General features: G+C 44.8%; 2 protein-coding genes across 3 annotated transcripts; one reads left to right on the top strand and one right to left on the bottom strand.

Annotated features, from left to right (window-relative positions):
* Positions 1 to 53,708: 53,708 nt before the first annotated feature.
* Positions 53,709 to 101,605, top strand: SMYD2 (SET and MYND domain containing 2). The gene is made up of 12 exons (XM_032862748.1): positions 53,709 to 53,972; positions 72,360 to 72,423; positions 81,229 to 81,339; positions 83,816 to 83,876; positions 84,604 to 84,728; positions 90,007 to 90,074; positions 92,860 to 92,962; positions 95,274 to 95,384; positions 95,794 to 95,914; positions 96,908 to 97,082; positions 99,103 to 99,211; positions 101,349 to 101,605. The coding sequence occupies exons 1-12, from the start codon at positions 53,800 to 53,802 to the stop codon at positions 101,427 to 101,429; spliced, it is 1,302 nt and encodes a 433-aa protein (XP_032718639.1). The 5' UTR covers positions 53,709 to 53,799; the 3' UTR covers positions 101,430 to 101,605.
* An 11,444-nt stretch (positions 101,606 to 113,049) lies between these two features.
* On the bottom strand, positions 113,050 to 279,595 carry PTPN14 (protein tyrosine phosphatase non-receptor type 14). Of its 2 annotated transcripts, none has more exons than XM_032862746.1 (19): positions 279,067 to 279,595; positions 210,604 to 210,931; positions 198,702 to 198,871; positions 162,491 to 162,588; positions 159,846 to 159,913; positions 153,915 to 153,985; positions 153,007 to 153,094; positions 148,129 to 148,217; positions 145,103 to 145,190; positions 144,221 to 144,303; positions 141,534 to 141,591; positions 137,936 to 138,014; positions 134,444 to 135,924; positions 129,994 to 130,137; positions 128,460 to 128,678; positions 125,194 to 125,322; positions 122,744 to 122,978; positions 118,796 to 118,959; positions 113,050 to 113,440 (listed from the first exon to the last, which is right to left on the bottom strand). In XM_032862746.1, the coding sequence occupies exons 2-19, from the start codon at positions 210,775 to 210,777 to the stop codon at positions 113,312 to 113,314; spliced, it is 3,567 nt and encodes a 1,188-aa protein (XP_032718637.1). In that variant the 5' UTR covers positions 210,778 to 210,931; positions 279,067 to 279,595; the 3' UTR covers positions 113,050 to 113,311. The 2 variants fall into 2 exon arrangements, with proteins under 2 accessions (XP_032718637.1, XP_032718638.1); XM_032862747.1 differs by lacking the exon at positions 279,067 to 279,595 and adding an exon at positions 221,175 to 221,196.
* Between the last annotated feature and the right edge of the window lie 8,763 nt (positions 279,596 to 288,358).

Raw genomic sequence — 288,358 nt, 5'->3', positions numbered from 1 at the left:
AACTCTGTACGCCAAAATTTCCGCTTCTTGTAAGGATCCCAGACACAAAGGATTGGAGCCCACCCTAACAGCCTTATTTAACCTAACTGCCTCTTTAAAGGCTCCATCTCTGAATAGAGTTATTTTCTAAGGTACTAGAATACAGTTAGGACTTCAACATATGAATTTGGGAAAGGACATAATTCAGTCCGTCACCCCCACTTTTCCCTGTGAAACAAATAATTGGGATACATCAACATATCAAGAATGAAGAAGGTCATTCTCCTCACAGGAAGCAGGGAGAAAACCTTGAGCATTAGATTGTGAAACCTTGGAATCTGTATGACAAATGGCAATGGCATGCCCAGAGCATCAGATACCCCAAGAAGAGGAAATCGTATAAGAGAGGGATGATATGTAACCACATCCTGGCAGGTAAGGAATTGGAACAAAAGTTTTTAGGCAAGAGGTGGCAAATTCAAATGTTTATGACGTCCAGGGAGGTAATGTAAACAGATCAAGCTAAAAAGTTATGGAGGCGCACATATACAATCTGAAATACTATGGAAGCAGTGGTAGGGTGCGCATCAAGTGGAAAGGCCGTGCTCTCTCTAAATGGGGAAAGAGGCTCAATGGTAGGCATTCGTACCAGATTTTGATGTTATTCCAAAGAAGCCAAAATCTAGATTTTTATGTGACTTTGCAGATATATAAATGATAGCTTAAAACTTAAAAATATTTCAAGTCAATCAAAACTCATTTGTTGACCAAATTTGGACCACAGATCATGAGTTTTAATAGATCTAGAAGCTTTTGAGCTAGCCAGTAACAGGAGGGAAGGAAACAAATATTCATATTGTACACATCTAGCACTGTTCTAGGTACTAAAATAATTTATTTTAATTAAGCCTCACAATGCTAAGAAGAAGGCATTATTATCATCCTCATTCTTGGTTTGTTTTTTTTTTTTTTAAGATTTTATTTATTTATTTTAGAGAGAGAGAGAGAGAGGCCATGCATGTGTGTGCACATGGAGGATGGGGAGGGAGAGGGAGAGAGAGAATTTCAAGCCGACTCCACACTGAGCACAGAGTCTGACTTTGGGGCTTGATTTCACAACCAATAGCTCATGACTTGAGTGGAAACCAAGAGCTGATGGCTCAACCAGCTGAGCCACCCAGGCGCCCCTATGATCCCATATTCTAATGAATGAGAAAATAGGCTTGGGTAGTTGGACGCACACCAAAGATTACCTGACTGGTCAATGACAGAACCAGATTCAAAACCCAGGGTGTACTGGTTGCAAGGCCCAGGCCCTTCCACACTACCACTGCATCTTCTGTATTAGCTATCCTCAATCCTAGCTGGCATGTGGAAGTCACCTAGAGAGCTTTTCAAATCGTCCATGCCCAGATCACACCCAGACCAGTTAAAACAGAATCTCTGGGGGGTGGGACTCAGGCCTTAGTACATTTTTAGTCCTCCCCTAGTGATTCAAAGGGAACCATGATGTAACAGCACCAGCTGCATCGTGTGGAATCTTGTTAGAAATTCAGAACCTAGAGCTACCTACCCCAGACCTACTACATCAGAATCTGTATTTAACAAGATCTGATGTGCAATTTGAATGCACATAAATATTTGGGAAGCACTGGTCTAGGAAAGAAGTAATGAAGGACTAGACTGGGCTTCAACATTCTAGCTTCATCTTTGAAAATTTGCATTTATTAATTTTCCAAAGTTGGGGGGTGGGAGGAGGAGGGGTTTAGAGGGGGAAAAGAGGAAAGACAAAAGAGGAGTTTAGAGCACTGTGATAACCAAAACACCGAATTGCACCTGAATGCTATGCTTTCACTTCCAGTGGTTTCTTAGATGCCCCATCTCAATTTGTTTGCTTTTGCTTTTGCCTCAGATTATCGAAGATTGCTGGTCCTCTCTTCTATGAAAGAAAAAATTATTCATAATATGTGTTAAAATAAGAGGGCAGACCTTCTTCAAGGAAATTACTGGTATGAATATAGTGACTACTTCATCGGGGGTGTGCAGTAGGAAGAGGAACTGAGCTCAACTCTAAATGTACCAGGGAGAAGTGGGGATTTATAGCCAACGTGGGAAGGTCAACAGATGAAAAATTACTAAGGAAATATCAGGGATGGGGGGGGTGTGGATTCTGGCCTAGTCAGCCGAAAAAGAGTCTTGCCAAAGGCAGACCAAGGTGACCAGACATCACTCAGGGAAAGGTGGGGAATGAGGAATTTGGTCAAAGAGCCAGGGTGACCAGATACCAAGAACGGCTAGACCAGCTTAGTGGGATTCTTGCTAAACCTGGTCCATGCAAAGACAGATATGGAAATCCAAAAGTCTAGGCCAGGTTGGGAAGAGAATTCAGAGAAGTCTTACTGAAGTTCAAAGAGAGACGATTACTTCCCAGCTTCAGACTCAGATTAAGAAAGCAGAGAAAATGTCATCAGTCAAGGCTCACCTAAATGTGGACCCGATTTCAGACAAACAACAGGCATTCCACAAACATGTACCAAACACTGTCTTTGGGCCAGCTGCTAAATCGTCTGGGAGGCAAAAGAAAGGAGAAAGGGACGGTGGCCTGGTCCCCAGCTGGCAGTGTGGCCCAATTCTGCAGGCCTGTTCACCCCGTAACCCCGCTGTTTCCCATGTTAATGGGGAGTAAACGAATACTGGAGAAAAATCCAAGTCGGCTATTCTCAGTTACAAGGCTGGCCCACAGGGCTCAGCACCTGCTCCTTCCTCCCCTCCGCAAACTGTCCTCCCTGCCCTCCCGGTTTGCACCACCAAGGCCTGGCTCTGGGGAGGCGCACGCTGTGTGTTGTTACAGCTCTTTAATTCTGTCTTATTATCCTCTGTCCCTATAGCCAAGGTGTTTGACTGCTGCTTTCATGGTGTTGTCAGGTTTCCCTTTGATGCCTAAATTAATACTAATGGGAAACCCTCTCGGCTGTTCGCTTACTTTTCCTTCTGCTCAGTTTCTCCCAGTTGAGTAGTTTTCCGTCCGCGCTGTGCGCTCATCTGTCAGCCCTTTCCTTGGATCCATTTGAAAAGGAGCCGGAACATCTCTCAAGCCGGGTAATTCAGAGGGGGGCGGGCAAGGAACGTGTGGCAAAATCTGCCTGATGAGCCATCTGGACGCTGCAAGCTATTGGCTCCGCCCCTTTTGTCGCAGAGGCTGTCTGGGCTTCAAACCTGCGGGGGTTCCCTGTTGGATGACCATCGCAGGGGGGTGCTCCCTGTCACTGAGGGAGCTCAGCAAAGGCTCTCCTGACCCCACATACTTTTTTTGGTGGGGGTCACCAAAAAACACTTGAAAAGTCCCCTCTTTAGAAGTTGTTCTTTTAGGGTTTTGTTTCGTTTCTTAGATTTGAACCAAGGGAACGAGATTTGCGAAGGTTTGCACCGGAAAGCTATGATTAGTACCCGTTTGGATTGAGGGACTCTGAACAGAGAACAAGAGCACCCTGGAAGCAAGCTGTTTTAAAGCCTAGAGGAGGGAGGGACGAGTGGGCGTGGACCCAATCTCTCTCACAACTTTGCCTGGAGGCAGTTGTGATTTGAAGGAAAAAATGTTAGCCACCCCCATGCCCCAACCCCCCCACGGGGCGAGATTATTTGGTTTCTTTTTTCTATTTTATTTATTTATTTTTCTATTATATGGTTTCTTTCCCTCCCTAAGCAACCAATATTCAACAAATACATATGAAGGACCTGAAGTTCTGGCCAGAGTACTAGAGACAGTGGAACAGAAAGGCAAACATGAAAGTAAATTGTCACGCATCTTGAACGCCTTCTGGGTTCAGAGGTACAAACCACCACACAACACAACCACACAGATGTTTGACTTCAGACTTACCCTTTAAGGTAGGAAAAGACAGACACAGGACAGGGAGGGGAGGGGAGCCAACAAATACACATATGCATAATATATATATATATTATGCATATGTGTATTTGTTTATACAGTAATGCAATTAGTAATACAAACGATATATGTATGTATATTTTTCCCCATGTGTGTCTCTTCATATCTTAGACTATAAGCTTATTACATATATACACATGATGTTAAAGACAAAGAAACAGGTCAAAACAAAAACCTCTTCGTCCTTACTGATCATAATCTGAATCCCATGGACTAGAGGTACTGCCCATCACCTTACTTCCCTAGGTGTCTCAACGCAGCAGAACTGTCTCCTGTTTTCCATTACTGATTCTTCCCATCTCTCCTAGTTTCGCCTTCTTAAACTCCTCTTAGTCACGTGTGAACCATCAAGGACCTGTTCCCCAAATCTTTTCTGTTCCCTCACCATTTTCTTCCCCGTAGGTTTCTCTTTCTTTGTTTTGGTTGGTTGCCTTTTATTGTTTGCCTTAAGAATTTTTTTCTTCCACTTGGCCCCCCATGTCATTCACGTGAATCTCAAAGGGGCCCATCCCCCCCTTAAAATGGATCACTTAGCGTTTTAGTTCACAAATCACAGTCTTTAGCTGGAAAGTCTTTCTTGAACTATCTCTGGATTCCCTTTAAGTGGTCCCATTTCCTTAAAGTCAGCAAGCACCCCCTGAGCCATTCTGCTTTATTCACCTTGTTCGGTTTGACCTTCACACATTTGGCTGAGGTGTGACCTTGTATGTATTATTTTTCCTCGTCCTCTCTTTGGGACCTCTCCCAGCTGTTGGAATTCCCATGGAGCCTACAGCCCTAATTGCTCTGAGCTGCCTGCCAGCCCAGCAGCTGCATGGGTCAAGAATGACAGCTAGGCTTAGAGGCAAAACGAGCGGGGAAGTGGGATGAGTCAGGTGGCCGTTGGTCCCCAACCCCCTAAAAAGCTCTGGGAACTGAGTATCGAAGCCACATTCCACTGTATTTTCAAGAGTCCCAAACTTAGAGTCAATGCTCTGGATTTGAGTGCAAGGTTGTCTTTACCATCAGAGTGATATTGAGCATGTCCTTTAAAACATGGGGCTCCCCTTTCTCATGTGTGAATTGGGGATTAGCCATACTGGCCCAGTTGCCTCTCAGGGTTTATAATGAGGATCAAGTAAAGCAGTAACTCTCCACTGATATGTCTTTGTAATTGCTGTGATCCCCAATTCTAGGTCTTTCTCTTTCTTTGACTAAAATAATAGGGTTGGAAGAGGACAGCACTTGAAAAAATTATGAAATATGTACAGTTCCTAGAATCCTACAGAGAAATGCCTACAAAGAGAACAATCGTAACATGTTTTTCAGAGACGAACTGATTGATCTCTTCAGCACAAACTGTAGACAGGGAGAAGGCAGAAGAAGGACAACGGCAAAATCATCCCAGGGCCTCCTCCTTCCCTCCCTCTTTCCCTCCCTCCCTCCCTTCCTCCTTGTAAAACTGGGGAGGAGAGAGCAGAAAAGGTAAGAGCATTGGGAGAGAGGATATGATTAAGCACAACATTTGGGGGATTAAAAAGATGACTCCACTTACCAGTTACCTTATACGTGAACTAGAGCAAGTTATTCTCTCTCTCAAGCCTAATTCTCTCATCTGCAAAGTGGACAAATGATATACTAGCATGGCCATGAGGGTTCTGTGAAGATAAACTTAAGTTCCTGACTCAACAAGTTCTCAATAAATGGGATTAAACCACGGATGTATTTCCCTTTGTGCGATATTCACTCTACATTTGTTTAGCTTTACAAACAGACTGTTTTTCAATGTTATCATTTATGCCCCACCCCAATCCATTAATTGCAGTTTTCTTTGTTAGGGGGCGAGGAATCCCTTCCCGGAGTTCTAAAATGACAGCCCTTCTCTTCCCTCTGTCAAGAATAAAAATCAGGTGAAATTAACCTTCCCATCAGCTGAACACAGCCCCCAGAGAGCTGGCAACTGTCACTACGTCATCATGGGGACACACGGACAAGCAGGGACACAGAGTGCCTGGTACAACACTGTATGTCTAATTATAGAATCTTTAATTCATTGGCCTATTTTGGCAGGGTTGGCCCCCAACACAGATTCATGCAGATAAATAAAGCTTTTGCATCTTAGCACTTGGCTTGACAGCCAACAAGGCTTACTGAACACCTGCTCGGTGATAAGCACCAGGCATTAGGGGGAATCAAAAGAAATTAAAGAGGTGGTCCCTGCCCTTGAAGAGCTTCTGGTCTCTATGACCAAGATGCTTCTACATTCTTGCCTTAAAATATATATATATATTTATTTATTCACATAATTTTGATTTTGCAGGCCTTTATTAAAAAAAAAAAACCTTAGGTTTTATGTTATTCAACCCTCTTCATTTCATAATTTAGGTAATGGGAGGCCCACAGAGTTTGTGTGACTTGTCCATGCAAGATTCATATTATTTAAGGGAATAGAATGACTAAATGATAGTTTCCAAGTACAGATCTAATGGAGTTCTTTTTTTTTTTTTTAAGATTTTATTTATTTATCCGACAGACAGACAGAGATCACAAATAGGTAGAGAGGCAGGCAGAGAGAGAGGAAGGGAAGCAGGTTCTTGCTGAGCAGAGAGCTGGATGTGGGGCTCAATCCCAGGAGCCCAGGATCATGACCTGAGCCAAAGGCAGAGGCTTTAACCCACTGAGCCACCCAGACGCCCCTCTAATGGAGTTCTTAAAAATAGTCTTTACTTCCTTTAAGAGATTCAAGCGTGCTGAATGGGCCGTGCGACCCAGTTGTTACCACATCTTTTCTCCCTTTGCACCAACACACAGACAGAAATCTGGCTTCGATGAAAAAAGGGAAGGCTCCAGGGAAAAGGATGACAGGGACAGCCGTGGGGTCGCTGTATGGGCCCCTGAGGTCTCAGCAGCCGCACGGCCGCCCAGTCCTTCCCCTGTCACGAAGAGCCTCATCTTAGATCCTATGAAGGATCATCTCTGAAAACAGCAGGTGAAGGGTAAACTCCCTGAAGTGGGGTTTAACTTAGGAATCTTTATGAGTTTGAAAAAGATAACAGCAATTTTCTTGCAGAAGCTCATCAAAAGCCTTCAAGTGGTTTTATTTTGTTTAATCCAAATGCCCACACCAATATTCAGTCCCCGTGCTTGGGAGTCTCCCCACTGCCTCTCCCTCAAACTCTAATACCCAAGGCCATGAATGACCCCTCCAGTTAGGCGAATGTGGGTTCCCACGTCTGTTTCCACCCTACCGGGTTCTGTCCATTTAGACACATTGCTGCATCCCTGCAAGCCAAAGCTTCCGTGTCTGTAAAGTCAGGATCACGATTTTTCCATGGGGGACATTGCCAGTCGAAGGAAAGGGCCTGGCAAGAGGCCACAGGCAGGGAACGGCAGCTCTTCTCTGTTCATGTCTGGAACTGGTTCTCCTCTGGGACTGGTCCCTGTTGGGAGCTCTTTGGAGAGAGGTAGGTTCGGTTCTGGGCCGCTTAATAGAAGCGTACAGAGAAGCTCCAGTAAACCTGGGGAGGTGAGAGCTGCAGGAGCCACTTGAGTTCAACCTTCCCCTCAGAATCCCAGCCCTGGATGGCCCTTCCCCAACACCTGGACTTCTCCAGATGCAGAAACTCAGGCAGGTGCTACAGGCTGGATGCTTGTGTCCACCCCCACCCCCACTTCCCAAATTCATCTGTTGAAACCTAACTTTCAAAGTGATGCTGTTAGGAGGCGGGGCCTTGGGGCAGGGCTTCGGGCGGGAGGGTGGAGCCCAGGTGATGGGATTAGTGCCTCCTGAAAGATACCCCAGCCAGCTCCCACTGTGCCAGCACAGTGCAAAAAGGGTAGGCACTGAACAAGGGAGAGGGGCTCTCATGACCTCTCTTCTGCTGATGCCTTGCTCTTGTATGTCTAGCCTCCAGAACTCTCAGAAATAAGTGTTTATTGTTGAAGCTACTCAGTTTATGTTTTCTGGTGTGGTTTGTTGTTGTTGTTATAGTAACCCAGACAGACTAGCTCTCAAAGGGGGTTATCCTCATGCTTGTACATTAGGAGGTTATCACAAGAGTTTTAAAGGAGTGAATGGATTCAGGGTTAGAATAGTCCCGGGAGCAGGGCATCCCAGAGCAGGGCATCCACTAGGCAAGTGTTTGCTCTCAGCGTGATGTATTGGACTCACCAAAGGAGCTGGAGGTTGAGCTGGGGCTCCACACAGCTCAATGCACAGCCCTTGCTCTCTGTCCTCTGCTCTTTCTAGACCCTGGGACTGGAGTTTCCTGGACCACATGTTCCCAGCTCTTTCTCCTTGCTTGGAGAAGAATGAGATCTATATTGGCTATTTCATGTAGCAGGGTAAAATTCTAGGTATGACTTTCCCATGGTCCACAAATCTACAGAGAAATATTAGCCTAGATTAATCCGAATTGGGACAAAATACAATTTTACAGATATATAAATATATATAATATATATGTATATTTATGTATATATTATATATAATATAATATTTATATATATATAAATATATACATATTTATATAGATAGATAGATAACCTTTTCTTTTTTCTGGACACAGTCTTTAAAACATTTAGATAGTACCAAGAATTTGAGCAGTATAGTGTGGAAGAAAGAGGAATTGGCCTGGGCTGTCCTTCCCGGATTTGTAGTTGAACATCAATTTCTAATTTTTACTCCTTTTCTGTGCAGCTCAGTGGGAGAGCTGTTTGTTTGATCTTCCCTCCAGGGACCTTCCCATAATTCCTTCTTAAAAGCCTTCAGCTACTCTCCCATTGCCTTCTGGTAAAAATCTAAAGTCTTTAGCTGGGCACCCAAGATCTAGGAAGGCATGATCTGGCCCTAGCCTGCTTCTCTAGCATCTCCCTTTCCACACACCACAAGCACCCAGGGCTCTTGCCATCCTGAACTATTATAGTTCCCAAGACACACTACACCTTGTCAAGCCTCCATACCTTTGCATGTGCTATTTCTTTTGCTAGGCACAGCCTTTGCCCTCCTTCTAATTAGTGCACTCAGGTGTGAAAAATCAGATCAGGTACTGCCTCCTCCAGGAAGCCTTCCTGTACCACTCGTTTCAGCCATCCCCATCCAGCCGCCTATGTGTTCTCACTGCACCCTGAGCCCATCTTCATCTCATCTTTCACAGTAGCACATCATCATGGTCTGTACATGACTGACTCATTTTCCACACCAAGTGTAAGCTCAGTACCCAGCAGAATGCCAGCATACAGTAAAAGCTCTGAAACTATTTGACAGATAAACTGAATTCCACAATTTGCTATGTGATCTTGAGCGATTTGTTTGATCTCTCCAGGTCTCAGCTTCCTTGTTTAAAACAAGAGAGTCAGACTACAACATCCCTAAAACTCCTGTTAGCACTAACATTTTATGACAAGTTACAGGTTCTCATTTGTAAAACGTGATCAGAGGTTTTCCCACCTCAATTATTGATAAAAAGAGACTGAATTTGAAAGTACTTTAAAGTGAGAACTTTTTTAAAGATTTATTTACTTATTTTAGAGAGAGAGAGAGGGAGGGAGAGAGAGAGAGAGAGAGCGAGCCGGGGAGGGGCAGAGGAAGAGAAGCTCAAGCAGACTGTGCTGAGTATGGAGCTCGATGTAGGGCTCAATCTTATGACCTTGAGATCATGACCTGAGCCAAAACCAAGAGTCAGATGCTTAACTGGCTGAGCCACCCAGGTGCCCCTTAAAGTGAAATATTTTAAGTGGCATACCAATTCATATTATGTTTATGTAATTATAAAACTGGAAAACAAAAATTGTTTTTAGTAGTAACTAGCACATGTTAGATTATATACATTTATTAAGTGTTTATCAAGACTTCAATTTTTTTCATTTAGTTACAACTGCTTCAGAAGTAGAAACTACCATAAATTTTTCAAAAAAAAAAAAAAAGTGGTTAATCACATCATCCAGGTAACTCACAAATGACTGGCTGAGATATGATTCCAAAGTTCATGTTCCTTGCCCTGCTTTCATGTTAAGCAAGCTTTAAAAAAATTATCCTAGATCTCATTTTTCCAATAACAAACTGTGAGTTGATAGAAAATACATATACCATTCTCTACCTGCCTAGGTCTTGACATAGAGCTTCTAACACCCGTGTGGTTTCCTGAGTGATCTGAGCCCCAGGAGCACCTTTCCTTCCAGTATTTGGTCTTTGACCCTGGTTCCTGATGTAGTGTTCCTAAATCCCTTGGCATTAACTGGGTGAAGCAGTGTCGTTTCTTTGCAGTGAGGTGACTTGTTGGTGTTAGATGGGGGCTGGTCATCAGAAAGATGAAGCCAAGATTAGAAGCTTGGTATTTTCAGCCCCATCTCTTGTTCTCCAGAGAGGGGAGAGGGGCTGAAGATGGAACTAGTGATCGATTGTACTTTCTCAGGAAGTCCTCACGGAATCCAGCTGTAGGGGTTCTATGGAGCTTTGTGGTTGGTGAATGCCTGGAGGTGCTGAGAGAGGGGTACACCTGGAGGGGGCATGGAAGTTCTGTGCCCCTTCCCACAGGCCTTGCCTATGCACCACTTCCGTCAGGATATTCATCTGTATCCTGTAAAATAAACTGGCAAACTTTAAGTAAGGTTTTCCCTGAGTGATAAGAGCCATTCTAGCAAATTATGGAACCAAAGGAGGGGACTGGAAGTACAAGTGACAACTTGGACTTGTCACTGGCATCTGAAGTGGAGGGTCAACTAGGGGGAGGGTATCCTTGTTAGACTGAGTCTTTAACCTGTGGGATCTGATGCTATTTCCAGGTAGACAGTGAACTGAGTTAAATTGTAGGACACTCAGTTGTCCTCAGAATTGTTTGTGCGTGTGGGGGGGAGAAAATTCCCCACATTGGTGTCAGAAGTGTGAGTGCAACAGTGGTGTGAGTGTAAAGGAGAAACACACAGCAGGAAGAGGGAGTCTTTTCTATTCACAAACGTCATCCTCTTCCATTTCACCCTGTCCAACTGGTCACAAACTAGGAAATAAGGTACTTTCATTCAAAAGAAATCTTTGACAGAGCTCAAGTCTTACACAGGTTTTCAGAAAGGAATAATAACATCTAAGAAACATGGTCAAGTTAGCACCCCAGAGCCTTCAGAGACTGGCTAATCACCATGTGCACCAGACATCCCAAGTTTTACAGAAGATATCATTGATTTCAACAAACGCAGGTTCTCAGATCCCAATTCATGGGCATTGCTGCTTTTTGCCTTGGTCTTGGTTTGGAAGGATTTGGCCTTGCTGCCTTGGCCCCAGAGGCCCCATTTCATGAAGGTATTGCTGTTCTGGGCCATCTGTCTTGGCTGAAGGGAAATAGTTTCTGAAGCCCTGTTTTCCATACATAAAATTCCAGTTAGCTACCTGCTCCAGCCTCCTGTAACTAGCATGTCCCCGTCCTCTTCTAGCAATGTCTGTACTCTACAGACGTATTTTTCTTTCTGTATAATAATGAATGCCATTGAAGACCCTGTTGTGCATTATGTTAAGTGAAATAAGACAGAAACAGACAAAAACCGTACAATCTCATCTATGGGTAGAATCTAAAAAAACTGAACTCATAAAAACAGAGAACAGACTGGAGATTGTAAAAGGTATGGGGTGGAGGAAACTGGCAAAGGTTGTCCAAAGGTTCAGACTTGAGTTGTAAGATTCATTCACTCTGGGGATGTCCAGCATGGCAACAATAGTCAACAATACCATGATGCAGATTTAAAAGTTGCTAAGAGGGAAAATCTTAAAAATTCTTATCACAAGGAGCGCCTGGGTGGCTCAGCCAGTTAAGCATCCAACTCTTGGTTTCAGCTTAGGTCATCATCTCAGGGTTGTGAAATCGAGCCCCACATCAGCCTCCATGCTTAGCGATGAGTCTACTTAAAGATTCTTTCCCTCTGCCCCTCCCTTTACCCTCAATCTCTCTCTCAAATAAATAAATAAATCTTTATTTAAAAATTCTCACCACAAGAAAAAAAATTTTTAACTATGTGAGGTGATAGATACTAACTACACTTACTATAATTACTTGCTATATATACATATATAAAATTATTACATTGTATACCTTAAGCTTACACAATGTTATAAGTTAGTTATACCTCAATAAAACTGGAGGGAAAGGACCCTATTATAGGTGAAGTCTGTTGAAGCCTTAACCTCCAACAGTGACTGTATTTGGAGATAAAGCCTGTAAGGAGGAAAATAGGATTAAATGAGCTTCAAAAAGTAGGACCATAATACAACTGGCCTATTGTTCTTGTAAGAAGAGGAGGAGATAACAGGGATGTCTGGGCACAGAGGAGAGGCCATGAGAACACAGCTAGACAGTGGGTATCTACAAGCCAAGGAGAGGGGCCTCAGGAGAGACTAACTATGAGGGCACCTTGACGCTGGATTCGAGCCTCCAGAGCTTTGAGAAATAAACGTCTGTTGTGTAACCCCCTCAGCCTGTGGTTCTGTTACGGCAGCTTGAGCTGACTGAGACAGACCCCAGCAGTGCCCACAACTCCCTCCTTGCCCTCATGCTGAGAGTGAAAAATTAGCATGCACATTCACACGGCACGCAGGGGGAAGCCATGAAAATAGTCACTATTTCCAGTGACAGGGAGACTGTTCGAAATCATCCACATTAGCAGAAGGAAACAACAAAAGGTGCTGCAAGGTCTTGCAATTTCAGTGTGAAGCAGGAAAAAGTACAACTGAGTTGTCAACATTTAGATTTTCGGTTAATTTAAATGACACGTGAGAAGTCCATGGTGACATTTGGAGGTGAAAAATAATATTTTTTTTTTCACACTGTATTTCCTGTTGTGTTTGCACTTAGGCTGTAAAATCTTGGGAATGACACTCTGGTTTTCCCAAGTAGTCATTTCATTCAAAGCAAATTAGTCAGAGAATCACCAGCTGTATAAATCCATCATCACCAGGGCCCTTGTTCTCAGAACACTACTGGGCTGAATCCTGAGATAAATCTTGATGCCAGAAATCCCATTATTTAGGAATACAACAAAAATAACAATTGGAGATGACATCAGGAAAGTGAGAACATTGTCCTCTCCTTCCTTGTGTATCACAAGAAGCTAACATCCTCTCATCACGGGCTAAAGCAACATTAATGGAGACTGCAAAATACTTGGTTGGCTCCAACATAAATAATCTTCTGTCCTCTGGGAAAAATCCTCTTTTCACTCCATGGCTTCAGAAAGATCATTGGCAGGGGCACACAAACACCTTCTGGAGATGGCGTGGAAATATCACTCAGTACATGAAGAACAGATAAGGATGTGTTTTTACACATGTGGAGAAGGAGACACCATTTGGAGTGGAGTGAAGCCTTTTGTCAACACGTCCTTTCTCAATCCTTAGCCTCTGACTTGTTTAAAGACATCGCAGAGGGTCTTGATTGGGGGAGGGAGAAGTGTGTGGTTGGGTAGAAGTAATTGGCAAGAGTGCAACACAGATAAAATGGAAGAGATGAGCCAAGGCGAGAGGAAACATCTGGAGCACCTGGCAGGAGGTGGTTTGGGCTCCGTGCCTGAAGTAGCTCGTTATTGACTGACTCTTCTTCATTGTGGGCCAATAATCTGGTTTTTCCTGCTATTACAGATTTCTTTAAAAACAAGTAGGATAAGAACACACATTGCCATTTGGTTTTAAGTTTCAGGAGATGTCCTGCTCACAGGCAGGTCCTACTTCAATAACAACTAGTTGTGGTTTTTACTTAAATTGCTCCTCAAAACACCACTTAACTTGGAGCACACATAGCCGGGAAACTCATCAGAATCTTTCTGGGTTGCCCGTCACTGATGACAACCCTGAGAGAAAACCCTGCAACCGCATTGCTCGGGTCTGACTAGGCTGAGTGGCAATATTTACCTGGAATTTTCAGAGGAAGAAGTCATTTACATTTGTGTTTTATTTTATTTTATTTTATTTTTGTTTTATTAAATTTTTGTTTTATTTACCACGATAAAATAAAATCACATCGTTTCCCTCCTAACAATTTTTTTAGGATTTTATTTTTAACTAATCTCTACACCCATGTGGGGCTCGAACTCACCATCCCAAGATCAAGAGTCCTACGGTCTGCAGACTGAACCAGCAAGGCACCTTGTTCCCTTAACAAATTTTTCAGTGTACCACACACTACTATTAACCATAGGTACAATGTTGTAGGGCACATCTGTAGAACCTACTCTTGTTGCTGAACCGAAACTTTATGCCCATTGCTTAGCAACCCTCAGTTCCCCCTCCAGCCTCTAGGAACCCTCACTTTTCTCTTTGATTCTATGAACTTGACTATTTTTGAAACCATGTCTAACTGGAATTCTGTAGTATTTATCCATCTGTGACTGGCTTATTTCCCTTAGCATCATATCCTCACGGTTTGTCCACGTGAGTTGGAATAGGAATGTTTAAATCAATGGAATTGGGTAAGCTTTGATCCAGAAGCCCTCTGAGCACAGGTAGACCTCTCCAAGCAGATGTTCCTGAGTCTCACAGATGTGAACTAACCCTTAGTTACAGTGGAGCAAGTCCATAAAAGTAGGAAGCTCAGTTACACCAAAGACATGGCTTTGGTAAATAACTTTCAGATGACTTTCGATTTGTCATTTATTTTCTTTCTTAAAAAAAAAAATCTACACATTGGTGACTCTTACCTCTTCCCTCCAATTCAGGTGCAGATTTCTTGTGGACACTTTGATCCTAATATGCCTAAGACGTAGCTCTTTTGTGACTAAAGGAATGAAGCAGACACCTTGTCAAAGCAAGAATGAGAAGAAGGAGCTCCTAGAGATTTCGATTTCAGGTAATTTTGCATTACATTTAATTACACATCGACCCCAGATGAAATTTATACCTATGCAACTTTGCTTGTTATATTTTCAAGGCATTCTCTTACAAAATATACCCTCCGTCACAAACAATTGCTATTTGTAAACTATCGAATAGAATCGGGTTTCCACTCATTCCTTACTCTCTACTTCATTGGAATGTTAGTGTATAAAAAAAGTCCTGAAATTAGCAGGCCATTAGCTTATCCTTGAAAATCTGCTTTGGTAGCACAGCTACAAACTCAAATCATACTTGCCATAATAGTTCTTGAGCTGACTTTTTCCTTTGGACAAGTACCATCTTTCTTGCGTACAGTGCTCTGTAAAAATAGATTTTATTCTTTTTAATGAAAATCTAAAGAAATTTAATGAAATTTAAAGAAATTTAATGAAAATGATGTGACTAAAACACGTCGATCTTTCTCTTTAGTTGAAATGCTCAAAAATGATAAAAGTATTAAAAAGACAAATATCTTCTTTCTCTGCCAGTCACATTCATTTTCAAAAACTATCATTTTAATTAAAATGATATTCCTTTGGGATGTCTGGGTGGCACAGTTGGTTAAGCATCTGCTTTCTTTTGGTCCAGGTCATGAACCCAGGGCCCTGGGATGGAGCCCCACATGCAGCTCTCTGCTAAACGGGGAGTCTGCTTCTCCCCCCGTCCCCCTCACTCATGCTCTCTCTCTCTCTTTCTCTTTCTCAAATAAATAAATCTTTTTTAAAAAATCATACTACTTTACTCAGAAGTGGAGGAAATTATGGGGACAGAAGAACGGGTGGCTAAGACCCTTTTAGGATTAATGACGTAACACTCTCTGGGTACAGATAATCTCCACTCCCTGCTGGGCAAGGAATTCTCAGTCAGATACACAACCCATGTTAATGGTGGCTACCAGGTCCTGAGTGCTTACTTGGAACTGCGGATGGTATTTATAGACATTATTTCACTGAATACTAACACCACACCTACAAGCTAGGTACTATTACATGCACTTTAAGACGAAACTGAATCCTAGTGAGACGAAGCACCTTGGCCAGTTGGTAAGTGGAGAGCTACAACTGAAATTATGAGAGCCGCGGCTCGTTCTCATCAGGGCACTAGGCATCTCTGAGGCCAAAACTATTTTCATTTTCTTTTAAGACTTTGCTTTTCTTACTTTCATTTTCTCATGAGTATATAGTCAAGTTTTCCAGAAGCTACACGATGTGTGGTGATGGCAGCATTCTGACAAGCTCAGGGAATGTGTTTTCTCGTACTTTAAAAATATATCAGTTTCAGTTTCTAACACAGTAAGTATTCACAGAAATAATCCACATAAACAGAAGATTTTTGGAGTCCTCAATAATTCTTAAAAGTGTGCAAAGAAGCTCTGAAACTTTGAGAATCACAGCATTACATTATACCATTTTCCATTGGTTGAAAACACTCCAACTTCAAATTTCAAGTAGGCCAGTAAAAAATAATTATCTATCAAAGGAAACCTTCTCCATAAACTGTCCCTAAACCAAAAAAAAAAAGGGGGGGGTTGTAATTTATGGGGTGGGACTTCTTCATTTCAAGAAGAGAAATGGTGGACTGGTCTCAGACATAGTTTTGATTTTTACTGAACCCTAGAGATGTCTGTATGAACTGTCCTCATCATCCTTTCTACCCAGGACTACCCTTGGTGTCAAGTAGCAAATTTCCCTCTTTCATGAGACATAATATAAAGCTTAAAAGCCTGGTTAAGGATCCAGAGTCAGACTGCCTAGTTTTAAACTCTGGCTTACCAGCTATGAAACTATAGGCAAGTTATACTAACCCTGTCTGAACCCATTTCCTCAACATACAATAACATATATAATTATGATTGTTATTATTTTATAACGTTCTTGGGAGGATTGAATGAGATAATACTTCTCAAAAGTTAATGAAAAATTATTTAAAATGCTTAGTGCATGGTCCCTAGCACATAATAAACATTCAGTTCATCTTAGTTAGCATTCCTATTATTTTGCGGTCAGTTGGTAGTTAAACAGACCCCTTGATGTGTTCTTTTTTCTTCCCCCTTAGCTCCTCTCAGGCTTCAATGAACATTTGGTCCTTTCTATGGCAAGGAATTAATTCTTCCTCTTCCATTACATTTTTAGCACAAAGTGACTTAAAATAATCAGGAAGATTTTCAAGACGCATCTCAGCTGGTTGCTTCTCCTGTTTGAGGAACCATCTGTCAAAGAGGGTAATTCTGGAGAATATATAAATTATGGACCTTGTTCTTAGACCGTCTCTGATGAGAACCATGGGTGTGACCTAGAATAGATCCTCTCCCCCTCTGAGCCTTGTTTTGCCCTTGTGGGAAGGAAAGGGGTTTCGCTACACAGTTTACAGTGATCCTTGCAACTGTATCATTGTGTGATTCTATATTTTCAGATGTAATCATTATTCCCCCCCCTAAAAAAACAACAAAATATCCAGTGTATTCATGGCATTATTCTATGATATTATATTCAAATAAAATTGAGTAAATTTTGCAAACAGGAATTTCAAGTATTACAAAATATCAGCATCAATGTATTTTCCTTTCTGTTTTCCAGACAAAACACAGATTTGAATATGTGCATGGTATTTTATCTATTTTCTTGAGAATTTCTGATTTATCACAGGAACATAATCTAATCCTAAACTGATTTCCCTAAGGGATTAGTCAACATTTATTTTAATGCCTTTTAAATCTTTGGGTTCATAAAAATCTTACATCTCTCAATTTAAATCAAATCTTGATTTCCTGGAAATCCTGGTTAATGTCAACAATCCCCTGAGTCCTTAAAGAGTAGCTGATAACTTGTGGAAATATTTGAAACAGATTAATGTTTAATGACCCATGGCTTTCCTATGTGGGAAACAATATATTTTTAGCCTTGTTTATTCCCACATTTTAATGGGAAAACAAAAACAAACTTTTTAGTAAGTCAGTCTTTAAATATTTATTGAGTACTTTGTTCTACAATGCTACAAAATTAATAGGCTAATTTATTTAATTAAGCTAATCCCTTGAATCTAAATGATATAAATTATTACTTTGATTTTTCAAATCATTATTTACAGAGATTGCCTTTATATGCACTTACTCATAAATGTTCTTTAGTGCCTTTCTCTCCCAGTTTTCTATCAAGCTGTCTAACTATGTAAAGGTGAATTAATATAGACATTAATATATATAGTAGTTAGTATATATAGTATTCATATTAAATATATAGTTTATGTGTTTTAGATATTAGTATACATATAGATTAATATGTATATAGTATATATTTGCTAACTAATTTTATTATAGGCCTAAAATCAGCAAGGACTATATTGTCTCACATTTATTGTATCACCTCCTACACCCCATCTCTAATTAAATGTGTTCTACCCATTGGGAGAAGAATAATCAACACTGACTTTTTGCTGTCATTCAGGCCAGTGGAGTACTGGAGAGTTCTGTGCTAGAGAACGGAACCCAATCTATAACATTTAAAGGGAAGCTTTTTGTGGCATTAGCCAGGCACAATGGGAGAGTAAACATTTACCATCATCACCATCATCATCATCATTATCATCAGTCAAATATAATGATTGGGGAGGAGGGTCCCTGGGTAGACTACTAAAGTGACATTTGGGTCTGTTTCACTCACTGTTGTTCCTGTCTTTAGGGACCAGGTATGGACAGAAGATCAGGTGTTGAACACCTGAAACTAATAAAATAGTATATGTCAACTATACTTCAATTAAAAATAAATTAGAAAATAAAATACAAAAAAAAAAAAAAAGGATTTGCAAGGATAAAGCCATGACCCTCCCAGCTAAAACCTACGGCTCCGGCTCCGCAAAGCAGGACAGACAAATCACTCAGGTTGGCTCTCCCCAGGGTAGCATTAGTCTAAATTCTTATTCACTCATAAAATGTGTAAGATCCCTAGACCTGGAGAAAGGGCTAAGCATCCCCCAACCACCACCCCGCAAACCAAGGTAACTGTGGTTCTCCCATGAGCAGCAGCTTTGAGGTCAAGGACCAGCCTCAAAGAAGCCCCCTGCAAGATGCACTGTATCTCAGTTGATGATGAACTGTGCTCACTCGTACCTTTCAAATGGAATTACAAGTGTCAGAGCACTGTTGTTCCATGCCCTAAAATGCTAGATCACAAAGTAGAGTGCGCACCACAATTTCCCACCTGCTTGTTGAACTGAAGATTGATTGCAACAGCCTCCAGCTATGGATTCCTCGTATCCGGAACGAGTCTAGGACTGTGTACACTCTCATCAACCTTCCATCTGAAACTGACACGGGTGGTTTAAACACGTGAAGAAATATTGCAGACGTAGCCCCAGCATATTTTTTATAAATATCATGCTGTATGTTAATGTTTGCCACATTTTGGGTTTTCCAGATCTATAAAATCTACATAGGAAATCAAAATCACAGGCACTAAAGTCTTATGTTCCTGTCAAGGAAAATGTGTGTGTATGTGTGTGTGTGTGCACAGAGATTGGTACAGACAATAAACTCTTCAGAGTCCCTTCAATTTGGATCCCATTCGACTTTGTATTTAGCCTGATCTCTGTCTGCCCCTGATGTTATGGGAGGAGAAATACACTTCCCAGAGCGATCACTCTGCACAAGGGAAACAAAAGCAGTAATGCCAGGGCATGGAAACTCATTAGTGATTCAAAGTGATGTCTAAGGGGGAGGCTATGACTATTTTTATTTCCTAAAGGTAAACAAGTTAATTTGCATTGGAAAGGATGACTTTTTTTTTTTTTTTCTGAACCTAGCCTGCACATAAAAATGTATCTATAAAAACAACTTGTTGGTATGGCTTAAATTCACTCAGACCCAGTTCCTATGCCCTGGGACAAAGAGTGCAGGAAGTAGGCTGTGTGCACATCGGTGGGCCTTGGCTTGGTGGCAATGTCTGCCTCGAGGCTCTCTGGTCAAGGCTGAGGACCCACCTGGGAGAAGACACTAGTGTTACAGCCTAGATAAAGAGAAAGAGGGAGCTTTTCCATGCCAGAGGCTAGATAAATGACTGGTACAGAATAAGTTCTCATTCAGTATTTGTTGAATGAATTGGCTCCCGGATACACTGGTGGCTCATGTTCTTCTAAAAAAGAATTTCAACTGTTAAGTCTTTGCGTGATCCCCCCGCCAAAAAAAGGACATTTGAAATGTTTCATATCATTCTAAATTTCTCCTTTTAGGGGGGCTAGTGTAGACATAGCTATTTTCATAGGGTTGTAATTGAGTATGTGCTAATACACCCCACAAGCTGTTTCATGAATCAGAGTTTCTTACCCACAAATGTTCTGAGCGGACTCCAGGAGACTGTTCATTTCTCTTACTCACTGGCAGCTGCCTCTCTGACCTCCCAGACCCACTGCTATCTCCTCCAGACCTGCAGGAGGCTCATGTCTACCTGCCCACAGCCTGTGACTTCCAGAAGGCTTCTCATTTCAAACCACATCTACAGAGAAGGAGGAGAAAAGAGCTTATTTCAGTTACCTCATGATGGCCTACCTGAGAATTTTTGGCGGGGAAATTTAGCCAAAATGATTCTGTAGCACTTTCTTCCTCTCTTCCAGCTCTGTGGGTTTTCAGAAAGACTGATGACAGCCTGTCCTCAATCCATCATCTGCCCCCGAAACACACACACACACACACACACACAACCACCACCACCACCACCATTGTCCAAGACAAAGTCCAACTAACTGCCTCTGGGAACATCCCCCCAAATCCTCATCTTCCCCTCAGAAACATTCTTCGCTGACTCTGCCATCAGTGGCATAAAAACTAAGTCTCCTGTATTCTTGGCTCTGACTTCTTTCTCTTCTTTATTTTCTTAATGTGGTCTTAAATCCAAATGGTGCACGTTATATTGATTAAAAAAAGAAAAGAGATACTAGCGGAGAAATTTTTCCATTTCAGATTGCCTATTTTTAAAATCTTCATTAATAATTATTTCCATCCCACACAGTTTTATCAGGTCCTGTCTTGAATCTTGCCCTACAGCTGTCTCAACGGCCCAGGAGGACTGGTTGTGTCCCTGTAGTGAAAACAATCCAATGGGACTCTGAATTTGCATGTTTAAGAAGGACAGAAGTCACCGTCTAATTACCCACCATGGCAAGAAAGCAGCTGGGTAACTGTTGCTCATCTAGGTAAGACAGACAACTACAGCTTTCTAAATTGCAATTAGCTAGCTCACTAATAATGCAAAAATCCCATAATGACCAAAAGGGTCATAAAGGCTACCTCCTATGGTTCTTTGTTTTCTGTGCCTTTTCTCCCTTGATTCTCTCCTCTCTGACCCATCAGTGTGGGTCTCAGAAGACAGACATGATTGGGGTATGGGGGATTATTGCAATAAACCACAAACATAATGAGATGTTGTCATTGACAACACACTAAACAAATCACAAATATAAGGAATTTATGACAATAGCCATAGCTTCTTCTGGAGAGTGTGTCAAACAGTACTGTAAATCAAGCATACTTTGATTAATTTTTTGCTTTATATTATCACTTCAAAGATGCATTATTTTCACCTTTAATAGGCAGTCATGAAAAACCTCCAGCCCCACTCAACTATTTGTCAAAGTTGATAAACAAACACGTAAAAGCTCTAAAGGAGTTTTTTATTTCAGAGAATCTTAAAGATGGAAGGGACTTAGGAGCTCATTGAGTGCCTTGGTTGTCAGACTTGTTTTTGCTGGACCCATGACTAGAGACTCTGATTATATAGACCGGACAGGAGCCTGGGAAAGTGTTCATTCAAAAAGCCCCATAGTTTTGATACCCAGCCAATGTGGACAATTCTAGTCCAAACATCTTATTTGTAACACAAAGAAACAGAGAGACTACATGGATTATTAATGAAACATTTGAATCTCTTTGGAAACAAAGTAAATATCTTTTATTTTTCAACAACATTAATCACGTGCCTACCATGTGCCCTGCTCCCTATTAGGCAATGATAGTATGAAGACAAACAAGACATGAACTTTGCCCTCAATCATCTTTCCTAGTCAAAGCAAATAATCATCCTCTAATTATGAAATAAGTTACACTTATTAAAAACATTTGCAAATTATGAATGCTACAGAGATATAATGTGTAATTATGGTTTCTCTGCATTTGGATCTTGGAATTCTGTATAAAGCAAACCCCTGCTTTTCTTTTTAGGAAATCATTGGTTTCTGTTTTCACATGCGATGGAGCACCTCGAGAATTCCATATTACCAGTTTGGGAAGATTGATAAATAACTTCTTTGCATGACCTGAACTAACAAGCCAGAAACCACCATGGTCCTATCTCAGTGGACCTTTGTAAACATACTTGCTCATCAGCATGGAGGTGGGCAAATGAATAGACTATTTAACATCTCCAGAACTATCCTGCTGCCCTTCTGCAGAAGACATAAGGTAACAACAACTTTTGTTTGTGTTGAGACCTTAGACATGCATTTCCTTGCCAAGAACAAGTCAATGCTTTGGCAGAAGGTTGACCTTGTGCTGTGGTCCCTGCCACCCAGATCTGCTAACCCTTCTATCTGCTCAGTCCCAGTCTGCATGGTGGAAACTGTGTTGCTTTGGGTGGTGAAGTGGACAGCACTGGAGTTCCTTTTCCATTCCCATGGCTAATGAAGGTGCATTTAGTCCCTGACAGAGTGCTCCAGAAGATAAGGAAGGGCATTTCTTTTCCACCAACTGCACACCAACAGGATGATCTGACTCCGGGGTTCATGAATGCCTCAAACAATTCTGGTCTCCAAGTCTACCTCGCACACTTCTATATCCTTTCTTGTGCCATTTGGCACAGGTCTCAGCTCCATAGGAAACAAAGTTTTGGATTTTTTTTTTTTCATTTACATTTAGATTCACTTGTTTCTTACTTGGGGCTGAATTTTACGAACAAATGCTGAGATAGCAACTCCATGGTTGAGTCATTTCTTGTTGCTGGGATAAACACTGACCAACGAGTTATATAAGTAGGTCCTTGACTGGCTCAGGAAAAAATCATTTTATTGTTAAAAACAGATGATAGAGGGAAAATGCCATGCTGGGAGAGCTCCAACGCTCAATGAGGAAGCATTAGGGATATCACATTTGGGGGGTACCCCACTAACATTTTGAGAATGGCATCCTAAATGATGACGTTCATCCTCGTCTACACATTATCCTTTTCTCTGAGAAAAGTCCTGAGATGGAGGGAGCACAAGTCTCACTGAAAATCGCCTCTGATGTGTTTGTCTTTATGAAAGAACTTAGAGATATCGACTTGAGGTAGGTCTTCCCCAAAGGAGAATTATTTAAGGATTCATAAGACTCAATCATCCTACAGTCAACCTTGCTTACTTCTTTTATTCTTGCCTATATCCAGGATGAATTAAATGTAAAGAAAACCAGGCCAGCTGAGGATGTGGTGGAAACTTTGGTCTCAGGACAAGGAATCCTTTTCATGGCATTGTAAGCAGGCCTCTCTCTCAGAGTCTGACCATGAAGGGAGATGATCCTCCTGGGTGACAATGCTTCCGTCCCGTCACTGTCTCGGAGCCAAAGCCTTATCTCAGGTTCACTCTCGAACATTACGTACCAAGCGTCTGTGGCCATCTTTCAAGCTCTTTTCCTGTTTATTGCCTTACAACTGGGAAATGGCTCACTGAACAAAGGCAGCTCCCCAAGGCCAAGCAGTACGCAACCTGCTAATAAATATTCAAGCCAATGTCTTTCAAATGTTATTGTGAATCATCTTTCCCTCCTTCCTTCCCATGGTTCAGTCATCTTGCTGGCTCCAGATTTTCACCTTTTGTCTCAGGCCTCAGCTGCCTTCGGTTTACTGCATGTGACTACAATTGTCTTTGTCCCCTTTATCCGCTTCGCTGTGTCTCATTTTCCTAAAGTCTCTGGCACCCACTTTTCCACAACATTGTTCCTTTGTTCCAGGGGGAAAAAAATAATTTTTGGAAGCAGCAGAAACACAGCTCCAAAGGCCAGAGGGTGACATCCTCTCTCACCTGATCTTTATTCATATCTGGTTTTTAATTGCATTTTTTTCCCATGTCTCAAGCACCATACACCTCCCTTCCTCCCTGACAGGAAGGAGCATTTTATTTCTCATTCAAAATGCTTTCCTACTGATCTCTATTCTTCAGAAGCTCCAGAGGCCCCTTGTTACCTGTTGGTTTTTCTCATGTTGGTTGATCTGTTGGCCTTGCTATAGTTTATTACCTTTTGTACCTTTTTTTTCCTCTTTCCGAACTTAGGCCAGAACTTACAACCTGCTGTCTTTTCTCATCTTCACTATCATTATCTTCAGACCGAGTCTTCCCAAAATGGATTTTTTTTACCAACCCCGTGCTCTTTAAAGAAACAAAGAGGAGAATTATGTGATGGTTCCCACCGTCGGAGCGTCTGTGGCTTTGTTTGAGCGAGAGCTTCAAATCCAAAGCTAAACCTTGACTTAACACACAAACTCAATTGACGAGAGGAGTACCCGTGTTCAAGCCCACCAATTGGCCGAGGACACAATCAGAGGGTTATTGGCAGGTATCTTCTTATCTCCCTGGTGCACTGAAAAAACTCAATTCATTAAAATAATAAAAAAAGATCTTGGTCCCTCATGTGAGCGGCATGTGATTTTCCATGAACGTTCAGCTCAGAAGGCATCGTGCCTATTATACATTCCATTTATAAATCAAACACCCCTCGTCCTGCGGCTGCACGCTGACATGTCAGCGAGGTGTGGGTCAGCCGCACACACTTACACGTGAACAGCAGATTAAGGCAAAGAGACAGGGAAGCGGCTCTTTTTTCGCCCCCCTTTTCCACCAGTAATAGGCAGCTTGAACGTTAAAATTGGGCTGAGACTCCAAAACCAAAGTCCCATGAACCATAGAAGCAAAGAGACTTGAGATAAAAGACAGGATCTGTCTGTTCCCTTGGATTCTTCACCTTTCTTTCTCTCCCCTTCATCATGTTCATTGGAAAGGAAAGTATGTGCATGTGTGTGTGAATTAAAGACTATATCTGGGAAAAGATGGGATAAAATCTAGCCCAAGAAGGACTTTGGTTTCTAAAGCCTGTGAAGGTGGTTTGGGCACTGGGAGTCTAGGGCTTGGTCTATGCCCAGAAGTGAGAACAGAAAGAGGACGTTCAGGTTGACAAGCAGAAGGCCATGGAGGGCCCCCGCAGAGTAGCTCCACCCTGAAGGCAGCAAGTTCCAAGTCAGCCCCGCCATGTTCTAAAGTCCCTTCCCAGTTCCTCGCTGGGTGTGGGATTAGCGTTATCTTGTAGCCTCCCACCCATGTCAAAAACATTGGGTGTGGGATTAGCTTTATCTTGTAGCCTCCCATCCATGTCAAAAGCATTCCACTCACCAAGACCCACTGGGGGAGAAGATTTTGTTAAGAAAATTGACTATTGGACAAGGTATGTCAAAACTTTCCAATCTTTGCTCCCTTGCCCCCACCCCCATCACTCATGTTCCAACTACCTTTTACCATGAATAGGAGAAAACAAAATGAGAGGAGATTCAAAGGAGAAGAAATCCACTCGTAACTCCTATTTCCTTCGATGTTTTAACATACACTACTAGATAAGATCCAGGAAGTAAATGAGTTGAGGGGATTTAGAAAGGTAAAAATCTACTGAACGTGTGAGGTTCTGAAATTGTACACTATCCTTGGAAGATGACCACATATCATGGGCATTGATCCGACACACAAATTAGGGGAAACAAGGTCATGGAAAGTGGTAGCAACATAATTTACTACCTATTTTTTCTTATATGTCATGTGCTAAGAATGACAGATCTCCCTGCTCCCCATACCTTGAGGAATATAGAAGAAATAATTTGGTAAAGATATAGATGGTAGAGAGGTTGAGCAAAATATTGAGGGATGAGGTCTAGAGATATAAATCTGAAAAAACAAAGTCCTCAGATATTTTTGTAGATCAAAAATTGAAAACTACCGAGATAGTGACTTGGCCCACGTACAATTTAAGGACTTTAAATAATAAATAAGGTGCGATTGCTTGAACACAGAGTTGACATTCCACATTACTTTGTCTTGTAATGGGAATGAATCTGTGTTATTCACCTTATGGAATGGCCTTTGCCAGAGGTGGTAGCCCTGGGAAAGGAAAAGCCAGTTGACTTCTAACTGTAGGTCAGCTTACTCCTGGAAACACAAAGATCATACTGCCTGGACTGACCCACAAAACCATCACAGTGTAGCCCATTTTGTCTTTTAAGGCCATCTGGATCTGGCATAATTCTTATTACTAATAAGGCCATGTTTACCACTATTTTCACTAAGTATAGTAAACTGAACTGAGAATATCTATCTTATATGGTGCATAATGTATACCTCTGAGCATTTTTGTGTTATACGCTGAGTTTTTAAGGTAGTTTCTAATTCTTTAATTAACTGAGTATAGGTGACTTATGTTCTCAAAGTAGCGATTCAGCTTATATTGCAACATAAGCTTCTACCTTGGCTGGAGCCGTCATAGGGTGCATGAAACAAGCAGTGATGGTTGTTACAGGATAACAGCTAATGGATTCATATTTAAAGTAATTAATTTGCTTAGAAGCAATATTGAGAAATACAGGATATATGCCTATCAAATGCGCTGTGACTGATTAAGACGCATTTATCCCGAGACAATCATGCTATTCCTATATTACCAGCATAAAACGCCACATTCGTATTGTTTCTTCTACACACTTGTGTGTACACTTTACCCAGATATTTTCTTTGCTCTGTAACTGAAGTCTATCTAGCCCTTTGTTAAAGTCCTTATCTAGCAACCTATTGCACACATCTGTACTCAGAGCTTTATCAAAAAGTCACAATTAGTTCACACTATGATTCCATCTGATAACAAAGCATTTAAATAAGTACATATGCCCAGAATCATATAATACTGAGACTGTAAGATGCCTTAGAAACTTCTGTTCTAAACCTTTCCACGAACAAGTGAAACAACGAAGGTATGAGAGGCAAAGTGCTCAGATGTCCCAGCTTGAATAAAAATGAAGTCTCCTGGCTCCTGTCTCAGGGTCTTTCTTCTTAAATCCTGTTGTCCTGCTAGTTACTAATGAACAGGGTTCAGGTTAATTAAGAAATGAGAGGTACTGAGTCTTAAGAAATTTGATGCACCAACGTAAGATGCGAACAGAGGGAGGAGAACCCACAAAGGGTCATAAGGCATAAGTCATAAGGCACAATATGAAAGAGAAAATTCTGGAAATGGCTAAAAGCCCAGCCAGTCATGATCTAAAACATACAGATACATTGTACGGTAGAAATATTCCTAGTTATAAAGGTCTTCATTAATAAAATATGTCAAGAGAGAAGGTTTTTCATTTCTCCATATTTTGGGTGGGATTTACATCTGAACCAAAATACAAAAATTCCCTTTCAATAACAACACAAATCTCTTTCTTAGTTCACTATAACTAATAATTAGCCTACAGTGTACTTGATATCACACCCTATGCTTTATGTCTACCACTAGAAAATGAGTCCCGATATATATTTTTTTAAGATTTTATTTATTTATTTTACAGAAAGAGAGAGAGAGAGAACAAGCAGAGGGAGCAGCAGAGGGAGAGGGAGAAGCAGATTCCCTGCTGAGCAGGGAGCCTGATGTGGGGCTCCATCCCAGGACCCTGGGATTATGACCTGAGCTGAATGAAGGCAGGTGCCTAACCGACTGAGCCACCCAGGCTCCCTGAGTCCTGATATGTTTTTAAAGATGAAATAAGACTTGCAAACTTCCACATAGTTTACTAAGAATGGAAAATTAGTTAGCAAGTCTCGTGTTGCCACTGCTTTATTTCTAAGTTTAATTTTATATGTATTAAAGTTATATATGCATAGCCTAAAATTTCAAATAATTCAAAGCCTTGCTTAAAAAGAGAGACAGAGAGAGAGGGAGGGAGAGTCCCCTGACCTTGGAACTGCTGCTCCAGGATAACCCCTTTGAATATTTTAAACTATTTAATATATGTTAATATTATCTTTCAATACATGCTTACTGGTACATCATGAGTTTCCAAGATCAGGAATTAACAATTTCCCTCTCACCATAAAAACTGAGAATTTAGTTTTTCTTCAACACTGCTGTACCCATCCACATTACAGACAGGTAGATACACATGCCTTCCTTCCTTCTATTTCTCCAATATAGTCACATCTTAACTTTTGATTAGCTCGTTTTCAGCTTGATAGTATTATTCATAGGTTCATCTCATCACTGACGAGCTACTTTATTAAATAATTCTTTCTCTTTCCCCTCACATTTTAACATCTCCGAGGTCTGGCTGTGTCTCTCAGTGGTGGCTATGCAGACAGCTGTGGCAATATCTGTTAGTGCACGTGTACAAGTTTGGTAATAATGTCATTGCTTCAACTGAGTTCATGCACGATCACGCGATACACCTGTTGAGAACGTGCAAAATGTCTTCAAAAAGATTACGGTGTGAACTGCCATTAAAACAAAAAGTTCTTGTGTACATAGAAAGGCAAAAACAAAACAAAGCAAAACAATCACTGGAGTGTACATTTATTAGTAGTAAAACAAATATTTGCTCTTGGAAGAATGACAGCACTTTAATATTTTCTTGCAAAGCATGACCACGGGCTTTGTGAGATCTAAGAAAAAAAGATACCCATGAGTTGAAAGGGTTATGTTAGTTCATGAGAATATGGAAAGGATTCCCTATTATAGCAATGAGACTGAAGACAGAAAAATATACCAAATCCCTCAGTCTAGAAGAAAGAAATTTCAGCATAGCAAGAGATTGCCGTGACTTGATTCGTACATCACACAGAACTAACATTAAGTCATTGTGCGCCACTTGATTACAGAGATTTTTCTCCTCATGGTACATGAAATATTGGTACACCTTATACGTGATAGTCTGTTAGATTCAACAAAATGTGGAATGAAATATATTTCCTTTTTGAACATTTGGTTTTCCCGGAGTTATTTGATTTTTCCATTTGTGCTGTTTTCTAAATGCTTATCACAAATTCATCCACAAATTGTTGTCCAAAAGTATAAATCTCTGAAATAAGGCAAGATCAGGAATATTCCCAGTTTCCATTGCTTAGTTCCATTCTGAACTGGGGGCTCCATAGATCTATTGCACAGCTGATGTCCCACAATCTCCCTTCACTAGCATCCTCAGAAATGTATTCCTCCCCACCCCCATGTATGTATTCTAGACACCATATCATTCCCCTTGATTTATTTCCTTGTTTTGGTATACCATATCCACTAATTAGTTCTAGAGAAAGGATTCATTGAATTCCTATTTCTTGAGAGTTTGCATGTCAGAAAATATCTTTACTGTGAATGATAGTTTGGTGGCATGTGGAATTCCAGATTGGAAATCATTTACCCTCAGAATTTTTACAACATTATTCCATTCTCTTCTAACTTCTAGTGTTGTTATTGCTAACTCCAATGCCACTCTGACATTCTATGAATGTGTCTTGGTCCCCACTCTCCTCTCTATCAAGTTCCCAAGGTCCATTCTATCTAGAAGTTCTCCTTTTTATATCCAGTGTACTAAAATTGTATGGGGATATTATATAACGTAGATTCCATCCATTATGCTTGGCTCTTGGGGGGTTCATTTAAAAAGTAACGGGAAATTTTCATGAATTGTTTACCTGGTAATTTCTCTCCCTTTCATTTTTTTCCTCTTTCTGGGATCCCTATTTTTTAAACATGGGAATTCCTAGATTATCCAAATTGTTAAATCTTTTCTATGGCCTATTTTCTTTCTTTTTTTTTTTAAGATTTTATTTATTTGACAGAAAGAGATCACAAGTTGGCAGAGAGGCAAGCAGAGAAAGGGGGGAAGCAGGCTCCCCACTGAGCAGAGAGCCTGATGTGGGCCTTGATCCCAGGACCCTGAGATCATGACCTGAGCCAAAGGCAGAGGTTTAACCCACTTAGCCACCTGGTGTTCAGTGTTCAGTGTCCTATTTTCATTAAATTGTCCTACCTTATTGGAAGTTTTCACTATTTTCTCTTTGTCCTTTATTTTTAAACTTCTGCATTCTTATTTTTAATTTCAAGTGTTATTTTGTAAGTCTCCAAATGTTCTTTTTTAGTAGCATAATGTTCTTGTTTCATAAATACAATGACTTCTCCTGCATTTCTGGGGCAAGTCTCAACCTCACAGTTTTCTTCTCTTTGTATGATCTCTCCTTCCTCTAAATGTCCTTATTTATTTCGTCTGTCTTTCCTATGAGAGATTTCCCTTAAATGTATGGTAATCTGCTCATGTTTTTAAATGGAGAACTAAAAAGCCAACTAGAAGTTGTAAGGAAATGAGGCTTCATGAATGATGGATTTCACTCCAAGATGACTTTGCTTGGCCTTTTCATCACTGGATCGTTGGCTGTCAGTAATATTAAGTCCATACTCATGGTCTAGTAGTCAGATTGTTCAGAGAAAAGGTTTCAAATCTCCTATCCAGCTTCTAGGACTTTGGAAGCCTGGTGAGGGAATAAAGTTGAGGTTCTCCCCTTTTATTATAATCACCTTCCTCATCCTGTTTTTAGGAGAGTACCCTACCCTCAGGTGTTCTGGTATGTTCTAGTCCAGAGATGTTCGGTTCACCTCTCCAGACACTAAATCTCTCTTTGTGTTGGTGTGGAGGAGATGAGAAGAGGGACAACTGCCTGCCTTCACAGCATGAAAATACTGACCTGGGGCTTAACTGATTCTTTAATAGCCCTGCAAACAATTCTGTTTCAGCCCCATCTACACTTTCACTTTCAAAGACACCTTGTACTGCTAGTTGCTGAGCCTTTGTGGTTTTGAAGTCCAAATCACATTGTTTTTGTGCTTTTTCTACCACAAATATTCAGCCTTCATGGGCTGGTACTTGTCCACCGCCTTTCCAACCTCCAGCATTCTGTTGTTGGTACCCACTCTCATGTTCTTTTTGTCTTCAACAATATATACCTTTAAAAACACCTTTACTTCCATCTTAGAATGGAAGTAGCTTTAGGAAGGAGCTGTGGTAATCACTTATTTTCAATTCATCCACTAGTTGAAATGCGTCCTCCCCCCACCCCCCCCATTAAACATAAATATGACATAAATACGATGTCCTTCTTAGAATCACCCATATCACAGAATTTGAAGGTAAGAAAAAAGTTTCTGTTACAGAAATGTGTTAAACAACATTGGTGACTGAGAAGTGTTCAGATAAAAATGATGTTTACGGGGCATGAGGGTGGCTCAGTCGGGTAAGAGTCCGAATCTTGATTTTAACTCAGGTCATGGTCTCAGGGTGGTGAGATGGAGCCCCGGGTTGGGCTCAGCACACAAATCTGCCTGAGATTTTCTCTCTCTCTCTCTCCCTTTCCCTCTACCTTCGCTTGGGTGCTCTTTCTTTCTCTAAAATAAATAAATAAAATATATTTTCTTAAAGATTTATTTATTTCAGAGAAAGACAATGAGTGGGAGGGTTGGGGGAGAGAGAGAATTTCAAGCAGACCCCACGCTGAGTGTGGAACCTGATATGCTGCTCACCCCCACAACCTGAGAACTCAAACTGGGCCAAAACCAAGAGTCAGACATCCAATGAACTGTGCCACCTAGGTACTCCTAAATAAATAAAATATTTTTTATGTATAATTTTTTAAGATTTTTAAAAAAATTTTTTGGAAGAGAGAGAAAGCATGCCCACGAGAGAGGGGAGGGGCAGAGGGACAAGAGGACTCCCTACTGAGTGCAGAACCTGAAGCAGGGCTCGATCCCAGGACCCTGAGATCATGACCTGAGCCGAAGGCAGATGCTTAACCCACTGAGCCACCCAGGTGTCCCAAATAAAATCTTTTTTTAAAAAATAACATATATATATATATGTGTGTATGTATATATTGTTCTATATCTGCTCTGGTAACAGAATAACAAACATTCTGTATAGATGTCACAAGGCATTAACTGTTTCTATTGGCTAATAGCTGAAGAGAAATCAAAAGTTTTTCCTCTTGTCCATGTCTCCTGAATTTTAGTTAAAGTTTTTTTTCAGCTAGACAGAGACCGTTTTCTATCCCTACCAAAGAGAGAAAGGCCATGAGAGAGAAAAATAAAGCCAAGGTTAGGAAGCAGGACTCAACAATAAATCAAACTGGAGTACGATTGAGTTTGGATCATCTGGATGATTCAGGCCCATGGATCCCGCCCACCACCACCCCCCAACCCAAGGACCGTCTATCCCACATCATGTTACCCTACCCTTGCTGGGTACTAGGCACGTGCTTCAAAGATCACTGACCCCACTGACATCTCCAAAGATGTACACAAGTCAAGAGAATCCCATGCCCTTTGTCACAGAGATCAAGTGACTGAGGACTTAAGAATTTCAGCACACGGCATTCTCCTGGCCACGGGGACTGGCACCAAACTCATATCACTGGCCTAATAAATGAAGGAGGCATTCCTTCTCCTTGAGCATTTTCAAGAAAGCAAATAGCCCAGCTATGTTTGGCAGTCTCTCTAGGTCTGCAAAGAAAGTTGGCTTGGGATTGGAGACAACACACTGGATGCCAGAGCCCAAGAGGCAGACAAAAAAAAACCACACAAGATACTTGATAAACAAACCCATGCCTGGCCACCTTGGTATTTTCCATTATATGAGTCAATAAACTCTCTTATTTTTAAAGTTGGGCTAAACTGGGTTTTTCTTTACTGAGAAATCTTACCATGTGTCTATATTATCTAAATTACCTACCACCATTATATAGTTCATTATGGGGAAAAAAAAATCCCCTGATCTTGCCCATATTTACCCAATTTGCTTTTTTTTTTTTTTAGATTTTATTTATGTATTTGAGAGATTGAAAGCAAGAGAACACACAGGGAGAGTGAGAAGGAGAAGCAGACTCCCCACTGAGCAGTGAGCCCAATGGGGGGCTTGATCCCAGGACCCTGAGATCATGACCTGAGCAGAAGGCAGATGCTAAACCAACTGACCCACAGGAACCCTTACCCAATTAACTTTAAAAGAGGGTTAAAGTGGTTCTGACATTAAAATTTAAATCTTATTAATAAAACGCATTTATGAGATGGGCTTATTTGGAGTTGAGTGTACTTCTTATTATCACCAATTGTCTTTATTACACAGAACAGCAAATATTTACATAGCTTCCCTTCAAGACAGCATTTCCTCTTTTCTTTCTTTCCTTGATTAGTAGCAGTTCTGCTTGGGCATAACTTTTAAAATCCATCTACTATATCACCAAAATGAGAACTGTCAAATCATAAGCATTAGAAAAAGAGGAAAGAATAATAATATTTCAACAGAACATTTAATTTAAATTCAGAAACTAAATACAGATCAGGATTACTCTACCTACAGAATTACTTGAAAGCATTGCTGAACTTTACTGTTTTAAAGATGAATATATTATTGATTAAATAACACTAGGATAAAGCAGCTAAAATTGTAGCTGCCCTAGTGCCTGAATAATGCACACATTTGTAGAAAATCAAACCAGATAATTGAGGAAAATTAATGTACTTTGAAAATCTAATTATTTAATAGACTATCTGCAGTAATTTAGATAATTGTCAATTTTCCCTTTTGTTTTGTAATTTTCTAAACAAAATTAGAAACATAACAAGTGTCATAAACACATAAAAGAATAATTCCAGGCCCCTAGTCCTTACCATTCTTCTCTATCCAAACACACTGGTTTGGTAATCCTATCTCGCTAGGCTCATGGCTTAAATCCCATCTGTACAGCCAGTTATGATCTGTTTTCAGTCTCCTGGCCTCACTTCTCTCCAGTCTCGACTTCTACATTCTACTATCTTTGTGACATCTCCATTTAAACATCTAATGGTTCAAATTCAGTGTCTCCAAAACTCACCTCTTAGGTCTTTCCCCTCTAAATCTGCTTTACCTAATCTTGTCTCAGTAGAAGACAATTTCATGTTTCCAGTTGCTTGGAACAAAACATCAAGTGATCCTTGGCTCATCTCTTTCTCTCAAACACCACACCTAATTTATTGGTAGATCATTCCTGGTGGCTCTACCATCAGAGCATTCAGAATCTGATCACATCTCTCCACCACCAATTCCACTAACCTGCCTAGTCACTGCCATCTTCTGTTTGGATTACTGCATTAGCCTCCCAACTGGGGACCTTGCTTCCATCTTTGTCTCCCTAAAAGACTTATTTTTTAGGGAGCCTGGGTGGCTCATTGGGTTAAAGCCTCTGCCTTCACCTCAGGTCATGATCTCAGGGTCCTGGGATCCAGCCCCGCCCCGGCCCTCTGCTCAGCAGGGAGCCTGCTTCCCTCTCTCTCTGCCTGCCTCTCTGCCTACTTGTGATCTCTGTCTGTCAAATAAATAAATAAAATCTTTTTTAAAAAAAAAAAGACTGATTTTTTAAATACAAAGTTAAATCATGTCATTCCTCTACTCAAAATCATCCCACGGCTCCCTATTTTTACTCGGCATGAAAACCAGTGCCTTCATAAGGACTTGCATGAAGGTCCTCCATTCACTCTGATTTCCTACCTTTTACTCTTTCCTTCTTGACCACTCAGCTTCAGCCACACTGGGCAAGCTCTCACCTTAAGGTTTTTCTTCATTGTGTTCTTCTACTTTCCTTCCAGACTGTCACAAGGTCATATTTGAATGAAACTCACCTTGGGGAGCCAATCTAAAATTACAGACCCTCTTCTCCACAACGCCCTACAAAATTTCCAGCCATGTTGCTCTATTTTTCTGCTTTCTCTTGGCAATGGTAGCTTTCTAACATTCCCTGCCCTGCCCTTAGTTATGTTTCCTGCCTCTCTCTCTCTCACCAGAAGACAAAGCACCCCGTGTTCAGGGGTCTTGGTGTGTTCACTTGTGTATCTCAAACATCGTGACCGGTGCCAGGAATGTAGCAAACATTTCAATACACATTGTCTGAACAAATCAAAAGGAAAGGCAGGCTTCTATATATGCCTTATCTGTTGACAACAAAAAGGTGATAATTGTAAGACAGAAATCAGATGGTTTTTAATTTTATAAAGAGCTTTATAATTTGCTTTATTCATTTCCATTGGGTGGAAATGTGAATATTTTTTTGAAAATACGAACGAATGCATGTAATACATAACATGAGTGGAAAAAATTAATAAATAAGCTTTAACATCTCATACACCCACACATAACACTACAGATAGCAAAGCTGGCCAATGGATTCCGGTCCCCGCACACCACTCTCGCTTGTCCTTACTCAGGGCTGTCCAGGCAGATAACATTGGCTACATCCTTCACTGGGTCTTATTTAGAGATAAAGTACATTTCTCCTCTAATTTTCCATCTAAAAACTCCAAATCTACAAAACAGCTTTGAAAACAGTATAACAAACAGCATACGCCCCTTTAACTAATGCTGCCAATTTTTAACATTTTGCCACATTCGCTTTCTCTTTCTTTCTTACATGTGTTTTCATGTTTTCCTTGAACTGTGTGATAGTAATTTGCTGATATCATGACATTTCACCCCTAAATACTTCATCAAGGATCACTTAAGAGCAGGACATGCTCCTATATGACCCCAATAAAAACATCATACTAAAAAAATTTAACAATATAATACTATCATCCAGTATAGTCCATATTCAAATTTCCTTAATTTCCCCAATAATATTATTTAAAGTTTTGTTTTTTATATGTGGGACATAACCACAGGCCATGCTTACTTGTCGTATCTCTAGGATAGTTCCTCCTCTTCCTTGTCCTCCCTCTTTGTCTTCCTTCCTCTTCTTCTCCTTATCCTCCTTTTCTGTCATGTCACTGACATTTTTTAAATGTTCAGGCCAATCATTCCCTTATCACTAGATTCAGGATAAAGATTTTCAGCAAGATTTCTACCTTAAAATTAGACTTCTGATGTGTGCTTTAGTAGAGTGAAGTGGTCACAAGCCTAGCTCATGCAGCCAGACAGACCTGGGTTCAAATCCAGCTCTCCCTCTCATGGACTGTAAGCAATATTTCACAGCTCTTTGCCTCTGCTTCCCTATTAGAAGATAGAGATGATCATGCTATCCATCTCGTAGGACTGTTACGTTGATTAAACAGGGTTGTATAGGGGAAGCACTTAGAACAGTACTTGGCGAGTGGCAAATGCTGTATGTTAGCTCTATTTATAGTTTTCTTTTAATTTTTTTTAAAGATTTCATTTATTTATTTGACAGACAGAGATCACAAGTAGGCAGAGAAGCAGGCAGAGAGAGAGAGAGAGAGAGAGGAGGAGGAAGCAGGCTCCCCGCTGAGCAGAGACCCCCCAATGCGAGGAGGCTCGATCCCAGGACCCTGAGATCATGACCTGAGCCAAAGGCAAAGGCTTTAACCCACTGAGCCACCCAGGCGCCCCTATTTATAGTTTTAAAACAATGTTGGCTAATTTCTATCTGGTGCTTGAACTAGGGTGTGGACCAGGAGAGAGAGGGTTGCAAGAAACACAGGAGGCAGCTTTTCTCTTCCCTGAGTGTACAGTAACTAGTGAAGACCTGCTTTGGAATTTTAATTAAACCCCATTATTGTTTTGGGAAGTTTGGCGTGTTTTCACCTTGCCGCCTTTTGACAGATGGCATTTATACTGCATTCAAAAAGAGTAAGGTGACCTCTCCACGCAGTCCCTACATAGGAAAGTTTCCGCGGTGAGCGCCCTGATCCGACACGCCTATAGAGGGCAGCAGAGGCCCTGGCAGACCTGGGCTCTTCGCAAGTGAACCCCCTGGTGAGTCACTTTCTGCAAACCACGCGCCTGCGCCAGGGGTAGGAGGTCTGCTTTACTCAACAGAACAAATAGGTGTGCTGTTATTTACTTGGGGAGAGGAAGCAGGTAACCACATGCTGAGCCGATTTACATTATCTTTTTGGTAAGCAAGTTCTTAAGTGTAGCTGTTTCTGAAGACTCAATAGATCACGCTGTAGTGCCTGCCATATCCAGAACGTGGAAGCATGAAGCTCACCAGATCTGGTTCCAGCAATTAATTCTTAGCAAGCAGCTGAGTGTTGAGAGTGACTTTGTGATATAAATGCTGCCAGTGCCAATCCTCCATGGGCAGGGAATACCGTCTTCTCTGCAGAATGGAGCTCGGCTGCCTGGCTGCCACTTCTTCCCCGTTTCCCAACACGTCTAGGGGCTTTCTACTCGACATCAACTTCAAGACCTTTTGATACACGTTTCTATCCGAACTCAAATTTTCTCCTATCGCTGAGCAATTACTGAGTGTGAAATAGGGGGTCTCCTTTAAAAAGGTGCAGAACATGCAGAAACAGATTCAACCACAGATAAATTATGAGCAACATCATTTGCATATTTTCAGCATTTCAGAGAACCTGTAGAAGGTGATGGGTAGGAGCGAGGAATCTGAGAGCAGATAACCTAGACCCGAATTCCAGCTCCACAACTAACTAGCCGGGTGATCCTGAATGAGGTATTTAATCTCCCTGTGCCTCAGTTTCCTCATCTATAAAAGGGAGCTACAAGTAGTACTTACCTCATAGGGTCCTTAGGAGACTTTAAGGCGTTGATGCATGTAAAACACTTCAAATAGTCCCTTGTATTTAAGAAGTACCATAGAACTTGTAGTTTTTATTATCTAGGATCTCCAACCTTTGGCAAGCATTCCAGCCTCTCCCTCCTTCCTTCCCCCACCCCCTGTACAAGGGGGAGGCTCAGCAGAGACTTGGGTTCAACGCATGCGCAGAGCGTGGCCTTCCATAGGTATCTGCAAAAAAGGAGAATTTCCCCTTTACTCAAAATACATGGAAAGAAAGCTGAATCCCTAAGCCTTCCCCTTAAAGTGCCCTTAACTGCCTTCTGCTGTCCTCTCAGGACCAGCCAGGTTCTAACTGGTTTTCTGGATGGAGTTGGCTACCGCTTTCTTTCTCCCTCCGCCTCAAGCACCAGCACAGCCCTTCTCGAACTCTTGAGTTTACTGGATTGGTCCCTCACTACGATGTACAAGCTTTTCCTCTTCTTCCCAAGTGTAAATAGATAGACAAGTACTACACATGCCCCCACCCTTTTAAGACAAAATAAAGAGAATTCCTTTAAAGTTAAAAAAAAAAAATGTCTTAGGGGCATGTGCATGGCTCAGTGGGCTGGGCATCCAGCTCTCGATTTTGGCTCAGATGATCTGGGGCGGTGGGATGGAGCCCTGCCTTGGGCTCCGTGGGGAGTCTGCTTGAGATTCTCTCTCTCTCCCTCTGCCCCTCGCGCCTCTCCAAATAAGTAAATAAATCTTTAAAAAGTTTTAAAAATGTTTCAGGAAAGTGTTCCACTAAAACTTAAAAAAAAATTAGTGACTGGGAGAGGAAAATAAACTTTGTTTAAAAGATAAAAAATCTTAGGGGTGCTTGGGTGGTTCCATGGATTAAGTCCGCTCAGGTCATGATCTCAGGGTCTTGGGATCCAGACCTTTGTGGGACCGCCCGGCTCAGCAGGGAGTCTGCTTGTCCCTCTCCCCCACTTGTGCTCTCTCTCTCTCTTTCATAAATAAATAAAACCTTAAAAGAATAAAATAAAATAAAATAAAAAATATTTTTAAAAACAAAAGGTTAAGAGGATGGTAAGTATATAGAATATCAAGTCAGCAGTGTGAACTGACATTATCTTAACGTGAAACGGGATCCGCATGAATACACCTTGATGGAAGACTTGTGGAATCGCCTTCTACAGTTCCATGAGAACTGGGCAGACTCCGTTGGGGGAGGTGGTTTGGGCTCAGTGCATTCTTCGAGATAAACCAATTGTCTGATTTTTTTAGTCTGCTCTCTGAGCTTACCTTAGGCTTGGGGCTTAAAGTATCTGAAACTTAGTTCAACAAATTATTAACGGATTCCTCCTCAGACAAAAACACTTCCAGCTTTTTTAGAAGTCAAAGAAAACCAAAATAATTTATGCTACACAGTCCATTGTGAAAACTCTAGAAAAGGTATCGATAATAACAGTAGTGTGCTGTGAAGATACACTCTTTCCCATACAGCGTGCCAGATGTCCTACTTACAAGCTTTGAGATCTTGGGCAAGATTTAGTGGAGATAATGGTCCCCTCCTGTAGCAGACACTGGTCCGTGTTTGTCTCACCCCTTCAACAGGTGCTTGATGCTCTCCTTTCCCGGATTTCACCCACCACCCACCCACACACACTCCTTGCCATGCCTGCAGATTGTTATCCAATGATTGGGTAACTGGACGGAAGCCAACCTTCCCTTTCTAGCCCATAGAGTTCCCCTGAGGGACCAAGTGAAACTTCCCCTGAGGGCTTTGGGCAGAGATGCCCTCTTGCTTGGCTCAACTCCCTTTTCTTGTCCTCCTTCCATCACTCCATACTGGTTTCTCCTAGGACTGCCTCAGGGATGACTCCCTTGCATTTGAACCTCATCTCAGGATCTGCTTCTGGAGAACAAGGACTTCCCATTTAACCTCCCCCCCCAGAGGTCTGAAAGGAGGGATAAACTTAATATATCAAAAGCACCTACAACAGTGTCTGGCATATGAGTATTGGTTACTGTTACTATTGGAGGTTGGATCTCCAAGACCACGGATAACCAAAGGGGCTACACTGGGCCTTCGGATAAACATAAAGCCACAAACATACAAACACTTGAGAAATGTTGAGGGAGACGATAATCCACATAATTGCTTCCATTCACATCATGGGTTACACACTTGGCCTTAATTACAAGGGAATAAATGCTTCTGGCTGAGTTGTAATGCAAAGAGGCTGCTAACGTGTGCTCCCATGAGACCCGCCACAGGCATCCAATTTAGTTAATAAGTATGGATACTGGGAGACTTGAACGTTCTCTCTCCCATGTGCTATTTTTTTTTTTTTAAATAAGTGAAAACTCTTTGGTTCGTCCTTTAACTGGGTTTCATGGAGTAGTTTCAAGGCTGCTTGTTTGAAGGTAAGCAGCAGGAGTCTTAAGAACTTAATTTTAAGAAATTCAAAGAGCAAAGAATGCACTTTGTTCTTTGAGTTTCTTAAACCTCTATTTCATACCCTTTCATAATAATTTGTCTTTTATGGATAAAATATACACAAATCGCTTAGGAAAAAAGGCATCTGAAATGACCTTGGGCGACCAAGTTCTTCTGTTTTTTAAATGGCATGCACAGAGTATATTATTAAGACTTCTGTATGGCCGCATTTCTAGCACAGCTCAGAAAGAGAATTTACCATTTCTTTATTATTCAGTTCAAATATAAGGGCAAAGAAACTTACTCATAGGATTTCTTTTTTTAAGGTTTTCATTTATCAGCTCCTAGGAAAAAAAAAAAAAACCAATATAGGCAAAATCCCAACATGATAAAACCAGAACTAAAGTAATAGTGTCTGGGGGAAACCTCTAAGTGAATTATTATGATCCTGGGTCCAAAAAAAAAATTATTCTTGTCTGGTTCTCTCATCTGACCCCACTACAGACTGGCTTTTGTCCACTTCACAGCACTTGAGTCATTAATGATCTCCTCCAGGACAAATTGAACATTCTCTCTTCTACCCTCACTCACTTTAATCTATTTGTTGCCTTTGTTCGACTCAACCACTACCTTCCTCCTCCTCCATAAGCCTCTCTTCTAATTTTGTCTGATCCTTTAGTATTTCTTTCCTTTTCCATTTTGTTATATATTTTAAAAATAAAAAATGAAAACGACAATTAGAGATGAGGGAGAAAAGCACCCCAACCCAAACACTAGTACTTTGTGGGAGTCCCTCTCCCACCCCAGCTGTTTTTCTCTTTTTTCCCTAATTGGTTTTTACATATGATGAGCAGGATTTTGTTATCCTCCTTTTCCTACCAAATATTTTCATTGTTTTTTCACATGTTGCTATAAAATCTTTGAAACCTTCATCCTTGATTCCCTTTAATAATTTCTTCTCTCTCTCAGTCCTCCTCAGTCTGTCCCTCTTTCCCTATGGAAATTTCACCCTTCTCCGTCAACAAATCTACTACTGAGCCAAAGTCGACTTTATGTCCCATATTTTCCTTTTATGTTCAAGTATTCCTTTTGTTCTCTCTCTCTCTCTTTTTTTTAAGATTTTGTTTATTTATTTGAGAAAGAGAGAGAGAGCTGAGGAGGAGTAGAGGGAGAGGGACAAGCAGACTCCAGGCTTGAGTGCAGAGCCCAGCATGGGGCTTGATCCAACGATCTCAGGATCACCACCTGAGCCAAAGCCAAGAGTCAGGCCCCCAACTGCCTGAGCCACGCAGGCACCCCAAGTATTCCTTTCATTCTACTGATATGAATAGTGTTTTAAAAATAAAGTAAAACTGCCCCACCAAAATAGTCATATCAAAAACGAAACAAAGCAAAATATTCATATCAAAATACTATTTACCCCAGAAGTTAATCTGGCAATGTAGATCAAAGATGTATCCTTCTGAAATGCCTAAAACATATCGTTCCTCTAAATAATTCCTAAGATTTTTCAGGATTCCTAGAAAAGTAGCAACTAGGTACAGGCACTTAATTAGAAGTCTTCAACAAGATTGATACCAGATAGAAATTTCCAGATTCTGCTCCAGGTAAGATTAGTGTAATACTAATAGATGTTCAGTTTTTTAAAGGGGGGGAGAGGTGGTGACATGATCAAAAACATTTTTTTAAGAAGTTGGGAAATTTTTAATTTTAAAAATTTGAAAGATTCTGTCACTTTAAGAATTTTCAGAGCCTTTTTTAAAACTATGTGATTTCCAGCACCTAGCACGGTTGGTAGGTGTTTAATAAATATTTAATACATGAATACGCATTGTGATTCTCTAGGAGATAACACAACGTATAACATTTCCCAAAAGAAAAGCAGTTTATTTATTAGAGATATTTAAACAGCTACTATTTAAAAGATTGTTTCTTTCTATAATGTTTAGACTAGTTAATAACTCCAGACCATCCTAGTACTCACCAGCTAAGGGTTGGTTGAACAAATTATGATACAATAAAAGACCGTGTAGCTGTTAACAGTCTATGAGATGGGTCAGTTCTGAAGGACTTGATCTTCTGAAGGACTTGATCTTCTGCAGGGCTTGGGAGGAGAAGAGGGGCCCGGGGCCAGGCTGGGATCGGCCCCGCCCCTTGCTGCCTTCAACTGTGAACAGGGTATGTTACTGTTTCCGACTCTGTTTCCTCAGCTCTATAATAAAGCTTTTGAGTTAGATGATAGGCAGGATCCCTAGACAAAGTCTGATGACTTCATCTGAGGTGTCTCATTGTAGCTGTAATAAGTTTTTTGGATATTAAATGAAGTGCAAGGGGTGTTATGCAATGAATTAGATTATTTTTCTACCTTATACATGGACTGTTAAGATTATAATAAATAAATAAGCAAATAAACACATTTTTAACTCCGTTCCATGCAATGTATCAAAAGTCTTCTAAATTTTTATGCACTTGACCCAGCAATTCTACTTTTAGGATCTATCTTAATGAATTATTCAAGAATGTAAAAAAAAGATTTGGCTTAGCAAAGATGCTTATTTCAACAATAGGAGAAAAAAAGGACATCAACAGTATCTAACAGCTAGTAACTGGTTAAAGAGATGACAGTACACTATAAGATATCACAGTATCAAGTCATTACAATTATGTAGAAAAATATTTAATGTTATGGAAACAGATTTATAACATACTTTAAAGATGACAAAACAGGTTATAAAACAGCGTGTACAATATAATCCCATTTTTATTATAAAACCTTTCTATGTTCATAAACAAAGGTGGAAAAGGATTGACAACAAAAACTCTACACTGGTAATCACTAGGTTTATATGTGTTTTCGAAGCTTCGTAAGGTTAGTATACATGGCTTACAGAGCAATTAATTCAGTGATCTTATCATTTTTTTCACACTTTCTTTCCTTAGCACTCTAAGTAACATAAATAAATCATTTCTGGTCAAAGGAAAAATGGGATTCAATAAAACCCCATCCATAAATGCTTGCTTAAAATGATAAGGTTCAAAACACTGTCATTGAAGATGCCGATCTCTTTTCCAAAAATGATGAAATTGTGGCTAAGAACAGAAATGAATTTTTTAAATGCCTTTAAAGAAACGATAGCTTCAATTGCATGTAGCCTTCTGTTTCCTGATCCATAGTTGTCTGGTGTATTAAAAGGTGTGGACAAGCTCCAGTGTCTATGACCAAGAACTAAAGGAAATCAAGGTGTCATGATCCTGGATATTTAGCATAAGATTATTCAGAGACACAACAATCTGGGTTAAGGAATGATCCCAAGTAGGCTCTATAATGACACGGTAATGCCATTCTTAACATTCATGCCTTTCCGTTTCAGAAAACAGCATAATTTATTTAAAAGGTGGTAGAATCCACAGAGGACTGATGATTTTTATTTTCTCTAGAACATTCAAAGGAATACCATCTTTAGCGTCCATCATAAATGAAGATATTCTAACCATAAGAAGGTTCTAATCTCAGATTTAAAAAAAAAAAAGTCCTTCAAAATGAGTCTAAACGGTATTTATCAATAGAGATGTTGCATTGTTCGGGCTTGTCTTACTTTGCTGCAGACTGGCCAAACCTTTGGCAGGCACAAGCATCACTTTGTAAGAGTCCCGGTCACCCAGGAAAGAGGTCGCTGTAAAGAACACACCCAAACAGGTACAATGTATGTTTAGTCAACTACTCAGACAGATGTTGAGAAACAGAGGATTTAAGAAAGTAAACCGGGCTCAATGATGTTTAGGTTGGGAGAAGGCAATTTTATTTGGCTGATTTGAATATAAAACAGTACATCTAAAATGACCCTAATCATCTCCCTTCCATGGTTTCCCCAAAATTGAGTCATTCATATCTTCACAATTTCCATCACCTTTCCAAAGCACCTCTACTATGACCTCCTTAGTGTTTTCCCTTTCAGTCTCCTCCTCTGGGCAGTGATACCTAAGAAATCAGAGGTTTGATGGTTTAGTGTATGCCTTTAACTATCCTGTCACCGAAAAGGATCTTGCATATTTGTCCCCACACACCCTAGCCTCGTCTCACTTCCTCACTTCGCTGAGGACCTGCATATGAGGCAACGTGTTCATGACTTGATGTGTTCACAGTCTTCCTTGGAAGAGCTGTACAGAGAAGCTGATGGATGCGAAAAACGATAGCCATGCGCGGGAGATTCTGTTCACGTCATTATCTACAAATTACATATATAATCTCAAAGATGCTTCAAAGATGCTAGAAGTTACCAGCTCCTCCTATTAACAATTTCACTTTCTTTCTTTCTTTTTTTTTTTTTTTATAGTTCTTAAATGGCTCAACACTCTGCCTGGTACTATCCATTCATCTGACAGACACACATGTACTGAGTATCTACCTTGTCCCAGGCACTGCCCGAGGCTACAGCAATAAGTAAAACAGACGAAACACCTTGCCCTTAGGAGCCTTCTATTCTAGTAAATTTTTGTGGCTTTCTAAATATAGGTCATGTTTCTTCTTCAAGATTCTAAACTTCTGGAGGTTAAGAAGTGGGTCTAATCTAACTTTGGCCCCTCCATATACCCAAGAGGGTGTTCTGCAGTGTAAATCAGTGACTGTACAATGAAAGCATGTACAAGCCCTTCAGTCTGATTGTCCTTTGACTCCAAGAGCGACATTTAATCAATTCGCTTTATTTCACTTCATCTATCCTCCCCAACCCTAGTTTTCGGTTATTCGATTTCAAACTACAAAATCCTAAAGATGGGAAAAGACAAAGATGTAGCTTGTGATGAAGGAAAACCAGGAAGCAATGCAAGCAAAAACTGAAAATTTCATCAGCTGCTTTCAAATTGCTAGATTTCAAAAATATAAGTCACTCAAAGAAATGCCAGAATATTTAACATTTCTTTAAAAAGTAGATATTAGAGTATATACAGATAAAATATTTGTTTGCCCTGTGTGTACTTCCCAAAATAGTTCAGTGTATCATTGGGCTCTTTAAATTAGTTGTATTTAAAGATACTGTTGTGGGGGTGCCTGGGTGGCTCAGTGGGTTAAAGCCTCTGCCTTCGGCTCAGGTCATGATCCCAGGTCGAGCCCCACATTGGGCTCTCTGCTCAGCGGAGAGCCTGCTTCCCCTCAACCCCGCCTGCCTCTCTGCCTACTTGCGATCTCTCTCTCTGTCAAATAAATTATTAAAAAAAAAAAGATACTGTTGTGTAAATTCATTTGGTATCAAGCAAAGGAACAAACCCTCTTTTTCCAGCTTAAGAAAATATATTATGTTTACCTTAAATTTTCATGACCTCCCCAATAACAGATATTTAATGCTACATATGTTTAATCCTTACTAGAAAAGAAAATTAAGCCAAAGATTTCTTTTTAGGTGTTGGAATCATTTGAAGTTAAGATGATGACATTTGACCATTTTCAGCTTTTGCATGGCTTCTGCTTCAAATCACACTATTGACTTTTTTCCTTCTGTATTTTTCTCCCTCTTGCAAGAGAAATAAACTGCAATAATATATTCAAATTCTGTGTAAAAATTAAACTTATAAAACAGGTAGACTAAGGCTTTAAGACTTTAAATAATCACACTGCATCTCTTCCTTTTGTGAAACTTCTCTGCCATCATAAAATCCGTGGGTGGGTTGCTCAAGATCACCAGCCATTGGTAACAAAGTCGTATTTTGTACTCAGCACTGCCCCCCCGGCGCTAGATGACACTGCCTCCCCCAAAATAAGAAAGTTGTTAACAGTCTCAATAAAAATAGAAATAGATTTCTAAACTTCCTTACACTTAGTTCTTCTACTTTCTTTTTTTTTTTTTTTAATGGGGGAAAAAAAGTGGTGAGACTTTCCAGAGGTAAAGAAAAAAGCTTATGAGTCTAGATGAGAACCAAATATGTCAGTCATGGGGACTTTCCTTGGACATTTGTTGTCTTTTTGTTTAATTTTTAGTATCTAGTTAGAACTATTGTATTTCCTGAATCACAAGGACAAAGCTTAAGCTCTTTTCCTTCCTTCCTGCGTTCCTGCCTTCCTGTCTTCCTTCAAGAACAAGAGAAGACAGATGGTAGTTTAAGAATTGGTCAGTCTCGGGGCATCTGGGTGGCTCAGTCAGTTAAGCCTCTGCCTCCAGCTCAGGTCATGATCTTGGGGTCCTGGATGCCTGCTTCTCCCTCTCCTCTTCTCTTGTGCTCTCTGTCGCTATCTCTGTCTCTCTCTCTCAAATAAATAAACACAATCTAAAAAAAAAAAAAAAAGAATTGGTTACTCTTATTCTGAAATAGTTATTTATGTGCTTTTCTCTGACTTGGTTACTCCTCCCATTGACAGAAATAGTTTCTTATTCCAGAATAAACTCCGACTGGAGTAAAGATGCTGCAGCATAGCTGGGATGTTGGTGTTAGGACTGTAAGTTATGCTTCGGGAATGCTCTTATTGCCCTTCAGCCTGGAAGCAGGGGGTTATTTTTGAGTCCAGCCCTTAGCTTGCCAGCAAGATGACAGAGCCCTGTCGCCCAACCATTGTTACAGCACGAATGCCTCTGGCTATCTGGATTCTTACGCATTCCATGCCAACCCTATGAGTCCGTGATCGGGAAAATAACAACAGTATAACCTCCTCTAAACAACACCACCACCAAACTCTCAGCCCTTTTAAAATTGTTTGTAACAATTGAAAATTGAAATTTTGAAAAATGAAATTTTGAAAATTGAAATTTTGAAAATTATTTCAAGATTCCAATCTTGAAACTCTTCATAGATTCACTACATAGAATTGTTTATTCATTCTTGGGTTATGTTTGTAACAGAGTCTAGGAGTTAGGTCCAAAACATTACCAGCATAACATCCTCTAAAAATCAAAGTATCCCCACCCATCACAACTTTATCAGCCTTCTCTTCAGTCACTGGGAAAAGAGTTGAGAATCTAACACGTAACAAATTCGGAGGCCTCCACAGAGAAAACCGCCAAATAAATATAATATAAAGTGTCTCCCTTTGAAGACTTTAATTTACACTGGGATATATACAATGTTGCTGATTGCCTGCCAAGAAAGCACAGATACATGAGACGGACCTTAGGGAAAAGAAATAGTTAAGGGCAAAAACATTGGGAGAAGCCTTCTCAGAATAGATGGAACTCACGGTGAGCAAGACAGGTAGAGAGGATGGTTTTTTTAAAAGCCAGGAAGAAGAGCTTGACCTTGAGATGTACAATAAAGAACAACTGGGAGCTCTTTGACAGAAAGTCTCATTATGAAAGCAGTTATTTGAAGACAACGTATTGGACGGCAGTAACTACGGCACATAGAACAGGGAGAGACCCCATTCTGTTTCCTGGGGCTTCCTCCTGTGTTTGGGTGGCATCATGGTGCTCAGCATTGAGCTCGGCAGGGGACCCATGATCCTTGATGATCCGCGGTCATCAGTCCCTTGCTCTCATCCACAGTGGTTCCTTTGGATACCTTGCTTGTCTACTTGAGGGCGCCTCTTAGGGATGTGGGAACCCACTCTCCTGCTTCCTGTGGGAGACCTCAGAGAGTCCTTCTCTCACACACCCATTTCTAATACAAAAGGAATTCTGGGGTCTACACGAGACTAGCACACAAGTTATTTCTGGTCTGAGTCCCCTGAGATACATTACCCCATTCCTCCAGTGTTTAGTCTGGAAGGAAACTAAGGTGATGCCCCTTTCTCAAATAAACACCCTGACTTCCCTCTTGCTTTCCTCTCAGTTTTCCCTCCTACCCTGGTCCTGGACATTCTTCTCTGGCCAGAGGGAGTTTTTGCTCTCCATCGGCATAAATTTGCCAAGACTGGAGCCTGAGTCTCCTGAGACCTTTGGCTCCTGTAGACCAAGAGCCCTTTTGCTCCTACTCGGCAATATCATCTCTTCTCTGAGTCAGGGGCACTGTCTGGATGGGAGGAATGGTAGGGTACAGAAGGAAATGCAGAGCTGGCTGTATGATCTTTGGCGATCTCAAATCCAGGCGTGAAGGCATAAGGACAGAGTGGCCTAAAAATAGTAACAAAAGGACATTGAACAAGAAATACAGAGAAGGGAGAAATGAAAAAATCTTGTTTGTGAAATATGCACAGGACAGAAGGTGGGAAGAAACACAACTGAGGCATGATGGAAGGGATGTCAGGCGTTGTCGGACATATTTTCCCATGGCTCATATACCCCCTTCTCCTTTGCCTTCACACACTCGAATCACCAGGTCCTGGTAATTAAATTAAAAGGTCTTCAAATCCATATCCTTCCTCTTTGTCACCAGTGTCACCATCGTTGTTCTTGCCAGCTATCTCTCTCCTCTGGACTATTTACCACATCAGCTCCTTACTTCTCTCTCTCTGACCTCAGGCCCCTGTAACCCATCCTGCATTCGGTCACGAGGATGACCTTTCCAAAGCAACAATCAGACCATGCCAGCCAAATTTCTCCTCTGGCTCTGCAGTGCCCATACAGTGCACAGAACTCCTATGCACACAGCCTTACAGAACCCTACAACATGGGGCTCACCTTGCTGGCCCAGCTTTACCCGAGACCCCCTACCTGTGGCTGTAGCTCAGACCAAAGAGTTAGGTAGTATGCTGAACTGGTCAAGGCCATGGACTCCCCACCACACGAGCCCACTGTTCACTTGGACAAGTTATATAACTATAGTGATTTGGTGTTCTCATCTATAAAATGGCATTAGGATTGAGAATAGATTTTAAAAGTGGACCTAGTATACAGTAAGAGCTATAGAAGTGTTTGTTAAATAAAAGAAAAATTCTTGGGGCACCTGGCTGCCTCAGTCGGTGGAGCCTGTGACTCTTGATCTCCAGGTTGTGAGTTTGAACACCGCATTGGATGTAGAGATTACTTTTAAAAAATTAAAAAATAATATAGATATATTTAATTTTTTTGGAATGTGGCAGGTTTGTAACCCTGTATGAGGAGCCTTCCAGGCTTGGCAGGGACCAGGAGCTTCTGGGCCTGCCAGCTGGCCCAGGTCCGTGTAGCCCTGAAGAGCCTTCTGACTGCTATGACATATGCCAGCTGCCTAAAAATAAATAAAGTATTTAAAAAAAAAAAAAAGAAAATAAAGAGGAAAATACTTGCCTGGATTGTCAAGTCTCCTATTCCAGTGAATTTACACCTTCAGGTTCTTAAACCCATTTTGCAGGCCTTCCTTCTTCTGGTCAATCTTTAGTCTTCCTTCTAGAAGGAACTAAAATGTCAGATCTTCTGTAAAGACTTTCTACTGTACTTTGTTCCTCTATTATAACTTTTATTGTACTATAAGTTTATTTTTTTTTAAGATTTATTTATTTATTTGAGAGACAGAGAAACAGAGCATGCAGGGGTGGGGGAAAGAGGCAGAGGGAGAGAATCTCAAGTAGACTCCCCACTGAGCACAGGACCTGACATGGGGCTTGATCCCATGACCCATGAGATTATGACCTGAACAGAAATCACAAGCCAGACACTTAACTGACTGAGCGAGCCAGGTGCCCCTGTATTATAACTTGTATTAATTTCATATGGCTGCTGTGACATATTACCACAAACTAAACTTAAAACAACAGAAATTTATTTTTTCATGGTTCCCGAGGTGAGAATCCTGAAATCAGTATATCACTGGGCTACAGTCAAGGTGTTGGCAGGACCATGCTTCCTCTTGAGGCTCAAAGGGAAAGGCTGTCCTTTGCTTCTTCTAGCTTCTGGTGGCTGTGTGCATTCCTGGGGTTGTGGCCCCATCACTGCCATCTCAGCCTCTATGATGACACAGCCGCGTCCTCTTGTCATGTCAAATCTCCTCTGCCTCTCTCTTGTCAGGTCTCCCGTGATTGCATTGAGGGTCCCCCTGGATCATCCAGCATGATCATCTCAGCTCAGGATCCTCGATTTAAATGTTCCCTCACGCAGGTGAAAAGGGTCTGGCAGACATGTCGAATTGACACATCTTTGGATGCCATCATTCAGCTACTACAGTAACTACTCCAGCGTCTTTGTTCTCACCTTCGTATGACCAGGGTCTCTCAGAGTGTAAGCACATATTATGGACTCAGTAAGTGAAATATGTGTATAATAAGTACAGCGGTTTAAGGTAAATGTCTGTTGTCCATGTTCCTTGGTATTTCTTCTCTGCTCACACTTTATCTCCCCCCAGGCCAGAGCTATTTCCTTCATGTGCTAATCTGTGTCTGGAGGGATATTTCACTCCCGAATTGGATCCACTTCTAGGTTAGAGAAATTAAGCGAGGGGGCCTCTGAGACACAGGGAGGCAAAGTAACCAGAAAACTCCTTTCGAACCCTGTTCCCTCCCAGTCAAGGGGCCGAGGGAAGGCTAAAAGGTCAAGGGGCCCCGGAGGCTGGCAGGCGACTTTCACGGAATTTGAGAATGCAGAGTGGCAGACTGACAAGTATGAGCTGCATTAAGAGTGCTGTCATCAGTCCGCCTGCCTGGGTTGTTGCCATTGCTGGGGTGTTTATTTTAAACACAGTTTTCTTCGTAATTTAAGCTCCTAAAATCAGAGCTATTGCTTAACTGACCATTTCCCCATTTCGAGTCACCGTAGTTCAGCGGAGGCATTTTTCTGAAATGAGGCGGTTTCTTTTCTAGGGTTCTTCAATCACAGTCGCCTCTACCTGCAAGAATAAGGCTGTTCCTGCCACCCCTTACCTCGAGGGACAGCTTGTTAACCAGGTTATTGGCTTCTCTCAGCCCTTGGAAATTGCTCCCAGTGAGAGGGGAAAGAAACCCCGTTCAAGAAAAAGAAGTAAACAAGTAGGTCACTTCACACAATTGATCCTTAAAACAGGGAATTATTTACTGTATTAGAATTGCTTATTTACTTTTATGCCAATCTTTTCACCTTTGTGCTGGTTAGAACCCCACAGTATCAGAATGTTAACAACAACAACAACAAAAAACTGTTGGGCCCAAAAGGTCTAAGATTTTGCCTAAGTAGGCATGTATTTAGCAACTTCTAGGGTTTGAAAAAAAAAATTTTTTTTTCATTTACATATAACACACACCTGTAATTGATTTAAGTCGTATGACTGGCATAAAGCTCATTTAACATAGTAGCCTGGAAACTGCCAGGGTTTTTATTGATCAGAGTCGAGTCGGGGAACCTGGCCTATAAGACCAATTTACCTCCTAAAATCATCTCAAACAACACTCCCTCTCGCTCTGTTGCAGTCACTCTGACTTTCCTATAGGTCACATCTCCTCCTACCAATGGAAATGCTGTTCCCTCTGCTTCTAATGCCTGTCCCTCCTCCTCTCCTCTTGATGAAGTTCCATTCATCCTCTGGATTGTAGCTCAAGCAGTACTCTCTCTGAAAAGCTTTTCTGGATTATGTCAAATCCCCCAAGCACTGGCTTAGCACTTAAGACCACTGACTGTATTTGTTTATCTGATTAATGTCTTCACCTTCTACCAGACTGTACAAAGCTCTGTGAGGGCGCACATTAAGTTAGTTTTTGTTATCATTAAGTTACAGTCCCTTCTCACTGTTGCTGGAACACAGTAAGCATGTAACAAATATTTAAATGTTGAAAGAGTGTGTTACAGAATCTCACGCTAGATCTGCCACTGGGTTTTTAGGCAAGCTATTTAACTTCACAGAGCCTTACCTTCTTCATTAGTAAGAAGATGCCTCTTTCATGTCCCCTGATTCTAGGCTATTTATGGTTCCTATCTTGAGCCTACAAGATTGATCAGGCTGGCGCTAGAAAGCCAACACACTGTTACCTGCCTGCAGTATGCCATATACCAAGCAAGAAACTGCAAGTACCCTTGGGACCTTTGCCCCTTTCCTTAATGCTACTGCCTTGCTTCCCACTCTCATCGCCATTCATTAAAAATACTGTAGACCCTCCTGAAGTGGTGGTCCTGGGTTTAGTCCTCTCCTCTCAAAGTTTACCTGCAAAGCTGCAAGTAGAACTCGGTCTAAATGCTGGACTGATCACGGCCCCTTCTGTTTACAGATTTTTCAGGGGTTCCCCTACCACATCTGCAACAAGTTCACTGCTTGAGAAGATATCCTTTCCCTGTTCCTGTCTCACCTCCTGCCTTCTTCTGGAGAACATGTGCTCCACTCAGAACCTCTACAGGGCCCCAATACACACTTGGTTCTTTCAAGTCCCTCTCTCTTTCTGTCCAGTTCGCTCTGCCCAGGAAACTGTTCTCTGCTCTTTTACTAGTCAAGTTTCACCCAACTTTTCAGGATCAAGTGTTCCTTGAATGTGGCCCAGGCTCTGACCAAAACCCCATTTCTTAGGCTGAGTTTGTCACCCATTGCCTGTATTCTCAGACTATTTTGCACAAGCCACCATAACACTTCTCAGTGTGCTGTGTTTACATGCAGAGGGACATTTGGGATAAGAACATGGGTCTCCCAGACTGACTTGAGTTTGAAACCAAGTTCTGTAACTTACTATATGGCCTTAGAAGTGATTCTGAGTCTTCGTTTCCTAATTTTGGAAAAGGGGGACTTAGCGCCTAACTCATCGGGCTGTTGTAATTACAGAATAAATGAGACAATGTGTTCAATGTGCTTTGCACAGTTGTCCCGTTATACTAATAGTAATTATCACTGGCTTGTGAATGTGTCAAATGCAGACTCAGGCCTACATTTTATCCATCTTTCTATCCCAGTGGCACACTCTGTGAATGCTTCTTCAAATGCATAAATGAAATAGCATCCATGATGTATGTATTTTTCTTTAAAGGAATAAGCTACAGGCTTATTCATTTTAGGAATTTTATTGAGGTGTCAAAAATTCTAACGATTTTAAGACATACTCCAAATCATATTCATCTTTCCCTGTGCTAAACGAGTCCTGAACTTACACGTGTAACATAATTTGAGATCAAACTTGAGTTTTTACTATTAGTGTTTTCTGCTAAATTCTCCCTTCACACTTTTAAGAGTTTTTACTGCACGCACATCAATTTCAGTCCTTACTGGGTCCTTCTCGGAACACAGACTACACCCTCCTTTCTCATATGTGTCATGCCAACAGCTGCTTGCGTATCGGACTTATGTGCTACGTACTGTTCTAGGACCTATAGAGATCTCAAGTCCTCTGTGTGATTCATAACCAAATGGACTTTCCTAAGATCACGGTGAGTGGTCCAAGCGATTAAAACCACTGCAAATTCCAGCCCAGCGTTCTGGCCGCAGCATGGCCTTTGGACGCCTGGAAGAGTGGAAGTTCCTTGAAGGCAAGCTCATCTCCTGCCTTCTGGGCGAAGAGAAGTCTCTTGGAAGCAGAGCTGACGGGACTTTGCATCTGCTGCCCGCGTAATTAACTTCCACGGGCAAACGTTCCCACCCAACACTCCGGAGACTCCCTGGAAGGTCTAAAGCCTCACGAGGTTTAAAAACCTTTAACCTCGGGAAAGCGCCCTTTAACCCTCGGCCCCGACCGCACACTCTTCTACGGCGGTTCCTCCCCGGGGTTCCGGTGACCCCTTCCAGGGCTGTGACGAGGACAGGATACAGAAGGTTGGGGAACATCTTGGTCCCTTTGGATATGCCGAGGGTGGGTCACCGTGGGGGCCAGGCGGCCCGTCCGGGGAGGACTTGGGTCCCGGCTACGCGCGGTGACCCCACCCGCCCACGGGAGTGGGGCCACCGTCCGCTCTCCCCGCGGAAACGCCGCCGAGGCGCAGCCGCCTCGCGCCCGGCCGCCAGGAGCCTCCGCGGCGGCAGTGGCCGTCGCCGCCACACCGGAAGCGCCCCGAGCGCGTGCCGGGCGGGCCGCCGAGGGTCCCGCGGGCGGGGCGGGGCCGCCGGGACGCTCCCCCTCCCTCTCCCCTCCCCCCGGGGGCGCGCGAGGGCCGGGCGGGGCGGGCCTCCCTTCCGGGGAGCGGTGGCCGCCGCCGCGTCTCCGGCGGCTTCCCTGCCCGCCCTCTCCCCGCGCGGTGGCTCTGGGTGACGCTTCTCCAATTACAGCTCGCGGGGAGCCGCCGCTCCGGGCGCCCCTCCGCGCCGGGCCCGCCAGCCCCGCCCCGCGCCGGCATGAGGGCCGCGGGCGACGGCGGCCTGGAGCGCTTCTGCAGCCCGGGCAAGGGCCGGGGACTGCGGGCCCTGCAGCCCTTCCACGTGGGGGACTTGCTCTTCTCCTGCCCGGCCTACGCCTACGTGCTCACGGTCAACGAGCGGGGCAACCACTGCGAGTACTGCTTCGCCAGGTAGGGCGGCGGCGCGGGCGGGCGGGGGCGCCGCGGCGGCGGCTCGGACCGCGGCGGGAGGAAGTGCGCGCGGCGCGCAGGGTCCTAGCGCCGGCGGTTGGGGCGGCGGCCAGGCGGGCGGGGGGGCGGCGCGCTCTCACCGCGCGCGGGCCGTGCCACGTGCGCTGGGACAGAGCCGCCGAGGGCCCGCCGCACGCCCTGCACGGCCCATTTGCCGAGTTGCTTACGCCGGATGGGCTCCCCCGGGAGTGCAGGGTCTTCGGCCCCGACAGGGGCGCGGAGCCAGGCTTGTTCCAACCCCGGGCACGCGCTGCTCACTTGGTGCATTGCAGGCTCGGCCCCGGGTTCGGGCAACCACAGCCGCTCACCTTTAACCCGTGCTTCCTGCGGCATGTTCTGTGCTCCCCTCGCCACCCGCCCGCCCCGCCGCCGCAGACCGGCCGTTCCCTCCAGGGAACTTAATGACACTTAACATTTCGTGTGAAGTACGCGGCTCCTCCTCTTCCTTCTCACCGGGCACTTGTGTTTGGAGAGAAGCCAGAGGAGTACGGACTGCACAACCCCGGACTCTGGCGGGCTGCGCTGATGGGGCGCACCGAGCCTTGGCTTGGGATTTTGAAAACGTGGTCTCGGAGGGAATTAGGCAAAATGTGTGGTAGGAAATAGTATTTAATTGCCGCACGTCACGTGTACACATATACACACGTACATCTACGTTCGTTTCTATGCGTATATATTCATCCACGTCCACACATATTTACACCCTTAAGCCTTATGACAGTTTCAGACCTGAGGGGCATTAGAAATCACCAGCCCAATACACTTTCTCCATTTTACAAGCGAGAAAACTAATGCTCAGATCGGAAGTGTGGTTGTGTATCTATAGTCACCCCAATAGGTGAGGGAATGAAATCTGACCTCTTCAGTTCTGCCCATTTCCTACTAGGTAGGTGCTCAGTAAAATTCCAGAGACGGGAAGCATGGCGTTGAATTACGTGTGTACCCCACCTTCCACCACTCTGAAGAATGGACCCTCCTTTGTTTTGAATCTCAGTTTCTTCATCTTTGAAATGGAGCTTCTTGGATCAGACTGCACTGACCTGAGGTCCTGCAGGTACCTTTGGAGTACAGGTCTCAAGTCCAACATACACCAAAGTACCCAGTTTCCCAGACTTGTGTGCCTTATTCTATGATAAGACATAGCAAAAGAAGGGACAAAGGCTAAATATTATAGTAATCTTGCCCAGACTCCCTGCCAGAACTGTCTTCCGCTTGGGGGGACCCGGAAAGGCACTAGACGCAGAATCATGCCGTGGGCAGCTTAAGGGCTGTATGTGATGTGGCTCTTTGAATTGGTGAGTCAAGAGCTAAAGGGTCATGGCACCACTTTGCAACGTTTGAGTGAAGTGAGCATTGGGTTTTCCCAAAGTTAAAAAGGCTGCTGTGACTGGTCCCTTGATCTTCTGAGCCTCGCTGTGGCTTGGAGTCTGAAGCAGTGTGGGTGTCTGGAGTGGCAGGAGCAAAGCGGGGTCACCCAGCACGGAAGGTGCTTCCCTCCATCGGGAATCCTGGTGATTCCTGAAGTCCGTCCTAGGAGAGAAGACCACAGTGCCGGGCACATAGTAGGTACTCAGATGGTAGTTACCAGTGCACGCCTCCAACGAATTAGAGATCAAATCCCTCGGGTTCAGAGGGGGAGAAGTGGAGCTGAGAGATGTTTCTTTTTAGCTGTGAGTGTCCTGACTGTACCTACTGTATACGCCCCCAACCTTAGAACAGTAATGTAGGGCCAGATGTAGCTCCACAAAGCACCCGGCCCTATGTGACAGAGCCTGCTTTGTTTCTCCTTTTTTCTGAATAACATTTGGTAGGGCCGTTAACCGGTGTCTTAGACCTCTCCCCAGGGCTGCTGCTTGCACTGGGGCCCTACCACTGCCTCTGTCCCCACCCCCACCACGTCCCTCTGTTTGGCTCAGGTGCATGGGCTGGTAACGCCCACAGTTCATTTCTTCTCTCTAACGAGTCATTTGAAATCAACTAGAATAACAAGACAGGAAATAGTGATACCACAATACCTATGAAATTGGAAATATCCTTGTACACCATTCGATTAGTTTAGAATTAGTGGTTAGGTCGTTCTCCTAGGTTTTGCACAGTTTTCTTTGTCAACTATTTGATCATGTCCAAGAACAAACGAGTCTGTCCAGCTGTACTAGAACACATATATGTCTCCTGGAGTTTCAAGTAGAGTAGGAATAGAATTGGCAAATATTGAAGTATACAGGCTAAAATCTGCTACTTCCCCACCCAACCCCACCTGCCCCTTCCCGACAGGAAAAAAAAAAAAAAACCCAAACTACTTCTTATCCTTTCATGTGCTAGGGGAAAAAAAAAAAAACCAAACTACTACTTATCTTTTCATGTCTTTCATGTTTAGCATAAACGATACTGTTTAAGATAAGTGAGCCACTGGGGGTTCTCCTTGTCCTATTAATGATATCTGGGCTTAACTTATTTTGAAGGCAAATAGGTGATTTCTGCAGTAATAAGTTCTATAAATCGAAAAATGGAAGTTTCGCAGGTCCCAGTCGAATGGGATTCTTGTTGGCACAATTCAGACAGAGGTTTCTGGGAATTTTAAATTTGTCCACATTTACTCAGTTGGGTGGGTGATACTTGGGAGGGTGTTTATCTCACCTCAACTGCTAGAGGGCAACTCCTAAAAATATAAATGTTTTCCAATTGGGAGCTGTCCCTATCACACCTGCTAGATACATCTTGTACACACACACACACACACACACACACACACACACACACCTTTTTTCAGCCATTGGTCACTTTTCTATGGCAGATAATTTTATGTTATATTTTAATATAACAGATAATATATAATTTTATGTTATATTTCATACTTAGTATTCAACATATTTTAACACTTTGTTATTTGTCTCAAAAGGAAAAATCTGCTGTAAACCAGTGTTCTGTCTCAATATTCATTCTGTGTACAATTCCTCAGGTGGGAAGATGTCTCTCTCTTGATCTTTTATTTTCTTGGTTCATGGATCACTTAAGGGCAAGAACATTACCTTTTTTGTTAGCTCATTGTGCGTATGGGGTAAAAATAGGAAGGCCCACTTAGCCTCCTTGCAATAGAGCTGTTAGAACACAATTTCAGGAAATTTGTGTCATGCCTGGCTCACTCAAAGTGGTTTTAAAAATTAAAATGCTTGCATGAGCAAAACAGTATGATTGAGATGTCCTGTTTCAGAAGTGGTAAAGATGTGGTGTCTCACAGATTTATTCTGTAGGACTATTCATCCTATCTAACGCATTGTGTTACAAGACTGTCAAAGTAATATTTAGTCGATTTTAATTGGTGTTAAGAGGCATGAACTCGGGGCGCCTGGGTGGCTCAGTGGTTTAAGCCTCTGCCTTCGGCTCAGGTCATGATCCCAGGGTCCTGGGATCGAGCCCCGCATCGGGCTCTCTGCTCAGCGGGGAGCCTGTTTCCCTTCCTCTCTCTCTGCCTGCTTGTGATCTCTCTCTGTCAAATAAATAAATAAAAATCTTAAAAAAAAAAAAAAAAGAGGCATGAACTCTTGCTGCAGTTTTCTTAAGAAACCTTAAGGTTCTCTGATGAACCCTGGGGCTGACCAAGTGAAGTCTCACCCCAGATGGGGGAGGCATCCCCAGGGCTGCTGTTTATTTCCAGAACGTTCTCTGAGAATTGTACAGTCTCTAAGGGGACAACTGACTTTGAATGTTCTCAAATTATCTTGCTTTTTGAGTGAAAAATTAGACACATGCTCTAATAGAGAAGTCCCTCCTTTTCACAAGTATTTTTTTAAATGGGTAGTAAGATTGAAATATACAGAGAACAGATTTCTTCTTAAAATTTACATCGAATAAAACAAAATTCAGCTATCTGTACATCAGGTAATGAGACATTATGTTGTCAACTTTCCATATTAGAGTATTTCAAGTTTTTCATTTAGAGACAGAAAGGCAGAAACTTGGGTGCCAGATTGACTTGGTTTCAGTTCTGGCTTCCTCCCTTCCTGATGTTATGTCTTTGAACAACTAGGTTCCTTTATGTTTACTGTGCTCCCGTGAACGCCTGCCTCCAGAGCTACATGAGAATTACAGGAGACAGAAATCAAAGGCTTAGTATAGTCCTAGCACAGAGTAAGCTGTCACAGTCCGCCTGATGGTCTCACTTGTGCTAATTGTTGCGGAGGGTGATAAAATATTGCAAGGTCAGGGATGTTTTTATCATGGTGGGGTTGGTGGGCGGGGGGCTACCAGGAAGGAAATACTGGAAATTGTTGGTTGGTAGAGTCATTCTTCAGATGGCTCATTCCTCCCGAGCTAAGAGCAGCAGTTCTCAGCCTCCAAGTCCCCCAGAATATAATGGATTACCCTTCCCCCCCCAGCCCTAATGGAAATGATATGATGAACCTACTTAGGTAAACCTTTTTTTTTTTCTTTAAGAGGCTTTTGTAGCTCCCAAGTGCTGAGATGCTCTAATAGTCTTTTGCCGTGAGATTAAGCAAATATTTGCGAAGAGAAATGGAAGCAAACAGAAATTTTTGCATAGCAAGCCTGTCATGGGTCCTCTCTGCTCTTTAATTTTTGTGTGATTCAGGTGTGGCCCAGAGCAGTCCTTTAAGACTTTAGTTGTGGCAAGCACCATGACACACGTATTTTTCATATGCAGGGATCATAATTCCTGTTAGGGCTTACAGGGGCTCTGGGACCAAGCTGTACGGTTGGAAATGATTTGACATGAAAGAGACAGAACAGCAGCAGGATATGCTGAAGTGAAGTTCAAACTCTGGTGAGTTAAAACCACCATCTAATACCTTTCCTTCCCAAAAGCAATCGCACAAAATCTCTCAGTCAAAAATATCTGAAGATCCCATAAAATGACATTCCTTAAAATCATGTTCTTCGCAGCTCATAAAGCATTTCCACATACATTCTTCTTTTGATCCTCCCAAGGATGGCTTGTGTAGGGGGACCCGTACCCCATCGCACGAAGGAAAAAGCTGTGTGTCAGTTGAAGTGGTTCCTTTGAATTTCACATATTTTTGGTCAGATGTTTATTGAGTATCTTCTGAAGGGCCAGGCTCTGTGTCCTTCACGGACTGAGCCATGCCTTTCTATTCCGAGTATGGTGTTCCTTCCCCTACCCCTTTTGGCCTGAATCCACTATGTGCTTCATCCCTGGACACTGGGACGTATTCACTCTGATTTCTCCTGGAGTGAGTGCTGTTTTTATTACCTCTTTTCTTTTGCTTTCCCTTCCCTCAATAGGTAGTTCAACAAACTAACATTTCTAAACCTTGAACAAATAAATTGACCGAGTATCCTTCAATACATAGCTTAGGCTGCTGTGGGTTCAGAAATGTCTTTATTACAGTGTCTTGGAATTTGTATAAAGAGCTGTATGTGTTTTTTGTATGTATCAATTATTACATAAGACAATGTAAAAAGAACACAAGGCTTTGGTCCTTTTGTGGGCTTGGAATATTTAAAAATATTCAGCTAGAACTAAGATGAGTTTGTTGCCCAAGTCTTTATACCTACGTATAAAGCGTTTGTTTCTCTGGCTGGTAGGACAGTATCAGAGTAGATTTCTTTTTCTTCAACATATTCTTTCTCCAGAACTTGGTGCCAAGTTCATTTGTTTAGGTTTGGAAATAAAATACATGGTGCAGCTATGCTAGGAGGCCCCAGGTGGTATTCCTGTGGGACAAGCAGATTGCCCACCATCAGTCAGCAGGTTCTTTAAGAAATACGAAGACCTGTTTTAAATTTCTTTCGAAGGATCCAGTACCCAGAGGTGTAGTTTGGTAGGTGCTGATGTTCAGGGAAACTCTGAATCAGTGAGAACGCAGGCTGCAAAGTTGCCTATTTTACAACTTAAATGGCAAAGAAGGTTTCTACTTTATTTTGGTGGGTGCGTGTTTTTAAGATTTTATTTTTAATCTCTACACCCAGCGTGGGGCTCGAACCCACAACCCTGAGATCAAGAGTCACATGCTCGACCAACCCGGCCAGCTGTTGCACCTCATCTACTTTATTTGGGTGCTTTTGACTTACCTCTTTTGCCTTAGGTTAATATCCCTTTTTCTTTTTCTTATCTATATAAGGAATTATGAACTAATTTCAGTTTTATGCCACTTGTTTTCCTAAGGAGGCAATCAGTAATTATAAATATCCTTTATGTTCTTAGAGTCATTAATATCTAAAGTCATCTCCCATCCCCACACCTGTACCTCTTTTTTTTTTTTTTTTTTGGACCTCAGAGTAGAGTGAGGTCATCCTTTTTCAGTTCCAGGCATGCTTCATCTGCTCGGTGTAAGCCCAGTTGAGTTTAGAGGAATTTCCCCTCTGTTACTGATTCCCCGTTCTCATGTCCTGCCCCATCTCACAGAGCCCCTCTCTGGGTTTGCCTTTGAATATGTATGTCTTGATCATCACCAGGGAACTAGACGTACATCCGGGTGACCTGGTTGTACTTGACCACACTCAGACTTTGAGCCCTCTTCTGGTGAGCCTGGCAGCTCCGTGGTTTTCTGTAGCAGTTCCCTGGGTGAGGCCACCCTGTGCTGGCCCCTTTCCCCCAGAGAGCGGCCAGTGCTGGGAGCAGAAGTTTCTGTCCCATCTCAAGAGGACTGACATTGTCAGCCTCTCAGTCAGCCTCCCCTTTCCCACCCACATCCCCAACTTCACATCTTTGGATTTCTAGCAAATCTGTGGTACTTTAGGGGTGCAGAGCTCTAGCAGAGAATTGATTGAAGTCACTGCCTTTTCAGGGATTGAACCTGTGACCTTGGCCTCATTAGCACGGGTGCTCTAACCAGTCACAAAGCCACACACCTCACTTTGTGCAACTTCTGCTGACTCTGTTCCTACCACCCTCAGAGGCCTCCTTTTCAATTGCAAAGGCGTTCACACCAACACAATAGAACAGAAGGAAATCCGATCTCTTCAAGACTACTCTGAAGGACAGAAATATGCAATTTCGCAGGAAAATAATACCAAAAAGTCTTGAGGGCTCAGGAAACAACTTATCTTTCTAGTCCGTACATTCGCTGAGAATCCAGCTGTGCCCCAGCTGCTTCTTCAATCAAAAGTTTAAAAATAGTACGGAGCTCCTTGTGCCAATATATTAACATAAAATCTGGTGACTCTTGCACACTAAGTGGAGGGTTTCAGATGACTAAGTGGAAATATTGCATGCATATTATTAAAATAGATTCAAGTCACTTTTATAGGAAGAGGGGGTCTGAGACTTTGTAATTGCTGCTCTTTGGCAAGTTTCTAGTCCCTGGAATCCGAAATGAGCGCTTGGTAGGGTGAGAGCTAAGACAGTGGCACGTATCGGCAAGTGCATTCTGGTAATACGAGGTGTGTTGGTGCCCAGGGGATCCCGACTCACCATGCAGAAGAGGAGAAATAAAGGCAACTCACCAGAGAAGTGAATTTTACGCCAGGCCTTGAAGACAGAGGCATATCCTGGGGGAGAGAAGTGGTGAGAAAATCTGGCTGACCAACAGGATACAGGTTTTCATCAGAGCCAAATAAAAAAATCTTTTCTATCCTGGCACTTGAAGAGAGTTATAGCACAATTTGTGGCAAAATGAAAAGACCTTGGACAGGAGGCACCTTTTCTCTCCAGGCTTGGAGTACCAGGAAAGACCTTCAGGGATGTGGGTTCTGGGCTCACACTTTGTCGGTTTCCCTCACCATGGTGATGCTTGTATAGGAAACACTTGTCCCTGTGCCCCGAGAAAGCTCTTTCCCGTCAGTTGCACAAATCTGTTTGTAGTGATAGCCTCCCGTGGCCTTCAGACCTCAACAGTAAGAGACATTTAATTAGGAGCAGATGGTAAACTCCTTGAGATCAGGGATTCTATTTTTAATGTATTCAACAAATATTTATATCTGTGGAACAGTCACTGGGTTCTCGGTCCCTAGAAACAATGTGAAGAAAAGGAATAAAAATCCCTACCACCACGGAGCTTCTCTTCTAGCAGGTTTTTCTCATCTTTATGTTAGCCACAGTGCCTTGAATATTGTGAGGTTTCAGCAGATTGTTGTTGAAGACAGGTGTGGGGGTTGAGTATTTTCTTCTCACTTCTGTTTAGTTGAAAACTGATAATCCATGTATGTCATAAAGGCCATTCAGGGAATCAAAATGTTTAACTGCACACCCTAGGTCATGACTTCTGCAAACTCAGGGTGAGGCTTGATCACATACTGAGGTCTAATGAAATGGTAACTTCCCCACATTGTGTCAAAACAGCTGCGGCTTTGGGTAGACTTTTGGGGGGGAAGTTAATGAAATTTAGTCTACTCATCATACACTTGAGTAAATATTTCTAACGATCACTTGAAGGAAAACTTTATATAAGATTTTTTTCACCTTAGAAACTTGCAGGTTTACAAATTTGGAATTTAGAAGCAATCTATTTATTCCATTCAGTATTTAATTAATTTCCACACATGTTCAGGCCTTCCAAAATACCCAGTTAGTAAGTATTTTCTAGAGTTAGAGCAGGGCAAGAAGCTCACCTCCATGTTCTCTGTGTATCTTCAGAGAATGGCCCTGGTAGGACTGGGGGGGGGCTAGGAAGGAGAGGTGGGGGAGCCCCCCAGGGCAAGGCTTCAGGAGTGAGGGTTGAGTCCCACTTGCACTGCAGGATTTGGTTCACTCCTGCAGTCACACACACACACACACACACACACACACACACACACAGGCTTATGCAAACGCACAGCAAATGCACAGCATCATGCCGATTCTCTCCTGCTTGTCCCTCTTTGCCTGGCTAGTTCTTAGGTCAGAAGTCTGTCCTGATTTTGGCAGGCTGGAGTAGCTCCCTTTGTCTTCGCTCCCAGGGCACCTCGTCAGATACTTCCTTGGGCACACTTGCTCCTGGGTGGGAACCAGATCTCATTCATCTGTGTCACCCCAGGCCTGTCTCTCTGTTACCTTAGTCAATAATAATGAAATGAACAGTCTCGTATCTGCAGCTTATTTTCCTAGTGGCTCTTTGGATGAGGCCTCTTCACTGATCTAGATATATAACTGCTCATCCTCATCCTTAGGACTTACAGACACTCGCAGAACCCTTCCCGGATCCCTGTTTTCTTCAGGATAGAATCTTGACTGTCCTGCTCCTCCGTATTAAGTGCCACACTCACCGGCGTTATCCCTCCCCGCCCTCTAACTCACACTCTAAACACAATCTGGGTGGTCTTTCCAGTATCCCGCGACGCAGCGGTGCCCTGTCATTCTGCATTCTTCCTTTCGCCCATCTGTAACCATGAGTGCTTTTCTCTACATGATTCCCTTCCCTAGCGTCGCCTCCCGAGTCTCATTCTCAAGGGAGATCTAGCGGAAACTGCATTTTTTATGAGGCTCCTCTTAAATACTTCAGCCCACAAATCCCTTCGTTTTAATTTTTACTATTTTATATTTACGGTAGATGACTATTTACATTTTTTGAGCACTCTTGCTATTCTAGGCATCGTGTTCTAACCCTGGGGCTTCAGAAATCAGTAAGACAGCTTTCTCCGTAGTACTCCAACTTCTGTGTCCTTACAGAGTTCAGTCCTAGGAGTGCCTTCCCGCTCTCAATTCTGTGTCGTTTAGGCCATTTGGATGCTGAGTCATTTTGCCTGAAATTTATATTTACCACCATTTGCATGAAGGTAGGGCCTCTGTCCTCTGTCCCCAAGTTGCTCAACTATTATAAAAATATCATTCCTCAGAGCCTGGTACAGTATTTTGCACAGAGAAAATGATACTTTCTGAACAGAACTTACTTGGCTAAATTGGATTAACCTATTTCCTGCTTCATGTACGAAGTTTTATAGTACATAAAAGGTTTTTACTTCAGAAATACAAACGGAATCAACAGAGATTGAAGGAAAAATGTCTGTTAAATCTGTTCAAATAGTAGCTGATAACCTTGAGTTCTCAAGGTATAGTCCACAGTGGAGTCGTTCACCCCAACAGACTGGCATTTCAGTTTTTTATTGTCTATAGGAAAATAGAGCCAAAGGGATGAGGGCAGGTCACCTATTAAAATTCTCCTGTAAGCAGTTTTAAAAGGTGTGTTTTCTTGTAGATAGGATTGAGAGCAGGTCACCTGTTGGGTGCGGAGTTCATGCTCATGTTTGGCTGCAGAAGGCCTGACCTCTGTTCTGGAATTCACATTTAGCAATAGGTTATGAAGGTATTTTTACATTTCTTTTTTCCCTTACTTTGTGGCCAGAATGTTGACGTGAGCAGTATTGTTAGGAACAGCTTGAGTTTTTAAATAGTTAAATTGATACGCCTTTGGTTTTGTCCTTTTCCTTGATACTGACTCACCTTGGCGTTTTGGACAGGTCTCTTCACCTCCTCACAGAAGCGAGGGCAACCGCGGTCGCAGGGGAATCCAATATTCCTGGTATTGATTACAAAGAACCGAGGATAACATCTGTCACTTACTGAAGCCCCGTAGGAAATGGTGGATGTTATTTATTATCCGTTCCTTTATGAGAGAGGGAGTGAAAAAGAAAGGCATCCATTGTTTTCCTTCCTTTCGATGTCCCAGTCAGTGGGCGTCAGAAGTAAAAGAGCAGCAAAGAAGTGTCATTCGGAGCTGGCACAGAAGTTAAGGTAGAACATGTTTCTAAATGAAAATGCTAGGTTTTGGAAGTCCGTACTTTCGGCCTTCCTTGGGCAGGCTCAACTGCTGGGGGTCCGGCAGGGCCCGCACGCTGACGTTGGCGTGCTGGCCTCACCCAGCGGCTGCCCAGAGTGACTTCGTGTTCACCGTTCTTAGCCTGAGTATCTCCTGCCTCTGCCCATAAGCTTCGTGAATCTCTTTTTCTTTCTAAGACAAAGACAGATTTCATCTCCACCAGAGCCCGCATTACAGCAAATCCTACATCAGTGTCATCCTTTTTTCTCTTTTCATTGCTGAGCTGACTTTTACGGAATCTGTGATGTGTGGAGTCATCTTACAAGATTCTGTTGGATTTTATTGAGGGATAATGGGCAAATATAATCGTATATATTTAAAGTATACAACATGATAACTCGATACACATTGTGGAGTGCCTACTAAGGTCGGGGTAATTAACGTGTCACCTCGCACACCTACTTTTAGGTGTGTGTGGTGGGAATGCTTACGATCTCCTCTTAGCAATGTTCAGGTATACGGCGCTGTATTATTAACTGTACCCACTGGAGAGCCCCAGAACTTAGAGCTGAAAATGTCTGCCCTTCGAACCTCTATTATTCCACCTTGCCCTGTGACATGTTCTAGAAAGGCCAACCGTTTTTTGCCCTCCCGGTGTCCTCCTTGTAAATCATGGCTCCTGTGCCAATAGTTGGGAAAAGCTATTAGTTGCTACTTTCCTGCCCTAAATATCTCCTGCTTCCCCAAGAGGCCCCGGGCTCTAACTTTTAACAAGCCTCAGAACAAAGCCCAGTGCGAAGGGGAAGGTTCAGCACAGCTCTGGGAAGAAGCTCCCCGCTGCACGTGGGTCCGTTTCACTGTTACATTGTGGATTAAAGTGGTATGCGAAGCATCTTTCACTATTACACAAAAACCTATAGCCTTAGTATTATCCTTATCCTCTGACCAGGGTTATAATAGGGTTCCACCACAATTCCTCCAATTTTTATTTCTCTCAAATAAAAATTTGCTAGTGTAACCATTCTCTCTGGGTGGGAGGCTAACTTTGTTTCTGATTGTCTTATTCCAACCCATGGTGAAGTTATATTGCGCCGCTGGGCTTTTTTCCTTCTCTCTTTTTCATTTGGCTGGGGCTGCCTCTGTTCAACAGAGCATACTTGTCACTTCTTCTGTCACCGTTAGTTAAAAGTAATTGTTATTGCAAACCCCCTCCATGCCAGTCTCCTTTTCTTTCATGGTGAAACCCACTAAGCATTCGTTTCAGTAGCAGGAAGTGGGGAGCTTACAGGATCAAATCCTTTTTATCTAGACCAACAGCACCTGCGGCAAGGCATTAACTAGCCGGAGTTGTTAATTACATCTCTAACTTGTTGATCTTCATGGCTTCCAAATTGAAAAGCAAGAAAATTAATCACTGCGTGTGTCTCCTCCAGCAGAAAATGACAGGAGTGTGTCTTTTGCGTTCTCTTCCAGTCGCTGATAATCAGATAGTTGCACTTTGCTATAACATTTCTCTCCTCCCTTTGTGGATGGAATTGTTTCTTAAGTTCAAAGAGTCCTTCCGTTCACAGCAGGGTAGATAATTCGCCTGTAAAACAGAGACTTTAGAAACATAAATCTGCAAATAGGAGTCTGAATGAGTTTGGACTGAAGACAGTTCAGTAGTTGAGAACCACTTAAAACCAGAGTGGAGGCTAACGTAGAACGTGAAGGTAACACGCATCTCTTGTATTTTCTCATGTGATTTTCATAACAACCCTATGGGGTTGGAACTGCATGTTGACAGTGGAGAGAAAGGTCCAGAGAGGATAAGTGCTTTGCCCAAGATCACATGGTACCTCAAGCACAGGGAGGAGGATTTGAGCTCGAGAGGTGGGGAAGTGACTCCTCACATTCACCCTAAATTGTGAACCAGGAATCAGGAGTAGATGGGGAAAGGGGAAAAAAAAAAAAAAAAAAAAGCCTCAGCTCTCTTTTTTAAAGCTTGCACCTGGCTTCTAAAATGCTTTCTTGTCATGGTTAGAAAATACGGTGTCAGCCTCTTTATTCTCACCTTAATATGCATCATCAAGGTCGCTCAACAACCTAATACATCCAGAATGTGCCGCTAATTCTTAGGCTGTTACCTCGCAAAGAGTCTGCATTGCAGAGAATTACTTCAACACTAGTCAGCAGCTTCTGCTCCTGGAGAAACACTGAACCCGAAAGGATTACCAGAGGCCTGGGCTGCTGATTCTGCCTCCTGGAAGCTGATTAGAATCTCCTGGAGTGCGTTTTCAAAATCCCAGCACAGACCCAGGGACTGGGAGCTGCTGGGTCCTCCCCCAGGCACTGATTCACTCTTCTCTGTCTTGGAGTTCCATTCCTTTTGAGGGATTTCAGTTTATTCCTTCAAGTGACCTTTGTTAGTCTTTCTCTGAGAGGAGTTTTGTCGTCTTTGTTTTGCAGTCTTTCCCCCAGACCTCCTGGACAATTCAGATCAGGTTACATTGCAAATGCAGGGTTTATGGCTGTGTCTTCTGTAGGAAGACAGTTTATTCCAAACGCCTTGTGTGTTCCTACAGTGAAAATGGATATCCCGTATGAAGTTTCTCTCTGGCTCGGTGTCTGTGTCAGCAGCAGGCACTCAGAGAAGCTCTATCTCTGTCTTCCTTCCTCTCTCAAGCGCGCGCACACACACACACACACACACACACAATGTAGGAACCAGTGCAGCAAATTCTAATTTGAGTTTCAACGATCAGGCTTACTTTGAAAAGTTTACCTGTCTCCCCAGCTGTGGAAGGGAGATAGAGTTCCCATATGTGTCCGCATATGGGAAACAGAGCGCCCTCTCCTGCCACCAGCCCATCTCATCTGAACTTCCCTCGTACCCGGAGTAGATGAAAGTAGGTTTGGATGCTCTTCACAATCACGAAGTGCTTTAGCTTTTCTCCTTCTCTGCTCTGAAGGCGGGCGGGCTCAGGAAGATATGAGCTAGAACATTTGCATGTGAGCAGGCAGTTGCTTGAATGAGCGCACACACAGGCCAGTCTGCCCCAGAGTCAGGCAAAGCTTTTTGGTAGTTTGTGAGAGCTGTGCCATCCGTCACCCGGCTGCCAGCAGACACGGTCCAGCTTGGACCGGCGCAGTATCTGTCTGTCTGAGCAACACTTTGATGCATTGTACTGAAGGACAGGGAAGGACTTTCTTCCCACAGACCAAATACACAATCAATTATAATTGATTATAATTGATATGATTATCAGTTATTTCACGCCAGTGCATTTTAAGTGAAACCAATGACTGCGTCACACTGTTGGTTGAGACACCCTCCTTGTGGGGGTGCTCCCTCCCGAAATCTCATGTTGAGAAATGATCCTGCCTTCTCCCCATTGTGTTTTTGGAGCACAGTGGCATGAAACCGGTCTCGGTGGAACCGGGAGGCTGTGCCAACAGAGTAAAGACGGCCTTATGTTCTGTTACTACTGTCAGGTTATCCAAACACGTAGATGATTCCTGCTTCGTATAGTAGATCCCCCTGAAGGACCGTCGCAGTAACTCAAGGAAGGCTGTTCTTGAGTGACGAAGGCGAAATCTGTACTTCAGCATGTGGATTCTGATTCTGCTACCTACTTGCTGAATGACCACGTTGAATCACATACTTCTCCTTTGGACCCTCATTATCTTATTTGAAAAATAGGACCAAGGCCTTTTTCTCAGAGCTGACAGACTTATTAAGATAGATCGTTTTCATATTGTTTGGTCTTAAGGATCCCTCTATACTTTTAAACACTGAGAACTGCAAAGAGCTTTTGTTCATATGGAGTATGTTTATTAATATTGACCGTACTTGAAATTAAAACAGAAAATTATATTCAGTTTAAAAGGACACCAGCTATTACTGCTAGTAGCATAATTTTTTTTTTTTTTTAAGTACTATTTTACAGAAAAAGAGAATTAGTGAGACTAGTGGTGGTGTTCCAGTTTTACGAGTCTCTTTAATGTTTGGATTTCCGGAAGACCGCTGGATTCTCAAATACACTTCTGAATTCAGTCTGTGGTATTATGTAGTTTTGGTTGAAATATGTGGAGAGAATCCAGCCTCAAATAGATACGTAATCAGAGAGATCTATTTTAACAGCCTTTTCAATAAATTGTGAATATATTTTGATTCAACACTAAAACTTGGTAAGTGAATTTGTCTGAAAGGGTAGACCTTTCAGTGTGCAATGAAGCTGTGTCAGTGAACTTTACGTGCTCTCTTACGTTGAAATCCCTTGGTCTGTCTTGCACTTTGAATGACTTTTTTAGCCATGCATAATTTTTAAAAATACCATGCCCCTCTCCTTTGAAAAACATTGGTTCACTGAATTATATAGACATTCTAGAAGTTGATATTCTTCATAAACTATTTTTTTTAATCTTTTTTTTTAAGATTTTATTTATTTGACAGACAGAGATCACAAGTAGGCAGAGAGGCAGGCAGAGAGAGAGGAGGAAGTAGGCTCCCTGCTGAGCAGAGAGCCCGATTCGGGACTTGATCCCAGGACCCTGGGATCATGACCTGAGCCCAAGGCAGAGGCTTTAACCCACTGAGCCACCCAGGCGCCCCCATAAACTATTTTTTTTTTAAAACCCCACAATTGTTAATATCTCTGGCAATCTCACATGAGAGGCTGTCAAAATTCTCACATTTGCTTGAAAGCTGACATTTTATCATTAACCAAACCTATTTTCAGTTGTTTTCCTTGAAGTGACATTCATTTCCATCATGTATCTGCCAAATCCTCAAGTCTGAAGAATCACTGTTTGTGTAATGGGATTCCACGGGGAAAGGGGGGCTGGTTCACGGTAGGACTCGGGTGCTCACGCAGGTGCTTTTCCCTGAGCCACCCGGTGTGCCTCAGGATCAGAAGAAACCCTTGTTGCTTATCTAACTTACCACAGGATGTCAGAAGATACTGTCCTACCCAAGCATCAAGACTGAACACAACGACTACTTGTTACTGCTTCATCGGGGATCTTCTTAAGTAAAACTGGCCTTTCCCCCCCTTAAGTCGTAGCCTGTGGAAGTCAAGAACACACGGGGACAGCTTGATTTGCTTTGATTTATACCAAGACTCCCTATGTTTTACCCTCCAGGCTCCTTTATACCTTGCACCCCTGCAGTGCAATTGTCAAGACTGTAGTGTGACTTGGAAAGTAGTTTTGGCCCCACTGACTCCCAGAAAGGGTCCCTGGGATCCCAGAAGTCTCCGGACCACAGTTTGAGAACCCCTGGGACAGACTCTAGAAATTACCCAACAAATTGCCCACCCTTAAAACTTAGCTGTTTCTTTCTGCCTCTTGCTGTTTGGGGCTTGTGGACTTGGTAGCGGGCTAGAGTGAATGAATCCTGGCCTTTGGGCAATTTATGGTTTTGATGAAATCCCACTAGAGTTCTTCCCGAGCTCTCGAGAGCCCAGTTTTGCCATTTCTCTCCCTTGGTATGTTACCGTGAGGCTAAAAATAAGCCTTGGTTTTGAATTCACTTTACTGCTTGCCTCTGCAGGACGGGCCACCGAATCCTTGCTTTTTGGTATGATCTAGGCCTAATAAGGATGTTTTTGAGATAGTTTTCCCATCTTTTATACGGGGGGTCTTAACTCTAGTTTCAGAGGCCGCTCAGTGTCTTTGGGCTTCAGGTGGCTGAGCCCTTGAGATCTCCCAAAATTTTCTGTTGCTTTGGGGGGTTGGGGAGAAGATGGATTGTTGGGAGAACCAGTAGCTTCCATCAAATTCTCAAAGAGCTTCTGTGACCTCTCCCCCTGCAACAACAAATGTTAACAGCTGCTTCCGATGGACATCTTTATGGGGTGGCATCTAGGCATCCATTATCCATTTCCAAGCACCTCTTTTGGGAAGGAATTTTCAAATCTCCCTCCCTGGCTTGGCCCCTCTTGACTTTCCATCCCCCTGGCATTCTTCTAGCTGTCTCTTGGCACTTGCTTCCAAGTCACTTCTCAGTAGTTTCTCTGTAACCTCTTTGGTCCTTCTTTCCTCCTTGTAAAATGCAGCAGAGCAGGGACCTTCTGACCGTCTCTGGTTTCTTTGTTACTGCAAAGTGCAAAGTCAGAGTCAGGATGCCTTCAGGAGCACCTTGGGTGCGGGCAGGGGTGGGGGGAGGTACTTTAGGCCAGACAATATGCTCAGCCAAATCAGTGAGTTCCTTTTTAAACTACTGAGATGTGCAAACTCCGGATATTTATTTATGCCTCCGCCACAAGATGTGTTTTTCTCCCACACATTCTCCACAGTCTGCTTCTTGGAATCCTAGTGCTGTCATGAAAACTGCAAGGCAGTCTGTTTCGCTCCAACAGGAGCATTTGGGGAGCAGTCTCGATTCCGTGGGAGTAGTGTGGTGACTGCCGCTCGCTGACAAGGAGCAGAGGAGGAGTCTGCAGCGTGATTCCCTGTGTTTTCTAGAACATCAGCTCCCCCCGGGCGCGCTGCAGGGGAGTGTGGGGGCGGGGGCGCACTGCAGTGCCCAGCCTGGCAGCGTCGACAGCGCCCCTCGTGGCCAGGCTTCGGCATTGCCTCAATTTGAAGGCCGGCTTCCTAGGCAGGGCACAAGACCCGTGCTTTGAACCAGAGGTTACTTTCCCACCTAAAAAAAAATATGTTTAAGGATTCTTTCTGGTGAGGTTTAATTCTGCGGCTTCACAGTTTTTGAAAAAGCTTTGACTTATCAAACCTGACAAACACACTAGCACCTGACAATTGGGAAACAGCAGAGTCTCTGTCCTTTAGCGGAAGCAGGGAGGTGATATGGCAAGGAAGGGGACTGTTGACCTCATTACAAAGGCAGAAGAATCACTCAGTGCAGTACACCGACGAGGTGGTATGGGTACCGATCACATCCAGTAATGTTTTATATGAGTATGTCTCTGCTTTATGGGTTGCATTACACACACACACACACACACATTTTGAGTGGGGAGAGGGAGAGAGAAAATCATAAGCAGACTCCATGCTAAGTGCAGAGCCTGATACGAGGCTTAATCTCACCACCCTGACGTCATGGCCAGAGCAGAAACCAAGAGTCAGATGCTCAATGGGCTGAGCCGCCCAGGTGGGTTGCATTGTTTTTAAACTTGGCTTTCTGGGCAGCATAGGAATTACTGACATACCCTGTTCCATCTTCTGCCTTACTTGCATTTCTAATTAATAGAGGTTGTCACTCACACTGCATTTTCACTAGTACAGGTGGCCTCTAAGCCTCTGTCTGTATGAGGTCAAACCTCTAAGATGGTTTTGTTTATCTCTGTCCCTCTGTAGTAGGTGAGAAAATCAGGACCTAAGGGCCTTTGACTTGCCCCAAACTACTGAGTACTAGTGCAGGCAATGCAGAAGCTCTGGTGTCCAGGCCAGGCTCATGAGTCATAGACACACTGCCTGTCAGTTGGGAAGGTGCCCTTCCCACCACCAGGGTGGGGAAACACTGGTGCATGTACTGCTTGACTAACTTACTCCTACCCAAGGACTGAATCTGGTCACAATTCTCCTTTGGGAAAATGCCACTTTATCAGTGGGAGAGTAAGGTAAGGTGAATCCTGGCTCTGCTTCCTGACCAGATGGCTTTTATGATTGCATGATAAAATGTGCAGCTTCACGTTTCTGTGCCTCTCACCACTACAGTGCCCTTTCTGTTTTTAAGGAAAGAAGGATTGTCCAAATGTGGAAGATGCAAGCAGGCATTTTACTGCAATGTGGAGTGTCAGGTAGGTTCTGGGCCAACTGGTAGGGAGGGCCTTGTTTCCTCTGAAGAGCGGGACCCTGATGTCCTTCCCTTTCCTTGTCACGCCATTCCCAGCACCCTTTGCAGCCAGAGCGGAAAGCTTACTTCGGGCCTTCGTGGTTGCGGCTGGATGCCCTTGAGCGCTGGCCTAGGACTGAAGGCAGCCAGTGATAGACAGCGATGCTCTGGGGCCACAGCCAGGTGCAGGCGAAGGGGAAAGACCTGAGGAGGGCATGTTGGGTGCAGGCAGGTGCATTACCAAGGTTGACAGTTTGCTCCCCAAACCTGCCAACAACAGATGGAACACTGAGGAGGTGACAAACAAAAAATGCTAAAATGGTACCTTTAAAATACTTTAATTTTTACTGTCACAGGTCTGTATTTTTATAAATCCCCATAAGCAGGCCACACGTCTCCCTTGGCCTATTCAAAGCCAGTCTGAGTCCAGCCAGACTTCAGTGAGCGCCTGGCACAGCCTTGCCCAGCCAGAGGGTGGCCGTGCTGAATCTGTGCTTGGAGCTGGTGCTTTGGAAGCAGCCGGGCTGGGACAGACTCAGGAGGTGGGTTGCATAGAGACTGTGGGCCATCTGGTCCGAGGGGTAAGTCTCCAGGGAATCCTGTAATAACGTGGCAATGGGAAACTTAGGGAGGAATTTGGAGGAACTCTTGGTAGCTCTTTGAGGGACAGAGTGCTGTTTTCCATTCTTGTCCGCTAGATTCTAGTTCTACTGAATGTTCATAGGTATTCTGCAGAAAATTCATTCCATGTTCTAACAATTTGAATTTAGGGAGAATATGGTCTTGGACATCTGTGTACCCTCCTTAGTCTATTTTTTTTTTTTTTTTTTAAATGGAAACCTTTTCGTGGACTCTGGGAAATGCTGATGCTATTAAATAGTGGCTCTAAGTGATGGGGAGGATTTTCTCCTTAGTCTTTACCTCTTTTTTTGGGTCATTGTTCTTGCCAGACTTGGTGTCATTTACCTCCCATACTTGCCCCCCCACCCGATCTACTTCTGATTACCCACTATATCATTGTTTTCCTTCTCTTCTTCCTATACATTTGACTCCTGAAAATCCCCAAAGAGCATTATTATTTATCAGTGGGAGAGGTTGCTAAGCTCTGATGTCCCATCTGACCATAGAGCTCCAGTCACAATGGCACCTTACTGGAATGAAGCACAGGTTGAGCCATTGGCCTGGAGACCTCAGCCTTGGGTTTGCGGGCCCTGTGCATCCCACTCCCCTGTGTCTCCCCTGGCAGGCTTCCAGAGGTGGTCAGCCTGTGTGACAGTGGGAATATAAATGGGTTTATCATTGAGTTTTCAGGGAGTGTGACTTCTTTCAAGGAGGAGAGATCATACTTTGCTCCTACCAGTTGTGGTTGGATCGCTCTGGTGCTGGGGAGATCAGAGAGCCCTGGGAATTCCATGATCTGATTCCAGGAATGATAAGTTAGCTCTTTCTAGATTTAAGTTAAATTCTTCTAGAAAAATTAACTCATTACATTCTGGTTTGTTAGGGAAGTAAGATAGGAAAATTGCATAGAGTTCGGACTGTATAGCACAGAATAGTAGAAGGAGAGGGTCCTAACTCTGCAACCTGCTATCTCTATGAACTCGACCAGCCGCAGGACATCTCTGCGCTTGGTGCCTTCACACATGAATGACGGCGGTAGTGCCCGTCCTGACAAACGGCAGCGACCTAGTGATAGGAGAGCTATGAAAGTTCTCTATAAACTGAGATGCCGTGGACAGGTGTGAGGACATACGGGATATACTGTGACGGTAATTTAGGCTGGACCCCAGCTCAGCTGTGCAAAGAATAAAGTATATAGCATACTTTAGATTTGACAGACTGGGTTTGTTTTGGTTTTGGTTTTTGTTTCGTTTACCCTAAGAGAATGGATGGATTCTAAAACCCTGAGAACACTAAACAGTGTACGTTGTGTGAGTCATGCTTATTACAAAATGAGCCTTACGTTCTCTGATGAGCTGTAAACACTGCGTTAATACAAAGAATCAGACTGCGTGAGACGCCCATTACCTCAGGGTTTTCTGAGCGTGTTGCTAACTCTTCTCCCATTACGCCTCCCTAGATGGCACTATTTTGATGAACCATTGCAGTCCAGGGGGCTTTTCAAGGTGGCCGATGGGGCTCCTCTTCCCTCCAGGACCGAGTTTCCCAAAGCTGCAGACTTGGAGAGCTCATCTGTGAGCACACAGCAAGGGGCGCTCTCCCTACGGGGGTTCACGTGAACCAAATACATCAGCCTGTGTGCACCAGGGTGCTGCATTTCACTCGACAGCAAGCAGTTTGGTGGTCTGTATGTTCTCCTGTGAACAGACTGTCCAGGTGGTCAGATCATAAGGAGCTTGCTTGGGTAGCCAGGAAGCCTGGAGCCGGGGGTCTTGCTCTGTGATGCTAAGTCAAGTTCAAGGTCTCAGGCCAAGACAGCTTGCTGTGACCAACCTCGTGATGGAGAGTCTTCCCTGCTCTTTACCCAGTGTTCGGGTAAAGTAGTGGGTTTTCCCCTCAACCCTGGAGAGTACTTCTGCAGTTCAAGTTTGCTGTGCTTCTGGGAAGTATCTAGTGGCCAAAGTCCCTCCCTAAATGACAAGTGATACCCGGTTCCTGATGCCACTTGTTGCCAGAGGTGACAGACTGGTTTTCATCTGGAAGTTTTATTCTTGTTTCATCTGTCCCCCCGCCTTTTTTTTAAAGGTTTTATTTATTTATTTGACAGAGAGAGGGAGAGAGTTCACAAGTAGGCAGAGAGGCAGATAGAGAGAGGGGGGGAAACAGGCTCTCTGCTGAGCAGAGAGCCCAATGCGGGGCTCGATCCCAGGACCCTGAGACCCTGACCTGAGACGAAGGCAGAGGCTTTAACCCACTGAGCCACCCAGGTGCCCCTCATCTGTCCCCTTTTGTTGAAGGAAGAGGTTAATGGCCATTAAGGTTTGTCATGCTTTCGTGCTGAAGAACTAAGTCAGAGCAAGGCAGTGGATTGTAAGACCTAGAATGGTCCTAAGGGTTTAACAAAAGCAAGTGCCGAGAAAGAAATGACAGTTCAGGAACTTCATACGTATAATCATTAGGGGAGGAATCTGGGGCATTAGCTCCAGATAAAAATGTATTCAGTTTTCCTCCTAAGGGGGTGCTTGGGTGGGATCAAAGGGGGAGCTGTGCTGTATAAAGCAAGGGCAGAGATGGGAAGAGGCAGGTAACTGAGCAATTCTCCACCTGAGAGACCAGAGCCCTTGGCTGCTCCTCACCACCACGTAGAACACGCCCACCTGGAGTGCAGAGCTGGACACCAAACAGCAGAGGTGGAAAGGGGGGTGTCAGAGTGAAGGTTACCAGGTCCAACATGTCAGTAGATAAGAAAACAGTGGCCACAAGTGGTTGGGTGACCTGCCCAAGGTCACAGGGGCAGGACTGGGGACTAGGCTGTACAGACTGCTGGTGGGAGGCTGTCTCTGCTTTCCAACATGGTGCTTTTGGGGGTCTTGAGGGCCCTCTGAGAGAGGGGGCACTATAGGGACATGTCAAAGAGAAGTGACCTTCAGTGGACATGAAAGGGGAGAGCCCCTTCTCATGTCATCTTTGCCAAAAATCTACCCCAAGAGTGCTAAGGCAGCACACTTCCCAAGGGTGTCGTCTTCCCAGGGAGTACAGCATCTCAGGAGACCCTAGCCACTACGTGCACTCTCCCCAAGCCCTCTTCCCTGACCGCAGTGCTTTAGAATTTCACTTTATTTTATACAATTTGGTGATATCTTGTCCCATTTACTTTTCTCTTCATTCACTTGACTCAGTGTGATCCTGCCAGAGGAAAGATTTTAATTGATGATGCATGAAAGGATAATGGGAGGAAACATAAAAGAAATAGAAGTTCCTTTTTAGTTAGGCTTATTTTGTAATCTGTGTGTTTTAATGAACTATATTTATTTTTATAAATATGCCTGGAAAGCAAAGTATATTATTGCCTCACTTAGACTTCTTCATTAAATTGCACCATGACATGTTCAAGAGAATGGTTTTACAAAGTTATTTTATAGAGGAACCATTGTAGAGTAGAACTTTCTAGGGTGTTATTTCTTAACATTAACAAATAGAAAAGAAACTGTTCGTGATGTGTAAACAGAGGTGATGGGGTTACGAGAGTGTTTTTGAAAGTAAGAAGGGGCTTGCCCTGATGGGGATAAAAAAGCACATGTGAGGAGTATGTGACTAAGGACGTGAGAAAATTTGTGAATTTCCTTGTTGAAGAGAAGGTAACTGAAGCGTGGAAGATGCATAAGAAATACTCACCCGACCCTCTTGTTGTTATGGGTGAATTAGGGAATTGGGCGAGAGTCACAGGTTCAGTCCTCGTTAAATTCACTTTGGTCCCTTAACCCAAACCTTGGAAGCATCTTGAACTTGATCAACCTTTTCTCTAAATGTTCCACATCACCGGTGGGAAAACGTGTGGATGAATGAATGAGCCCGTCCCCTGGCTCTTGAAGCGAAACATAAAACAAAGCCTATGTCTTTGTGATGGGGGCCCAGCAGCCTCAATCACCTTCGTGTGAGGTGGTCGGTGTGCACCTGACTCCTTTGTACTCCTCCCCTTGATGATAATGGTAGTGGCAGCAGAAATCCCATGATGTTTTCTTACTGTTCCGCATTTCAGGAAGTCACATGCATTTGGTCAAGTAGACTACATCTGCTTCAAAAGCTCCATTAAAGCCAAGAGAAATACCAGGTGCAAAAGTTAGGAATGGGGACTTCACAATAAAAGCTCAGTCTCCTTGTCCAGGAAGACAGCATTATCATTCACTCAGCAGAAAACTGGACGAAATAATGGTCAGTTGTTTCTTCCAAGGTTGAAAATGCTGGTGCATCCTGAGACAATTTTCCAACTCTTTATGTGTCTTGATGCATTTTTGTCCATGCACACACAAGAGTCATGCAGAACAGTTATTACATTGGCTGAAAATGACCTCGAGGTTTAAATAGGGTACCGAAATTTCTGTATTTTCCTTTTACATTGATTTAATTATTTAACTTCATTGGACAAATAATCTTTGTTCATTTTAGAAAAATCTGGAAAATACAGTCTGAAAAGACAACAGAAAAGATCCATGATTTTTGTCCTTCCAGAGAAAATCTCTACTAGCTCTTTGCTATCTGTCTTTCTCAGTCCTTCCTGTCTATTTGTATATATTACTTTAATGGAAAAATAAGATCCGAATTCACATAAAATTATAAAAAGATTGCAATCAGGGCAGAAGAAATAGCTTGACTTTTGAAGAAAGATACTCAGAGTTTTAGAAAGACTCACAAAAATGTTTTAAAAAGCTTAGATAAGCAGTTACAAAACCACTGTGTGTACGAAGAAACCACTGATACTGAAACACAACAAAACAAAATGAACTGTTTGTTGATACTGCCTATTCCAATTCCTCAGGATAGCCAATTTTTTCCCAAGTTTTGTCCAGTCTGATTATTTACAGTTTTTCTAGTCAGCACTTGGGCAAATTGCCGCTGTCAGGTTCTCTCCGGTGTGGGAACCATCCCTGTGACAGAGGACGGCATGTCAGATGACGCTCAGGACCGAACTGGTGCTCTTGCCAGATGCGAGCCTCCCTCCCAGCTTTTTGTTGTTGTTGTTTTAAAGAATTAAAACAGTGCCGTGGAGGTACCTCTCTGTCATTCCTCCCTTAGTCCACATCTCTCACCACCTTCCAGCAGAAGGTGTGAAAACTTATTTGGGGACATTTCCCTTGATGATACTTCTGTGATTCCACACTTTGAATTATTGTGCTGTCTGCTTTCACGGGCTGTGTGTGGATCCATGTCACATATGTGTCTCCTGTCACGGTCACAAACTCCTTCAAGTTCAGGACTTCATCTCCCCTCCCTGCCTCTAGGGTCAGTTGCAGAGCTCATTGCATGCACGAATGAATGCATGAATGAGCGGACGGACGAACGAACCAGTGAATGAACAGGTTCCCACATGTTTTGAGAGTGTGCCATGTGCCAGGCGCTGTTCTAGGTGCTTCTCCAGGATGAGCTAATTGGATCCTGATGAGGACCCTCTGTGTTTGCACCGATGCCTCGTTGTCCCCACGTGAAGGTCCTGCATGTCTCAGTCCTCGTCAGGCTTCGGATCTGATTATCACTCTTGGAAGGTGTCAAATCATAGCCTTGGAATTTGGAACTGCTAAGTAACTCAGAGATTACGTTATTGACAGCCAAGGGTACAGCTGCGGAGGGATTAAGAGGTCTGCCTGCTGTCACAGAGCTGAGGAGCACGGGGCTAAGAATGCAGGTTTCCTGAGCCCCAGACCCAGGGTCCACTTCCTTGACAGCACTCTGCTCTCCTTCCCAGAGGCTCCCTTCCCTTTGAGGACATTCCCATCTATAATTGTCAGCGTCATGTGTTACTTATATTAGCCTCGATTTTATGTGCTCTTAATGAATTGATTCTATTACTAAATAATACATAAATCGTGGTAAGAAAGGTTGGGGTTAAACTTCCTTCTCCCAGGAGTCATTATTGTTGAACACGGAGGACAAGACCTGCTGTTCAGGAAACAGGCATCTCCAAGGCCCTGCAAAGCCTTCTCTTAGAATTCCTGGTTTCACAGAGGACACGTGCTTGTGGTTGCTAATTATCTATCTGTCTCCTACTGGCCGTCCCCACTCCCCTCAGATGCCTCAAGGCCTAAAGCCTTCTTGGTCTTTGCCTCTTTGCCTCATCACCGTGCTCTCATTTCAGGCTTTGGCTAAAAACAGATCCCCTTCTCCCTCGTGCATATCTTGTCATTTCTCTCCGTGCACTTGGTTATATTTGGCACGGCGTTATTTAACTGTGCGGAACATCTCGGCACTGAACTTGAGCCAGTGGCCTGCACCACGTAGTGGTGTCCTTCCTTCTTGGTGCGGTGGTGGGGGGCAGGGGGCAAGAGAGACATCTTCATTCTTTCAGCAACTTTATCGAGGACCTTGTAAATGTGAGGCCCTGTTCTAGCTTCTGGGTTATAAATGTGGGAAAAAACCCACACCAGACTGAGTTCCTTTATTTTAATAGGGGGAGACAGATACCACAAACTAGTAAATACGTAGCATATCAGGTGGTGAGAAGTACCAGAGATGTATAGAGCAAGAGAACGTGCAGGGGTGGGCACGTGCTAGTGGGTATTCGTGGCAGGAATCCTGAGGAGGTAACATCGGAGCCAGAGATGAGAAGCGGTAGGCAGGGAGCAACATGGACATCTAGAGGAAGAGGGCACCAGCCAGGAATACAGCAAGTACAAGAGGTGTTAGGGCAGCAGTGCGCATGGTCTGTGTAAGGAGCAGCGTGGGGCTGAGGTGAGAGTGTGGCAGGAGGCGATGGGGTCAGAGGAGTGGGGGGGGGTCCCCAGCATGAGTGGCTTATCGGTCATCTCTAAGACTCTGCCATTAGAAGGTTCTGAGCCGAGAACTGGCGAGATCTGAGTTCTGTGTAGCAGGATTGACTACCCTGCTGCTTTACTGATCCTAGTTAGCAGGGGCAGGCGCAGTAGTGGGCATGTGGGTGGGAGGCATGGGCGGTCCTGGGGTGGGGGAGGGTGTGGGAGCTGCAGCGGGCAGGAGGGTGGGGCAATGAGGGGTGATCAGGTTCTAGATCTGTTCTGAAGGCAGGGAGAACGGGTGTGCTGGAGGTGACTGGGGAGCATGGGGCAGGCAACAAGGATGACCCCGGGCTCCAGCCTGAGCATCTGAAAGAACAGACTCGCTGTTTTCTGAGGTGGGGAAGGCTGAGGGAAGCCAGGATATGTCCGCTTCTGTCGAGAGGCGGTGTGCCTGCAGACTCCCGTCACAAGTGCTATGAGATTTCCCACCTCACAAGTCATCCTCTCTCCACCCTCCACCCCTTTCTCCCAGGTCCCAGCTCTGCTTTCGACCTCCTCCCCAGCTGCCCCTGACTCCGTCTCGCCAGCACCGCTGCTTCTTGTCAATCAGTGCATCCCTCCATGATGTCCCGTCCATTCTCTGTCATCCCCCCGCCCCTGTCACCAGTGATGGCATCGCCAGCTCCACCCCAACCCTCACTCCTCTCCACGGCCACCACGGCACCATGGTGTCCTTCTCCCTCAGCCTCACCAGTCCCCATGCACAGCGTCCCTCCCCTGCCCGTAGTGAGCACCTACCTTTTGTGTCCCAACCTGGGGCATGAGAGCATCAAGACAGGACCGAAAGGACTACGGTGTTCCTTTGTCAGGGGACTCTTCAGGGAGCCTGTATTCCTAAATGTGGCCAGTGATTGCCTCTGCCAGGCTCTTCAACTTGGGCTCTTGCCAAAGCCTTCATTTGTGTTCCGTTTTTGTCACCTATGAAAGGAGACAAGTGGCTGAGTACAGCTCTCAGGGCTTTGCCCCGATGTGAGAACAGAAGCAGAACAGGACTGTGAGGGCACGGGGCCAGATCAATGGCAAATACCCCAAATCACAGATAACAGAAGGCAGCATGCGCCGTTTGGGCGAATGAGGGGCTGCAGGAAGATGACATATTGATGAAAAAACACAAAGTAGATTTTCTCATCCCAACGACCTTGGCCAGGCCTGAGTCAAGGCCATACAACCGTCTCTATCTTAAAGGATGTTTTTGTCTCTCGCTTTTGTGAGCTTTATTGTGTTTTCCAAAAGGAAACATATTTCACTTGACCTTCACTAGAAGGACTTACTGCATGCTCTCTTCTTGAACTTTATTCCTGTGTGTGAGTGTTTAATCATTTTATTTTTTCTAACTTTCCCAGAAAGAAGATTGGCCCATGCACAAGCTGGAATGTTCTCCCATGGTTGTTTTTGGGGAAAACTGGAATCCCTCAGAGACTGTAAGGCTAACCGCAAGGATTCTGGCCAAACAGGTGAGGAAATGGGATGATGTTCAAGTGCACTTTCTTTTTTTCTTTTTTTTTTTTTTTTCCTTAAAGGTCAGAAAGAGGAGTGGCCCGTGGTGACCATCTCTGGTTAAACATTCTTGGATTCTCATTTCCCCTCACGTCCCCACGAGCGGGTGTGGGAATAACACTGCAGGCAGAAACTGTTTGTTATTGTCCCCGTGCTACGAGGATGTCACTTACCCCAGGTTGGGAACACAGCCACAGCTGTTAAATTCTGAACTTTTTTTTTTTTTTTTTTTAAATGAGACAGGTTTACCTAGAAAAATACGGCCTTTTCCAGTGTGAAGACCTGAGTGAAAATAACTAGAGCTTCCTAGGGACCCGGGCTGGCCTGAGAAGCTTTGCGGTTTTCCCCTTTCTTTTCGACACCTAGAGTGTTCCCTGTCCCTCCTCCCAGCAGCGTCCTGTTCCCCGCTGTCTCCGTCTCCTACTTGCTCTCATCTAGGCAGGCAGGGGACGGGGCTGGAATAGCCAGCATGACAGATGCAAAGGAGAAGAAAAGGGGAAGGAGAGGAAAAGATGAGAAATCGAGGCACAGTGAGAGAGGAAGGGCGTAAAAGAAAGAAGAAGTAAAGTGAGAAATGCCCCCAGGGGAACTGATGATGGTCCTGGACAGTGTCCTCCAAAGATGATGCCAGGACTGGAATCCTCCGCCTTTTTCAGTCGGTCCTTACTGACGGGGCTCATGAAGTGCCAGATCTCTTGGGACCAAACTAAAAGATGGGGGAGAAACACCACGGGACGTATCCTTGTGACACAGCGTAATAGGTTGCGCGGCACTTAGAAGGCCTAGATCTGCGGAGACCCTGCCTGTGTCAGGGAGGGGCTTACTGCTGCTGAGTTGGGGGCAGGGCCCCTGTACTTGTCTTGAAGCTGAAATTTCATCCACTTCTTTATACCTGCCCTTTACACCTTCTTTATAGCCCACCTTCCTTTAAAACTTTCTATTTTTTTATCTGAGCCAAAGCGGATTGTAATGACTGGCACATATCTGTCCCCGGCCCAAGTTAGGATCCTGGGCCACATAAACAGAGGTAGAACATTTCCGAACTCTGAGGTCATTATTCCATTATGTGTGGCGTGGGTCAGGTGCTTGCTGGAGTGCCACATCGTCTGCTCTGGGGTGAGCAGAGGAGTCACGGGCTGCCTGTAGGGTGAGACCAAAAACATCCAAACTGTTTTCCTAGGAGGGTGTTAATTTTTGAGTCCTCAACTGACAATGATCCTGAAGCATGAGCCAAATTCTTGGTCGGGGGACAGGGTGGGAGGAGGCAGTGTGACTGGGTGCGGTGTCACAGATCTGTGAGCATTTTGGGGAGGACGGGGTGGTCCTCCCCTGCCCCCGCCTCACACTCTTTGGTGGCATTTATAGTACTGTGGTTAAGAATTCCAAAGAAGCCCGTGTATTTTCCCTGAATGAAAAGCTTTCCCAGGCAAGAGGACTTAACTGATCTTACAGGAATGTATCCTGTGAATGGAAGATTTCTGCTCCAAAAAGAACAGTGGCAATGTTTTGGCACCGGGAGGGTGGTCTGAAGGCTCTGATGAGTTTATGCCAGTTGCATTCAACTTGTATTATAATTACTTATTGCTGCTGATAGTCTGTTAAATGAAAAGTTACCTGGCCATCTTTTCATCTCAGTAGGACTTGATGATTAGTAGAGAAACCAGACCATTTGTATTCTAGTAGCTTGCAAAGGGTTAGGGGAGACAGGCTACCCAACCACCAAGGGTAAGCTTAACATGTTAACCAGGGAGGAGAGAGTGCCCTGCGAGAGCACCTGTACCCCCAGATGGAATAGCCAGATTACAAAGACACGGCCTCAGGCCAGCTCTTGAGCTCTGCTTTTGAACTCTTGTCAACACCAAGTTTATTCATGTTCTCAAAGCCTAGCAGGTTTACTATTGTTAGCTCCTCTTGGGGTGTCTAGAACAAAGCCGGCAACACGTTTAAAGTGAATCTGGGCTCACAGATACCACCAAAAGTGTTCCTTTTGAAACACAGAATTTGAGATCATTTTAGCCTATGCTTAAAGAAAGTGTAAAATGGATGGGGGGTTTGATTTTTGTTCCTTTTTAGAAGGAGAAATAATAAATAGGATGGTTCCCCTGTAGACTCAGAGTCCTTTTAAGTCGGGGCCCTAAAAAAGTTGATGTCTCGCCACTCTCCTTTCCCGTAGTGGGCATCTTTAAGCCTACTGTGCGCACAGCACGCTACCGGCTGTCAGGAATGTGGCAGACGCTTAAGAAAGTTTTCCGAGAAAGTCCTTCTGATTTGGGCACCGGGCAGATACTTGCAGCACCCAACAGCAGGACTCCTGGGAGGGTTTTCTTCATTGAGAATCGTTGCTCTTCCCTGATGTCGATGTAACAGTGAAAGCACCACTTTTTGCCCTGGTGGTTAACATCTCCATCTGTGTGGTTTCTTCTCGATCACCAGAAGATCCACCCAGAGCGAACACCTTCCGAGAAGTTGTTAGCTGTGAAGGAGTTTGAATCACGTGAGTTTTTTCTGTGACCGGCTGAGGAGTCGTTGGAGGGACATGTGTCTGTGGACAAGGCAGGGCTGGAGAAAGGCACGGGAAGCTTGTGGTGCTGGGGATTTTAACAACTAGTTTTTATTTTGACTCGTGTGCCTGTTTTGAAAAAATGACTGTAACCCCCCCCCCCCCCCCGCCCAGTTGACATGATGACTAGGAAATAATTAAGGGGAAGTAGGAATTCGCAGATGAGTTGCTGCATCTCAAGCTATCTCCTGCCGGCTCTCCTGGCATGCTGAATATTTTTGTATCTTTGCTGAATTGCAGTCCTGTAAACAGCTGATGTCCTTACTGAAAGGCATTATTAAATCAGGGCTGTCTAGTGTCTTGACCATGACACAGATTCTGGGGCTAATGGTGGGGGGAGGGGCTGGACTGGACCGCGCCTGCTTATCAGTGCTGGCCACTTGTCCCTGACCTCATTCCTCATGGTCAGTTAAGATTTCCTGTTCTGAGTGACTTCCAGTTGACAGAGGAAGAGAAGAAAAGAAATGGCATGCTTGTCTTTGCCTAGAATTTATCAGTTAACACCAAGTAATGGGGAAGAGTATTTTCTGGGGTCTCCATGGGGTTTTCTTGGTTTTTTGTTTTGTTTTGTTTTTTTCTCCATGCCATTTACAGTAGGACAAGGATGTAGCTAGAAAGCCAGAGTTTTCTACCCAGTGAATAATGGTTTGCTTATCCCCAGATCTAGAGAAATTAGACAACGAGAAGAGGGACTTGATTCAGAGTGACATTGCCGCACTTCATCACTTTTACTCCAAGCACCTTGAGTTCCCCGACAGTGACAGCCTGGTAGTCCTCTTTGCACAGGTAAGAACACCAGTCTCCGGTGACCATCTCTAGCCTTTCCCTGTCCACGTCCCTGTCCCCAGCACACACTTGGTAAAGATGATCGGAAATAGACTGATGGCTTCTATGATGACAAGGCTGTTGACCTGTTGGACCCTGTTTTCCATAGCCCTGCTGGGTGACCTTGAGCAGACCTTGAGCTGGCCCTCCTTGATGTGTGGTACATAGGAAATTTACCTGACCTCTCCCTTTGGCACAGAAAGAGTTTATGAAACCAGAGGGGTGTCAGCACCCCAATATTGTGGCATACTAGAAGCTCCTTGAAAGGGAAGACCATTTGAGGTTCCCACATTAAATTTTGCTTTTCTTCTCTTAAATCTTCTGTTCTGACCCTAGTGTCCTTTACTCCTACAAACACTGTGTCCCTAAAGCACAGGCAAATCCAGATGCCCCCAGGAGGGAGGCCTTCTCCAATGGCCCTAGGGAAGGACAGTCACCAAGACAGGAGCCCGAGTGGGTCTAGGTACAGCAAGTCTCTGCTGACGGTTTTTAAGATGTCTTTAGAGAAGTCTAGGTTTATGAAAATCAGATCTAATTAAAAAATCAGAGAGACTTCTAGACAAGAGCAACTTAGAAGCGACTGAGGCACTGGAAACTAGCTGTGTGGAAAGGCGAGGATGGAGGTTGGAACAGATGGAGGAAGTGCGGCGATCGCTGCGGCTGCGCGCAGTCTGACCGCATAGACGTTCCTCTTATGGCAAGGGTGGCACTTCCAGCATGACCTCCCGGGTCAGATTGCTCTCCCTTAGGTAGCCAGCATCTCCCCTACAAGCCGAACATGTAGTTGAAGGTGACCTTCCCGGAGAGAGCAATACGGCAAGGCTGTTGCGTGGGTGTACACAGCTCTGTTCCCCTGCCAGAAACTTCCATCTCTAGCTCCACAAAAGACCTTGGGTGGATGCTTATGCATCTTGATCTTAGAACAGAATCAGTGTCGCCTGTGTACCTTTTGACCCAGTAATTCCATTTCCAGGAGTCTGTCCCATAGAATCATCAGAGAATGTGGACAGTAATTCACACGCAGATTGTCTGTGGTGGGGTTCTTTTTACAACTGGGAGGAAAGAAGGAAAACAAATGTTTTTTGGCCAGCAGTACTTGGCATAGCCTTGTGACCGAAGGTTATATAGCCTGTATATTTTGTTTCAGCGGATATGTAAAGATGTGTAAAACGTGGATAGAGCTGTAGTGTAAAAGCAGAATAAAAATGTGTATAATATGAGAACACACACACATATGTTAAAAAAAAAGATTTGGTGGAAGGTCACAGGTGATTATCTCCTGAGTTGTAGACTATTTTTGCTTTTTTTAGTTGGGTAATTTTCTGAATTTTCTACAATGAGTGTGTGTAACTTAAGAAAACACTCAAAAGGGGCTCAGTGGGTTAAGCCTCTGCCTTCTGCTCAGGTCATGATCCCACGGTCCTGGGACCCCACCTCAGGTTCCCTGCTCAGCGAGGAGTCTGCTTGTCCCTCCCCCCGCCCCTTCCCCTGCCACATGTGCACACCCGCTCTCTCTCTCCCTTTCCCGCAAATAAATGAGTAAAATCTTAAAAGAAAAAAGAACACTGAAAAGAAGAAAAAGATTAAAAAGCATCCATAATTCTTCCACTTCAGAAATTCCACATTTAATGAATGAAGTGAGTCTTCATCTCTTTTCTGACCCACTTGAACTGCCGTGAGCATGACTGCTACCAGTTGGATGAATTCCTTGATGGATGTGATGTTATATCTGTTTTGTGACTGTCGTCCTCAGGAAAAAAAAAATGCCATTCTTGGTAAAAGAAAAAAGGATTCCAGTTATGAGTGTTGCAGTAGATTTTCCTAATTTTCACTTTACTCTGGATTTATAAAACACTTTCCTAAGGGTCCTAGGACAGTGGATTTGAGTGACAGTGGGCAGTTGAGGAATTGACTAATCTGCCATTAAAAAAAAAAAAAAAAGAGTTACCTGACTCTTTTCTGGACTAGAGAGGGCATGGTTATATGAGAACCCAGGAGAGATGAAATAAATATAGTGTATTTTCCCTTCTAACTGTGAAAAAAGATTGCTTTTCCTCCAGCACAGCAATGGATGCTGGTAGGACTTCTCAGTTTTGGTGTCGGAATTCTGGGACCTGATCTTCATAACCAGAAATCAAGGCACTTGGTCTCATAAGCAGAAATATATTTGTGGTGAAAATGACTCAGAATCTTTGACATTTGGACTGACTCAAAATCCAGGAGATAAAGATACACACACATAGACACACACACACACACACACACACACGACAACTGAAATAATTAATTCCTTTATAGACTTCATATTTATCAAATCATAATATCCATTCTCACATTGTGTGTGTATGCACTTACATGTGTATGTGTATGTATAGACACACACATGTATTTTTTCACATATGAATTTGAACAGGCACTTTTAGTATCCCCAGAGAAAACTCCAAAGCAAAGCTGAAAAGTGCTGTTCCAGCCCCGGGCCACCCTCTGGCCCAGCCTCCAGCCCCAAGCTGCGTGTCCTCTTCTCCAGCCTCCGAGCCCTCTCCTCTCTCTGCTTCGTGGGAGGGCGTCGTGCGTTACCTTGTGGCCCAGCAGCAGCTGGCAGCAGAAGGTGACTGCACTCCTCCAACAACGTCGAGGCGCATTCTAATCACTGGGAACATATGCAGGGTTGGGAAGTGTATTTTTGGTGTGCAGCCTACTTCTGGTCTAAATGCTAATTATGAGAATAGATTTAGCAAGGCACTAAACGCTTGAGTTGACTTGAAAAAAAGGACTGTGGCCCATGCATCCTTTTGAACAACATGCAAGTTCACTGTTCCTCTCTGGGGATATTTCAGAAGGGAGGGAAAACTGGCAGAGAAACTGCTATGCGGTTTGGCTTGTCCCCCATCCCCACCTCCCAGGAGCCGTGAGGACACTGTGCTTACAGGAGCCTTTGCTCCTGAAGAAACACACTCGCTCTTCCTCAGGGAGAGGAGGACGGTGGAGGGAATCGAGCGACAGGGCTTGTAGAACACTGAAGCCCGAAGGAATCTGGAGTCACAGACTGGTCCGGTTGAGCAGACGATGAGATTAGGAGGCAACGGAGTGAGTCTCCTACCCCTCAGAGTTAGTGAGGCGCCGTCTGTCCCTCGATTGGTTTTGAAAATTGTCGCTAGATTCATATTCATTCTCTCCTTCTGCAGACACTGCTGAGACAGGGTAGTGCTGCTCCCAGGTTGTCTGTAGATCATGCAGGACTCGCCTGGTGCAGGGCACAGAGCTCGTGCTCCAGTATATTTCGTTGAATGAATGAGAATCCTCATTCGCTCTTACCCAATGTCGGTTGTGGCTCATTGGCTCCTGGTGGTTGGTTAATGTCCTGATGACAGAGCAGGTTGGGGTACTGGAAGATGGCACAAAAAAATATGACATGAAGTCTACGTAGAAATGCCCAACACTTCCAGGCTTCCAAGGCTGTCCGTTGTTCCAGCCTGCAGTAATCTCTTTTTATGTCGAAAGTTCTAACTACTGGTTGTAAATATGTTGAATTGCAAAAGCCGCAAATGAAACCCCTCACAGCCTTTACTTCTCTGTGCATCTAGATTTCTAAGCCTTTGACATTGGCCTTTTTAGTTTTATGGAAAATTGCCTTATTACTATTCCTAGATCAGAACGATTTCAGAGGAAAATGGTATAGAGTAAAACTCTTTTGCGTTTCTGAGAACTTTGTTGTCTGAATATCTGGTCCGAACTCTTGACTCCTTGTCTGCCACTCACTATTTCTATGGCCTTGAGCAAGTTCTCAATCATTGACATCTCCCTGAGCCTCAGTTTCCACATCCGTAAAATGGGTCATCAGAGCAGTTTTGCAGATTTATGAGAGGGTAAACTTGTAGCACCTAGCATAGGGCCTGGCCCAGAGGACGTGCACAGAGGATGCTGTTTTAAAAAGCCCATCTGTTGGCCTGAAATGTCCCGGTACCGTGTCTCCAGTACGGAAGGGCGTGGTTCTGACCCATCGGGTAAAAGCGTTCAGCGGGGGCGCCTCACAGGCAGCCTTCACAGCAGCTTGGCAGGAGTTGGGGGGGTGTCTCAGCCTTTGCCACTGGCTCTGCGCCAGTCACTGCTCCTCTCTGACTTCAGATTCATCATTTGAAAAGTACAAAGGCTGGTTCCCCTTCCAGTTCTGAAGTCTTAGATGTAAAGGAAAAATACCCACTGAGTTGTCTCCCAGTTGGAGCGGGTGTGCGTCAAGGGCACGGAGTTAGGCCTGTTCGTCCTTCTGTGCCCAGTGCCCACCCTGTAGTGGCTCTCCGTGAACGTCAGTGCAAAGAATGAATGTATGGAACATAAAATCGGGGCATACAGTCCTCATGGCAGCCTGCTCGCTCTGCGTTAGACTTGCACAAGCGCGAGAGTTAACTCTCCTTCTTAAGGCTGAGACAGTTGCCAGTGGTTGATTTGGGCCGAAATGTGAAAGGCGGGCGTCCGTTCCTTAGCCTCCGGCCCTCGGCCCTGTGCCTCTCGGGGGGCGGGGTGGGCAACAGTTAGGTGAGCTGTGGAAGCGTTTTCCCATTTACCACCTCACCGTGTGGGGCAAGTTGTGGATTAAGTGACTTCTTTTTCTTAATGTATCATTTATTGGGGGTACAGTTGACAGACAGGGTTACATTAGCTTCAGGTATGCCATATAGTGAGTCAGCACTGGTGTACACCGGGAAGTGGTCCGTGCTCTAAGTCCACTTGTCCTGTCACCTTACACAGTCGACACAGTATTCCTGACTGTCTTCCCCATCCTGTATGTCACATCCTCATGGGTCATGGCTTTTTTACCCGGAGAAAATCAGAGACAGAGGGACCCTGTGATGGGTTCGTGATCACACAGCCGATCTGTGGCATCACTGGGACTGGACTCCAGGTATCCTAACTCCAAACTTCAGTCCTTGGAGCCTTAGCGGCTGTGGTGGCCTTGGGCCACTGTGTGTGGGGCGGGGGGGGGGGGGGTGGGGGGGCGGGAGTAGGTCGGCTGCACTAAATGTTCTTCCTTCCTAACAATTCTGCCTTTGTTTGTTACACATGAGATTGCTGGGTCAGTTTTGTTTGAGCCAAGTGTACGTTGGCCAAAAGACAGGTTTTTACATCACTCAACTGGAATGTCGTCCTAGTTAATTTGTGAAAGGTCAAAATTAAAGAATGATTTCTATCCGAAGAGAAGCTTCCTCTCACCTGTTTCTTCTTTCTCCCCCTCTCACTGCAGGTTAACTGTAATGGCTTCACAATTGAAGATGAAGAGCTTTCTCATTTGGGATCAGCAATATTTCCTGAGTAGGCTGAGTTTGACTTCACTTCTTTTCCTTTCTACTTAACACTAATTATATTTTTTTTTTGATTTTTAAATAACCTACCTAACTGCATGTGGCAGGCATGAAACTCCAAGTGAATTAAGACACCTTTTTAATTCTGCCAGATTTCAAAATATTTCCCATCCATTTAAGGATCCAAAGGTAGTAGTTAAGAGAACAGTTGCTTGTTAAGTCCTGCGAGGTACGGAGCTATTAATAAAGAATATTTTATAGTGCACATGGAAGGAATAGTCCGTGCCCTGCTGAGAAATTTGCTTTTTGCATGTCTTTGGTTCTGGAAATCTTTGGGTTTCTTATACTCAAAGCAAAACACTAATTGCCAACCAAGAATTGGCCATAGGCTAATGGAGTGACGATATGAGCTGCTTCTACAGCTGTTTGTTCTTCTCGAAAAATACGAGTATAAAAACAGCACAGCTGGGGTGGACACTCTGCTCAAGTAGCAAACTAGGAGGATTTCAAAGAACGACAGGATTTTTCTTTACTTCAGGAAAACTCAAGTAATTCAAGAAAGGCTGGCCCGCTGACAAACGGAGATGTTTATAGCTCTGTCATGGGTTTGCCAAAAATGGCTTTGCTGTGGTGTCTGCTGGAACGGGTGTTTTCAGATGCTTCGGTTCCCTGAAATCCAGTCCTCCCTGCAGAGATGGAGTGAAGGAGCCTCCCTGCACCCCCGTCTGAATCCACAGTGTAGATCAGCGAGGCTCTTTTTTTTTTTTTTTTATAAGATTTTATTCATTTATTTGACAGACAGAAATCACAAGTAGGCAGAGAGGCAGGCAGAGAGAGAGGAAGGGAAGCAGGCTCCCCGCTGAACAGAGAGCCAGACGCAGGGCTCGATCCCAGGACCCTGGGATCATGACCTGGGCCAAAGGCAGAGGCTTAACCCACCGAGCCACCCAGGCGCCCTGATCAGCGAGGCTCTTAACACACACCCCGAGCCTCTAGCTTTGGGCTAAAGCAGAGAAAAGGGGACACCCATGTGTTTGCTGTGGATGATGCGTGAGCTCCCGGCGTGCGAGTGTGCGTGTGCGTGTGTGTGTGGCCGCCTGGATCTGGGCGTCACACGGGTCTGAAAAATAGAGAAGCACGTGTACAGGCCTGTGTCTCAGCAGCACCTGCCACAGGCTTTCCCAGCCACTGCAGCCGGGAGTTTCTTCACGTGATATTGTCCCCGTGGCCAGAATGGTGGCCTCGGCCGTTCGAATTCTGATAGTGAGGAAAGAAGTGTCTTGGGGAGAAGGCCTTGAGAAAAGGAAGGAGAAACCGGGAAAGGCCATCAGACCCTCTTTAGAAGGCTCTTCCTGACAACTTCAGACCTGAAAGAACGTAGCTGCTCTCAGTGTTTTCCAGATGGAGAGCAAGGGTCAGTGGTGTTGTCTGGCATTTTACCGGGCCCAGTGATCACGGGAGAATGACGATACCAAGGGCGTGAACTATTCTGGGCTCTTTACCCTGGTGAATTTCTCCCACCGTTATTGAAAAGATACCCAGGGGTCTGTCTTGAAATGAATTAATAGTTCTTCAATGAAAGATTCTAGAAAGCGGCTTTTCCCTGAGTGACAACTTTCAGTGCATTTGTTTATCAGGTTCCCTGGGGCCTGATGGCCTGTCGTTAAGCCAGGTGGGCTGTGCTGCATGGCAGAGGCGGCCCTTCCAAAGGACAAGACAGGGGACTTGCTCTGTGTTCTCCCAGGCTCAAGCCCAGCCGCATAGCTCACTCACTGTGGCCTTAGCACCTGGGTGCTGGGAGACTACCGCTCCCTGTTGTGTCCGGCAGAGCAAGGGCAGCCCGTCCTCATCGGGCCCCAGTGCTCTCTGCTCTTTTGGGCTGGGGCAGACAGGACCAGGGTTCTGGTAGCTGAGGGCTTGGGCGAGTGACACTGGCCTCCAGAGCCATGTTCCATATGGATGTGAGTGCCCATATGAGCCCCAGTTTCCAGGCAGTTTTAATTGGGGGAAAAATCCCTTTGGGCAGAAATCATATCGGCATTGTGATTTCAAAGGCAGCATTTTCAGAGATCAAGCACTGTTTCCCTGTAGTTTAGAAATTTCTGTTCTCAGAACTTTGACCTTGATATAATCAGAAAGCTCAAAGCCCCTCGCATAGGCGAGTCTCTCTGTCCTCTCCGTCCCTGAAAAGCAGACCGTGAGCAGCAGGAGCAGTAATGTCCCAATTTTCCAGATGAGGAAATCAAGGTGTGGAGAGAGAGGCAGCTGGGCTCCTCAGGGCCTCTCCGGGCACCCCAAGCCCTGCCCGAGGAAGCTGGCCTCTCCCTTGGTGGCAGTTTCCCAACAGCTGAAGAAAAGACGCCAGAAATGAACCACAAAAAGAAAAAGCTGCTTGGAGCCGGCACCCCGTCTGTCCCGCGCGGTGTCCAGTGGAGGAGCCGTCTGCCACGGCCGCTGGTCTTTGAGTCCTTCATCTCCTGGGAAGGAGCGTTGGTGGGATTCATCGTCGCCACTATTTTTATTGTTTTGTGTGTGTGTGGTTTTTTTTTGTTTGTTTGTTTGGCCCAATGTCACCATTTTGAAGTGTGAATTTCACTTTTCCGTATTGCTAGAGGCATTAGATATGATACAGACACAGGCAGGACGATCTCTTAGACTATGATGGCCAACTGTTAGATTGTTTTTTTAAACATCCTACCAAGATCCCAGTCTTGTAACCTAGTAAGTACATAGCCCGGGATCGCCTGATCAGTCTGCCTTCCGGAGAAAACTGGATTTTCTTTTCTGATTGACAGCGTTGCACTGATGAATCACAGCTGTTGCCCCAATGTCATTGTGACCTACAAGGGGACCCTGGCAGAAGTAAGAGCTGTACAGGAGATCAGCCCGGGAGAGGAGGTGAGTGTGAGGCCAGCAGTGGCTGTGGCCGTGGGTTTCCAGCCGCGGTTTTACAGGGCGATCTGGAAGATTCTGTGTGGCCGCACTGGGCAAGTCGGGCTGGAGGTGATCCCAGCAGCTGACTGGTTTCTGGTCTCAGGCCCTGCAAGTCAGTGATCAGGTTCATGGCTCATGACTTCGAGCCCTACGCTTTTGCCTTCCATTCAGTGCTCCCCATTTCCATCTATGGCCAAAAAAAACCAGGAAAGAATAAATTTGAGCTCAATCCCTTACAAAGATTGATAGAGATTTGCAGAGAAAGGACACTGCCCAAATGAGCTCAGCGAGATTTTGGAATCTCTTGAGCGTCTCTGTATTTCTCCTGCCGAACAATTGAGTTTGAGCTTTTGCTTTTTCTTAGTGAATTTTGGCCTGCCCCCCCCACCCCCCCTCAGCCAAAAGAAGGTCAATCCCACTGTTATATGAAAGAGAGAAAAGCAACCCAGCGGTAGCTAACGCGTTGGACTCCAGATGCCCACATGACCCTCGCACATGCTGTCTCTCCACATCTGAGCTCCCGAGAGATCGTTGTTTAGGAACGCAGTTCAGGTGGTGGCTGAACACCAACGGGGCAAGGGGAGGCCGTCTGTGGCCAAGAGGCACTGTCCTAAACTTAGGGACATGGAGAAAACCAGGTGTTCTCTCCCCTGCTCAGTGATTCCCTGTCCTTTCTCATGTGCTGGCTCCGAGCAGCTGCTTGGTGAATTTCGAGAGGAATGCTGTGTGCTCTTAAGTAAGTAAGAGATTCCCTAGCAAGGACACATGGATTGGTTGGGAATGTAACCGCACACTTCAGAGTCCATTTCAGTTTAATTGTCTTCAGTGCTTTTTAAAGGTCTTTGGATATTTTAAATTTTAGACACAGTGATTGGTATGCTAAGCGATAAAGGCCTTGGCTTCTCCAGAAGCTGTTGACCAACCCACAGCCAAACTGGGGTGGGAAGTCCAGGCCACAGATGAGACTTTCTGCCCTTTGCTTAATTCATCATGACAAGGGTACCCTGTTTTCATTTGGGGCATCTTGCGACTATGCCGATGCCTCCGTAGGAGGCACAGTCTCAGTGGTTCAGAATGTAAGTCACCAGGCTCCAGTGCTCCCCTGGGGCTGTGTGTGGAGACTCCACAGTCTGTCACCTGGCCGGGCTCTGCCTGGGCCCGCACAGCGACACTGAGCGGCCTCTGTCGCCATCTTCTGGGCCCTTGTGTTTGTTGCGCGATGTTTCAGTCCGTCCTGTCAAGGGAACACGGCAGCTCTTACGGCGCGAGGGAGGCCTGCAGAGCTAGCTCCCGTGCCTTTGCCCTCCAGCGATCGGAAATGCGGTGACCTCGCTTTGGGAATCAGTGCTTTGGGGCGACTTGCCCTTTAAAGAGGGTGTCAGATGAGCCACGAGGTCTCCCTGACTGCCCTTTGGGTTGGGAAGAGCCTGGCTTGGCGGTGCCTGCAAGCACCCAGCCCGGTGCAGGTCCCCCCGCCTGCCAGCCTGAGGTTACTGGCACGCTGACGGCTTTGTGACATCCATCTGTTCGGTCAGACATTTGCCTGATGGTGTGGGATGAGCAGCTAGTGCCGTCCCAGTGAGTAGATAATGGGCAGTTAAATGCCGGGCTCCTCCATATGCTCCAAGTCCCAGTTATAGACCCCATTAGAAAACAGCAAGGACGGGAGGACCTGATGAGCTCAAAGGCAAGACTTCTCTAAGTTCTCTGGCCCAGCGGGGTAAGGCAGCAGCCTGCTGCTGTCCTAGAGGCTGTGTCCTCCCTCTGCCCGGCCCAGCCTCTTGCTCCCTTGCCAGCAGATCGCAGATGTGTTCCTGCTTCCCCTCCATCCGGCAAGGCATCCAAGCTGGCCCAATCTGGGAAAGAAAGGGGCCGAACGAAGGCCGGGCAGACACGAACCCGGGCCAGTGTCAAGCATGAGTAGGGTCTGTGCGTCTCCACATGTGACGGGGCCCTGTCCTTGCTGGGACACATCCACGATTGGCTGTCTTTGGGGAGGCAGGGGGTGGGCATGCTTTCAGCGCTCCCCGTTGACTATTCTGGGGACTCCTTGTTTCTCTAGAAGGCGGAAAGAAAGGCTCTTTCCATTGCAAGGAGGTGGACAAAATAGGGGATTGCTGACGTTAGAGAATTCAGGGTTTTTAAAGGGAAGAGCATCCCCCCAGCTGTGGCCCTCCTTGGGGCCTCCCCCGTGAGTGTTTGCAGAGCTGCAGGAAGGGGAAGGAGCGAGTGCACCTGTGGCAGACAGCCTTGTCCACTCTGTTTACCCCCTTAGGTGTTCACCAGCTACATTGACCTCCTGTACCCAACAGAAGATAGGAATGACCGGTTAAGAGATTCTTACTTCTTTACCTGCCAGTGCCAGGAGTGCACCACCAAAGACAAGGTAGGGCCCCAATCAGGAAAAGGTGCTGACCCCCCCCGCAGCTCAGGACCTCAGGTGCCAGGCACTGCCCTGTCTGCCTTGGGGTATGCATTGCCCATGTTCTTTCGTCCATGCCCCCCCTTCCTCATTCTGTTCTCTTGCTTCATAGATGTGTGAGCCCGCAGATCTGCCCGTAGCAGACATGTTCTAAGTGTCCTGCCTTGATTGTCTAGAAAATTCGTATTTTTATTTGTTTGTTGTAAAAAGATATTAGAGTACTGAATTTCTTAGATCCGGTGCCCAGTTTCCTTGCAACTTTAGAATGGGCGAACCCCTATCTCTGCATGGAAAAATAGACTATTTGAGAGGTTTTTCCTTGGTGCAGTTTCTGTACGAGGTAATGTCTTGCACGTGTGGACATTTCCCACAGGATAAGGCCAAGGTGGAAATCCGGAAGCTCAGTGATCCCCCAAAGGCAGAAACCATCCGTGAGATGGTCCGATATGCGCGCAACGTCATTGAGGAGTTCCGGAGGGCCAAGCACTACAAATATATCCTTTACAACTGTCCAGAAGTTTACTGCCCCTCACCTGCCAGAGGTGCTGGGTGAGCTGGGAGGAGGGAGTGGAAGAAGGGTGAGTGTAAGATTCTGAACGTGGAAGGAGGAGTGTCTCCTGGCAGATGTGGGCAGAATAATGGACTGCCTCTGACTTGGCGTCACCCGCACCCAGTTGTATGGTGATGTCATCTTTCTTCTCTTTGTTTCACTAGTGTGGTCAGGAGCTGGATGTGGTAGAAGAGTTTATGGTCAAAGCTGTGAAGGCGAGTTCCTTGAAGGCCCTCATTGCTTGGGTGTTGTACTCCAGGCAAGCACAGTACTGAGGGCTTTGCTTATTATAGCATTATACCTAATCCACACAGGGACACACAGTTTTGCCATCCCTATGTAGCAGATGGGACTCCTAGATTGGAAGTAATTTACCCAAGGGACAGAGCTCCCAGACCAGGATTTTTGCTCCAAGTCTGCTGACTACCATAATCCATATTCTTAACCCCTACATTATAGCATTTTCTTAGGTTAAAAAGGCATCACATTTACACATGGGGGGAAGAGCTAAAAGCAGTGGAGGAAGTTAGAAGCACAATTTTTTTTTTCTCAGTCTAAAAAAGAACTTTCCTATAGTGGGGACTTCTTCCTTAAAAATGCTTCTACTAAAGTGCTGATGTTGGGTGATGGAGGTTGAAGGTTTGTGATCTTAAAGGTTGTTTATAGCTGAACCGAGGGTCTGTTCCCCATGGCTAAAATTTTTCAATTGTGTTTAATAGTTGAGGTCATTAATTTTTCCCAAAGTTTCTTTCTTTAAAAAAATATGTTACTTGCAGAAAAAAAATATTTTCCTTTCCCTTTTGCTTGGCTTTCCATAATTTACTTTTTCAGAGGGTGAGGGTAGCGGTGGGGTGGATGGAATAACTCCTTGAACCCAGCCTTGGGCAGTGTCCAAGCAGAAAGGCCTGAGCCAATGGTTTCCTTGACTCCAGAGCACCCCCTAGTGAGCTGCTGGAGATCTGCGAGCTCAGCCAGGAGAAGATGGGCTCCGTGTTTGAGGACAGCAACGTGTACATGCTGCACATGATGTACCAGGCCATGGGCGTCTGCCTGTACATGCAGGATTGGGAAGGAGCCCTGCGATACGGACAGAAAATCATTAAGCCCTACAGGTGATTGCAATGGCTGTCCTCATCCTCTTAGCAGGGACTGGAATTGGATGATTTAGAATGCTACGTTTGTTTTCTGGCTGTCCTGTGTCGGAACATGCCTCGAACAGCTTTCTCTTTCTGCACCCACACCTGGAGGCCCAGGTGCAGGCAGCTGCTGCATCGGGCCTGACCTGTTGGGTCGGCCGTCTGCAAGAGATGCCTGTGGAGACAGGTTGAGGTTAGGAAGGGGGCGCCGGGCAAGAGCCCTGCCGGGACCTGTCCAGGGTGCTGTGTCCAAAGTAGTTAATTCCTATCAGTATTAAGAAGCCACCAGCTTGTTTCTTTTCCCTCCCATGCCTTCCAAGGTAAACAGACGTGTTCATTAGTAAGCGGGGGTCTCACATCCCTGCTTTTCCCTCGTTAGTCACACCACCCTCTTCTTGTGCTTTTTGAAATTGTAGCCCAGTTTGCAAGTGGGGACATGCTAGGACCATTGTGTTGGCTTTGGTTATCCATTCCCCACTGCCAAAGCCCCTCACCCCCACCCCTCGTTCTGAATAAGGCAAGTTGGATTTTAGCTTCCAGGAATAGTGGATATCAGCCCCGGGGAAGTTTCCTATTGAGAGGGTTTTTAAACCTCAAAGTGTGTGACTGATGGAGGTTTGAGGCAGTGTCCTCCAGCTCTGATTAGCCATTTCAGGGCTGGGATGGCCTAGATCTTATCAGCGGGGCCCTTGTTAAATGCATTCACATTGTACATTTATTTGCAGGGTCTCCCCGAGACCCAAGTGGCTCAGCATCCCTGGGCATTAGACCTGAGATCCCTGTGCCCCAGAGGCACCCCCGGTGTCTCTCACAGATTTGAGAAGCCCTCAGCACTCCCTCCGGTTCTGAGGTTGGGGACTATAAAGTTTGTGTCCAGTCTGGATTTCCAGGGCCTTCCACTTACCCTGCCTTGTCCAGATAAGCCATCAGGGGGAGCTCAAGGGAAGCCAGCTCCTAAAATCTGCTCTTAGAAACGATTTGCTACACCACAGAGGCTCTCAAAACCTGTCATCTTCCTAGGCTTGGTGAGAAAGGCCTCTGGTCTTATGCCCACTGCCCTCTGTGAGATCTAGAGGGAGGGGATGAGGGAGAGAGAAAGCTACGAGATCATCTTCGCCTTGTGGTCTGTCTCCCAGCAGGGCCTTGCTCCCCTGGACCCTTCCTGAGCTTAGTGAGCCCCTCCTGGAGGCGGACTCTGGTGCCACAGCTTCCCCTGGGCAGATGATGCCGCCTGCCCAGGAATACAGCTAGGATGTGCCTCTTTTGGGTGGCTCTTGAGGGTAGCGCCATATAGACCGGTCTATAAATCAACACCTGCACACACACACACGCTTTCTCTTTCCCCCTATCTGCTCTCACCCATGAGCGGCCTCTTGGTCTCTTTCCCTGGCAGGCCCTACCCGTCGGCCTTGTAAAATGTGGAGAGGGAATGCCGGCTGTATACAAAGCCCCTACTGGACCACAGAGAACGCTTACTTAGAAGTAGGTGTCCTAACTACGGAGTGCTGGCCACTTTGCTAAACCAACTGATGCCGTAGAGTGTGACAGAAAGCTGGGGTCCTGAGACACACGGGGGTGTGTGTGTGTTTAGGTGTACTGTCTTTTTAATATGAGGGGATAGGCCCAGTGTCTTCATAAATAGGGGATTCACTTTAAAAGATGTTTTTCCCTGTGCCCTGCTCTGGGTGCACCCAAAACAAAAATCTGGGATTAGGATTGAATGTTGTGTTTATCAATGTTTTTTGTGTAGGATTTCCCCTGCGGTTTATCTGTAACTTTTCAGAAACACACGAATTGTGTGAAAGGAAGCACCTCTGGGGTGCATAGATAGGACCGAGCCATCCACACTGTCCCCCAGCACCTGCCAGGGCTTGGAGGAGCCTAGCCGCCATGGGGAGCGGGCCGCGGGCTGGGCAGCCGTGGGCTCACTCTGCCTGATCTACAGGCTGCTCCCAGGCCTTTGACAAGTGGCTTTTACCTTCTCCTCTTCCTGCAGCAAGCACTACCCTCTGTACTCGCTCAACGTGGCCTCCATGTGGCTGAAGCTGGGGAGGCTGTACATGGGCCTGGAAGACAAAGCTGCTGGGGAGAAAGCCCTGAAGAAGGTACGTCGACAGATGGGGCTGGGGGTCCTGGTGCCCCACGGCCCCTTCGTCCCCTGTCCTCCTGCCTGATAGGGCTGAGTGACTCAAGTCCTAGAGATTTGACCCACTCTTGAGCCACCTCCGGCCATAGAGCTGGGGGAGGAGGGCTGGGTAGGTCAGAGTAGGGTAAGTGATTGAGCCTTTGCCTGGTCTGCACCCGGGCCCTCCCGTAGGAGAGGGGTGCGCCCACCGAGAGGGGCTGGCTGCCGTTCTGGGCACAGCCTGTGACTAGAGAGAAGTGGGGACCATCTCCATCCTGCGGGAAGCCCTGGAAGTGGACAGAGGCCACGGAGTGGGTCGGGAGACCTTGCTGAGGGAATCTTCCATTTGTCCTTCGGTTTATAATTATGCATTTACAGTGTCTAAAATGTACTTAACTGTTCATCCAATACCAGCTACATGGGAGGACCCTCCTGTGTTTTTTTTTTTTTTCTTTTAATTCTCACAAAAATGAGACTTTCCTGATGGAAAAATTGATATCCAAACAGGCTGAGGCCTTCCTTCAGACTGGGGTATTTCTGAGTTGGAAGTGTCCATTCCACTTACTGAGGCTGAGACCCACACCTGGGCAGACCAGGCCCATGGGCAGTCCAGGCCCGTGGGCAGTATTTGCCTCCCTCGGGGTCCACAGCTGCCCTGTGTGATCGACAGGGCAGGGCCCTGACCTGTTACCTGACCGGAGCTCACAATCACCGTCCTATTTGGTTTTTGTTCTTTATGTAGAAGTTAACAGGTGATATGAAATGTAATCTTTGAGACAGTCTCTTGAGTCCTGTAAGAAAATGTTTGAATGTTGGGGCCAAATTCTCTGTATCTCCCCAGTAGACTCCTTGGGAAGGTGGTGTAAGGTCCCACATCCCAAATGGAAGGGTCTGGGCCCAACTAGGCTAGAAGTGTGAGCTAAGTATAAACTTTTCCTTTTTTTTTTTTTTTCCTTTTTTTTATACTTTTCCCTTTTTAAACCATAGAATTTACCTCGTAAGGTAACAGATTTATTGTCTTGATGAATTGAGGGAAAATTGACTAGTTGGGTCACAGGGGCAAGGTGCTGGTAGGTGACGAGGTCCGACATCAGTGAAGGACACAGGAGATCTGAGCAAGAAGCGTGAGTCCTGAACTGACCACAGAAGAGAGGGAGCAGAAGAGGCATTTGATACAGGACATTCCTGAAGGCTCACACTGTTCTTGGCCTGCCTCCTGTTGGTTTGAGATCTATGAAGTGAATGGTATAAATGAGAGGTTTGTCCATTAGAGTCATAGGCCATCAGAAATTCTGTCTGGAGAGTGGAATTTCTATATGTGAGTAATAGAGTTGAATACAAAAAAGCAAAATAAATTTGTAGAGATAACATTTGGGCTCTGTTTCCCTTATCCCGGACCCTATTCTAAGCATTTCATGTGTACTAACAACTCTGAGAGGTAGGCATCATTCCTATTTTGCAAATGAGGAAAACGAGGCACAGAGTAGTTAAGCAAATTGCCCAAGGTCACAGAGCAAGGATGTGATGGAGCCCCCCGGCGACTCTCCCACTTTCTGTCGCCCCACTATGAAGAAGCCTTGTCATAAATATGTTCTCTCCAGCTTCCTCAAATGAGACCCGCAATTACTTTTAAGGTTTTTTTAAGAATATGTATTATAAGGAAATGTGCTGTTTGAAAGGGAAGGACTGTCGCCTCATGTCTTATGGATTCGCCATGTCAACTAAAACCAGGATAGGTTCGACGTGAGGTTCACTGTGGACTTCTCTGTTCCAGCCCGTTTACTTGGTTGAGGACAGCCAAGTAATTCTGTCCCTAAAGCATTGCTTACTGCAGTATCTAGAATGTCACGAAATGGGTTTCTTTGTATCCTTTCTTCAGCTAGTGGTACAGACTGGGTGACTAGTTGGTCATCAGATAATCTCATCTATTTAAAAAGAAAGGAAGAAAAGAAGGAGGCCAGGCTCTGGAGGAGAAGGGGGCTCTAGGAGCCCGTGTGTGTCCTGTGCCTTGACGCAGAGCAGTCTGGCTGGGGTTACGGGGCCCCACGGGGCAGGGTGTGGGCGAGAGGGGGCTGCCTCCAGGCTCTCAGCCGGTCACTTGTCTCTGCCTGTCCTAGGCCATCGCCATCATGGAAGTGGCCCACGGCAAAGATCATCCATACATTTCCGAGATCAAACAGGAAATTGAAAGCCACTGAAAACACGCCAACTTGGTCATTTTTATTTAAATGCTAATGCAGAAACCTTCCAAGATTTGAATATTTCCAGTCCTATACATGACTCCTGCATTTCTGCAAAATCGCTGGAATGAAAACGCTGCTCGCACTTAAGCCTCATACATGGCTTACCTGGAAGTTGGTCTTCACCTTTACTCTTAGTACCAAAATAATCTTGGAATGCTTTCATTGCCCTAAGAGATAATGGCATGGTTTCGTATGTTATCATAGATTCTGGACAGATTGAGTTTAAAAAATATATGATTATTTTTCCCTTCATGCCTATTATGTTCTGAACACGCGGGAATGATGAGGGGGAATAAAAAAGGTAACGGTACTTCAAGTTTGTCTTTTCTTCTGTCTGCGGGGAGGAGCTCACGGCGGTGGTGGGAGCTGGGGCCAGGAGGGGCAGTCACTGCTGCTCTGCGTCGGGGTTCAGCCTGCACTGGCTCTCAGGGCTCGGTGACCTTGGAGGAAGAAAGAAGGTGCAATGAAGTCACCCAAGCGCCCCACTGGCGGGGGACGGCATCTGCTCTGAGGCTTCGGTCTGGCATCTGGAATCCCTGTAACGCATCAAGGTGCCTTGCTTCGCTTTCTTGGGGTTTTTTTCCCCCTCCTCTATCCGAAAGCAGACTTCCCATTCCTCATTCTGATGGTTCTCCTGCAGGACTCTCCTTGTTTGGAAGCCCTCCAGGGTAAGCTGGAGAAGGAAGAAAAAATTTTTTCCTTACCAACTCTGTGTTATTGAGCAAACACTGATCTGTCCCTGCGTGGCCAGCAGGAATCCAGCTTCCCACAGCCCGGAGGGCAGCAACCTGGGCGCTGTTTGCTAGCAATGCCTCCAAAGGCCCGGCCCGACCGCCCGCAACCCCCAGGCCGCGCTGTTTCCTGGAGGGGGCGCCTGCAGTCCAAAGAGCGGCACTTCCCCACTGGTAATAATTAAAGCCTGATGGAGTCCGCACTTGAGTTTTCTCCCATATTCATGAGCCACAAGCAGCTGGACCGGCCGTAATCCTGCACCTTACCCTTCCGACCGCATCGGTACCCACGTGCACACATCTCACACGTGCACGTGTGTCACACGCACGGGGCTGACTGCACACAGTGGGGATTCAGCAGGCAGGATGCATTCTGTTCCGTGAAGTGCAGTCAGGTGCTTACTAAACACCTACTGTATGCAGAACACTCCAAGTGCGGAGAGAGAGGAGTGAGGCCCGGGGTCTGGCTCCAGGGAGCTGAGTGCTTGGAGAATGCTAACTGACTCTGGAGGAAGCCCAAAGTAAGTTTAGCCGCCAACCCCCCCCGCCCCCCGTAGGTTTTGTAAATGTTAGGAAAGTAATACTTTCTCAAAGAATGGAAATACTGGAGAAAATAAGCTGTTCTTTCTTTCTTCTCCAGTCCCGACTCTCCAGAGGTGACCTCTGGAAACCGTGCGCTGATGCGGTCCCAGTGCTCCCCGCGCCCACGTAAGGTGTGTATGCAAAGAGATTCGAAAAAGGCAGAATGGTGCTGACCTATTGTTTTGTGATCTCTGTCTCCGACTTAACAAGCTGGACCTCTTTCTCACTCCAGCATTTGCAGATTAGCCAGAGTCAGAACATGGCACTGACGGGGTCATAATTTACTCCGTTTACAGACACGTGGTTTTTCCAGGTTGCTGTTATTAGGAACAGTGCCACAAGCAACGCAGAACTTTGCTCTCAGGTGGTAGCGTTTTGGGGCTAGATTCCTAGCCCCAAACTTCAGGATCCGGTTGTGAAAACTATTAAAATCTGATTAATTTTGGCCACATTTCCTCTTTAAAAAACTGCATCGGGTACCAAGAAGATACAATGTTTGCAGTATTTGTTTTCCTCTACTGTCATAACAATGCACTGTTTGAAATGGTTTTGCCAGTCTACCGTGTGAATTACCGTTTGCTACGCATGTACTGATGAGATAGGACACTGTCTCCTATACTTAGGAATTCCTGTTTTTCTTCCGCAAGTCGATATTCACAGTTGTTTCCTATCTTGCTAATCATGTCTCTCATTTTATTCTTTAAAGATTTTTCTTAGCAGGGGGAGGGGCAGAGGGAGACTCTGAAGCAGACTCCCCACTGAGCACAGGGCTGGCCGCAGGACTTGATCTCACGACCCTGAGATCAAAATCAAGAGTCTGGTGCTTAACCGACTGAGCCACCCAGGCACCCCTGTCATACTAATTTATAAGCGCTCAGTGTATTTTGGGATATTAGCTCTTTGCCGTGTCCTGAAAATGTTTTTTCCCTGGTTGGCCATTCACTTTATTTTTCATGACACTTGCTGTAGAAAGTTTTCATCGTAAAGTGAAGAAAAGAAAATGTTTTTATCTTTAAATGAAGAAAGGAAATAACACAATTTTTAAAGTCTTTGCTTTGCCTGGGAATTTAATAGGAAGAGAACCAGTCGTAATCTTTAAAATTTTTTAACTTTCAGAATTGCTAGCCGCTTACGGCAGCAGCATTGACGGATTGATTTTCCTCTGCTGATCTGAAACAGTCCCATTATCGGCCCTCAAGATTTAGGTTTGTTTCTGTAGTCTCAATTATTGTGGCACTGAGAAACTTTTAGTATCTAGTAGGGCTTGTCTTCTGTGTTCTCTTGATTTGTTCTGACTGTCCTCCCATGTGTAGCCCTCCGTAGTCCTTGAGCATCATTTGACCAAGCCGCCCTTGGCCTTTCCCTCCTTCCCCGAGAAGGTGCTGTTCGGTATTTAGAACTGCACTGAGAGTGAGTAATACGCAGGCGCGGACTTCTGAACGTGAGTCTTTCTATTCAAGAATGTGGTGAGTTTATCAGTTTGTCTGTTTTGCCTCAAAACGGTCAGGCTTTGATTATATAGGTCCTACCCACGGATCTTCATTCCTAGATTTTGTTTTCCACAGCTGTTATGAATGAGCTCTTTTCTTCCATCATGCTTAACTGGCAAGTCAGATAACGTTTTCCCATTTGTTTTTATCAGGATGTAAAATCACAAAATTGACATATTTGACCCTGCTTTTGTCATTTCATTGCATGTCTGTGAATGTTTTCCTTACACTTATCTTTTGCTCTCTGGATTTTCTTCTTTCTTAAAAAATTTCCTTCCTCAGCTCTGCCAACAGTCTGGAGATAAAAGAGGAACCACCAGTAGACCTGTTTATCTCAAAATTATATGATAAGACTCTTTCTGTTGTTATCCAAAGAAAATAAACGGAGTCCATGTACTCAGCCCATGAAAGAGAAAACAAACTAGTGTATGTACCTCTTTTCATTCTGCTTCTCTCCATTTCCACCAGCACTGTTATCATTTTTTTAACGTCATGGAGTTTTTCTTTCAAGAACTGGTAATTGCTTTGTTGCCTCCGTCAACATACACACAGAACTATTTCTATGTTTGAGGAGACGACACCCAGAGTGGTTCACGGTATTCTCACTTACGTGGCCTGAGATACGCTGGGGCCTCAGTGAGTGAGCTCCTTGTGGAGTGACGAGGGAAAAATGGGTTAACACAGAAGTGAGTGTATTGTCCTGTTTCTCCTCAAAGGACACCTGGTGGCCACCATCCTCACCAGGGCTTCACTGTGGATGTCTTCGGCAGTTGACGGGGTAAAAATATGGGCAGGGCAGCCTTTTTAAAACCTAGACAGGAGCTATTGAAGGACAGACTAAGAATATGGGTGACCCAGAGCAGCCGGGGGCCTGCTGTTTCCATGTGGACAGTCTGGGGTCGGAGGAGGTGACAGCTGGGGGAGGGGACTTGGTGCTTGATCAGGGTTATCATGGCGCTGGGGGGAAAGATCCCTTTCTGTGTATTTGCCATTCCAAGTGATTACCCTGGGCAGGTGTTGTTTTTTTGTTTTTGTTTTTTTTTTAATAACTGTGACAACTTTGGAATCTCAAACGAATTCTTCAGTATGATTGAGTTATACAGGAATGAAAAGTGGGTAGAGATAAACAGGTTTTAAAACAGTGAAAGAGCAGATTTTACCAGGTACTTTTGCCTATGAAAACAATCCAAAATGTAAAGGATGTAGGTGCTTTTATCTAATGCAAACATGTATGACACAGAAGAGAGAGGATTCAACTATTTTCTCTGGAGAAAAAAAAAAGTTTATTGCATATGGAAGTCAATAGATATCTTTTACAAAAAAAGTTAGAATAAAGATCTCACATTTGTAAAGGCACATATGAAACATTTTACAGCAATGACAAGGGTCGTGAGAACAAACAATATCCAACTAGGACCACTATCGAAAGACTTTATAAAAACAGATAACAGTGCAAAAAATACTGTCAAAAGTCAGTTTTACACACTTCATAATTGTGTACAAAACTGGCAAGCATAAGCTTATTTACTGATATAAAAAAGCACATAGAATAGCATGCATAGTTTAAGGCTTTCAATATTAAATTGAGAGAGACTATACCAAATTAAAGTTGTCACGAATATTAATAAATCACTCCCTGACTTAGGGAATGTCCTATAACTTTTTCATGCCCCCTCTCCCCTTACAGCCCGTTTGTCATAGAGAGACTGGACTGGTGTCTTGCAAGGTAGCCAGTGGCCACCGAGGGGAGAAGACAGGTGGTGTGGGGATCCCCAGTCCCAGCCTGGAATGCGTGCTCCCAGCGACAGCAATCCTAGACAGCTACATTTCCAGGTCAGCTCACAGCAGCCAGCCCCGCTGCGCTGACCCACCCCCTAGAAGTCCCGAAGGCTTCTAGGCCTTCAGAAAAAACTGATGTCTAAGCTGGGGAGTTGTCCGCACATGGTTTCAAAAGGAAACCTATGAAATGCCAATTGTTTTGAGTGATACAACAATTCACAACATCTTATAAAACACAGACAAGGAAAGCATCAAAATACTGAGTTAAGTAAGAGAACAAGAAGTCCAGTGGAACAAACTACATTGGCCTGGTGTTTGATGTAACACGAATAATACAAGGTTATATGTTTAAATAGTCATCTGCATATGTAAACTGTTTTCATTTTTCCCATTTAAGAATCCTCGAGCGTGGCAGCGGACGATATGAAGGAACCCAGGACAGACAGGAAATCATCTCTGATGAAGAGTAACCTTACTTTTGAAAGGGTGTGTGGTTACTAGAGTTTTAAGATTCCAAACTGGCAAGAAAGTTTAGTTAAGGGAAGTGGCAGTAACGTTTTGCAGTGTTCACGCTGGAAAAAAAAAAGGCTCTGAATGCCAGCTGCCGGGCCCTGCTGCAGGGCGTTAGTAGCTAACACTGTAGTTGGCGGGGGGGCCCTGAGGAACGCGGAGGGTGCCAGGCTCCCCTGCACTGAGAGATACCCTGACTCCAAAGAGGATTCCTGAGATTTTAGCAAAATGGTTCTACCCCCCTCCAAAAGGCACAAAAAGCCCCCTACCCCCTCTTTTCAGCTTTCTCCTGGAAACCTGCGGTCCAGCGAGAAGGCATCTGGGTTTCCGGGGAGGATGAGGCTGGGGAGAGACAACAGGACAGGGCACAGAGTGGCCCCTCCGCGGACAGCAGAGAACTGGTCACCAAACAACGGGTCCGGCTCCTGGCGTGCCCCGCCCTTTCCCGGCTGTGCCACATCGGCCCCTCCCGGTGAAGAGGCCATGCCCCGCGGAGGGGGTCAGGGAGGAAGCCGGACACAAATGAATCTGACCACACACGTCACTGCCAAAGGCAGCCCCTGGGAATGCACGGAAGTTCCCCTCGAAAGACACAGAAAGCACCACTGCTACAATCCTTGCTCCAGACAGGACAGATGATCGAATCTATCCTCCCCCTGCGCCCTGGTACCGAGGAGTGACCGCGTATACCACCAAAGCAACTTCCTAGTTGATGACAATTTTCTAAAGATTTTATTTGAGAAAGAGCCAGAGGGAGAGCACGAGTCGGGTGAGGGGCGGAGGGAGAAGTAGGCTCCCCGCTGAGCAGGGAACCTAACTTGGGGCTCAATCCCAGGTCCCTGGGATCATGATCTGAGCCAAAGGCAGACAGTTTTAACTGACTGAGCCACCCGGGTGCCCATTTTTCATTTGTTCTGGTTCTTTCCATTTGCCAGATATTGTTCCTTCAAACTTAGTAAGCTTTTGAAACTTAAATTTAGATTTCCTAATTATGTAATTTAGAGCAGCTTAAGAGAGTGATTCTCTACAAGACTGAACTATTTTGTAGGGTTTGTGCCAAAAGGGTAGGGAAAGGAAAGCCAAGTGAGAGTGGACCCATAAAGCAAAAGGAGAGGTCAGCAGAGCCCTAAGCAAGCGTGGTGCCCTTGGAGTGAAGGCGATGTCACAAACCAGTCCTGCCCATGCCCCCCAGGGAGACAAGGAGCCACTGCGGGTGCTGTACCGACCTCCTCCCCATTTTTGTGCCCTGATCATAAACACGATATGCTACCAATGGGAACAAGGTTGGCGACTGTCCCCCGGAGGGCAGGACATGATGGCGACGCACAGGGGCTGTGGCTGTGGACACCGGGGGCTGGGGAAGCAGGACCCTCCGCTAATAAGGCCACACAGAAAGGCAAAGCTGCCAGCGGGTGAGGGGCGATGGCACCCCCAGGCACACGCCCGAACCGCTGACCTTCAGTGAGCTCCACCACCGTGGCAAGGGCTGTTTGAAACAGCAAGCAAGGGTGAAACAGACCCCAAACCCACAGCCCTGTTTTTCCTCAGGCCTCCACTGCGCGCTTTCCATCCCTCCGGCCACACAGAGAAGCAAGCAGAAAGCAGGAGACATTCTAGAGTTCAGAAAATTATTTGTGAACTGGTACATTTTTTTTGGATAGCAACTTCAGGGCTGCTCAGAGATGCTCTCCCTCTTCCTCTTCCCGTATCTAACTTCCCTGGGCAAGCTTATGGCATCTTTGGGAAAAAATGATCCTGACGGCCCGAGCACACAGAACAAACAGGGACTTTCGACGCAGATGCTCCTCATGGCCAGGCCACACACCAGCTCTCGTCCTCCTGCCTTGTCACAAAAGGTCCCTGAACTTACGTTTAAACTCTGCACAGTAGGAACTGATGCACGCCCTCCCACGTCACTGCCCCCCAACAACAAGCTGTCTGGTCTCATGCAGTCGATGGAGGCCAGACACTCCATATGCCAGGCTCAAGGACATATCCATAGGGAACATTTTTCATCTGACCTTGCAGAAGATGCAGTTCTATTCAGCTAAGAGATAAGAAAGGTAGGCAGAACACAAACGCTCAGCCACCTGAGTTTATCACCCAAACGCAGAACATCAGCATAGGCAGGAAAAGGGTTACATATTAGACAAGCTGGCTGTGGAGTTTTATGGAATCCCATGACTAACAGTGACTTTTGGGGCAACACCTTTGGATGGGCAGATTTGGTTGTCTGTACCCTCACATCTCTCCCAGGCACATTGTTGTTACTTTAAAAGAAGGTATCACTAAGGTCTTTTGCCCCCAGATGTCTGAGGAGCTGAGGCAGAGACAAGAACCGTTCTGTTTTCTTGCACAGCATCCAAGAGAAGTTTCAAATGTAATTTAACATCTTAGAGATTTCCACCCTATAGGGCCAACTAAGACTATTTCCATCCTATAGGGCCAAGTAATTTGTCATCCAGAATGCTGTAGGCCACTGGGAAACTTGTGCAGTGTCCATGGAAAACCCGAATTTCTCCTGGAAGCAGTAGAAAAAGTAGCTGAGTGGCTAATTTGTTCACAAAAAGAAATCACTAAAAGCCTGAAAAATCATAGGAATAGAGCTGATAAAATAATAGGAATAAAGCAAAACAGGGCAGCAGAAGAGTCTTTGGTAAAACGTGAGGAAGCAGATTTGCCCACACAGGGCCACCTAAGGACCCCAACAGTGATTACTTGGTACTTCTGGAAATTTCCTCCTCTAGGACCCCCAAGAGCTTTTGCCAAAATGGAGGAAGGAGGAGGAACAGAGTAACAGTCACGTGGGTCTGACCCAGTCCTGTCCCTTGTGTCTCAGCTCCCTGGCACTCCCCGCATCTCAAAATGGTGGACACATCTCCCCAGAAAGAAAGTCAATAGTTATACCTGCTTTCACCATCAGACACATCACGAGAAGTGGAGGAATGAGATTTGAAAGCACATTCTACTTTCTGGCTGTGGACACCTTCAGGCCCACACACCATGTGCTGTGACCACTGGGCTAACACAAATTGTATGTCAAAAGAGGGCAGCTGAACCCCACAGTGATGTGCCTGATGGCCAACACTGCCTATGAGAACATTCTAACATCTAGGTGTACAAACATCTCTGCAAAGAGCGACTTCCCAGCCCCAGGAGGTGACCTGTGCACTGAGGGCAAAGCGCACCACGGCAAGGCCAAGCTGCCCATTTCACATGCTTTCCTGTTCATTTGCACTTGTGCGGAGAAATGACATACGGTGTGCTGGGACCTTACTATATCGGGGAAGAAAAATGTTGTAGAGATTAGGTTGATTCATGTGAGTTTTCTGTCACTGTAACAAAAAATGGCCCAGCTACTGTCAATTTCCTATGGTCAACCTGTAATTAAGCTGAAAAGATGAGAGAAGTAGGCAGCTGGTAAGAACGCTGACCTCCTGCACGCCCTAGGGTCCAAAACTGAACCTCAAAAGCTAAGAGTAGACAAGATAAAGGATAAGAGAGTATTGGGAAAGTCGGTGGTCAGGTCCCACAGGAACCCTTTCGGCGGGGCCCACAGAGCCCCTCCGACCAGGCTGGGGGAAGAAGGGGCCGGAGACAGCCACGTGAGTCTTCAAGACAAGCAATGAGATGTAAATCACAGGAAAAATCAAATCATAGATAAATCATGGTTCCTCTTCTTAATCTAAATCTAGGATCATAAAGTTTGTAAAAGTAAAATTCTCTCCATTTAAGCTCCTTGGAAGCACAGTGCTCAAAATATTCCATGTTGAGAGGTTTTCCCCTTTCCCAATCTTGCTGTTGCCACTCACTGAGAAGAGGAGCTCATTCCTCTTTCCTCTCCTATAAAGAAATCAACATTTGGCATTGCTCTCAAACGCAGACAAATCTTCTTTTACCTCCTAGCCAAGGAAAGAGGTGTGTTAAATATAAATCCTATGAAAGGTGGTGTCTCCTTAGAGCCCGAGAGAACCAGTAGGCTCAGCTAAGCTCCACTCAAGGATGAAGACATCAGACTCAGCCTCCGCCATCCAGGGACCATGGCAAACAAGGACAAATGCTGGCTGCCTGTGCCCGAATGAGTGCGGGTCACAGAAACGAAACATTTCAACTGGAAAACTTAAAAACCAGAGGCCCCAAAGTGGTGAATGGCTTTGCTGCAAGATGGTATCTCCCCCTCCCCGCTTTTTCATTTTCTCTCTTCAAATCCAAACAGAAAAAAATAGACCCCGACAGCTCCAGCTTCAGACTTGATCCATCATCAGGAACTCAGTCCAAAAGCTCTAACTAGATAACTAATTTAATACACTTTGCTTCAAGGTTTATTCCTTGGCTTGCTTCCCAGATATAAAGCATCTCTGTGCAATTATTATGCAGATGCCACTAGAAGGACTTTCGCTGCCTGCTGCTAATTTCACAGGAGCTGTGCTGGCATTCGCTGGAGATGGGGAAAATGAATGCAGAATGCGTGACAGAACCAAAAACATTTGTTTTTAAAAATGAAATATGTGGAGTAACTCTTAAGTGGTTTCCTTTGGGTTTCGACAGAAACTTCGGCGAGGCGACTGGACAGCAAACCTACCCCTTCCCTGCGCTGTGTGCATTAACGGCGACTCCCGCAGCACAAAGTGACAGCGGCGGGCGGGTTGAAAGGAAGAGCAGGTGTGATGAGCTCAAAGAGACAGCGGCTCTACGTGCTGCCCACGCGAGACCCGATCTCCCAGTGCCCGCACTGGGGCCGGAGGGACGGAACAGGAATACGGACGATCATCGGAGAAGCCAAGAGCTGCAGACCAACTGTGCAAACATCCCAAACGCCAGACTATCCTGAGGATGGAAAAGTGTCCAAGGAAAGGAAACAGATACCTCTTTGCCTGTTGATGATCCAAGCTCCAGGTGTCTCCTGGTGAGGGTGAGGAGCTCTGTGCCTTTGGAAGTGTAGGGCATACTCATGGTTTTCTTTTCTAGAATGCACACGTAAATTTTACAATCTCGAGAGCTTAGTTGAAGTTACCCTCCTTGTCTGAGGCTTCATACTTTGGAGTAGAAGAGAGGAGGCCCTTCATCTCCAGGTACTCTGAGTCTAAGTGAGAGACCCGCCGCCACAGCCCCTGGCCCAGTGTGAAACGGAGCGGACTTCTGCGCCAAAGCAGTTCATCGGGAACCCCCTTCCACGCCCTCTGGGGCCACAGGTAACCGGAGGTCACACAGGCTCGCTCTTCCTGGCTGACCTGATGCCATTCTTTCTGAACATGTTCAGCTCAGGAAAAACAAAACAAACGGCGGCAGCAGAGGAAAGCTTATGTAAGGGGACACCCGCAAATGCCAATTCTAAGAACAAAGCCACGGTTTGAAAGTTGCATTCAAGAAAGAACTAAGACAGGAGAGAAGCGAAGTCCTAAAATCCAGCTAGAGGGAAAAGGTGTGGCACGATTTGCCGTGTACTGACCTAAGAAATTCAGGACAATGACCAGCGTAGGCTCCGGAGGAGACACACAGAGGCGAGCCGTGAAGTGTCCGGAGAGGGGGATGCACGGAGAACAGGGAAGCAGTAAAGGGCTTTGTGTGAGACAGATCCCCGCATCTTGCAACCAGTGGCCAAAAGGTGGAGGACAGGGTCCCGAGTGGGCTTAGCGCTGCTCCTGCAGGCCAAAGCCTGCAGTGAGAGCCGCACAGCTGGGAGGGGCCTCCCAGTGCACTTCTTGGCCAGGGCCCCGCCACCTGAGTACCAAACAGCCCCCATCAATCAGCTTTTCCAACTGTTCCCTTTACAGCATTTCCAATGACTTGGTGACTGATGGAAAGACAGAATGCACCCAGTACCTCGACCTTCACGCCTCTGTCCAGCACACAAAGACTATTTAAATAAAAAATGATATCAAGAGCCTACCCGTCTCCTTTCTCTTCCCACTCGGGTCCATTATCTTCTCTCAATCAGGCAGGAGGCCTAGCTGCACAGATGGCCTGGCCCAGAGCCTCAAAGACCACCGGACTGGGGCCCGCTGAGCAAACAGGGAGCAGTAGTGGAGACGGGTGCTTCCCTGGCAGGGAACACAGGCTCCAGACTCCAGCAGAAGGGAGTGCTGAGAAAGGTACAGTGCAGAGCTCCTCGCTCAGCCTGGGTGAGGGCTGATCCGGTCTTTAACTTCAGCTGCTGAGCATGAGGGCAGAAAGGAAGAAGGGAGGCCACTGGCCATCAAGGCTCATGAGCCCCCAAATATAAGAGAATAGTGGGGCTTTCTTTGTTGTTGTTGTTTTTTCCCTTCAGGGAAGGGCCTTGGCCCCTATCTTTCAATTTTAGAACAAATTAATTTTCTTGCCATGTTGGATTTGGATGTGAAGATGAGGCTGATGAATTTCAGGGTCAGTTACTAATCTGGCCACAACTTCACTAGAGAGGTCTTCCCTTTATGCCTCTGTCCGCCAGATGATCTACCAGACAGCCCTTCCTACTGACATATTTACAATGCAGATCAGTCAAAATATGGTTCAAATGAAAGGTACTATATTATTGTGAAAACTGAATTACAATGATTCACAAAAGTTATCCCAAAGGGGAAAAAAATAAATTATCTCATATAAAATAATCTATGATGTTTGTGAATGCTCTTGGCTCCTGTCCTCAGGGAGCCCATGACCTGCCTGCTCTGGCCATCCACGCCCCTCGGGGGGAGATGCTGTCTGGGGGTGCCTCCCCATCTGCACGACGGAGCTGGGTCCTCTTGCAGGAGCTGGGTCGGGGGGGTTAAATGAGTCTGGAGTTTTGGAGGAACTGGACGAGCACTTGGTAGACAAACTTGTACTGGGCGATGGTCTGGATCATGAACATCCTCTGCTCCCTGAGCAGCCGCAGCATCACAGGCACATCCACCTTCTGCAAGAGAACAAGCACCACATCCTGAGAAGAGAAGCCGCCCTTGGGTCCCTCCTCATTCCCTCCTCCGGGAAGCTTTGGCTCACTGCCCATCTCTAGGTACATGAGAAAGCCAAGGGCCTGGCCCCTCTAGGGTTGCCCACTCAAAGACCTTCTATCAGCACCTGGAGAATCTGGTTGTCACATGCCACTGGCACTGGTGTAAGATGTGAAACATGCACCAGATGGTTCGAGAAAACCCAGAGGCTGCAGTCGCTCATACTGGACTGGTACTCCCCACTCCGGCTGGACTCAGTGGCAGGATTCAAGACCTCTCTGGGTCTTAGTTTCTTATTTGTACAAGAAAAAAAAACGATGCTTTCCTCTGACAACAGCGTGGCTTTGCCCAGGTTAGCAACACTTCCTCAGCCAGAACAGTGGGTGACCGGTCGTACCCGCCTGATGGGATCCAGCAGTGACATGCACGTAAGGCATTTGGCACAGTGTCTGGCACACACTGAGTTCTTAATAAAGACTACCCATTATTATTAATATCAATGAACTGAGAAAAATCATACTGATCCTGCCACCTCACAGAATCGTGGTCATTATCAAGTGAGATAATTTATGGGTAAACCTTGAAAACATCAAGTTACAATCTCCGAACACAGTCATGTTGATTGGTTGGTTGGTTGATTTTTTTTTTTTTTTTCAGTTGGTCCTTCTCTTTTTGTCTCTACGCCTCACACCCATTTTCAGAAATTCTATCAATTCCGTGTTTGGGGTCTTCTCCAGGATAACTAGGCTGCTTCTCAGCTTTTGCCTTTTCTTTTAAGTTTTTATTTAAATTCCAGTTAGTCAACATATAGTGTAATGTTAGTTTCAGGTGTACAATACAGAAATTCAACACTTCCCATCCAACACCCGGTGCTCATCACAACAGCCATAATTAGAGTGAAAACCTTTCACTAAAAATATCTAGATTGCCTGTGTGTCAATTCTTTGGGAATACAGAACCAGCTTCAACAGAAGGGAATCAACACAGACCAGAGGCTCAGTCAAGTCCTTTCCATCCTCCTGGACCAGCCAGGGCAGAAGTCTCACGGAGCCCACAAAGCCAGCGTGGCCGCAGCACACGGCCCCTGCTCTGGGAGCTCCTCCCCAGGGCGACACCAGCCCCATGAGGCCTGCAAGCGCGGAGCAACCGCAGGAGGCAAGGCAACGCACCCCCAGATGTAGGTCTTTTCTTACTTGACTTTTACAAGCCACTTCAGCCACTTCCGAACTTCATATAGCTAAGATACAGCACATGCCAGCCTTCTTGGCCTCTCTTCTCCAGAAACACGTAATGCGCACCACAGATTTTAAAAGGGACAGAGGCAAGTCCTCAGTAAGAAGGAAAGAGAAAAAGGCATGTGAATCCTCAAACTGTTAGTCAAACCCTACAGCCTACACCGTAAGCTTTGAACTAGTGGGTCATTGCCCACACGATACTCCAAAGTAACCGACAGCGCAATGTACAACCCATGGGCACCCAACGATGAACTTACACCAGCACCCACTGCTTGGTGAGCGTTACTGAGCTGGGCGCTGAAGACGTAAGGAGAGATTAAAGCTGCTACTCCCCCATTCCCATCAAGGTTTTGACGGGGAGGCAGGGTCACACAGCAGTTAAGAGCACAGGCTCGGGTCAGGCTTCATCTGCCAAACCCCAGCCTTCACACTTCCTGGCTGTGGGACAGGGACACATCCCCTCATCTACTTGTGCCTCGGAATCTCTGTCACACAGGGCATTACCAGGACCTCTCTTATGGGGTTACTGTAAAGGCTACTTGAGTTGTAAGGCTCCCAGAATGGTGGGGGCACATTCAATATAGGTTGGTGGTTGTTCCTCTGATACTGTCCTTGTCACTGTTGTCATCACCCCTTCCACCTCCACCACCTCCATCACTATCCTCTCCTGCACCACCATCGGCACACCTACGTCCCCTACCTCGGCCACCTCCACCTTCTCGAGCTCCATCCACCATCATGGTCATTACCATCTCAATGCTTGTAAGACTCAGCTCTAAAGACAGCATGTTGATAAGGGACAGCTGCGAGACAAGACAAAGTTCCCCCATAATCAACGAGAGTCCTAGTTGCTCTAAAGATTCACTCCCAGAGTCTCTGCTGTCCACTGTCCCTAACTCCCAAGGAATCATGCTGCAGTTGCTGTGTGCTCAGTTGTGTCTAGAAGGCGTTTTCTCCTCTCTACTCCATGAGGAAGGGATAACTTATTCAGAAAAGCAGCCAGAGAAGACATCTCATTATTTGGGTACTGAAAACCTAACCTTTTATTATGAGCTGCTCTAGGGCAGAGCACTAAATCCTGGGGGGACAAGGTAGAGGACTGCAAACCATAAAACTAGTGCTTTTTAGGGGGGAAAAAAAAAAGTATAGGCATTAAAATGTCAAGCTAACATTCAGTGACCCAAAGAGGTGGGCCACGAAGACACTCGTCAGAGCAGCCTAGGAGCGTTCCTCCTCCCCTCCCACGTCACAGCTCCCTGACCTGACTAAAAAGCATCTTTATTCCAGGAAAAAGAAAAGGCATTTCACTGACAAAACTAACACTGTATGGATTACAGCCTGAAATATAAAGTACACTAAATCCAGAAGCAATGGATGGGAGGCAGGGAAGTTTAGAGAGGAGAAAAACAGGATGCGCAATTTTATATTTATTTGTCAAAATCTTTGCTTAAAAAACAAATAAAAGAGCTAAATATGCTCCACTCCTCTTTTGAGACGAGGGTTTGACTCTTACTAGCCAGGCCTGAAGCAGAACAAAGTAGAGAACTTGTCTCTCCCTAACCGTCTACCAATAGCAGTGATGGGAAATGGGACAGATAAGGCTGGCTATATTTGTGCTAGGGGAAGGGAAGGGAACAATATGAGTCATCTTGCTATCTTTGAATATCAATGGGAACAGAAGTTCTTTTTGGACTGACCATGTTCCAGCAAAGAATGTTCTGGCGTGCAACTGGGCATTGAGGAAATCTACTATGTTTGGACACACTGTAGAAAATTTAATCACCCTGAGCCCTCACCAAGTCCCTGCGAGGCCCTAATGGCTGAATCCTCACTCAGCACCACACTGGCTCGGACATGTGCCATGTGTCCTATTGGGTCAGTAACATCTGGGGGCCAATGAGCCTTCGTGTCCTCACATTACTAACGCTCAGCTTTTGGTGGGTCTCCAAAGAGCTCAGAACAGAACCACCTTCCATGTCAGACAAGATGGACAAAAGGAGCAGTGGGGAGCAGAGGAAGAGTTCACAGGGAATAGGAGACAGAGGGACACTGTGGGGAAGACAGTGACACAAGGGAGTGGTAAGACAGCTAGGGAAGGGGATGATGATGAGGCTTTCCTCCTCCTCTGGAGCCCACTGTGTCTCCAGTGGAGCTTGGATATACTCACGCCATATATACTACACTTCTACTTCATCTTTTTCCATCTCCCTAGCACCGATTCAATGGCAAGCTATTCAGTTTACTAGACCCTTCTAGAGACTTCTAGAAGTGACAGAGGAGCAAGTAATCAAGAAATCTCATGATATGAGACAAAAGGATAAAAACTCAAGGAAGATGACAAAATTCCTGTTAGGTAGTCTCCGCTGATTCTGCGGAGGCATTTTGATGGGCATTTTGCTCATCAACAGAATGTCTGTTTTTAAAAGTAGTCCACTTTTGGTATAAGCCCAATTTTACTTTTTTTTTTTTTTTTTTTTTTTAGATTTACTTATTTTAGAGAGCACATGAGAGCATTGTGGGGCAGAAGGAGAGAGAGAAAGAGAAGCAGACTCCTCGCTGAGCGTGGAGCTTGATTCTATGATGCAGAGATCATGACCTGAGCCAAAACCAAGAGTCGGGACACCCAACTGACTGAGCCACCCACACGCCCCATGGATTCTACTTTTCAGCAGCACATTGATACATATGGATTCAAAATTTCCAAAATGAACTTTATATAGGCAGAGTTTAAAAATCCTTTGAACATGTTTGAACCTGTGTATTTATCGTTTTTCTGGAAGTTTCAGTATAACAAATTTCGTGGGGCAATATTTAATCTGATTTTCAAACGACATACTACTGAGTAAATCCATATATTATATCAGTTCTTTCACAGAACATGCATTGTCACATTCCCTAATTTAACAACTAAGGAACCACTTCAAAAGCTTCCTTGGATTCTCCAAGCTATATAATTTATTATTTTTTTAAAATATTTCATTTATTTATTTGTGAGAGAGAGAAAGAGAGCATGAGTGGGGAGAAGAGGAAGAAGCAGGCTCCCCGCTGAGCAAGGAGCCCAACACGGGGCTTGATCCCAGGGTCCTGGAACCATGACGTGAGCCAAAGCAGACGCTTACCCGACTGAGCCAGTCAGGTGCCCCTGTATCATTTGGGAACGGAACGAGAACCAATGGCACCTGGCATCTGCCGGCAGAGTGAAGACAGGAAAGAACTGGGGACCAGGAACTAGAAGACCTCATTCTCACCTTAGCACTGGACAAGTCCCTAAATTGTTTCTGGACCTGAGTTTCGTCGTCTGTAAAACAGGACAGATGCCCAGCTCCTCTACACGGCTGCTCTGAAGACCCCAACTAAGAGCATTAACAAAATTAGTGAAAGCCATTCAAAACCCCCAAAGACCCATGTGAACAGAAAGCAGAAGAATGGTTCTTAAGCCTTGGATTTGATCTGATCTCACCTCCGTCAAATCAGAAGTCCCTCTGTACCACTCCCTGGCCTGGAGCTGCAGGAGAGGCCACACACCGTGTGGGCACCAGCTCAGCACAGCCCACCTCTGTGGGGAGAAGAGCTAGGCATGCACCGTTGTGGGGGCAGACCATGTCCGTGTGCTACCCCAGGCCTGTCTAGAGGAACCACAATCTCCCCGTCATCCAGTAAACACATTTTTTGCAGAGGATCTCGGCTGAAGCATACTCCCGAAATGCAAGTTGTAGCTAGATGACCTGTGACCAGATAACCCACCTGGGAAGGTGACCCACAATAGAACCAGATGGGCTGCAAAACACCACACAGCCTTCTGGAAGCCGACATCAAGCCCATCAGGCTTTCTCAATGTTTCCTATCTCACACTTTCATCTCTTTCTTCTGTGTTATCTTCGAGTCTACACCGAGCAAGGGAAAGGCGGAAGATAAGAAAGGCTGTAAATGTCAGAGGCCAACTAGGAATTGTGGATCTGGAAAAGTCTTGTCACAAGACGGGAAATGAAGCCCTGGAAACGCAAAGGGCCCCTGGGGAAGGTCTGGGGGCAGAGTACATTTGTCCCTAAGGTGGAGTACTCAGGAAAGCCTCCAATGACTCACTTCGTTATGCTCCAGGCAGTAGATCATCAGCTCAGAAAGAATGACCACGCCAGTCCGCCCCACCCCAGCGCTGCAGTGGACCACGATGGGGGGGTGCAGGCTCCTGGGGCCTTCCAGCATGCTGTTGGTGTGGCGACGGACTGACTGGATCTCCTCCAGGTAGGCTGCAAGACAAAATACAGATCCCGTCACCAAAATCCTACTGGCTTTGCATACCAGAAAGGGGAGGAGGAGACAAAAAGAAGGAAGGTGAATATTTCTCGTTTTTTCTTTTTTTTTTTTCAAGTGACAATAATTTACAGTTCTTACAAGACACTAATTATTTGGCTGGTACCCGCAGTACAGTCCTGGATCCAGAAAGGACCAGCTGGGAGTCAATTAGTCCACGGGAGAATTTGTTCTTTAAATTAAATAGTTCTTTTTTAAAAATTAAATTCTGTTTTCCCCTCTGCAAATCCCAAAGTCCCCCAAGCAGATGATTCTCGACATTACTTACAGCAATTCCTACTATTAACAGACTGGGATCAGAACACCAGCGAGGTCCCCTTGAAACACCCGCCTGTCAGAGCCAATTTCTGGTGGGAAGAGCGTCCATCTGCCCCTTTCTCCTTCCCCTCACTGAATGACTGAATGTCAGCTGAGGCTTGACTTCGTTTTTAGATGTAAAAATAGATGGGGGGGGGGGCAGGGGCTCCTGCTTTACAGCTCAGATTCCACCGGGTTATGTCAGTAGCTGAAGAGGAGCCCTCCCTCCTCCGGAGGCAACGTGCGTGTGTGTGTGTGTGTGTGTGTGTGTGTGTGTACGGGTCCTGTCACCTCCGCATCCCTCCTGACATCTGCCTGGCTCGGCAGGGCTGCGCTGGGGTCTGTTCCCTATTCCAGTTGGGCACAAATGACAAATTACAGCCGTACACGCCTTAACAACTTTTCCTGTTCATGGGCACGAAAAAAAGGAAAATTCTATAAAACGTAATCCTCAAACAGTCCAAGAAATGGAAGAAGTCCATTCGTAATAGAGATTCTATAGTAGCTAGCTCAGGGGACAAACTGACCGAAATGTTCTTGATACTCAGAAAATCTCATCCCCATGAAGCATTGTAGACAAGACTGGGGAAGTGCTCAAATTGGAGAGAACAAAAGGGAGCCCAAACCCGTCTAGTGACGTAGAAGCGTCTGTTTACATACAAGTACTATGAACTCCTACTTGCCTTTATGACATTAATGCAATTACAAAGTCATCTGAAGTAGTTTACCAAAGTCAACGATTACCATCATCACCACCACTGGTAATGTACAATGAGCTCGGACAAAACAGAACAGAGGGAAGGCAGGGCGCCTGGGTGGCTCAGTGGGTTAAGCCTCTGCCTTCGGCTCAGGTCATGATCTCAGGGTCCTGGGATCAAGCCCCGCGTCAGGCTCTCTGCTCAGCGGGGAGCCTGCTTCCCCCTCTCTCTCTGCCTGCCTCTCTGCCTACTTGTGATCTCTCTCTCTCTGTCAAATAAACAAATAAAAATCTTTAAAAAAAAAAAAAAAAAGAACAGAGGGAAGGCAAATTCTGAGATGACCGACACAGCAGTTACTACCTGGGACCAACGTGAGCTACACACGGTGCATGGAATTCTCAGTTTTTCTGTGAGAGGGCTGAGAAATTCAGTGACCGTGCACTCTCTGATAAAAAAGGCAATGTTCCCACACACAAGACAGATCTTCCTCTCGTGCTAGGTTTAAGAAGAGAAGAGAAAGGAATACTGGTCCATAAAGTAGATGCTATCACTACATGGAATCTCATAAAACACAGAGAAACTGGATTAAAATGGATGTGCTCTCTAGCAGTCACATGAATCAATTCCTTAAGCTGTAACTCAGCGAAGACTTCTCCAGGCTGGAAGCCATGTGCCCTAAGCCCCTGTCTCCAGGGAGTCGAATTTAAACACAGGCAAGAATCTTTTTAAAATTCCTAAAAACCTGGAAGAGCCAACATTTCGAAGACACCACTCCTCGGCCCCCCAGCACACTGAGTTTCTTAGAAGCATCAATAAATTTACATTGTTTAAAAATATTCTCTATGGCAGTGCCTGGGTGGCTCAGTCTGTTACGCGTCTGACTCTTGGTTTTGGCTCAGGTCATGATCTCAGGGTCCTGAGATCGAGCCCCACATCAGGCTCTGTGCTCAGCAGGGAGTCTGCTTGAGATTCTCTCTCCTTCTGTCCCTCCCTCTGCCCCTTCCCATCCATTCCCCCCACATTCTCTCTCTAAAATAATAAATTAATCTTTGAAAAAAAATTTTTTTCTCTGTTTTTCAGTAATTTAGATGGGCCTTCCTTGGTTCGGATTGAAAAGATTGAACTATGATTTTCATCACCTTATAGACTCAAACTTCTGTCAGAGCTGTTTGCCAGTCATCAAACTGATCTACTTTTATTGTTTCCTTTTCTTCATCTTGGAGATAATTCTGGTAAGTCAAAGGCTTCCTAAGCAAAGGCTTACCAGAGGGGGAAAAAAAAAAAAAAAGAGCACTGTTAGGAGGAAAGAAAGTTCTACAAAGGTCCCTGCCCTCCTTATGAATGTTTTGAGCTACAGATAACTGACCTCAGTTGAGGCACTAACCCTCTCTAGATCTTGCTCTCGGTCCTTTGATTCCCATCCCCGCTCCGTTGTCTGTCAGTGACACCCCCTCAAGTCCCACCATCACTGCCCCAGTGGGAAAGCAAGTACTCGCAGCAGGGAACAGGTATGCATCGGAAGTTTCCCGCTGGAACTTGTGAAATGTCCCTTTTAGGTTCTTGAAGACCTGTTCTCCCCCTCCATTCTCCTCTGCACATACCGCAGGTTCTAAGTGAGTATCAAAATAAAATCAAGGGTTTGACTTCACACAACATCCAGATGATGTTCCTATAGTTGTCTTCTGTCCGCTGGAAAGTCAACAACACACAGGTAATCTGCCGAGAGCCCGAGGCCTCACTGGGTGAGCAAGGAATGGAGTGTCCCCACAAGTGCAGGACAGTTAAGCGAGACTGCAGAAAAGGAAGGGGGAGCACTGTAGCCATCACCAGCGTCAGATCTCATCCCCGGACTGTCCTCACTGGCCTGCCTTTCTCATGAGACTTTGAGTGCCTTCCAAACAGAAATGGTTCCCTGATTCTAAGAGCCTGATCCAGAGCCTGAAATGCAGTGGGCACACACTCAGCTTTTCATATAAAATACCGCATATATTTTAGGTCAACGAGCTTCTAAGAAAACCATACTATCAAAACTATATCGACAAATTAAAAAATGATAGTTCCAAAAACAACGTGATTTTAATAATTCCCAGTATCTTAATCAGAGGTAACCGGAAAGTACTCATTGAGATTTTTGTTGTAAGGAAGGGAAATGCAGGGCTTATGAGATGCAAACCCCCATGAAAAATTAAAAAATAAGTGTTCTTCACAGGGTTGTAGAACTATCACCGGGACCCATTCCTAGAACATTTTCATTGCCCCAAATAGAAATTTTTGTTTCAAACAATAACTTTCTATTCCCTATTCCCCCTTTCCCCTGGTCCCTGGTAACATCCACCCTTTCTACCTCTGTGAAGTTTTCTATTCTGGATACTTCATTAAAATGGAATCATACAATGTCTGTCCTCTTGTGTCTGGTTTCTGCTACTTAGCATAATATTTTCAAGGCTCAGACATATGACATCTGTCAGGTTTATTACTGAGTACCTAAAAGCCTACATCAAGATGGAATGAACTAGTTTGCCACAGTTTCAGCTTATTTGGGTAAAAGGTAAGGGGACTGTGACAGATGACATGTATTATTCTCTTTCATACCATACGGAGGGACGTACACTTCAATGATATAATCCATTTGCCACTTAAGAGAAAACCTCTCTCTCCATTTCACTTCCAACTATCAGACCATGGATGCAGTTGGTAAAATTCTGACTGGGAAGAAAAAACTTACATAAAAATCCTTGGACGTCCTCTGGGCAGCCGTGATCTGGCCAGTCCGTATACTGCAAATGCCACACCGTCCTTTCCTGCCCAGACAAAAGGTGCTTGACCTTCAACCCTGTGGTTGCATAGCAACCGGAATCTGTTCGGAACTTTGTGGTGACCTTGAACTTGCCATAGGTGGCCGAGCTGTGCTTGGAACCCAGTTTGGGCCAGTATCGGTGGCTCTTGGTTCGTCCACCTTCCTGAATCAGACACAAAAGCAAAACCAGAAATACAGTCAGGGGAAGCTCTTATCGCCTTCTTCTTAAACTCTGAGGACAGACGAAACTTGAGCAGCTTCTAGGTCACTAACGCAGGGCACCGGGCAGTCTCCATCACAGGGGAGATCCCAGGCACTGACACCAAGACCTTCGCAGCGGTAGTTACAGCACAGAGATACTCAGAAGACGGACAACTGTGCGGCAGTTGAACATGAGGGAGAAGAGCCAGTGGAGAGGGCCAAGGGCAGGAACAACATGGGATCTCTGTTTCTGAGGTTTGCACGGTTAAGTCACTGTAGTGGGGAGTGGATCAGACGGTGACCTAGAAGGAAACCCCGAGCAGGAAGCGGGAGGAGGCAGAGGAGGGCTAAGCAGCAGGCAGAGCTGGGGCACTGAGCGTGGCGCTGGGGCTGCTCTTCCGAGGAGCCCCGATGGCCCCTGCTTACACCCATGGGGGGCTACAAAGGCTCCTGTCCCAATTCATCTGCTCGAACGGAATCTTACATTTGAAGGACACCTGCCTCTTTTACTGACCAAGGGAGGTCAGTAAAACCTCCCTTAACTTCTGTCACTCCTGAGTGTCCAAGCGGATGACAAATTCCAAGAGACCGTAAGCCTCTGGCTGCCACACAGACCACCAGGCTTCACGCCTGTCAGGCCAGCCCCTTCTGGACACCCAGGTTTCAGCACAACTGCAACCTCCCTGCAGGGCCCACGGCCGCACGTCTGACTGAAGCAGCACCCCAGCACTCTCGATGCCATCCTCCGTTCTGCTTCCTTTGTGGCCGGGACCCCCCTGAGCTTCCTTTATTTGTTCACTTTGTCTAGTCCCTCCCACCAAGACAGGAGCAACCTGGGGACAGGGATCACACCTATCTAGTCGGCCACCAGGCCCCCGGTCAGCACAGATGACACACTGTTTGGAGTTGAATGAATCCCTTCCGGTAGTACGATTTCATAAGACAAAAAAAACGATTCTACACATTTTACAGAGAATTTACTCTTCGTGGGAAGGTCTCAAGTCAGCCGAGAGAAGTACTACAGGTTTTAAAGGGCTTGAACTGACTTTCATCACTACCTTCTTAAGGGTTGTTCTGGAAAGCAACTACTCAGAACAGTCCATGAAGGAAATACGAGTTTCGTTTTCAGTTCGCTGCTCCCCACCCTTTAAAAATTTGTAGGAAAGGGGTATTCCTTTTCCTTTTTTTTTTTTTTTTTAAAGATTTTATTTATTTGAGAGGGAGAGAGACAGAAAGAGAGAGAGCATGAGAGGGAAGAGGTTGGAGGGAGAAGCAGACTCCCGGCCAAGCAGGGAGCCCGATTTGGGACTTGATCCTGGAATTCCAGGATCATGACCTGAGCTGAAGGAAGTTGCTTAACCAACTCAGCCACCCAGGCACCAGGAAGGGGGTAATCCTTACCACAGATACTGGTGAAAGACAGATGATGCTAGCTGGTCCCCTAAATGACTTCAAAACAGAAGTTAAAATCTCATGAAAGGAAGAAAAGAAAGTGGTTAAAATAAAAAAACTGAGAACGTGACAAGAGAAGAAATATAAAACTTCCTCCCTTAAAGGCAGCAAAGTCCAAGCAAACTGCTTGGTTGACCAGCAGCATGCACCAGTTTTTAGAACACCACGCAGAGTTCTCTAGTTTCAACAGAAAAACTACATTTGACTTGGCAAAGAAAGGAAACGATTTTTTTTTTCCTCTCCCCAAAGAAGAGAGAGACCTCTACAGGAACAACAGTTTCTGGTCTCTCTTCAGCTGCTAAGGACGAAAGCGTGTGGGATTGGCCATGCCCAAGGCTGGGAATATGGGCTGATCTACCCAGAGCAGTCCCAAGTTCTCCCTCAAATTCCAGGGGAGATATGATCGCTCTGTTTGGCACACAAAAGTGAGCTGGCTGAAGTTTTGTTCTTATTTGTTTGTTTGATGGATTCTAGTTTATGGCAGTCTAAGGAAAAGCGCTAATAAGCTGGATGAAAATGGGATACGACAATAAATTATCTTTGGGAAATAAAACAAATCAATGTGGGAGGAGAGAAAAGAAATGCGTGCCAGAGAGAAAAAGCATTTGCAGAGAAATGGTGGTGGAGGAAGCAGGATGCGACAGCGAGGTCACCAGATGCAGAGCCGATCTCCCGCCCCCGCCACCACCCCCGGGGACAGATGGCTGTACCCCCAGCGCCCTTACCTCTTCCGCAGTGACCATGGCAATCACGTTCGCTCCCTGCTCCCACACCATCTGCCAGAAGTCATGACACGTGTGTGGCAGGGGCCCCTGAGTGGCTATGTAGTGCCATTCTGCCCCACCAACCACCACCTGGAAACCAAGGAAAGCAAGGGTAAATGAACCCCAAATCTAGAACAGCATTACCTGCTGACCATGGGTCCATCTGTCTCTACCTGAAAATCGTGGATAATATTTTAGGCCAAATGGGTTAGTGATATTATCAAAAAGTCTGGTAACACATTCTCACATGAAAATACATTTTGTCACTCAAGCCTATTAAAATACTTTTTTTTTTGGTCTGTAATTTATAGTAATTATATACAAACCAGTGAGTGTTAAAAACATACACACACACACTCAAATTGCATGACCCTACGGGTGTGTATAACCTAACAGAATTTGTTACAGAAATAATACTTGCGCTTAGTACGCACAAGGTACTGATTATTTCTATTCTTTCCACCTCTCTAATCTAGTCTGTTTCATTTAAAACACACACACACACACACACACACACACAACCTCAAAGTGGTCCTGATCACGAAATTGATTTCACACCCCCACTATTATACTGTGTCCCCAGGTTGAGGCACAGTACTCTCCACCATCCTTTTGCACAATTAAAAAAAAAAAAGTGTACCATGGAATATCATCCCTATGGAAGTGAGGTCTCTGTACTGATGACCTGCTATGAACTGTGTTGTCACCCTCCACTGTTCGCGCGACTCCGTGTGTCGCGTACAGGTGTTATGGACGCACCTCTAGCAACCACGAATGCTACTGGACTGTTGACTCCTCGCTCGTGCGGTACCACAGTATCCAAACCAACTTCAGAGTCATGAGATGATTTTGGAAAATAGAAGTATTACCCCATGCAGCTCAGGGTGACCTTGGGAGACTAATTCTGCCGCTCTAAGTATTAGTGGCAGAGAATCAGGAGTAAATTGTGCCTGAGGTGTTGAAGGTTGTGCTGTCAGGGTGAAATCGTGCCCTTTGGCGGCATTCCTTCTGAGCTCCTTTCCATTCCTGTGCAAAGTCGGGCCTCCTTAGACGTCCACCAGTGCAAATCTCTAGATAGTTCTTGGAGCACGAAGTGATCCTTGTTTGAAACTTTTTTCCCTCATTCATTTTATGAAACTATATACTAAATGGATTCCAACAAAAACAATGTCTGTTATTGTCTCATTACACAAGACATATTTAGGTCAAAGCTGGCAAGCGAAATCCATTTTCCAAGTACTGGTGGGAGATAACATTCATATATTGGCTGGCTGGCGAGGAGTTTCGTTTATCTGTGGAATTGTGATTTTAAACATTAGCCTCTCTGGCACCCAACATATAGGAACCATAAATACTTCCAAAGTATGCGGCTGCCAGGGGCCTATCAGCAAATTCCAAGTATTGACAGGAGGGCATTAGAAACTGCATTAAAACACAACAACCAAGGCTACTGAGGTAGATTTCACAGATGTCATGATTCTACCTCTGGAGCAAATCAATCTCAGCTCTACATTAATAGCTGCTTGGAACCCAGGGAGCAAACATTGGCAAGATCTATAGCTTTATTCGAAAAACACAAGGACAAGTTCTTACAAGCTCTACGGGTCTATTAAACGCACCCATGTCTAACCCGGATCCACAGGATGAAATGCAGGCCGTGGAGAATACAGAGGAAAGGGAAGCTTCTGTTAACAATACCCGGTGGGCGAAGCTGATGCAGACTGACAGCTTTTCCAGAACGCAGATGGAAAACGATGAAGGATATTTGGCCAAAAGAAGAAGACAGCATGGTATAGCTGTGTCAGGGTCCAAAGATATTCTACCAAGGAGCATTTCTGTGATTTGTATCTCTGTCTGATTCATTACTCTGGCTATTATTTCCTAATCTAAATTAAGCCCAGGAAACTAGCGGAGTCAGTTTACTCAAGAGTTTCCTCGGGTTCATTCTGTATCGTTCTAGTTCTCACTCTCAAAACTTAAAACCAAAATACCCAGTATGATCCACAAGAGTAACCCCTTTGTATTTTTGCACAGTACTTTCTGGTACTTAAAAATATACACGTGGTTATATCTATGCTCTGTGTACAAAACCCCTACATCCAACCACAGTGTTCTTTTCCTATTCTGTCCTACAACTATTGTAACGGACACAGGCACCAGACATCTGGCTGTATTTTATTTATTTTTTAATTTTTTTATATAGTGTTTTTTTTTTAATATAGTGATGGCCGTATTTTAGAGACTCAGAGGAACCTACCAAAAACTCAGCTACAGTTGGAAAGTCCAACGAGGAAAGGAAATAACACCAAACAAGGCCAGAAACAGATTTCTGAGGTTATGATCATACACGACTATTAACATGAACTGTGGATGATGTAAAAACATCCTGCTGTACTATTAGTATATGAATAAATTCTCCCACTTTGGAGGTCAGAGCCTGCAGTGACATTCCAAGCAACCACGTTCTGTTACTGGGAAGACAGAGGACGGTAAGCCACGTAGGAGACATTTAACCATGGAGCCACGCATCTAGAACTCTAAATTCTAGCTGGGGTCGAGCCAGGCTACTTTTCAAGGTGGTGAAATACTGAGATGTGAAGATCTGAAGTTTCTGAGATACTAACAAAGAATGGAGGATATTCCCGCGCTGAGGAACGCGGCCAACCTTGCAAGACCCGCATCACCCACTGGCACCTTCACGGCCTGCGCCGCAGGGTCCGCTCTTCGGAACACGGTGCACCCCGGGGACTTCGGCGGGACAGCGCACGACCCACAACAGGACCGGGGAGAACCGGTCAGTTTCCGCGGCTCCCGAACCCCCTAAAGACGTCCCTGATAGGACAAACACAACGCCTGCGACTTCCGAAGTCTCCACCGTGTGCGAATCACGAACCGAAGAGGACACCCTGAGCTTCCCGTGTGCGCGCCGGGGATCGCTGTAACTCACGGGGAGGAAAAAGCGAATTCCCCTGCGGCGAGCGGACCGCAGGAATCGCGGACCGAGGTTCTCCCGGAGGCTGCGAGGCTCCTCCTCCCGGAGGCTGCGCGGTGACGGACCTGCCGTCCGGTTGACTAAGCTGCACGGAATTCAAAAACACTCCCTCGGGGGCTGGGGATGAGCCAAGAGGCTCAGTCGGAGCCGGATGGTTGTTTTTTTCTTTTTTCCTCCCTGCATTTTTGCCTCGAACCCCGCAATCTTCCACAAGCCCCCACCCCCGCCCCCTCACCTTGATGTGGGAGGCGTTGATGTAACCCGTGTTATTCTCTTTGGTCGGGACCAGCTCCACTCTGTTCTCCTCATAGGGGACCACTTCGCGGATGCGGCTTCGCTCGGCGTTCTCCGGCAGCGCGGCCGTGCTGAAGATGCCGTTCGCCTTCTTCTTCGGAATCTGCTCGTATTCCGTGAACACCATTCCCTCCTCTAGCTTTTTCTTCAGGGTTCTGAACTGCAACAGAAATTAATCCTCAGCTCTCCGGATTACCTTATTCGAAAACTCCAACGGGTCAGAGTTCTTGAAATATTTTACAGTGATCGTGTTAATCGGTACTTTTGGGGGTACAACGAATGCCGAATTATCTGGTCTCCTTATTCATCATAGTGCTAGTGTCTCTGGCCCAATAACCAATCTCCTTCTCACTCACGCTTGAAACAGAAGTGGTCAGTAAGGCCAGGAAAGAACCCAAATTCAAAATCAGTGTTTTTGTTATTAACACCTCTGTTTAAAGTCCCAGGGATAAGAAGACTGTTCTCAATTACCCAAACATCCTTTTCTCCACTTCCAGAGTAGTGTTTTGTTTTCTGTTTTTTGTTTTTGTTTTTGATAAATTTAAGATGACACTGATCTATAGTTCCCTAGTTCTGAAGATGAGATCCTGTCTTTTATTTTTCCCATGGCCAAACTACTCATTACAAACATGGTATTCATTGGATTAAATGATTCCTCTAAAGTCCCTTCTGCCTTTAAACCTTTTTTGTTGTTGTTGTTATGTTAGTCACCACACAGTACATCATTAGTATTTCAGTGTCTGATGGAGTGTCCCATGACTCGTTGCTTGCATCTAACACCCAGTGCTCCATGCAATCCATGCCCTCCTTAATACCCATCACCAGGCCTTTCTAATACTTCATATATACTGGCAGAAATCCAAAACGGGAATGCTACTAGCGCTCTATTAAATTTACACATGTTTCTTAACTGGAGAGCAATTTCAGGAACTAAAGGAACACCTCTCTTCACCTCTAAAACACTAGCATGCAGCTTCTTCCCGCTTTTCAAAACCAAAGTTCTCACAATGCATTATCCTAACAATGATAAATCAGCCACGTTTTACAGCCAAATAGGGGGATGGTCTATTAAAAGAATTCTATGAATATCTGGGTAAGATAATCACTCCCTAAGAAAGGGTAATGGTTCACTAAATCACAGAGGCTGAGAGCTACAGCAACGGCTGAACTTCCTTGTTTTGCAAAAAAACCAACAAAACAGGTCCAAAGAAATGGACTGACTGGACCAAGGCCATGCGGCTTGCTAGGAGCACGTCCCGTTAGGCAGGCATCACTGCTTCGACTCGACGAAGAAACCTGAGATGCTGGAAAGCATCAATTTAATACAATGCACACACCGGGTCCTGCTAATCTCAAACTGGGGAATTAAAATTCATCAAACAAACCTCAGGGCTGGCATGTTTGGGCAAGGAGAGAGCTCTGGAACCCCAAGATCACAGAGAATGAATCACACACTTGACAAGCCCACTGCTTACCCTCTCGTCCATGGGAACTCGGGTGGCATCGGCTCGACTGTCTTCCCGCCCCGAGACCCGGGCAACGGAGAGTCCATTCAATGCTGCCAACATGAGCGGCCGCTTCTGTGCCTCCAGAGTGGCCATCTTCTGCTTCTCTAGATTCTTGCGGCAAGAAAAGGCATGTTCTCATTGTTTATTATATGGGTAGAATGCTGGAATGTGTTTTAATCTCCCCAAATCTGTAACTCCCCAGCCAAGGAATGCAGACAATCACCATTAGTGGGGCAGATTCAAACACAGCCTTCCCATTCTTCCCACTGTGTCTGTGGAAGCCAGGTCCTCCGGGACTCCTGAGCTTTTATATAAAAATGGATGAGTGAATGAACTAATAAACAAATAAGTAAGAGCAAAGACGCCATGGAAATACCCCCCTGACATGGGGCTCACTCCAAAAGAAAAAGAAAAAGAAAAAAAGCAAAACTGTGCACTAGCAAGATGCTTCTAGAAGGTAAGGGCTGAAGGAAGACAGAGCGAGGGAGAGAGAAACAGCCAATCCAGTCACAGTGATGGACCATTTAGTCAGATCAAAATGATTTAAAAAAACAAAAAACCATAAACATGGTTTGTTGCATTGTTAAGAAATGCAGATTCACAAACCATAAAGAAAAACCTTCCCAAGTTTCCACTCTGAGGAGTGGAGATGGAGAGAGTCAATCCTATATTAGAACTCTGGTCCTTGGGACAGTCCGCAGTACGAGGGAGATGCAGGTGAGCAGACTTGCCAACACCAAAGTCTCCGGTCGTCCAACGTGATCCATGAGGCATTACCCTTCCTGCTGCATCCGTAAGGCCCCAAGGAATGGGCCCCATGGTTCCCAATGGTCACGGTGGGACATTACTGAATGGGACGCAGCTATGGGAGAATATGGATTTGGGGGCTGAGCAGCCTATTCTGGGAGAGGGTTGGAGGTCTTGTTGGTGGCATTTTTTATTTCCTCTCCAACCTCACCTGCACCAACATTCTGAAACGGGATCAGTCAAGGTTCTGGCTGTTACGTCTAAGGCTACACTCCCTAGTGCCCCCTAAATGGACTGAGGTAGAAAAGGCACCCGTTTTACTCAGGCAATCCAGTGAGAGCATTTCCCAAAAATAATTTTGTCTTAGAAGACAGAAAAATAACGGGACTTCCTAAAGCATATGAGCAGAGGAGTTAAACAGCATTTAAGATTTTGCTCCTGACAGAAGCAAAACTACTCTATTGCTCCTTTTGGATGCCACACGGGAAGGGGTCATCTTATCCCTGGTTTCTCTTCAAGGCTTAAGGTCCTTTTTTTCCCCCAAGTTTATTATTTATAAATTTACTCCCCTGAGAGGTTGGTGATGATGGAGCCATGGTGCTGGCAGAGGACAAGGAGTTAGCAGATTATGCCAAGCGTGGGGGGACAGGCGGGCATTACAACCCCACACAGTCAGCCTCTCAATGTCACCCAGAGTCAGAATGGAGCTCTGGCCTTTCTGAGGGATGGCCACCAATGCGAGGCTTCATCCACTGTCAGAACCAGCCCAGCCGACAAACTAAAGGAACATCTCAGTGGAAGACTAACTGGGAGAGTCAGAAAAGTGCCGAGGTTCACCTTCAGCCGAAAGAATGGCCCCGGCTTCTCAATCCCAGGAAGAGTTTGAAGATTCTGGATTTCAATTTTGGGGCTTTTGTTTGTTTGTTTGCTTGCTTATTAGTGTTTGTGACAAATAATTTTCCTGTTATCTCTTTTAATTGGGAACATTTCACTTCCTCTGTGAAATTCTGAGAAAAGCAATCATTTTGGGAAAAAAAAAAAGTCCCTAAGGTCCTCCAAACAGTCCTTCTGCTTCCTTCCATCTGTACCATAAGGGAACACTAACAAGGCCTAAGGCAAAAAGTAACTATCTTGTCTTTCTTGGAAAAGGGTTACTAGTTACCTAGTGAAAACCGAAACCCCAGTGATAAACGATTTTTCTTAGTTCCTTTTCATTTACCCTATACATTTGTTACCAGAGATAAAAAAAAAAAAAAATAACTCAGAAATCTGATTTGGCTTTTTCTCTTCTTGGCACCCGACTTGGGGCTCAGGAGCTAGACAGTAAAATGTCCTCAAGGCAGCAGTAGCAGCCGGAAGGAGGAGCTACCACAGCAGCAGGTCTGAATCATCCATCAAACAGACAAGTGGCTCCAAAATTATGGAGAGTTGCCACAGGGGACATTCCCACCATACCTGCGACCCCCACCCCCACCCCTGCCGCCCAGTTCCCCTTTGGTTAGATTTTCTCACTGTTTCATCAAAAACAGCAGATGGAGAACCACCCCAACCTTCAGGGCCACTGGCACTGTCACCATCTCACTGGCACAGTGGCTCACTGAAGAACCTCCTAGTCCTTCCCTAAGGTCAAGACATCAGCCAAGGGCAGCGATCCCTGAGCTCCTGAGTATATATAATCTGGAAAAAAAAAATCAATGGGAAATGAAATAGGGACGGGATACCGATGTTCCTGCGCCACAATTAAGGGATGAAATCAGTTACTCACTATTATCCATATGGATGGGGTGGGTGAGCCCATGGGAAAAATGGTGGAAACGCCCTTCCTTCTCTGTGACGGCACAAGAAGCTCTATGTAGGGAGTCAGGGCCATGGGTTTGGATCCAGGGTTTTGTTTAACACAGGTAACAGTAGGAGAGGATAAGATGACCACCATGAGTTTATGGGACCATGAAGGTATCAATAAACCTCAAATCAGCAGGGGAAACAGCAGAGCGGAATGCTCTGACTGACAGGTTCTTGAGTTGTGGTAAAGAAGCTTCCGGGGCCAAAACACGCTGAAAATCCATCTCCATCAAAGCATGACTTTTTCCAAGCTGGGAAAGCTCTCCCCAGGGCGCCACCCCCGTGTTTCATTCCATCCCCCAGCCAAATGGTTTTATTGGCCAGAGGCAAAAGCACATCTTTCACAATTTCCCTCTAGGTTTGCAAAAAGTGGAAAAAGTTATGCCTGTACCAAATTCTTAGTGCTACTCTACTTGGGGCCAAATCTGGGCTGCTGGGAATGTTCTGAAAATTTGTTTAAAGTAATGAAGTTGCTGCAGATTAGATTCCTGAACCCCAAAACGTGGCTTCCTTAAAACTCTGGCCCTTAGCTGTTCTCTTCAGCTTGATTACCCATAGGGCGCAGGGAGACTTGTAAAAGGAAGGGAGTCTAAGAAGCCCCTCGAAGCAAATTTAACTTGGCAGCTGGCCTGGAGTTCCCACATGCCAGCTACCTTATGTAGAGATACGGTACCTGCAGAGGAGAAGTCAAGAACTGTCTCATTAGTTGTAAGGATGTGATTTTTCATTTTTTAAGGGAGTGAAAATGTCCAGAACAAGCAGCAACAGTAATCTGAATTATTTTTTTTAAGTAGCAACTACAGGGATACCTTGGAGGGGTGGGGGCTCAGTCAGCAAAACGTCTGACTCTTGGTTTCAGCTCAAGTCATGATCTCAGGGTCATGGGATCCAGCCCCGGGTCAGGCTTTGCACTTGACTTGAAGTCCGCCTGAGAATCTGTCCCTCTCTCTCTGCCCCTCCCCCCGCTCACTCTCTCACTCTCAAATAAAATAAATAAATAAAATTTTAAAGTCCCAACTACAATCTAGCAATTTTCTCATTAGGACATAATTTACTTTGTCAGTCTGTGTGTGCACCTGTTACCTACACACTCTTGCTCGGACCATACCCGGCCCTCCAGCTGGCACATATCCTGAAAGACAGTGAATCATGTCTAGTATCAGGCATCTTCAAACGTTGTACATGTGTGTAGATGCACGCGTGTATTCACACGCACACGCGTGCGTTCTGACAGAATGAGCTCAACAGGGAACTGAAGCTCACTGGTGAATTCGTGAGTTTACTGTCATGTTCTTGGGTTGTGTTAAACATCCGTTGAAAGAAAATCTGAAAGGAAGGCTGGACACATCCCGGTGCAGTCAACACCGGTGAGCCATCCTGACGCAGAGATCGCCACTCAGAGCTGCGCTCGGGAGGGGGGGGTCGCTCTCTCACACGATCTCATAGGGGGAAACAAGCTTTCCCCCGAAAGAACCAACAGGAGATGCAGGAAGGAGAGCTCCGAGCAGCTCACACGACGGGACGTCTGACCCTGAACAGAGCGCACGACACCGGCCCGGACCCCGGCCCGACAACCAGCCTGCACGCAGCATCCTAAGGCCACACCGGTGCGTGGTGCCAAGTACACCAGTCGGGGCCCTGAGTGCAAATGGAAGATGGAACCGAAAGGGTGAAACACAAAGTTCTGTGAAAGAAAACAGCCTGTTGAAATGCTCACTGATCCGCCAACTCCCCAACGTCCGGGTGCTTCCATACTCAGAGTCACGGCAAAGAGGCAGAGGACACTGCAGGGGACACAGACCCCGCCCCGGGAGAGCAGGACACTTACCCTGAGCGCCATCTCTCTCTCTATAATGCTGTCTTCCAGCGAGAACATCTCGGACACGGGTCTCTCCTTCACAGGCTCTTTTTTGACCCGTTCCTTCACGCTCGTCAGGTCGGGTTCAGAGATGGACGGACCGAGGGAAGGCCCGGCCACAGCCAGCTGGTCGGCTCGGGAGACGCTGATGGCCTTGGCCGGCCCGTGTCTCAGGACCCTGGCCCTGGCCACAGCGGGAGGCAGGCCGACCTGGTCTTGCCTCAGCGCCCCGTTGCTGACGCTCTTCCTTGGGCCGGGGTACTCGGGTGGGGGTTTGTTTGGGATCCGGGCCAAGGCTGCCTGTAGCTGGGCACTGTACCCCATCTTCTCCCGGAGCACGGGGATCTGTGGCACCGAGCCCGGGACCTCCTCGTCCTCCTCGTCCTCGCTCTCACTGCTGTGGATCAGCATGGTGGCATCGGACAAAGTCTTCTTGTGGTGGTAATGGGGAAGCTGGTGAGCCTCGTGGCTCCCGGGCACCTCCTCGGGGGGCCCCTGCTCCCGGAGGGTGTTCCGGCGAGCCGTGGGGATGTTGAGGGACTTCAAGGTCATGGCTTCCATGCCCCGCACCATGCTGCTCATCACCTCCAGGCTGTGGCGCTTATTCACGGGGCCGCGGTGCTTGGTGGCCGTGAGGGGCTCGCTCACCTCCTGCAGAGACTGGTGCACCACCGGCGAGCTGTCCTCTTGGAAAGTCTTCACCGAGAGCTGCACTTTGCGGGTCACCAGGTCGGGGCTGCTGCCGCTGACGTACTTGTGGCGGTGGCTGGCGAGGTCCGGGGTGCTGGTGGCAGGGCGCGGCCGCGGGTAGGGGGGCGGCGGCCTGAAGAGATAGTTTTTGAGCATGTGGGCCGCGCTGTAGCTCTGCGCGCCCTGGAGCTGCGTGTTGGCCAGCTCGGGGGTGCTCACCGTGTGGGAGATGGCGCTGGCCCCCGGCTTGCTCGGCACCGTGCAGCTCTTTGGGTTCATCGGGTCGGACGGACTGACGAGCTTGTTACCGTAGCCGCCCTGGGGCCCGTAGGGGACGGTGTAGGGGTGCCGCTCCCGCATCTCGGGCTGGCTGTACACCAGATCCTCCGGCTGGTTGTAGGCGTGCGTGTTGATGATGTTGAGGTTTCGCAGAGACTGGCTCTGGCTGTCCGTGGGCAGGACCCCCCTGTTCAACTGTCGCATGACTGTCTCGTAATCAGGGGTGGGCCGGTAAGACGGCACGATGATGGCGCTGTGCCGGTGGCTCGGGATGTAGTCCGCCCGCATGATGTCGCTCCCCGGGATACTGAGGCTGGAGGACACGGGAGAGGCCTGGACAAACGTCTGCGAGCAGCTGAGGGAGTTGACGCTATGCGCACTACACACGCTGCCGTTGGCGACGGTGCCGTTTAAATAGCTCAAGTCCAGGCTGTTGTGAGAGTTGCGATATAAGGCTTCCTCATTCCCGTGGACGATGCTGTCTACAAGGAGTCAAACAAAGGCACGTGAGCCCCCACATCGCCCTGCTTCGACTGAGTTCCCCCTCACACTTGTGGGTGTGATTTTTTAGAAGGCATGAAAAGTGAAACCCTGGGGTCGCCACCCAAACATTCCACAGGAAAACTAGGAATTTTGGGTGAGCTGCCAACATACAGAAGGAACCCTTGAAAGCATACTAAAAAGAAAAAAATCTAATCAACGCAAGCCATGCCCATTTGGGATAGTTACTACCTGGGTCAGTTCTCGATTTTGCCATCAGCTTTGAAATCAGGCACCAACAGTGGCCTTCATGCTGGGTGAATCTGTCTTCTTGTTCAGGGTCCAGCAACAGAGGACTGGATATTTGGGCCGGGAAGTCAAGAACTTCAACAGGGCAACAGATTTGACATTACCGAGCACCTGTAGCTTAGGTTCCTGACTGTGTCGGCAAAGGTCCCTTCACCTGAGGGACAGCTGAGCGTTAAGACACAAGACAGGGATGCAGTCGTGATGTCCGCGTGCATGGCTAGCTTGCTGTGACGAGCTCCCAGAGGAGGGCAAAAGCAGAATCAGGAGTTCAGCCACTGCCTACAACTCTCCTCTAAAATCAGTTTCCTCACTGAGGTCAATTCACATTCAAATTAATAAGAGTCCAAGGAGGTATCGAAAGAGATAAAAAGTACATTTCTAAAGTCAGGCCCATCTAGGTGTCCGGGGTTCCTTTAAAACACACACACACACACACACACACACACACACCCCTCGAGGAAGGCAACCTCTTGCTGAGACACTTTTCGGTGGGCAAAGTGCATTCACGTTCAAACTATGGATTTAAGCATGAGCAAAGGAAAGGAAGACAAGGCAGAAAGACAAACAAAACAAAAAAACAAAACACCCCCAACCAACCAGAAAAGGTGACTGAAAACACTCAGCTGCCCGAAGAGGAGGGTGCTCCCAGACTAGAGGAGAGTTGCTGGGTAAGAAAACCCAGCAGAGCACGGAGACAAAAGTGTTCCCCTTCTAGCTCTAGTGGGGTTTGGTGTTTTCCCACAGAAGCAGGGAAACTTTGCTAGTCTTCTTATAAAAAGTAAGTGTTTTATTAAATAGCCTTCATTATCTAAGTTTCCAATTGCACATTCTGACAGCACAGAGAAATTCAAAATCGCTGGCATAGGATAACACAGAAACTAATGATACATTTAACATATTGTCAGCCTCCCAGTTTAATTTCGTTCCTTTTCTGAGATGCCGTTAGTGTGACGAAGAGCTCTGGCTCTTGACACCAATTTTCCTCTCCAAGCTCCTCCAACTCTCCTTCTGTATCCCACTTTCTGTATCTGCAAAATGGAATAATGGTACCTATGACGTGGATTTATGCTGAGGATTAAATGAAACAATACATTGCAAGGGCTTAGCACAGTGCTTCGGGAGTGGAATTGCGCTATAAATGTTAATTGTGATTATTAGAATCATTATTACTGGATTGGATTTTTCTCACACATTTTACATGATGATGTTTTGGGGGAGGAAAAGAGGAAGAAAAGAGATTTACTTGGAAGCAAGAACAAGTGCACAGACAACTGGCAGACAAGAGTGAAAAACAGTTGGGAGGATTTGTGCCTCTGTTCTAAGTATTCTGGACGTCTGTATTCTCCGTCACCGTGAGAGCCCAGTGCACTGTTACAAGCTTTCCGATAAGGGCAGTGAGGGTGAAGAGTATTCGATTGGGCTTACTGGCCCTCTCTCTTCTCCAAGTCCACTTACCAGAGGCAGAAGAAAAAGGAACTTGCCCCCTTCCGTCTCCCAACTCCCCTGGCAGCCAATTCTGGAAAAACTTTCCTCTCCGGGGCCAATGACATTCTCTGCCTTTCATACATCAAAAGTGCTGCTGTCATTCAGACAATGACAAAGTCAAGACAAAAGTATGACTGTCGTCTAAAAAAACCCTGTCTTTCCTGCTCACAGGTACTCAACTTTTCGTCTTAAGAAGGGAAAATGGCAAGCCCAAGTTACCTTGTGAAGTGTGCGTTTCCGAGTAGTGTTCCCCACACTGGACGTGCATGGGAGGCAAGATGTACGGCTGCTGTCGGGGCTGAAAGAGAAAACACGGCAAAGCTGGGAAGGCCGCGGCACAAGGGGCCATGGACGATCGCTCGCAGGGACCCCACCCATCACTCACCCACACCTGCGGGGAAGCTCGGCCTGTCCGCCCTTGACCCATACCTCTTTCTCGCTCCTCGGTACCCCTGACTCCTCACTAAGTTTAGGACTGGAGAAACGGGAAAGGGAGGAGTAGTGAGGCTGGTTCAAGGTGGGAGAGATAAATACAATGAACATATCATCCATTTCCTGATACACTTGCAAGACTCCCAATGCCTTTTTAAGGAATAACTCAGAACATGGATAGTATTCTGTTCTACCCAAGAAATAACGTGACAATGGGGGAACTCTTTTTCATTCTATTAAAAATTGGCTGTACCTATAACCCTTGTTTACAGTACATCAACTTCCAACAGGGACAAGGGAGTGCTGAGCTGGGTCCACTTGCAAACTCATGTAAAAATCTGAAGGGTGACCCACAACAGTAAGTGTGTAGTTCGCAAGACCACTTATGGACCCTCCCATTGGAGAACCCAAAATGGAAGGGCCTGGCAGGGATTCCAGTTCAACCATCTCCCCCTCTACGCACACCCCCTTTGGTGAAGAATCTTTTCCAAGAGATTCTTAAAGATGGCCATTTAGCCTCAATCTGATTAACTTCCTGCTGTAGTTAAGGGTGAACTCAGAGGGAAAAAAAAAAATTCTTAGACAGGTTCAATATTTGGTGAGCCAACAAAGGAAATACAGTAAGTTGCTAATGGGATCTAGAGCAAGACATTGAACCTGAGTAGGTCTCAGCTTCTTGTCAATCATAAATCATGCCTCTTCCCCCCATGAGAAACAATAATCATTTTATTTATATATTGGGATTCCAGATGAGAACTTGCTTGAAGAAAAAGCTTTGATACTAACAAAAAAATCTTTTAAAAACTTTAAGCCTGTAAACTACCAAGCAAAATATCTTATATTGCTATTTGATTATTCTGAAATTAGCCTTATAGATACTGGTTTAACTGTTATTGCTCTAGGAAGGAAGTTGAGATCAAGCCAAAAAAAAAAAAAAAAAAACAAACAAACAAACAAAAAAACCAGAGCCAGCAGGGGTCACACTTTCTCAGTGTCCCTCCATTAAAGAAGAGCACTCTCCAGAATCATGACTCATCTACCACTTCCTCTGCCATAAATGATGCTTAAGCATCTAAAGGGCAAATAAAGAAGGTGAAGACAGGGGATCCAAAAATGAAAAAGAGTCAGGAGAGAAGAAATGAAGAACTGAAACTAATCTAAGAAATTAGTTCATTGTACCAAAGAAAAGGTGCTGAATCACTATTGGCTTTTCTAAGTATTCCCAAATCTCCCTTTGGCTGGTTTTTGAATTATAATTTTAAAATATTTTTCCTCTTCTTGGTAATACATCATTCAACTCAGTTTTTCCAGAGTGGGACAGCCAGTTTTGAGGCTTGAAACAAAAACAGCAGGAAGGGATTCATACAAGGTAGGAGAAACACGTGGTAAGGCACGGTTAGCTTGCTGCCTTTTCTCACACTTATTTTTTTAAAAAGCCAATAATTAAGTGATTGTTTATGAACTGGCATTAAATGTAGAGCAAAGAACAAAATAGCAAACACTCCAAATACCATTTCAGGATATTATTTATTCCATATAATATATATATATGTATATATTCCGTATATATAATGCATATTATTCTATTTCTTTCCAGACCTGTTAATACAGAAACAAGTGAGATGCTATAACATGGGCAGCCAAAGAGCAAGAGAAAAGTAGCAGTCCTGGGCATCAGCAAGGAAGCCAAAAAGAGACAATGCCACTCATCCCAGGGAACTCCTGGTGAAATTGTTTAAGCCTAAGGGTACAGGAAGTGGGGGAAGACTTGAATTTGGCTTCCTGCAAACTGTCTTCATCTAGATAAAATAGGAAAGCCTCTTTATCTTCTCTAGATAAGTAAGATGAAATCCAATCACAAGACAGCCTTACAGTGCTTTGCCCCTATGGTGTTTCAAGGACATAAGTGAAAAATTATCTCCCTAATGAAGACATGTGGACTCTACAGAAAAAATTAAAATAATATTCACAAAGGAGACGTATAAAGAAACCAGTGCCATGAAGAAATCTATTAATGCCACAAGGGAAAAGCCCAAAGTGACCCTTGAGATCTCCAAGGCAAGGACCACTTGTGATATACTGTGCATGATATCAAGATTAATAATATTCATGTGGGGACTCAGAAATGTGATGACATATGGTGCAATTTTAGAATTCTAAGAGTTCATTGTCTATGCATTTTCCAGAAAAAAAAAAATCCCCAAAACTTTCCTTTTAAAAGACAAGTTAAAGATGTCCTATAGGGTATACACTATGTATGAGAAAAAAATCAATTTTATTCTATCCTGGCAAAGAAAATCCTCAACTAGAAAATGTTAGAGGTCACATATTTATTTTGATATTGTGTCAGATATCACAACCTAAAATACAAGAAATATCACTTAAAACAAGTAGATACTTTAAAGGGAACCAACTCTCCTGCATCATTTTATGATATTATCCTTAACTCATCCTCAAAATAAAACACGGCCTAAGATAGAACACATATATTGAAATGAGAATTGTGTTTCCTTATTCAGAAGAGGAGCAGTTACAACAACAACAACAACAACAACAACAACTATGTTAGTTAGAAAAGCAGATCAATTCAGTCAATCAATTTTGTCAACTTTAAAATTGGAAGATGTGGAATTAATCTTCTCTACCGAAAACCCTACCTGAGACCATCGACAGTAAACTCATTCAATTTGGGTTCATTTGAAAAGCATTTTCCCCCCCTCCCTCCCTTTCTTTCTCCCTTCCTTCCTTCCTTCCTTCCTTTCTTAAGAGAGGGAAAGGGGGATGGGGGAGAGGAAGAGAAAGAATCTTAAGCAGGTTCCATGCCCAGCACAGAGCTGGATGTGGGGCTTGATCTCACAACCCTGAGATCATGACATGATCCCAAATCAAGAGTTGGATGCTTAACCAACTGAGCCACCCTGGTGTCCTTAAAAAGCATTTTCTGTCTAGTTTATTAAGTTCTATCTATGGGCAGTGAATATAAAAAAATCGTGGAGCTTTTAACTGAAGACACATCTGTATGAGGCAACCAGGAACAGTGAGTGATAAAACCATAGATGAACGAGTGGACGAAAACACATGTAATAGGTTACTCGTTTAAGAAACATGATCTCATCGGCCCTGAGACTTACTCTTAAGGGGTGAACGTGAGCCACACTTCAAGAAGTGATGGCCATAGATGGGCACGTGGATGTCCCACATGATGGGACATGAATGGGACAATGGATGTCCACCACACCTGCTTGGCAGACTGATGCTCTTCTGGGTTCTCATCAGATCTCACCTGGTCAAGGCGCCCTAGGCATGTCTCCTCTCAAATTAGCAACAAAAGGCCACTCCATTCCCAACAGTCAGACCATTTGATTGCTGAAGACTTTATACGTACCAGAGAGGACCGGCTCCAGGTGGGCTGGCGTCTGATGGGGGGTGGAGAATTTGATTGTCTAAATAGAAAGTTAAAAAAATGAGAATGGTCATTACATTTATAAGACACAGACAAGAGAGGGAGAAAAGGGGGAAAACAGACAGGACGGGTAAATAATTTATAGCAAAATGTAAACATTGATTTTCTGAATGAAAAATTTTGATTTCCTTTTTTATTATTTTATTTTCAAAATGTTTAGAGCATGTGACCCTTAGATAATAAATTTTACCAAAGAATAAGGCTTATTTCCAAAGAAAGATTATGAAAGCAAGACTGAAAAATTTCACTATTATTACACGGATTTTTAAAAATTGTATTCTTTGTATCTTTGTGTATGTGTAAAATCTTTCATAATGAAAAACAAGTAGAAAAAATACTTTTTGAAATGCTGCCAGTCAAATGAAATAAAAAACAGGTTAAGTATGTTTGAGTAAGACCATATAAAGTTGTTCTTAGATTAAGATAATATCAACTACAAATATTTATCTCATAAGATCCTTTCCAGACTGAGAATGAACATGAATTTTTTAATGTAGAGATAAAAATGTGTGGGGACTAAGAGTATTATCAAATTCTGGAGCACTGAAATCAAAGGAGCCTTTGAGAAATGGTCCCAAATTTCAGAGCAACACTTTCCCTAGTGCTCAGTGAAATCATAAAAGGACAAAAACAAACAAAACAGGACCTGTAGAGTTTTCCATAAAGCTAGAATTCTTCAATTTAAAACACTCTCCTTAGTCCGATAGTTCACCTTTCCTACACTTTTGTATCTTTTCTTTTATGAAGTGATGGAAGCAGTAAAATAATGTCCTATGTTTTTTAACAACTGGACAAATGCAATATTATAAGACCTAGATTATAGGCTTTATAGTATTATTATAAGACCTGAACTTTTTCTTCTCAAGTTAAGAAATACGGGAACCACTCCCTGGCGCTATATGTGAAGATGACAAGCAGTAGTAGCTCTGTGAGCAAAAAATAAAAATAAAAATAAAAATCGATGATAGTCTTTTTGAGGTCAGGGTGTGAAGACCTCTAGACAAGGAGGCTGCTAAGATGACACCAGATTCATAGAACTTCTGGGGGTTATCCTAGACCTTAATGCAGCCTGCACTGAGTTTCTGATTTTTTGTGTGTATATAGGTGTGTGTGTGTGTGTGTGTGTGTGTATTAAAGAGTCCCGGTTCTTATCATATGAGGTTAGGAACCTCTCAATGCCGGATAGGAATAGGAGAAGAATGGTTATTACAGAAGTAGAAAAGAAAACACAATGTCCTCAGTTTTCACCCTAATATAGGATGTTCACTAATATTAGAAGACCACAAGATAAAAAATACTCAGAAAATTTTATAAATCCACTTGCTGAGAAATGGTCAAACCAGAAGACCACACTAAAATCCACTTCTCGGAACAGTTTTATTTCAACGCACCCTCCAGAAGTCAACCCAAGAATTCCCGTCCGTGTCAAAGACACCCCGACAAAGGAAAGCCCAGAGCAGTGCAGACCCACACGAAGTGATCTAGAGGGAATCTGGTCGGAAAGAAGGGCGAGTGCGCATGCGCTTCTGTAGGCGCACGCGCTCCCGTCCCCAGTCGGGGCTATTTATTTGCTGCTCCCGGGTCCCTGCCCGTCTCAATTTACATTTGCAAACTTTGCCGGCAGACCTGATAACTATCACCTCTCCTTTCAGCCTCCAACAGTGACCAGTTGCAATGACTGGCTTGAAAGAGCCTCCATCGTGGGGAGAAGAAAGTCTGTCAGGACGTGAGGCTCCGGCTCTAAAGCAGCCGCGGTTTTCAGCAGGAACTGCTCTGGGACAATACTCGCGCGCTCTTGGATGTGTCCACTGGGGGCATGGAAAAGCAGTTCCTCGCTTGCATTCATATCCCCGAACTCTTTGAAACACAATTAAGCACCTTGGGTGCCCCAACTGCCGAATGTTCTCTGCTGAGGAACGTCTTTTGAAGGCAACCAAAATAAAGGCAATGATAGCGTGAGGCCCAGCGACGCCACGTCCAAGGTCAGGTCACGTTTAAGTTCCCGTATCAGGCTCCCTTTCCCGTCTTTATTTCCAAATTAGATTTAAAAAACACACATGGACTCGTGACATCTATTAGTGTCTTCCAAGGCTTCCTGTAATTACCCTGGCCTCTCATTTACAGGCAGATGACATGACCCAGGAGCACACGCCGGGTTAGCCAACTGTGTAAGAGAAACAGGGCTGAGGATGACAGACGCTTCTTTTCTTTCAAGTTGGCTTGCCACTCTGTTACACACTTCTGAACCGACTCTGCATCTGACACGAAGGGGCACCCCAGCAAATTGGGAACGGCTCGGCTCCTCCGAACTCCGAGCTGGAGGACGGAAAGGCACTAATGCGGGCCGACCCATCCAGGTAGTCAAGCTCTCACAGTCAATTTGTGAATTATTTTCTCTCCAGGCATATGCACTACGCCAGACAGTCTTCATCATTAAAGATCTTTCGCTCCTGCCTGGATTCAGCTTATTCCTTTAGCTTCGGCGAGGAGGGAGGGAGGGAGGAGGGCGAACGGAAAAAGTGATCTAAGCCATCTACGACATCCCTAAAGCCCATGAACTGAACGTGAGCGAGCCACCCGGGGAGGTGCCGGGCTCCACGCTTACTTACTCAGTGCAGATTTTGTTTTGTTTGTAAAACTTGTGCCGTGTAGCAAACAACCGAGAAATGTACTTGGCATTTTCAATATCGTCCTTGGGAAAGAAGAGATGGGGAAAAAGTAAATATTTGTTTGACTGTAGATGCGTTTCCCTAGGATTCTCCTGAACAGGGCCACATCCCTTCCTCCCATCAGGCCAAGCGCAAAACAGCACCCTGAGCTGTAAACCCACATGCCGAAATCCTACGGTGCACGTGGCTAGGAAGCCCACCCAAGGGTGTAGACAGTCTGTCAGTTACAGAGCAATCTAGGCTCAAGGCACTGGGCTTAGGCTGATGAGCTGCCATGTCTTCACACGGTTTCAAACCAACTGCCTTAAAAAGAAATGAATGAAGACAGAGCCTGGAAGGAACACCGAGCTTCTCTGAGATGGCCCCTGAGGTGCATGAACAGTCTTGGCTCTCGAGGGGGTGCTCAACAGAAGGTTGAGCTACGTCAGGCCCGGCTTGGGCGGCGGTGGGGAAGGAAATCCAGGTCAGCCGGCTAAAGAAAATGCCGGGCAGCGTCATCCAGGGGTTACTGGATGCGGGTTTGTAACTTGAGCGCTGAGGAGCGTGGCACACCAGACATGTGATCCACCACAAACACAGCAGGTGGAGGAACCCAAACCCCAGAGTCCAAACACAGCCTGGAAACCTCGCATTTTGAACAGGAAATTACCATCACTACCCGGAAATGAGTAATGATAGCACTGGGCGAGGGCTAGGCAGTTATCAGTTCGAGAGAATATTTATCCTCTCATGATACAGAGAGCAAGAAAAGAATGTCGTGAGGTAAGAAATCAAACAGCAAGCTGCCTGTCGGACCCTGCCCCATATTTCCATTTTGCTCACCGTGTGAAAGAGGGCAGTCTCTTCCTTGTTGATGAGCTCCACTAGAATAGTAGACTTGTTGTGAGTGATGTTCCCGATATCATTCCACCTGGCCAAAAGATAGGCAACTGGGTTTGCCAATGATGTTCCATGCAGCTATGAAATAGCGTAGGAGGGTCGTCTGCTAGTGGGGAGTCTCATTTGACAAATTATGATTTAACCACAGTTTTGAAAGCTTAACAATCTTTCTCTCCAAGCAAAAGAGTAAAACACAACATGCATTGACTTAAATACCTAAAAATGCTATAAAACATCCATCTAGATACTGCTGTTCTTAAGGTACGGTTTCCTTCATGACTAATGATGAGGAAAATATTCGAGGATTCTCTGCCTTGTTTTTCACATTTCCAAACTACAAAGGATTTCCCATGACCCCCATTTTTAATAACAGAGGAGCATATTATTTTAAAGTCATGCGTTTCCAGGAATCCAGGCCAAAGAATCCACACAGATTCTGTGTTGCAACGTATGCTACAGATGGATTATGCCACAAGAAAAAGTGCCCAGGGAATGTTTAATGTGTCTCCATTTTTGTGATGGGTCATATACATACACACACACAAACACACACACTTCCTTCCCTTTCCTCAGGAAGACCTTCACTAAAATGAGACACATGAAATAACCACCAGACAAGGGAAGGTAAGCTACTGTTTCCCATCCTACTTGGAGCCAATCTTCAACCATCTCTTACTACTGCCTACCTTCTCTCGGCGCCCCAGTCTATAATTCCCTGCCCACTGCCTCTTCATGTCAACATTACACTTCCCTATCTTCCTCCTTTAAGACTCATCTCAGAAGTCACCTTCTCTCTCTTCCTCATCCCCAACCACCCACATGGGAGGAAAGAATCTGGTGTAGTCCTCTCTGGGGTACTGCATGGTATAATGATTGTTTACTTCTGTGACTGGATCCCCAGCAAAGGCAAACCAGACCACAGGCTCCCTGCCTAGAGAGTCTGCTTTCTTCATCTCTGGCCTCCATGCACTGAGCGATGTACCTAGCACGCGGGATGCAGTAAATGTTTGCTGAAAAAATCAGAAGTCATAATCTTGCCTCCCATCTATACAGAGTATGGGTTCTTCATCAACTCTCTAAGGTAGACAAGGCAAATTGTTTCTACTTCAGAGAGGAGACAATTTAGGCACAAATGAGGACAGGGCTTAGCCATGTTCACCCTGCACATCAGGGATGCAGGAGTTCTACACCTGGGGCTTCCAGGCTTTCCTCCAGTCCTTCCATTACTCCAGTACCAACTGTGTTCACAGACATCTGCCGGGGCCATACGCTCTACAGGGGCTCAACACAGCTGTCTGCTGACTTACAATTCCATCAGATTCCATCTACACGACTCATAGCTAATGTTCCTCAGTGAAGGTCTCTAGAGATAAGAGATAGTTGTTTTCCTCGGGCTCCATTCCTTCAAATCACCTGCCAAAACTCTGGGTCCACTCCTCACTCCACAGCGTGACTCTACCTGGGGGCCTTCTTACCATGACACTATGGTAGAAGTAAATTCCCATCCCGTAGGGGTTTTTAAGATAAGTGCTAAAGAGGTCTGGAAGCAGTTCTTAAGGAACTGAACCAAACCATGAGTGGCTTATCGACAGCAAAGTTTCAAAGGGCTATTTTCTTCGATTTAACCTCTGTAGCTGGAAGGCAAGACTTGTCTACTTTTCCAGACTCAAGGAGAAAATGAAGCATTGACTGAGAACCACGTGAGACAAAATGCCTGGACAGCTTGAAGTGGGCATAAAAATGTGAAGTTACAACTCTGTGCAATTTATGTATTTCATTTGATTACTTTATAATTTGTTGTAGGTATATGGACCTGAGGGAGTACGATCAAAAGAAAGTTAGTTTACTCTACAGCCACAAAGCTCTCTCTCCCTACTCCTGCCTTAATAAGGTCTCCATGCAAAGAGTAAGAGAAAATCAGTGGACAAAAATAGTATCAGGGTGGAGACCTAGCAGGGGAAAGAGCCAATTAGGAAGCTTTTGGTGGTGGGGGGTGGGGGGGGGCGTTTGCAAAATAACCTGCATCAACTATTTATCCAGAGGGTACACAGCTGGGCAAGATCCACTTCCAGAAGGTGGACTTGGCTTTGCCTCTAAGAGCTGTCTTTGATTATCTGCACTAGGTGCACGGCTCTGCCTATCAGATGCACACACAGGAAAGCTGTTCTTCTACTAAACAGTCGGTCATACTGCCCTTGTAAATGAAAGCAACCACACAGTTTTTGAGATCGTTGACACCACGGTGACAACTATGGGCACCCATCCAAGCAAGCTCATTGACATGTAAGAGAGGAGACACTCTGCCAAATCCCTATACCGGTTCTCGCCTCTTCAGCGGAGAAGAGGGTTTAAAATGTGAAATAATGCCCATCACCCAATTATCCCTTCCCATGAATGAATGAATGAATGAATGAATGGAAAAATAAAATACAAAATAAAAGTATCAGCCCTTTAATTTGTGATAACAAATTCACTGCTTTTAAAATGCATTTTCACAAATATAAAATGTTCTATTTTTAATATAAAATGAGTCTTCACTCCTCTGGCATGTGTGGTTAGGCAGAGGGTGATGGAAAATGCGAAGAAGCCAGTCGGGATTTAATGACTGGGCACGGATAACATGGACAAAGGTAACCAGCAGGACTGACTAGACAGCAGGCTTCCAACCAGACTCACAGTTTTGTGCCATTCTTCTGGCTCAGCAGGGTTCAGTAGCACCTTTCCTGGAGTCAAGTGGGAAGAAAGAGCTTCCTCCATCCCCCAACCCCCAAACAGGCCTCTAGGAAAAGTGAGATGCATTTCTCGGTAACTGCTCAAATCTCACAGAGGGCTGATCTTATCTGAGTTGAGAAAAGCTCAACTCTGACCCATAGTCTATCTCTTAACTCACTGGGATCCCTGTGATCTTCGGTGGACTGTTCTAGAGTCCCTCAAGGGGAAAAAGGAAAAAGAGACAAATAAGAGACTACCTGTATATTACTGCTTGTCTTCCGATTCTGTTTCTCACGAAAATCCCCATGAAGAAAATGCCCAGGTGCACACTGTTTCCATGATTGTCCTGCATCATATCAACAGAAGAGCGGTGTGACCAAACAGATGACCAGGGGTCCCGCAGAGCCAAGCCCCTGGGCTGCAGCACCTCCCTGCTGGGGGGGCGCCACACCCCGTTTTCCTGCCGGTGGACGAATGAACCACAGACACCATCAGGTCAGCCGGCAACTCAGCCCTAAAGTGACTCAGCCTGCTGTACAGCCCGGCGCGCCATACACACACACATATATTGTTTTCTTTTACCTCAAATTGTCACATTTTTCCTGTCCAAGAGAGAATTTCAGGATTTTCTCAGATCTGTTGGCAGTTAAGTTTCTCTTTCATGAACGTCTATGAATACCTTTTTCACTTTGGTTTTTTTAAATCAAAATGGCACACGTCCATAGTTTGAGTATGTACGCACATCACACACGTGTGATCACATGTGCCCAAGGTTTGCAGGACCCAGTGGGTCCTTTGGAGCCTGTTTAAAAGAACAGCAGACCTGGCCCCACAATTTCCTCTCCCCAGAGACACCGACTTCCACTGCTTAACACCCTTGTGAGTGTCTATTTGCATCCAGGTGCTTGGTGTTTGATTTTTTTTCCTTAAAGATTTTATTTATTTATTCAACAGAGAGAGAGAGAGAGAGAGATCGATCACAAGCAGCCAGAGAGGCAGGCAGAGAGAGGGGAAGCAGGCTCCCTGCTGAGCAGAGAGCCCGATGTGGGGCTCGATCCCAGGACCCTGAGACCATGAGACCATGACCTGAGCCAAAGGCAAAGGCTTAACCCACTGAGCCACCCAGGCGCCCCCGCTTGGTCTTTCAATTTACAACCTCATGGTCCTCAATCCTGGGATCCTTTCTCGAATTTCCTCTGTTCTTCTTTTGGAACACCCACTATTCAGATGTTGGACATCCTGGGCCCACCTTCTAATCTTATCTCCCAGCTCCCACATTCCCTTTGTTTTTTGGTGAGATTTTATCTTGTAACCTATTACCTCTCCCATTTCTGATATCGTATTTTTAATTTCTGAGAGTTCTTTTCCTTTTTTGAATGTTCCTTTTTTTCTTTTTTTTTAAGATTTTGTTTATTTTTTTGTCAGAGAGAGAGCGCACAAGCAGGAGGAGGGGCAGAGGGAGAAGGAGAAGCAGACTCCCTGCTGAGCAGGGAGCCCAATGTGGGACTTGAACCCAGGATCCTGGGATCATGACCTTAGCCAAAGGCAGACACTTAACCAACTGAGCCACCCAGGTGCCCCTGAATGTTCCTTTTTCTTTTTTTTTTTTTAAGATTTTATTTATTTATTTGACATAGAGAGATCACAAGTAGGCAGAGAGGCAGGCAGAGAGAGAGGGGGGAAGCAGGCTCCCCGCTGAGCAGAGAGCCCGATACGGGGCTCGATCCCAGGACCCTGGGATCATGACCCGAGCCGAAAGCAGAGGCTTAACCCACTGAGCCACCCAGGTACCCCTGAATGTTCCTTTTTTAAAAGCAATCTATTCCTTTAAGGAGGAGAGATACTTTTATCTTTTTATCTGGGAGACTCCGAGGACGGTATTTCAGACACGGGAGTTCTCCACCCTGCAGAGTCTCTGCACCTTCTAGGCTGCTTCGCTCCCTTTCCCTGGCCTCTGTCATTCCTTGGGGGCCTGAATGGTGATGCTCGGCCCTCTACTCGTGCTCCGGATTGGGACACTCAGCACTGGCTGGGAGCTCCATGAGCACAGGAGGGGTGTGAGGATGGCAGAGCTGCGGGGCAGTCTGCTGGGCCCTGGGCTGAGGAGGCCCAGATGACTCGTCTTCACTCTGGTGTCCTGGTCCAGTCAGGTGTTTCCAACCTCCTGCCTGAGAGAGCACAGCCTGCTGCCAGTGTGCCTGAGAGGAGAGCGGGGACAAGGCTCGTCATCCAGGGAGTAAACTGTCCCTCGGCCCCCTGCTTTTACCGGGGACATGCTCTTTGTGGAGTGAGCAGAGGGGCGTGCACAACTGGGCCCAAGATGGAAAAGAAGGATCTCTGTGTTCCCCAGAACACCTGATCCCATGCGAGACACAAAGACGGCAGTGTCCCTCCACAGGGACCTCTTCTCAACCCACTCAGCAAAGCACACATTAGAACAGGGATCTGCGAACAGGGACAGAGAGAGGGCCGGACCACTGCTGGAGGCAAAGCAGAGAGAAGGTCAGGAGACAAGACGTGGGAAGGAAAACAAGTGCCTTGGGAGTCAGGAGAAGTTACAAGTAAATCACACTGTAGAAAAATACGTGCAAGGGGGTGCCTGGGTGGCTCAGTTGTTAAGCATCTGCCTTCAGCTCAGGTTGTGATCCCAGGGACCTGGGATCGAGCCCTGCATCAGGCTCCTTGCTCAGCAGAGATCCTGCTTCTCCCTCTCCCACTCTCCTGCTTGTGTTCCCTCTCTTGCTGTCTCTGTCTTAGTCAAACAAATAAGTAAAATCTTTAAAATTGTATATATATATAAAAATTATATATGCATGTTATTATTATGTGTATGTATATTATTACACATATATGTATAAATATGCATTATATAATATATATAATTACACACACACACACACACACACATATATAAAGAAGCCAGGCAAAGTGGAGATGGGAAAGAAAATTCTGTGGAAATCCTTCCGGGGCACTCTGCCCTTAGAGGGCTGGGTGCAGCAGTCTGCTGGTGATGGGACCGCGGGAGGAGTTCCCCAGGGCCAGGCAATGGCAAAAGCACAGGACGTATGCTCAGGCACCGTGCCTTGTCAGAACTTAAAGGCTCAGAGTCAAACTCGGCTAAGGATGGAGGCTCCAGACACCAGCAGTCTCCCTGTGCCCATGCGCTCCGACAACACAGGAGCAACTGAGGCGACGGCCCTCCTCGGCGCGGAGGGGGAGGGGCGGGCCTGCCAGGGAGTGGACTGGTCCTCCTTCCACCTTGAAAAATTCTGAAGAACCATTCATGGAAAAGCCCACACTACTGTGACACATCCACAGCAAGCTCCTTTGCTCAAGTTGGTCAAGAAGGACCCGCACTAACCCAGAGGGGCTCTATCACTCCTCAGTCTGCCCCTGAAACCTCCCTGGCTACAGGAGCGCAGATCTTAGAGCTGACCACGGCCCGGCCCCAACTGGCACTGCTGCCCTGCCCACCATCCTCGGGTCTCTGGGAGTCACATGGTCTGGAGGTGGTCACCTGAGTCATGAACAGATACGTGGGCAAAAAGACAACGCCAGCTACATCACACTCCCTGGCAGTGAGTCAGCAGTGCCTGTCCGCCCACTCAGACCAAGGTACAGTACTCCCTTGTGCTCTTCCCACTGAAGAACATACCAGAAAGTGCATGAGAAACAAGCACAGTGGATTTCGACACTATTTCCACGGCCCCAATTTCCCACAGCGCAGAACTCCTGAAAACAGCACAAGTAAATGGGCCCAACAACTAAACCCCCAACTTCCTGGGACGGACAAGGAACCCTGGGATGGGTTTTCTGGAAGTGAAGAAAAGTTTACCCTGATTTTTTAATGACCCAAAATATCATGACTATATATGGGCTGCTGAAATGTAAGTGGGATGCAGATGGCTTCATAAGGCATTATTGCAATGAAAATGGATTACAACCCTATGAAGGGCAGCCATTAGAGAAGCAAAAGAAAATTAAACAAATCTAAAAGAGAGTCATTTAGCCCTTTCTGCAAGCTGCGGCCACCCTGCTCGTTCTACTTGATGCGCATGGGCAGCTCTCATCAAGGCAAATTGCAAACGTGCAGCAGAGGGGGAACAGAACACTTATAAAACAGCCAGCGGAGCCACTTTGGAGGGAAATGTTTGTGCTAAAATTGCACCATCGCCCAAATGGCTGAAATGTGCCAGTTGCTTTAGGTTTCTGATAAAACTCTGGCTTTTGTGAAGTTGGTCAGTAGAGAGAAGAAAATGAGTTTGGATTATGGGCTCAGCTCTATAAATGACCGAGCACCATGACCCCCACCCCCCAACCACACCCACTTCAGGAGGTGGATTTGTTGCAAAAGATGTACTATGCTGTAACAGTTTCCTAGGCACAGTTTCCAGAAGGTTCCGAAGGGGCTGGAAACCCAGAAGGCAGGCTCTATGGAGCTTGAGAAATAAAGTGTGATTGCATATAAGAAATGTTTCTTTCTGCCTCACAAGCAATTATCTCTGTATCAGCTCAAATGAGAGAAAAGAGAATAAGCAGGTAAAACCAGAGGTCAGGGTCTTTATATTAAGGCATTTGCTTGTCCTGTTGCAAAACTGCCAGTGACTGTATACATTCACGGCGCCGGATGGGCTGGTGTTTGGGAGTCACTCAGATGGTGTTTCACCAACCAGCTATTCTGCCCAAGACCATGGAAAACTTCAAAATCTCTTAGTTAAGAAAAAGTGTTTGTGGGACACCTGAGTGGCTCAGTTGTTTAAGCCTTTGCCTTGGGCTCAGGTCACGATCCCAGGGTCCTGAGATCGAGCCCTGTATCAGGCTCCTTGCTCAGCAGAGAGCCTGCTTCTCCCTCTGCCTCCCACTCCCCCTGCTTATGTGCTCTCTCTCTTTCTGAGACAAATAAAATCTTGAAAGAAAGAAAGAAAGAAAGAAAGAAAGAAAGGAAGGAAGGAAGGAAGGAAGGAAGAAAAATTGTTTGCATTCTAAAGTAATCTGGATTTGCCAACTAATGCCACGTCGTGACCAGGAAGCCAGGTGGTTCTGGCCTGCTGCCTGTCATTGCCGGCTCTCCGACTGCCAGCACTATTGTGAGAAAGCTGAAGAACAAACGGGCCAGGGTCTGCTGGGTCTGCTACCTTCACAGAGAAGATCTCCTGTCCAAATCCATCCAAACGTTCCACTTCGTTGATGTACATGAGCTCAGCTTCCGCGGGCAGGATTCCACTAAAATCACGACAGCATCAAAGAAGGAAATGGTTAGGGGCAACAAAGGCAGTAGAAGGTCCTACCCTCCTGATGGCAAATTCCAGAGCTGTGGTTTAGCTCTAGTTCTGGGAACAGCAAGCATCACCCAACTGTGAGGACATGTGCATTACTCAGTAATTCATTAACATAATCCCCACCGGCCTTTACTCAACAGGGAATAATCAGAGGAAGGTAAAGTGTTTAATTAAGAGCCACAGCCCTATAAGCACTAATTATTCCAGACATCTCTGTGAATAAAGCTGCCTGCTTTAAAAAAATAATTAAAAAAAAAAGTTATTTTTCTCCCACCTGGGGGGAAAAAAACCTCCACTGTTAAGAAAAAAAGGGGTTAAAAGGAAACAAGTTTAGGAGGATGCTATTTGGGGAGCTAAGTGGTCAAGATGAGAGAGCCTGAGACACCTGCATAGGTCCTCTGAGGTCTGAAGGGGGCCTGTTTGTTCTCCATTGGTCCCAGATCGATCCTCTCCCTCTTGACCTTGACTTTCCCACCCAAAGCCCCTCCTCAGGTCTTCACACAGCTCAAGCATTTCCCCAGCTATGGCAACAGAGCTTTAGGAAGGTCAGAGAGATGAATTCTCCACGTCTGCATGAGCTTGGTCATGGTCAAGCAGAAAAGGAAAAAAGGAAGGAAGAGGAAGAAAAAAGAGAACAGGAGAAAGGGGTGGGAGGGCAAGCGGCAGAGTTTTTGGATCTACCCTCGTGCTGGAAGACACCCGGGGGGAGAGGGGCTGACTCAGCCAGGGGCCACGCTGGGAGCCATTGCCTCGGCTGGCCTTACCTGTGGGCTTTGTGTTCCTGGGCTACCTTCTGTGTGAGCTCCTCCAGAACCGCCTCTTCCAGGGCCAAATCCTATCAACACAGAAGCAGTTAGGGCCATTTACTGTTCTGCGTATAAACCTTACGAGCTCTCTTCTCCAGAACACGTTCCTTGAGTAGCCTCCCTTCCTCGACCTCCCCTGTACTTCTTCAAATCAAAGGCTGTCCACTGCAGGACCGAGGGTCCACAGTTATTTCCATAACATGGCTCTCCACAACAACCTAGGCTCTTGGCTTATGACTAACATGCCTATTTCAAGGCACAGTTTGGGTCGCTGCCTACATTCTGCAGGGTCCGAGAAGAGCGCTTTTTTCATTTACCTTCTTCCCTGTCTGCCCCTCAGACTCACTTTTATTGAAATTGCTTTGTCAGTACTCATGTGGTTTTTTAAAAAATTTATTTATTTTATTAGAGAGAGAGAGAGAGAGAGCAGGGGGAGGGGCAGAGGGAGAGGGAGAGAGAGAATCTCAAGCAGACTCCCCGCTAAGCGTGGAGCCTGACATAGGCCTTGATCCAAGGATCCCAAGATTATGACCTGAACTGAAATCAACAGTCAGACACTCAATCAACTGAGCCACTCAGGCACCCCAGTACTTGCATGTTGTTAACAATCAGGATACAGGCAGATGAATTTCCAGCCCCATTACCCTTTCAAAAGCTGAGCCTAGAAAGGGACTGTGTCCCACCTTTTCTGTCTACCACCTTAGCATCCTTGAGCTAATTCAGAGCTACCTGAGGCAGAGAAGGCTCATTCGGATGTTACTTGACAGCCTTGGGAGCAGAGGAGGCCACGCGGGCTGAAACTAGGGAGTTCTGTAAGGTCACAGTGCGTAGCTGAACAGCTGCTTTCTCAGCCACCTGACTCCAGGCCTCTGGGACCACTGGTGTGCTGGCTCCCAAGCGCTGAGAGCCAACTGCATATGCCTCTCCCTGACACCTCTTCAGTGACAGCGGGAGCACATCAGGGATCGTTAAACGTAACACTGTCTGGGATGGAGAGATGATCTGAAGGCAAAATCCAAGACAGGGAGACCAGAGCAAACAGGCCCTGGGACCCTGACAGAGCTGATGATTCTGGAGCTCCTCGCACCACTGATGGTAACTTGGGGGGGGCTCAAGCCAAGGGCCAGCTGCCTCGGACCCTTTGGGGAGACAGCTTCCATGCGCCCTGCCCCAGGCGGATAAGCACCGCGGAGGACACAGATATGCACCATTTCCCTCTGAGCTCCAGACAGGCGATGTGTCCTGCTGAGGCCTTCTGAGGCTCATTGTAAACGTTGGGGGGGGGGGGCTGGGGGACAGTATCCCCAAAAAAGTCTACCTCAAAACTGCAAGAAAGAGCCCACTGCAAATCAGGAAAACATGAAAAATCAGGTTTTCTTAAAGCTGGAAAACGAGGGTGTGACTACATGCTGGAAATCCTACAGGTGGTCCAGAGCAACCTCAGAGAAGGTGCAGGAACTCCTGGCAGCTCTGAGTTTCCATGTGTTAATGGGTGAATGCTGTTTCCTGTTCAGCCATCCGCTGACATGACTCAAGCCCGCAGGAGGGGACACACTCAGTTCTATGTCGGGGAACAACAAGGACCGCGTAGCCTAGAAATGGAGTCCCGTGCGTACCCCTAGCTATGGAGCGGAGGTCATAACCCACTACTAATTTTGAAAAGCTAATGAAAGGCATGTGGCCATAGAATAAAATAAAAACAGGTAAGTGAGGATCGGAAAGTGCTCCATGAAACCCCAGCTTCCCACTTTTAGAGAAGAGAAAGTCCAAAAGTGCCCCTCTGGTGTGTACATGATTCGAGCGCCTCTGTCTGCGCCCCGGGGCCCCCATGAGGTATGTGCCCCCCGCCGCAGGGGACGTGCACAGGAACGGCCGAGTGCGTGCCTGTACACAGCCGCACACCTGTGGAGGGCCCTGGGTACTTAACTTTGTTCTTTTCTCTGCTGCAGAAATGCCATTTGACAAATTCAGTTGCTTTATAGGATCAAACGAGGCCATTCATCCCATCTTCCCTCCCCCACCAAAGGAATGCATTCTTCTCTTTGAAAGCTCTAGTGGAACCAAGCAGAAAGTTTACAACCTTCCATGGCTCCCCACTGCCTGCTCAATTAGGTCAACACCTGCATGGGGCATTTAGACCATTCTTCAGGGTGACCCAGCCTCCCCCTCCAGACCTCCGATCTCGAGGGTTCAAGGCTTCAGGCAAACTCCTCCTCCTAACAGAATGCTTGTACATCTCCTGACACACTCACGGCGACCCTTCCTGGGAGAACCCTCTGCACCCGAGGCCCATCACATGGAGTGAAATGTCACCCCGTCCTTCAGGTCCCATCCCAGCTCCCGTTCCCTTGACAGGGCTCTCCCATTCCCCCGCAAGCTGGATGGAAGCCGATGCCCTTCCACTGTGGGTGGGGCTCCTCTGGCCCTCACCACAGTCTGCCCTTGGTCTGTCTTACACAGTTGTCTGGATGCTCATCCCATCCTGTACCCTTGTCACCCTCCCTCCACCACATGATAGACACTTAAGGGCAAGCCGCTCTTCTCCACATCGCGGCCGGCCCATCCCAGGGCTCTTACACAATGCGGGCTTACACGCGCTCCTACACAGGAAGTGATCCAGAAACGCTCCCTGAACTGAATCCCATAAGCAACATGTAAGTTTCCCATGATCAGACTGGAGTTTCCCTCATGCAGAGCTGGTTAATGATCGTTTGTACCCTCTGCCTGTCCTCTGCTTACATTTCAAAATGCACGCATTCTTGTCGCCTGAAAAACACTGTCTTGGGCATCCTTGAGTTTGCATACCAGAGACGGGACCGTCACGCTAATAGTAGGATGACAATGATGGCAAGGACCAACACAAAGAATAAACACTGAGAATTCACCATGTTCCCAGTTATGTCACTTGCACCCTCTCCTTTCACTCACAACTGGAACAGGCTTGCTATCCCCATTCTTAGATGAAAAAATGGACACTTCGGTTAACTAATTAATTAAATTTTAAAATAAATGGAATTAAATAATAGCCCGAGTTTGCACAGCTGTTAAGTGGCCCCGCCAGGACATGGACACAGAATGCTTGGCTCCTGGAGCCTGAACCACGTGACCGCAGGCCACAGTGTATCCAGGCTACGGCATGGGGTGGAGTGACATGGCAGAAGGCTGGGAACATTCCAGATTCAGACATACACACTGACAACAGTGCGATCCAACAGGACTTTCTGCAATGATAGAAATGTTCTGTACCTGAGTTTTCCAGTACAGTAGCTACTAGCCACATGTGGCTACTGATCGTTTTTTTAAATGTAGTTAATGCAACTGAGGAACTCAATTTTTAATTTCAACTTTAATTAACTTAAATTTGAATGTAAATAGCCACCTGTCAATATAAGTAGCTAAGGTCCCAAAGAGGGTATTTTTTAAATTTTTATTTATTTTTTTAAAGGCTTATTTGAGAGAGGGAGAGGGATAGAGGGGGAGGAAGAAAATCCTCAAGCAGACTCCTTGCTGAATGGGGCTCAATCCCAAGACCCCAAGATCATGACCTGAGCCGAAATCAAGAGTTGGCCACCCAACCAACTGAGCCACCCAGGCGCCCCCAGGAGAGGGAAGTTCCAAAAAATGAACACATCCGTATTTGTCTGTCCACAGTGACATTTAACAAGGTCTATGCTGTTCAAAGTATCTGGTTTGCTCAGAGCCCAGTGGAGAACAGTCTCATTCTGAAAAAGGCATCACATACAAAATAACTCCTTCCAGCCTTCACAGATGGCCCTTGGACCTGTCAAAGCATTTTAACATCTACAAACTCACAAAAAATTGTAAATGGCACCCATGCCTGGTCTCTGCCTAAAGGCTATGTGATTAAGACCTTTAAGGAGAGAAAGTTGGGGGAAATGTAGAAAATTATCAACCCAATTCATTGTCTCCACTGACAAAAAAATACACTCTTTCTAAAATTCTAAGGTATGAGCTTCACTTTCCTCCCACCAAGCCCAGCGGGAAACCTCCCAATGACTAAGGTGAGCCTCTGAGACCATCTACGTCAAGCCTGTGGGCACCAAACCCTACGAAGAGTTTCTCTGCTAAATAATACGTTGATCTCTTCGAATGAAGGTCGATTTGCTGGGTAGAATTAACAAGGCATGAAAACGACAGACCAATCAGATAGTACTGCCGTTTTCTTGGAGGGAAGAAGAATAAGGACAGAGTTATTCATGAAAAACACAGAGATCTTATGGTATTTCCCCAAGCAATAAGAATGAGATAAGTCTGCAGCCATTCAAGATCATTGCACACTCTGACGGGGAACAGTAAATGCAGCTCTACTCATGCTAGGCTTTCAGACCTGACCCGTTGTCACCACTCTACTGGCTCCCATATGCCACAGCCCCCTGGATGCCAAGTCCTGACCATTTTACTTCCAAAATATCTCTTGCATTGCCATCTTATTTGTACTGTCACTCGTAACACCTAAATTACCTCCTTGCCAAGAGCACCACTCAGATTCTCATCTGACCTACTTTCCCGAATGGTCTTAATGCTCTAATCCAGCTGTTCTCAAAGTGTGGGGTCTGCACATCCACCGACAGAGCCCAGGTGTTCTCAGTCCTGAGATGTTTCATCCTCGCTGCGGCCCCTCCCCTCTGCCACTCCGGAGCGACAGTCAGATTCATCGCTGACTTTCGCAATCACTCATGCCACCTGAGCCCTGCTCTTTCTCTCTCCGTCTAGATCATGCTTGGCTCCCTCTTGTCTGCCTGCTGCAATCCTGGCCACTCTTTGAGCTCCGACTCACACACCATTCGTCTTTAAACCTTCCTGATGCCCCTTAAGCGGATGTAACTTCGCCCCTCGTAGAATCCCGACTGCCCTTCATTACACGCGGCCTCGCCTTCTGTTTTGCAAACTTCCTATTTACTCAACTACTCTGCCGCCTCCCTGAGAAGAAGCACCGTTTCTTAAATAACTTCACCCTCCAGGAGTTAGTTATCCAGGTTAGTGCTTTGAGCAAAACAGTCGATTAAAAAAACAAACAAACAAACAAGGGGTGAATGATCACTGTTTCTAAAATCAGAGCCAGGATGCTGGAGTGGGGATAGCTTTTCAAACATTTTAATCCCTCCTCATAATTCTTCTCATTTACCCCAAAGCTACCAAACACACACACACACGCGTACACACACACGCACACACACACATTCCCCAGGGATTAAAACTTAGCCTCATTCCTAATTTAACCCAAGACTGGACATCTGACTTCATGGACTCATTCAGTGAATTTTTACGCAGGCAGACTTCATGCCGGACAACAGTGACAAGACAGAGAGGGTCCCCTGCTTCACGACGTTACAGCTGACATTCTAGCTGACAATCAATACTGAACATGTTTAGATACTGAAAGAATTCCGAAGTATATGCACATGAAAGGTGATTTAGCAGGAAGTCGTGGATGGCTGTCGTCTATCACACAGGTGGTTAAAGAACAAGAATGCCTCTTGGAGGAGGTAATATTTAAATCAAGACCTAAGCGTCAAGTCACAGAAAGATCTGGGGCAGAGCACTGAAGGTACAGGAAAACCAAGACGAAGGCTCTGGGATAGGAGCAAGCTTGATGTGTTCAGAAAGGAAGAGCACCAGGGCTCTGGAAAGTAGTGGAACTGGGGATCGGCGGGGGGTGTTGAGGGGATGGGGAAGTGTCTTGAGGAGGTGGGAAAAAGCACATTTACTTTTCCAGTGTTTTTACAAAATGTGTCCCTACTTTATAAATGCATGGACTTGCTTCTCCAGGGAATATGTGTATGGAAAATCCTCTGAGATTTTCAAAGGAAAGACTTACACAGCCAAAGAAGATAGAAAATTAATGAAGAGAAAGGAAATTACACTTACCATAGGAAATAGCACATATTCTCTGAGGAAATCTTGAGAATCAAACTGATTGTAGTCTCCAAAATCAGCTGAGAAGAAAGGGGGGGGGATTGAGTAAGTGAAATTAAAGACAGAATAAAATAAGAGTAAAATTACTGCCACATTTATTATCCTACTTCATCTTATTTCCGCACTAGTAAATGAAAACAGTGCCACAATGCGTTTGATATCGTCACCACCTTTACTTAGCAATACTATAAAATATCAGCATGTAAGTGCCGTTACACAATTTTCTAGGGGAAAAAAAAAAAACGGGGAAATTTGAAAGTGATCCCTAAGCTATTTTAAAAATTTGAAACAAACCTATACTTATGTTTTTGTTAAATATGCACCAACACATATCTTAAGAATATCTGCCAAGGGGACTTTTTAACTCAAGGTTAATTAAGAGAACTGAAGAGCCAAACCCATCTGCATCTTTTCATATATTTGCAGCTGGAAATTCCCACTGTAAATCACCCTTGGCAAGCAACCTTGCAAATTTTTACACCTCCCAAACAAGTTCCCATATTGCAAGATGCCAGAAATTCTGTTTTGTCCTGTTTTCATCTCACGACGGTATGTCTGAGCACATGCAAAAAACACAGTGAGTCCATATCGTCGATCTGGAAATGTCTTGCTTCTCATCCCACTAGCTCTCAAGAAGGAAAAAAAAATCAAAACAGCATACAAACTTAATTTCATGTAAAAGATCTGGCATCTAACAGGAGAGATGGCACGCGGGAGTCCACACGGAAGGCCAGTGAAGAGATGTTGCTGAGAAGACAAGGACGTACCTACTAAACTCATCACATTAACATTAACATTCAAGACAGGTTGGTGGGGTGGAGGGAGAGGGTGGCTGGGTGATGGGCATTGGGGAAGGTATGTGCTATGGTGAGTGCTGTGAATTGTGTAAGACTGATGACTCACAGACCTGTGCCCCTGGGGCAAATAATACATTATATGTTAATAAAAATAATTAAACACACACACACAAAGACAGCAGAGATCACGTGCAGCTTGATTTCAAGATTACTCATCAGTTATCTATATTTTATCTCAAGTTACAATTCTCCTGCTGGGTCTAAATACCCCATAAGGATTCCCGGGAAAACCATTTTACAAACACTATAGCTGGGGGAGATTCCCTCAGATCGAACAGTAGCCTCAAGGACCCAGTGAAAAGGGAAGCCAGGCTACGTACACCAACTTCCCTCAGGCTGAAAGCTATTGCCAGGGTCTTCTGATACCCAGGATTTCTGTAATAAGCCCCATGATTGAAAAGTGAGAGGGGTAAAAAGACAGTAATAAAGTAAACAGAAGAGAAAGCTTTTTGAAAGGAGGAAGATCCACTCGACAGAGGGGATCTTCTCTTTTTTGTACTAAAGGTGACTTCTCTTATTTTGATGATTTTTCTGCTCTATTAATCGTTTTGGGCACTCTTCCTTTCCCTTATAGTCTGTAAGTGAACAGATGGGATCCAACATATTTCGTGTATTTTCATCCACAAGGTAACAACAGCAGCCACTGCTAGGAATTGTACGTCCAACAAAAATTGCTAAACTGATAATATCCCGGGATGAAAGAGATCAAGGGAAGGCTGCCTCTTTAGACATTCCAGAACCCAAAAGGTTCAACTGCAGTTCAGAGTCTGGGATGGGAAGTTCAGCTCCCAGCTCCTACAACAATAGTCCACACAGTAAGGACTCAGCGGCTGGCATTCCATTTGGACGGGAACTGATTTTAAGGAAAAAGAATGACTATTGAAAAAATTACATTTTGATCTTCTTTTCAATACTGATTAAAGGCCATTAAGCCACCACTCAATAAAGAGTAGTGTATACATCTATGTAAAAATCATGTATGTTACATAAAACTACGTAAAAGTACATGTAACAATTTAGAAAGATTTAAAAAATTGCTGTCTGATAAATCTAAGTAGGACAGATTGAAAGGCAAATGAACTCAACTCTTTTATTTGTTGCTTTATATTACAATTGTGCATTTTATTTTTATTTATTTATTTTTTAAAGTACTCTCTAGGCCCACATGGAGCCCAACACGGGTCTCGAACTCATGACCCTGAGATCAAGACCTGAGCTGAGATCAAGAATCAGACGCTTAACCGACTGAGCCACCCTGGCACCCCTGCAGCGAATCATTTTAAATTTTTCTCTTTAACTGTGTGAGAATAAATTATACTACAATGTTTAAAGCTATCACACTTGAAAACTGATGGGAAAGTCACAGTCATACCAGGAAGCCACAAAATATGACCACATGGGCAGTGCAATAATTCTGAGAAAATGTTCCACAAACCCTGAATATAGCTTTAATTAAAGGCAGGATGAAAGCTGCTATTTCTCCAAATAAAACTAAAATTATACAAGCATGAACGATTTGCAAACAGCTTTCAGAAAGCCACTAGCCTGCCACCAAAAAAAAAAAAAAAAATCACTATTTTGGCTTTTTTTCCCGTTTTTGCATTTTTAACGTATCTTGGAATGAAAAGTAGAGTTACTAAGGGATCGTTTAAGTAAACTCAGTTTTTCCCTCTGAGAGGCCAGCAACACCGCAGTCAGAGAGAAAATGGGATTCCCCATGGCGGCCGTCACACTCCTTACCTTGCACAGCCAAGCCGGCCAGCCGGATCACCTGTTCCAACGTACACCGCAGCCGCCCTTCCAGCACGTCTTTTTTGACTTGCAGGTAATACTGATATCTGTCCATGGGAACAGAGAGACAAATAACCTTAAAAACACATACTTGGAATATGTTCCCACAAGATCAATGTGTCTAGATGTAAAACCCTCTGTACACAGCAGGACACACAGGTGATGCTGAGAAAGGTCAGCTCCATAAAAGACGGGAAGCGCCCTCTGCTGTGTTTATCTTCGTTTGATGTGGCAGGTGCCACAGCCCGGGCATTCTCAGTTTGAGAGCGTTCTCATCCAATCATCTCATTGTAAGTCCCCTGGATGAAACACCCGATAAGGACCAGTTCTTCCTAATAGAGACCGGGAAGGAAATGCTCTTCCACACCTGGACACCCAGGGCATCACAGCTGGCAAACCTGCATCCAACAGCCGCGCAGTCCTAAAACCACTCTGGAAACACTCTGTTTTCTAAACTCGACAGTTTGGTGGGGTGGATCGCAAACAGGCCGCATAGTCTGGCATTCTGCTAGCAGAGAGGACAAAGCTCTTCAGAGTGAGGCTCACCCCACAGGTCTGGGACTCAACAAAAATCCAACCCAAGTATACCCTCAACGCAGCAGATGCAGAGAAACAGAGTGTGCCCTTGGGCAATGTCCCGGCTTGGAGAGGACCACTGTCCTCAGAAGCCAGGACGGTGTGCTGGGCTCTTAGAGTTACCTGAACATTTAGAAATCTCCTCACCCCGAACCTTTCTTCCTAGGACTCTCCTTTCCTTGACCACACTCTTAAAACACAGTCTCCTCTAGAACAGACTTTTCCTAGCATTAATTCTTGGCGAATGCTAACAACCTTTCTGTTCCTGGTAACCGTTAACTCTAGTTTTTCTAAACTAGGACACAGCAATCCAGGGAGCTCAAGAGTGATCCAAAACTCTACTCTGTTTTAGAGAGGGGCAGTCAGCACTGAGAGCTAATTATTGTCATCTCTACCTTGATATTATGGATGTCATTACATAGCAACCCAAAGTCTATTTGAGGGAAGGACTCGGGGTCTCTGACCCCTCTGTAGAGTCTCTACTTCCTCTCTCTTCTTGGGTCGACTGGACAGGGGTACAGATGACCATGTCAGTCTCTGGTGGGACAAACCTATATTCCAATCAGAAGGACCAATGCTGAGTTTTTTAAAAATTCCTTTTAGTAAAACTTATATGTAATAGAAAAACGACATGCTCTTCCTACTCCTGCCCCACCTTTCACCTAAAACTATCCATAATTATTTTGTAGCCTCCACTACTGAATCAGTAATTGTACTTCTGTCCATATCAATTGATTAAACCAGTTATAATGTATATAATAAGTATCTGTGTTTATTTTCAAAGACAAGTCCCTGGTATGTGTAGAGAAGCTTTGTGCCTGCTCTGAGATCAGCGGACATGGCTCTGTCTCACCTAGTTATTCTATCCTTAGCTGATTAGGGGCATCCTGGGTTCTAAATCCTGATATATAAGAGCATGTGGCCAAAACTCTTTTGCTGGTAATGAAGGAGCAGTGTTGCTGTTTCTGAAAATGAACAAATAATAGGGAGGAAATATTAGGCAGGATACTTTTAAAGACCCCCCTGAAATTGAAGGCATGGCCTGTAGGGGGTAGAGGGGTGGGGAGGGGGGCTTTGGGCAATCATCTTCCATGGAAGGAAAGCAGAAGTCATAACCTTTCTCTTTATCAGTCACAGGAGATAATCAGAGTAAACAAAATATTCTGAAGTAATAATTGTGCATGAATTTAAAGAAACACCAAGAGTAAGTCAAAATAGCAAAGACTCAAGAAATCTGGTTCGCTTCCGTTAAAATATGTCTCGTGTTCTCTTCTGGTTCCCTTTTTTCACCTGATCACTAAAGTTAAGTCCCCAAGCTCAGGTGTATTCAAGCTCAACGTTTTCAAATGTGTCACCCAAGGTGAGTTAACACTACAGAAGTGTGTAGTCCGACGCACTCCCATAATACAGGTGCTGCTTTTTTTCCATTCCAAGGGGGGGACAGAGAGCAACTTGGCCACATGGTGACTGTTAAGGATCTCAGGTTCCATGGTTTTATCTGGAGCTCCAAGAGCTCCAACAGAAAAGGTTTACATTAGCACCTTCACTTCAAGGACTGTGGCCCCTGTCAATCACGAGCAAAGCTCAGCTTTTACAGCCTTACTTAAATAACAGATTTATGTCTGAAAGTATAATCTGATGCACACTATTGGTTCACCTCCTGGGAGAAAGCTCAGTAAAACCTGAACTAGGAGGAGAAACATGCGCTTCGGGAGCCTATGACCCTTTCCACGTAGCACAGCACATTTCCTGCTTGTGTTCCCTCCCCTCAAGGTTCCCCCTCAGCACTGTCTGCCATGTTCTTTCCTTGTCCCCTGGCCTGGTTCTTGGTTTTCCTCTGGCACCTGTCTTGGGCCTCTGGGTCCATTTTCAAGGAAAGAGTAAAAGCTCCACTCATTCGTGTGAGGTCACTTTCCCTTCAGGAGAGTGGGAACTATCCGTGAGCCTTTTATGGAAGATCTTTCATGCTCCTAACCTAGCTGGTTCTTAGAAAGGACAACGCCTCCTTGTGGAAACTGGTGCAAGGAAGGGGCCCTAAGTCAGCAAAAGATCTTGTAAGTGTCAAGAGTTCATTGCGAAAACTGATAGATCATTGGAAGAACAGCCACTTAGAGTCTCAAGACCATACTTTGGAAAGTGGGAGAAGAAGAAAAGAAAGATGAAGAAGTGTTACTTCATCGTATCACCAGAGGATCCTGCTGTGACTTTCTTCAGAAAAGGGAAAGGATATCTAAACTAAATAAACAAAACAACCGAACAACAACAACAAAACCACAGAATTTTGAGATAGGAAGGAATCTGTTTACTGTTTACTGAAGAAGTTTACTGAAGTTTACTAAGTTTACTGAAGAAAGGTGCAAACGGAATTCTTGAAAAAGACAAACCAACCAACCAACCAGAACACCCAATTTCAAGGTAGGAAAAAGTGGTAAAGTTCACCTACTCCTCTTAACCCTACAATGTCAAATCCCTTCTATATGCCATACACTCCTTGCCATCTTTTTTTTTTTTAAGATTTATTTTATTTTAGGGGTGCCTAGGTTGGCTCAGTGGATTAAAGCCTCTGCTTTTCAGCTCTGGTCGTGATCTCAGGATCCTGGGATTGAGCCCCGCGGTGGGCTATCGGCTCAGCAGGGGGCCTGCTCCCCTCCCCGCCCCGTCTGCCTTTCTAACTACTTGTGATCTGTCAGGTAAATGGATAAAATCTTAAAAAAAAAAAAAAAGATTTATTTTATTTCATTTATTTGAGAAAGAGAGCGAGCATGAGAGGGGAGAGATCAGAGGGAGAAGCAGACTCCCCACTGAGCAGGGAGCCCGATGCGGGACTCGATCCCGGGACTCCAGGATCATGACCTGAGCCGAAGGCAGTTGCTTAATCAACTGAGCCACCCAGGTGCCCAGTCCTTGCCATCTTGAATGGACTTTTTAAAAAAGATTTATTTATTTAATTTAGAGAAAGGGGGAGGGGCAGAGGGGAAGAGAGTATCCTCAAACAGACTCCCCACTGAGCAGAGAGCCCCTCAATCCTAGGACCCTGAGATCATCACCGGAGCCAAGATCAAGCGTCAGCTGCGTAACCAACTGAGCCAGCCAGGCGCGCCCTCTTGAGCAGTTCTGACTTATTTTCTGCTCTCCAAGTTCAGAAGAAACACGGATATTCACACTTATTAAGCACTTCCTGTATGCGGAAGTTGGTTTAATGCTGAGGGACATCTTGAAGAGGTTTACAACAGTCTCTGCCTTGCGAGGATAGTCGTCCTCTCTTGAACCCCTGATGTCATGGTTCTCTCTCGCGCATGTTATTAAGGGCTCCATTTTTAAGAACCAAGGAGTAAAACATTTTAAAAGGTGTTAACCCTAACATTACCTGCCATGGCTAGAGCCTCTGATCAGCTGATACCTCTGGGAATATAATCCATGGGAACGAGCAAAACAATGATTATAGCTCTCTCATTGTGCTGATTCCAATTTCATCTACAGCTATCACCTCTGTAACACACGAGGGAGTTTTAGAACAGATCCACACCGCTCTAGGCAACGGGATGTCCTAATCCACCAGCAAGGAACACCAGGACCCCTCCTGGTCATTCAGGTCAGACATAGGCTTGTACTGGGATACAACACCGAGGAGCTGAAGAAAGCAAGAGCTCTTTCCTGGAAGCCATCCAGACTACAAGAGAATCCGAACAGCGTTAATTATATGCTACGACAACCACGTGACACTGCGGAGATGACGACGGGAGATCGCAGAAAGGAGAATGAAATCTGGAACACTTTGGAAATTGTTTGGTATGTTTTTGCTTCAAAGGCGCTCTTGTAAAGTATAATAATTCTATCCTATATGAAGATTAAATTAGAGAATATGAGCTGAAGTTCTATTTCTAGCATGTTTGGTTTTTGCTCATTTTTGATTAGAGATTCAGTGCTAACGGCGGTAAAATATCACAGTGAATTCTATTTTGGAAACGTGTAATTTCGTGGAAGCATACTCCACCCCGTCATAGCTCTGGGTGGAGGGGAAAACACACACACACACACACACCCCAATCCTCATGCCAGGAAAGTAACTGCCAACTTTCCAAAGAGATCCTCTTTGAAAACCCAAGCTCACAAGGAAAACTTTTTAATACTTTTCCTATTCAAAGACCTGGAAGTCGTCCATCTGACTGCTGGGCTCCAATGAATAAGGTTTTAGGTTAGGATTCTGCTCTCCTTCTACCAACTGGTGAATGTAACTATGCTTGTTGAGTAAAGGTAAAATTTCTATTTTCAACATTTTTTTGTCTTGTTTTTACTCCACAGAGATTAAAATTCAGGTTTCTCTACAGGAAACAGAAAAGCTTCCTGATAGTTGGTGCTGTTAAATATGACAACTGGAAACTGACAGTTAATAGGAACCAGTCTTGGGATGTCTCATCTGTCTGGAAGAGTTCCAACCAAGCTCAAGAAAATAACTGACTTTTCCATGTTCCTTCCTCCCCCTAAGATTCTGAAAAGGAAGTCTGAAAAAAATGCCGCACCAGGTCAAATCAATAGAGCATTCAGTGCTTCTGACAGTCGTATCAAAGAACTCTTTCAAAATTATACCCTGTATCATTATCCTCCACATTTACAGATGTACGCTCAGATGTTCGAGTCTCTCTTTTCCATTTACATATGGGGGATTTATCTCAGCACTTATGCAACTTGGCTCTATTTGCAGGTCTGTTACTACTTCTCAGATTGAGACATTCCATGTGGTGTTCCGAAAAGGATGGATTGTACCACCACAGAACCACAGGAAGGCGAGAGGAACGCAGACGCTGAGGACGTTTTGCTTTTATGGTGTCTCTCCCACCCCTCCCACAAGTGAAATATTCGTTCCAAGGCCAGTTCAGCAGAAGGGCCTCCAACAGAGAAGAGCCACGAAGGTATAAAAAGCCTTAAGAGCTGATTTTGGTCATGGCGCTCAAGGGCTCCATGTTCTCAGCATAAATCACAGGATGGTGGAGACAGGAGAGGGGGCGGCCATGACGACTGCTCCAAATGTTTGCTCCCCATGGAGCCTCCCTCCTCCATCCTCCCCCTACCTGCCCCCCTACCTCATCAACTCTGCAAGCAGGCTCTGGGGTCAAAGGGAAAGAGCGCCACCCCGGGAGCAGGAGCCTTCCGAGTTACCTATTTCCCTTTGCCCTGAGACCTGCAGAGTCCAAGTAGGACTGCCCCTCGGTTGGCCCGAGCTCCCAGGAAGGCAGGCAGTGGACACAGTGGATGCGGAACGTGGGCAAGAAACAAGCCTCTGGTTATCTGAGGCCACAGAGATCTGTGGGTTATTCATCATCACGCGTGCTTTAGCCTAAGCTATTTGACAAGGGAAAGATTTCAAAAATCCAAGTCCTACCGTTTTGTTTTTAGAGAAGGAAACAGTGTGGAGGGAGGAGAATGACTTGCCCAAGGTCATACGGCTCTTGGAGGCAGGGCCCGGCAGACCAGAGCCGCAGAGAGCCAGAGAGTGGGATCTGATTCCCAGCCTTTGTGGGCAAGTCATTGGTCCCACTGAAGTCCAAAAATAAAAATGAAAATAAAAATGCCACTACTTGGTGATTTTGGGGGATCCCACTGCCTCTAAGGAGAGGCTCTGATCACCAAGCAGGCTCCCGCCCCATCGGACTGCATGTGCCACAGCACAGGAGTGAGGCAGACGCTGGCACGAGGAGCTTTTCTGTCAAAACACAGGGCAGGACAGTCATAAGGTAATTCAGATCTGGTTTTTTTTTGTCCAAGCAGCAGCCTCTGGGAAATTTCAATTTCCAGAGGTGGGTGGAGGGAAAGGGGACCAAGCTGTGTATTCTAATAACTCGCTAACAGCATTGTAAGATGCACAGAGGAGCAAAGTAAAATCGAGAGAGCAGGGTCCCTAATGGTAGGCTGCTACCTAGAAGGAGAGGCTCCAGCCAGAAGTGGGTACAAATAGCCCTTAGATGTATTTCCAAATGCGGATTTTTTTTAAAAGCAAACTGCAGCTCATCCGGTGTCACACACCATCTTTACTGGCTCTTGGCTGAATCAAGGTCCTTCTATGTCATGGACTATAAAGAAGGGATCTGGACTTCATTCTGTTGCTAGCACACTTAATACCACCCGGGGAGCGGTGTGATTGGCACGTATCACCCGTGCATTACTCCTTTTACCCCCACTGCTCAAGGAGATCTGAGAAAGAAAATGCTTTCTCATAGTTAAAAATAGGTTAGTGAAAGCATTCTGTAAGCTGTAACTATCGACCTGCCTTACCACTGTTATTATCTGGCAGCTCCTGTCTGCCTCTCCCTTCTCTGCAGGTCAAGGTCAGTCACCCCAGCTTCTCCCTTCCTGTGTGCGTGGTCCATACAGATGTGACAACTTAGAGAGAGGGGTGCATGTCAATACTATCCTTACATTCCTCAGTCTGCAAAGGCTTTCCAGCAACTACTCTGGGGGGAGAGCAAGAGAGAGAAAGCCGGGTTATTGTTGTTATTACAAAGGATGGAACGTGTTTCCTCACTAAAAAACTTCCTTCTCAATCAGCCACATCGGAAGAATCTTGCTAGAAGGTACTAGAACCTAGCTCTCCCAGGACAGTGCAGGACGTACTAAAGCAGTACCATTGCTCTCTGGTTGACGTTACATGGGACGAGTAAGAAATAAATGTACAAATTTCTTTACTATAAAAGACAAGAAAGAGGTGACAGAGGACAGGCTGTCCTAGAATTCTGGGGTACAGAACAGCAAAGGAACATAATTTTAACACTGAGATTGACAGAGATACCAGCAAGAGAGAAAGGGCACATTCCATCCATTCCAAAGGGTGTGCCCCACTGTAAATCCAGATACTGGGCAGGGTGGCCCACCCCTTCTCTGCCTGCCAGGACCAGATAAACAGGACCGCCCGCAGGCCTGCGACCAGATAAACCTGAAGGCCTGCCTCCCTCTGTCCCTCTATCCTCAAAACCCTTGAGAAGATTTCAGTTGATGATTATTCACGTGTAATAATGTGTTTGCCGCCTGACCCATGCACCCTCTGAATGCTTTATGCTTAACGAACGTTCAAGTTGACAGTCCATTAAAACTGCATTGTCAAGCAGAGTACAAAGCCAAGGGTCCTGCAACTGTGCAAAATGGAAACAACCCAACAGGGGAGAGGGGGGGCCAAGGCTAAAACTCTGACTCGACAAAGATAACCTTAAAAGGGAAAGTTTGTCTCCTTGCCGTTTCACACCATAAGCCAATACACGTACATGTGTGAAAACACAAACATGTGCATATGCTCGCATGCACGCGCGCGCGCACACACACACACACACACACACACACACACAACTGTCTTGGCAAAAATTCAATCCCGAAGTCCTCAACATTCACCGATCAATACCCTCTTTTGCCACAGACGCCTAACTTCTTATCCAGGCTTCTAAGTTTCAGTGAGTCAAAGGATTGCAATTCTTTCCTAAAAAGGATAATGTTTGTTTAAATGCACACAAACACACACAGGGCTTAACTACTAGTGAAAAAAGGCCAATGATAGCAAGGTGTTGCAAAAGAGAAAAGCATGCCACAACCTGATCCCTGCTTTCTGCTCTTGAACTCCTGCATTAATTAAAACAAATTACAGGGAATCCAAGTACAGTTTATAAGTACAATAAACTCCCTAATAATAGCCTATAATTTAATCAAGGGTTCTCTTTAAAAAAGAAAAACTCTTTCTCTACGATACATCATAGAGGGAGAGAGAATACTCCGACAGCACTTTTCCTGCCACATTCTAGGCTAGTGAGTACAGATTCCTTCCTGACAGTCACAACGACACGATTTAAAAAAAAAAACAGACAGGTTTCATTGCTGTGGGCTGTGATGCCCTGAACTAGGAAAACATAACAGAAGTAGAAATACCTAGTCTCAAAAGAAAATACAGTCCTAGAGTGTGTGATGCTTAAAATAGAATCCGAGTCTGTTTTGCTCCATCTTAAAAATCTCCAATGACTTGGAAAACAGTTTGGCAGTTTCTCAAAGTTAATTATGGAGTTATCATATGACCCAGCAATTCCACTCCTAGGTATATCCCCAAGAGAACTGAGACACATCTTCACACAGAAAGCTGTACACAAATAGCAACAATATTCTATGGGCCAAAAAAGAGGAAACCATCCAAATGCCCATCAACTTATGAATGGATCAGCAAGATGCAGTCTGTCCACACGAGGGGCTATTCTGTCACAAAAAGGAATGAGGTACTGATACCTGCTACCATGAAACATGCTAAGTCAAAGATGACAGACAAAAAGGTCACATATTGTACAACTGCAATTATAAGAAATGTTCAGAACAGACAAATAGGAGATTAGAGGTTGTCAGGGGCTAAGAGAAGGGGGGGGCAAGAAAAGGCTCCAAAATCCGATCTTGCCGATGGCTGCACAATGTTGTGAACATACCAAAAACCACTGAACAATATACTTTAAAATATTAAATGTTATGTATGTCATATGAATTTTATCTCAACAAAATAAAACACCTAGTAACCTTAATCGGGAAAAAGTTCACACTCCTGATAGAGCACGGGAGGCTCCCCGTGATCCACTCAGAAATTCTTTCTTTCTGACTTCGTGTCTCCCCGCACACCACACACCTAAGCTGAACTCAGTTTACGGTGCTTCCCCAAACCTACTACATTCCTTCCTGCCTCCTTACTGCTTCTGCCATCAGACTGCCCTTGCCCATCCTCCCCCATTCAGACCATCACCTACTCATCCTTCAAAGCTCAGCTGAAATTTCTCTCTTCCTGTAAAGCTTCCCAAACCTCAACCAGTTAATGGAGCCTCCCCACAGCCCCCACGGTGCTTTGCCCAGGTCTCTCCTCCAAAGCCCTCCACGCCTCTCCCATTCTACCACAACCTCCTCACAGACTGGAGACTGGGGTCTTATCATTTAAGGTTAGTACCTGTCACTAAGTAGACACTCAATAAACATTTCTGAGTTGAAATACCTACAGAGGAATGCATACAGACAGAGGGAGGGAGACTAATCGCCTCACAGTAAGATTATGAGATTATTCTTATGAGATTATTCTTTCTGCGGTATGAAAGAGGCTCCTGAAAGTTTCCAAAATGTAACCCATCACACACTGAGCAGGAAGGCTTAAACTCTTTGCTTTTAGGCAAAAGGGAAAAAATGTTCCTTCAAACACCTGGAATAGCCAACACCATACGGAAGGAGAACAAATCTGGGAAAGTGACTCTACCCAATTTCAAAACATTATAAAGACAAAGACAAGACAGTGAATATTGGTGAAAGATGATCAACAGAACAGAAGGGAAAGCCCAGATGCAAACCCTCATACACAGAGTCAGCTGGGTTTTGACAAAGGGGCAAAGGCAACGCAATGGAACAAAGACAACGAACCTCTTCATCACATAGTGTTGGGACAACTGTGAACCCACATACCCCGTCCCCCCAAAAGGAACCTAGAAACAGACCATATACCTTTCACAAAAATAACTCAAAATGAATGACAGACCTATATGCAAAATGCAAAACCATAAGAATCCTAGAAGATTATAGGAGAAAATCTGGATGACTTTGGATATGGCAATGACATTTTAGATACAACACCAAAGACACACTCCATGAAATTATTGCCCTTGTCAAAATTTAAAACTCTGTTCTGCAAAAGGCAATGTCAAGAGAATGGGAAAACAAGCCATGGACTGGGAGAAACTATTTATAAAAGACACATCTGATAAAGGACTGATCCAAAATATACAGATAATTCTTAAAACTCAATCCAGTTAAAAAATGGGCCAAAGATCTTAATGGATGCTTCATCAAAGAAATAAGTAGATAGCAAATAAATACGTGAAAAGATACTCTGTATCATGTCATCAGGAAATGGAAATTAAAACAACGAGATATGGAGCACCTGGGTGGCTCAGTGGGTTAAAGCCTCTGCCTTTGGCTCAGGTCATGATCCCAGGGTCCTGGGATCAAGCCCCACATCAGGCTCTCTGCCCATCGGGGAGCCTGCTTCCTCCTCTCTCTCTGCCTGCCTCTCTGCCTACCTGTGATCTCTGTCAAATAAATAAATAAAAATCTTTTTTAAAAAAATGAGATACTACTACACAACTCTTAGAATGGCTGAAATCCAGAACACTGACCGCCAAATGCTGGCAAGGATATGGAACAACGGGAACTCCCATTCACTGCTGTGGGAATGCAAAATGGCACAGCCACTTGGGGAAGACAGTCTGGTGGTTTCTTAAACTAAACCTACTCTTACCATATGATCCAGCAATCATGCTCCTTGGGATTCACTCCAAGGAGCTGAAAACTTATGTCCACACAAAAGGCTGCACAACAGTGTCTACAGCAGCCTTGTTCATAACTTCCAAAACTTGACAGCAATCAAGACGTCCTTCAGTAGGTGACTGGATAAACACACCGGGATACAACCAGACAATAGGATGGTATTTGGAACCTAAAAGAGATGAGCTATCAAGCCATGTAAAGACATGGAGGAAATGTAAGTGCACATTATTAAGTGGACAAACCAATATAGAAAGACCACATGCTGTATGACTCCCAACTGTGTGACATTCTGGAAAAGGCAACCCTGGGAAGAATGTAAAAAGATCGGTGGTTGCAGAAGGGAGAATGAACAGGAAGAGCACAGAGATCGTTAGGGCAGTAAAATACTCTGTATGACGCTATCCTGATGGATACATGCTGTTATACATTTGTCCAAACGCACAGAATATGCAACACGAAGACTGAACTCCCTAAATTGAACTATGGACTCTGGGTGATGGCGATGCATCAAGGTAGGTCATTCTTGGCAAAACTTCTGATATGTGATGCTGATAATGGCGGAGAGGATGCATGTGTGAGGGCAGGGGGTATAGGGGACATCTCTGTGCCTTTCCCTCCATCTTGTAAATCTAAACTTGCTCTAAAAAGAATAGAAGCTTACCAAAAAATAAAGAAATAAATTCCTTCAGTGTGGCCCATCTGTTTACTTGTTGATGATTTATACTGCTTTCCGAGCTACCAAGTAGCAGAGAACTCAGGGCTGAATCACAGTCAAGGACCAACCACAGCATGAAATAAGTCCTCGTGGAGACAAACTATAAGAGACTCTTGACTCCAGGGAACAAACGGAGACTTGGCAGAGGAGAGGGAGGCCGGGGAGGTGGGGGGCGGTTTGGGGGAAGGGAAGGGATAACTGGGGGATGGGCATTAAGGAGGGCACATGATGGAATGAGCACTGGGTGTTGTATGCAACTGATGAATCACTAAAATTCTACCCCTGAAACAAATATTACAGTATATGTTAACTAAATTGAATTTAAATTTTTAAAAAAAGAAAGAAAGCAGCTCTCATGGTGGGCGAAAGTTCCTATCAAGGAGAAACAAGGCTCCATGCACATTAGCACGACCCAAACTCCTCCTCCGCATCGCCACTGGAATCTATGGCGCCTTATCCTTCTGATACTAGGAGTAAGTATGTCTTGACTCATCGGCTCAAACTATATACCTGCCTGCCCCCCCAAATCATAGGTTCATTATATTACCTCTAACTCCACTGTGGGAAAGGGGAGCTTAAATTACATCTGTAAGCTGGGTGAGTCAACTCTCCAAAAATCTGTCTACCTGGTAAAGAGCCAGGGTTGTGGCTAAGAAGTCTGTATAAATCCTTAAAAATTTGGGGAGCTAGCACATGGGAGGGCAGGGCTGCTGTCAGCTATCTGCCTGGTCTGAAGGAGAAAAATAAATAAAAATCAACGAATATGAGTGAGAGGCTCATGTCTGTGGATGGCCATGAATTCTTCCTTAGAGTCCCAGAGTAAAGGTAGCTTCTATATTCTCACAAGTGAACAATCGCCAAAAGCAGCTAAGTCTTCTCTCAATGAAGGTATGTCCCAGAAGTGAGTACGATGGGCTTAGCAAATGTTGGATGAATGGATGATGGAATGAAACTAGTTCATTACATACCCCTAGAGAAACAGAAGAGAGAAATAGAAGTTCCCACCCTATATGAGGCCACATGGCTAGACACACAGGGTATCTGACCATGACTGGTGACCAGGAAGCTCGGTATGGATGGAGACGAAATCAGAAGACCACTGGGTACTAGCATTCTATCCTCTTCAACCCAGCTTCCTACCATCGCAGCAGGTCAGAGCAAAGCAGAGGCCATTCTCTGCTCTTTGAAATGGAAGGTGCCAGCGAACCCAACTCTCACATACCCGGTAGACTCAAGAAACAACCAAAGATTCTATACTGGCCAAAAGTCAAGCGACAAGCCAGGCCAAGGGAATACCTTCCAGCTGTGGGGGCCCTCCAGCCTAAGATAAGTGTTGGAAGGGAATGAGCTGTCCTTGATTGTGATTTTCTTCTGTTCAGGGTGATGGGCTGAGAAACCTGCCTGCCTTTATTTCTATCTACAGTTAGTCCTGTCTGGACTCCCAACACCTGAGGACTCCAGGTGAATGTCACCTTCTACATCCCTCCCTCCAGTATCTCTGTCATCAAAACCCAAGACCCCACCCAGGTTTTGTTTCTAAAAGCTAGCCAAGTCTAATTTTACACTCCGGCGACCGTTTTCACTTATTGGCCAATCTAAGTTTTAAATATGTTTAATCACTGGGCTTCTGGGGTTTAGTGTTGAAACTCTGCAGGTAACCATTCACTCTGTGCTCTCTTTGTCACTTCATGTACATTTTCTCATAGTTGTGGCTTTAAAACGTCTAAGTACTGAAAAAATTACCCACATTAAAGTATATTTAAAAACACTGAGAGAAACACACACACGCGCGCGCGCACACACACACACACACACACACACACACACACGCTGGATGGGAAATTTATCAGAAATAGCAAAAGAACTGCTATTTCTGCCCAGGAGTCAGAAATACAGGAGATCCCTTGAGAGCCCGCTGGATGACCTTTATTTCCACAGAATGGACCCTATTGGGAGACAACTGCTCAGCCCACCCCACTTTGAATCTGGCCGGTAAGATCCATGTTCAACCTCTCACCAATCACAGCTCCTCAATATCACAGATTCTATATATTTCTAATGATGATAAGCTCACCCATCTATATTGAGCCCACAAGTACGTTGGGGGAAGGAACCACCCCTCTTTGTTCACTAATTCATAGATCCAGCAGAGGATCCTAGACTTGAGAACCGTGCAAAAAGCATTACAATCATTTACTGACTCAGAGAAACCCAGTGGCCAAAAAGAATGCTTCTTTGGAAGCTAGCCAACCAAATAGTTGGCATATGATAACACTGGACTCAGCAGCAAAACAAAAACCCAGAATCACCTAAACTCCAGGTATTGCACAATATAAAGCTTTCCCCCAGCCACTGAATTAGACTATTTCATTCCCTCCTCTTTGCTCCCAGTGCATTTTGTAACTACCATGGTACTGACTAGGCACTTAGTTTAATTATGAATATTTACTTTGTTCCCTTGACTATTTTAAAAGCTTGTTTTGTTCATCTTTCTATTTCCCCCTCAACACCTAACACAGAGTAGGTCTTACTGCACATGTACGTTGGAGCAAGACATCATGACGGCCCTATGTGACGTGGCCTTCCTTAAGGGCCAGTCAATTACAGACCGGCTGAAAGAAACTCTCCATCGTTGCTAGGTTATACTCTGCAAGAAATAATAAAAATAGACCACATGTCTCTCAAATGCTTTGGAGACTTGAACTCTCCACGACGGAAATTGTCATCAATTTCTCTAGATGTTAAGGAATTAGAAGATTCGAATAATCCTTCATTGCAACGATGTCTGAGATTCACGGCGTCGTTTTCCACGTGTTTTCAGGTGCAACAGTTCATGTCATTTCATATTCACAGAGACTCTGAGACGGTGGGTCACACATTACGCGTTTACCCGTGAGGAAATGCAAACTCAGAGAGGCAGGGTGACTTGCCAGATCTTCTGATTTTAGAGTCAAGTGCTCTTTCTTTTTTTTTTTTTTTTAACTATTTATTTATTTGACAGAGAGAGAGAGAGAGAGATCTCAAGTAGGCAGAGAGGTAGACAGGGGGTGGGTGAGGTGAGCAGGCTCCCTGCGTGCAGAGAGCCCAATGCGGGGCTCGATCTCAGGACCCTGAGATCATGACCTGAGCTGAAGGCAGAGGCTTAACCCTCTGAGCCACCCAGGCACCCCAAGTCAAGTGCTCCTTCACTATGACACCGTGCCTGTGCAGTCAGCTGGCATGGTCTGTCATTTCTTTAGGCCTGGAGCGTAAATCTGAAAGGAAGAATTGGAAGGACGAGAAAAACTACAGAAAGTTGTAAACACATTACAACATGAATCCAGGGACCACTCAGTGGATTTATGCTGCTGGAAATGAACAGTTTTCTTCTGCAGAATCTTCAAAAGCAGCTGAGGATATCAAGTGTGGCAGGCACTGCCAAAGATAAAATACCAAACCAGCAAACATCTCACTGCCCAAGAATCTAGCGTCTTCCTACGCTGTGCTGTCAGCCAAAATTACGCTTGACATTTTCAGGCGTGGAAATGTCTGTCTACAATTCTTCCTTTCAACCCCCGTCTAGGGCTCTAGGATTAAAGGAGTAGATACTCCTTTTGTTGGATGCAATTTAAGAAATACTTTTGGATGCCCTTTCTTCTTTTGGAGTGTGGTTTTCTAACTGCCCCAGTCTCTGAAGGCAGTCTTTCATATCCCCCAACACACAGGAAACTTAAAAGTAGAAAATGCCATTTCCTTGAAAAGAAAATGATGATCTACAGAGACAAGAGACTACACACAGGTGCAAAGAAGCCCTTTGTCTAGGTATGGGGACAAAGAAGGGGGACTGTCAAGCAGAGAACTGTAATTGGCATGTCAGAGAAAATTCATCTCTTCCATCTCATGGAGAAGGCTGCTATAAACACACCCCTCTTCATTCTAAGTTTAAGAATCTAAAACTATTTCATTAGTATAGGAACACATCAAATGCCTCTTTAGGAGCCAAGAACTCACAGGGGCATAAAACCAAGGAAGGGTATCCATTCTGGATACTCAGTGGCTATAGAGGGCATGCCCGGTGGGCATAACTCCATGTTCAAAGGACAGGATTCCTATACAAGAGAAGTACTCAGTCAGTACTCAAATTCCCCTCTAAACAAAAAGCTCAGGAGGCTTCTCCTAAAAATTAAGCCTGCAGAAAATATATGGCCTCCCGTATTTAAATATGTTCATGAAACCAGCCCAAAATCCATTGGCTAGAAATCATTGTAAAAGCTGTCAAATTCTAGGACTATAATGATTTCTTAGCCTCTGTAAGAGGCTTCTTAGCCTCTGCACTTCTATTTAAAAATTACACCAACTTAGACTTCATTTACTGGCAAACTATTAGAAATGTACTATTAAATATATTCAATTATTTATTTATCCACTCTTCAAAACTCAGTGAACACATACTACGTGCCAAGAATGGTTCCCAACTCTAGGGAGGTAGCTGCGAACTAAAAATGGCAGACCCTGCTCTCCTTCAAGGAACTTATATTTCAGTGAGGACAAGGAATAATTTAGTAAATACATACGTTCACGGAGATAAAATCAGATAAGAGCTATGGAGAGTAACAAAGTGGGAGGTGGTCAAGAAAGGTCTTTCTGGTAAGGCGGTCCTGGGATCAAGCCCGGCACGGCCATCTGGCTCCCTGCTCAGAGGGGAGCCTGCTTCTCCCCTGCCTGCTGGTCCCCCTGCCTGTGCGCGCTCTCTCTCACCAGCAAATAAATAAAATCTTTAAAAGAAATAAATACATAAGTAGATAGGTAATAAATACTAAAAAATAAAGCATATACAACGGAAAACATCTTCACTTATAAGTGTTTATATAAACTCTTCTATATGTTTATCACCTTCTCTATGGAGGGGATCTGGAAAAATTAGCACATGAAAATAAACCCATTATCTGAGAACTTGAGCAACACGGTTTCATACGCTTTTTAGAGACTACAGTTCAGTAACTAATTTTAATCATTCCTATAACTAGGGTACCATATGCTCCCATGATTCCCAACCAGAATTTTATAAAAATGGAAGAAGCCACTCAAAAGCTACTATGAATATTTTTTAAAATGTGACCTTCATGAGGGCAGGGATTTTGTCTATTTTGTTCATGCCCTTGTCTCCAGCACCTGGAAGACTCCTAATGCACAACAGACATTCGGTGAATACTTACTGAAGGCATAGACACATCTGTGAATGAGTGAATGAAAATGCCAGTGACTGGCACACTGTCCAAAACGGCTGTCCAATTAAAATATCGATCATGCAAAATTATCATAAGCTATATTAATTATTCAGTGTGAAGGATAAGTATGCAATATTTAACAACAAAATACTTATAGAAAGTACTAATGGTAGATAACTTTTCAAAAATAGGGTTTTGGGGCACCTGGGTGGCTCTGTAAGTTAGGTGACTAACTCTTGGTTTCGGCTCAGGTCATGATCTCAGGATTGTGAGACTGAGTCCCACTTCCGGCTCCATAGTCAGGGGGAGTCTGCTTCAGGATTCTCTCTCTCCCTGTGCCCCTCCCTCCCCTCTCTAAAATAAATGAATAATCTCAAAACATAGGGCTTTACAATGAGGAGAAAAAGTAAAAAAGAAGAGTGTCCCCTCTATAATGAAAATATTGGGTACTCTAGATGTGGAAGGAAATATTTTTCCTTAATGAATCACCATTTGAAAACTCTAAAGAAGAAATTACATAATTTAGTTCCAAGATGCAGAACAAAACTTCATACCAGGAATCTGTGACCCAATAATAACAGGAAAGTCTTGTCCTTCAACAAATCCTTTCTTCCAAGAAATCAAAACCTTATGTAAAATGTTTTAATTACTTCTGTAAGATAGAAATTTTCAAATTCTGCTGTGATAAAGGAGCTATTTAACAGATTGGGGAGATAACAGAGATGCTAACCGCTTACCCCAAGGTCACACAGCAAGTTAACGGGGGCACCAAGAGCACCGCAAAATTGCTGGCCCCTGTTTTTCTCTATTTCTTGCTGAAACCACATTGATTCAATATAATTGGACAAACAGATATGTCTGTGTTGGAAGAAGGAAGGAATAAACTTCATCATCTCCATTTTGTGAAAACAGGCTCATGGATGGTAGTCAGCTTATACACAGTTATGCAAGGAGTGAAGGAGCCAAAACATAAACCCAGGGCTCTGTCTGCTACACTTGGCTCCTTCCCACCACATTCTACGGCATCCATGAGGTGTTTACACTCCAATTTTCCTCTCCTCAGAATGTTTTCTCTTCAGACTTCCCACCTTCACCCATTAGTGAGCCCCTGCTACTGGGGGTGGGAGGTGGGGAGTTATCTTACCCTTTGGGTATGTTGGGGGAGAAAACAGGCTTACGGATCCTCAGTGGGCTCGTCTTCCCTTCCAACAGTCTTGATTCACTTATCACAGCCCAATGTCTTCTTCAAAGCCCAGTTCAACAGATACTTTCTGTGACGCTAATTTTCTCTGTCAACCTGACTAGGGCCATACTACCCAGATAGTTTGGTCAAAGATTACTCTAGATGTGTCTGTGGAGGTAATTTTTAGATAAGATAAACATTTAAATCGGTAGACTGAGTAAAGTAGAGGACTCTCCATAACGTGGGTGGGCCGCAACCAGTCAGTTGACAACATTAAGAAAAAGACTGACCTCCCCCGAAGAAGAGGAAATTCTGCAATCAGACCACCTTTGAACTCAACCTCAAACTCCTCCTGGGGTCTTCAGGTCTCCGGGCTGCAGAACTACCTTGCGGATTTTGAACATGCCAGCTTCCAAAATCATGTGAGTCAGTTCCTTAAAATAAATCAATTTGTGTGTGTGTAGATATATATTACATATACTGTTATCCTGTTAGATCTTTTTCTCTGGAAAACCCTAAAATACCTTGCCAAAGTTTCTCTTCACCACTCCACCCATGAAGGATACCCCCAGTAGGTACCTATCATATACTACCCTGTAGTGGTAGGTATATTTATGTGACCATCGAATCTTCCTTAATAGAGTGGGAAACCCATTCGGGACAGGAATGGCATCGTGTGCCACTCAGCATCTTACAGTGGCTTTACACTTAGAAAATAATACATGGGTGGACTGAATGCCCAGAGATGAATCTAGAAGGCAGAGGAGGCTTCCCAGATAAAAGGCAAAAGGTAAAGGGAGATACCTCAGTGACTAGCAAAGACCCCAGGAAGGAGAAGCCCAGGGTGCCGAATACTGAATACATCAGATAGAGAAGTAAGAAGGATTTGTGGAAAAAGTAGGGGGCAAGAAGGAGGATGCAGACTTGTAATGCTTCCCATGACTTTGTATGCTTGTCTTTACCTGCCAGGCAATGGTCAGTCATTAAACTTTTTTTTAAGATTGTATTTATTTGTCAGAGAGAGAAAGAGAGCACAAGCAGGGACAGCGGCAGGCAGAGCGGGCAGAGGGAGAAGCAGGCTCCCTGTTGAGCAAGGAGACCAACGCGGGACTCGATCCCAGGACCCTGGGATCATGACCTGAGCTGAAGGCAGGCGCTTAACCAACTGAGCCACCCAGGCATCCCAAGTCATTAAACATTTTTGATAAGGAAATTATGGAAACAGCCTTTAAGAAGGATGCTTAGGGTTGGTGTGAACACCGTATTTTCTAAAAATTTATTTTAGAGAAAGAGAGAGAGAGTGTGTGTGTGCATACACGTGAGCATGGTGAGGGGCAGACCGTGGACACTGATGCAGGGTTTGGTCCCATGACCCTGGGATCATGACCTGAACTGAAACCAAGAGTCAGAGGCTTAACTGACTGAGCCGCCGCGATGCCCCTGGCATTTACATGGTATTAACAGATGGACTGTAGAGACACAAGAGGCCAAATAATAATGGGAATGGTGGTCGGGCACTACAAAGCATGGCTTTTCCATTTACTAAGCAGTTCAATCACTAAGGATCCCTCTGTTCATGAAGATACAGAGTCTTGGGGAAGGACCAATAACTTCCCTGAAGGCAGAGAGAAAGCAACGAAAGCAGGATTCAAATCCAAACCTAAGTGATTCAAAAGCCTGTGCTCTTACCCACTTCATTGTATTTCAGGATGGAAGTAAGAAAACATGCAGTAGGGGCAGAGTAGGCTAGAATGGATTTAAATAAGATACGTATAGCATAGTGGGAAACACATGGACTCTTGGGCCACACTGTAGATTCAAATCATGGATCTGTCACTTACTCATACTGTGATGGCGGGTAAGTTATACAACCTCCCTGTGTATTAGTTTCCTATTCTGTAAAATTAGAATAATAATAGTGCTAACTCCAAAAGTTGTCATAAGAACTAAATGACTTCATACATATAAAGAGTTTAGAATTGTGCCCCGCCACAAAGTACATTCTCAATAATGTTAATAGTCACCGTTATTGTTCCTATTAAGAAAGATCAATAATCCTACTGACCTGCAACTAAGTGCCAGAGCACTGGCTTTTATGTTTGCAGATGTAGCCTAAGGGCCTCAAACATAGTAGACACTCAATAAATATTTAGTGAATGACGAATTCAATATATGGAGTAAAAGGACAGCAACCTCAAGTATCTAAACATTTTCAGCCTTAAAAATGTGCTTTTTATTTTGCTGGCAGTAATAAACATTTTGGAGAACTGATGGGTAAAATTTGTGTATACATACTCAGCAGAAATGAGTACATGTATGAAACCATGTGCAAGGATGCCATGCGTCCATAGGACACGCACTGGGATGCCCGTATGACGTATCAGAAATGTAAATAGCAGCATAGTTCATAATAGCTCCAAACTGGAAATAATCCAACTGTCCTTCAACAGCAGGATGAGTAAAATGTAGTGTACAAACTTCTAGCTATAAAATAAGTAAGTCATGGGTATGTAATATACAACATAGGAAATGCAATCAATATTGTAATAATTTTATATGGTGACAGACGGTAATTAGACTTATCACAGGAAACATTTCATAATGTATAAAAATATTGACATCACTATGATGTACACCTAAAGCTAACAGAATACTGTACATCATCAGTAACACTTCAATTTTCAAAAAAATATCATATATATATATATATATATATCCATATCCCTGTTCTGGAATATTATGCAGCACTGAAAATTACCAATCTCTAACTACACACGACAATACAGATGACTCTCAAAAAATGTTGGTCAAAGAAGACACCAAAGAACACATGCTCTATCTTCCCACCTTAAAAACAATCAAAGTAAAACCAATTTATGTTGTCAGAAGTCAGGATAGTGGTCACTCTCAGGGGACAGACGTTGAGAGGGAACATTTAGAAGGATGTTTCAATTCTTAATCTAGGCATTGGTTGCAGAGGTGTATTCATGTTGTACAGATTCGCTGAGTTGTACACTTTGGTTTCTGCACTGTCTGTAAATTCAACAGTTTATCTAAAAAATACTGGTAATTAGAAGGTGACAATGTGACTCCAAGAAAAAGTCTACCAGAGCTTGGCGGAAAGTATTTAGGGAATAATTTAAATGTAAGGTCAACAGAAAATAACAGGAGGAAAATAGTTCATTGGTCTCTCTTTCTCATTCCTACAAGGACTGGTTGAGATAGAATGAGCAAAGTGTCCTGTGCAGAGATATTTGACAAATGGTAGTGGCCATCATCACCCAAAGAGCCTGAAGCAAGAATGCGAAACAGAGCAGTGGGGCTCACATGGATGCATCCTCCTGGAGAAAAGGGCTGTATCTTGTGTATACTTCTGGTGTCCTGTACACAGCAGATATTCACTATATGAATGAATGAATGAATGAATGAATTAGTGAGTGAATGGAAGACTGTCCTGCCAGCAGGAAAGTAGTAAGATGTGGGTGATACCAAATCAAGACGCATCTGTCAGAAACTACTCCTAAAGGCTGAAAATGATTAAGATCTACTGCAGATCGTATATAAAGAGAAAATATTTAGGAGGGCAGAATTCTGGCAAATTGGGGATCAGAAGATGAAGAGCAGTAGGTCCGAGACTGGAAGAAGCCTGAAAGGCACCACAAACCAAGTAGGAGGAGGATTTCAAGAAGTGGACTCTTTCTGTCTAGTGCTGTCCGTGAGTGAAGAGAACAGAAGTAAGAAAAGGCCACTGGTTCAGAGGTGGGGGTGTCCTTTAGTAACCGTTAAGAGGCCAATGTGAGCAAAATCAGTTACATAACTTTTCAAGGACTCAAAGGATCCAACAAACAAAAAATGATGGAGGCAGCAAGTAAATACATAGAAAACAAGCCAAAAACCAGACATCTGAAGGTAAGAGAGATATTCAGTAGTAATTAGGATATATAAAGGTGTATAAATATACACAAGTATAAATATTTTGTGGTTAGTATTTAAGATAGAGAAAAAAACCATCGTTAAAACAGAAGGCAAGGAATCTATGAGAAACAGATATTAAAGACATTTGAAAATTATGGGACACTGGAGTAAGTGTGGGTAAAAATTGAGGATCAAAAAAAAAAAAAAAAGAGGCAGAAAGACGAACTTCCTTGCAAAGAATAGACACCCACCCAGTCCTTGGACTTCCGGAGGTCGAGGTGGAGGTGCGAGGGGTACAGCAGGGGCTGGACTGTGTGGAGCAAAGCATACAGGCATGGAGAGCACCAGTCTGGAAGCTAATGCTCGGGCAGGCTCTGATCAGCCTGGTTTCATACAAGGGAGTCAGATTCGATGATTTGTGATGTCTTTTATCATTACAAAATTCTGTGTTTCTTAAGTGAAAATCATAAAAGAATCCGTACAATGCCCAAATGAGCCTCCATCATTCCAGCAGACACTACTGTAGACAATTAACTATGTATACTTCATTCCCCACGGTCAGAAAGCTAGATTGATTTCTCTTCTATTTGAATAGCCTCTAATGCAATTACTTGTACACCGAGTCAAGGGTAAGGAGGGTAAAATGTTTTAGGTTTGTTTTGTGTATGTGCTTTCAGGTAAAATGCAAGTATCACAGAGCAATGGATAAAAATCTCTGTAATTCAATTCAACATTCTTCTACTATCTATATGTTTAAAGCTCTAAATGCATTTTTAATTATATTGTGGTTATAATTATACAATGTTATAAATTAGCAAATAATCACATTAAATGAGGAAGGAAAAAATGCCTACTTTGGGAGAATAATGGTTAAATAATCTGGGACACTCTTTTGAACATGAACCAGGTATAAAGAATACAGTTTTCCTCTCTCTGGTATTTTCCAACTTCCTGTCGATAAAATATTTCCAGGCCTTTTAAAAAAAATAAACATGGAATTTTTTGGTGAAATACTGTCAGAGTATTAGCTCTCAGGGTAACACATTCACTACTCATAACAAGAGGGAGCACATCACAAAATCATGGGAGGGGTTACGTGTGCATAAGCAACACGGAATATCTCCATGTATATAAGGAGGGGGTCGTAAAAGTTTGTTTGGAAAACTAAGATAAATCCTATCTGGAATGGAGCCTTTGTATTTAAAAAAAAATTTTTTTTACTTAAATATATTGTGTTTCTTATTGGTATTTGGAATCAAAGATTCAATGAACCAGTCTAGGAAAATAATATATATTTTTAAAAAACTGATCATGAAAAGAAACTCTGTTTTCACAGTTTTAGACTTGCACTTGTCTGAAATGATGTTATTCCTGTTTCTCAATTTACCTATTGTTTCGTCTTTTATTTACCTAAATGCAGTAGAAATCAACAAACCAGAGAAATCCAAGAACAGAATTCTCAATTTTGAAAAATTCTCATTTTCTTAAATTTAAGTCTACAATGTCAAAGTCTGGGGAAATAGTGGAAAAGGTCTCATTTAAGGTTCTAGAGTACTAATGTAGTATAATTTAGGCCAGTTGTTATTACTGCCTTTATTACAGATGCACAGAATACTAAACATTTGCTACAGTACTGCTCCTATAATGCAAACCATACATTATGTATAATCTATATAATGCATCATCAAAATTTACCGAATTAAAAGATTAAAATGTTATATATTAAAGTTGAGGAAATACAAACTGACCAAAATTCCTGCAGAACCTTGGGTTCCCATTCTGTATATTCGAGGATCCCATGAAGATGCCCACAGTTATTCTGCAAATAAGCCCACACCATCCATCCTCTAAATTTCCCAGCCTAAACCAGGTGTTCTGGACTTTGCAACTCTTTCATTCTGATCCCACTGCCTTGAAATCCACCCTGTTCCTAACATCGATACACTAACATAAAACACCAGTAACTGCTGAAAGAACAACAAGGTATAGCTGCATTCCATTTAACCAAACTTAAGTCCAAAAATCACCTGTGGCACTAAGTAAAAACAGATTCTGATTCCGAAAGTCGAGAGCGATGTAGAGCAATCTGAATTTTTAAAGAATGCCAAGGGCAATTCTGCTAAGGACCACATTTCAAAAGTCAACGGGTTCCCGATATCTCCATTTTGCTTTTTTTTTTTTTTTTTTTAAATAATCATCACTTGGGGCACCTGGGTGGTTCAGTGGGTTAAGGCCTCTGCCTTCAGCTCTGGTCATGATCCCAGGCTCCTGGGTTGAGCTCAAGTCGGGCTCTCTGCTCAGCAGGGAACCTGCTTCCACATCTCTCTCCTGCCTACTTGTGATCTCGGTCAAATAAATAAATAATATTAAAAAAAAAAAATCACTTACCAAGGGTCTATCAATCATCTTCTTAAATAATCTTTAATTGGAATCTGTTTATCTTCTTCGGACTACACCCTCTTCAAGTTACAAAGACTCCAAGATTAGCATCAGGTCAGCCTGGTCCCTCCTGCTGCAGCCCAGCCTGGCTTCAAGACCTGAGCAGCTGCTCTGACCATCTGTGAAGCTCCGAGGCCAGGCCTGCCTTATCCTCTTCGCTCACACTCATCTGAGAACATCGGCAGAGCGAGAAGACCAGCCTCTGCCGTCTGGATCAGATCTGCTCCCCGACGTGGGAGTGGGGTGAGGATGGAGAACTTCCTTGGGAAGTAGGTATTTATGATAACAACACAGTTTTTGTTTGAATGAGTTTTCTCAACTCTATCTTCACGCAGTGTCCAAGAAAATATGGGACAAATTTTAAGTTCTCTTTAACCACATTAAAACTTTTAAAGAGAGTAATTTTGTCTTCTGGAACTCACGAGTCAGTACCAACTTTGGATGCAACAGCATTGAACGGTGATTTGGACTCTGCTAATCATGAATTATGTACTAAGCCCTTCGAAGGCTCTGCAATGTTTCAACTTGGCTAGGCTGAACTACATTTCCCAGAATGCACCTCCCTGGGTGTTTCCAGGTGCTGTGGGCCAGGACTGATTAGGCCAGGTGATTGTTAAGTTACCTGCAACAGCTTGCTGAGGGACGCAGCAATCTGTCACTACCTCCTAACAGATCTTTTTTTAATTAAAAAAAACCCCAAACATCTGGATATCTACTATGCACTGAACGCACTGATAGGTGTTTTCTGAAGCTGTGCTAATATCATTTCCTGACAATAAACACAGAAGGTGAGTTTTGGGGACTTACAGCGCCTGACCAAGAAACAAATACCTGAGAGTTAGGTCTTCTGACTACAGGTCTGTGCTGCTACTAAAGTCGTTTTGTTTTTGATAGACTAACCTGCCTTCGAATTCTTCCATCAGGATCCACAGTTGGTCATTTATTATGAGGATCCAAGTTAGTGAACTTTCCCAGTTTTCCTCAGATCTACCGGCTTCCTGCTTTAGTTATCATCATAAATGTCTTGACTACCTCCTTCACAACATCTGTCCTGGTCAAAAAACATGTGTCTAACATTGCTTTATCTTCATGAGTTTCTATTAAAGTATCATGTTTCCGACTTGTAGTTCAACTTACATAAAATTTGCTGGGCTTTGCCCTGAATAACAGTAACACATTTTCATGCTGGCGAGCCCTCTACTCTCTCTCCCCAGCTGCAGGCGAAGATTGACGGGCTGACCTTGAAAGAGTTCGGCTGGGGTAAAATGAAACATGTTGCAACATGTCCCCCCATGATGACTCCCGCTCCACTTGCTTTCCCAAACTGCACCAGAAAGGAGGATCGTTATTCCATAGTCGCACCTGGTAACTTGACACCAGCTGACACCTTTCTACTGTTTATTTCCAATGTCTCAATTTTCCACTCTTCTAAAGGGCTTAGTGTCATCTGAAAGCTTGGCACTTTCCCTCTGTGCCCAGGGCTGCAGATGACTGATAAAAACATTAAATAAAACCCATCTTAGTTCCAACCTCTACATAATGCTCACTATTTAGATGACTCCATTCAAAGAAGTGCCTGTTTTCTTCTGCTCTTAGTTTCTTCTGTCTGAACTACTTCCTTCCCTTGGACAAAACTCATCTCTTCCAGTTCCAGTGTGTCTCAGCTGTCTCAGGGCAAGGGAGAGGAAGATGGGCAAGGGTTTCTGGAAGTTTACACAAATCCCATCCATGGGCTCTGACGTGTCTGCCTGCTTGGTTCACATAAAATCATCCGAGCACCTCATGAAGAGTCAGGCTCTGTCGATGGGCCAAGTGTGACAATGGGCAAAGTCCCTTTATCTCCTTGGTTCTGCTTTTTCATCTGTAAAATGAAGCAACGGGTCTCTGTAATGTGTGATGTTCTATGCTTAGATATAAACTACAATTCTAGTAAAGCTTGATCTGTCTTGATAGAAGAAAAACTATACTTTCTCAAACAGACCACGTTTGCTTATGATCTTGGTGACTTTTTTTCTGTTGGCCTACAGAACATCTGGCACCTTTCTTCTGGATGGAACCCTTTATGAATGAAGCAGATGCTGAAAGCAGTAAGGAGAAAAATCTGGAAAATCTGAGCTATATCTCCATAACAGAAAGTACAGGACCATGTAATCTAGCACCCTGGAGTGATTTTACACAGAAACAAAGTTTTCAAATGAGGGCTTCAAGGAAATGATCCTCCCCTATCCAGCTACAGTCTCCAGAGGTAGCCAAAGGATTTAGACGGTGAGACGCTGAGAGGCATAAAGCCAACTGGGCCAATGAAAAGGTATGCGTTGACCCAAGTACTGGGAAGTCCTTCACGTTACACGGACAGTGGCCACAGTCTGAATGCCTACAGGACCAGTCAGGTCACCGGAAGGAGTGAATGTCCACTGTAACACTGTGGGCAGGGCGGGAAGCGGGACAAACTGCAGAGTGCGTGCCTACACTTAAGGCATCCAAATTCAATTTTATAGAAAATGGTCCAGGTGAAACAAAACCTACTGGGAGACCAGAATCCACCCAAACAGCAGCAGCTTACCACCTCTCACCTCACAGGAGTGTCAGCTGTCTGGAATTCTTTTTTGACACTTCCAGTAAAAATTAAACCCCGTTACTCTGGGGAGTACGGGGACATATGGACAGATGTACTTGGCGGGCAATGTAACATAAAAGCTTATTTGATGGATGAAATCTCTACTTATTAGTAAGAAAACTTCTGTTAGGAAAACAATCCTTTTTCAGAGGATAATAATAGCGCCAATTCATAGGTTCTGGAGAGGACTGAAAAATTTAATGGCTGAAGATACTTAGCACAGCACCTCACACACAAATGCTGGCCAGCGTCGTTATTACTACTATTAAATTGTATCATGTGATGGAATGCGAACTACATTCTTGCACAGAACCCCACAGAGGAGGTCTGGAAGCCAAGTATGGGGTCAGACAACAGCTCTACCATAAGGCACAATGAAGGCTTCTGTGCTTTCCAGATCCTGCTGCTGCTCGGGCCTGTGGGTCTCTGTCATGTGTGAAAACATGACATCTGTCTCTTCCTTCCCCTCGTCCACACCCATTCGACCCCAACCTAAGGTCCCAGCCCTGAGAGTTCAGGAAAAAGGTAGCGCAAAGGATTCTAAAACCTCTACTCCCTATGTTTCCCTCTCCTCCCAAGATTTTCAAAAACCCATTTTCAAACTACCACACCGTTGGTAATCCCACCCATTATAATGATACCCCTACAAATCCGAAGAATCCTTCATAAGGAAGTGGATGTCTTTAAAATTTCATAGAGCGTAGCTGGCATGCTTTGGCATGACCAAACACCTCTTCCCATAGCTTCTGTTTGTTTTCCCCTCTCTCCACCCCCCAGCTGAAGGTAAACACTGCTGTGTGGGATCAGCATGTTCTACTCGGCTTCTGAAAAAATAGAATATGCTAAAATTTGAGTTCATGCTCTATTCCAAATCTTTGATAGTCCCTGGGTCAAATGTGGAATCTTTCTCAGTCTTCTGCAATGTAACTCTGATAAAGAACTATCTGGAATCGACTGAGCGAATGAACAAGCGAATACATTTATCTTTGGAAAGCAAGAAATACACAAAGACTGCAAATATGACCCTTGCTTAAGAAATTAAGTTATTTTCAAAATAACTTAATAGGAACACGATACTTGTTTGCTTTTGAAAAGTTCAGGATAGATCATCAAATACTGACAAACACATTAACTATAGGATTACAGATGAGATCATTTTAACACTTTAAAAGCAAAGGCTTTTTAAGGTATACTATTTCATCTGTTTTGGGGAAACTCTGCTTTACTCACGATTAAGACATACATGAGTATATCTTGCTTTACAAAGGGTAAAAATCAGATGTCAGAGCTTCTTTTGAATTATGAATGATGCTTCCAATGTATTTCCTTTTGAAATTCTTATTTTTTGAAAATCTTATTTTTCGGGGCACCTGGGTGGCTCAGTCAGTAAAGTGTCTGCCTTCAGCTCAGGTCATGATCCTGGGGTCCTGGGGTTGGGCCTGGGCCTCCCTCTCCCTCTCCCTTCTCTCTCCCCAGCTGCTGTTCTCTCTCTCTCTCTCTCAAATAAATAAAATCTTAAAACAAACAAACAAACAAAAAAACCTCAGGGCACCTGGGTGGCTCAGTCATTAAGCATCTGCCTTCGGCTCAGGTCATGATCCCAGGGTCCTGGGACTGAACCCCACATTGGGCTCCCTGCTCGGCGGGAAGCCTGCTTCTCTCTTTCCCACTCCCCCTGCTTGTGTACCCTCTCTCGCTGTCTCTCTCTCTGTCATATAAATAAATAAAATCTTTTAAAAAATCTCATTTTTCCATGCATTACAGGACACCTACAATGAATAATATTGTCAAGTGATATTACTAAAATATACTGAATTTTTATTACTATTTGTTTTCTCTTCCTTAAAGGGAAAGAATTTTTTAAAAAGCCACAAAGATTATGTGTAAGGGTTAACTCTACTTTATCTGCCTATACTTTGTTGTTCTAATGGCAGTAGGTTGCCTAAATAGCTAACAACTTCCCGCATGTCTTGCAAACTGTATGCTTTTCCTGGAACAGGGAGGTTAGGGAGTGGGGCAAGCAGGCACCCCCTCATGCATTCCGAAGACCAACAATTAAGTAGGGGCTAAGGGGTGCCCTTGATTTAATTAAGAAACATCTAAACTTTGCAGAGTCATCTTCACAGTAAAATATGAAGAAATCCTAGATGAGGAATGAGATACACTAATCAATCAGCTTCCCTAAAGGAAATGAAATTGATTTTATAACAGCTCCCGGACTGTGCAGGATTTTCCCGTGAGTCAGGTCCAGGGGCAGAAATGGTTACCAGGGCCACGTCTGTATTTTCGTATTTGCATAGATAGTGAACATTTTATTTTTGTTCCACGACAGTTTTTTTTTTTTTTTATTATTTACTTTTTCTCTTTGATCACGCCCATAACAGTAGACTCAGATCCACCCACTACTGAGAACAAATCCTAAGGTAACATCAAAACAAAAAGAAGAGAATGAACAGAGCTAGAAGTAGGAGGCTCTCCCAGGCTGGACTGGCAACATAATTCAGAGAGTCCAGTGAAAAATACAAATGCAGAGTCCGTGGTTCAAAAATTATTAAGAATTTCAAGAGGGCCACAGCAGAGCTTTAACCCAAGCACGGGGCCTTTCTGAGCTCAGAGCCGGGCAACCCACTCCCTGGGTCACAGACGCATGAAGCTGGCCCGTGCAAGACACTTGCCAGGCTCTCGGGGTTTCTCCGAAACAGTGAGAAGGCCTTCCCCAGGAAGCAAGCAGGGTCAGCAGTGTTAGCTTTAAGGACAAACTCTAACAGCAATAAATCACATACATGGAAATGAACTAAAAGCTGCTTGGAGACCCAGCTCTTTGCAGAAGAGAGGGGAATCGTGAAGATGCATTGGTTCTTACACGCCCTCCGACTAGCAAAATGCCTGACACAGAACAGGTGCTTCCTATCGGCAGAAATGCAGAATAACGCAAAGGGCAACCAACATTTTCATCAAGTAATCTTCTTTTGGGGAGCAGTTCTTCCCTTGGAGACCTCTCTGCTCTTTATAGACTTTTTCCTCTCCTCTCATCAAACAATACCTCACCCACACAGAATAACGTTCAAGGTTAAATCCCAGGAACAACGACATCTTAAAATATCTAAAATATCTGGCAGAAACAACCCCATTCTCAACCATCAACAGAGAGCGAGAGAGAGAGAGAGAGAGAGAGAGAAAACAAGTCCCCATTCACCAGCTGTAGCTGGCCGGAGGAAGATCTGCCTTTCTCAGCAAATTATATTATCTACAGGGGACTCACACGGAATCTTAAGTCTGAGTTGAAGGGAGTCCCTATTTCCCAGCCCACGGGTAAACTTTAAATAGCCATTAAAATGACATTTCAAAATAATAAAAGAACTCAAAGAACCAGAGGAACAAAATAAATGGTGTTGTAAAAGGAAATGGAAACATTACCATAATTAGAGCTTTTAAAAGAGACACTTTAAACATTGGTTGAATGCTGACTTGTTTACAATAGCACTCAAGGCACGTTGCAAGAGCCTACCCCGGGAAAGCATCGGTATTTACGAGAAAGGGGAGGTGAAGAAAGCTTCTGTAAGGTCACTGGAACTACTTCCTGAAACCTAGTTTAAAAACAAAACAGAAAACAACAACAACACAAAACCAAAACACCATTCTGGCCTTCTCGGGGATGTAAGCTGGCTTTGCCATCAATACGCCATGGGCCCCCATCATAGTCTGTACATGTAATAACCTCACTCCCCTGTCACTCACCATCACGAAAAAATGCACACCCCCCTTTTTGAAACCGAAACGGTGCGGTTTCCAATGTGGGCATTTATTCCCAGTTAGTCAAATGACACCCTGTCCCATAAGTGTTTCCCAGACAGGAACTTCATTTAACATAGAACCCTACCCGGGCCCAAGCAGAGATGAAGTACTTTTTAAGGCCTTCCGATAATAATAACTGGCAGGTGTAACTGACAGGCTAGAATTCAGCCTCCTTGTCCAGAACTTGAGAGAAGATGGGAGGGAGACGGAAGAACTGCGAGCCTGAAAAGGAGGGAGACCCACGGAGGCAAGAAGTGCAGAAAACAGAGGCAGCACCCACTTGATCAAGGGAGCTTGGAACAAGGCCCACAGCCATGGAGAGGCTGCCAGATGTACCAGATGTGCTAAGACTATCCTTGGCAAGGGGAGTGACTGTGCTGGTGAGAGCGGGGGCTCTGCTTCCATACAGCACTTGCCTCTAGGATGGCAGATAGCTCCCCCTGAACCGGCAGGCCACAGACCTGTCCTGGGTAGGAAGGAAAGGTTACCTGACTTCATTAGGACCAGCAGAAGCTCCTTGGCACCGTGCAAACGCACCATTCACCAGGGAGTGATACAAAGACAGATGTATTTCGGTGAAAGGAAAACGTCCTGGAATTAAAATTTTAGAAACTGTGGCATACCATCAGTAGCTTACACTGTGAAATCTAGATTCGCCCTGCAAAAAACTTCTCTCTTCGAAGTGTTCTCTTTAGTACTAAAAGCACTAAATAGGTACTTCCTCACTGCAGAAAGACTTGGAAAACCCCCAGCCCTAAACTAAAAGCAGTCACCTCAGCCAGCAGCTTTCTGGCTTCCCCTCGCTGTTATTAAGGATCCTTCTGCTTGACGGAGGGTTTCTCCACCTCTCACCAACCATCTTTTCTCCTTCTGTGTCCAGAAAAATCTGAAAACCCCGTGTTTATATGGAGCCCGTTGCTATGCAAATCATTAAAACACATTACAAAAATCTTTCCTTTGAGTCAGGAGGAGAACATAATGGGGAAAAGAGAACCGCTAGCAAGAGTCCCTCTGCTGAACAGGGAAGCCGGCAGAAAGGAGCTGGAGAGACAAAGCAACATGGAAAAAATTATGGTGGTCCCATCCCTTGAGTCATTTTAACCAAAGTGGGAAAACTGACATTTTCAAAGCCCCAAGGTAATGCATCTTAGTTTGCAGTGGGGTTAACAAACCCTGGTCTTAATCTCTGTAATTCCTATGGTTTCATGACTCATCTTCCATCTGTCTATTAGTGTGTTCTTTGTCTCAGCTTTTTCACACTTCTGTAAGAATATCAAGAGATTTTTTTTTCCTTCTATGTGGACTCCTGTGTGTGCTCTCCTTTTGATCTCTTTCGTCTTCTTGTTCAATTATCACCTAAAGGGAGGGCCTGAATTGTCCATTTCTTCTCCAGCTCAATCACAGCATCTTGGAAGATGTCCTTCTCTTATGAGGAGATTTGCTCTTCAAAAATCATATCCAGGAGATGAGATGAAATACAGTATGTCAAAATTAATGTCCAAAAAAAAAAAAAAAAAAAAGCAGAGCTTCTCAATGTTCTAATTTTAAAAAGTCTGGATGTGATCATTTTCAATTTTCTAATCTAAAAAATCTGTCCCTGATAATTTTAATAAAGTTAACCACTTTCTGAGATAGTTTACAATCAAGATCATTCCCAAATTTTCGTTGTGTTGTTCCCAGTAGTCTATTAACCTGCAAGTTTTCAAGGGTGGGATTGTCTGGGGACAAGAGATGGAATATACAACTTTTTTTTTTTTTTAGATTATTTATTTATTTATTTATTCGACAGACAGAGATCACAAATAGGCAGAGAGGCAGGCAGAGAGAGAGGGGGAAGCAGGCTCCCTGCCGAGCAGAGAGCCCGATGCGGGGCTCGATCCCAGGACCCTGGGATCATGACCTGAGCCGAAGGCAGAGGCTTAACCGACTGAGCCACCCAGGCGCCCCAGGATATACAACTTTTACATACGTCCTCCTTCCACTGCTATGGGTCTTCATATATGTGGGTTCACACACACACCCCCCCCCAAAGCAACCAGAGTACTCATTCTAAACTCTTTGCCCTTATTCAGAAAGCAGAAATGGCTGGGCCCTACGAATGCTATAGAACCTGTTTTATTCTCAAATAGAAGTGGCCAAACCCTTGCAAACATGTGTTGGGTGAAAACAAGTTTGGTTGGCTTCAGACAAAGGCTTATTTTTTAAGCACAGATGGTTGAATGGCTGCCTCCTCCAATGGGCTGCGCACAATGAAAGACAGACTCCCATTTCTAATCTGTGCAAATATCTCACTCTGCGGGGCATCACAAAGACTAACTGTTCCACGTCTGAGTGGCAGGTCCCAGGTGCTCTCCCAGATGCCAAGGCACAGCTCCACCTGAGATGTCTGGTGACTGGGAGAGCAGCGAATGGCTCAAGAGTTAGTCACTAGCCGCTCCTAATGAGCGTTGTCCGGGCCTTCTGTGAAACATTCCTCTGGAATGCTGCCCTACCACAACCACCGCTTCTTCCTTGGCTGCTCTGCCTGGAGGACGGTTTCAGTATCCAGTTCGGATCCCAATGCTTCTAAAACCTCCCAAGAAGGCTCAGATTCCCGGCTCCTAATGACCATGAGTAGCCTTCTCCACCCTGAGTTCGGCTCATTCGTTGGTGTCTAACACAAAACCCAGGAACCCTGAGCATTTTAAAATGGTATTATGGCATAGCCAGGTCTCCTTTGTGCTCTTATCTAGTCCAAACGCCCACAACCCAGGATATGTCTCCTGAATCACACCTGCGTCACTTCCCAAGAATATGCCCTTCTTTCTCTCTCCTTTCTCCATCAATTTTCCTTTCTGTACTTAACAACTTATTTCCTCATTGCCCCAGCTAAAGCCTTTCACTTGCCCTGACATCCCTTGGCACATTCTAGTGGGTCCCTTGGAACAACAAAAATTTCTGCAACGCTGGGGAAAAAACCCAACCAAACAAAATCCCACAAGTCCTCATGCAAACCTAGCTCCTAGCTTTAAACATCCTTTACCATAAAGACAGGGATGTGCCTCACATCTATACAGTTTAGTTCCGAGTCTAAGTCTAAAAATATCCTTCAAGTTTTATTTTCTTTGTTCGTTGATCTGCTCAGACAATAACAGAGTTTGCTTCAGAATCCTGGGTTGGAAAAGATTTTTTCCCTCCTTATCAAAACTCATCTGAAATGAACCAAACCAAGTGAGCAAAAAGAGTATCTAAAGAAAAAGAAGTCCTTCCTGATCTCCAGTCTCAACAACCCCTACCATCATAATTCTTATTCTGTACATGAGTTTTTCAGATTTAAACACTTTCTGTGTCGGCCTGTGAATGCAAATATTGACAGTCAAGTAACATGGCATGAAGTCTACTTACCAGGAAAATCTAAAACTGTAACGAGCTTTAGAGGTTAACTATTTTGTTAATTACCGAGTCTGGATGAGTATCAGAACCACCGAGAATATTGTTTATTTTAATCCATATATTTTCCCGATTCCTAGCCCCAGACATCCCGATTCAGACTTCTGTTACAGCCCTAGAACCACATGTATAGGAAATGCTGCAGGTAATAGTGATAGAGCAGGCCCTGGTCTCTTTGAGAACCACCGATCTAATCCAACACCTTACGCAATGTGGGGGTCTCCTCTCCAAGATACCACCCCGTCTGTCCAGTCAGTGCCACCCCACTGAAACCAGGACACTCACCCTTTTGTAAGTCTGCTTGTTCCACCTTTTTTGGCTTAAATTTCTAGAAAGAGTGTTCCTGTGTGGAGTCAAATAACCAAAGTCTTTCAACTCCTTGTATGTCACTTATTATGAGCCCAAATTTTGTGCTGCAGCACTAACAGCATTCCCTTCCCACAAGAGTCTTCCAATTTCCAGAGGCAGCTACGGCACTCTTGCAGGTCTTCATTCTCCTAAGCTTAACCAACGTATCTCAGCTTCATAAAGCACCACTGCTGAGTCCCTCACGGTCACTTCAACGGCTCTTCCTCAACAACAGTCCTTACGGAAGAATGTTCTGGACCCTGTCCAGAGCAGCAACACTTCATTGTTTTCTTACAGACTGAACTTTGCCCCAGATGTGTGAACTCACAGGCCGGGTTTCATCCTCGTTACCTACCGCCTTGCATTTCATAGTCTGAGGCTAACGCCGTCCACCGGACCCTGTGTGAGGTACTGAAGGAGGCCTCAGGAGCAAGAGAATATGGTCCCACTCTGAGGAGTTAATAACTTTCTGCCCGGGAAGGAACCTACGTAAGCGAACAAACTTGGAAATGGTGCACAGCGTCCACCCAAACGAGTGACAGTTGGGAGACTGAACACGGGTTTCTGGATGAGGCTGTGAGCTATTTCATGGCCTCTGCTGACAGAAAGAGCTCCTAGTTAATAGTAGTTTTTGATTTGAAAAAAAAAAAAAAAAGAAGATGCCAACTATCACTGTAAAATGTATATAAAAATTTTAAGTGCCTCCTTGTCTTAAAAGTATAAAATCTAAGAAACACGTGCAGTAGTCAAGACTGTTCCTTCCTTCTCAGGATGTCACTAGCATTGCTTCCCAAGTACTCCAAATGCCATCATCCAAGTAAAAGGTGAGAAAGAGAGGGTTAATTCAATTTCCTTTATTACAGAAAGAACCGTTTGATGAAATATGACCCCTCTGCATAGTTTAATGCAAAACTCTGACCAATAAGGGAACTGCACTAACAGCAGCCAACACCAACTGTTTCATTCATGGAACTGCACACTTAGCAGAATTTGAGAAACACAGGAAATCCCTCACTTTACAGATGAGGGAAAAGTGCCATTTCAAGGATGGCAGGTGGTTTCTTTGAGGGAAAACAGCCCACGAGCAGGAGGGGAGGCCCGATCCCAGGTCTCCTCTCTACCAATGGCTTCCTGTCTCTTCTTCTGTGACCAAGGACAAGCAAAATTCTCGCCCTCTCAACATCCTCCTCAACTCTGCTCCCATCGTCAATTACCTTCTCAAATGGAAAATCCGATGCTACATTTTGCTTGGGAGCATTTTAAGGGAAAGGGTAGATCAAACAAGTACGAGGTGGTTAATTCTTTACGAAATCCTGGCACATCTATTCTACCCACAGTCTCCAACGGATGCTTCTACACGGCTGGACACCACATTCAACCTCATTCAGCCTCAGGATCCTTGCTACCTTATTAGCATCACAGGGACCGACTGGGGTTATGAGCACCACGGATTCAAACCATAATTCTAAAGCTGCAAAGCAACCGGTAAACAATCCCAACAGCTCCCCACTCCTCCCCCCTGCACACCTACACACCCCTCCATCAACCTGCTCATCGACTTCATCTGAAGCCCCGCGGTTAATCCACACCCTTACACGGAACTCAGGAAGAAATGCACCTACCTTGTGGCCTCTTGCTGCAGCCATGACACATTTGGCACATAGAACATGACTCCAAAGAAAAGCAGAGGCTCATTAGCAAACTTGTCCAGATGTTTCTTCAGAGGTTTCTCCAGCTCCACCCATCGTGCTTGCTGGCTCTTGCTGAGAAACCAAAGGCCAAAGTAGTGCGTCTAGATAAAAGGGTAAAACAGCATCAGTTTCGGCTTGTGGGGGACAAGACTCCAGCACCTCGTGTAACATTTGGTCTCCCAGCTCACACATGAGGATCTTTCTAACTTTGGGGCAAGCTCAAAGAAAGCACTTGCACATGGTCTACACTGAGTATCGTACCCACGGTTACCGCTGGACCACGTAGGTACCGGTGCTCCTGTGTTTGGTAAGGGGGTGGGGACAGGGTGGGGGCAAGTGTTGGCTTTTCTCCTAGGCTCCCAAGGCTGACTTTCCCATGCCTTCTGAGCGCCTCACCGTCTCACGCGGAACATGCTGGCAAAGGCAAACACATTTCTTGCACCTGCTGCAAAGTAACTTATTACTCAACTCCTAAGACAAAACCTTCAGCCAGCTGAAGGCTTCCACATTGTAGGCTGGTTCCACACACCAGTTCCAGAGTTTAACAGAAAATGGATTCACTCGTTTTGAGTTTTATGAAGTACTTTGAAAAACATCGGCCTCTCCCACTTCATTATACATGAACTGCAGCAAATCTCTCCCCCACATCAAGCTTTGAGAATAGAAGGATGTCTTCACAGCTGCCGCAGGAGCCCCTGGTGGCTGTTCTTGGCAGATTATGGTGGGATTTGATAGATGAAAGTGAGATTTTCACCCTTAGACGTGAAGCCTCAACCAGTTTAGTTTTGAACAATGTGCTAAATGATTAAAACGGGTACTTTTATGCATCCAATCCTGTCTTTACATTAATTCATGCTAGGATTTCAGGATTAGCACAACAATCACCAAAAAATAGATCACTGCTTTTGAAATATTCTTTTATATTTCAATTATAGCTTAGAATGGTTTACAGCACACCTGGAAATCTGCCTTCAAAAGAATGTTTTCATTGCAATGTTTAATTTCCAAAGGCATTCTTGTGCCGATGTTCCCACCGCATCTGGCTGTCTCCTCAACAAGACCACAGATCAATCCTTGCCACAACCCTACCAAAATCTGTAATAAAAGTTTTGACTCTGACTTCACTAGAAAACCAGACATGTCTTTGCTTAAAGGACCCACATATTCTACAGGATATTTCAAATGCACATGCCTTCAGAGGAGAACAAGGACTTCATCAGCTTAACTCCATGAGGTTCTAAAGGGCAAGTTCACAGGAGGAATCTATGCATTTCTTGAGCAACAGAATGCCAGCAAACAGAGCCAAGGTTCGATTTCCATCAGCTTGGACCAATTGCTTGAGTGAATTCTGACCCTACCATTCACTTTCCAGCTTCAAGGGAGTCTGTTAGTTGTTCCAATGCGATGGATGATGTAGAGGAAATGAAATGTGGCTGGACAGAAGGAAAACAGGCTGTGAAGTCCATTCCTCTCATGGCGTTTGTACTATCTTAATAACTCCATACAAGTTGCTGAGCCTCCAGAGTGTCAAAACTTTCTCATCTGTAAGATGGGGATGATATGTACAGCCATCGCCCACAGGCTGTGAGGGGCATAAATGAGATCATGTTTTGAACTGTGCACACAGCACACGTTAATAACTACTTCAGCAGTGGAGCTGAAGTGGAGCTTTCTGTCACTGCTACTGTTATCATCACCCTCATCACCACCACCACCATCACCACCACCACCACCACCACCACCATCACCACCATCGTCACCACCACCATGACCACCATCATCATCACCATCACCACCATCATCACCACATCACCACCACCACCATCATTATCATCATCACCACCACAACCACCACCACCATCACCACCACCACAACTACAACCATCACCACCACCACAACCCACAACCATTGCCACCATCACCACCATGGGTAAATGGAAGCAGGCAAGTCTCAAGAATCTTTTTCACCAGCACTCCTGGCAAGTCTATGAACCATAGAATTAGAAAACAGAAGTTATCTGAAAATAAATGAGAAAAAGCAGGCAAAAGGAGAAGCTGGAAGGCCTATAAATAACATAAAAACCTAAAAGTTTTGGTTTAAGAAAAAAATAAATCGCAAAATAGTGCCTCCCCTAAGATTTTATTTAGAGGTTTACGGGTGTTAGGGGACACTGGACTATCACCCTGATGCTGTCCCAGGGGATCTATGATATAGGCTTAAGCCAACCTGAAAATGAGGTAATCTGGGTACTTAATTTAATAAACTGTCTGGAAAGGGTCCAAGGCAATTCTGCCTTCTACTGAATTCCTGTATGGTGCACAGGGTATGCCACTGCCTTTCGGGTGGCTAGGAGTGAGTGCATAGAATAAATAAGGTAACATATGTAAATAGTTACATGCTATTTAATAGTTATTTTCATTGGAAAAGAGCCCTTTCATAAGCCTGGGTGGAGAAAGGGAAGACAAGCTTTGCAATTGCTTAACAGGTCAAACCATGATTTCTTAACTTTCACTAAATGCAGTCCTGACATTTGGGGGTATAATTTCATGATCCATCCTTCATTCACATGACAACATGCACTCCAATGAGTAACATTCAAAACAGGATGGGTCCACTGCAACCGCATTCTACAACCAATTTTGCCCCCCTCCCAAAACAAAAATTTTTTAAATTTTTACTACCCTTGTGCTTTCAAAGCTAGTATTTTAAATTTCCTTTTCTCACTCTGACCCACCCAATCATTAAATCAGACCTGATCTTCCCCCAAAAGCACACTAAGAATGTCCCATGGCAGACACACGCACTTGCGTGTACACAGACACAAGCGCTCACGTGCCTACGATGAAAAGGAGGATGAGGTACAAGAGAAATCACAGTAACAGTCTTGAGCCAAAATGAACAGCACAGAGCTGTGAATCACGACATAAACCACTTCTACTGCAAAAACCTAATTCATGGCATAAAGTGTTTTTGTTGCTGCAATGTGGTATTTTGCAGAGAACACAGAATATTTGAGTGACCCACTCTGCATTTATCCAATGAGATAACTACATAACTACTCAAGAAATGGGGTGTCCGGCACAAGGGCGAATTGAGAGAGGCAGGTAACCTGGAAGATATCAGAATAACCTAATTTTAGAGATGCTAAATTCTGTTATCTCGTGGGAAAGGAAATCCATTGACCAGATCCCCACCAGGTAACTTCCTCCATTGCCACCGTACCACCTCTGCCATTTTCCCTCTAGTTATATCCTCCCCTGGAGTATTCAACACAGAAAAAAGACCCGGTCTCAAAGTTCTCCCCACACGGGTTTATGCCGCCATGTCTATACAGTGGCTCCCAGGAAAAGGCACAAGAAACGAACATCTCCCTGAAACTAGCAAGGTGCACTGATCAACCTTCTGTGTATTAGCCAAGGGACCATTAATCCCATCAGGATGCCCAGCTGGGACCACACCAGGCTGGCTCATAACTGACTTGCCAACTTAAAACTCCCGCAGAATCCTGAAAGCTGAATTCCCCTGCTAACCACTGCCACATAGTTCAGGAGACCGTGGTAGGGTGATTCCAAATAGAAACCACCTCCTCCCTGACCCAGAGGATCCCATCCTACTACCCGAGTAAGTCCCCCAGGTGCTTTTATTTCTCTCTGAAGGTGCAAACCTAAGCCAGGTCCAGCCAATCCTAATGATCTTCTGGGTGAGCTATAAATCCCATTTAATTTCTCTGGTTTTCCTTGGAAAACAGGTCTGGTGCTTTGGGTTCTGCAATGAACTCACTGCAATGAGGGAAAAAGACAGAAGAGCCAGTTCCCAGAGCAAGGACTAAAAAGGCACTAGTAGGAAACAGTGTGAGGAAAGACACACACGGACAAGACATTTTCATATGAGTGGTTTTCCGGTCTGGTTGGGAGTTTTTCCACTTTAATGCAGGAAGCAGAAATGTATGCAGGCAATCAAAATATGCTAGTTTTGAGGGGCAGACTGGTGTGTGAGTATTTTAGGACCAAAGGAAGATCCCTCTTCAGTTCCAAGAAAAAGAATCTAGTGAAGGAAGGCCTTTAAAGATAGTTTGGGTTTTTGTCATTTGTTCATTTACCTGGAGCGATGGTGGTATCCCCCACGTGAGCTATTATTAATAGGGAAAGATTCTTTGAGGATTTTGTTTTTCCAGTTTTGCGACCAATGGTATGGCTTTGATGCTATTTGCAAGGGTTACAGATGCAGCCTTGGCAATTACCAGGGATTAAACCCATGATCTTATCTCAAGCATTTTGAAGAGTTAATCATCCAGAAGCAAGAGTTTAAAATATCTTGCATTACGTTGCCTGTCATAGCCAGCACTTCGGTTGTAAATTAAGAAAGAGTTGGTATGCCTCCACATAAAATAGATGGGAATTACACACCAGCATTAAAACTTTCACTGAGGCATGGAAAATGCTTCAAAAGATGACTAGAAGCAGACTCTGAAACAGCACCTGATGCCATTTCATTCCAAAGGCTTTGGAAAATAAACCGTTGGACAGGACTGGGAGGACGGCAGCGAACAGCCTGTGTGCCTCCACCTCTACTCTGGGCAGGTCTGGGATTTCTGTAACTGACGCGTCTGTAATTAACAACCGCCCCATCTTCCTCTGCCTCGCCCATCTTTCCTAAAAGTATGGGAAAAGAGACTGCAGAGTAACACGGGCCCAAAAAGCAAACCTCACAGCCAAGGGGTGGAAAAATCACTCTTTGGAGGCTGGACGGCTCACTCAAAATATCCAGAAAGATGAAGACTTGTAAGTTAAGATGGGAAAGTATTTCACCGCCATCTCTCTCTGTCTAGAAAACAGACACTGCTACCAGTTTGCCTCCCAGAACTGTTAGTATGCGAACAAGATCTCATGTTATAATCTTCACAAAGACAAAAAGCAATACAACATTCAGAGACCAGAGATCTCCCAGAGGTCTACTCTTCAGCTGATTCCTGATCGGTGTGATTTTGGTCCTGTGCAAACACAAACATATACGGATATGGTGAGGCTCGGGCTCTCAGATACAGCCAACTCCGCTGTTACCAGGCCAGGAAACGAGGTATTCCACTGAACTAAATACTCGCATCATCGCACGTTATGTTACCAACGCCCACAAAATTCGCGTAAAATCAAACCACAGAAATGTCCTTAATGTAAATTAGCTTAAGCTGGTTAAGATTCAGTATCTTTACAAATTCTAGCCATTAGTGAAAACAGCAAAATGTGGGACGTTTCTACTGTACTCCATAGCTTGGGACAAATCACCTTTTAGTTAAAAACGAAAACAAATTTGCAAAAGATAAAGAGGTAAGTCTGAGGACCATCATCCACCCTAGGATATTATTAGGGCTTTTTTTTTTTTTTTTTTTTTAAGTCTCCTTTAGAAACCAGCCAGGGCTCTTAGTCTAGCCATAGCAGAGGGCCAAGAGTTATTGAATTTGCCATTCCCAAGAGCAAATTTCCTGATAAAGCAATGGTCCTATCTTGAATAGAGTTTAGCCGGGAAGGTACCTTTGTGAAAGTATTTATTCCTCCTCCATTTATTATTCTTTAGTTAAAAGCAGAGTTAGGAGGGGCGCCTGGGTGGCTCAATGGATTAAGCCTCTGCCTTGGGCTCAAGCCATGATCTCAGGGTCCTGGGATCGAGCCCCGTGCCAGGCTCTCTCCCCTGCCCCGCCCCCGCCTGCCTCTCTGACTGCTTGTGATCTGTCAAATAAATAAATAAAATCTTCAAAAAAAAAAAAAAAGCAGAGTCAGGAATATCCCTAAAGGAAATAATTCCAGCATATTTCTACATTTTATAGGAATTCTTAATATTCTAATACGGTTCTTAATATTCCTTATTCTTATTAACATGGCCTCCTTGCCTTTCTTAGAAGAGTACTGTTTAATATAATGTAATGAAATATAATGTAAATATAATGTAATGCCCATATTTGATTTTAAATTTTCTAATAGCTACATTAAAAAAGTACAGAGAAGTGAAATTAATTTTAATAAATTTTATTTAAAACAATATAGTCAAAATAGTATGCTTCCAACATGTAACCAATATGAAAGTGATTAAAGAGCTATTTTAACTTTTATCGTACTAGATTTTTGGAATCTGATGTGTATATTACAGTAACTGCACATCTCAGTTCAACCTAGCCACACGTCAAGTGGTCGGTGGCCACATGTGGCCAGTGGCTACCATATTGGGCAATTCAATCTTAATCACTGTTCAAGAAATTGAAAGACACTGGCTCAGTGTATGATTGCAGTTTCTAACAATTCAAGCCATCTAAAAGTGAAACAAGCAGACTTAAAAAAGGGTAAGAGCCCACTCTTTGGAGGTGTTGTGGCAGAGTCTGGAGAGCCTACGTGGTGTCTCAGAGGAGACACATTGAGAGCTTCCCATGTGCCAAGCTCTATAATACTGTGGCAACACTACAAAAACTAACTCTTTTAATCCTCCCCAAAACTCATGGAGGTTACTACCCTCACCATCTCTATAACAGAGTAGGAGACGGAGGCCCAGAGCCGCCAAGCAACTATCCAAGATTACCAAGGTAATGAGTGGCAGAGGCAGGGCTCAGACTCAGGTCCACGCTCACATTCATAGCCATCGACCCCGCTGCTTCTCCATGCGTTTATTTTCTAAATATGAGAGTCAGACATAAGACACATTGTTTTAGCTATTTCTCTCTTAACCTAGGTCAGTGATTTTCAGCTTGTACGGGAAGGTAGGAAGGGCACAAGGACACAGGGTTGCAGGTATCCATCCCCTCTGCCAAAGAACATCTCCATTTGATACACTGAATTCCACCTACAATCTCATTTGAGGATAGGAAAAGGGTGATGTCCATAAATCCAAACATGTTTTAACCATATTATCAGAATTCTAATTTTCTGAGTCTCTTTTCCTTAATAAGAGTTCCTAGGGGCCCCTGGGGGGCTCAGTCGGTTAAGCAGGTTAAGTGTCTGCCTTCGGCTCAGGTCATGATCCCAGGATCCTGGGATCAAGTCCCACATTGGGCTCCCTGATCAGCGGGGAGCCTGCTTCTCCCTCTCCCTCTGACTGCCTTTCCCCGGGGTTGTGCTCTCTCTCTCAAATAAATACACAAAATCTTAAAAAAAAAAAAAAGAGTTCCTAGCCAGAAATTCATACCTAATTTTTTTTTCTGAACTTAAAACAGTTTTTTAAAAATGTTTTTTTCCTAAGGAGTCCATTTCACTTCTTCTTTGCAGGGCCATTGTTCAGTCCACCCAGCTAGTCCTCTGTCTCTCCTGTCACCCCATCCTCATTCTCTTTCTGCTATTTGGAACTTTTCCTAAAATGCAAGGTGTTCATGTTACGCACCGCCCTGAGACCCTCAGATGGCTTCTCATCTCACAGCAGCGCTTTATTCTCCGAATGGTTCAAAGAGGATTTAACAGGAGGCTAAGATAACGGGGAAACACTGAGTTCAATACCTTTTTAAAAAAACGGCACGTATGAGGGTGTTTCCCAAAGCATTTCGCCGCGGCTCCTTTTCTGGGGCTACACTGGCAGCCTGGGAACCTGAGCGGCAGAGTATGCCGACCTAGGCTTGAGGCAGCTCCGCACGGCCAGCCCGTCACCCTGTGCTGCGGTGTCCTTGTCTGTCCCATGGAGACAGCCACAGGAACCACCTCACGGAGTTCAGAGAGCTCGCTGAATGGATATGGGGAGGGTGCTCAGCCCAGGAGGCGGAATGGTAAAAGGTGGCAGTTATTTTAATTATTTTGGTGACACATTTCAGAAACAGAATCCAGCTGAAACTCCCCAGCCACACACATCAAACCACTCAAAAGCAGATGCCCGCCTGCTTTCCTACACTCCTACACTCCCTGCCGGGACCCCTCCACACGCACGTGCACGCACACACACACACACAGACACAGATCAGTGCAAAATGAACTCTGCCCTCCCCTGAAAATCCATGTGCTTTCCTGTTTCTGTACCTCAGCATGGGCTGTTCCCTTTGCTTTGTTCCTTGTTTGTCCTCATCTCTAAACTCTAGGGTTTCTGGGAGCAGGGACCCTCTCCCATGCAGCTTCCCTCCGGCCTTGACTGCATTTGCTGACAACGAGCCTGGCCTGGGTCCTCTCCATGCCATCTGAAATGGCAGCACATAGGTCCATTCAAGACCAGGCGTGGCTCTCAAAAAGTCGGCCACATGGGTCCGTGTCCTTATACACTCGTCGAAACCCACCGAATGCACAACACCAAGAGTGAACCCCAACGTAAACTACGGAGCCGGATGCTACTGATGTGTTAACGTGGGTTCATCTGATCGTAACGTATGTTCTACTCTGGTGTGGGGGAGGGTGTGGGACTGGGGGAGCCGGAGGTGTATAGGACTCTGTTTTCCTACTCAATTTTGCTATAAAGCCAAAACAGCTTTAAGAAATCAAATGGATTTTGGGCACTTGGGTGGCTCAGTGGGTTAAACTTCTGCCTTCAGCTCGGGTCATGATCTCAGGGTCCTGGAATCGAGCCCCATATCCGGCTCTCTGCTCAGCAGGGAGCCTGCTTCCCCTCTCTCTCTGCCTGCCTCTCTGCCTACTTGTGATCTCTCTCTCTCTGCTAAATAAATAAAATCTTTTTAAAAAATCGATTTTTTAAAATGATAAAACAAAGTGACAAAACAAATGATAATTAGTGTAGATCAAAAGTTAAACAAAAATTAATTTTCCTTTCCTAATATAAAGCTAATCTATATATATTGGTTTTTAAAATATTTTATTTATTTATTTGACAGAAAGATAGGGAGAGAGGGAACACAAGCGGAGGAGTGGGAGAGGGAGAAGCAGACTCCCCGCTGAGCAGGGAGCCCAAAGTGGGACTCGATCCCAGGATCCTGGGATCATGACCTGAGCCAAAGGCAGATGCTTCACGACTAAGCCACCCATGTGCCCCAGCATAAAGTCTAGGATACATCTAGACTCCAGAGCACTTCTAATGGCAAAGCCAAATAGCCACCGTAATCTGGTTTCCAAGCCTTAATAAAGACTAAACATTTTCCTATATTTTAGACAGATTTTCACTTTCTCCTCTCCATCAGCTCTATTTGGAAAACGACCTGAATACAAAGAAAGTCAAGTGAGCAGAGCAGACCCTGTGTTCGTCCCCTCCTCCTCCTGCTTCTGGGAGAACACGTTCCTCCCCAGCGTGTGTGTGTGTGTGTGTGTGTGTGTGTGTGTGTGTATGTGTAGATGAAGAACACAGCCGTGGATTGCTTGATCTCACCCTTCTGTTTGAGAGTAGCTCTAAGCATTGTCTCACAAAAGGCCAGACCTTCGATGTCATCTGTCACAGAACAAAAGCACACAATTAAAAAAAGAAAGTGATCTGCTCTAATGCGGATGCGCCCATTTAGAGTGTGTCAAGATGAAGCCCGTGTTAACTGTCGGCCCCACCGGAGCATCAGAAGATCAATCACACTGCAACCCACACCTGACAGTAGAACCTGGATTTCACTGCTTTGTCCTTTGTGACAACACAGTTGTGGGTTAATCCGGGTTTCACCTTTGCCCTCTCGCTGAGCGAAACAAAAGTCTGTTCAGAGTAATTATTACCCTACAGGTCTCCAGACACCCTCCCCTGGCACCTCAGACTCTAACTCTACCTGGTGACTCACGGAGATGCCTTCTTAGCCCCCAAGAACGGCACCTGTCCTTCTGAATCCTCGCATCCTCAAAACCCAACTCCCCATGCGCTGGATGGCCTTGCTTGCTTTTCCACCTGCTGAAGTCCTAGGCATCCTTCAAGTCCCCATTCAGAGAGTAAAGGCTCTCTTCGTCTTTCACCGAATATCCTCTCCCACTCCCAGGGCCGCCACGGTCAGTGGCACTGACTGTGTACTGCACCACACTAAGGGGAGCTATTGCCTTTCAGGCCTGCCCCTGCACTGCCTTTTAGCATGGATCGCATCCCATCTTCACTTCACTTAAATGCTGGATTCCTCTATTCACCTGTGCATAGCTTGAAGACAGAATTAAACCCTATTTAACTTCATTCATCAAGTCCTAACACAGTACTTGGCACACTGTGGTTGCTCAAGATTTTCTTCAATCAAAAATTTTTAAGACACTAAAATTGAGACAATTATAAATTATTAGATGCAGGACTAAACATTTCCCATACTGAATGTCTTTTATTATTTATAACAGCCCCCATATGATACATAAGGTGAGCATCATTATTCTGCTTTTATAGGTGAGAAAATGGAGGCCCAGAGGAGGGCAGTAACTTTTGCAAGCGCACCTACCTCCTAAGTCACAGAACCGTAATTTGAACCCAAGTTCAAGACGGGAAAGACTGAGCTTACAGCTGCTCAAGTGCATGCTGTAGTGTGTCTCAGTGCATGTGACAAATGGTTACCCTAATGTGAGTTACTGAGAATACTCAAAAGTGGAATGATCTATAACAAAACTTTTCACAAGAAATTTAGACCAGTCTTCTCACCAACCGGTCTCCAGACCTGAGGTTTCTCCTTTACGCCATGCATATATTTAAATATGTACACCCAAATGTGCTACCAATAAGCAAAAAGGAACCAGTGATCAACCAGCAAGGTCACACCACTTCCCATGTTTTTGCGCTGGGTCGGCTACCAAGCTGCACATATCTGTGGGACGGGGCAGTCTCCGTCACAGGAAAATACACTTCAAAGGAAGCCCCCATCACAGAAAGCAAAGCATAAACATCAAGACTGACAGGAGACAGAAGTGCTCAGGTGACACAGTCCCCTGGAGGACGGCACAGTCCTCTGGAGGACGGCAGTCGGCCTGCGGAGGATGCCAAGGGGAGAGAAGAACTTCCTGGACCCCAATTCCTGTATGGATGTGGCAAGAAGGTGGACCCCAAGGGGTGTGCAGAACAACGTCAAACCCCGTCACTTCCAGCAGGCCCTCCCCCCGCATACTACCACCCTGATGTGGCGAGTGACGGGGGCACAGGGCCTAGGACAACCACAGAGCTTCTCCTGGTCCTCAGATCTCAGAGGCTTGCAGTGCCTTCCACGCTGGTAACCACTGTATCACGTCACCTTAACCCCCGCCTGCCTGCCCCCCCTCCCCGCTCTCAGGACACACCCGCGGTGGCGGGGGGTGGGTCTCACCAAAGCCTCTTTTCCCGAATGTCCATAAGGCTAGGACAAGTGGGGTGTGCTGGCATAAAGGACATACCCTCCTAGGAGTCTCAACCTGAAGAGTGATAATGTGACTGCTTCACGGTCAACCCCGGTTTTGCATAAGGCCCGAAGGAGTCTCACCGATGGCGCCAAGAAAAGGAGGGTCAGGAGCATCTTGAACAAAATGCCCATTTACAAGCTCCCACAGAAAGCCTCACTGGTCAGGCTCCTTTTAAATGCTTTTCCAGTTTTCCCCCTCTTTGAAGACGAAAATAGAGAAACAAACAAAAACTACAAGCTGCCGCATCTGTCCCCTCCGTGGGTGTTTCTCCCAGATGTGCAGCGGGAATGCCAGAACGCCAGCTACCCACTCGAGGGTTTGAAGGAGAGACAATGACTTGAGACGCTCCCCCCAAAAACCTCCTCACCGTGGGAACAAAAGGGAAGCCGCCACCCCCTGCAAGCTCTGGACGGGGTCCTCGCTTGTCACAGCAGGAACCGAGGCAGGCCTCCTGATGCACGGAAGCCATGAGACGGAGCCCATGCCATGGACAGCAGGATCCTTCTACACCCGGGGCTGGGGCTGGAAAGCCGGGCAGGTGCCAAGGGCAGGTGGCCGATGCCCTCAGTGAGCTCCGGCTCAGACACCCCCCTCCCTCCCGCACACACGCTCTTACCTCCCGCAACTCCAGCCTCTGGGCCACCGCCTCCAGGCACTCTTGCCCGGTGCTCTCCACCGACAGCGTGCACTCGATCACATTGCTGTCCAGAAGGCGGATCCGTGTGACAAAGCAGTTCTTGCTCAGGACGTTGTAGCGCCGTGTCCGGCGGAGCTTCAGGCCGAAAGGCATGGCGATGTGGCCCCCCGACGCCGCCTTCCTCTGCTGGCGCCCACGTCCCTGGGACGGCCTTAGCAGCTTCGTGACTGGTCGATGACACTATGGCACGTGCTCCTCCAGACGCCGAGAAAGGTATCCATGCCCAGCGCGGCCCTCCAGAGGACGGCTGCAAATGGAAAAGCAGCAAGGTCATTGGCCACGAGGGCTAGAGGTGCCGGGGCCGTATTCCGCACTCGCGAGCACACAGCCTGAGATCTCACACAACGTGAGATTCAGGAACCAGCAATTTTGGCAGCTCCCAAGCGTCCTGGCGGAGCCCATGCTCTTTACCTTATCTTATTTTGGGGGGAGGGGATCTGACAAAATCCACTCGAAGGCTGAGGACACCGAGGGTCAGAGAGATGAAAAGAACTCACCCAAGGATGCAGAGAGTGAACGGAGAAGCCAGAATTCGCACCAAAGTCTGTGCAACTTAAACTCACATGCCTTTTTCACGGCACCATCCCGTCCACTCAGGAAAGCAGTAGGAGTGGAATCTGAGCGCTGTTTAACTTCTAAATAGATTATCTCATTCTGATCTCACGAACAACCCGGTGATGTAGATTTTATGATCCCCCTTTCACAGAAGAAAGAAGTGACGTTCGAGGATTTCAGTGACTCGCCCATCCTGAACTTGGGGTCTTATCTTGTTCCTCCTCCCTCTTTGCAACACTGCCTCCTTTTCATTAACAGGTGTCTTCATTTTTATTTTAATACTTATTCTGTTATTGGCTTTACCTTCTAATTTACTTTATAAACTTAGAATGGAGGATAGAAAACATTTTAAAAAGTTTCAAGTGCATGAATCCTTTGGTGTATTTAGGATCACAATTCTTGATGTTTTTCTTCACCAAACAGTTCGGTGGGTGGAACCCCTGGACCATCATTTTTTTCTCTAACAAAACGCTTGATGCAGAAGCCTGGTCACCAAATTTACTAATAATGAGACGTACTGACAGTCTGATGTCCCACCAAAGTTGACTGACAACACGACTGCCATGGAGAACACGAGAATAAAACAATAAGAACAAAAGTGGATTTACCGGTCCACCCTGAGCCAGCTACGCTCCACTATCTTCCAAAGAAGTCAGGAATGTCCAGAGCACCTTTCTGTTCCATTCTCCCTTCTCCGTTGAGCTCAAAAGACCACCTCTTGCTCATGTGATTGCTCTGTTAACCTGATTCCCTAACTCAAGCAGATTCAGCTGAGCCTGTCTTCACCCTCTTTGTCCACAGAATTACCTCTGAGCCTCTGGACACTTAGATGGGCAGGTAAGGATAACTACCTAGAGAAATTCCTGAATTAATAAACAAAGTGGCTTTAATGTTTAGAAACCACTCCCTGCTAGTACCCGAGGCCTTACCGAGGTTGTCAGGGCACAACCCTACAACACTGCAAAACACACTCCCCAGACTACCCTCGGCCAGTCTTTGATGCCTGCCCTCCGGCACATTCCTTAGCATGACAGGTATGTTTTATGATGGCTTAAAATACACATGCTAGAGACTGGGGCTTGGTAAAATCTATTAACGTTTCTAAATCACTTTGGCTTGGCAGACTGTCATGTTTACCTCTAAGACAGCCAACCTGACCATCTGAGAGTTGCGGGAAAGACGATGTAGGGACCCACCCAAAAAAGCAAAAAAAGAGAGAGTCCGAATTCAAACACAGAGCCCTTGAGAGTTGACGACTCACACATTCATTGCCTCACTCGTTGAAGCAAAGACCCCGAGATTTTACTCGTATATTAACCAGGGAGCCTCAAAGAAAAATATTTGCTCTGTGGGCACAGGCCACATTTCTAGTCCTGGGCCAGGTACTTTATATTTGGGTATGTCTCACCTTAAACACCTATGAAGGAATGTGGCTGGCTGGGTACACGTTGATCCCAGCCACTATTAAAAACAATCCCTGCTGTATATTCCACAGGACGCCATCCATAATGCACAGTTAGCGAAATAAAAGGTAAACATACACAAAATAAAGATGATTCCAATTTTTATAATAAACAAGGACATGCAAAGTAATGGGGAAAGAATGTAAGTTCACTAAAAGGATGAACAAGGGCTAGCTAGTAGAGGTGATATTAAACAGAACCCTCTATACTGTATACATTTCTAAACAGTTGTAACATTTTGCAATTGCCTTATATTATTTTTGCGAATAAAGATCAGCATATTTTAAATATGTTAGCTGCTAAAAATGGTAGGTCAGAAGCAACACCTGACAATCAGGCAATATATCTCCTAGAAAGTACCTATTGTAAAGATTTTTAAAACTATTTAAATCTTCAATTTTTAAGAAACTTGCCAGGTAAGGTATCAAGAAAAAAGTTGTAAGAAAACTTGTTTGAAAAGTCAGTATCGTGAAACAAAAATACTGAATGGAGGTAGAGGAGGGACCCTTGGGTAAAAGAGATTTAGAACTTCTAAAAACAAAACGCAATGTGTGAACTTTAATCAAATCCAGGTTTAAAAAAATAGCGATAAAAGACATGAGGCAATTAGGGAAATCTGAAATAGGGAACAGAAATTAGATGACATTAATATATTACTGATCATTTTCTTGCATTTTTGAAAGCAGAATTGTGCTCACCTAACAGAATGATTCAGGAGATGCCAATGGATACATCTGGGGTAAAAATGTCATAATATCTGCAACTGACTCACCAATGGCTCAAAAAAAAAAAAACAATACATATATATACAAATTCAGAGTTGAACAAATATGACACAACGTTAAGAGTTGTTGAATTGAGATGGTGGGTGTACAGGTAGGTATTCACTGCACTGTTCTTTCGGCTTTTCTGCATACCTAAAAATGTTCATAGTCAAAAGATTAAAAAAAAAAAAAAAGGCAACCCTCAATGCCAGTACTGCATAGTCCTTACTGCTCCATTGAAATGCAGCTGCCTCTTTCAATAGATTTCTCTGATCCCTCCCATCAAAGTATTTTTTCTTTGTCTGAACTCCCACATCATTTCTGCATATTTTAACATACCAATCAAACCTGTGTTAACAGTGTGGAGATTCCCTAAGAAATTAAAAATAGAGCTTCCCTATGACCCTGCAATTGCACTACTGGGTATTTACCCCAAAGATGCAGATGTAGAGAAAAGAAGGGCCATCTGTACCCCAATGTTCATTTCAGCAATAGCCACTGTTGCCAAACTGTGGAAAGAACCAAGATGCCCTTCAGCAGACAAATGGATAAGGAAGATATGGTCCATATATACTATGGAGTACGATGCCTCCATCAGACAGGATGAATACCCAACTTTTGTATCAACATGGATGGGGCTGGAAGAGATTTTGCTGAGTGAAATAAGTCAAGCAGAGAGAGTCAATTATCATATGGTTTCATTTACTTGTGGAGCATAAGGAACAACACGGAGGACATGGGGAGATGGAAAGGAGAAGTGAGTTGGGGGAAATCAGAGGGGGAGACAAAACATGAGAGACTGTGGACTCTGAGAAACAAACTGAGGGTTTTGTTTGTGGGGGGATGGGGGAGCCTGGTAGTGGGCATTAAGAAGGGCACGTATTGCATGGAGCACTAAGTGTGGTGCATAACAATGAATTTTGGATCACCGAAAAAAATAAAATTAAATTAAAAAAAAAAAAGTGGTAGCACGTTTGACTCTAAACTCCTCCAGAGCCAGAGACATGTTTTCTCCACGTTTCACACCCACATCTTTCACCTAAATAAAAAGTTCGTGGCATTTACACCCAGGACTTGTGTAGTTGTAGAGCTGTAACCCTGGGAAGGGCTTCCAGGAACTCAGCTAAGGCACCCCTCACCTCTAGGATGGGCTCCACCCAAATGATTTCAAGTAAACAATCTATGGGACCCTCCTCTGTAAGGATAGGGTTCAAGAAGATGACCTCTTCGCCCCTTTCAGTTTTACCATCTTAATAGTCTATGAATTATCCGCCATGTTTAGCGCTCAAAGAATCCACAGCACGCGTATCACGACTCCATCTTGTAACCATTTATACAGGCATAGAGTTCTTCATCACATGTAACCTAGCGCCTTCTGTATTTTAAGCGTAATTCCTCTGCTTTGTCCTTGAGAGCCAGAGGGAGCAAGGATTATGATACACCACCAGACCGTAGATGGGATGTGAAATCTGTAATAAGCAAGTCCTCCTGGTTAAACAGTCTCGCTCTTGGCACTCAAATGACTTTGCCCATGTGGTTCTCTGGGACGTCCTCATATTTACTGTCTCACGCAAACAACATTATAAAACCTAGAACTAAGTGCCATATTCTCCTAAAAAGGTCACATGTTTATGATGCTTTCGATTTTCCTGACGGAACTGGGTTTTCAAAATAGATCAAATTAGGGGGTCATCATTCTACTTACTGTAAGATTTGTTTCTTCTTCTTCTTCTTTTTTTTTTAATGGAAAGCTTCCTTACAAATAAAGTCACTTGAAAGATAGAGTTTTCTCTACCTACTCTCCAAGAACATACCCAGGAAATAATACCAAGTTGCAAAGGTTGCTGAGACCCATTCATGGAGTTTAATGGAAGGGACTTTTTTTTGTTGCTGTTGTTAATACAGATAGTTAAACTAACAGTGCTGACTTGTGATTTTTTTTTTCCCTAAGACCATAGGAACATATTCTAACTTCAAAACATCATCTGCTCGTCCTCTTTTTCTAAGATGCACCTTAGCATTGGATAAGAGTTAGACCCTAGCCCAATTCAATCAGAGTTGCTGGGAGTAAGAAGCAAATGTGGGGCGCCTGAGCGGCTCAGTCACTAAGCGGCTGCCTTCAGCTCAGGTCATGATCACAGGGTCCTGGGATCGAAATCTGCGCTGGGCTCCCAGCGCCGTGGGAAGCCTGTTTCTCCCTCTCCCTCTCCATTTAATGTAGTTGGTAAGGTACTCAAACCCTTCATTTTTTATGTTCCCTCGCTCGCTATGTCTCTCTCTGTCAAATAATAAATAAAATCTTAAAAAATTAAAAAAAAAAGAAGAAGCAAATGTGAAAAAACAAAAAACAAAAAATCACAGGGGAAGTGCCACCAACTGTCTGACCTCTCTGGCTCCCGGGGTTTTTGTGTCCGTGAAGCAGCTGGCAAGTGCACGCTGAAGGCTGCCTGGAGGAAGGACATCCGCGTTGACAGAAGGCGAGGACGATAGTGGAGCAGGGAGGTCCTCTCCGAGGACCAAAGTTTACTCAGGAAACAAACGGAACACATGCAAACCTTCCTGAAAGAACCTGCCTGGGTGAATGCCAAGTGACTTCACCTCTCCCAGCCTCAGTTTACTCATCTGTGAAGTCACTCCCCACCCCTCACTGGTTTGTGAGAAGTCAATGAGAAAACGCTTCTGTGGGTGCACACGCATCCCCTTCCCGTTCCCCCCTCGTGCGGGGAGCCAGGTTGGCTCACAGGCTAGCAGAGCAGCTGTGAAAAGAAGGGCTCGGGTACCTTACCACCTACATTAAATTAAGGGGAAAAAAAAAAAGGCAAAGCAAACAACACGGGAGTTGAACACGAAGGTAGGACAAGTCCATGGGGAAACTGACCAAGTGAAACCCTGAACCCTGTGTCCTCACATCACTCCACCTTGCAACCCCCGAACACGGACACCTGGAGCAGAAAGGCGCCAATCGGTAGAAGAAACGCTCCGGTAACGAGCCCATCCCAAGCTGGTAAGGAGGCTGCAGCCTTCTTCTTATCTTCATCAAGAACATGTGTCTAGTGTCCTGTGTTTAACTAACCATCCAGTTTTGGGGTTTTGTTTTTTTCTGGTGGAAATGGATTCCAAATTGCTGTCAGTCTTACAATCCAGATGGCCGCGTCTCTACGGCTGATGGCGTATCACAGTGCCCCTTACCAGAGAGAGGTGTCTGGATGGGTCCTAGCTCCCCAAAGAGAATTCTGAAGGGAAGATCTGCATCAGACTCAGATTTGTAGTCTCCTTTGGACATGGCAGAGAGCTAAATAAGTATTTGTCATGAGGATGAAAGAATGAATCCTGAAAGAGTTGAGTTTTTGAGGCCAAGCTAGGGCAGAGGCCTCTGGGTGACCTCAAGGGACACCTGAGGAATTTGGAGCCTGAGATAGGTCTGACTTTTGGGGCCTGAGGAGAGGCTAAACCGTGGAGAAGCGGGATGAGAAACTACTCAGCTCACTGGTGTTCTTTGTGGGGTGGTGGGGGGGGAGGCAGAGATTTGAACACAGATGTCCAAAAGAACGGTTCCCACCACCCAAGTTTGCCTTTTCCAGCCCTTGATGTGTCTCAGGTTGGGGGTGGTCTCAGAGACCAGAGAGACGCCCCATCCCATGGAAGTTCTTTGCAAAAACTACAATGGAATGACTGATGTGACAGAGGATTCAATGTGTCCATGACTGCCGAGAGCAATTTGTAGGGATATCTGCTCGGTAAACATTCCACTTTAAAGGCCTTCTATAGAATAGGCTACAGTAGGAGAAAACATACAGGAAAACTTCAAAGTCACTTCCAAAACCCATTCCTGACCAATCAGCCTCCTAAAAGATCGAATATGTAAGTTTCCATCTTTTCACTATCAGCTGTGGATTTACCTCCTCCTTTCTTTTTTCCCCCTAAATGTATCAACAAAATGCCTGCCAACTTGAAAACACAAAGTAAAGCCAGCTTTCTCATAATATGGAAGAAGTCCGTTGGCTGATCTAACAAATTTTAGATATGATGGGTAAGAAGTGGAGAGACCTTTTAGAACATCAACCAAATACAGCTTAATGCCCTTTCCTGAACTACCGGCACAATCTTCAGGGGAAAGGCAGAAATTAAAATCCAAATCTTAAATAGTCACCCTTTTATTTCCCATCCTATATAATGTATACTTGCCCTGCTTTCTTCCTAGGGGTGAGTTCTGAAATCACGAACAGAAGCTAACTGCTATTCAGCTGCATTCTGTATTTACTAACAGTCTCTGGAATTTTTCCAGCATTCCACATTATTACAACTCCCAAGCACACCTCACAGAACTATGTAACCCTGGTCTGGGTGTGAGAAGGGAAAAAATGACGCAATGAGTCCATCCTGTGTATAAACCTGCATGAGGCATGGCTGTTTTGAAAAGTACTGTGTCATTTTTGTAAGGAGAGTTTTCAAAAAGGGTAGGAGTGCATGGGGCAAAAAAGGACTATGGGAGATGCCTTCTCTGATTCCCCCTTGAAGAAGGACAGAGAGGAACGTAGTTCTGTTCAGTGAAAAATCACAGTCAGTTTCTTCTATAAATTTTAGTGCAATAGAACACCCAAAGTACAGCCATATTTCGAATTCTTTGAAGCCATTTTACTTACCGTTGTGCAAGGTTTAAAGCACAAGCCCCTATGAGTTGGAAATAGCTAAAACAACAAAAGCAGAATGGTCCCGTTTTTAAATTCCTTCCTCCCCCTCCATCTAACTCACCGGCAGACATCCAGGGGCGGACGGAGAAAAATTTGTCCAAATCTGGAGCTGTATCTGAGGTTAGAACAAAGATTCCTGCTCTAGGGCCCACGTTCAGTGGTACCTGACCTCCACGAAAGGGGGCTCAACTACATGTAGGCAGGCCCCTGGTAGTGGCTCCGGAAAACGGAGCCAGAACATCCTCGAAGCCATCACACATCACAAGAGTCCTTCATTCCAACAACAGATACTTTGCACAAGAAACAAACAAACCAACAAACCCGCCCTCATAGTTCATTTACTCTAACTTTAGATACCCTGACATACCTGGCTTCTTAGCTCTTAGCAGATTTGAGAGAGATAAAGAAAAGTACGTTGGCAGGGAATAAAATGGCAATGAGAGAGGTAAACTGTAAAAATAAGCGTTCCACAGAATGGGAGACCGTGCTGAATGCACTGTGTGGTAAACAGGCACGGCTAACATCCAGCATACTTTGGTTAAGAAGGCAGTAAGCAGGGACGCCTGGGTGGCTCAGTTGGTTAAGCGGCTGCCTTCGGCTCAGGTCACGATCCCAGGGTCCTGGGATCGAGTCCCGCGTGTGAGGCTCCTTGCCTGACTGCTTCTCCCTCTACCACTCTGTCTGCCTGTGCTCACTCTCTCTCTCTCTCTCTCTCTCTGACAAATAAATAAATAAAATCTTAAAAAAAAAAAAAAAAGAAGGCAGTAAGCAAACATACCTGTAAACCCCCATGCATGGGGGGTTAAAAATAACCCCCCCCAAAAAAATGTGGTTCTTGAGTGGTAAAGCTTCTGGAATGACTTTTCCCCCTAAGCAGTGGTTCTCTATTGATTATTCCTGCTCTAACACACGAAGCAAACCAGTTCTATTTTCAACTGTATGTGGAAGGGGGTGGGGAGGGAGCAAAGACTGGGGAGACGAGGAGTTTGAAAAAGCCCCCAAGTCATCATTGAAAAAAAAAAATCATCTCCCCATTCCCTGATTTGAGGATCACTGCCCTTAAGTCTCTAGAGAGACAGGATCTTCCCACAGGAAGGATCTCAAAACATAAAAGTTCTCATCTTTGACTTTACTGAAACTTTTAAGGCATTCAAAGCATATCTTGAATATTCAGAAGAGGAAATAATATGTTGTCTGGAATTGACTTAAAAATAACAGGGCATGGGGTCAGGGGGCATCTGGGTGGCTCAGTCAATAAGCATCTGCCTCTTGATTTTGGCTCAGGTCACAATCTCAGGGTGGTGAGATCGAGCCCCGTGTCAGGCTCTGTGCTGAACGTGCCGTCTGCTTATTCTCTGTCTCTCCGCCACTGCCCAGCCCACCCTGTCCCCTGCTCCTGTGCCCATGGTCTCCTTCTCTCTCAAAACAAGCAAACAGGGGTGGGGATTGTGTGGGGGGACAGATAAAGCGGTTTTGGCCATGAGAGTTGGCAGGTGTTGTAGGTAGTAGACAAGGAGGTCAGGGCTCATAATATTCCCTACAGTTTTTCACGTGCTTGAAATATGCCATATTAAAAAGTTAAGTTTTGGGACACCCTGGGTGGCCCAGTTGGTTAAGCATCTGCCTTAGGCTCAGGCCATGATCCCTGGGTCCTGGGATCAAGCCCTGCATCGGGCTCTCTGCTTAGCGGGGAGCCTGCTTCTCCCTCTGCCTGCTGCTCTTTCTGCTTGTGCTCATACTAACTCTCTCTCTCTCTCTCTCTGACAAATAAATCAAATCTTAAAAAAAAAAAAAAGTTGCTTTTTTTTATTTTAATGAAGTATTTCTTAAATGGTACTTAATAAAGCAATTTGGTAAAACAGAAAACAGTGCCCACCCTGTGGGGGTGTTACAGAAAAAAGGGATCAGAACTCTCCCTCCATGCAAACCCCTCTTGCCCTTCCAAAAAAGCTTGCATGCAACTACATCAAATTGACAGTAATCGTTCTGCATTCCATTTTTAAAAGATGGCGAGAAAAATTCTTTCTATAGGGAAACCTGACAAGTTGGATAAAATGCAAAGAACAACCAGGCAAAGGAGAAGGGATTCTTTCTGGGCGACTCGCTTATTTCTCGGACACCTGACTTCGCTTGCTTGTCTATTCACGCCAGGAATGCTTTGTCCTAAGAGACTCCACCCTTCTCTAAGAGCCCGAAGGATCTGCAACCCTCCAAATCCAGTTTAGTTCGCCATCAGTGTCTGTACCCACGGTGCTGTGCGCCCAGGAATGTCACGGCTCACGCAGATAGGAAGCAGAATGGGAGAGTCCTGCGAGGGTTGGAACACTAAGAAGGCAATAATGACCACCTCCATTTTTACTTTTTTTTCTTTTGAAGATTTTGTTTATTTATTTGAGAGAGAGAGAGAGCACGAGAGGGGAGAAAGTCAGAGCAAGAAGCAGACTCCCCATGGAGCTGGGAACCCGTTGTGGGACTCCATCCTGGGACTCCGGGATCATGACCTAACCTGAAGGCAGTCACCCAACCAACTGAGCCACCCAGGCACCCAAGCACCTCCATTTTTAGAGCAGATACAATGACAGAAGCATTCTGCGAAGCATTATCTCCAATGGCCCTAGGAAATGGCTATTCCTAATGCCCCCATTTTAAGACTAGGACACCAAGGCAGGAGAGGTTAAGACTGTGCCCAAAATCACACAGTTACTGATGACACTATCTTGACCCTGTGCTCTAACTCAGCCCTAAAACCTTGCTAAAAATACCCAGAAAGGGGATAGAAAACGACCTGGCGATATAAAAACAACAATGACAATAGCCAACAACCACATTCTGTAAAGAGGGCTTCGCCATCCCGTCTGCGGTCCTATCTCTGCTCACCCAGAGGAGACTCCATTCGGATATGGCAGAAATGCAACCTGAGCCCCAGGATGTTCTATGCAGAGGGCATGGCAGCAGAATCGGGGTCCCGCCCGGTCACAGCCTCCCATACCTCCGCCCCCCAACCCAGTGCCTCTTACCTAGACAGCCTTCCTTCTACGGTTCAGGTGGGTGCCGCAGAGAGGGGTGATCCCGGCCCGTCACACACAACCTCTTCCAAAACCAATTTGAAAAACACAATCGCAAGAGCAACCGAAGAGGCTTCCCAGCCTGTTCACATGACTCACTCATCAAAACAAAAGAAACTTGCTGAAGGTAAACATACCTCCAACTCGCTTCACCCTCCTCCAGGATGTGCACCCTGGAGGGACAAAGCTGATCAAGAGAGGGGCTCTTCGTGAGAGGCTGTCACCAGGGACCTCCCTCATTAGCAAAGTTTTCCACACCTCCCTCTCCCGTTTCCTTCCTGCCCATGCCTGAGCTCCCTCAACTTCCCTCACATGTCCAGGGCTTTCGGATGGGAGGACTCCCAGTGTCACTTCCTATGCAAACAGAAGCGGCAGCCACGCCTCTCTGCCAACTCTCTCTCCAAGTGCATGCAGCACCCAGCTTCCCTGGGGACACTGCCACATCGCCTGGCTTCTCTAGCCCCCCAGGTGAGCCCCACCCAGAGGTGGCGGGGTGACTTCCCTGCATGAGGCATTTACAGGCTGCAGAACCACAGCTCCACGGCAGCCTCAGTCTCTGCATTCGTACCCGGGGGGGGTCACGATGCCCCCCGCACCGAGCTGCGGGGTCAGTACCGTTAGTAATAGATCAAGTGCAGGCACAGTGCCGGGCACACGGTGAGCTCTACCCCTCTGTCCGCAGTCACTGTCCTTGCTGTTCCTGTCACCAAATACTGCAGGAAGCCCACGGAAACCCAGACTGCCAAGTGTCACAAGAGTAAGAACTACCCTCCAACAAGCCCACGGCTATCGAATTTTTAAAGATAAGGCAAGTTCTCGCAAGGAGACAAAACACCAATGCAAAACAAGCAACTACAGGTCTCACGGACCGGGAACCGTGACTGGGAACCGTAACAGGATGCTCAGTGGACTTCAGACACCAGTGACCACTGCAGTGAGTCAGGAATAGAGGCCAGCAGGGCCCAGAGTGTTACAATGCGATCACTTCTCCAGTGCCAAGACGTTGAATCAGAGCGGAGGAAGAATGGGAACAGGTATGAACTGGTGTCAGCTGGTACAGAGTTGCATAATTCCAACTGATGTAACCAAATGCTCATTACTAATGGGAGAAAACAAAGCTTCTGAACCCAGGCAGTCAGGCTACAGGTTGGCATGGACAGGCTAGGCAGACCACCCGTGCACCTGTACACACACGCACGGGAAGGCCATGGCGATCGTCCTTTCTTCTCTCTGTCCCCTGCCTGCGAGACACACACACACCACCTAAGTGGGTACCTGGAAAAATGTATGGCATACGAAGCAGTTCTCAGGGGCACTACAAAGAAGAGGCACCTGCTTCCAGCACAGCGACTGGGCGGTGGTAGAAACAATTTGTTAGCAGGCTAACATTCCTGTTACTGTTGATGACCTCACAACGGCAAGTGCTCAGCTGTCTGCGTCTGCATTGAGCAAGCGGGAGCCTCTAGAGACAAGATGCTACCTGCGGGACGGCTCTCCCCCTGGGCGGGGGGGACGCCTGCAGCCCTGCAGGGTGTGGGAACAGGAAGAAGCAGGAGGGCAAAGGTCAAGTGCTTCGGTTCTCAAGGTGGACTCTTAGCTCTTAAAAACTGAGAAACTTAAACATGTACGATTTCTAACAAATGCATATCTGACAAAGAGCAAACACTACACAGAGTAAACGGACTTCAAGAGGCTCCCTTTGCTCTCCTGACTTACGCCTATGTTTCAGAATGTTAAGGATTTCCAACCTCCCTGGAAATAAACCCGATCTACTGAAATCGTTGTACCTAAGCAAAAACGTCCCTGGGAAAAGAAACACATACCCATTCTTCAACTACATTGTGCAAGGCCAGGAACCAACAACACTTTCTACAGCCTTTAGGACCCCAAATCCCCCTGCACTATAATTAACGCATACTCTAACTCAGCAGTGTCACTTTGGGGAAGTGAAAGCGATGAGTCTTAAGGATTATGTATAAGGATGGTGCAGTAAACAGTGTCTGTAATGGAAGGCGGGGGACTAAAAACACCTTGAATATCTATAATAGTTACCAAATTAACCATGGCATAGCCACATTATTTGGGTATTGTTAAGCAGTTATTAAAAATCAGTTAATTAAAAAAATCTAAAAAAAAATCAGTTAAATCTGAATCCATGAACTGAGAGTAACACCCATTAAAAATTCTATACCTACTGGTTCGTTGCAAAAGTTGTTAGGTAATACACAAGCAAAAGCAAAGCAAAGCTAGTCATTGTGTATGTGTTAATGCTTACACAAGGCTTGGAGAAAAGTGTGGAACATGTCCATCCTCAGAGGGATAAAAGGGGAAGCAGAACATCGATTTTGCCTTATTCAATCTTCAGAGTATTACTGATGTGTTAAACCAAAAACCCCATTATGTTAAATACTGCCTCTCCTGGGGCGCCTGGGTGGCTTGGTCGATAAAGTGCCTGCCTTTGGCTTAGGTCCTGGTCTCAAGCCCTGAGTCCAGGAGAGTCCAGCTCCCTGCTCAACAGGGAGCCTGCCTCTCCCTCAGCCCCTCCACCCCCTTGTGCACACGTGTGCACATACTCTCTCTCTCTCTCTCTCAAGTAAGATCTTTAAAAATAAAAAAGTAAGTAAATAAATACTACCTCTTCTAAATACTAGCTATGAAAAAAAATTGGGGAGAAGTCTTCCTTCAGGACTAAATTCTTTTTTTTTTTTTTAAGATTTTATTTATTTGACAGAGATCACAAGTAGGCAGAGAGGCAGGCAGAGAGAGAGGAGGAAGCAGGCTCCCTGCCGAGCAGAGAACCCGATGCGGGGCTCGATCCCAGGACCCTGGGATCATGACCTGAGCTGAAGGCAGAGGCTTTAACCCACTGAGCCACCCAGGCGCCCCTTAAGGACTAAATTCTATCAGTCATCATTTACCATAACAGCTATAAGATCATCTGAGTGATTACCGTGTGCCAGAATTGAGCTAGACGTTCGCAGGCACCTTACTATCTGACCCTCTCAATCCCAGCTTACAGACAAGGAAACTGGGACTACATTACCTGGCCAAAGTTCCAAAGCCAGCAGGTGGCAGAGACTGGCTCCAAAGGTCAGTCTTCACAATTAAATTGTACATACAGTAAGATGCACCTTGACCATATATGCCCCCTCACAAATAACAATACTTAGAACACAATCTCATTAACCACATGGCTTTTAGCACCATATAAATCACACCTTGACTAAGAGCAAAAGTAAAAACAAAACAAAACAAAACAAAACTTGGGATCAAACATTGCTTTTCAAAACTGGAATTAAAACCAGTTAAATCCTGGGCCTTCCATGAGTTTTCCTTCTTTTGAATTATTAGGCCTAGAAGGCCATTCTTTTTCTACTTTAACTAAAAATTTTAATCATCTTTAATCCTTGCTGATTATAGATACATTATAAAAAACTGAAAATTATAGAAATTATAGAAAACTAGGAGGGAAAAACAAAAATCACCCAAAATGTCACCAAAATGTCACCACCCAAATGGGACCAATTTCAAACTTTTGCATACTTTATCCCATTCTTTTAATTACGTATATTTTAAATTTGTTAACATAGTTGGGACTCTACTACAACATCTGCTATCTTTCATTCTGTTTACTATTTATTATTTTTCCTTATTGTTTCTGAAAAACTTACTGAAAGTTGCTCAAAAACAAGTTTAAGCTGTTATGTAACATTCCACGATAAGGATCAACATTTATTTATTTGTTGAAATGCTGGGTTGGTTCTGATTTTTTGCAATTGTTCAAAATGATTTGCCTGTACCTCTGAGTCTTTCTTTAGGGTAGGTTCTTTTTTTTTTTTTTTTTTAAAGATTGTATTTATTTGTGTATTCCTTTATATGTATTTATTTATTTAATAGAGAGAGCATGAGTGAGCAGGGAGTGGGGCAGAGGGAGAAGTAGACTCCCCATTGAGCAAGGAAGCCTGACGAGGGGCTTGATCCCAGGACCCCTGACTCACAAGGCTGGATGCCAGCACCCTGGGATCTTGACCTGAGCCTAAGGCAGATGTATAACCATCTGACCCACACAGGTGCCCCTCTAGGGTAGATTCTTAAGGAAGAGAGTTATAAGCCAAAAGCTGTATGTTTCTAGAAGTCTCTTACTGCATGTCCCTAAACTGATTCCCAAAGGACTGTCAAATGCATAAGCTATGAAAAATTGCTATGATTTCCATTTCTATACCTGCAAAATGATTGAAATACTGGGTTTTCTCAAGTGCTTCAATGCCAAGCTGCATAACATAGAACACAAAGGACTCAAAGTTGGGAATCAAAAGCACCAAGATCAGGTTACAGCTTTCTTTTCTCTTCCTGGGTTACCGAAAGCATAGCTCCTCAGCAAGGCAGAAGAGTTTTCCTACAGGAAAATTTCAACCCAAAAAGGACATATCAAAATCCTAAGGTGAGAGCAGATCTGGGCAGCAGACCGTCCCCCTAAATCCAGCCTGCAATAAGCAGGACCCCTTCCCTGATTAGCTGCAGTGCTACGTCACAGTACCACAACCTCAGAAGTAGCAATCTGAGGGTAGCTTTTATGAAATACAAAACAGGGTCCTCCGTCAAGTGGAGACTATGGATTTACTTGGCCTGTACATCAAATGACTGTACTTTCTCATATTTATATATCATTTCCTCAAAAACCATTATTCACTCAGCACAGACTACTGATTGTGGGAAATCCCAAAGAACAAGTAAGGACACCCTCCCTGCCTACCAGGCAGTAGGAAATGCTGGGCGAGGATAAAAACAGAGCAGCACACAGGCTGGGCAGCTGGGAAGAGATGAGCCCCGACACAGGCAAGGATGAGCAAGAAACAAGGAGGGGATGAAAAATGCCCACCAACCACCCGGAGCCCACGCTCTGGTTCGGGATAATTCACAAAAGATAGGAGGGCAGACGGCAAAGGCATATGGCTCAAGAAGAAAACAGAAGAGCATCCAGTATGGAAAGATTCTAACTGAAGATTATTTGAAGCTTATTTTATTCTATATAAATGCAATGTTTGAAGCAAGAGCAATGGGGAGCTCCAATAAATTCAGCACAGGGCAAGAATAAAAATTAAAATATTCTATTCCTCTTACTAGTACATGTGATTTTTTTTAATTGTCCCACTGAAGCCAACATTGGAGCCATAGTTATTGGTCCTCGAGAGCACAGCTGCATGGAAGTTAGCCTGTAAATGCAGTAAACGAGGATTCTGACCCAGCAACTAGTGAGTAGTTGAGGCCCAGCAACTAGTGAGTAGTTGAGGCCCAGTGAAGGGTGAAGATTCCATTCTACTACCCATGCCTGGACCCTCTCAAGGGAGAATGAACTAATTTGGGAAGAAAAAAAAACCCTTCTATACTAAGAACTTTTAGAAACACATCAAAGGGGGGCACTCGGGTGGCTCAGTCATTTGAGTGTCTGACGTTGGTTTCCACTCAGGATCTTATAGGTTGTGAAATCCAGCCCTGTGTCGGGCCCCACGCTCAGCACGGAGTCTGCTTGAGATTCTCTGTCTCTGCCCCTCCCCCCACAGACTCTCTCTCTCTCTCTCTCTCTCTCTCTAATACATAAAATCTATATTAAAAAACCACACCAAAGCAAAATTATTCAGGATGCCTGGGTGGTTTAGTTGGTTAAGCATCTGCCTTCAGCTCAGGTCTGAGGTCCTGGCATGGAGTCCTACATCAGGGTCCCTGCTCTGCGGGGGCGCCTGCTTCTCCCTCTGCCTCTGCCCCTCTCTCTGTTATCTCTCATGAAAAAAAAAATAAAATCTTAAAAAAAAAAAGGCAACATTATTCAAGATGACCATACTTTGAAGGCTCATTACAGTAACAATCTTTCGACCATATTGAAATTTCTTCTTTGTACAATATATTGATATCTCTACTGATGATTTTATCTATTTTCTCCTTGAAGCCTTTCACCCAGAAAAGGACAACTGGGAACCATTATCTCCATATCACACTTTCTTATATTTAACATTCTTATTACGACACTCACTGCTTCAGATTCTCCGACGTAAATACCTTGCTTGTCTTCTCTTTTGAGGTACTAACTAGTTCATGGCCCTGTAATCATCTCTGTGGTTCCCTAGTCACTCTAAATCCTTCTTGCTTTCTCTTCCTTGAAGAACTAAAATGAGGCACATTATCTTTACAACCTAACTCAGGGGATGGGCTTAGTTCAGAAAACACAGAGCACACATGTTGGATTTGCCTGTGAAATGTTCACTTGAACGAAAAGATCACTTACTAGAGAAGACACCAAAACAAAATCTAACCATGTTCTCATTTGTGTCAGATAATGAAGAAGAATGTGAGAAAGGAAAAAGACAGCATGAAGTGGGTGTGGAATATCTAGGCTGAATTACTTGCTCCGTCCGGTTACCTGAATCCAGTCAATGATTAGAGAGAGCTACAAGTTGGGAGACAACCAGGTTTAAGTGGCAAAACAAAGAGGTTTCCCCAGTTGAAAAACCCCTTCAAATCATGGAGGGGAACACAATACAAATGCTACAAGCTCCATGTTTGATAAAACAAGGGGGGTTTCAGAAACCCCACACCAAAAATAAACAAAAACAAAAACAAAAACAAAACAAATACAGAAGGGAAGAACCTGGGAGAGTAAGCTAGACGGGCTTTCCGGAAGCTTAACTTTGAGAGGCACAAGGTACCAGGTCTTGGTTTTGTTTTGTGAGGTGGGTAGGTCGTTTTGTTTTTGTGAAGTATGTAGGCTGTGAGTTGGGAAGGAATTGAAAGTAGGGTAATTGTCTGAATGTCTTTATAAGGAGGTGTTACTCCTCCCAGTCCAGACAGCACAGAAGTCAGAGGGCTCCAGGAGGAGAGAGAGAAGGGGGCAGGTGAAATATTCTGACAGGACCGGCTCACGTGGAAAGTTGTGTAAGAGGAGTTCCTTAAGGCAGTTGGAGGTATGTGGGAAGTCTTAGATGTTTAAAGAAAACCAAGCAAATGCAAAGGTGAAGCATTTACAAACTCAAGAAAAAACAAAAAATGTGTCCAAGAAAGAAACCCCAATCTAAACACCACACTTGGCTACGCCATAAACATTACCTGCGTATTTATACTGAGCAGAAAGCACTGAACTGAAACCAACCAGAGTGTTAGAGCAACGATTCCGGAATGACGGTGGCCAGGAAGATGGGGTATAAATGAGCTAAGGTCCCTCTCTGCGGCGGCCACCACCATCATCAGGGCGAACACGGTGGAGCACTGAGCAGCTGTTAGAGCTCTCACACTCAGCCCTCCCGAGTGGCCTTGTGTCTCTCCCAGGAGTTGGCCACAAAACAGAAGGCATCACATAGCCTCCCAGACGAGCAAAGAAGGGTGTTTCTCTAGCAAAGAAAGCCTCCTGGGAATGCTCTGCAGTCGGCCTTTGGAATTCTTTCAGCAAGGACAGGAGGAGCATCCCGCCCAACTTCAGGAAGTCTGTGTCAGAAGCAAGTCCTCATCAGACAGGAGGAGATGAATACAGAAGCGCTAGTGGGAGAAGTGGACCGGAAGAGAACTGACCTTGCCCTCCCACTCCCCACCTCCACCACCCAAGTAATACAGAAGGTTAATCTCAATGCAAGCACAGATGTCTTTTATACTGAACCTAAACCCATGAAGAGTGAGGCTGAAGACATCCAGCCTTTCATAGGTATGTGGTGATCACCTGAGCTCAGACATCGACAGACACTGGAACCATTAAAAGCAGTATTACTGAGAGGGTCAATGTTATGATTACAATGTTCATGACCAAAGTAATGCCCTAATTTTACCAGAAATTCAAAAACTTGGAATTTAAATTTAATTTAATCAAAATTTTCCTAGTATTTATTCTTTTATTTTTTTAAAATTTCAGCTTTATTGGAGTATAAGAGCATATAAAATTATAAGATATTAAAAGTGAATGCCATGTCAGTGGGTTAAGCCTCTGCCTTTGGCTCAGGTCATGATCTCAGGGTCCTGGGATCGAGCCCCACGTCAGGCTCTCTGCTCAGCGGGGAGCCTGCTTCCTCCCCACCGCCCCCTGCCTGCCTCTGCCTACTTGTACTCTCTCTCTGTCAAATAAGTAAAAATAAAACTCTTAAAAAAAAAAAAAAAAGTGGGGGCGCCTGGGTGGCTCAGTGGGTTGAGTGTCTGCCTTCGGCTCGGGTCATGATCCCAGGGTCCTGGGATCGAGCTCCACATCCAGCCCCATATGGAGCCCTGCATCGGGCTTTCTGCTCAGTGGGATACCTGCTTCTCCCTCTCCCACTCCCCCTGCCTGTGTTCCCTCTCTGTGTCTTTCTCTGTCAAATAAATAAAAAATATTTTAAAAAAAAAGTGAATGCCATGATTTGAAATACAAACATATTGTGACGATTCATATATTGTATATATTATATACATATATATTTATATATATTTATATATATTTATACACACACACACACATATAATGACTATGATTCCAATGACTATGGCTCTGGTCTTGGCTTCAAAGGAATTTTAATTTAAATCCATGTATGTTGTATATATTAATTATACTTTGTGTCATATATTGTGAAAAGATTCCAGAATCGTCTCACTAATACTCCGGTTAGATTCAGTGCGGTGCTTTCTGTTCAATATAAATATGTAAGTAATGTTTACAGCTTAGCCAAGTGTGGTGTTTACACTGGGTTTTCTTTCTTGAACACATTTTTGTATTAAAATCAAAATTCTGGATCTTGACTATTTTTTGAAATTATAGTTACCATTTCTGGAGCATCTCCTCCAAACTAAACTTAGTACATTCTAGTACTCACATCACCAACCCTGTGGTAGGTATTGGACCCATCTAACAGATGAGTCAACTGAAGCTTACAGAGTGTAACTCACTTAAAAACATACTAGCTAGCGATGGAATTCACAATCTCAGTGAGGCGACGCAGTCTCCCATCTTCCATAATATCTTAAAGGAGCCTGATGAAGACTCTTCTACGCAGTCTGGGGGTTCCAGGGAAGGCAGTCTCTGCCGATGGACATCTAACTTCAAGCTTGTGACCGACTGACAGTGTTGTAAACAACTAGTTAACCACGTTAAAAAGTATAGACTCCTCGAGCGCCTAGGGTTAGGACAATGGGAGTAAAGTGCTAGATGACCCCAGGGTCAGAAGAAAAAGCAAGAACTGAGATTAGAAGGAGTGGAGAGGGAGGCGCCCCAGTCTTCACCCACTGGAGCCCTGTGTTTGCCCTAGACATATGCCTGCTGTTTACCACATTGTTCCTCCCCTGTTCCTCTGTTTCAGTAACAAAAACAACCTCCCATGGATCCTCACATCCCTCCAAAAAGTGAACGGAGACCCATTTTACACTGTAGTGTTAAAAAAATAAACCAAAACGTGGGAAAGGTCTCAGATATTTACACGACAAACTAGCAGAGCCCAAGGTTTAACTTCGGCACTTCTCAGGAAATCCAGAAATGCTGACCCACTGTCACCCAGAGGCAAGGACCTTCTACCTATTTGTATTAACTCTGCACACTTTGGTCAAATTCTCCAAAGCAGCTTTTCATTCCAACAGAATAAGAAATACCAGATAAACATGTGAAGTGATGAATGTGTTGATTAACTAGATTGGGGGTGGGAGGTGTGAATCTTTTCACGATATATATGTACACCAAATCACACTATTCACGTTAAATATTTTACAATTTTATATGCAGTTATGCTCCAACAAAGCTGAATTTTAAAAAATTAGAAGAATAAATACCAGGAAAAAAGGTAAGCGCAGGTGTGAACACAAACTGTGCTCCTCTCGAGCCAGTTTCAGTATGAAAACAAGTTCCAGTCATGTCATTGATTCATGGACAGTTCACATACGAGTAGTGAAAGGGAAGGGAGGGGAGGGGAAGGGGAGGAAGGAGGAGGCAGGGAACAACTTACTGGAAGTTTCAAAAAATTAGCCAGACTAGAATTAAGGAAAGTGAATCAAAGACTCGTAAATGCAGTATAAGAGCAACAAGGGAAAGGGGCTTACTCAACCTATGCTTTGCAAATAACATAGGAAAAGATCTGAAAGCATCTTGTCGCAAGGTAACATGCTCACAGTGACTTAAACCTCAGCCAGCAGCGTGGAAGGGGCTCCCCCGCCCACAACAGGCTCCAGAAGGGGAGGCAGGAGCCGTCAGGAGGATCCACAGAAATGGACGCATCTGAGAGAGGGTGGGGGGAAGGCAGTGCTGGATTGCCTGTCTGGTCCACCACACCTCCCATAATCCCGTCCCCGTAACAAGAGCAAGAACGAAATCGGACCAGAGCTGGAACCTCAAGTCCATGCCCTAAAGCCCTGTAACCCCTCGGTGCAAAGACCTCACGGTCACATCACACTAACAAAGGACACAAGCAGAGGAAACAGCTCTGGATACACCATGTGGCGTACGAGCCAACCTTCTAAACAGAAGAGCGAATTCCACCCAAACTTGAATTTTGTACTGACCCCAGGCGATCCTCCCACTTAGAAGCCAAGAGAAGGAACTGAAAGGTCAATGTGTTTTCCCTTGTTAGATTTAAGATTATATTTCAGGCTAATGACCTAACCCACATTTTTTTTTTTAAAGATTTTATTTATTTATTTGGCAGAGATCACAAGTAAGCAGAGAGGCAAGCGGAGACAGAGAGAGGGCGAAGCAGGCTCCCCGCCGAGCAGATAGCCTGATGCGGAGCTTGATGCGGGGCTCGATCCCGGGACCCTGGTACCATGACCCGAGCCAAAGGCAGAGGCCTCAACCCTCTGAGCCACCCAGGCACCCCCTAACCCACATTTTAAAAAGAAATTCATTACTGCAAATATTTATCCAGGACCTACTCCATACCAGGCACTAGGCTAGACAACAGGGACAAAACTATTTAAGAAGACACACAAGAAGACCTCACAGAGCTCCCCTACCTAAGACACCTTCACTCTCTCTTAAACCACCGTCTGCACAGGCGCGCCAAGGAACTGAAATTAAGCAGGACAGTGCTATGACTGAGCATATAGAAATCACCGAATAATGCACCGGCACAAGTCTTCTCTTTTCCTCGCGATATCTAGCTTTCTGGAACTATCAGATGCCAGCACGTTAAGGAGGACCACCAACTTGCACGCACTCGACTCGTTTCTTCTGGGCAATGGCCACGTGCCAGACAGGGTAGATACAAAGAGTCCAACATGGTTCTCGTCTTCAGAAGCTCATAAACTAAACTAACGAGGATGAATTCTTGAGAATCAGCTGGCAAATGGCCTTCTCTGGAAAGAGGTTTGACAGCTGGGTTTAAAAAGTTTTTTGCAAAACTGACACGAAGTAATCTTCTTGCCTTTTTCTCCTTACAAATGTCCCTATAACGAGCACTGGCCTCAGAACAGGCTCTTGACCTCTCCGCTATGCTGAATCGCACTTCATCCAAATGAGCTCGCGGCCACGTCTCCAAATGTGAAATTCAGTCCACCCTCCCACGACGGCATTCAAAGACATCAGGATTTTCCCTAGTGTCTGCTGCGGCTAAGGCACCTTCTAAAGATTAAATACAGCAGCTCGAGGAAGGTCCTTTAAGAGCGGCTCCTTGTCTACCTAAATAACGAGGAGGAGGAGGGGGGCGGGGGGGAGGAGGAGGAGGGAGAGGATGCTGATAATGGCGCTAAGTTCTAACTGTGTCTTCAATGACAGCATTTACTCTGTGTCAAGCCCTGCCATGATTACAGCCCTACGGGGGAGGCATATTAGTTATCCCCATTGTACAGATGGGGAAACTGAGGATTGAAGAGACTGGGCTCAAGAACACAAAGCCAGGATATGGCAGAGCCAAGCCCAAACGCTTACCCATCACACATGGCCTCCCTCTGCCACCCCTCCCCCACGTGCCCCAAACACCTGCAGCGCTGCCGTCTCTATCCTCCGTGCAGTAAAGTGCTCTTCCCTCCGAAAGACCCTCCTTCCCAGTCTGCACCCAGTTGACTCCTACCTTGTCCTTCAGAACTCATGCATTGTCACCTTTCCAGGCAACCCATCCAGATGCCCCCTCTAAGGTCGGATGCCTCCTGTCTGGATCAGCTCCGCCCTGGGCATGGACCCCCTCTCCCCCAGCACTCTCCCATTATAGCCATTCTGTTACGAGCTGCTCAAGGCCCTGGCCATTTCGTGTTCAACTCTGCAGCCCCACAGCCCAGTGAGAGCACTTACGCATAGCAGGCAGCAAATCAACTGTGTCGACTGGTTGAACAAATGAATGAGGAAAGAGAATGCAGGCTAAGGGCTTCTTCCAGGATGGTCTCCAGAACCAGAAATCCCTGAGTTCAAATCCTGACTCCACTTCTTACCGACCTGCCCAATTTACTCACCTTTCTAAGCCTCAGCATCTCACAGATAAAATGAAGGCTATCAAGTACCACCTAACACAAAAGGCTGGTCTGAGGATTCTGATTTGGCAGCTTGGCTCAGGAAGTGGCACATAGTATGTGCTCCATCAATGTTAGCTATTCGTAGTAAAGGACAGGTCAAACACCTGCTCTCTAATGATAACGAACTTTGGGTATGCCTGGGTGGCTCAGCGTTAAGCAGCTGCCCTCGGCTCAGGTCACGATCCCAGGGTCCTGGGATTGAGCCCCGCATCAGGCTCCTTGATCAGTGGGGACTTCCCCCCCGCCCCTCTGCCTGCCACTCTGCCTGCCTGTGTTCTCTCTGTCAAATAAATAAATAAATTCTTAAAAAAAAAAATAAGAACTTTGCCCTCAATAGTCAGCTTCTCTGTCCCCTCCAATCTCAAGGCTCTGAGCAAAATACAAAGTCAGCCCTCTCTTGATGTGGCTGGGGGATGAAGGCTCATTTCCACAACCACTCCAGGTCCGTTCAGACCTAAACATTTAAAGATCATTTAGGTTGGGGGGCCTAGGTGGCTCAGTCATTCGGGTGGTAGGCTGTTGGTTTTGGCTAAGGTTGTGATCTCAGGGGTCCTGGGATGGAGCCTTGCATTAGACTCCCTTCTGCTCCCTCCCCCTACACAGCCTCTCTCTCTCTCTCAAATAAATAAATAAAATCTTTAAAAAAAAATGATCATTGAGGTTTTTCCAGGAAACTTTGAGGGGGTAAAACACATAACCTTGAATTTAACCTTTTCTCCCAAGACAAGTATCTCCTTGGGAACGGAGAACCTAGCTCCGAAAACAGCAGTTGCTTGTGTAATACTTACCTTTGACAGAGCACTATCAGTAATTGCAACACGTGCATCACTAGGTCAGAGTTTAAAATCCTAGTCATTTATATTTTTCTGTCGTGTATATATACAGAATGGGAAACACTTCTGTTGGCTAACGTATGGCCAAGGATATTTTGATGAATATGGCATAACTGACTTCATATGGTGTAACTCAATATTCAGTGGCTTAGGAATGATTTGTTTTTAAATACATGTTCCCTGGGATACCTGAGTGGCTCAGTTGTTAAGCATCTGCCTTTGGCTCAGGTCAAGATCCCAGGGTCCTGAGATCAAGTCCCACACGGGCTCCATGCTCAACGGGGAGTCTACTTCTCCCTCTGCCTGCTGCTCCCCTGCTTGTGCGCTCTCTCTCTCTCTCTCGCTCTGAGAAATAAATAAACATAAATAAAATATTTTTTAAAAATCACTAAAAAATAAAGTAATATTTTCCTTAATACGTTGTAAAATCTACAGATCTCATTATAATCACTAAGTAGGACCAGGAGCTGAATGGTCAAAAATATCGCAGTGCCTCAAAGGGAGTCCAAATAAGAAATAACAAGCCATTAATCTGCTCCAGGAAAAACTGCTTTTGGACAAGACTGCAGCTGTTAAATTCAGATGGGGCAGGGAAAAAAGCTTTTTTGAAACAGTCACCATTTGCTTTTTTAATATATTTTTTCACACCCACAGATAAGCAACACTTCATGTTTCTTTTCTAAACATAAAAATAAAACTCTCCTGGCATTCTTGGTCCCGAGCTTGTAATGTATTCAGTAACTTTCCATTTTACTTCTGTGCTCACAGATTGAGAAAAGTACTTCGGTCCTTAACAAAAATATTTATGCTCTGAAGTATTTATTGCTTCCACATAACTAGATCCCAGAGTACGGATGAGAAAGGTATCCAAGAGGAAATGGGGAATAATAGCGGGCAAAGTGTTCTAGAGCAGAAGGTCAAACCACGTAACACACTTTGTAACTGTAACAGGATAGGGCTGGAAACCGAGCAAGGCTCAGCCCAGCCCAGCCCAGCCCCACAAGGCACGGAATTCTCACTCCAGTGAACACTGACTGTAAGCATGACCAACTCGACACACTGGAACCCCTCAGGGAAAATGAGTTACTATTACCTGCCCAGCATCCAAAACTTCAAATACATTAGCAGATCATTGGGTTTCTGTTTCTTCTTTTTTTTTAAAGCAACACCTTTATTTTCAAATAAAACATTACAGATAAAAGCAGAACTGACTTCCTGACACCTGCGTACCCTCTGGGACAACCCCCTCCCCAGTCCCACCGCCTGCAACCTCCAAAGTGACCAGGAAACACTATTTGAAAAGACACACTAAAAGAAAGCTGGAGAAAGATTTGTAAATCCTCAAAAAAAAAAAAAAAAATTCATCTGGAACATGTAAATTTCCATCATTCAATTTTAACTTATTATACGGAATTGCTCTGTGAATTCACAAGAATCCTACACAAAAATATGCCAATTTCCATGATTAAACTTCAGACAGAAAGGAATAGAATTCAGCCATCCGATCAATCTAGCTCAGTCTAAATGCAAGAGAACAAAGTTATAAAAGCACTGCAAGAAAATACATTATAAATGTGAAAGTAGGGAAGCCTTTCCTAGAATCTCAAACTCTGAAACTGTATCAGATTTTGTTAGATCATTTAAAAGTGCCATATGACTAAAGCAGGTGACAAAATAACCACCTGGGAGAAAGATCTTGCAACACATGTAATACACAAAAGTTAGTATGAAAGAAATGCTAAAAACCAGTAAGAAACTAGAAAAAAAGACCATTTACAGCTGAAAGAAATAGGCTAAGAAGCATATGAAGACATTCAACCTCACTATCAGGAAAATGTAAAGTAAATACAGAAGAGGTCATTTTAAAAAATCTCTCAAGTTGCAAAAAAAAATCCCAAAACTAAATTAAAGAGACTGATCATTTTCAGTGCTGACAATATAGAAGTGTTATCTATTAGAATACACACACTAAGACATCTTTTTTTTAAGATTTTATTTATTTATTTGACAGACAGAGGTCACAAGTAGGCAGAGAGGCAGGCAGAGAGAGGAAGAAGCAGGCTCCCTGCTGAGCAGAGTCTGATGCGGGGCTCGATCCCAGGACCCTGAGATCATGACCTGAGCTGAAGGTGGAGGCTTTAACCCACTGAGCCACTCAGGCGCCCCAACATCCTAAGACTTTTTAAAGGGAAATCAGACATCACCTGTGAAAACTTAGGTGTGCGTGATCTTTTACCAATATTTCCACTTCTAGGAATCTGTTCACAAGATTCTACATGCATCTATTTAAAAAAAAAAATGTTCATCTCAGCATTCTTTATAATCGGGAAAACTAGATACACTAGGGGGTTGTACGGAACATGGTGCAGATGTGGAGAAGAACGCGGACCAGCACATACTCACGAAACGGGGCTGACAGGTATCTCTGACAGCAAAAGCGAGCTCAGCATCACGCGTGGTATGGCTCGGTTTCTAATCTGTGTTTAAAAACTTTCTTCACATTTCATATTCCCCATGTATGTGCAGAGGGCACAACCCAAACATTAGCTGCTGGTAGGGTGAAAAGGGAGAGCATAAAGCTACAGCAAGGGCGCCTGTGCGGCTCAGCCAGTTAACGTTTTGGCTCAGGTCCTGACCTCAAGGTAGTGAGAAAGAGCCCTGAGCCCTGAGCATGGCGCGGGCTTGAGATCCCCTCTCCCCCTCCCATCCCCTCTGCCCCTCCCTCTGTTCTTGCGTGCTCCCCTTCTCTCTCTCTCAAATAAATAAAATCTTTATTTTAAAAAAAGCACAAAAACCTACATCAGCATGTTGCTCCCAATTTAATTTCTCACACACGGACAGAAGAACTGATGGAGTAATTACATATGGGTGGCAAGATTCTAGGTGATTTTGATTTGCTGCTTTATAAAATTTTCCTCTATTTCTTACCTTTTCTTTTTTTTTTTTTTTTAAAGATTTTATTTATTTATTTGACAGAGAGATCACAAGCAGGCAGAGAGGCAGGCAGAGAGAGAGGAGGAAGCAGGCTCCCCGCCGAGCAGAGAGCCCGATGCGGGGCTCGATCCCAGGACTCCGAGATCATGACCTGAGCCGAAGGCAGCGGCTTAACCCACTGAGCCACCCAGGTGCCCCAATTTCTTACCTTTTCTATAATGATCATTATTACTTTTATACTCAGAAGAATATTAAGAGTTAGGCTTCACATGTTACAATGAAGCACTTGAGGGGGCTTAAAAGAAAACCTGAGAAAATAGTATTTATTGAATGTTATTGTTTGTGTCCCAAGAACTAGGCCAAAAACGTAGGGCAAAGCCGAGAGCTAAACCCCTCCTGGCTCTTTCCACTCTAACATTTTGATTCTTCTGACATGATAAAAACATGATACAGATTAATTATAATAAAAACATATAATTGAGTATGGGAGCTAAATGTTGCCCCACATCAATAAAAGCTGGAATTACAGAAAGTTCCATGGGAAAAAGGCAACACCGAGTGAATCTTTTTTTTTCTTTTTAAGATTTTATTTATTTATTTGACAGAGAGAGAAAGAGAGAGAGAGATCACAAGTAGGCAGAGGCAGGCAGAGGTGGGTGGGGGAAACAGGCTCCCCGCTAAGCAGAGCCTGACATGGGGATCGATCCCAGGACCCCGAGATCATGACCTGAGCCGAAGGCAGAGGCTTAACCCACTGAGCCACCCAGGCGCCCCTCACTGAGTGAATCTTAAAAGAATTCAGAGCAGCATAAAAGAGAAAGAGAGGATGTGAGTCTAGTTTCTCAAACTACCTTATTATTCATCTGTTCTCAGTCTGATAGCTCTTTACATTTGAAAATTGCCACTTCAAGCGGCCATCTTCCAAAAACAGGCTCAAATATGACAAGCAATAATGACATGTCTATTGAAACATATTTAAATATCCACATATATTTAAATATGCATATTTTCTAATTCTCAAATTCCTACCCCCAAGACTTCAAAGCCCATCCTCCACAAGATACTCCTATATATCACTGGTGCTGTCACTTCCATGGCAAGCAATTTGGCAATACCTATGAAAATTACAAGTCCACAAGCCTTTGACTCAGCAATTCCACTTCTAGAAATTCATCCGAAGACTCACACATGTGTGAAAAAATTCTTTGAAATTGCAAAATCTGGAAACAACCTAAAAAGTCCATCACAGAAGACAGTGTAAACAATGGTTTGTCCAAAGAAGGGAAAAATGAATGAAGAGGTCCTGTATACCCTGAAATGAATAGGTTCCAGGATGAGAGATAATACTCATACATAACAGGGGCCGTGTAGTGCACCAGCTGTGTGGGAAAAGGAGGGCAGGGATATGCAGGTATGGTTGTATGTATACAAAATACCTCTGGGAGACCATATTAAAAACGATAAGCAGTGGACCTCTAAGAGGGGAACTTGAGACCAGAGAACAGGATAGAATAAAGACTTTTTTAAAAAATTGTATTTATTTACTTGACACAGAGAGAGATCACAAGCAGGCAGAGAGGAAGGCGGGGGGTGGGGGAAGCAGGCTCCCCACTGAGAAGAGAGCCCGACTTGGGGCTCGATCCCAGGACCCTGAGATCATGACCTGAGCCGAAGGCAGAGGCTTAACCCACTGAGCCACCCAGGCTTCCCAGAATAAAGACTTTTTACCGCATCACCCTTTGTGTTTTTAAAATTTTGTCCTATTCTTTTCACCCATTTGAACAAAAATAAATATAAGTTTATAATACATTTCTCTCTGCCCTCTAAAGAAAATTTCAAAGCCAATACTTTATACAGTAAAATTAGCCCTTTATGTGAACTCAGGAAGTCAGCAGAAGCCCAAGAAACAGCAATTCTTTAAATGGTTGCTTGTCAAACTCTCTATAACGTTGTTGTATTATTTCCAACTGAAGTCTAAATTTTCTAAACATGCCTATGAGGCCATTCCTAAAAAGAGAATAATACTCAGTTTTGTTTGATGCCTTTAACACAGAGACACCCTTCACGTTACAGGAAACTCAACTTCAAACGCCACTACAGCTCCTACAGGAGCGCTGCCTCCTGGTGACCCATCTGTCCCAGGCACTTGAGGAGGGGAAAGGGCAAACAGTCCTACCTGTGTTTCCGCCCAATTCATGTGTGACACTCTCTCATTCTAGGCAACGAGCCATCATTTGAGTTTATGGCATTTTGGTTTTATGCTCAATTCCAAAACATCAGTGATGATGTGCCCAAGAAGAGTTCTCTGCAGAACGTCCTCCCAGATAAGTAACACACACCCACATGTGTTCGTGTCACGGACACATCTGTGGCAATTAGGATAGATACCTGGAAAGTGATCTTAGCAGCCTGGGTGGGACAAGGGATGGACTCGGGTCCCAGATCCCTAACTAGAAGAGTCCATATCCTGTTCCCTTCCGAGCCAAGTCTTTCCTCTTCTCTACAACATCCCCGGGTCAATTCAAATTTTGTTTAAATCCCCGCCCCCAACTTCCCAGACTCTTCCACAGGATGTGGCTTCACATTCCTGCCTGGGCTCTACACACACGAGGCTTCCTAACATCAGGGCCACACTTTGAGTAACACAAGGAAGTCACTAACACCCTCCTCTGGGCCTCCGTAAACAACTCTTTTTTGGCTCCTAATACGAGCAGCTCCAAGATCACTGGACTACTGAATAAGGGGGAGAAATATCTCTTGAGAAGAACAATGTTCTAAGGCGTCGGAACCACCGAGGAGCAGACAGACAGACACGTTCAATCATCACGTCTCACCAGATTTCAATGACTTCATGAACCTTAGCTATCTCAGAAGGGGAGAAGCAGGTACTTTGTTACAGCCCACATATGGTCTTCATAAGAAAGACTAAAAGAAACTGGAAGCCAGCAGAGGACTGATCTGGAACTATGTCTGGAGTATGTGGGGCCTCAGGTCCCCGCAGCAGTAGTGGGAGGAAAACACAGAACTTGCTCTGGAGGACGGTTGTGCACACTACAAAAAAAACTTAAAAAGACATCTGGAAGGTGGTAATCATTCATTACTGTTTTTTTTTTTTTTTTTTAAGATTTTATTTATTTGAGGTGCGCCTGGGTGGCTCAGTGGGTTAAAGCCTTTGCCTTCGGCTCGGGTCATGATCTCAAGGTCCTGAGATCGAGCCCCATATCGGGCTCTCTGCTCAGCGGGGAGCCTGCTTCCCCCTCTCTCTCTGCCTGCCTCTCTGCCTACTTGTGATCTCTGTCTGTAAATAAATAAAATCTTTGAAAAAAAAAAAAGATTTTATTTTTTTGAGAGACAGCACAAGTAAGGGGAAATAACAGAGGGAGAGGGAGAAGAAGGCTCCCTACTGAGCAAGGAACCCCAGATGGGGGGCTCGACCCCAGGACCCCAGGATCATGACCTAAGCCGAAGGCAGATGCCTAACCGACTGAGCCTCCTGGACGCCCCTATTCATTACTGTAAAAACACTCAACATGAAGGAGTCACCACGCTCCGTTAGTAAGTCGAGAAAACTAAATAAAGACAAAAACATATTCTGACTGACATGCTGTGCAGTTTGAAGTCAACACCAAAGGTTAAGGGAAAATACAGCAAACAGTGAAATTCATCTAGCAGAACTGGGCAAAGCTGCCAAATTCATCTCTTAAATGTTTTAGCAATATTACAGTGTGACTATAACAATTGTATTGTCTCATGAGCCATGTGAGAGCTGGTGAAACAGAAAACTTCATCAGCAGAAACACAGTTAAGAATTTTATGCACGAGCAGCTGTCAACTCTTTAAGACGTGACCCTATGCCTGTCTTATACCTGCCGAATTGCCACCCAACACTGTACCTGGAACATAGTAAGAGCTCAATAAACAGCTCCCAAGGAAATGAATGGGGATCACCATGTGGGGTACAGAGAAAAACTAACTGAAATCCATTTTCCATGCCGTATATTCAATTGATTCCAAGAATGGTTATTTTGAATATATATTTTTTTAATTGTGGTAGTTAAGAGTATGGACTTTAGAGACAGAGATGTGGGTTCAACTCACCTTTGTCCCTTACTAGCTCAGCAAGTGATGTGCAGTATGTGTGCGTGCGTGTGTGTGTGTGTGTGTGTGTGAGAGAGAGAGAGAGAGAGAGAGAGAGAGAGATGTGCATTTTTAAGGCCTATTTTCCCAGGTGCAAAATATGCCTCATTTTCCTGAAACACAGCTCACAAAGTGGCAAGACTTACACATGAAAAACAGATGCAAATAGTGCCCCACACATTCGTAAGCCTTGAAAAATGTCCATAATATTAAACATTTCTATAATTTAAAAGCTAGGTTAAAATGATAGGCATTGTAATTTAAGCTTTGGAGGAAATACAGCACCTGTCAAGGAACTGAGAAGAAATTATCAAAACAAAGGCATAGTGATTTGATCATGTAAAATAGTGTAATAAATCATAGCATGATAATGTTAGAAATATCAGTAGCACAGAAAATATCTATGTGAAAATATAAACAAAACTGCACCATCATTCTCATGGCAATTTCTGTATAGACTATAACCAGATTTCCTTCTAAGTTTTTTAACAAGATGGAAAAATGAAATGGGAGGTTGTTGAAATTTGTAATTCAAAAGCTTATCAGTACAGATTGTCCATCAAAAATAGCAACAGCTCTAACTGGACAAAAGCAGATAAAGTATCTCAAAAGAAAATTCCAACCAAAAAGACAAAATCCAATGAAGCGAAGGATTCTGAGCTTTAAATTCAAACTGTGAAAATCACACCGTTAGTTTATATTTGGGGAAACAGGTCATTGAAAGCAAAATTAAGGTACAACTTCCTTAAAAATAAGTAATAATAACAATAAAACGGCAAGTACTACTTGGTGTTTACTACAACAGAGACTATCTTGAGTACTCTATTAAAAATGAGCTCATTAAATCTTTAAAACAGTCTCCAGTGACACAATAGAGGTAATCTGAGCTCAGTGAGTGTTGACTCTGCGCTTGGGGTGGGAAAGACATTCTGGCCTCTTAGACACAGCTCAGTCTTCAGGAGGCCTGGACCTTATTTAAACAGAGCCATAAATTTACCGGCAGCTGCCTCCCTTCCATTCTTATCTCCAGTACGCAGGTGTGCATGTGCAGGAGAAGATCAACTTTAAAAAAAAAAAATAGTTTAAGAAGCAGAAAAATCGAAAGCAGCACTCCAATTCCACTTTAAATCTCAGTTCAGGACCATCCCATTTCCGTAAAGTGAGCACGTGAGCATGCGGTCCTGGGAGCTCACTTCTGTTACGATGGCCTGGGAACAACCAGGTGGGACAAGTAGGGAAAATCCTAGGACATCTTGAGCCCCAGGAAAAGCACAGACTAATATCAACAATGATCGGGAGTCATTTTATCTGCACATGAAACATTCCCGTCTGCTCAGCAGCAAACACACCTGACTTCACCTACGCCAGGAAGGTTTGCCTCACGTCTTTTTACTCCTTTATTTTAGCTCACAGGTGAGCTTTCAGAGTAAGGACATGTTTCCTCATGCTCTAACCGCTTCGATCACAGAGTTTTCTTGCTACTGAGAAGTGTGAGAAACAGCTGGGAAACTGGTACCTTCGCCAAAATGCAGCATCGAGAGATGGCCAAGAGATGCCACTACGTCCCAGTTCCTCCCCACGCACACGGAACGTGGCAAACTCAACCTGAGACTAAAGAAAGGTCTTCCAACTTACATTAGAAATACAAAGCAATTGCCACTGCCTCCCATCATCCACACCCTGAGAAGACCTTCACACCGCACTCAAGGAGCCAGAACGATGGGGGGTGACTTCCGTCCGTCACCATGTATCAGACAGGGAACCTTGTCGCTGCTGCATCCAAGCACCTAGCCCGGCCCCTGGCAATGAGCTGCTGCCCCAAACGCACCATTACTGAGAACCCGCTACTCACTGGGGGCTTTGGATGCATTATTCTTCCCTGATCTTTGACAGCGAGGTGCTGGAAGACTGTGTTCTTCTCAGTGCACCAAAACTGACTCCCACCCTCCATCACCTTCTCACAGAGGTCATACCCAACTTGAAGCAAGCAAACAAAGGACAGACATCACAGAAACAGGACTTCTAGGACCAAAAAGTCCACAGACTGATGTCCCGGCCCCATCTGTTCATGTAAAGGGTAGGACACCCATCAGCCAGGACTCAAGGCACTTTAGCTAAATTACACATTTCCAGTGTACCACTCTGCCTTGGGGAGTGGGGAACTAGTGTGAAGGAGGCATGGCCCCAGCCGAGGCCAAACTCAAGGACAGACCAAGAAGTAAACAGGTGAAAAGGTAAAGCGTACCCCAGGATAAGGAATAGGTCTGCAAGCTGGGGAGTCTTTCTGCAGGAAGCAAGGTACATACTGAATTGGAGGACAGTAAGATTACCCAGGATTAGGAGAAAAGTAGCTACAGTAGGGCAAGGAAGAGGTTTTGGTGACTACGGCATACACAGGGTAAAGGAGAACGAGAATCTTAGGTTGACTCAAGTACTGTGTTTAATGCGACAGGAGGTGATACACCATCTCCAAAGTAAGAAACATAGAGGAAAGGAACAGGTGTGAGGAGAAAGCCAATGAATTCTGTTTGTACCATTCTGAGTTTAAGATCTGCAGTCTATCTACACAGCTAATCCAGGAGGCAGTGGGAATGTGGGGGTCCCTAAGAGAGAGGGGCACGAGTTACAGAGGAGCTCAGAGGGGTAGTCTTGGAGATGGCTAGGAAAACAGATCACACCCACAGCCAACAGGTGATCGGTGGAGGAGAACCTCCAAAGGACAGTGACAGAAATACCCAGGGTAGGAGAAGGAATGTCAAGGGTGTCCAAGAAAGTAACGCTTTGAAGAGGAGCCTGAGGTCGATGTGGAATTCCAAAGGAAAGTCAAATAAGATACAAACTGAGAAACACAGACCATGGCCATTACGAGATGTCCAGCCCCATGGCAAATGCAGTGTCCAGGGAGAGAAGGGGCCGCCAGCCAAGTACACGGAGCCCAAACCTGAACAGGAGATGCAGGGAGCTCTCAGAACCGTCTCAAATACCTTAGCTACAAAAGAAAGAGACCAGTCTTTTTCTGTTTATTTGAGAATTATTTATCTGTTATTAAAGAGTTTATAATAAGCAAGAAATATTACAACATAGACCAAAGTGTCAGTTTGGAACAGATTTACAATGAATTCTCAGGGGTAAATCCAAGCCAGAGAAACACTGGCCCTGTCAGCCATGCGTCCTCAGATTAGAGACAGCAGATGGATTACCAGGAAGAAAAGGAAACACCATTGAAGAGGTTCCTGAGAAGCAAAACTAGGACCCTGCAAACGGAATCATGACTATATTAAGCACAAAATTCTCAGCCAAGCTTTTGTTTTTTTACTATAAAGGCTATTTCTAATGTTTCTAGAATGTTCTTAATCAGGCAAGAGCACCAACAGGTTTAGCTGGACATCATAAATGGAAAACCTGAAACTACTTCTTCATGGTGGTGGCGTTCTGTCGGGGGAACACCCCGCGTTAACCAGGAATGAGGTGGCTGACTCCTTGGACACCAGCGTACCCCCAGCCTGAGGCAGCCCCTGTGAGAGGTGGGAGAACTCGCTTTCCCTTGCTCCCCTTTTCTTAAACTTTTTAATCTTTTCTCGGCCCAGAGCACCCATCCCCACAAAGAACAAAGTCTCACCGTAACATGCAGCCCTGCAGACCGAAAGCTCGGGTCTGTTGACGGGAGCCCTGTCTGTTGTGTTTAACACCGAAGAACATAAAATGGTTTTTTATACTGGTCTCTACACAACCCAGATTGAGCTAAATGAAGATTCGGTAGCAACCATTCTACTTGTCCCTGGAAAGGGCAAACTATTCATGGATATCGCCACCTGCTTCCTTTGCAATGAATGAGTCATAAAACTTCTGTGCCATGTGAATTTTATTTGCAAAAGGAAAATAAAAAACCTTCGCAGTCTCACAGATTTCAGAGAATCAGCTATGGAAGGTACATGGTCTTAGTCAAAGGTAAGGAATGGTTAACCATTACTCATTCCGAGCAGTGGGTCTCAAAGATGAGGTATTCCATCTGGCATGTTGTAGGAGTTAACCATTAACCTACCGGCTACCAACAGCCCCCACAACCCTTCCCAGCCCTCCGGGTCCATGAACTAGACACTGAAAAGGCAGGAATGCCTGCTGCTCGCAAGGCTACAGATACGGTCATTCCCACATCAATGCCCTATCAGTAAAGGACATCTCAGGAGTCAAGCTCTCGACCTATGCACCTCTTTTCAATTACTCCTGAGTCAGCAGGGGTTCACCCTAGAATATTAAGTTGTAGAATGAAATTTTCAAGAGGCATATAGAACATTTTTTAACCCTCAAACTACAAATTAGTTGTCACGGAGTGAAATTTACTCTTCTCCAGGATTTAGGGCGTTTAGACAGTAGCATTATTTTTGCCAGACTGATTAAATCCGACTTTCTTTTGTTCTAATCAGCACCGACTAATGATACAGTGGGGGAGAAGATCATTTATTTACTTTCCTTACATGGCTAATGTAGTTTCTCAATCCTTTCTAAGTACATCAAGCTCTGTCCCTATGAGATGGTTCACATTCTGAGAAAAAGAGTCACTTCAACTCTCCTTCACCTCCCTTGCCCTCGACAGCCTCAACTCTAAAGCTCCATCCTATTCCAGACAATAGTGCTCTCAGGATGAAAAAGGATCCTTCTACAATGGACAAATAGCTAGATATCTTCTCAACTTGTTTGTACTTTTTCTGGGTAGGCCTAAGCCTAGGCCAGAACACAGTAGGTCCTCCGCAAATAAATATTACGTTCTTTAAAAAGTTAGAGCCAGAGGCCAGGGTTCCTGGCTTTAGTTTCTGATTCTTCGATGGTTCCTCAAGCGAGGCTGATTGGATGAGGTTCTGCATCTTCGTGCAGGAGAGAACACCATCACACTGAGAAGATGCTTCCGGGCTACACCAAGGCGATAATAGGAAATACCCTTTACGGCCCTTGAAAGCTCACAGATTTGAAGCTACTTAACAGTCAGATACAGAATAGTGGCCAAAAAGCACCCAAAAAGATGCTCAACATCCCCAGTCCTTGGAAGAACAAAAGCCAAAACCACAGTGAGATCTGACGTCATCTCCATCAGGAGAGCCACAATCCAAAAACAAAACAAAATCAAAGCAATCAACAACAAAACCAGAAAATAACAAGAGTTGACAAGGATGGGGAGAAATCAGAACTTTGAGGTACTACTGAGGCAAATATAAAATGGTACAGTCATTACGGAAAACAACATGGGGGTTCACCCCAAAATTAAAAATAGAACTGCCATACAATTCAGGAATCCCCCCCTTCTGGGTATATACCCAAAAGAATTGGAAGCAGAATCTCAAAGAGATACTTGCATACCCATGTTCATGGCGGCACCATTCACAAGGGTGCAGAAGGCAGCCAAGTGGGCAGTGAGGGATGAACAGATACACAAAATGTGGTCTCTCCATACAGTGGAATATGATGCAGCCTTAAAGAAGATGTAACTTCCGATAATGCTACAACACAGATGAATGTTGAGGACATTATGCTAAGTGAAATAAGCCAGTCACAGAAAGACAAATACTGTAGGATTCCATTTCCGTAAGGCACCTAAAATAGTCAAATTCATAGAAATGGAATGGTGGCTACCAGGGCTTAGGGGTAGAGTTTTAATTTTGAAAAATAACGTTCTAGAGATCAGTTATACTACAGTGTGTGCGCCTTGATACTACTGACTTATATACTGCAAAATGGCTAAACGGTAACCACAGTCTTTTTTGAGGATTTTTATTAACCACAATTTTTAAAGAATCTTTTTTTTAAGATTTTATTTATTTGACAGAGAAGGAGTGAGCACAAGCAGGGGGAGCTCCAGAGGGAGAGGGAGAAGCAGGCTCCCCACGGAGAAGGGAGCTCGATATGGGGCTCTATTCCAGGACCCCAGGATCATGAACTGAGCCGAAGGCAGACACTTAACCAACTAAGCTGCTCAGGAACCCCTAAAATGTTTTTTTAAGATTTTATTTACTTATTTATTTTAGAGAGAACGTGAGAGGTGGGAGAGGAACAGAAGGGAAAAAGCAGAGGGAGGGAGGAAGAGGGAGGAGGGTAAAAATCTCCAGCAGATTCCACACTGAACACTGAGCTCGGCACAGGGCTCCATCTCACGACCCCAAGATCACGACCTGAGCCGAAATCAAGAGTCGGATGCTTAAGAGACTGAGCCACCCACGCACCCCAAAAAGAACTTTTAAAACAAATAAACAAAAACTAAGGAAAACCCCAGGAATGCTGGTCGGAACACCAACTCAGACTAAAGGGGTTTTAACCTTTGAAGTATATCTGATCTATAGATTTAGTGAACATGACCTGGTCTGGGATAGGAAGCAGCAGAAAAACCTACAAGGTAGTTGGGGAAAGCCACAGAGCAGAGGCTGAAAACGGGCGGCTGCCCAGCAACGAAGCCCACAGACGTTCATTGGTTCGGCTCATCGGCGAGCGTCGGCGGAGCCCCTGCCGCGCGCCAGGCGCTGTTCTCGGGGCCGGGCATACAGCAGTACCCAAAACAGATGAAAAACTTTGCTTATGGTCTCATGTCTCGTTTGGCCCAGTTTTAACATTTGAGTGTGCTGCCACGATTTAAAAATCAAGAGGTTTCACATAAAAATACAGATTCCCATCTGCTCTCGGAAAAAAAAAAAAAAAAAAAAATCAGATTGCACTGGCCCGAATTCCAGCCGCGCACACATTGCTGGGACTGAAGTGATTACCGGTGGCAGGAACCGGCCGGTGTGGCTCCGGGCACACTCCATTCATTCATTCCTCCTAGCCATAGAGGCATCGGAGCCTCGACTCTGCACTGAACACTGGACTGCGAGTCGCCGTCAGGCTTCACAGAGTTTGAATTCCACGTGTGCCCCTACTAGCTATGTGACTTGAGCGAAACTGCCTTCCTCAGTTTCCTCATCTGTAAAATGGGGTGATAATAATGGCGCCTGTGTCGGTGGGCTGCCACGAAAGTTAAATGAGGCAATGTACGCAGAGGGTCTACCCCAGTGCCTGGCACAGAGCAAGTCCTCATTAAGTTCTTGCTATTCTTATCATTTGTTGTTTTGTTTGTTTATAGTCTCATCTCCACTATCATCATCATCATCATTATTGCAAGAAAAACAATCAAAATAGGGAGGGAATGCCAGGGCTCAGCCAATTGTATAAGACGCCCTCCTTGCACCACCCCTGGCCCCTAACAGTTTTACAGTTTTTCTTTGTCTTTTTTTCCCTTTTTTCTCTCATCTAGGATCATTTTGAGCATTTCCTTAGGAACCCGGGGTAGTCTTTTACCATCTGGACGTTCCCCCAACCACAATTTCCCGAGTAGCAAGCATATTCGGCATAGAACCCCGGACAGCAAAAATAATAATCTGAGATTGTCCTTCAACAGAAGGAGAAACCCCATTTGAAAAGGCACTTTTGAGTGCTTGAAGCTGACTGTCAGGTTCTCTGCAGAGACACCATGGAAGGGACCGTGATTTTAAGGCGAGACGCACACAGGAGCCCTGCTGGCGGATGGGAAACGCTCTGGGCTCCTCACCCACCGGCCCATTGCCAGACCGGATCAGGAAAGGGTTCTCGAAACCGCAAAATGAGCTAAGAGCAGTCATCTGCAGGAGGAAAGCACGAACCAGTGGTTTTCCAGGGACTGTGTTAAATGCAGACTCCAAGTCTCCCCCACGAGTATGGGATTCCCTGCATCTGGGGTCCCTCGCAGGAGCTTACTTTTAATGTACTCCCAGGGGGGCAGAGCTAGGACGGGCCGAGAGGCCTGAGGGAGCCCACGCCTCCATCACCAGATCAAGCCTTGCCCCCATCACCCCAGCTCCCACCAACGGCTGCACGGTGCTGCCCCACGGTGTGTGACACCGTGCACTTAGGACTCTGAAAGAGGTGTGCTGTGTGCCCTCAGCACCCTCCTCTAACAGAGGATGTGAGCGCCCCTAAACTCGGTGTGAGCCCCGGAACAGGCATGAGGTGCTCGTGGAAAGTCCCAGGCTCAGCAGAAGCCCTCTCGGGCCTGTTGAGCGTCCTGGCCATGGCCTCGCCTGACAGTCAACACTGAACAAGCCTCTGCCTCCCGCCACCTTCCTTGGCCATGACCAATGAACAGAACTTACTGCAAGAAAGGATGTTCCTTCTCCTCCCAATATATCTCCTAACTTAATAAAGGGGACACATGGCCCAGGGAATGGCAATGCCTTTTGACCAGTCAGCTATCCAAAATTGCACAGAAAGACTCCTCCATAAGCAGAAAAAGCCTTCTCTCGGAATAACGTCCCCAACTATTTGAGTTTTTTTTTTAAACTTGGTTCAGAGGGCGCCTGGGTGGCTCAGTGGGTTAAAGCCTCTGCTTTGGGCTCAGGTCATGATCTCAGGGTCCTGGGATCGAGTCCCACAACGGGCTCTCTGCTCAGCAGGGAGCCTGCTTCCTCCTCTCTCTCTGCCTGCCTCTCTGCCTACTTGTGATCTCTGTCTGTCAAATAAATAAATAAAATCTTTAAAAAAAGAAAAAACAAAAACTTGGTTCAGCAGATTCACTGCCATATTAATCCCATAAAACAGATTTTATTTCCTTCTCTCAGAAATGTCTTGCTATATCATTGCCCTTGGAAAAGTAACATTTGGCAAAATACAACTTTATACAACTTTCCTGGCCAAAATGCCATCAGGCTGGATTTTCTCCGGTAGTCTGGTAGGCCTTGTCCTATATCTGATAAAGGGGGTTTTCCCCAACTTTTCAAAGAAGCTCCTGATGTCTGGGTAGAATTCTCCCGAATCCCTCCTGCCAAACCATAAAAGCAGGAAGTACAACTCCACCTCTCCCCAGAGGAGCGAGGCTTCCCCCACCCACACCACCTGCCACCCCCAGGTTCTTGAGAAAAAGATCTCTGGATTGGCACATGCATAAGGTGACAAGGCCAGTCACTAAATAAGAACAAATCATTTGCCTCTCCAGTTTCTTCACCCTTCCCACCCACTTCTGACAATTAAAGTCATAATACTGGGGCGCTTGGGTGGCTCAGTCAGTTAAGTGTCTGCCTTTGGCTCAGATCATGGTCTCTGGGTCCAGGGATGGAGCCCCAAGTCTGACTTCCCGCTCAGCGGGGAGCCTGCTTGTCCCTCTCCCTCTGCCCCTCCCTCTGCTCCTGCTCGCATGTCTCAATGAATGTCTCAAATGAATAAATAAAATCTTTAAAAAAAAACAAATAGTCTTAATACTAAAAAAGATAATTTCTGTATGATGTTTGTTTTGTTTTCTTTTTGTTTGTTTGTGGTAACAGTCTAAGAGGTTGAAGTAAATCTACAAGTTGAAAAGTAATTCACAGCACGTCGGACACCCCTTCCCACGGATGACAGTGACCGATGAAATATGCTGCTGTCCCCACCGGTACAAGTGTAAAAGAATCATCGCGGCGAAATGTATGCTGGGCAGATGGTACAATTGCCAAAACCCAGCATTCCTGTCAAACAAATGGCTTATTTAGGTATGTTGACATCCCTACTAGACACTGCTCTTACCCGAGCAAAACAAATACAACATGTGGTTGGGTAAAGAGTGCCTGAAGTCACCTGTGTTACCAAATGCTCACCCAGGTGACCCCACATTGCTACCAGGCCTATAAATATTTATTTTCCCTAAGAACAGAATCAAATAGAATCAGAAAAGCAGTGTTATGTATGAGAACACTAGATTAACTTTGATATAAGTAGGAAAAACCTCAGTAAGACAGGCAGGTATTAAGGGTCCCTCCCATCTAGAAAAATTTTAATCTCTCTGAAAAGTCACACACATCCCCTTTGTTACCATCACAGCCTGGTTTGAAAGCAATTCCCACTCTTTCCCACACCTCCATCCCTCTCCCATTGCCACCCTCCACCCCTGACCCTGAGCTCCAGGCATCCTATGGGACTTCCAGCTTCCTAGGTATGCCCTGCCCACAGGCGGCCACTCTCCACCCCTCCCAAAGCCAGTGTTACCGCTCTCCTTCTGGAGACATCTTTCTCTTCTTCCTTCCTGGAGGTCCTGCTCATCTGGCTAAGCTCAGCTCCTTCCTCCTCTGCGGACGGTGCCTCATATCCTCCAGGTAAATGCCATCAGTCCTGCCTTTGCAATATTTCATTCAAATCCCTTCTAGAGCTGTCATCAACCCTCCATACCTACTTCCTTCTGCCTTAATAGCACGACCATCTCTCTTCTGTGGAAGCATGGGAGGAGCACTGTAATGCTTTTCCCCAAAAGCAGACTTTATGCATTATAAAAATGCACGAGGTTTCTTCCTCTGAAATCACTGCTGTGCCAAAACTTAAGGAACCTAAGCAGAGAAGCTCGAGCCCTCCGTCAAGGATATCCCACTGGAACGCGGACCACTGGGGGGCTAAGACCAGTTGAAGACAAAGTCAGTCCATCCATTGAATCTAAAGAAGCAGCTTGAGACAAGGCGCACCAAATTTAATGAGGACAACACAGCTACAATAGCTAAAGAAAGAAACATCACTTAACCACCCACACCCAAAAATCTTACAGCAGCACTCACCAGTGAGGAGCCATAAACGAAAAGAGGCAAGAACACAGCAGCAGAGCAAAGCACATCTTTCTTCTGAGATGAAATGGAAGGCGGAAACAATGGAAGCCGGAAACAATGGAAGCCGGAAGAGGAGGGCGGGAAAGAAAAGACTTTAAAATATAGAAAGCTTATAATAAAGTTTTCTTTTAAAAAAAAAAAAAAGGGACTTGAAATATGAAGAATTTATAAGATCTGACAAGCAGGAACCATGAGGGACGCCTGGGTGGGTCAGTCACTTATGCATCTGCCTTCAGCTCAGGTCATGATCCCAGATTCCTGGAATCAAGTCCCATGTTGGGCTCCTTGCTCAGCAGGGAGTCTGCTTCTCCCCCTGCCTGCTGCTCTCCCCAGTTGTGCTCTCTCTGTCAAATAATAAATAAAATCTTAAGAAAAGAAAGAAAGAAAGAAAGAAAGAAAGAAAGAACTATGCCATGTTATCTTTTCATAACTCCTAACCTACCATTTCCACTGCACCTAGCAGCACAGGAAGTTCTCAGTATTGCTTGTTGGTCCGTAATCAACGGAAGTAACTTCCTAATATATTTTAATATGGCCCAGCGACAGTTCAAAAAGGAGAGATGTCCAAATTAAAATAAAACAAAACAAAAAAACCTTATTTTTAGATACTAAAGCATTCTTATTTGTATAATAGGCTAACACTAAATTATTCTTATTTACTCACTGAATCTAACCTGCTTAGACTTCTGCTAGTCACAGAGAGAATTGCATGTACAAACTATCTTTCTAATAGCAAATAAAGGTAAGTTCTTTCAAATTACTCTGGAATATTAATAGTCACACAAAGAGTTTAAACCCTCCTATCCCATGAAATCTTTTATTTGAGATATAAAAAGGAAGCACAGTCAGGTACGAATGAAAGGTCTGCCCATTACATGGGGGAGATACAATGGGAAGACGAACCACCAGGCTTCAGGAAAGGAGACGAGGAAATGAATGTCTACGGACCCCAGCGCCTACCATGTGTCAGGCCTTCTGGGTAGAAAATATTATGGACTTCTCATTTAGAGGCCCTGTGTTCTTCCCTTCTAAAAAATTCTCTCCAAGCTACACCTAAAGAATTTTTAAAAATCTGGTAACATTAAAAATGACAACACTGAGGTTTCAGAATGCTTTTATTTTAAAACCCAACTGTGGCAAGCAATGACATCAAGTCATCGACTCCGGTAGAAGAGAAAATACAGAATACATCAAGAACGATGTGAGAGAAGGTTTGGGTAGGAAAGGTTTAAGAAAAAGAACGAGAGTCTTCAGCTAAACAGAATTCTGAGACTTCAGGACGGCTGGAATCTGAAAGCAAGATGGCAGACAATTCAGCCGTGGGGGGGAGAGAATGGGTACAATCCCATTCCTCCTCACACCCACCCACATCTTCTGAGCCAGATTCCCATGGTCATGCTTCCATAGTGGGAACAGAAGAGCAGCTCAATGCACTCTAAGGGCTCCTTCCACTCCCCACTTTTACTGTTCTGCATGCCTCACAGACTGTCCTCCATCACTTGGACTTGTTGAGTTTACTGGGATCCGTCTTGTGATTAAGACGCTTGTAAATAAATACAAAACATTTCACCAGTTCACTCAAATGTTTTACTGCCTGACCTCCTGCTCAGAGGTTACACATGGAGCTGATGAAAAGAATGTCATAAGCATTCTTTTCTACCCACCTGGGCTAAACTGTCATTTACCCCAGGCTAGCATCCCTTTAAGGGGGTTAAAATGCCTGCCTTCGCTTTTTGTAAAATGAGGGGAAAATAAAGCAGATTCACAATGACTGCCAGGCCCACATGTCATTTCACAGAGGAATTTTAGGGAAAAGAGTCATCTGTTTTCCTAACTTAAGAATGAAGTTTATCTTTGGAAGTGGCAGTTAAAAAAAGAAAAAAAAAAACGTGGCTAGATGCAATTTAAAAAATAGTTTTGTTGAAAAGGCATTAATCAGGGGGAACTGGGTAGCCCGGTCAGTTAAGCATCTGACTCTTGACTTCGGCTGGGCTCACGATATCAGGGTCACGAGATCAAACCTCTTGCAGGACTCTGTGCCCAGCGGTGGAGCCACTCTCCCCTCCGTCTGCCCCTCTGCTCACATTCACGCACTCTCTCTCTCTCTCTCTCAGAAAAAGGCGTTTAATCGGTGCAAGGTTCATGGTACACATGGCACATTAAGAGTGTTAATAAAACACCTCTCGTATAAATGCGTACGTGTAAGTTGTTTCTTTCATAAAGTATTTGACAATTCCTTAATTAGTAGCAAAAGGACTTCTTGGTCACCTACTTTAACGCTGCTACAAGAAAAGCTTTTTGAAAACACAAGTACAATTTAAAACAGCAGATCCCTAACTTTTATATAAAAAAAAAACACAACAACTATGAATACTAACTAGAGGACAGTTAACTAAATAGAAACAAAAAAGAACAAGAAGAATTCAATAGGAAAATCTCTTAAAGGTGGCAAAAGAAACAGAGATAGTTTGGATCTAGCACTCATAGCCCCCAATTTGTCAGAGGCACCTAAAACCGTGTTTCATAAGATTTGTTTGTTTTGTCTACATTTAATTTGCAAAATAAATAAATAGAAAGCTTCAGGGATCATTTTTTTTTCACAAGTTTGAGAGATTTCCTATCAGTAATGTAGCAACTTTTAGATTCAAAACTAGCTTTCATTCAACATGGAATGGCCAGTTTGGGGGTTGGTACGATCCTTACTAAGGCAAGCTTTAGAGTAATCGAGTGTCTCCTTTTCAAAAAGAGTAACTTGCAAAACGACTGATCAACAGCTAATTCACCAAACTCAAATAAGTACTTATGCTCAGAATACTAACATTCAGCCCAGTAGAATATAACCAAAGAATGCATATACAACACAGCCTTTAGATCAGATTCTGAAACAAATCTGCTTCCCTAATTACATTTGTTTTACAGCAACATTAAAAAAAAATAGCTAAGATTCCTTGAGTCTACACTAAATAGTGCTAAGTGTGTACAGCAGATTCGAGGGTACTCTAAATTAAGAACATGAAAAGTGCAAAACGAAGACCACCAAAAAAAATAAAAAAATAAAAGAGGAAAAAGGAGAAGGAGGAGGAGAAGGAATGATGAGAAAACTGCAAAAACTTGACTTGCAAACAAAAGATAACCAATTGTGAAATTAAATGTCATGGCATTTTTAGTGACTGACTGTGCATCTTTATATGTAACACTTAATAAAACTGCAGGTGATATCTATGACATTTAAAATGCTGCCATGAGGGGCGCCATGGTGGCTCGGTGGGTTGAGGCCTCTGACTTCGGCTCAGGTCGTGGTCCCGGGGTCTGGGATTGGGCCCCACATGAGGTTCTCTGCTCGGTGGGGAGCCTGCTTCCCCCTCACTCTCTGCCTGCCTCTCTGCCTACTTGTGATCTCTCTCTGTCAAATAAATAAATAAAATCTTTAAAAAAATAAAATAAAATAAAACGCTGCCACGACCAAACTGAGAGGAAAAAGGAGGCAGCCACTAGGCCTACTAAGAAGCAGGGAGGGGCACCTGGATGGCAAACTCGGTTAAGTATCTGACTCTTGGTTTTGGCTCAGATAGTGATCTCAGGGTCATGAGATCGAGCTCTGAGTCAGGCTCTGCACTCAGCGTGGAGCCTGCTTAAATTTTCTCTCTCCCGCTCTCCCTTGACCCCTAACGCCCCCACTCCCTCATGCAAGCTCCAGCACTCGCACTCTCTCAAATCTTAAAAAAAAAAAAAAAAAAAAAAAAGCAGCAGCCCAGAAACACGAACTCAAGATTTTTTTTAAGTGCAATAGTGATCAGGAGCTATGTTCCAAAATAATGAAAATTATCTGCTTTTTAAGACTCAATCATACATACAAGGCAGCTAAGCATATAGAAGACTAAAACTTAATCCTTGGATGATTCTGGCATTTACACAATGTGGATCCAACAGAGACAGGCAGGATCCATTTCTACAGAGGCAGTGTCCTTGGGTCTTGCATCTAAAAGTCAACATAACCTTTCCTAGGAACACCTAGGAACCCATCTGCCCCTTCCTCCTCCCCTATCTTCCCATTTTCCTCGCGCATCCCTTATCCGTAGTCTTTCCTAACCGGGAATAAATCCACAATAATCACTGTAACTGGACCCATGGATGTGACAAGTGAGGGCCCTGTGGGCAGTTTCTGTGTCCCCCAGGGCATGGGAGCCCAGGTGTCCAGTGGCATTTCCCAGGCAGCTGGGCCCTGAAACACTGACCTCCACTATAAAGCCTGGAGCCCTCTCCTCTCGCTGAGTCCCTGCCCAAACTCCTGGCACGAAGCAGAGAGCTGGGGATCTCTTTTTGCACTAAAACAGTATTTAAAAGAGTGGCTTCCTTCCGTAGTATGCCACGCAAGAGAAATGGCCTTTCACTGACTAGCTGAGAACGTAAGCAGCGTTTCTATAGGAAAATCAACTCCTGGTTCCAGGCTAATTGATTTACAAACTTCCAGCCCACTCCTAGATAAAGTGAGACTAGAAGAGCAAACTGTGCTATTCAAGGGAGTAAAAGCAAAAGAGAGCAATTTGTATCTATAAAGACAAACTCTGTTGTCTGTGTGTCTGTTTTCATCTGAGTGTCTGTGTGTGCGTCTGTGTCCAGAATGAAAAAATAAAGATTTTTGGTTAAATGAAAATCCAGTTAGAGTGGCAAGTAAGCAATGTAAGGTATGCTTTTAAAAATATGAAAGGATTCGGGGTGCCTGGGTGATTCAATGGGTTAAGCCTCTCCCTTTGGCTCAGGTCATGATCTCAGGGTCCTGGGATCGAGCCCCACGTCAGGCTCTTCCCCCTCTCTCTGCCTGCCTCTCTGCCTACTTGTGATCTCTCTCTCTCTGTCAAATAAATAAATGAAGTCTTTTTTTAAAAAAAATGAAAGGATTCAAAATATAATAGGATCAAAGGAAAGATACCATATATACCGCAAAATCTATTTTTTCAGACAACAGTAGTCCCCTGCTCATTGTGGGGGATGCCTTCCAAGACGTTCCAAGACTCAGGGGATGCTTGAAACCTCCAGATGGCACTGAACCCTACAGATACCATGTTTTTTTCATATACATACATACTTGTGATAAATTTCAATTTATACATTAGGAACAATAAGAGATTAACACAAGAGTAATATAATAATTATAATATACTGCAATAAAGGTTATGTGAATGTGGTCCCTCTCTCAAAATATCCTACTTTACCAGGCTCACCCTTCTTCTTCTTCTTCTTGTGATAGGAGATGATAAAATGTCTGAGATGAAGTGAGGTGAACGGTACGGGCACTGTGATGTACAGTTAGGCGACTACCAAACTTCTGAGGATAAGTCAGAAGGACCATCTGCTTCCAAACCCTGGATCACTGTGACTTTGGAGAAAGGAGAACTGCTTTGCGCTCCCATCCAGCAACCCGTGTCTAAAAGCTACAGCTCCCCGTTTGGAGATCAATGACCCACTTCCCAATCTTCTCTTTCTCTCCCGTCCATCATGCACTGCTTTCTAGACCGGAGGTTTCCAGCCTAGAATCTGAACCACCCCTGAGTGTCTCAAATTATTTCAAAACAAGTTATGAAATTCTCAACACAAATCAACGTAATAAGCATTTGCTATAAAGAAATCTGCAGCGCAGGGTGTCAAGAAACCTAAAACCCGGGAGATGATGTTGAAATTCCCAGAAGGAAACAAATCACAGCTCAGAGGAAGCCAAAGAGGCACACAGGGATATACAGCAACCTACACATACTTTCAAGATGAACACAGCAACAGCAATACCATGACAAGTCTACCAAGAGATCTGAAAGTCACACCACATGGTCACGGAGATAATGTTTTGCAGAGGGCAATGGACAGACAGCAGGATGCGTATCCTTTTCCGCAGGACAGACAGACTTCTGCTGTTTCCTCTGGTCACCTCGCCCCAGAGCGTGCCCCTCGGACAGAGTAACATCCAATACTCCCCAAAGCTCTGAAAATATATCCAAACAAAATCAACATCAATTTGAGTGCATGTTACAACGACCACAGCACATACATTAGAACCTCATTTTTCGTAGGAATGATGAGAGGTAAATGCCCCCAAAATCATGGAAACAAAATGAACTATCCCTACCAAAAAAAAAAAAAAAAAAAAAGTTACACCAAAGATTTAAATATGCGACTTGAGTCTATTCCCGGATAAAAACTAATCAGAAAACTAGCTTCTTCTGAGAAGAATAACAGCACAGAGCCTCCCTTCTTTGCTCTGACCACAGATTCAACCGCAGGGACGAAACAAAATTTTTCTAGAACTCCTGAATTTTCAAAGAAGTGTTGAGTTAGGAACCTAAGGAATCATATTCTATTAGACCAACTAGCTCGTGATGAAGACAAGGAAACTGAGTCATGAGCGGCTCAGTAACCAAAATAGCTAATTAGTGGCTGAACTAGGGACTCAGGTTTCTGAAATTCCACAGGAGTGCCCTTTCCACTGTACCACGTGGGGGACGATGGGGGATGGTTGGAGAGTCTGCAAAAATTCAAAATGGACGTGGCCCGTTGCACATCTGCCCAGAGTAGTTTCAACTTACATCGCCTAAGGGACTCTCATGTGACACGCCAGCCACTTCATAATGGGGCTGCCTTTTTTTAATGGGCAGTGGCTTTTTTTTTAGACCTATGTGTGATCAAAGCAATTAAAATCAAGTTGGAATTAAAGTGTACCCATACCAACAGTAAACCTAAATACCATTCAAAGAAGTCACTGTTTAACTTTCTAGGTCAAAAAATAATTTATGGAAAAAATGTCCATATAATGGATATTTGAATGGATCTAATTACCAGTAAAATAGGCATGATAAGGAGACTACCTTTAAAATCTGTTTAGTAAGAACTTAAGGTCTCCAGACATTAAAAGAAAAAACAGAGAGAGACAGCTAGCTTTAGCAGAGAAGTCCTTTGAGCACTACTCAGAGAAACAAAATAGAACAAGGAGAGGACCTGACATTATACCCCCATACTGACGGACTCAGAGAGCAGAGAAGAAGGGGAATTGTGATTGGCAGAACAGAAAATCCAAGGAGCTTTTTTTTTTTCTTTTTTCTTTTTCTTTTAAACCTGAAATATGTGGAAGAAATGATGGGGGAGTAAAACATCAGAAGAGGGTGCCTGGCTAAGCATCTGCCTTCAGCTCAGGTCATAAACCCCAGGGTCCTGGGATAGAGTCCCGCATCAGGCTTCCTGCTCAGTGGGAAGCCTGCTCCTCCCTCTCCCTCTACCCCTCCCCCCTGCTCATGCTCGCTCTCTCTCTCTCTCTCTCTCTCTCTCAAATAAATAAATAAAATCTTTAAGAAAAATAACATCAGAAAAAAAGAAAGTAATGAAGTGGCAGAGAGCAGGAGATGTGAATGGGGAAAGCACAATGGTGCACTTTATCCAAGAGGACAGCAGGAAAGCCCCTGCCATCTGCAGAGGAAAGCTTCAGTCAAGACATAAGAACTGGAATAGATTTTCAGGACATCTGGAGATTTCTGTCTGGGTGCAAACAGTGGCTTCTGTCTATATATCAGGTCTGGCCTTTTGCTTTTTTGCCCATTAAGGAACTTGATTTTATGGGTTCAATCAGGAGTGACCAATGCCAACTGAGTAATTATACTGAGAAGCCTAATGGTCAAGGAGACTCAGCTCATTCTCAACCCAAAAGGTTCAATGTTTGGGCAAATCGATTTAAAAGTCAAAAATTCTGAAAAAAGGGAATTAAATCACTCTACCTATTGTAATCAGATAAGGCTAGCCTGTGCACGCACGGAGACTTCCGTTGCCTGCTCGGGATGTCCTTTCAACATTAATTCCATTTTTAACTCTTCTTTCTTAGTGTTCCTTCTCATTGCCACACACGCCTATCCACGAAATAATATTCCCTTCCCGCAGGTATGTCCATGATTCTGAATAGTCACGTACTGTAAAGATGGACTGATTTTATAGCAACACAGAAATGCATGCTGAGATGGGCTAACCAAACACAACAGTCAAGGAGAAAAAGCTAAAAGATAGATGGGAAAAGCAATTAAGCAGAGCTTGCAACTTTCAAACCAAATGCTATCTAGTGGTTTTTAAAATTTTCTCTCTTCATAGCTTTCTCCCTCCAGAAAAAGCCCTGTAAACGACATTTAAAAATCAATAAAGTACACATAAAGATGAATGGTTACAATATTGGATATGCTAACACTGATAAGCGCTTCTCCCTAAAGCTCAAGAACTTAATTTACTGAGCACCTACTAAGGACAGATAGTGGAATGAAACACTTACATCCAGTCAATAATATGCTAGTAATACTTAATATTAATCCATAAAATAAAGCAATGACTAAATATGAACCACATAAATTATAAAATCTGGTAGCAGATTGGGCAATTCTTAGATGATTTTGCCAACAAAAAATATAAAGATGTGTACATTATTTTCTGTGATGCATTAATCTTTCTCCTGGGAATTCAACCCAAAGGAACAGTTCAGAAGATGAAAGAAGACGCTACATGACAAAGATGTTAATAGCATTTTATAATAACCAAAGCTCTCAAAATACTCCAGATAAGTAATAGAAAATTGCCAATATAACATAGTATTAATTCAGTGAGTTAACTATACATCTGTTAAGTTTATATATAGAGAAAGACTGTGTAGAAATAAGACACGTGGAGGAAAAGGGCAGAATAAGAAGTATTCTCAATACATTACTCCACTTGAATATTATTGTATACATACACCATGATTATAGGAATATAGTTAACAGAAAGTTAAGAAAGAATATTCAACACAGTGGTTATGCTTAAGTGGTAGGATGGTTAGTGTCAAGAACCTTGAAACAATTTTAAATCCAAAGTACAAGTGTTTCCAAAGAATGGGCTTCAGTCTGATATCCGCAGGCATAAAAGTCAAGAACTACGGCACTAACCCATATGGCGCGGAGAGACACCTCATCACCAGCAAAGCATGCGTTTGTGAGACCAAGGTCCTCAAAACAGCAAAGAAGAAGAGATGACGATGGGTCACTCACAAGACGGCTATGCAAGAAATGCACTTGGACTCGACGACTGAGCACACAAGCCAATCAGAGTACACTGCCTACACCTTCCTTGGGGATCCATAGCAAGGAGAAACAAGGGAAAATACCTTGCATTTTGCCACTGCCCTGCTTACGTACAAACACCCGCAAACAACTCCCAGATACCAGCAAATGTACTCTAGTTACTATATGGTAAACAACAGATTATAAGAATGACAAATGTGTCCCAGGTCTAAAAAAGCTCTGAACATTCAGTACTGGTTAAAGACGGAGTCAGATGGATGCAGGTGTGTTAAAACCGGCTGGCAGTCAGAGGCCTCCTTAGGTAAAGAGCTACAACCTTTTGGCCGACAGTAACCCACCAGGTTAAGCAACGTGTCTTAGTCCATTGGGGCAGACACAACACAACACCACACACTGGGGAGTGTATGAACAATAGAAATGTATCGCTCACAGATGTGGTGGCTGGAAGTCTGAGATCAGGGTAGCAGCATGGTCTGGTGGGGGTCCTCTTCCAGATCACAAACTTCTCGCTGTATCCTCAGAGGGCAGAAGGGACCAGGGAGCTCTATGAGGTCTCTTCCGTAAGAGCACTAATGTCATTCACGAGAGCCCTACCCTCATGACCTAATCACCTCCCAAAAGCCACACAGGAATTGAGGGTTAGGGGGTCAGGAAGGACATATTCAGCCCATAGCATCCCCTAAGTGGATTCCACTGGTAGGCCACATTCAGGCTTGGAGAAATGTAAAATGGAAGAGGAGGAAGAAAGTACTGGGGGGTGGACAGGGTAACACTAACTGACATGGGGCAACACTGTACAGGCTCCCATGGGTCAGTGGGGGGGGTCATCAAACAGACCTAAAAGCCATATACATATATAATATTATTTTACACCCTTAGCCTCAACTCTCCCAAACACAGAATTCAGTGAAGTAGAACACAGAGTAGGTACAAGCACTTCTTTTGTCTTTAAAACTATAAGCAGCTCAAGAAAACATCTACCATGGAGCCCTGGGTGGCTCAGTCAGTGAAGTGTCTGCCTTCAGCTCAGGTCATGATCCCAGAGTCCTGGGATCCAGTCGGGCATCAGGCTCCCTGCTTCTCCCTCTCACTCTGCCCTTCCCGCCGGCACAGCTCCTGTGTGCATGCACTCCTGCAGAAATAAACAAAATCTTAAAAAAAAAAAAATTACCATGCACATGACAACCTTCAAGAAGAGCTCAGTAACCCTTTCATAAATGTCATAAAGAACAAGTAACCCTCATAAATTCAATCTAGATATATAATGATTCAGTACAAACCAGCATCCTGTTTGCACCGATTTTGTCTCTGTAATTACCTGGTTTCTTCTGCATTAACATAAATTCTCACTAACTTTGAGCCTCAGAATCCAGTTTTCCCAAACGATTTGCCTATTACAAAATCAAAACTTCATAAACCAATGAATTCTCATCTTCCAAAGAAATTTGCCAAGAATTCCCAGAAGACTTACACAGAAGGTCCTTCAATTCAAGTAAGAAATCATTTCAGGAACAAAAACCCAAAGACTTTGACGGCAAATCTATTCCAATTCCTGTGTCTTCAGCACTAGCCTGAGTCTTAATGTTCACACTATTAACATCCTAAATGCTTGTGTACTTTTAACAGTCTGCAGCCAGCAACGAGTACCATCAATTAAACTCTGCTTCACACAGGGATGTCTGGTTCACACATCATCTTGCTTCTCCCACACTTGGACTTGCTTCCCACTGAGCTGTAATATTTCTTACAAGCTTTACCAGGCTGTGTCTAAAAACAGAGAATGGGTTCCTTAGTTCAGAGGATTTTGACATTCCTCTGCTAAATGAGGTGGGAGGCATGTGCACTCCAGGGGTAGCTGCAAAACCCAGTTATCATTCCCAAATCCCAGCACCACTTCCCATCCCAACACTCTCTCTCTGTGTCTATGGACCCAGGATTGAGTGGCCTAAGGCTTTCTCTTATCTGCCCTGCAAGTCTTCTTGTGTTTGCTGTGAGACAGTCTTGCGTGAAGAAATATAACCAAGGATGTTTATGGGTAGGTCTACACACCACTATTTCTAAGCAGAAGGCAAAGGCAAGTGTACCCAGCAGGCAACATGACACTGTAAGCCAAGTGAGAAGATACAGTTGGTAATAAAAAGTTTTAGTTTACAGTTTGAGGGGAAAAACTGTAGGAAAGGCTGGTTCTTGGGTTTCAATTGGTATTTCTTCTATATAAACCATACGGTAACAGGGGAATCTGGAAACCACGGAAATGAAAACTATCCAATGTTAGGCAACAAGATAATAAATAAATCCTCTCTCCTAAGACTTTAAAACATGAAACAAAATTCAGTAATTCAAGTAGGTTCAGCCATTTCCCCAGCTCCATAGTAAATACTACTATGACTTGATTCAAAGTTATAAAACCTCAAATCAAATACATGTTTTCTTTTTACTTTTGTCACTATTTTAACATAAGGATAAAGATGTATTTAAGATAGAGTCTACTCAGAAACATAGGAGACCAAGGAAACAAAGAGAGCATGAAAATGAGCACTTTTTTTTTTTATAATGGCTTTCAGAAACTGGGAGAGAAAATTATAGATTGTTTTATTGTTTTATCCAACTAAATAGATGAATAGCATTTGTTCTTAAAGGTTTTAAAATACCATTAATAATTGCAAAAATCAAACCGTACACAATGATGAAGCCAAAAAAATGAAAACTTAAAAACCCAGCATGAGCAGAACATAAGGAAAATTGTAGACTTCAATATTCCTGATGGCACTATACACTGATAGTCTTTCTAGAGAGCGATCTGGCCGCATGTAACAAGATCCACAAGCAATTCATGCTCTCTGACTCAGAGAGCCTACTTTGGAAACTACATCCCAAGAAAATAATCTCCACGTAAATAAATGTAATTTGTTCAGCAATGTTTGTAACAATGCGATTTATGACTGTTAAAACCGGAAACAATCCAAATACCCAAACCATAAGGGAACAGTTAAGTGAATGATGGCATAAAAGACGGGATGACTTATCCCAACCGTTTGCTTCCTTTCGGTAATGGACCCCTCCACGTCCCAGTGACATGCCGAGCAGCCCCATGGGATGACTGTAGGTCCCTGACCCGTTGGATGTTTGGCTTGGCCATGTGATAATACACTTTGGCAAACTGGATATGAAGGGACAACCTATCTGCCACCTCCATGTGGCGGCTTTAAATGGGACCACATGCTTCTCACCATATTCCTGTGCTTAGCCGTGAGAACAGCATGTCCCAGCTGGAGGCTGTCCTTTAGCCCGGGTTTCTGAGTGAGAGGACAGTAGAGCAGCACCACGCCCAGTCAAGCCACCAAGAGCTGTGGTACATCCATAGCTCTCACATAATGTGGACAAGGAACAAATGTTTGCTGCTTTAAGCCACTACGAGGTTGGAACCCTTTTTGTTACCATAGCAAGAACTAAGAAAATCCAATAGTCATCAAAATGTGGCAAGTGGTAGGAAAACGTATTTGAAAAAAAGCTTGTTAAAAAGTAGAAGACAAGAATAAGAAGCAGTTACTGAGGACATCTAAACAAAATAAGGCAGACCAACAAGTACCAGAAATTCATGTAGAATGATGTAATAGTTTACAATTATTTTTTATCAATGAAGCATGTACATATATGTATCTTTAATTCTCGTTTAAATACTACCCTTATGTAAACATATTTTCAGTAATTCCATATATATCATATTTATAACAGCAATAATTCCAACATGCTTTTTTCTGCATTAAATGATGTAAGGATCAGTGAACACTCACGCCAAAAGTGAACCCAGTTTAAGGTTATTATTCAGTCTTTGAATGTATCAATTTAGGGCTCATCAAATCCTTTTGTCAGACTATAACAAAAGGAACTATAAGAAAAGAAAAACCACATAGACAAAGGCAAGACTTATTTGTTGGGATAATCTATGCCCTAGGCATCAACATGGTGCAAAAACAAAACAAAACAACAAAAAAACAAAAAAACAAAGCAAGTGCTCGCTTCAGCAGCACATATACTAAAAAAAAAAAAAAAAAAAAAGCAAGATCTAAAAGAGTATCAGAATCTGAAAAAAAAGTTGTGTTACCTTTCTACGAGTCTTCATGAGCAAGGTTTGAAATTCCATTTGTATGATTCAAGCATCACCAAAAATGTTCATCATGACAAGCAATCTCAGACATTTATCTTAAAATAAATTCAACAAAAATAAGCTATTAATGTGAAACCCTCACTATCATCTTCCATGGGATAGCTAGAAATGTAACTATGTATTTTCAGTAATAAAAAATAATAAAGGTAATTACAGTATATCAATTACCTATAGATATACTAAATATCAATTATTAACAATAAGTATGAAAAAGCATATATATGTATACATATACATATATATGTAGTTTTATGTACTACAACTATAAAAATATATCTACTTAAGACCAAAGACTAGAAAAATATGAAAAAAATTTTTGTATAGCTGGAAATAAACTTGTGGGTAGACCTTTACCATGTTTTTGAAATTGTAGTTATTTTGAGGGGAAAAAGATTCAATGCTTGTGTTTACAAAACCTGTACTTGCTAAGAAATACATTACTGATGCTCAGTTAAAAAAGAATCTTAAGTGAGCTTTAAGTATTGGGTTGTTGTTGGTTTTTTGTTTTCTTTTGCTTTTTTTTTTTTTTTTTTTTGAGAGAGAGAGCGAGCGAGCGAGTGAGAGCAGGCAGGGGCAGAGGTGCCCACAGACAGAGAATCTCTAGCAGGCTCCACACTCCGCGCAGAGCCTAACACAGGGCTCCATCTCAAGACCCTGAGATCATGACCTGAGCAGAAATCAAGAGTTGGACACTCAACCGACTGAGCCACCCAGGTGTCCCTAAAGTTTCTAAAGTCAATTTCTGATCAATATCCTCCTAACGAAGGCAACCCTGGACTAGTAAATGAAGTATATTCTATCAACCATAATCTCATCATTTCTTGCTAACTTGAGGCCATGCTCAGAAACACCAATGGTTGTACTACAGCCCCTAACAGAGAGGACATTGGCCAGTGCCGGGAAGGAGAATACGCCCCATCCCCCGCCATAGACAATAAATAAAACACTGCTCTGGCTCCCTTCTAGGTAACATTTTCTCTTCTGCCTTTGGGAGGCAGTGATGCAGAGTGGTTACAAGCATGTGCTCTGGATTCATGCCCAGAGTCGACACTCAGCTCATCATTTACCAGTATTTGCATGCCAACGGTGTTACCCAGTAAACGAGTATTTACTAGTTGTAGGATCTTGTGCCTTAGCCTTTCTAAGCCCTGGTTTTCACATCGACAAAATAAGTCTGTACTTACTTCAGAGTTGTTGTAAGGATCAAAACGATAATCCACTTAAAGTGCTTGACAAAGTACTTGCACACCCTAAGTAGTAAATAAATGCCAGCTAATATTAGTCTCTGTCTGGTGGTCATCTGAGGGGTCATGCTGGCTTCTCACCATCACCAATAGCTAATGCTAATAACTCCCCTCTCTGTGCACTGGTCTCCAACACCGGAGGCATCCCTCCAAACCAGGGCTCCCATCTGTAACAGTGCTGCCCCGAAGAAATGTGATGTGGACCACAAAAGCCAGCCACATAGGTAACTTTTCATTTTCTAGTGGTCACGTTAAAAAGCAAAATAGAAGAAATTAATTTTATTAGTAGATTTTATTCAACTCGATATATCCAAAACATTATTTCAACATGTAATCAATTTAAAGATATTGCATTTTTTTTTTACAGTCTTCTATTTTTTGTACTAAGTCTGCAAAGTTGGATCTGTATTTGATACCTACAGCATGTCTGAACTCAGGTGGGGCACATTTCAAATAGCAAATGGTCATAGGTGGCCAGAAGCTCCATCATTAGTTGCTGGTTACTTTGAAGATTAGGACCACAGAAAGACATCCTCCCCCCTTCAAAAATATCAAAAGTCATTTATTAAAGAAATCGATGGATGGACGAAAGGAAAGAAAGGAGGAGGAAGGGAGGAAGCATAGACGCGGCACAACAGACAGACGCAGACCTCTGGGCCTCATTGAGCACTTGAGCTGTGGGGTCAGAGGGAATGGGTTCAAATCCCACTTCCTCCACTGACGAGCTGCAAAAAGACTTTTCATCAATAACCTCTTCAACTCTCTTATTTCCCGGGGATAAGCTATGGATAAAAATAACCTCTCTTTCATAAGATCATTAGGAGTTTAAAGGTTGTAGAGGGAAAGGAGTTTCCATACATAAAGCTCTTCTTGTGAAAGGTCAGAGATGAGGGTAGGAAACATTGACGGAGGGGATGCAGAGCAAATTAGCTTGAGGTAATAAAGGGGCCACAAGTGGAGGGAAAGTGGTTCATGTTATAGTCACAATGCCGGTCTCAAAAATGCCCAGTTACACAAAACAACTTAAACAGTGGCAGCTATTAATAAAATAATTGCAGTGACATTTCTAAAGCCCTCAATGGTTTGATACCTCGTTAGCCTGCCTGCTTTCTTCTTGGCAGTACCCTAAGCAAGGGGGAGGAGGGGAGGGCGGCTGACCGCCAGAATTTGGAGAACCAAGGTTTTTTATGAGTGCCCATATTAACCACAGCTTCTGGCCTCAATGAGATGGGACCACTGAATGTGCCTAAATCTTTCTTTGAAGAATGAGGTTCCTGCAGGGCCACAAACATAATCTGAATATTACTCTTCACTGTATAAATACATAAAACTAGAGGAAATGTTTACTATTCCTAAAACCTTCCCTGAAAGTTAGTTTTGTGAAGGTTCCTGATATTTTGTTTTAAACTTGCTCTTATTTTTTGAATATGTTATTAATATTTTATTAATTAATTTATTTATTTGAGAGCACATGAGCAAGTGAGAGAGAGAGAGAGTGAGCACAGGCAGAGGGGGAGGGCAGAGGGGAAGCAGACTCCCTGCTCAGCATGAGTCTCACTGGATCCCAGGACCGCGGCACCACAACCTCAAGGCAAACGTTAAACCAACTGAGCCACCACAACCTCAAGGCAAACGTTAAACCAACTGAGCCACCCAGGTGCCCTTTAAACTGCTCTTATGTGCTCCCCACCCCTCCAAGAAAAACCCAATTAATTAAAAAAAAAAAAGTGAGTCTAGTCTGCAAATTAAGGTTTTTAATATTTACCCATCTTAATACTCCAAGTCACTATACCCTCTAATTTGTGTGGGGTTTCTTAAGGACAACAAACATGATGCCTCTATTCCAGGGACTTTCTAAACCAAACTTTTTCTAGAAAGTAGTCCATTTAATACCGGTGTCCCTTGCGATTACATGTGTCCCATAAAAGCAAATTTAAAAAACAGGTCCTACTGAAATAAATTCAGCTTGACACACTTCTGTTTACTGCAAGACTTCGTGGAGTCTTTAAAACACTCATGTGCAGATTTCAAACTGCTATGCTCAGCCATTATTCCCATTTTACCAGTCTACAAATGAGAAAAATAATAATATGAACTGAGAATCACATGATAGGGAGAGAGTCTAATTATCCCAGGAAAACAGACACTCTTTACAGATCTTTGCTCTGAGTTTCTGGCCTGATGTGCTGTGCGCTGGGCATTTCTCCCTTTTATCATCCCTGATAAATATCAATCTTGAATACATATATAGTAATTAACCCATCAGAAGCCCCAAATGCAGACAATTTATTATAAAGGGAGGGAGAAAAGAAGGGAAGAGAAAGGACCGGCGGGGGAAGAAGGGAGGAGGGGGTAAATTCCTTTGAATAACTTAGTGTAAACATCACTTCCTATTCTCAGCTAAGCTAAAATGCCTAAACGCTTTCAGCAGGATGAAGGCACATGAAATACACACTTGTACCTAACCTAGCCCTTGGAAAATAAGCCTCATTTTCAAAACAACCAAACAGCTGCTCAGCAGAGGCGCAGCACAATTCATCCTTTCCAGCCTTTATTTTTAGATGCCTCTTAAGCAAAACAATAATTTTCTAAAGAATATCATTAAGATCCGTAGGTGTCATCTCATTATTTTCGAGTTTTAATTCGTTTCATATCAGTCACACATTTTTCCCTCCTAAAATCACATCATTACATCATATTCCATGACAAATACCTCGCCTTTGAATAAAAGAATTTATAAATTTTAAAAATATACAGATTCTAAAACAGGACAATCTATCCAGAATGTTCAGGTCACTCACGGATTTAAACATGAGTCTAAAAGTCAGCCCCATTTTTCAAATGATAATTTGGAGATCCGTGCAGGTCTAAAAAACAAACAAACGTGTACCTTTATCACCAAAAGCACGTTTTACAAAACATACAATGAAAAAGAATATGCTTAACCGATCACAGGATTTCACGGGCAGAAGTGAATGCTAATTGCCTGCCGGAGTCTTTAATGAAACCTAATTGCTGGCTGGAGCTGTCACCTCTGACCCTGGTAACAGCCTGTACACCCTTCATAAACCCAATACAGCATAATCCTCCTTCATTAGGGTTATTACAGCTCCGCAGTGGGACACGTCTGCCGCAGAAATAAACCACTGCCTCTTCTCTAAATGGACGTGTCACTTCTCTGTCCTGGAGCAAGGAAGTGTTGATGGCAACAAGTGGGACCACTTCACAGCCCAGCTCGCCTCCCAAAAGCTCACCCCATGCCCCCTGCGACACCACCACCACGCTCCACAGTGATGCGGGAGGGACGGGGGGAAGGGGGGCTCTAACACACGGAAACAAACCCAAGGGAGCAAACCATCACCCACCACCAGCAGGCACATGGGAAAAGCGGAAGAAATTATTTCTTGTTGAAACAACTGGGTTTGAGTTAGGAAATCCACGTGTAAATCCATTCCGTTTACAGCCTACGTTCCAGATATCGCGCCCAAGAGAGAGTCCCTTCAATTTGCCTTGAAGGTTTTTTTTCGGGCGGGGTGGGGAGGGTGGGGCAAGGACAGACGTACCTTCAATTAAAAACATGAATCTTACCTCTAGTGTTCAACAGTTCCCCCAAACTGTTACTCTGCAGCGGGTGCCAGGACCCCAAAGATAAATAAATCACAAAACACACCCAAGGACAGCTCACCACTTCAGGGAGGCAGAGGAACAGGTGACTGGAACCCGGTGGGAGGCATATCTGCAAAGAATGGGCGAAGGAGGGCAGGAAAGCAGATCAAGTGACAATAAATTCTCTTAAGGGTCACAAGGACAGGTCACACGAAACATCTACAAAGACATAAAAATCACGCTAGACGTTAAAAAACAGAGGCGCAGAGGGTTATGGGGCCAGGTATGAGAAAAGAATTTAAGGGAAGAGTAATAGTAACAGTGGGAGTCAGCACCCAAGATCTCGACTGTGAGACAGGCTTGCAGAAGGGTGACGGGGAGCCCAGAGAGGCAGAGGCTACTAGTCAGGCTAGGTGGGAACAAGAGTGTGCGAGTCTGGAATGTTCCACTAGGGAGTCTGCGTTTAAACTTGGGCAAGTTTGTGTGTGTTTTTTGTATTAGGTATTTTATTTTATTTTTTTAAAGATCTTATTTATTTGTTCAAGAGAGAGAGCATAAGTGGGAGAGAGGGGCAGAGGGAAAGGGAGAAGCAGGATCCCCAGTGAGCAGGAAGCCCAATGTGGGACTGGATCCCAGGACCCTGAGATCATGACCTGAGCCGAAGGCAGATGCTTAACCCACTGAGCCACCCAGGCGCCCCTAAATTAGGTATTTTAGACTACAGGAGAATATAGTAAATATACATGTTTCCACCACCCAGCGTGGGAAAAAAAGGCAATAAAACCACATCACATCTCAGCCCTCACCTCTCCCTTCCCCCAACCATCCCCTGCATTTGGTATTTATCCTTCTGTCATGTGCTTATAGTTTTCCTACAGACAGAGGCATCTCCAAACAATATACGGTGGCAGGTCAGACCTCAAGCAGGAAAGAGAAAATATCAGACGTGTTTAAAACAGGACTCCGTACATGGGGGGCAGACTGGCCCCCAGACAGGCAGCAGTGGAACAAGTGACGAAAGGTGTCGAGAGCACTGTCATCACTGAAGGACTGTCACAATGAAGAGAGCAGGGTCAGCCTGGGCCTCGCAGGGCGCTCCTGGGGCAAGGAGGCGGCGGGTCTGAATGAACCATCCCAGGTGACCAGCAACAGAAGAGGAGCGACGGTCTGCCCGGAGCCTGAGGCAGGATGTGGACAGAAGTGGGGTGGGTGGCAGGCCCCGGCAGACACCAGTGAAGGCAATGAGGCGGGTCAGCCGGGACACAAAGCACAAGCCGGGAAGGGCCAGGAGCCAAGGGGCAGGAGGACCCCATCAGGGAGTGACGCCAGGGAAGGCTGCCCAGAGCGACAGGATTTAAGGTGGGTCTCAAGGGACAGTTTCGAAGGCAAGGCTGAGTGGGAGGATTCCTGGACAGGGGAACAGCACCACCAGAGGTGGAAAAAATTATTGGGCCTGTTCAGGAAACAGCTGCAGCTTGGCAGAACCCTGGGGAACATAAATCTGAAGAAATCAGAGGGGCATTTGGGGGATTATTTGCAGAGAACCTTAAATATCAAGATGAAGTATGTATAGAGTGTACACGTAATTCATAATAAATTCACTTTCATGACCGTGAAATCTGCCATAATCCCTTTTACTTGGGAACTAAAATAATGGCAATAGCCAATCTTGTGATTTTGGGGGATAACATCAATGATATCTTTACTGCTTATTATAGTCCTATATGCAGGACAGACTGTCTTGGTTAAGGGCAGGCTGACCAATTGGCTGGGACACAGTGTCACGGAGCGTCTTTCTTTCACTTTAAAAACTAGTAACCCAGGGGCGCCTGGGTGGCTCAGCCAGTTAAGCCTCTGCCTTCCGCTCAGGTCATGATCTCAGGGTCCTGAGATGAAGCCGCCCCCCCAACAAGCTCCCCGCTCAGCGGAAGGAGAGTCTGCTTTCCCTCTCCCTCTGCTGCTCCCCCTGCTTGTGCACACTCTCTCTCTCTCAAAAAAATAAACAAAATCTTAAAAAAAAAAAAAAAAGTAACCCAGAGGTTGAATAATGAGTAATTCTGCCTCTTCCTCTTTAATATAAGGTACAAAATCCATAGAAAGAAAGTTAAGCATATTCTGATCAATGTATCTAACCCTGCAAAAACTACTTTGTTTTATGCCTTGTCTTCCAAATGTTCCTCCTTCTTAATCCTTCTGTGATAGGTACACTCCCTTAATCGGCAAGGTTCCCTAGGTCTGAAAAATGAGGGGAAAAAGTTATCACATTTTTTAAAGTTTCCAAGTAAAGCAAAATAACATTAAGAAAAGAGCATCAGTGACTTCAGAAAACAGCTTAGGGATGTGATCTCTCTCCTTAAGCAAACAACTAAGAGGTGTATAATAAGTAGCACTGATACTTGTTTAACTTTTAAAATCATAGTCATGAACATACTGGAATTTTTCCAGAGCAATGAACCTATTAGAGACTAAGTAATAAAAACTCCAGTCCATTCTCTGAAAAATAGAAATAGTAATTGTACCTACTTCATAGGGTCATTGAAAAATTTGATAGAACCATTTCAAGTGCTATGAACACTGGGGCAGAGTCAGAGGCAACACATATAACCATGGGTACTGCCATCCAACATCCGTACAGGGTGGAAACTCTAATTCTGAACCAAGTAGATGTGACTACTGGTGGAGAGGCTTTTAGCGGAGTACAGGAGACAGAGAGATAAACATAGAATAAGATGAGACACGGCTCACTAACATGTACGCGCAAAGTGCTTTGGGACTATAAAAGCAGGAATGCCTAACTGCTGGTGGGAAGGAATGTCAGGGAAGGTGGAGCTTCGGCTGAATGCGTAGGGGCTGAGCAGGTAGCCAAGTGGGGAGGTCAGTCTGGGTGGGAGTAGAACAAAGCAGAGAATTCATTGCCACCAAGTGTTAGGGCACTAGCATGGAGAGAAGGAGCAGCAGGTAATGGGAAAGGAGTCAGGGGAAAAGAAGCTTTATCATGCAGGTAGTAAGCATCAAAAGAATTTAAATAGTATTAAAAACTGTTTAAAAAAAAAAACAGAGAGGAAAGAGTAGATGAGGAATATATGATAGGCAGGCTGGGAGGCTCTTGAACGATCCGCAGGCAGTGAGGATGGAGGGAAGGGAGCAAACCAAAGAGATGGTAGAAGGTCTAGAGACTGGCAGGCTTCCTGGTCGCTGTTTGTAGGTCGAAGCTGAGGGGTGCTCAGAGTGAGTGACCTGTTGAGAACCCCAAGTGCCTGGCCTTGGCAGCTAAGTCACCAGATGGCAGGGTCACAGACTCAGACAGGAAATATGGAAACAGCTCACTTTGTGGCAAGAAATTAGGGAGCTCAGTTTGAGATGAAATTTAGGGACCCAGACAGAAAGAAATACCAGATACATCAAACTGTTTGGAACCAAGCGGAGGAGTCCGGATAGGCGACGATAACCGAGAAAATCCACTGAAATGGAAACGTGGGTCATGCTCTCACGGGCCTGGCGAGGGCTGCACTCAGGAACAGAATCATTCAAGCCAGTGTCGTAAAAGCCTTAAGTGGCAACCACAGGAGCCTGAGGACGGAGGTGGGTGGACTCCTGAGCTCTGTGATTCTCAAAATGCATTTAGTTGGTCAAGAACCAGGACCATTAGCCTCACCTGGGAGCCTCTTAGAAATGCCAATTCCCAAACCCCACACCAAACCTACCGACTCAGAAACTGGAGTGGGCATGGAGAATAGCACCCTGTGTATTACCAAGCCCACTGTGATTCTGGTGCCCACGAGAGTTTCAGATCCACTGCCTTAGCTACTGCCTCCATTATGAATGCAAAGGAGTATGGGGGGAAAAAAAAAAAAAGAATTCCCAGGAAATGGATTTCCAAAGACTTGAGGACATTAAGTGTAAGTAGAGGGTAGGTAAAGGATAAAGCATTGGGAACTTTTGCTAATTTTCACCACAGAGGGAGTTTTCCCTGTGAGCTAAAAATCTGTAATGCAAATTAGATCGAGTCGGTGGGCCACACAGCAGAGCTTCCTAATTTAGGAATGTGGTTCGGTACCGAAATTTCCAACATCACAAATGCGAAGAAGATGTTCTGCTCGTTAGAGGACAGCACACCACCAGCCAACCTCTTTCTCATTTTCTCAGCAGACACGTCCCAACATCAAGCATTTATGGGGATGGCCGCCTAGGGATCTCTGGATAAGCGACAGGTCTCTGGGTCAAGCTAAATGACCAGGCTCAGGACGAAAGCCTTGAACCAAGCCTTATTTAGTCCCCTCAGGAACTAAGCTAAACCACCCGCATATAAAACTTTATACACGAAATTGATCTAAGAATGGACACAATGGTTTTTTTTCCAGTAGCAAGGACCACGAAACAAGTCTAGCTTGATGGGAGAGAACAAAACCAAGCCAAGCAATACAGAACCAACAAGCAAGAGAGAAAGGAAACTAAAACAATGTTAATTGCCATTTATAGTTCAACTAAGACGTATAACCAGCCCCAGCCCACGAGGAGTCACTATTACCCTTTATCCCCAGCTACTCTCAGTCCTCATCTACAAGCATTGCCTCATATCCTCCCATTCAGAATTATAAATAATTCAGAGATTATTTTCATAATCAGTGTGCACATAATATTTGGCAAAGGCATAGCTGGTCTGGGGGACACAGGCTTCCTCTCCCTCCTAGTGCAAAAATCACAGCCAGATCTGCATTTTTCCTAGGCTTTCTCCCCCTGACCTCCCTAAGGGGTACCCCCTCTCATGACCTCCTGGCCTGTCTGCAATCCACATTGGGGATTCTCAACTGTAAGAACCCATTCTGCTTCAAGAACACATCTTACAGACTACCAGCGTGCTCTGCTGACAGTTTTTCCAAGCTGTTCCTTTCTTCTAACAATCCCTCCTGTTGGGAGGTTGATATGAAGATCAATGAGTTAATGTTTGTCAAATACTTTGGGCCTCTCAGATGAAAGGCAACATTAAAGTTCAAGAGACCCCAGGCTGGTATTACACCAGAAGTGTTGCAGTTGACTCTCTATTTGGGCTTCAAAGAAGGAAAGAAATCAAGGCTGTACAGACACTCCTTTGTGAAGATCAGCTAGCTTCTGCATCCAGGCTAAAAGCAGGCAGATTTGTTCTCGACATTCTTTAACTGGATCACAACGTTAGAAATACAAGGATCTTTATATTAACACCCGACCCTTGTTATAGTAAGCAGTGTACAAGCCAAAGGATCCTTTTTATTTTTTTTTAAAGATTTTATTTATTCATTTGACAGATCACAAGTAGGCAGAGAGGCAGGAAGGGAAGCAGGTTCCCCGCCGAGCAGACAACCTGACGCGGGGCTCGATCCCAGAACCCGAGACCACGACCTGAGCCGAAGGCAGAGGCTTTAACCCACTGAGCCACCCAGGCACCCCCAAAGGATCCTTTTCTCTGCCCTTCTCTAAGTGGCTTTTCCTCCCCCAGAGCTTCCCTACTATCCAAGGATGCAATTCTCAATCTCGTCCTATAGAGGGGCCACATGAAAACTGCCAGCCAACACGTTTGCTTGGAGCCAACAGACAAAAAAAAAAAAAAAGTCAAAGACAAAGCTTTATGTGTATGTTGGCATGCATGTGAATTCAGGCTGCTGGAAAAAAAAAAATGACCCGCACAAAGAGCACATTCACGGCCACATATAACTCCTCCAACATATAAACAGCCATTCTTGGCCCAAAACCTACTCTGTGCAAGGCACCCTGTTGGGAGGGTAAGGCAGAGCGTTACAGTGACTTCTCCGCAGATAGCCTGGCAAGTTAGATGCTCCTGGGCCCCACCTCGCAGACGAAAGAACTGAGACTCCAACGGCCTGCAAAGTCTGTCCAACATTACCCAGCGAAAAAGCGGAGCTGAAATTCAAACCAAGCTACGTTTCAAGCTCCTGAAGCTGGGTCGGCTGCTCCCCCACAACGACAGGAAACCTGCAGAACCTCCATGGGGCTCAGACAAGGCAGGGTAAATTCAATCCGTAAGGGGAGATCACAAAGTCCTGTTTCAAACATTTGTTTTCATGTCCTCTTTACCAAAACTTGTTTTCCCTCGTTTTCTGAATGGGCCCAAGCAGTAGTGATTTAATTGGCTAATTAAGTATTTCATCTTATCTCTTTCCCTGACCTTATCTCTAACAAAGGGCACAGCACAGCGCTGAGGCTTAGAATGAGTTCAAATTCCCCATGACCCTTGGAGACGAAATGAAGAAGTTCAAATGCAGCATAGCAGGTGAAAAAAAAACAAGCATATGGAACCCAGGTGGGCTACATCGCGCAATCAAAGGGTTTATGTTTGCTTCCCTGGAGCGAAAAAACAGAAGGGCTTAATAAGGAGGGAGGGCACTGGGTGGGGGTGGGGGGAGGACATCCTCATAATTCTTGACCCCTGGCCCATCCATTCAGGACAAATATGAATTCTCCAAAAAATTCTGATTTTTCTCTGAATTCTTTAGGTTCTTCCATATTAAAATAATCTAACTGTTCTCTTTCCATGACAGCTGTCCGGCCCACACAGTCTACACAAACCTGAGGAACTAAAGTGTGAATAATAACGGTCGTTAAAGCCAATGACGGAAGCTGGTCAAGCAGGGGGATTAGCAAGAACGAGCTTCCCTTCAGCCTCTCAAGCAAGGCCCATACCTCCAATAAAACTCGTGTCAAGGGGCTGTTCTTGAGATAAGAGAAGGTGTTTGTGGAGGGGCTTAGACAAACACCCCAAACTGTACTCTTTCTGCTCCCATGTGCTGGCCTGAGGCTCACCGAGGCTGGACCTCTGCCACCTCAGCCAGGACCCAGCCACTGTGACGACTACAACTGCACTTCAGCCCAGTGAAGAGGCACCCTTGAAAGGCCACCCCGTTCGGGAAGCTTCCGCGTGATAAGGAACCTTTCTAGCCAGGATCCGCTGAGTCCTGGACCATCAGCCTACAAGGACCCGCTAGAAGAGCTTCTCCTACTGTCAAGTTTCAGAGGAAGGAAAAGTAATCCTGACAACCTACAAAAGCAGTAACGACGATTAAACGTAGAGAAAATGATAACAAACCCACTGACCCGGCCGTGGACTTGTTCCGTACATCGTGGCCACCCACTTAGATTAAACAGCAAACCTGCGCAGCTCCCAGTCACTAAGGCTGTCCTTTCCACGGCACCAGCTTTTAACCCCATCGCCAAACGATAAGCGACTTTGATGCAAGGTTCCCAACGGTTGCATTATCACCCACTGCTGTCAAGTGCCTCTTTAAAAGGGAATCAAGAGTCATTCGAATGAAAACAGGCATGGGCCAATTAGTGCCAATTAAAATTTAGACGGTCACTAAACTGCTGCTTATAGAAACAGCATCGGGCGTGGAGGTGTGTCCAAAGAGACTTGTGCTCCTCTGGAAACACCTGGTTCCCATAAGTGGGCAATACGCTTCTAGTTTAATTTCTGATACCTAGCTAGCTAGCTAGCTGTCATACCCCAGATAGCTGGGTCAAACAGCTAGCTTTTTGAGTTTTTGTTTTTTTTTTAATGACTCTCATTTTGCACCAGGTGCTTCTTGTACCTGGAATGCACTCTCCTAATCACTCCTGCAGGTAAGTACTCCCTTAACCCTATAAACCTAGGGCACACCTTACCCCTCCTCTCCTGAACCAGCCTTCCCTGCTTCTCCCAGCACTTTTCCCTCACTAGGCTGTAATTCGTGATCAGCCTGTGGGTTTCCTCCGGGAGGCTACAGTTAGAGCTTGTTTAAGTAGCTTTGTATCCTGTTTTCCTAGCGCAGAGTAGAAGCTCAGTACCTGGTTTGTTGAATGAATGGGTGAACCAATCCAGTTTAAGAAATTAACACATTGGTGGAAACCCTGTAACCGTATATGCGGCGAGCAGTCTAGAGATTCCTCACCTTCACAAAGAGGCTGCAACAGCCAGTTCCTGGACAGACGAAGCGCAAACCCCACAATCTCCTTGAACCATAGGTGGGGTTGGGGGTGACAGGAGCTGAAGGAAGGGGAAGGCAATGCTAGGTAGGGGCACGCTACCTCCCTATTCCCTCAAAAAGGCACAAAACCCACTTAACAAGTATTCAAAACCGAGACTCAAGGGTCACGCCAGGGAGAAAGGAAAGGCTTATTAACAACACTCTCAGAACTTGTTAATACTCAGAACTCTGAAAGTTTGAGGTGGAGATCCGTTCTGAAATTATGTGGCCACAGATTTTCCCAATGAGCCAGCCCGACCACCCAAGGAGGGCCAAGAAGGCCAGGAGTTTGGTGGCAAGGCTGGGGCCTAGTGGGAGGGCATTAAAACTTCCCTCCTTCCCAAGATCCTGCCCGCGCCCCCCTCCAGGAGGCAGTGGGAAGAGGGGTGTCGGGGAGCAGCGCTCCTCTCCCGGGGGAGCAAGGGCAACGTCGTCCTCCTCTCCTCGTCTGCCCTCACCGCTTGGGTATCTCCAGCTGCCCTTTCCAGGCCCTCGCGCGGTTCCCAAAGAGCAGGAGGGTACGGAGGAGGGGGCGAGGGGGTGAGTTTCACCGCCAACTCTTCGGACAGCGCTCACCTTCCGCCGTCACTACCCAGACAGGACTTGAGCCTCACGTCGGGCAGCTCCTACCGGGACGGAGAACGCCTGCGGCCCGGCCACCTCGCGCCCCCGCTGCTCTGCCAGCGTCTCGGGCCGCCGATCGCAAGCTGGCGCTGCCAGCGTTGGCCCCAGTCCTCGGCCGGGCGCCCGGAGCGCCGAGGCGGCCCCCCACCTCCGGCCCGAATCCCCCCGCCGCAGACGGCGCTTACCTGCTTACATGACCCCGTCGGTGCCCTGGAGTCCCGCGCGGAAAGGCTGTCCTCCGCGGCGGCGCCCCAATTCCCTAAGGAATTGATTCCAGTGGCTGGCGGAGGAGGGGCGGAGGGAAGGAGCCGGAGGAGGCGAAAGGGGAGGGAGGTTTCCGCTGCGATCCCGGCGCACCGACAAGGAGAAAAGGAGAACCACCTAAGCACGGGGTTGTCCCGCAGGAGGGGGGCCGGGGCCGGGAGGCCCGGGAGGATGGGTGAGGTGGGAGGGGAGGGGCCGCCCGCGGCCGCTGGGAGTCTGCGGCTCCGCGAGGACCGGAGCCGGGAGGGCCGGCGGCGGAGCGAGGAGGAGCGCGGCAACCTGCCCCCGGACTGCGTCCGCTCGCTCGGGGGAGAAAAAGTTGGGCAGAACTTTCCGGGGCCGCGAGAGGCCGGGCGGCAGGAAATGCGAGCGGCCGGGAGAGGAGGGAGGAAGGGGCCGTGCGATGGGAGGGGACGGAGCAGGCGCCGGCGGCCGCGGCTCCCCCACCCCCCGGGCCGGGCGGCGGCGCGGGGGGCCGGAGGCGGAGGGAGCGCGGGGCGCGCGGCCGGGGGCGGGGAGGAATGTGCCCGGGAGGCGCGCGGCCGGCCGGCGGGGCGGCGGGCCCGGGGCTGGGGGTGGGGGGGGCGTCCGCGCGGGGGAGCGCCGAAACTTGGAGCCCGAGCTCCGGGGCTGGAGGCGCGCCGGCCTTGGGGACGTCACAGCGCTGGAATCCGCGGAATGCCGGGCGGCAGGAGCTCCCTGTGCAGGCCCGGGAGAAGTCGCGCACTTTTGGTGCGGCGGCTTTGGGAAATGTTTAAAGGTGAGGGCTGAGGAGGGAGGACGAGTGAAACTCCCTGGAGTCAGAGACGTGGGAGTGGAGAGGGAAAAGCGACCACAGCCGGCACGACCTAGCGCCACTGCCGGCGGGGGCAGGGACGGGGGCGGGAAGGAAAAATCCCACTTCGACCTTCGAAAACCGCAGGGGCGGGGCAGAGGCCGCCACCCGCCCGCTCCGGCCGAGAGCGAAGACTGAGCGTCTCTTTTGGGGGAAACCCTCCCAGCCGGACGTCCCAGAGCAGCCACTGCACGGAGGGGAGACAGCCCAGGAGAAAGGTGGCCTCCCCAGGAGAAAGGTGGCCTCCCCGAGCAGGCAGCCCCAGGGTTGTCCCTCCGGGACACCAGGAGTCTCTGCGTCCTGCATCTGGGGTCTTAACTCCCCCGATCTCTCCCCCAGCGCCCGCGATCGCAAAAGCAGTATCTGTGTGCTGGGAGCTGGAAGAGGTCGTTTCCCCGGTTCTTTCCGCGCCACAGCCTCGCCCCACCCTGCCCGGGTGGGCACTGGGAGGGAACTTCCTTAGCGCTTTTGGAGGTGGAGTTCGTGCGACGCCGCGTCTTGATGGAAAAAGCACCCAGCCTGGCGAAGGAATCTGGGTCCAGGACCTGCCCTGCCCGGCCCGTGACCGAAGGGATGACTGAGGAGTATCCCAGCCCCTGAAAGCCTTGGCTTCTCGAGCTGCAAAAATCATTTTCCTAGTATTTTCCATCTCTCCGTGGGCCTTCGCGTTGCCCAAAACAGGTCTTAGGGGTCTGTTACCTAACCGAGACTCACAACCCAGTTCTTTCAACCGTTCCTAGGTTGAAAAAGGGCCTTGAAGTCGTTGTCACAGAAGATGTCCCGAAAGACTTCAGTGTCCCACCACTCATGCAAAAATCCGGATCTCTTGCGGAAGAGAACTGGAACCAAGAAACAAAACATGTTGTGCCCATCATGTACCAGTTGGTGGTGACTGACTTCTCCAACGGAGTATCTGCCAATCTCCGCAACAATAAAGTCCAGAAGGCCCCACAGGGATGGAAAGAAAAGACTGGAGAGAATTAAACACCAGTTTCTCAAACTTGCAAAGATATATAGCTGGATAGCTTCAGTATGGACTTGCTGGATTTCCAAAGAAAGTCGCGGAACGCTTTGCTGTGCTCCGGGAAGCATGGAAAGCACTTTTTAATGTGCACCTGTATTATTATCCCATTTCCTAGATGAGAAAAGTGAGGACTGAAGAAATCACCCGTCTTACCAAGGGGCCCACAATTTGTGAAATATGGTAATAGACCCCAGTCTGGCCTCAAAATGCAAGCTCTTAAATTCTTCAAAATTTGACCAAAATAGGATGAAAGTTATCAATGAGGGTATACCTGCAGGCTCGCAAAGGAACACAGATGCGAGGCCACTTGGGGCCTACGAGGAAAAGATGTGGCCTTTGTGTATTGTCGCTCTGCGATGCCTAACTCTTGAGCACAGCTTGCAGAGACAGTTGGGGTGTTAGAAGAGCAAAGGTCGCGCGTAGACATACGATTCTGGTTCTGCCTCTGACCAGCCACGTGACCCTGAACAAGCCACTTCACCCCTAGGCCTAAGTTTATTTTTTAAGTGGAGTGTGACATGGAGGTCAGAGTTTGGTTGAATTACTTCATCTCTGAGGTCTTTCCCGGGTCTGAACTTGAATGAACGTCTACTTCTCCAGGCCAATGGCATGCGGATGGAGGAAGCTCCGTGATAAAGCCAGGATGTCTTGGGGAGAGGACTGTTTTCGCGCTGCCTTTGGAATCAAAATGAATGTTGGGAATGTTGCTGAGTGTTCCACGGCCAAAAGAAAACACACAGACACACACACTAACATTTAGCCCTGTCTATGGCCTCATTTTAATTTAAATAATTTTACTTCTAGATTTAAAAAAACCACACACATTATCAATTTAAAAGCCTGTATGAACTACATCTGACCAGCCACTTTTGTGTCTTTAGAGCACAGAAGAGCAATGCTACAAGTTATATATTTTTTATTTTTTTAAGATTTTATTTATTTGACAGATCACAAGCAGGCAGAGAGGCAGGCAGAGAGAGGAAGGGAAGCAGGCTCCCTGCTGAGCAGAGAGCCCAATGCGGGGCTCGATCCCAGGACCCTGAGATCATGACCTGAGCCGAAGGCAGGGGCTTAAACCACTGAGCCACCCAGGCACCCCAACAAGTTATATTTTTTAAATAGGATGTCCAATGTGAAGTGGAGAAAGCCTTTCATTCTCTAAATAAATATGTAAAAGCTAGTCACAAGCTACTTTCAGAAACATTGAAAAAGAAAATTCCTAAGTCTACATCACACTCATCTCCTTCATATGCGTCAGAGGGTACAGGATGGTTGATGGCCGGGGTCCCAAACACATCACTACAGACTGACTTTAAAACTCTGTAGTTTTAGGAACTTGTCAATATTAGATTGCCTCCAAAATACTTCAACTTTTTCTAAGCCTGATTCAAACTATAAATACAGGCAGAATCTCGTGGGCCTTCATGATTCCTCCCCCTTCAATATATTCCTCAGACTAATTTATTAATTTTATACCTTCAGAAACACTGAATTCACTTGAAAGCAAAACAAAACAAGTTCACCAATCAAACCAAACTGGAAACTGAGCAGGCTCTTTTAGGAAAAGTCTTAGGGACATTCTAACAAAGTTAAAATCATGTATATTATTTGTGTATTTGTTCTTATCCTTATTCTAATTCCAATTCCTAACAGAATATTTGGAAGCTTACAGTAATACTAGGAATGAATAATGGGGAGCTTTTAAAAAATATACATGCTCTCTGTATGCCCTGCTCCCCGTATCTTACCTTATTCCCTGAGTCTAGGGTGGAGGCTTCGGTTGGTGTCTGTTCATGTGTATCCGTCATTTTTTTGGACAATATTTTATGGAAATATAACTCACATTCAATCAAAAGCACAGTTTTAGGTGTATACACCACTTGATGATTTTTTTCTAAATACATCCATATGACCATCACCCAGTCCAAGATACAGAAAGTGTCCACCAGCACAAAAATTTCCCTCCTGTGACTTTTCAGTAAGTATCAGCTTGCTAGGCTAACTTCTACCACCAAAGAGTAGTTGAGTAGTTTTGCTAGTTCTCAAACTTCATATAAATGGAATTACAGTGTGTGTGTGTGTACACATATCACTGTTTGCTTATCCATTCTCCTATTGATGTATTGGGCAGGTATATTTTGAAAACATTTCCCAAGTGCTTCTGTTATACTGGCCCCGTCTAGCTCCAAACCACTGACTTAACAGCAAAAATGTAATAAAAGAAGCCTAGCTTACTAACACTTACAAAGACACATTAAGCAGCAGAGAAGGAAAGAAAGAGAACACTTTGGAGGAACCAAATTTAAGAATCCTTTAATTGTAGTATACATTCAGAGCTCCTTGCTAATGAAAACAAATTAGTGAGTTGTGATATGAACTTCTCGTTATCTAGTGATTTTTTTCAAGCTACCCGATTCTGCAGAGCTGTTGTGTGCAGCACCCTTCCTCGAACGAGAAGAGTCTGGAGCGTGAATGTGTGAAAGGCACCCTCGGGCATGGTACCCTGTGGTGACCGTGGTATTACGAGTTCTCCCTTTAGAAAGAGTTTCACGGGACCTGCCTTAGAAAAATAATTTCTGACGCAGAAGACTGAGCCCTTCTTCCCTCATGGTACATCTTTGAGGCTTTTACTTTGGGGGAGAGAAGGGACCATATCCCAGCCTCTCACCAGGTTGACCAAACCAGTAAGTCACATTCTTCTAAAACGCTGAGGAAAGAATGAGGGACTTGTTCAGAAGAACCGACCAGACGGAAGTATAGACGTTTGTTCAGATTTGCTCTCGAGGCTCTTTTTGGAGGCCCTCCACGCCTGCCCCCCTTTTATGTCACATACTGTCTCCTATTTGTCATCTGTCCTGATGTCTTGCACTTGCATTCCTGTCACTCTCTCCTCTCTGGCCACTGACCCCTGTGGTCATTCCCTCTCCGTTTTACTTCTCTTTCCTTGACCTACTTCTCAGCAGAAGACTCTCTCCCTCCCCAAGGGACTGACTACTTCCCGACCTGAGCCGAAGAAGAAAGGGCCCCCGTTCCCATGCCTGTCAACCTAAGCCATCAGTGAATTATTTCCTTGTTACTTCCTTCTGGAAAGAATGTCAAACATTTTTATGTCATATTTTTTTTTTCAGGCTGGGAGGGGAGAGATGAATATGTCCTTCCGAGACGCTGTGCCAGCTCTTTTGGTAACTACAGTTGACCACACGGGCAGTGATCTCAGCTCTCTGGACATGAGGCAGATGCGCTCTCGGCAGATCCTAGTTTTTGCAATGAAAACGCCCAAAATTCCGCCAGTTGGTTTCCCTTTTAAAAGTCTATGCAACAACAGCATCTATTTGTCAAGTACATTCTAGCAAGAGTCATTCACGTGCATAATTGGTACCTGCAGCAAGATCTAAAAGAAAGAAAACCTGGGCAGTATTAAGGGCCTTGCCAGTTTCAACGTATTTGTTATCCTTCTCTACTCCTCTCAGCTGGGGTTGCAGACGCCTTTGAATCCTGTTTTAGAGGTACAAGCTTTCTGATCACGTTCACTTGGCTCAGCTTGCTGACTTTCCCCACCTCCCCCAGCCCCAATATTGCCTTCCAGCTTTTCCAGGCTTATAGGAAACACACAGCTTATCTCTCTACACACGGGCATATGCACGGACACATCAAATCCCCACCTGCATCCTCTGTGTGGCATGCGGCTAACGAAAAGCTTACCCAAGCCTTATGGCTTCACATCGTGTTATCTGGAAAAGGAGGCTTTTACCTTCCCTGTAATCTCTTCTAAGAGAGCTTCCTCATTGCGATTTAAACAATTTTAAACTTTATAATAGAATAGAGTCATTTAAAATAGAAAACATTTTTCATAGTCATTTGCATAGGGTTGTTAATCTTAAAAACATACTCTAAGGTTGAGTGCAGCAGATCGGGTAGGCAAGGTCAACTGTCTTACTAGAAATTTCTTTGGTTTAAGAACAAAACCCCACTTCAGATTGTTCAAGAAAAAAGGGAGTGTATTGGCAGGATGCTAGAACACGCCATGGAATCCATAAGAAAGAAAGGTGGGACCAGAGAACCATGAAGGTACTCTGCTTTTCTCCCCCTGTCTGGCGGTACTATCCTCTGCTTTTGCCCATAACCAGGCTTCATAGCTATGTGATCCTAGGCAAATAACTCTCCCCTGAATTTCCTCAGAAACGGGAGTGATGTTAAAAGGCGAAACGATAAACATACTTGGTTCGTAGAGTTGTAGTCATGATTAAATCAGTACAGTACCTGATACAAACTAAGCTCTCAGTATTACCTATCAATATTATCATCAACCTCATTCTGTCTCTGCAGGCTGGTTTTCTCTCCTTCAGCAGGGACTAAATCACAAATCCAAATTCTCAAGAGAAAGAACACGGCTCAAGTTGTCAACCGGCTGCTGTGGCCAGACCCAGCACTTCGTGTGGGACGGACAGTTCCCAGAAAGGAGAGAACGGCTGGAAGAACGGGAACCCACAATGGGAAACCACACCAATAAGGGAAGGAGGGAAGGGAGAAATTGTTTACTAAACCGAAGTCTTAGGAAGCCCTCTGGTCATTCTGTAACTATCTACACCATCTACGCGAAGGGCCAAATATGGCTCCTCATGTGTAGAGAAGAAAGTGACCCACTTGGGAGGGAAATGACCTAGGGTAGAAGGTAAGGGAACCAATATCCATTGAGCACTTGCTATGCTGTAGGTAGGAAACTAGGTCCCGTTTACATATAATCAGAAGTAATCCTTGTGACAGTGTTCAGTTGTTATAAACTGAATTATGTTCCTCCAAAATTCATGTTGAAGTCCTAACCCCCAAATATCACCATATTTGCAAGTAAGACCTTTATGGAGATAGTTAAGGTTAAATGAGGTTATAGGGGTAAGACCCCAATCCAATAGGACCAGTATCCTCCTAACGGGAGGGAGAGACACCAGAGCTCCTCTCTCTCTGTGCATGCACAGAAGGGCCATGTGAGGACATAGCAAGGAAGAGAGCAAGGTGAGAGGTCTCACCAGAAATTAACAGGGCCAACACCTTAACCTTGGACTTCCAGTCTCCAGAACTGTAAGAAAATCAATACCTGTTGTTTAAGCCCCACCCCCCATCTGTAGTACTTTGTAATGGCGCCCTGGGCAGACTAATACATTCAGGTTACTGTTTGTTGTTGCTTCACAGAGAAATAAATTGAGACCTCACAACATTAGGTACCTTTTACTCAGACATGTACGAAGACAGAAAGTGCCTAAGTGAATGGTAGAACCAAGATACCCACCTCCTCAGTTCTTATTCTGAAGTTCTTGTTCATTTTCATCCATTGTGCTGCTCCAAAGTATGTCAAGTACCCCGGTATGTCAGGACTGGGGTTAGGCGGTGGCTAAATCTGGATGGGGTGGTAAAAACAGGAAACAAAATCATCAGGATGGAGTGTGTTCTAAGTTCCCATGACAGTGATTTACCAGGGGACGGCTCTACCCGGCCGATGTTAAATTGTGCTGATGAAAAGACATATAGCCAGAGTATTAGCCTTCAGTTGTTTCAAATCCTTCCTTTCCCATGTTCACCTGAGTGTCCACAGCAAAAGGGGGAGTGGAAGCTGCTGTTAGAAGATCAGACAGCAGATCCTTTCAAAGAATCTTAACACCTTGCTACTGTTCCTCCCATTGGCTCGAGATGCCCACAAGTTAATGTTCTCATCTCCCAGCCTCGTGAGGTCCAGGAAGTGACAAGTCAGGTCTGCAGTCCTTCTAGCACACAAGAGGTTGCTTTTGACTGGCACGAGGTCACACTTTCTGGGAGTGTGGAGTCATTGCTGTTCATGACAGCAATCTCAAAAGGCCAGAAATACCCTAATTTCTAAGGATAATGAGTTATGAATCTCCCATCCCATGAACTGAACTAAACATTTTTCCATCCTGTGTATATCCCTACCTGGCCCAGCTCTTAGGAAGGCACACAGCTATAGACTTGGCCATGGCTGGCCAAGGAGCCATCAACACCCTCGCTGAGCTGCATGGGGAGCAGGTACAAGATAGCTATAATTATCCCCATTTAATCTTCTCCAAAATATCTGGCTGTTGCAATTTTGTGGTGTGATAGTGGGAAGAGGTGCCAAGTGGCTAAGAATAACTGGGATAGAAAAATTCCGAGGGCAATCTTAAAATTATTGTTGACAGGAGATAAAGAAAGGGTTGGTCAGGCACAATATTATAGGAAGTCAAGTCAGCCAGGACATTTCTGACTAAAAAAGTCAATAGACTCTCCTCCACATGATATACATTTTTCAGTCTTTTCCCACCAACCTCAGAAGAAAAATATTTGGAGCTGGGGGGTCTGTCTTGACCTTCTCATAGTTCTGGTGTTCAAAATACAGGGGCCAGTCCAGATGTGGCTTCTCTTTCTGACATTGTCTCCTTTTACTAGTATTTCTAGCTGCACAACACCTCCAAAAATGTACCCAGTGGGAGAAAGTTGGGCTACTCTCTTTTGGGCCACTGACTTTTCTCCTTCTGGGAGTCCTAGATGACAAATCTAAATAAAGCCCTAGAGGTGGCAATTTATTGGTTTATTCCCCCCGCATCTCCTTAGTTCTGGGCTTATTTTTAAATGTAATTTTGAATTTTAAAAAAAAATTTTAATTTGACAGAGAACGAGATCAAAAGTAGGCAGAGTGGCAGGCACAGAGAGAGGGGAAGCAGGCTCCCTGCTGAGCAGAGAGCCCGACTCGGGGCTCAATGCCAGGACCCTGAGATCATGACCTGAGCCGAAGGCAGAGGCTTAACCCACTGGGCCACCCAGGCGCCCTAGATGTAATTTTAAATGTAATTTCCAGATGACATTATCGGCAAGTGATAAGGCAAACTGAACTACCAGATTGAGGGAGGTGAGAAATGGACAGCCTTCTGGACAGACTGCAAATCCAGAGGTAACTGGAAAGTAAAATAACACGGTGCGTTGGTTTCTGACATGGGCAGCTGCAGCCAGCTCACCCCTGGGAGAGGGATGGGAGATGAAAGGAATCTTCTACTGTGATTAGCGAAAAGGAACAACCCTTGCTGGGGGAGGGAATGATCAGGTCGTGTTTAGGATGCCTTTCTAAAGAACATGGGCACCCCAGCCTGCAGGGGTGAGATAGGGTTACCTACGCGTATGGGCAGGGCTGTGCACGAGAATCCAAGGGCACTAAATCAAACCCTCCCTAGGACCTGGCTGCTTCCTGGCCACCTCCCCTCGACTAAGGGGTGACTCAGTGTGTGCCTGGTGCTGGGACTTCAAACATTTCCGAGTAATTCCCACGGACCTGGACAAGGGCAATTAGAGGGCTGGTTTGGAATGACCACCATGG

Source organism: Lontra canadensis, unplaced genomic scaffold (genome assembly GCF_010015895.1).
Source record: "Lontra canadensis isolate GAN:19392208 unplaced genomic scaffold, GSC_riverotter_1.0 scaffold24, whole genome shotgun sequence".
Classification (NCBI taxonomy): Eukaryota; Metazoa; Chordata; class Mammalia; order Carnivora; family Mustelidae; genus Lontra; species Lontra canadensis.
The sequence above is the reverse complement of the archived record's forward strand: the minus strand, read 5'-3'. Positions and strand labels throughout refer to the sequence as shown.

Bases quoted from the DNA above. Each gene is read 5' to 3' on its own strand.
- SMYD2 (XM_032862748.1), top strand. From the start codon at position 53,800: ATGAGGGCCGCGGGCGACGGCGGCCTGGAGCGCTTCTGCAGCCCGGGC. The intron at 83,877-84,603 runs GTGAGTTTTTTC...GCTTATCCCCAG, and splicing joins TGTGAAGGAGTTTGAATCAC to ATCTAGAGAAATTAGACAAC. The intron at 99,212-101,348 runs GTACGTCGACAG...TGCCTGTCCTAG, and splicing joins GGGAGAAAGCCCTGAAGAAG to GCCATCGCCATCATGGAAGT.
- PTPN14 (XM_032862746.1), bottom strand. From the start codon at position 210,777: ATGCCTTTCGGCCTGAAGCTCCGCCGGACACGGCGCTACAACGTCCTG. The intron at 138,015-141,533 runs GTACGTATAAAG...TTTCTCTTTCAG, and splicing joins CCTGGAGCCGGTCCTCTCTG to CCCCGACAGCAGCCGTACAT. The intron at 113,441-118,795 runs GTGAGTCATTGG...GTTCTCTTGCAG, and splicing joins ACTGCCTGGAGCATAACGAA to AAGGTGGATGTGCCTGTGAT.